Below are 259,008 nucleotides of genomic sequence, written 5' to 3' on the forward strand. Positions count from 1 at the left end.
AGGGATACATTAAAATCTAAAATGAAGGTTTTAAGGTTCTTCTAAAGAGTGCTGAGGATGCCATGTATAGCCAAAAAGACAAATTGGTCCTAAAACAGATCAAGTGTGAAATCTCTTTAGAAATCAAGATGATCAAACTGAGGCTGTCGTGCTTTGGCCACATCATGAGAAGGAATGATTCACTGGAAAAAATAATGCTAGGAAAGTGGAGGGATGTAGAAAAAGAGGAAGGCCACATGTTAGATGGATGGACTCTATTATGGAAGTCATGGGTATGAATTTACAGAATCTAAGTAAAGCAGTGGAGGACAGGGAGTCTTGGAAATGTCTCATCAACAGGGTCTTCATGAGTCTGAAACAACAACTTCTAGATATTAAAATCTTACCTGCTTCTCCCTGCTTCTGTTGCAGTTCTGGTATTGCTTCTTGCTCTCCTCTGCTACCACCTACTGGCTGGTCAAAGGATGCCAGTGCCAGTTTTAAAAAGGAGAAATTCTCCATATTTAAAATATTCAGGTGTAGATGTGTTAGCCGTACAGCAAAATACGACAAAGTCCACTAGCAGCGATACCTTTATTGGGCCAACTCCAAATCATAAAATATATTATGCAGGCTTTCAAAGTTTCACTGGCTCCTTCATTAGACAAAGATTTAAAAAAAATCATACAGAAGAAAAATGGTCAGCATATTAGCCACAGGCCTACATAGATGTTGCCAGTAAATATGGTACTGAGGGATTTCAATGCAGGCAGAAGCCAGTGTGAGGACTTGAGACAAAGAGCAATAAAAGACAGATAAACTTTCAGTTCCATTAGCAACAGAAAAGTAACTTCAATTGAGATCCAGCTGTCCCTGTCCTGTGAGATGCTATGTCCTGTGAGATGCTATCTGTTCCTTTCTTAGGCATTAATTTATCAAGGAGTCTCTGTACTATTACATCTGGGAAAACGTTTAGGTGCTGTATAGGTAAAACTTGCCAAATTGCAGTCCCAAATCGTGGTCCAATTGAAGAGTTTTACCATAAGGGTTGACATGGCCACACATTCTGCCTACTTACCCACACAGGCAGGATTCAACAGAGACTACAGTGTTTGAAATACCTTCCTTCTATATAGGAGCTGGCATGGGTTTTAAGATCTTCAGAGGAGAGCTTTTTGCTGCCAGGATGTGGGACTTCCCTTCACAGGGGGTCCATTCCTGCTCTCTTTCTGTACATCCTATGAAAATGCAGAGCGCATGCAGCAGTGGCAAGTAAAGAGTAGTGGGACTCCTTGTCGAAGGGCCAAGGGGGAGAAAGGGAAAGCAGGAAAAAGCTGCAAGCTCAGATCTAATGGGACACTGGCAAGGATGGCTAGTGTCACACACCCTTGGCTGGACACCTGGATGTAGTGGGGGTGAATGTGGTCCTGTTGCCCACTACAATGGGCCACAGGTGTCAGCTTAAACCAAGCAGGGGGCTCCTGGCACCCCCAGTAGAAGAGGACAGGGAGGCAGCTGGTGACACGAAAATTCAGAAGGTAGATAGGTGATAGCATTCACACTGTGCAAAATTCAAGTGTCAAACACACACTGCAGGGGGAAGGGATTCTCTCTTCTCCCTACTTCCGCTGCTCCTACTTGGCCCTGGGCAGCAGAGGAAGCTCCCCTGGGGGAGCACAAGCAGATCTGAGGCAGTGGCATCGCTAGGTTTGGTGACACCCTCTCTGATAATGTCACCAGATGCAGTTTCCACCTCCCTTGTGACACACTAGTGCTGCTAGTTTTTGTTATGAAAGCACTGTAACTCACCTAGGGTTGCTGTAATTCTCTTCCATAAAAACAGGACAAAAGTATAAGCGGCTGCCCTGGGTGGCTTATCAACAATCCAAAAAACCCAAATACAAACACACATACAACATTTTGACATTCAACTATGTTTTATTGCATATTTCAGTTGTTGTTGTTGTTTATATATTGCCATCAATTTACATTCTGGGATTTGTAGTTTGTTGTGGCACCAGAGCACTTTGACAGAGGCTACACAGCTCTACAAATTCCAAAATTTCATAACATTGAGCCACAGCAGTTAGCGGGGTCAAGCAACATTATTTCTGCATTGCAAATTAAACCTATGGCTGCATCCATACTGCAGAAATAGTCCAGTTTGACACGACCTCAGCTGCCATGGCTTAATGCTATGGAATTCTGGGAATTGTAGTTTGTTGGGGCACCAGAGCTTGCTGCTTTGTATAATACAATAGCTTTGTTCTGTTGGCTCAAACCTACGATTCCTAGAGGTGTCTGGAAGCATGTTTGAAGTCACAGCAAATCATAATATAGATGTCAAGGTATTTCCCCAACACTTTATGTTAGTGGTCTGCATGTTGACCAGGGTATTTGTGATTTCAAAAAGTAATTTTTCAAGCTTTGAGTTCAAAGGATATAGATGACTAAAGAAAACTGAACATTTTATTTCACCCTAAATGTAAAGTCCAACTGATAGCTTCTGGAAAATTACAGGCATTTTGTTTTTGTTTTAATGTTTTTTATCTGTGAGCCAACTTGTGTCCCTTCTGGGGGAAAGTCAGCATACAAATTAAATAAATAAATAGAAATCAGTGATTGCAAAAGGGATTCTAATATGCTAACCTTGTTGTTGTCCTTAGCGTATTGCAACTTTTAGAGGAACTTCTAGTGAAATTTGTCATCTGTGAAGGAGGTATCGGTGGCACTCTTCCTACACCTCCCACCCAAGGAAATACATTATGCAGAAACATAAGGGAACTCATGTCCCTAATATAAAATGGTTCCTCAGCTGAATTTTGAGTTCTAGATCAAGTAGTTGGTCCCAAAGTGTGACTTAATAAAAACATATTTGATATTTAATTTGGCTTCTCGAGATAGATGGCTTCCAAACATAAATATTTTTGTTTCTGTGTTTAGCTAGTGCCTTTGTACAATACAGTGAAATTTTGTAGTATTTCACCAAAATCAATCTTTGGTCCCCACAAACATACCTATAAAACATCCTCTCTGTATTTATTCCTTACTAAAAGGACACAGCACAAACTATGCACTAAGAAATGTAATGTACAAAATGATAGCTACTCATGACTTTTAACAGGGACCAACAACTTAAGAATTTGTAGACTTCTTTGTGTGTCAGATAATGAGCCCATTCTGTATTTTACTGCTTGGTAGCTCTTCTGTTTAGTCACTGTTTACCGTTTCCTTGGAAATTCCTAGATTGTGACACAGCTACAAAGTAATGATGTCATAAACCAACATGCTGGAAAAATGCTAATAACACCAGGAGCTTGCTCAGTAATGCAGACTTCTGGCCAGGGCTTGCAAGAGCAATTTTTTTCCTGACGAGTGCCCTTTTTTCAAAGGCTGTACTCGTATGCTAATATGGTTTAGTGCTTTGCAATGGCAACCCTCTGTCACGCTTTGGAAGCTGTGAGGCGAGATTTAAGGCGAAAGGATAGAGAAATAAAGAGGCGTTTAAGACTGATAGATATGCACTGCTGCCATCGATACTGTGATACACACACCAGCTGCCTCTGCGATATCAATCTTCATCCACATTGTTGCTGTCTTCTCCATCCATACCCACATTGCATGTGTGACATCCTGTGCTGTCGACCTTGTCCACCCATCTGCCTCACATCTTTGGAGCGGAAGACAATTAGAGCTAAGATAGAAGCTGAGCAAGAACTGGCCAGGTAAGCATTGCGTGTGCTCATTTGCCACCTGCATCATTCATTAGGGATATCATTAAACTGGTAAAAGGAAGGTGATAACAAAGGAAGCAATGGGAAATGCCTTTGCTCCTTGTCACAACAAACAGAATTTGTATTTTAATTGCCAAACACATGATGGTAAGAAATGTTATTTTCAAAGTCCTGTACAGCGGGCCCTTGATATCTGTTGGGGTTTGGTTCCAGAACCTCCTTTGGATACCAAAATCCGTGGCTGCTCAAGGCCCATTATATATAATGGCATAGTGAAATGGTGCCTCTTATATGAAATGGCAAAAAAAAGGTTTGATTTTGGAATTTATATTTTTAAAAGATATTTTCAAGCAGTGGATGCTTGAATCTGTGGATTTAAAAAATCCGTGGATACGAAGGGCCAACTGTATTTATTTCTGTATTTCATTTGTATGCCATCTTTCTCCCAGAAGGAACCCAAGGTGACCTGTAGTAGTGAAGAAGTCTTTCTCATACACATCCATCTCCATTTCAAACTGGTTAGTGTGCCATTCCTAAAATGAATGTGGGTGTGGATGAGTTGGTGTGGAGTTTATTTTCCCACTCATGTTTGTATGCCTTTCTTCTTCCTTCGTTTTCAGAGAGCATGCTTCTCCTTCCAAACTAAAACAGTAGTGACAAACATGTGGCACTCTAGCTATTGCTGGGCAACAATTCCCATCATTCCTGGCTATACTGACTATAAATTATGGGAACTAGGCTCCTATCATATGGAGGACCAGAGATTTCCCCACTTTTGCTCTTTGACCCTTCCTTCCTTAGTTCTTGACACAGATGTAGAGAATTGGCCCTCTCTGTTGGGATTTTCCTCCTGTAATTTTTACTACTGGCCATGCTGATTAGGGCTGGCTGGAATAATGGGTAATATGAGAGTAGTACTGCCTAAAGTAGGATTACTCACCAACAGAATATTTAGCCTTTGCAAGATGATGATAAGCAACAACCAATCCCATACCCCTCTTTCACACACCCACAGCATCTGTTAGAGAAATAAAATACCGGTAGGCCCAGACCTTGAAAAACATATGAAGTAGCTTTACTTATGTATAATAAAAGTTTCATAATATCTCATTCTGAAAGTCTCTATAATATATGCTCTTCAAACATGGAGTGGGGAAGAGAGTGAACTATATGCTACAAAATGGAAGAGGAATAAACTCTTACTGATAGAGAAAAAGAGCATGTGGCTAAGAATAATGGGAAACTGCATGAATATATGCTATGTAAACGTGCTACCTCTAACAGTGAGCTGGTTTCCAACATATAGAGAACCACAGATTTCCTAGCTCTGCCAGGTGATGCCATCTGTATTTTCCTAGAAAGACATATACTGTACTCACCAGCTGCTAAAGATCTTCCTTGGACAATCTCTAGTTGCGTCATATCTGTAACCAAGCTACCTTTTTCTTAAGCTTCTTCGTGAAAACCCTCTCGTCCATTTCAGATGAGGCCTCTCAGGCACACACATCCTGACCCAAGATAGCACAGGAATTAATAACTGACAAGGGAGCTTCCAATGGGCTGCTTGCAAGTGGAGAATAAGTTTGATTGGGCCTGCATGCCTGAGATGTTTCCACTGTACTTTTCAGCTCAATGTATATCACAAACAAAGGAACTGGGGCATCAGTTCAGGACCAAAAAAGTAACTTTCCTAAGCTATGGTTGAGAGTAATATTGGCGTACAAGGTGATTCAAAAATAATGGTGCAAAGTAAAGCTGTTTCTTATTCAATTTTGCACTATTCTTTTTGAATGACCTTGTATATTGGAGAAATTCAGAACGCTTTGCTGCACTTCAAGCCAGGCCCAGATCCCTCCAAAAGTAAGCTTCATTTTCTAATGCAATTTGCATCCCCCCTTCCTCAGTTGGCATGGAAGAGTCTAGATTAATCCTCTGTCATCACCATTTTGGAGCTACTTTTTAAGTGTTCAGTTTCTCTCTTCTTCTCCCACTTTCCCCTTTTGTCCTTGGCTTACCTCAGTTGCTGCAAATTGAGTTCAAACTGCAAAAGTAGTTTGATCTCAATCAATTAAGCAGGGGAGAAAACAGGAATGGGCAAACTGTTGCAGCCTCTCCTATCTTATTTATTCTTACTCATTAATAACTTTTCCAGTGTTGACCACATTTTCTATTCCTTAGAAAAACAAATACAATTCTCTTTAAAATTTCCAAGATGAGCATATCTATCTGGAACTAAAAAAACTTTTTTTCTTGAGACAAAAGAAAAAAATCTATCTTGAGACAAAGATATACAGATACTGAAATGCTGGAAACTTGATATATATCCATACATCCTTGACTTTATAAATCTTTTATAAATCAGCTTTGACCTCTCCTCCCAGCTTCTTTCTATCTCTTACCTCTATCAGGTTCTCCATCATCTCCACTGTTTTTCCTATTGTCCATGATTTTTCCACTTGCTAATCCTGGTCTAGTAATGGGAGGATGGCCACTTCTTCTTGTCTCACTGTCCCCATCCACCCACCCACCCACCCAGCTTACGTTAGGTCACTCTTCTTTCTCTGCCCCCTTTTGTCTTTTTCATCATTTTCTCTTTTATTTTTTCCCTCTATCATGTGCTTTCTCCACTCTTCTATGTATTCTCTAGTCTTGTGTGATTCCTTCTCTATCTCCATGTATCTGTGTTCCTTCACTCCTTCTGTCTCCCCAAGCCCAGGGCATCATTAGAGGCATTGGACTGCACCAGGTGACACCTCAGCGGGAGGTGAACACTTGGTGGCAGTGGCATCATTAGGGGAGTGTGAGGGGTATGGACCACACCAGGTGACACCCTAAGATGGGGTGACACCACTGTTCCTCAAACATCTGCCTTTGAGCAGAAATGGGCTGTGGCATTTGCCTGTGTCTGTTTAAAACACTGAAGAGATTGTGTGAGTGGAGTGAGGCTCAATGGGAGGAGAAAGGAAAGGTACCAGGTTTTTTAAAATTAATTTTCTTTAAAAACATCACATTTTACCAAATTTTCACTTTAATCACATGAAGCTGTGTATACGTAAACACATTTATTCTCTGTGTATGATACTGTAATTTAAAGGCATAATTTTAATTTTGCTAGTTGTTAAGTCAGTTGTTAAGTTATAACTTTAATGATATATGGGAATTATGGTTTATGAGTAACTTAGTACAAAAAAAACATTAGTAAAGATTCTGTATGGTCTGATATGGGGGGAGATCAATGGGGGGGTTGCCCCATGAGTTACTGCACTGGGTGACACCAACCCTAGTGACACCACTGCTTGGTGGGGCACTCACTCACTGTCTGCCCCAAGACACCCACCAGTCACCCCCTCCACCAGCTACGATACCTCTGCCCTCTGTGACTGCTTATAATAATGGGATTCTGATGCCACTCAGCAGCCTCTTCTGGATCTGGCAGGGCTGCTGGCCAAGCCAGAAAAGAAAGATGTTGGTGCTGATGGCTAGGGGCATCACTAGGGGGCTGCAGGGGGTCCAGACAACACCAGGTGACACCCTAAGAGGGAGTGACACCACTGCTCTCCAGACATCTGCCTTTGGGCAGAAATGGACTGTGGCATTCACCTGAGTCCATTTAGAACACTGAAAAGATGGTGTAAGCAGGTCAGTCCTCAATGGGAGAAGAAAGGAGAGGTCACACAGTTTTTGTTTTGTTTTAATTATTTTTTTATTTTTTAGAAATTATTTGTAAATTGTCTTTAAAAACATCACCTCTTATTAATTTTTCACTTTAACCACATAAAACAATGTTTGTTAGCTACCTTGAGTCCCTGTACTGGGAAAAAGTTGGGATATAAATAAATTAAATAATACTAATAACGTACATGCAAATACTTTTTAGGCTGTGTGTACAATATTGTAATTTAAAGGCATACTTTTATTTTTGCTAGTTGTTTACGTTGCAACTATTGCCATTACATTCAGTGAGAGTAGTACAAAATTAGTACAAGTAACATTAGTGCAAAAAGCATTACTGAGGATACTGTATGGTGTGGTATGGGAGACAGTCAGTGTGGAGGGGTGACACTGTGAGTTACTGCACCAGGTGAGGCCAATCCTAGTGATGCAGTAGCATCAGCTGCCACAGGTTCCTCCCCTTCCTGCCTACATTGCCTCCCTTTGCCGCTGGCCAACAGCCCTGTCAAACCCAGAAGGGATGCTGGGTGGTAGCAGCACCTTCCCCAAATGCCTCTGCCACCTCTGCCCACATTGCCCTCCCTTCTCTCCCTCTGGCCTGCATCCTCCTGGAGCAGGGAGCACAGGGCAGCAAGATGGAAGGGTGGGCAAGGAAGGCAGCTGTGGCTGCTGGTGGGGTTGGAGTACTGCTGCTGCCCAGCAGTCTTTTCTAGCTCTGGCAGGGATGTTGGCTGGCCTTGGAAAGGGATGCAAATGTGTCAGTGACATCACTAGGGGATGGGGTGGGGGTGCAGACCACACTGGATGACACCCCAGAGGGGGATGTCACCTGGTGGGGTGGTACTGGGCATGGCTACTGGACAGGTGAGAAAGGGCACTTTCTTGCTTGTCCAACAGCTACACTGGATCCTAAACAGGCCTTCTGGAGACCACAGAGCCACCCCTCTCAGTAGAAACAGCTTCTGGAGTGGTGGCTGCCTTTAGGGTCCGGTGCAGCTGAGGAGGGAGGCTGCCTTCATAGTTCAGGGCAGTGATTCCCAACCTGTGCTCTGTAGAGCCCTTAGGGCTCCACAAGTCAAAAAGGTTGAGGACCCCTGGTTCAGGGCAACCAGATATCCCCCTTTTCCAGGACATTTGCCATCACAGTTTTGCATAGCATCACACAATTTTTTAACAGAGGGCCAGTGTGGCGTAGTGGTTTGAGCACTGGACTGTGACTCTGGAGAACAGGGTTTGGATCCCAACTAAGTCATGGAAACACACTGAGTGACCTTGGGCAAGTCACACTCTCTCAGGCTCAGAGGATGGCCATGGCAAAATGCCTCTGAAGAGACTTGCCAAGAAAAACCCCATGATAGGTTGCCATAAGTTAGAAACAACTTGACGGCATACAACATACACATTCATCCTGTAAGTAAGATTCTGACTGTTTGGAAGTGAAATCTTGCACTATCATCCTCTTCTCTTTTTCTGAACATTGCAGGATTCGAAGAAGGGTTACCAAGATGCTAACAACATGTACTCGCCCAAAGCTTTTAGCTTTAATGGATGTTAAGGGGTTTGACCCAGAAGATATTACAGTGAAAGTGCAAGATGGGAAGGTTAAAGTTTCGGCAGAACATGAAGAAGAATTTAAGACTTGTCGAGGGAAGGAATACAACTACTCCACTGTCACCAAAGAGATCTGCTTGCCACCAGGAGTGTCTGAGAAAGAAGTAACTTACACCATTGGGCCCACCAGCCTTGTGAGAATAGAATCACCTGGCTCCGTGCCTCCATGCCTCCTTAGTCTGCTGGAATGATCAGCTCTGGTAGCTGCACAGTCTAAGGGTGCAAAACATCCAGGGATCCTCAGGACTACTACTGCACTTTTTTCCAACATCCCCACCTCCTTTAGCCATTGTTAGCAACTTTGTTAAACTTCTTCCAACAATGACAGTGCCGCACATCTTCTGGTTTTATTGCAATCTATGTATTTATTTTTTAGGTTTATTGGTTTATTTAGCTAGTTGTTTTTTTTAAGAGTTTCTTTTTAATATGTCGTTGCAGCTATTTAAAAGAAGAGTGGGGGAGGTTAGGGGGTTGTAATAGCAGCCTTGGGGTGCACCTACACTGTAGAAATTATGCAGTTTGACACCATCTTCAGTGCTGCAGCTCCTCCTATGGAATCTTGGGATTTGTAGTTTTATGAGGCTTCTACCCTTCTCTGCCAAAGCGTGCTGGTGCCCCACACACAACTACAAATCCCAGGATCCAAGTGCATTTTCTTGGGTCATATGGAGGGGGAAATCCACCCACCCCCCGACCATTTTGTGCTTGCCAGGGTGCTTTCAGTGCCTAAAAAAATATAATTGGGAAAAAAAATGGGAATCGGGGCATAGGAGCAGTTTTGCCATGTTTTCACGGACCTTTTTTTTTTTTAAAGGATATAACCTGGAAATTTAGCATCTGACCACTTGTTGAAAGTTGTCCCCTAGTTGAGGGGTATTTTAAAGCAAAAGTTTGTATGGGAATTTTGTTTTGGGGGCTGGATTTGTGGAGTGGGTGCAGCCACCTCTGTGAGCACATGTGCACTGTAGAAATAATGCAGTTTGACACCACTTTAACTGCCAATGCTCCATCCTACAGGATCCTGGGATTTTCAGTGGTGTGAGACACCAGCACTCCATGGCAGGCAAGGCTAAAAACCCTGAAAAACTACAAATCCCAAGATTCCATAGGAAGGAGACACACCATGTATGGCCTGCATCTCCTCACTTCTGTTACCTTGAAGTCTTTAGGTCTCATGTAGGGTAGTGTGTTGTTGGCATTGTTGAAGTAAGAGTCAATTGCCTGTCCACCCATCTCCTCATGGTCAAATGGACAAAAAATCACCTTGTTATCATCATCAGAGAGAAGGAAAAGATAGATATTTTTGCCTTTATTTGAGTACTGTGGGACCTCCACAGTGGTTAAATGCATGTACTGTAGCCACTGAGTCACAAACCACAAGGTTGTGAGTTCACAAGCTTGTGAGTTCAATAACAGCCAGGGACCCCAAGTCAACTCAACCTGGCATCTTTCCATAGGTCACTAAAATGAGTACCCAGCTTGTTGAGGGCAGTTAGCTTAGACTTTGTAAAGCGCTTAGCAATTGGTAAGTGGTATAGAAATGCACTTGCTATTGCTCCACATTTGCTGGGATCAGGGGTGCAGGACCCCTATTATTATTATTATTATTATTATTAACCTTTATTTATAAAGTGCTGTAAATTTACACAGCGCTGTACATACAATCTTTTTAATTAGACGGTTCCCTGCCCTCAGGCTTACAATCTAAATAGACACAACATAAAAGGAGAAGGGAGTGGTGGTGGGGAAGGGGAAGCCCACAAATAAAAACCCACTTGTTTTTAACCTGAGAAAGCACCTGTCTAGGAATCTCTAGATCCTCCAGCAAAACATCTGCTGGAAGTTGACCATAGAATTGCACAGGGGGACCTACAAATGCCTAGAGATTTGTTCTCTCTAGGAATTTCTTGGTCCTCCAGCTTCGGCAGACCTTGGTCACAGAGGTGTGATGGAAGACCTAGCGATTCCTAGAGAGAACAAATTAACCAAATCTGTGAATAATCAAATCTGCAAAAGTCAAAACCACAAATGGGGAGGGGTGACTGTGCATTCATTTAACATGGTTATAGAAGCACAAGAAAGGTGACTGGCATGCCAGCTGGCCTCTCTGAGCCCATATTTTCTGTTGCAAGATAGTGGCATCCCTTCTGAGCTTAAGATGAATCAGGGAAACTGGCTTTCTTCACCACATTCATACTTACCAGCAACTTTATGAAAACTGGGCTCGCCACTTTACCTCAGCAATGCAGAAGGATCCTTCACAGGTAGGGTTGCCATAACTGTCAACCTCCAAACCGGGACAAATGGGGGGAAATGTAGGACAATGTAGGGCAAAATTTAGCCCCAAATGTAGGACATATTTTTTAAATGGAGGACACTCGAAAAAATTTAATGATTTAAAAAAGTATTAATATGAATGCATGTTTGTTAGGCATGCTCGAAATGGAGGACATTTTGGCATTATTCCTAGACAGATGGCAGAAATGTACTTCCCTTTCTGGCCAACCTCCCCTCCCCCAAATTCCAAAACACACACAACAGCACAAGTCCAGGCATCCTTAACATTTGAGCCGAGATAGACAGGCAGCCCCTTGAGCCGGCAAACTACATGTTCCAAGCCTTCTTAGCAATTCCCCCCCTTCCTCCTTCTCCTTGCCCCCTGCAACCCCCCCCCAACGCTCACCCCCTCTTTTCCCCCAGGTACAGTAGTACAAATCCCCCTTACAGCCAGTTGAGTACTGATTTGTGGGTCAGTCTTTTTCTTTTTCTTTTTGCATGGGGGCAATGCCCTGAGAAGCCCTGGATCCCTGAGAAGAAGAGGAGGGGGGCTTAGAGAGGGGGGTAAATAGATAGAGGATTAGATAGAAGGAGGTTAAATAAGGGGGTTAGAGAAAGAGGGGCTAGAGAAGGGGGGCTAGAGGCAGGGTTGCCATTAGTCAGAAAGGAGTTGGGCACACAACAACAACAACAACAACAATAGCAGCAGCAGCCGAGGAGGAAGGGGGGAAGAGGAGAAAAAGGAAAGGGAAGGAGAAAGAAGAAAAGGAGGAGAAAGAAGAATAGGGAAAAATATAAAAAGAAGAGGAGAAGGAGGAAGAAAAGAAAAAAGGGGAAGAAAAAGAAGAAGAGGAGGGGGAGGAGAAAGAAGAGAAGGAGGGGAAGAAAACAAAGAGGAGGAGGAGGAGGAGGAGGGGAAAGAGGAAGAAAAAGAAGAAGAAGAGAAGAAAAATAGGGGAAGAAAAAGGAAAGGAAGAGAAATAGCTTGCCGGCAAAGCTCTTTCCTGCCCTCGGCCCGCATGAGGGACCAAAGAGGAGACACTCCTCCTCTTGAGGCTGGCTGGCCAATGGGGAGAGTGGAGCTGGAACAGCCCCGCCTCCTGCTAGCAGTCACAGGCTCCTGCAGCAGGGGCGGGCCGTCCAGCCATTGGCCAGCCAGCCTGAAGGGCAGGAGCTCCTGCTCAGCCCTGCGCGCAGCCGCGCAAGAGCGCACAGGGCCAGGGCAAAGCGCAGCAGGCAGCAGAAAGGCTGCAGCAGCAGCAATGGCAGTGGTGGCTGCAGTATGGCCACGGTTGTGGTGGCGGCGGCGGCAACCAGCTCAACCCAGGGCAAAGAGCAAAACCGGGGCGGGACCATGCCAACTGGCCAAAAATCGGGTTTGTCACGCCCCCAGGCGAGTTATGGCAACCCTATTCACAGGCCCAGAAAAATAGATGGGACACAACTCAGCTGAAATGCAGTCTTTCCAACGGTAGCATCTGAATTATCATGATGACAAACATACTTTGTCAAAACTGAGGAAATACAGCATCCAAAAGGAAGACAGAAGGTCACGCTGATTTGTAAATGCTAACTTAATGGTATAGAAGCAAATTAGGAAATAATTACTATAAATGCATCTGAGGATGTAGACTGAAGTCTACGAAAGGTCATGCTGTCAATTTCTTTCTTTCACTTAGTCTCTAAGGTGCTACAAGAGTGATGGTGAACCTGTGGCACACATACCAGAGGTGGCACTCAGAGCCCTCTCTGTGGGCACATGTGCCGTCACCCCAGTGCAAAATTTGCCAGAGTTTGTTACTAGAAAGCCAGAGGGACATGGCACTTTCCAATAAATAAGTGGGTTTTGGGTTGCAGTTTGGGCACTCGGCCTCTAAAAGGTTCACCATCACTGTGCTACATGATCTCTCTACATATAATTTACATAGAAATGCAGTGTATCTCACAATGGTGGATGAGACACATGGGCCAATGACACTGGTTTCCCCCCTGCCCTCACCAGGACCTGTCTACACAGTGCAGGATCAAAATCCCTCAGGGCCCTTGTCTCTCCCTTCTTTAGATATTTCACTTTTAAAACAGACTTAATTTGGACAGCTCTTCCATTGTAACTCTTCAGAGGATTTCAGGCTACAACTTCCCTCAACCCCAGCCGCTGTAGCAAATGAGTTATTATGGGAGCTGAAGTAAAAATAAAACATCCAGAGGCCACAGTTGCCCATCTCTTAATACAGGATGCCTTGAAACTGAACACTGTCCTCTAAAAGGTATTTAAACAGAAGACTAAAATGTAGGCTACATGGCCAACTATGATTGCATTCTAGCATTTTGTAATTAGGAATAAGTTTACCATTACAAGGTTGCACATTCATACTGAATAGAACCACAATAAACAATTGAACCACCTCAAACAAACAATAGGAACAATATATAAAATTATAGAGAAGTATAAAACATGTAAATCCATGGACTACAAACTTTGATATTCGATCATAACACAGAGAAAGAGTACATCAATTATGAATTTCTGGAATTTTATTCAAGTCTGCATTTTTGTAGTCACTCATCTGTGTTCGTTTGATATCTGCACGAGTTACTGGTATATGCCTGGTTTATACCTGTTTGTAATATTATATGTTTCTATCATATGCTTGAAATGGTTCAGTTATTTATGATGGTCCTGTTTGGGATATGTTTTTGTGTTTAATACCCTTCCTGCTTGTATTTCAAAGTATTGTGTGACATCCTCACTGTCTAGCATAGCATTAAAAAGGGGTATGACAGAGGCCCCATTTTACAAGGAAAAACCTCTCCAAGGGACATTCTTCTCCTTAAACAAGCATCTCCCTACTCAGGCTGCATCTACACTGTGGAATTAATGCAGTTTGACACCATTTCAACTGCCATGGCTCAATTATAAGGAAATCTGGGATTTATAGTTTTGTGAACTATTCGGCCTTATCTGTCAGAGAGCTCTGGTGCCACAACAAACTACAGCTCTCAGGATTTCATAGGATGGAACTATGTAGGTTAAAGTGATGTCAAACTATAAAGTGGACCCGTGTTATACGCTGGGGTTTGGTTCCAAGATCCCCCATGGATAACAAAATCTGTGTATGCTCAAGTCCCATTCAATATAATGACATAGCAAAATGGTGTCCCTTATAAAAAATGGAAAATCAAGGTTTGATATTTGAAATTTATACTTTTGTTTAACATTTTCAAACTGTGGATGCTTGAATCTGTGTATAAGAAATCCGTGTATAAGAAGGGCCGACTGTATTAATTCTGCAATGTGGGAGCAGCCTCAGTGTTGGTTGATCCTGACACCACTAGGTGGCATATATTGGTATAATATTACATTAAGACCCACAGTAGCTATTTATATCTACTGGCAGGTGAAATTTCACAGGCTGAAATAAACATGGCCTGAATTAACCTTTGCTGCCTTCCCGTATCAGGCTAACATTGGCACTGGATATTGATTTTGCCCAGGTGACCCTCAGATAACTCCTGAAACACAAACCCAGTAAAGATGACTGTGTTCAGTTACTTACCCTTGCACTAGATTTACAACAGGAATAATACAATTGCTTCCATACAGCCAGCCCTCCATATTGTCAAATTTTTTATCCATGGATTAAAGCTTCCATGGTTTGAAAATATTTAAAATATATATAAATTCAAAAAACCTTGTTTTTATCATTTTATATGAGGGATACCATTTTACTATGCCACTGTATTTAATGGGACTTGAGTATCCATGGATTTTGGTATCCACATGGGGTTCAGGAACCAAACTCCAATGGATATCAAGGGCCCACTGTATTAATTTACACATATACACAGACACAAGAGTAACATTTTCTTTTTTCCTATATATATAAAAATAAGTCTGCCAAGCATAAACTAAATAAGAGTTGCCATATTTCCCTTATTATAAGGCATGTCCTTTATTTCAGGGCCAGAAACTTTCCCCTTATACAACTGGCAGATGAAAGTGCAAAGGCAGGATTAATGCTGAACATAAATCTAAAATAATGACCACAGAGGAAATACAGCGCACCCGCACCATACGCGGGCGTGCCATACGCGACTTGAGCATACGCGCTCAAGCTGCGGGGTGCGCGCGGGGTGGAAGGGGTGGCGCGTACCATTCAATTGAATGGGCACGCATGCCCGTTGCACCCCGCGCGCTGCCGCACCCGCCATGCACAAGCCCCATTGGAAACAATGGGGCTTGAGCATAGGTGGAATTTACCTTACGCGGAGGGATCCGGAACGGATCCCCACGTAAGGCGAGGACGCACTGTACATAAATTCAATCTAGACAATGAGGAAATTGAAATAGTCAAAGAATTCCCATACCTAGGATCAAACATTGACCAGAGTGGTCAGTGCAGTTGAGAAATAAGAAGACTAGGAATGGGTATGGCAGCTATGTAGAAATTAGAAAAGATAGTGAAGAGCAAAGATATACAACTGAATACTAAAGTCAGAATCTTTCAGGCCATTGTATTCTCCATCATCAGGTACAGATGCAAGAGCTGGACAGTAAAGGAAACAGACAGAAAGAAAATCTGTGGTGCTAGAGAAGAGTGCTTAAGATACTGTGGACAGACAAAAAGGCAAATAGATGGGTCCTTGAACAGATCAAACTAGAACTCTCCTTGGCAACCAAAATGATCAAACTGAGGCTGCCATACTTTGGCCACATAATGGGAAGGCATGGATCACTACAGAAAACAATAATGCTAGGAAAGGTAGAGGGAAAAGAAGGAGGGAAGACCACATTCCAGATTGCTGGACTCAATAGGGAGGCAGGGGTCACACACATGGGTTTGCAGGGCCTGAGCAGAGCAGTGGAGGATAGGGGAGTCTTGGAAATGTCTCATCCAGAGGGTTTCCAAGAGTTGGAGTCGGCTCAAGGGCAGCTAATAAAAATAACAACAAACCCTATTAGAGAATTTGAATGCTTTTTCTTTTACATAGACTGGATGAGATGTCAATGATCTTGTATTTTAGGGCATGAGCCCTTCATAAAAACAGAAGTGTGTTGTGACAGATCCCCCTCTCCAGGCTGGTCCTGCAGTTCCAAATCATAGAGCTCCTGTCAGTCACCTTGCTCCTTTTCCCCTCAGTGCAAGTACCCCTCAACTAGGTACCTGGGCTTCAAAGTGCTCCCTATATGGACCAAGGGATGTGTTGTTCAGTGGGTTCACTGTGATAATCGGAGGTGTCTCAAGAAACTAGGATGGATGACTAAGGAACTTTCAACCGAGCTAAGTTTGAAACGGAACATGTATAAGAAATGGAAAAGGGGGGAAATCACAAAAAAGGAATTCAAAGAAATAGCAGGCATTTGTAGGAGTAAAGTCAGAAAAGATAAAGCGCAGAATGAACTCAGGCTTGCTAGAGAGGTTAAGAACAATAAAAAGGGATTTTTTGGATATGTCCGCAGCAAAAGGAAGAAGAAGGAAATGGTAGGGCCACTGCATGGAAAAGATGTCAACATGCTAACAGGGGACAGAGAAAAGGCAGAATTACTCAACACCTTCTTTGACTCAGTCTTCTCAGAAAAGGCAAAGGGTGCTCAACCTGAGGATAATGGAGCAGAGGACAGAATAGGGGAATTTCAGCACAGAATAAGTAAAGAGATAGTAGAGGAATACCTTGTTAATCTAAATGAATTTAAGTCTCCAGGACCAGATGAACTACATCCAAGGGTACTAAAAGAACTGGCAAATGTAATATCGGAGCCATTGGCAATCATATTTGAAAACTACTGGAAAACAGGAGAAATCCCAGCAGACTGGAGGAGGGCAAACGTCCCTATCTTCAAAAAGGGGAAGAAAGAGGATCCAAACAATTATCGTCCAGTTAGTCTGACATCAATACCAGGAAAGATTCTGGAGCAGATCATTAAACAGAGAGTCTGTGAACATCTAGAAGGCAATACCATAATCACAAAAAGTCAACATGGGTTTCAGAGAAACAAGTCATACCAGTCAAATCTGATCTCTTTCTTTGATAAAATTACCAGCTTGGTAGATGAAGGGAATGCTGTGGATATAGTATATCTTGATTTCAGTAAGGCCTTTGACAAGGTTTCCCATGACATTCTTGCAAACAAGTTTGTAAAAGGTGGGTTAGACAAAGTAACTGTTACATGGATCTGTATTTGGTTGACCGGCCGAACCCAAAGGGTGCTCAACAATGGCTCTTTTTCATCCTGGAGAGAAGTGACCAGTGGGGTCCCACAGGGCTCTGTCCTGGGCCCAGTGTTATTCAACGTCTTTATCAATGACCTGGATGACAGAATTGGGAGCATACTTATCAGATTTGCAGATGACACCAAATTAGGAGGAATAGCTAATACTCCAGAGGACAGGATCAACATTCAAAATGATCTCAATAGACTAGATAGCTGGGCCAAAGTTAACAAAATGAATTTCAACACAGAGAAATGTAAGGTACTGCACTTAGGGCAGAAAAATGAAATGCACAGATATAGGATGGGGGACACCTGGCTGAATGAAACTACATGTGAAAGGGATCTGGGAGTCCAAGTAGACCACAAGTTGAACATGAGTCAACAGTGTGATGCGGCAGCTAAAAAGGCCAATGCAATTTTAGGCTGCATCAATAAAAGTATAGTGTCTAGATCAAGAGAAGTAATAGTGCCACTGTATTCTGCTCTGGTCAGGCCCCACCTGGAATACTGTGTCCAGTTCTGGGCACCACAATTTAAAAAGGACATTGAGAAACTGGAGCGTGTCCAAAGGAGGGCGACAAAAATGGTGAAAGGTCTGGAAACCATGCCCTATGATGAACGACTCAGGGAGCTGGGGATGTTTAGCCTGGAGAAGAGAAGGTTAAGAAGTGATATGATAGCCCTGTTTAAATATTTGAAAGGATGTCATATTGAAGAGGGAGCAAGCTTGTTTTCTGCTGCTCCAAAGAACAGGACCCGGAACAATGGATGCAAGCTACAGGAAAAGAGATTCCACCTCAACATTAGGAAGAACTTCCTGACAGTAAGGGCTGTTTGACAGTGGAACACACTCCCTCGGAGTGTAGTGGAGTCTCCTTCCTTGGAGGTCTTTAAGTAGAGGCTAGATGGTCATCTGTTGGGGATGCTTTGATTGGATTTCCTGCACGGCAGGGGGTTGGACTGGATGGCCCTTGTGGTCTCTTCCAACTCTATGATTCTATGATTCTATTATTCTAAGTGTGACCACCTCACTAACAAAACTTAACAGGAACAGCTGGACACAGTTGTAAAAAAGAATAAACAAGTAGAAGTTTGTTAATGCACAATTAGATCAAACCTTAATTGTTCACAGCTCCCCAAAACCCTATTCAGTTCTTCCCTTTGGCTGACCAGCCAATCTCAATTGCAGCTTGTGTCATCTTTTTCCATCTGCCTTCTGCCAGAGACAAGCCTAAGATTTTTATCTTTTCTCCCCCATTGTGTTCCCTGAGCTGTGATTAATAGGCACCAACCAAGTTTACCCAGCTCCTCCTTTCACATGCATGCATCATGTAATCTATGAATGTGGACAATGTGCTAATTTTACACAGAAATGCATGGCTAGGTTAATTGAAAGCAATACTTTCATTTGGTATTTAAGTAGAACATGAATTTATTAATAGCTACTTCCTCATTGTCAACCCTGCATCTCATGAATTTCAACAGTCCCTTGTTGCTATTTGGAAAACGTGGCAACACTAGCATAAACCCAGTTGCAGCCAAAACTAACTCTTAAGGCCACCATGCATCAAATGTTGCTGATACCAGCCTGAAAGGCAGAGGGAATCAATGTAGAAAAGTATTGTCTTTGTATTAATAAGTAAATTACAATATATCCAACAGAAGAGTGCCTGAAGCATACCAGGAGCACTTATAAATATAGCTCAAAGTGCTTGTGACTGAGGTCATCCAAGGATACACACTCAGCAAGTCTCCAGTTTCATTTATGAATCTGTCGGCTAAGGAATTTCCACCGATTGCCATGCCTTTATTGGGATGGCATTGTGAGCAATTTGATGTGTGGGTGTTTCTCTTATAAATGGTTTGCATAGTTTGGAGACCTGAATAATGTTATCAAGCTTTGTGAGGGTGCCACACAGAGTATCTGACAAACACTTTTCTCTGTTTTCATAAAATCAAATGAATTGAGCAAGGAGGATTAGCCAGACACTCAACAAAGAAACAAGGAAAACTCATTCTAATATTGGACAAAGTGAGGTAGTTACCTCAGGCAGCAGAAGGTGGGAGACAACAGCAAGATATTGGAGGATATTGCTACATGACACACAACTTGCCCTACACTGTTCCTTCCACTGTGACCAAAGATGGTCTCCTATGAGTAGTATGGAAGTAAGATTCAACAGTCAGTCAAGTCTACTTTTGTACCTTAAATAGGAAGAGATGCCATCTTGCCCTTCAGTTCATACAACAAAATGTTTGAGGCTGGGTATGAATGCAGCTGTAGCTACATACATCTAATCATTCTTATGTCAAAACAGGCCCATGTTTTGATACACTTATTACGCCAGAGATGTTGATTATACATCTTTGGCTCTAAGTGGGCACCTCATACAAAATCAAATTTCCTACTTGCACTAGTGATGTTCTGCTGTTGGTGTAAACCACAGGTGGGAACAGTACAGTCCTCCAGATGTTGCTGGACTGCAACTACTAGAAGAAAAGTGGGGTATAAATTCTGTAAGTAAGTGAGTAGATAAGTAATTAAGTAAGTAAAAACCCCTTGCATTCTTCACCTTTTGATATGCTGCCTAGGGCTGCTAGGAGTTTTAGCCCAAAAATATCTTACAACAACATGTCTGTTGTAAGGTTGCCATGAGCAATAACTTCAGCTGGTACAATCTTAATGACATACCAATGTGGATTCATGATCAGAGCCTGGAAAGTTACTTTTGGAAATTAGTTACAATCATAATTCTAAAGCTTTAAGAAGTACTTAGCTGCCTTTACTGTAACAATTTGTAAAAAGTAACACTTCATTTTCCAGTTTCTCAAAAGCATCTGAATTAGGTACTCCTGGTTACATTTAATGGTACACAACACTAGCTTGTGACACAAAACACTCCCTTGTCCCTTTTTGCCTCAGCTTCCACAACAAAGTGCATAGAAGCAGACCAAACTTTCATATGAATCATGGTGTGTCTCCATAATTTAGTGAGGTCACGTCCTCATATCTTTAAATGTAACTTAAAAGCTACAATTTTTTAATCAAAAGGTGTGAGATTATTCTCTGATTATCTTTTGGTACGTTACAGGCATAATGTAACGTTATACTTTCATTATTAGAAATGCAATTATTTACAAGTAGCTAGCAGGGGTAGGCAACCTTTTTGAGCCAGGGGCCGGGTTGCTGTCCCTCAGACAACTGGGGGGCCAAAGCCGGGGGGGAGCTTCCACCCTCCGGGGGGGGCCATGTGCCAGGGTGGAGCTTCCACCCTCTGGGGCGAAGCCGCATGCCGGGGGCGGATCTTCCACCAAAGCCCCGCGGGGGGGAGGAGGAGGCGTGTGCCCGCCCTCTCCTCCTCGGTCCCTTCCTTCAGCCGAATGGGCTCCAAGGGGCCCTTTCGGCGGAAGGGGAGGGAGTCCGAAGGGAAGGGCTTGGGTGCCTGTCCCAGGCCCTTCCCTTCGGCCGAAAGGGCTCCAAGGGGCCCTTTCGGCCGAAGGGAAGGGCTTGGGCAGGCCGCCTCCACGGGCTCCCCCACGGCCCTTGCGGCCCCAGGCCTCTCTCTCTGGAGGGAGGCCTGGGGACGCATGGGCCGAGAAGAAGCCCACGGAAGTGGCCTGCCACCTCCGCGAGCTCCCCTCACGGCCCTTGCGGCCCCAGGCCTTCCTCCAGAGAGAGAGGCCTGGGGCCACAATTGCGGTGGCGGCAGTGGCAGGACCGGGCTGGGGCCGGTCCTGCCACCTCGCCGGGCCGGATCCGGCCCGCGGGCCAGGGTTTGCCAACCCCTGAGCTAGTTATTTATACAGTATATACAGTTAGACCTCTGTATCCACAAATTCTTTATCGATGGACTGAACCATCCATGGCTTGAAAATATTCAAAACATAAATTCCAAAAGCAAACCTTGTTTTTGCCATTTTAGATAGTGACACATAAGTGGCTCACTGTAGTTACTCCCAAGCAATGATGTAGTGGTACATTCTGAAGAGCAGGCTTTATCTTGGACAGTTGCTATAGCAAACCTCCATAGAAAGTCTGAAAGTACATATGTCTTGCTGATCTAAAACCATTTCTTGTACTGTTTATCTTTACCAGGAACAAACCTTTTGTAAAGCCTTACACCAGTATGGCCCATAACAATGCATGATTGCTGGGAAAATTCATTTTCCCTCCATCTACTTTGGGGATTGCAGCTAAACTCAGGTGGGAAGGGAAGAAGGTATGCACATGTGTGCATACATCCGCTCATAACTCCATAGTCTTTGTTATTTAAAACTTCCTGGGTCTTCTCCCATGAGCCCTGGCTCCATTAGACTCTGTTTCCAAGCTCTGTTCTTGATGTCTATGTACTTTCAGGATCAATGCACATAAAGGAATTTAGTAGTCATTCTGGGTGTATCTACACTGTAGAAATAATGCAGTTTACACCATTTTAAATGCCACAGCTCCATCCTACAGAATCCTGGGATTTGTAGTTTTGTGAAGCACCACCACTCTTTGACAGAGAAGGCTAAAGACCTTGTAAAACTACAAATCCCAGGATTCCGTAGGATGGAGCTACAGCACTTAATGTGGTGTCAAACTGCACTATTTCTACAGTATAGATCCACCCTCTGTCTCCACAGGAATGCACTATACATCTGAAGTGCAGATTTTACTTAAATTGTTTGTCCTCCTATTATTTGCCAGCTGTTGGAATACAGGAAGATGAACCACTGCAGAAATACAGCTGGAGTTTCCTCTGCTCTATTCTTAGCCCTCACAGCAGCCACCAGACTTCCTGCTCCAACTCCTAGAAAGTTGGATATTCCATACTGAGAAATACTGCATTCCATTTGGAGATGTAAATCAGGTAGCAGACTCCTCAGATTCTTTTCTTGTCCTTCTCCTCTCAATTTCCTTTCAGGAAAGCCTATAAATCATATCTAATATATGAATGGGCAAAGATCCAAAAGAATTATGATATGCTCAGGTTTCATAACTGACATTATCACTTGGAACTCTTGTACATTACTGTTCATTTTAGGCATCTTCCTTCCTGCCCAAAGGGGGAGACAGAATCAACCAATGAGTATGGCCAAAAGCACTATTATCAAACTTTTATGGAGGTTTAAAAGTCACATGTGACTATGGAGCTAATCGCATACACTTTTGCCCCCAATCTAGGCATGGGCAGGGGACACGGGTGGCTGAGTGAAAATGCATTTTATTGCATGTCATACTGTCCTCAAAGCATCCCCATGCTATCATCTGGTGCTAAATCATCCCTGATCAGGGCTCAGGCATGTGAATTTTGAAAGATGGAAGGTTTCTGGCTGAGCAAAATCACACGGCTGAGCCTTGACTGGGGACAGCTTAGGGGCAGGTCATGGCATGGAGATGCCTTGAGGACAGTATGATATGCAATAAAATGCATTTTCACTTGGCCACACATGTCCCCTGCCTGTGCCCAGATCGGGGGCAAATGTGTGCGTGATAAGCTCCAAAGTCCTCACTGGAAAGAAGACATTTCTAGCATAAGCTTTCATGGATAGTTGCATCTGATGAAGTTGATGGTGTTCATAAAACCTTATGCTAGAAAAAGAGAGGAAAAACAACCAACTCCAATCAAAACCCTGGAGTCTGCAGAGAAATCCCCACTTAGTAACACTTGTAGAAAGTCTTCATCTGTGTTAGAGTTTATTTCATCTTTCCAATTAGTCCCAAAAGATTCCTTTATATCTTTTGTCTCAGTTTAATCCTTTTGTCCCAAAGAATCTTGGGAGCTGAAATTTAGTAATGGTGCTGAGGGTTCTTCAGCAATCCTTAGCCCTCCTTATAAAAGGACAGGTCCCAGAGGACTGGGGCTTTGTCCTAAAATTTTCCACAAGGTTCAGAACTTTGGTAGGCACTTCCAAATTGTCTGGCCTCTCTTCCTGAGCCTACACTGCTATCTTTAGACTCAATAAACAGTAGCTTATATTGTAAGTGCAAGCTGCCTTTGAGATCTCACAAATCAACAAGTTGTGTTTGTGCAATGTTTGGAATCAGGCTTTGGCTTTAATGGGCAACTATTCTCTCTGGATATGCAAGGCAAATGTATCTCTCTGAATAAATCTGGCAATATGGTGATTCAATAGGAAGTCAGGGCATTCTGGTCCTTGAGATGTGGGATAGGCATCTGAGTACAGAAGAGAACTGCACTAGGATCATAGAATCATGGAATCATAGAATCGTAGAGTTGGAAGAGACCACAAGGGCCTTCCAGTCCAACCCCCTGCCATGCAGGAAATCTCAGTCAAAGCATCCTCGACAGATGGCCATCCAGCCTCTGCTTAAAGACCTCCAAAGAAGGAGACTCCACCACACTCCGAGGGAGTGTGTTCCATTGTCCAACAGCCCTTACTGTCAGGAAAGAGCATGGAGTGGAAAAGTTACCCTTTTGGACTCCAGACCCTACAATGATACCCTCCCTTCATGGAATTCTAGCAGGCCAACTGTGGGATTCTGGGACTTCCATTCTAAAAAAGAGTTACAGGGAATATTATTATAATGTCAATTGGATGTCAGGTTCTTCTGCAAAATTAAGACCTACCAATAAAAAACTGGGAAGAATGAACAGCTACTCTTTGAATTTCTGTCATTTGCAGGGTTAAAGGGTTCCAAAGAAAGGATGCAAAAGGCCTGATGTCTCAAAGGCTGGATGTAGAACAGGTCAAAACAAAGTTATGGAGACTGAAAATAAAGTTCAAGGAGGCTCCCCCTGGACACTTGATTAGAATTATAGAATCACAGAATTGGAAGAGGCCACAAAGACCAGTCCAGTCCAACGCCTTGCCATGCAGGGATACACAATCAAAACAACCTCAGCAGATGGCCATCCAGCCTCCATTTAAAAACCTCCAAAGGAGACTCCACCACTCTACGAGGCAACATGTTCCACTGCTGAACAGCTTTTTCCTGCATCTTCAGTCCCTTTCTCCATGCCATGGTCTCTGAAGCAGCAGAAAACAAGCTTGCTCCATTATCAGTATGACATTCCTTCAAATGTTTAAACAGGACTTATCATGTCTCCCCTTAACCTTCTTTTCCCCAAGCTGAACATACACATCTCCCTAAGCCATTCCTCTTAGAGTATAGATCCCAGACTTCAGTCAAGTTTGTGACAGACAGTAGGAGTATCATATAATTAGTGTTTCTTTCAAAGCAAGGTGACCAGGTGCTATCTGTACCTGGTGACTTGTTTAAGAGGCATGGTTGCTTCATGACTGGGCCAGTTTTCTTTCCGAGGCTCTGGATGGGCCAATTGGAAGATACTTCCATGGGTTAGTTGGCTGGGTGTGAGATAGCAATCTGGCAAGTTTTGACATGTTCCCATAGAGGAAGCAATTCCATTTAATCTCATTGGTGGAGGAAGATGCGTATCTGTACTATAGCTCCTGTGTCTCTGTTTTGGCCATCTAGAGCTTTATTGATGACTATCCTGGCAAGCTTTCATGTGGCTATTGCCAGACCAAATTCCAGAGTCTAAGGTTGCATCCACACTGCAGAAATAATCTGGCTTGACACCGCTAGGGAATTCTGAGCATTGTAGCTCTGCTCTGGGGCCACAACAAACTACAATTCCCTGTCTCTCTCTCTCTCTCTCTCTCTCTCTCTTTTACACACATCTGGAAATGTAAGTGGGAAAGAGTCTTGTAGTTTAATTTTCCCCCCATTAAGCTTGACTTCTGCTTCTTTTTATTACTTCCAGCATCAAATTTAATTAATTGCTGGCAGATGAAAGCCAGCAGCTACTTTCGTCTGATCTATCCTGAATCAGGAAGCTTCCCCCACCACAGCGGGGGATATGTGTAAGTGTAAAATACATGTAAGTGTATTTTATATGAACTGCTGCACATTTTTGCATATTTACATTGACAGTTAATAGCCTTCCATTTCCTGCAGAAATTTGTATCTATTCATCCTCCCTCTGCCAAAAATGTGCTGCCATCTGAATGCATGTGAAGCAGACAGAGAGCCACATATGCAATGATGTGCATTTCTGCAGATTTTAATGGATATGCTGATCAAACCCACCAAGCTGTTTTCTACAGAATTTAAGGACCCCCCCCCCCCCTCTGCCAGCAAAAATCCAGAATTCCTGTGAATTGCATGTGATGGATCACATTCTATTCAACTGGAATGAGGAGTATTTTAATCATGTAGGATACATCCACACAGCAGAAATAATACAGTTTGACACCACTTTAACGACTATAGCTCAATGCTATGACATTCTGGGAATTACAGCTTTATGAAACATTTAACTTTCTCTGTCAAAAAGCTCTGGTGCCACAACAAACTACAATTCCCAGAATTCCACAACATTGAGCCAGAGCATTTAAAGTGATGCCAAACTGGATTATTTCTGCAGTGCAGATGCAGCCACAGAGAAGCCCAAGTAGGTAAAGGCAAAATGCTAGGAGGTTTATTCTTCTGTACTTGTGATTAAATACATGCCTTTTTATACATAAGACTATTTTCATTCATATTTCTCTGTGTGTGGCATCTCTCTTTCTCTCTGCGGAAGACTGAAACAAGAGTTGCACAGCTATGGCTGCAAAAGGGGATGTGCGAGAATTTCTGTGGCATACATTAAAAATAGAAAAGATTTAGAAAAGATTATAATCAGGAAGCAGGGAAGTGAGGGCAACCTTCAGGGAAATGGCCAAGTGAAGCTGAACTAGGAAAAGGAGTGGGAATAGTGTTTTAGAGAAGGTACTAGATGGGCAATCCCAGATCCTGGGTATGTTAAGCTTTTAGCGCACACCAAAGTTGTAATCCTGGAAAGGTTCCCAAGATGTGAAAGGAAAGAGAGGAATCCTGACTGTATAGTCATCCTGTTTTTAGAAGCAATGCTTTTCTTAGCAAAAGAGTCTCATGCAGTTGCACTTCAATCTGGGGAAAGTACTTGAGAAAACGAGTCTGTAATGTCTGTCATTCTTATTTTTCAACTTCTTCCCTTAACTAAAAAGTTAGGCGGGATACAAACCGCCATATAGTACGTATTCTATACGTACTAGGGTTAGGAAGGGGCGGTGCTTCCGCACCCCCCTAACCCTAGTACGTATAGAATACGTACAACATGGCGGCGCCCCTTCCACATGGGGGCCGCCATGTTTACGTACTGGACGCATAGCGTCCAGACGTGTCACGGCGCCTATGACGTCACAAATGCACCAGCGGCGCCTCGCGACGTCATAAATGGAGCTTCTTTTTTGCTCCGCGCGGGAGCCGCACGGTTTGGCTGCTGCAGCTCCCGCACAGAGCAAATGGCGGCGGCCTGTATCCCGCCTCTGATTTGCCTTGCAAAGTTCTGTCATACTGGTTCCCAAGAGGGCTTCTGGAACACCTCAAATCTCTGATTCCTTTCCATGCTATAAAGATCCCGGCAATAAATATTAATGTATTTCTATAACTGTATGTTTAGAAACTGGCCATTCATTTACCCTCTGTAGGCCAAGCTACAGATTGGGTGGGAGATGCCGCGAACTTACTGATATTTTCAAAATTTTGAATCCCATGGCTCTTCAAGATGTTGATCTTTTACTTAAAACTTGCTACCACTGTTTTGCATTTAACCAGAACAACAACACTGGAAGACATGAGGTTTCAATCCTTTCCTCTAATGCTGTTTTCCTTATGTAAACGCCCCACATGCAAGCTGGTTTGCATTTGCTCTAGAGCCAGTGACACCATCTGGTGTCCAGAGGCATTTTTAATGCTTTGTATTGTTTTAACTTGGACCGTTTAAAAATTTTGTTAGCCGCCTTGAGGAAGGCACATCATCATCATCATCATCATTATTATTATTATTATTATTATTAGGCAGCTGCTACTATCGCCCTAGGACCCCGATAGGGCCAACACCTGGCTGCCCCTTAAAAAATGATGGCCTAGTATATTGAACAAGCCCAAATGGTGGAGTCATCTATCCGTCTATTTAATTCCCACAATGTGCCTGACCCAAGAGTGTTCTGTGGCATTGTGTGAAATTATAAGAGCTGTCCAGCACTGCTTGCAGCATTACCATTTCACCCAGAGAAGCCTGCTAGGGCCTAAGTACAAGCCTAGGGCTCATACTTAGAGCACTCCTGCTAAGTCCTGTGGTAGAAACCCTCATTGCAGTTGGGAAGTGGATGGATGGGAAATATTATCATCAACCACTTAATGTGTACCCTGACCAGCAGACTGTGCAAGATGGCCACCCCTAGCCATTTGTTGTTGTTGTTGTGTGCCTTCAAGTCATGTCCGACTTATGGCAAAGTTCTCATGGGTTTTCTTGGCAAGATTTGTCTGTGGAGATTTTAAGAGTTGATTCCCAGAAATATAAATTTTCTGCAGAACTCATATCTGGGTTACTTTTGATACGTACTAGTTCACTCTGACCTACAAAGATCATAATCACTCTAAAATTTGAAGTCTAAATCCAGGGGCTACAAGATCCCTTTGCATATTAAATCCAGAACAGTCACTGTTAAGATATTTACACTTGTTAATATTGTACATCAATATGTCTGTGCTGGTTAAAATTAGCCCTAAGGACTGACTGACCCATTTGGTCTCTGAACTTGTTTGGCAATGCTCTCATATTTTAGATATTTCAAACATGTAGTACTTGATTTAGAAGCGGGGCAATGGCCTGGTTGTAGAACCTGTGACTTCTGGACTGAATAGTTATCTAATGTTAATTCATGAAGATTAGAAATGCAGAGAGAGCAATGTCTGGCAATGTTACTTTTCTGTATCCTCATTTGACAAGCGCTAATGTTGAAACCATGTCTCCACAGTTCTGTACTGTTATCAGATATTCAACATACCTGACATAACCTTATAATGGAATTTTCTTGGCCAGATTTGTTCAGATGTGATTCACCATTGCCTTCCTCTGAGGCTGAGAGAGTGTGACTTGTCTGAGGTCACCCAGTGGGTTTCCATGGCTGAGTGGGGATTCGAACCCTGGTTTCCTATCATATGTTCAAATCACTACAACATGCTGACCAAGAGGAAAAATTGAAATTCAGCCAGAACAAATTAAATAAAAAAATAGGAGTAGGAAACAAGACAAAAAGGAGACAAGACCAAAGAGAATAACAAAAAGCAAAACAAAACCCTACCAGTTTAATGTGCCCCATATATTGTTAAGAAAGGAAATGGTAAATATTGTTGGTTACAACTAAGATTTTCCATGTTGGGATCCATATTATATACCCAAATACATAGTTCAGGATACAATTTGTCATAGTCAGATTTCATGAATAAAGTGTTAAAAATATTTACTTAAGGAAGCAAACATGAAGAAATGTTGATGTATAGCACTACCAAATTAGGACAATTGAAATTTTATGTTCATTTCCTTCAGACAGCTCTTCACTTATTTTAAAGAGTAGTGTTGCACTGGCTTTTAATGTAATTTTCCTTGCAAACTGTAACAAATAAAGAAAAGAGCATACATTCTTCATATTGAAGAAAATTGATTTTTATTGTAAACAAGGTATAAAGTACTTTATAAGAAACATTGTGCAAATTTTTAAAGTAGTCACAAAATAGATATTACACCACTCTCCAGCAGCTCACCTTTCTCCAATACAGCAGAAGGAAGGGGGAAATGACAGGGAAATCATGGTGTACAGTCATTTAGGGTTGACATCACAACTTTCTTTGTTTCTTACACAACCCCTCTTTTTCATTTTTATTTTAGTACAGTTTAAACTATACCTTCAAAATATAAAGGCCACTTATGCTTCTATTCTAAGCTATCTTTCCAGAGTAATATTTTAGAAAGTAGCATAGCATACAACTCTTGTCTGTCCTTCCCTCCTTCAAAAATAGAAAAGCTGCAAAGTTTTCTTTTACAATTATATTTTAAACAAAGTGCAGTTTCAAGGTTTGAAAATTCAGTGGCATAGAATCTGGAAAGTATAAATGAAACTATAAGCAACTTAAAAGCAGATACATCAAAAGATGGTGAAGTACTACTAATGATACTAATTTGATGTTTTCAAAACAAATAGTGAAAATACTATCGACTTCCATGTTACCATAATCCAACCATATATCTTAAATATATGTTTGATAACTGGTCAGAATGCTGTAGTTAACTATACTTGATATATTAAGGTGTGGAGATAAACAGGTCTAATCTCAAGCTTCTAGGTAACTTAATTTCCACTATCAATCACAATTAGATCTTAAAGAGAATAAAACCAAATCTCTCTGCTTCCAAGGAATTTATAGCACTTTTGTATAAACTGAACATTATCCCCGATTCTGTACCAGAAACTGACATTCCTTCCTGGTCTTTGTTCACAATCTCTTTAAAAAGATTGTTAAACACCTGCATCCATCTCTGGTTTATGCCTAGCTGATCTATAGTGTGTATGAAGTTTCCACAAGTTTCTTGTGCTAGCATTGACACTTTCATTTCTCCTTCCTCCAAGTACAAGAAAAACCTCCTGTCTCTTAGGTCACTGGTACTCAGAAGACACACAACCAGTTCATCTGTTTGAGTCTCTATCACAGGCTGACACGAGAACCAGACTTGCAAGCCGTTTGCCATCACTGTTGCTTCTCCAATCACAGTGACAATACTTAGTTAACAGTGTCTTCAGATGGTTTTACCTCACTGTGCAGGTGCAGAAATAGGTGGTACAACAATATCATTTAGCTTGCTCACTTCCATCTGCCAGTTTGGCAACTTCTTGGCTGACAAGTGGCGCCGTGCGTGTTTGGTTAAGTGGTCGCTTCTCATGAATCTTCGATTACACATTGGGCAAGCAAATTTTTTCTCCCCGGTGTGTGTTCTACGGTGGCGAGACAGTTCATCAGAACGTGCAAATCTCCTCTCACAGCCTTTCCAATTACAACTGAATGGCTTCTCTCCTAAAATACAAAATGTAGCACAAGTGATTTTTTTTAATCAATAGCAGATCAAATAGATTCTTCCTGCAACCATTGACAAATCAAGGAAAAAGAAACCATTATCTGCAATGTTAATGTCATTATGCTGTGTCTATAATTTCACATAGTCCAAGAAGAAATATGGCAATATTTCAGAAGGCAGAATTCAAATTATTCTCAGTCTCAAGATCACACTGACTAACTAAATTGCTAGAGAATAAATTGGATTATCTCAGAACAGTGATTAGATGACTGCTTTTAAAATCAGAAAGATTTAGGTTCACCTCCAATTTTTATGTTATGAAACTAAACAAGTTTATATAAGATAGTAGACTAAAGCAGCTGAGCTTTCCCTATGCAGGAATGGGTTTGACTAAATGTTATATGTCTTCTCGTGGCAAGTAGCCAGCTCTGAATCTTTACAGTTCCAAATGCATTCTTCCTTTAGTTATCCCTACAGACAAGGAAAGCTGTAATGACTTGGTGTGTTGGCATATTAATCATAAGCAGATATGGGCATGCACACATATTTGTGACAAGCCTTTTCAACTTCAAACTGCACATCTTTCCAGTTCCAGTCCTTTCTAGGATGGGTAAGTCAGTTCTACATTAAATCACTCTTCCCTTCTTAGTCTACTACAACTCTTTCTCACACAAGCATACAGGCACAGTCCAAGATGTGACTAAAATATTTTGGTCAAGTTGTATGTCAGAATAGTTGTAAAAACTTCTTTCTCCATGCATCTAAACTGGGGTGGGTTGGGCCAAGTGGGGAGGGTTCAGTAAATCTTTGGGGCCATTCAGGCTATCTTTTACCCTGGATCAGGAACCAAATTATGCATGTGAAGTTCCATTTGTGCGGGTCATTTGGAAGCGGAGTAAAAGCTGTATCTTTTTTTAAAAACGGGTCCGGCGAATATGAACTTGTCCCCAATCATGATCGGGGAAAGTTCAGGGGAGGGATTTAGGTCAGAGGGAGGGCAGAGGGTGGAACTGGAGAAAGGGTGCCATGCCAAGAGAATTGGGGTGATGGAGGAGAAGAAGGAAGGAGCCTTGAAAGGATGCTAAGGGAAATCGGGGTAACAGAGCAGGAGCAGGAGGAGAAGGAAAGAGCCTTGGAGAAAGGGTGCCAAGAGAGTCAGGGTGACGGAGGAGGATGAAGCCGGAGGAAAGAAGGGTGCCATGGAGGGCAGCATCAGAAGGAGGAGGAGGCAGAGAAGGCAGGAGCCATGGGAAAGAAGGGGGCCATGGAGGGCAGCATCGGGTGATGGAGGAGGAAGAGGAGAAGGAAGGAGCCGGAGGATGAGTGCCAAGAGCAATCGGGGTGACAGATGGAGCCAGGGGTGCCAAGGGCAGAATTAGGGTAACGGGGGAGCAGGAGGCGGAGAAGGAAGGAGCCGGAGAAAGGGTCAATTCAGGGTAGGTCAAAGGGAGGGCAGGGAACGGAGCAAGCCTCTGCTCTCGGAGGCAGCTTTCTCTCTCTCTCTTTTTATTTTTTTATTTTTGACAGACTATGCGCATGCTTTTTGCTACAGGTAGATAGATATATAGATAGAATGTGTGTCTGCTTGTGTGCTACTTTCTGTTACATTAGCTTGCTCCCAGCACGGCACTTTGCAAGAGGCTTTTTTTCTAAATTATTTTTTATATGCGAATGTTACAAATGTTTCTCTTTCAATTTGGCAAATTGAGGCAGAATGCTTTTGCTACTGTATGTGTCTCTAAGGAATTCTGGGGTGGCTGAGGGAAAGTAAAAGATATAGAGATGGCATCCCGAGGTGAGGAATTTATTATTATTTTTATTATTGTTGTTGTTGTTGTATGTGTATGAGGCATTCTGGGGTCGCATGGAGGGAGGATGCAGAGATTGCATTAGATTGCATTTTGGGGTTAAAAACGAAGGCAGGGGAAGATCCATAATCTGTAGTGACCCAAATAAACACAACACACACACACACACCTGAAGGTTTTTAAATTTGACAGCATCTGCGCGTACTGGCACCTGTTTTTTTTAAAAAAAAAGAAGGGGGGAAAGCACACATCTGATTGCTCAATGGCTGCAGGAAACATCACCTTGACGACAGAGGAACTGAATTTGATTGACAACAAAGGTGACTTCATTTTAAACTGGTCCCGCAAATGTGAACTCTCTGGAAATAGCTGCACTGGCATTTAGGGGTAAATAACCCCGAATAAGGTATTTCAAAGTGGGCACTTGCTTCCAGAGGGATTTGGGAGGAGGGGGCCCAAATCTGCCCAGTTCCATCCAGCGCAAATAGGTGAGTCTGAATGGGGCCTTTATAACTCATCAAGATTATGGGAGCTTCACCAGGCTTTTTGGGTTTTGGCTGATTGTGAGGGAGCCTTGGGGCAAAACTAGCATGTTTGGCAGAGGCTTTGAACTGTTTTCAGCCAAAAAAAAAATTGTTTGAAAAAACATTGGTGCCTGAGGCTTTATGGAGATCAGAGGTTGCAAAATAGGCCTTCACTGAATATATATGGCCTGAGGGCTAAACTTTTCTTGCCCCAATCTAAATATATAATTGTTAGATTCATTAGCCATTTTGCAAGAGCAAAATAATGATTGAAAAAAAAAATAGATATTAGAATTTCTGCAAGAGAAAAAATGTTAATGTGATTTTTTTTTATCAATAGCAGATCAAATAGATTCTTCCTGCAACCATTGACAAATAAAGGAAAAAGAAACCATTATCTGCAATGTTAATGTCATTATGCTGCGTCTATAATTTCACATAGTCCAAGAAGAAATATGGCCATATTTCAGAAGGCAGAATTCAAATTATTCTCAGTCACTTCTCATAGGTCGCAATCCTATACAGATTTACCTTGGAATAATCCCCTCTGAATTCAATGGGGCTTACTTCTCAGTATATATGTACAGGATTTCACTGTTGGTAAATTTTCCCCACACTGATGATATAAGGGATGCTGAAAGAAACAAACAGATTAGTTCTGGACTTCCTGAAACATTTTCTACAGTTCTAAATGTAGTTAAGTAAAGGGGAAATCTCACCACATGAATCACAATGCAGGCACACAAACATCCACACCCTCCTGAATTTCAAAATTCTCATACTTAATGATTTCAGAATAATTTACCTGTGTGTGTTCTAACATGAGCTTTCAAGTGGGAACTCTTGAAGTATGTCTTTCCACACCCTGGATAGTTACAAACATGACTCCTTATTCTTAAAGAGTCAACAGATGGAGTGACCTTTGTTGCAGCAGGGATTAAACCTGGAGCAGGAGCAATAGGTGAGAGTCTGGTGCCATTGGGACTGTTTACAGGTGCTTTTGGATTCTGAAGAACAGTCTGTGGTACAACAAACATAACAGCTCCTTTGGGAACCTGGGTTCCCATGAACACCATAGGCTGACACAGGTTTGATGTCAATTGACTGCAAGGAGTGTTGGGCACTACTGTTGTCATAACAGAGTTGTTAGCAGAGAGCGGAACCATCTGGCACACCAGTGGCACAGAAGGGACTGTCCCTGAATGCATAGGAGGTGGGGAAACTACCACTGAAGATTGCTGTGCTGACCCAAGGACAGGTACGGAGGTAACAGGTGCAGTCTGTGTGAAAGGCACTGAAGCATTTCCCAACACTGAACATCTTTTCTCTTCCATCCCTGGCACCTTGTGTTCAGAAACTGCAGCACTCAATGATACATTTTCACCAGCTGAATGCAGTTCTGGTTTGGTATTGCCTTGTTGATTGTCTCTGCTCTTGTTATCATCCTGAGAATTCAAAAAACTGGAGCTTCTTGCTGGACAAGTTCTATGATTACAAAGCTGAGCATCAGCAGTGTGGCGAATGACACTTGTTGCTTGAGCTTTCACTATTCTTGGTGCTGGAACATTTTCGGTCTCTTTAAAAGCTGTTGCTGTAAAGGCTTGTGCAGAAGTCTCAGTAGGTGACTTGTTCTGCACAGTAGATGGTGCTGGTGTTGCTGGATGGACTGCCTGAGACATTTCAAGGTCAGAAGGACTGTAGGGTGGAGTCAAACACTAGAAAGAACAAAAGCACAGTGTTTTGAGCAAGCTATTCAGTGGGCCCTTGGTATCTGCTGGGGTTTCATTCCTGGATATCCCATGTATACCAAAATCCATTGATGCTCAAGTCCCATTAAATACAGTGGCACAGTAAAATGGTGCCCCTTATATAAAATGGCAAAATCAACTTTTTGGAATACATAACTATTCAAGCCATGAATGGTTGAATCTATGGATAAAGAATCTGTGACTACAGAGCACTGACTGTACAACATAACTATTTGGACTTCAGACTGCAATCCTGTACGTGCTTATTCAGAGTAAGTGGCAATGAATTTAGTGGAATTTCCTTCTCAACAAACATAGGGCTGAGCTGTAAATCATATACAGAATAAAACTTACAAAGGTTGATATTGTAGGAAAGTCAGCAGGAGGTAGCAGGTTGTCCTCAAGTTCTTCAGATGTATCCGAAGCTGGCGTTATTGGTCTCAGTTCAACATACTTCTTGAAGTCTGACTTCCAGCTACAGCTCATGGACATCAGAGCTTCTACTGCTTCAAAATCACTGTTTTCAGGAGTATTATTCCAAGAACACTTCCTATTACACTGCTTTTTGGTAATCATCTCCATTCCTTCATCCTATAAAAAAGGGGATATTTCTTCAACATAAAGTAACAAATATATTTGAAAAATATTTACACTTATAAAAAAAATTGCACAGTGATTGGAAAAAAGCAGACCATATGGAGAAACTCCAGTGCTTAAGAGGTTCCCTCTTTTCTCTGTTCTCTTATTCGATAGGATTTTTCCTTGTGTAGGTATCATCAAACAGCATTTGTGCTAAAGACCAACAGTAATCTGTCTCACTATGACTATAATCAACAAAACTCGTGGCTAGGTTAATATGCACAGACTGAGGCCTCAAATGTTCATTTTTTATTTCTACTGTGTGATAACTTGGGAGCAGAGCTTCAAAAAGTTATAGTGCCTGTTCTGCTAGGGGATTTGGGGAGTGATAATAATACAAAATAATAATTTTCCCAAGCCCTCCTAGGAACAGGCTTCTGTTTTTAAGCATAAACCTTTTCCCTAACTAATTCAGTTACTGAGCCAACATAAGGTTGTAACATTTCTCCTAGATTTTTAGTCTACATAACATTGGCTGCATCTTCACTGCAGAAACAATGCAGTTTGACATAGTTTTAGCTGCTGAAGCTCAAAGTTAGGGAAATCTGGCATTTGTCCTTTTGTGAGATATTTAGCCTTCTCTGGTGCCACAACAAACTACAAATCCCAGGATTCCATAGCACTGAGCCATGACAGCAAAAGCAATGTCAAACTGCATTATTTCTGCAATACAGATGCAGCCATAAAAATGAAAAATTGGATCCTTATTTTGCATGCTTTCTAGTTTTACTGTCTTGAGTAGCCCCACTAAAAAAAGTATCCAGGGTCAATTAGTGGGTTTTCACAAGTGTACGTTTTCCAAACAGAGGTCCACCCCAACCAAGGTTTCCAACCTACAAACTTTAGGTCCCAACCAGATTGCAAAAATAATCCAGTTTGAGACTGCTTTAACTGCCCTGGCTCAGTGCTAGGGAATTATTGGAAATGTAGTTTATTATGGCACCAGAGCTGTCTGACAGAGAAGGCCAAATGTCTCGTAATACTACAGTTCCCAGAATTCCCTAGCACTGAGCAAAGCAGTTAAAGCAGTCACAAACTGGATTATTTCTGCAGTCTGTTTTAGACCTTGATCTCTCTCTGACAGGGAAGGCTGAATAACTCATAGAATAATAGAGTTGGAAGAGACCGCAAGGGCCATCCAGTCCAACCCCATTCTGCCATGCAGGAACTCTCCATCAAAGCATCCCCAACAGATGGCCATCCAGCCTCTGCTTAAAGACCTCCAAGGAAGGAGACTCCACTACACTCCGAGGGAGTTTGTTCCACTGTCGGACAGCCCTTACTGTCAGGAAGTTCCTCCTAATGTTGAGGTGAAATCTCTTTTCCTGCAGCTTGCATCCATTGCTCCGGGTCCTATTCTCTGGATCAGCAGAAAACAAGCTTGCTCCCTCCTCAATATGACTTCCCTTCAAATATTTAAAGAGGGCTATCATATCACCTCTTAATCTTCTTTTCTCCAGACTATACATCCCCAGCTCCCTAAGGCGTTCCTCATAGGGCAAGGTTTCCACATCCTTCACCATTTTTGTCGCCCTCCTTTGGACACGCTCCAGTTTCTCAATGTCATTTCTGAATTGTGGTGCCCAGAACTGGACACAATATTCCAGGTGGGGCCTGACCAGAGCAGAATACAGTGGCACTATTACTTCTCTTGATCTAGACACTATACTTTTATTGATGCAACCTAAAATTGCATTGGCTTTTTTAGCTACCACATCGCACTGTTGACTCATGTTCAACATGTGATCTACTTGGACTCCCAGATCCCTTTCACACGTAGTTTCATTCACCCAGGTGTCACCCATCCTATATCTGTGCATTTTATTTTTTTGCCCTAAGTGGAATGTGGAACCTTACATTTCTCCATGTTCAAGTTCATTTTTTTATCTTTGGCCCAGCTTTCTAATCTATTCAGGTCATTTTGAATGTTGATCCTGCCCTCTGGAGTATTAGCTATTCCTCATAATTTGGTGTCATCTGCAGATTTAATAAGGATGCCCCCAATTCTGTCATCCAAGTCATTGATAAAGATGTTGAATAGCACTGGGCCCAGGACAGAGCCTTGTGGGACCCCACTGGTCACCTCTCTCCAGGATGAAACTACAAATCCCACAGCATTGAGCCATGGCAGCTAAAGCAGTCTCAATCTGCATTAACTCTGCAGTGATTCCCAAACTTTGGTCCTGTTAGGGTTATGGACTTCAGCTCCCAGAAGCCCCAGCCAGCTTGACCAGTAGTAGTCTGGAATTCTAGGATCTGAAATCCAAAACATCCAGAGAATCAAAGTTTGAGAACCCGTGACTTAGAGCAACCCAATTATTTTATTTTGTTTGTTTTAATAGGGTTTTCTTAGACACAAGGAATACTCAAAGAGGTGGTTTTGCCAGTTCCTTCCTCTGAAATATGTAAACATGAATTTTATATTTAATTATCGTTCTATGTATTGTAATATAAATATTGCGTAGATCTCGTAATATGTGTATTTTATGCACCTTAATATATGCATTGTATGTCGTGATTGTGTTTTAACTATGTTGTAACCTGCCTCAGCTGTGAGGAGAGTCAGGTAAGAAATAATAATAATAATAATAATAATAATAATAATAATAATATCCCATACATAAAATGGGAAAATCAAAGTTTCCTTTTAGGAGTTCATATTTATTTTGAATACTTTGAATCCATGGATAGTTGAATTTGTGGATAAAGAAGGCTGATTGTATATAATAGTCTCCAGCACCTTGTCTTGGTTGTCGGTCTCCCATCCAAGTACTGACCAGGGCTGACCCTGCTTAGCATCCAAGATCGGAGGCGGTTCTAGCGCTCCACTCAGAACGGCGGAAAGGGAGGATTCTGTAGAAGGAACTAGGTTGCGAGGGAGAGGCAGCGCGGAAGGCAACCGGCGCTCAGCCAATGGGAGCTTCGCGAAGGAGTGTCTCAGCGACAGCAGCCGGATCTTGGCTCTGCGCCCGCTTCACCTCAGAAGCCCTCTGCGGTGACTCACTCCGCGCCTCGTCGCAAACAGCACACGCACGGGCTTCCTCTAGCACCGCCCACGCCCCTCGCCCATTGGCCACCAAGGTAAGGCAGGGCGGGAGCTGATTGGCTGAAGCCCGTTGAAAGTAGGTTAGGGAGGGGACGAGGGCATGTGAAGGAAGCGTGATCAGCGGCTGCTTCTTGGCGCTGAGGAAACGTGAAACTGAGGACGGCGGCGGAGGCTCCCGCAACCTTTCACCTAGTTTTCCGAAAAAGGCTCGCGCCCTCTCTTCACCCCGCCCCGCCCTCCTCTCACGCTCCGCCCACCTTTTCACTCCCACGCCCGAAGGCCAAGCTGCGCATGCGCGCAGTCAAGGAGCCAACTATACCGTGCAGGGACACAGGCGGCATCCACACAGGAGAAATAACTCAGCTTGGCATCACTTTAACTCTTTCTGGCTGCAAGGCCATGGAATTCTGGGAGCTGGAGTTTGTTGTGGGGCCCAGAGTGGAGCTTTAACTGCTGTGGTTCAGTAATATGGGATTCTGAGATTTGTAGCTTGTTGTGACAGAGAAAGCTAAAATACCTTACAAACGTATAAATCCTAATATCCCCTGATATGAACTGAGCCACGGCAGAGTGGTGTCAGCCTGCGTTATCTCCGCAGTGCGGATGAGACCAGTCTATGAGGTCTGCTAAAGTGAAGCTAACAATGGCTCTTGGGTGGCATCTTAAAGTTGACCACCACTTTATTTGGCCCAAAGTTTATGCAAAACTAAGAGGAGCCAGTGTAGTGTTGTGGTTTGAGAACTGTATTATGATTCAGGAAACTTGAGTTCGAATCCTGGCTCAGCCCTATGAATCCATTGGGTTGCCTTGAGCAAGTCTCACTCTCTCAGCCTCAGGGGAGGGCCATGGCAAAACCCCGGCTCTGAGGAAACATGCCACATGTCAGGTTGGCCTTAGTCGGAAGCAACGTGAAAGCACAAAACGAGGAAGTGTGGTGTAATGCTTTCGAGTGCTGGGATATGACTTTGGAGAGCAGGGCTGGAATGCCTTCTCTGCCATAAGAACCCACCGAGGGACCTTGGGCGACTCGCACTCTCAGCCTCAGGATGGAATGGAAACCCCCTCCGGAGAAAACTGAGGGAAAGAGGGTCGCCATGAAGGCACACAACAACCACAAACTCCTTCTGGGCCTTTTAAACGGTGTCACAAGAAACCTTTTGCATAGATTCGTGTCTCCCGCCCAGTCTGCCCACCTCCCTTCTCCCGCAAAAGAGGGCCTTATGTGTGGGGTGCGCGCGCGAGGAATTCCCGCAAAGGCTCCCTCGCAGAACCAGGGAAAACTACAAGCGCCCATTCTGAGGCGAGAGCCCGGGACGCGCGACGACCCTTAACCGCCAATGGCCCTTTAGTCCCACCCCCCGCCATTCAAAAAGGTCTCGGCCATTCCCTCTAATACCCTCAGCCTTTCAATGGGAGCGAGGCACCTCAGTTCCCCCAAAACACACAGCAGAAAAATAACCCAGTTTGAGACTGCTTTAACTGCCCTGGCTCCTCGGTGCAAGGGAATCCTGGGAAATGCAGTGCGTTGTGGCACCAGAGCTCTCTGACAGAGAAGGCTAAATGCCTCACAAAACTACACTTCCCAGAGTTCCCTAGCACTGAGCCAAGGCAGTTAAAGCGGTCTCAAAGTGGACTATTTCTGCAGTGTGGTTTGGACCAGCGTCAATGTTTAGACCCAGGCCACTCTCTCGCCCCAACCCCGATGGACCTTCTTCTCCTCAGCAGCCTGGAGCCCTGCCTGCCTGGCTTCCCCCTCCTTCTCTTCCCTCCCTCCCTCCCTCCTCTCTCTGCCTCATCCCTGAGTCGCAGCCGCCAGCGGGCCTCGCCCACGCTTCCCTTCACTGCTCCCTTCCCGCCTTCCTTGCTCTATATTCCCCAAAGGTCATACCAGAAGCCAGGCGGGAAGGTGGGCCCAAAGCCCCCCACATCAGTCCCTCCCTGTTCCGCCACCCCCGCCAGCTGCTTCCCCGCAGGCGTCCCGACCGCAAAGGAGGACCAGGCGCCACACACACAAATGGAGGACATGACTAAAACCAAAAGCTTGTTCCTTCATCACGCCTCTCAGTCAGGCTCCAAAAGTGGAGGACATGATGACGAAACCAAAAAGCTTAACAACGCTCATAGAAATGCCCAATTCACGCCTCTCAGGCTCCAAAAATGGAGGACGTTTTGGAAAATGCCATGCTGAAAAGTAGGGCGCGTCCTGGAAAAGGAGGACCTGTGTGTGAGCCAACACACACACACACATATGGAAGAGGGTCTTTTGTGGGGTATCTTGCGAGTTGTCGATGAGTCCCCAAGGGGGGGATATTGTGTGTGTGTAAGTGTGTATGCACACCCATACATACATGTATGGAAGGGGTCTGGTTGTGAGGTAAACTGTTGCAGATGAGTCCCAAAGAGGGAGGAATATGGTGTGTGCGTATATACATACACATACATATATACATATAGAATATATGCACACACATGCATACATGTGTGTATAGAAAAGGGTCTTTTGTGGAGTAGCTTTCCAAATTGTCCATGACTCCCATAGTGCAGGAGGTGGGGGAACGTGTGTGTGTGTGTGTGTGTACAAATGCACACATACACATTGATCGTTTTATTGCATAAAAGCGAGATAAAACCTAGAGTTTGATTTATTTTATTTCACACGGATCTTGTGTGGGGTAACCTTAAGAACTGTGCACGAGTCCCAAAGGGCTGGGGAGGGGGGGGGAGGAATAATGTGTGTGTGTGTGTGTGTGTGTGTGTGTGTGTATGTATATATGCTCGCACAAGCATACGTACATTCATACACAGAAGAAGGTCTTTTATGGAGCAACCTTCCAAGTTGTTGCTGGGGGATATAATGGGGACACACACACCTCAAACCTCCCCCGGCCCTTTGGGACTCAGAAAGCTAACCCACAAAATATCCTCTTCCATATTTGCACGCACACACACATGCACTCCTCCCAAATTTTGGAAAGTTACCCCATAGAAGACCCTCTTCCATACCTGTGTATATGTGCACCGCTTTAACTCTTTGTCTGGCTCAAGGCTATGGAATTCTGGGGGTCTCTCTGGGCCCCACAACAAACTCCAACTCCCAGAATTCCATAGCCTTGAGCCAGACAAAGAGTTAAAGCGGTGCCAAACCGGGTTATTTATTTCTCCAGTGTGGATGCAACCTCAGTCTCTAGTCCCCTCCCCTACAAAAAATCCATCTTGCAAGGAAGCCAGGAACCCTCTGCACTGACCGTGAACTGGAAAGGAGGGGCTCCAAAGTTCAGCATGGCCCCTGCAAGCAACGCTCTGCCAGCCTCTGCGGTTGTTGACAAGCGCCTGGCCTCGCCTGATCTCCTCCTTCCTTCTCTGCCTCTCTAGTCCCTTCTTTATTTTCCTCTTTCTCTGGCGGGCAGCTCCCCATTCAGCCCAGGGCAAGAGGAGGCGGAGACAGCCCCAGCCAGTCGCCTGCAAAGGTGTGTGAGGCTTCGGCCAATGGGGAGAGGCTTCCACGCGTGATCAGCGCCTGCCCGGAAGCGTGGAGCGGGAGCCATGGCGGCGTGTTCCCAGGGCAGCCCTTGGGTAAGTCCCTCTCTCTCTCTCTCTCTCAGGCTGAGTCAGTGTCACGTCTCTTCCCCTTCCTCCTCCTCCTCCTCCTCCTCCTCTTCCTCAGGGAGAGGCAAAGGAGGAGGAGGGTGGTTGGCAGTAGGGAAAAGGACAGCTAGGCTGCAGAAACAACCCCTTCATTTGGCTCAGTGCTGGGACGTGTTTCCCTCTGGGGCAAGCAATCTCCAGCGATTCCCCTATGGGCAAGTGTTCTCCATGGTTCTCTATGGGCAAGTACTGTCCTTTGTTTTAGTACCTACCCTCAATACTAAGTGTAGTTTTGTGAGACGTTGATTCTTCTCTGTCAAAGAGCTCACACAACAAACTACAGTTCCCAGGATTCCCTAGCACTGAGCCAGGGCAATGAAAGCAGTCCCAGACTGGATTATTTCTGCAGTGTGTTTAGGGACCCTTTCCCCTTCCCTCTTGCAGGGATTCCCAAACTATAAGTCTTGTAAGTGATGTGGGACTTCAACTCCCAGAAGCCCCAGCCGGCTTGGTCAGCAGAGAGGAATTCTGGGAGCTGAAGTGGAATACATATGGAGGAGCAATCTGTAATGGTTCCCAAAGTTTGCCCCACCCCTCACCCTCAGGTTCTTTTGGACTTCCTTTCCCAGAATTCCTGGCTCATGGCCAAGCTGGCTAGGGCTTCTGGGAGCTGAGGTCCAAAACACCTGGAGGACCAAAGTTTGGGGAATTGCTCCTCTAGAGATATCATATATGGATAATCCAATAACATAAAAAACTCCAACATAAACCTTTTTTGGCCAACCCAAAATGTACATATACATGTTAGAAGCTTTCGAAGCTCCACTGGCTTCTTATTAGAAGAGTAAAAACACACCACTGGCTTCTTATTCTTCTTATCCAATAACTTCAACAATCCACCAAACACTGATTCCTTTATTGAACCAAGCAAAATGTACATATACATGTTGCAAGCTTTCAAAGCTCCACTGACTTCTTATAAGAAGAATATGAATACTCCAGTGGCTTATTCTTATTATCCAATAACATCCAAAATCCACCAAACATTGATACCTTTATGGGGCCAACCAAAATTCACAATTTACTTGTTGCAACCTTTCAAAGCTCCACTGGCTTTTTCATCAAGCAAGGCGTTAAAAACCATACACTACCCCCCAAAAAAATGAAGACGTTAGTCATAGGCCTGCATTTTGCTGTTTTTGTTCTTCGTTCTGATGATATGGAGGGGTATTTCTTGCAGGCTGGCATCTCCTCCTCCTGGCCATGCGGCAACTGGGAGATTCTCAAAGTCCAGGAAACTTAACATCCATTTGCAACACAAAAAGATACTTCCTTTGCAGTCCAGTATGTCTTCACCCTTTTTGAGGCCACAAGGCCCTTTGTACAGTTATTGTTGTTGTGGGCCTTCAAGTACTTTCTGTCTTATGGTCACCCTAAGGCAAACCTATCATGGGGTTTTCTTGACAAGATTGCTTCAAAGGAGGTTTGCCATGGCCTTCCCCTGAGGCTGAGAGCATATACCTTGCCCAAGGTCAATCCAGTGGGGTTTGTGCTTAAGCTGGGGAACAGACCCTGGTCTCCAGAGCTGTAGTCCAAGAGTCAAACCACTAAGCCACACTGGCTCTCATATATGTATGGTATACAAGTGCTGTGAAAGAGCTAGACTAAGGCTGCATCCACACTGCAGGAATAAACCAGTTTGACAGCACTGGCACAGGGCTGTGGAATTCTGAGAACTGTAGTTAATTGTGACACCAGAGCTCTCTGATAGACCGCCGAAAAGCAGCAGCCTGCACCCACCCCTTTCCCCGCCGGATCGGGGCCTCAGTGGCCAGAGCAGCAGCCGCTGAGGCCCCGATCCGCCGCTTTCCAGGCCGCAGGGAAGCAGCAAAAGGCTTCAAGCCCCAAGGACACCCCGCAGCGGTGGGGAGGAGGAGAAAGGGGCAGCTTGGCCCCTTTCTTCCTTGCGTCATCTAAAGGCTGCGCCCAGCGAGGCAAGACCAGGAAGGAGCTCCGTTTCGGAGCTCCTTCCTGCTCCGATGAAAGGGCGCACTAAGTGCCCTCGCACGGCGCGATGGCGTCACGTCCGTGCTGCCTCGTTATTAGGCTTGGGGGTGTCAAGAAGTGACACCCCTTTTTAAACCTAGGACGTCCTGAGGACGTCCCTTATGGCGGTTTGTAATGCGCCTAAATGTCTAAAAAAGAAACCCCCTACAATTCTCAGAATTCCATACCACTGAGCCATGGTAGGCTGCTATGTGGTGTCAAATTGGATTATTTCTGCAGTGCGGATGCAGCCAAGATCAAACGGTGTCAAGGCATAACTATCAATACTAAAAGAACATTTAGAAATAGCTGTGTTGACCATATAACAAGTCCAGTAACACCCAGTGATACCTTTATTGGCCAAACCAAAATGCACAATTACATGTTTCAGGCTTCTGAAGTCACATTGTGTGCATTTCACTGTGCATTTTGGTTATCCCAATAAAGGTATCATTGTTTGGATCTTATTGTGAATACTAAAGTGAGAATCGTTCAAGCCATTGCATTTCCCATCATTGTGTACAGATGAGAGAACTGGACAGTGCAGAAAGCAAATAAAAAGAAAATTAATTCATTTGAGATGTGGTGCTGGAAGAAAGTACTTCGAATACCATGGACAACCAAGAAGACAAATGGGTCCTAGAGCAGAGTAAGCCTGGAAACCAAAATGTCTAAATTTAGGCTGTTGTATTTTGGCCACATCATGAGGAAAGATGAATCCTTCGAAAAGACAATGATGCTAGGAAATGTGGAAGGCAATAGAAAGTTAGGAAGACTACATGTCAGGTGCAAACCAAAATCGACCAAACCATGTCAGAGGGTTAGACTCAATCTGGTAGACCATGGGCATGGGCCTACAGGACCTGAGCGGAGCGGCTGAGGACAAGGGGACTTGGAGATGTCTCATCCACAGGGTTGTCATGAGTCGAAGTTGACTCAAGAGCAGTTAACAACAACAACAACAATATACAACTACGCCCATCTTTCTCAGAGAAAATACTATACTTTGTCCCTAGGGAAATAACAACAAAGACTTGTGGCACCTTAACTCATTATAAAGTTAAGACAGCATAAGATTTCATACTCTGCAATTAATGTCATAGGCCTGTTACAGACTGTCAAAATAAAGCTACTTCGGGTTTCTTTGGAGGTATGCTGTTTAAATGATGCATGCATCCTAAGAATCTGGAAGCTGCACCAAAGCTGCACTCCAGTGCTTAGGAATGGAGTGTGGCTTTGGCACGACCTCCGGACTCTTAGGACCCATGTGCATCATTTAAATAGCATACCTCCAAAGAGACCCGAAGCAGCTTTATTTTGGCAGTCTGTAACAGGCCAAAGTCATCCAGATACCACAAGCCACTATTTTCATTTTGTGATAAGCTCACATTACTATGTCTCTGCTGTCTTGTTAGGTGTGGCAATATTCAATGCTCCTTATTTACTTAAGGAATGTGGCACCAGGGTTTTGGAATTTGTAGATATTAGAAGAATGACGGGAACTGAGTTCTAAACCAGCTGCTTCCTGTGGTAGAAGCACTAGCTCTGGTGTAAGAATGCCAACCTTGGGGCGGAGGCTACAGGAAAAGGCCCATTTCAACTGACCTGGGATGGTCACACTGCCAAGGCTGACTGACCTCAAGATGATAGCATCTATAACAAGGAATGCTGTAATGCTTTTAATAGCACATTGGTCTTCTGCTGTGTTTTGTGGATAGAGTTGTGGCTTGTTAAATTTGAGATATTGAAATATGGTGGCTGCCTTTCTGTTTCACATGCGTGCACATGTGCCTTCAAGTCACTTGTTGACTTATGGCAACTCCATGAATTTCATAGGGTATTCTGAGGGAAGGAGTTCTCAGAGGGGTTTTTGCCACTTCCTTCCCCCGAAATATAGCCTACAGCACCTGGTATTTGTTGGTTGTCTCCCATCCAAGTACTAACCAGAGCTGATGCTGCTTAGCTTATGAGATTAGACAGGGTGTGGTGCCTTCTGAGTATTTAGGCAGTATACACTTCCTGTTATATGTGGTACCTAGAATTATGGACCGAATTTCTGGCTTTAATTGTTAGTCTAAGGCGTTATACAGACCGCCCAAAAAGGGCGGTCTGCCCGCGCCTTGTTTTGCGGACAAACCGTGTGGCTCCCTCGTGCAGCAAAAAGAACCTGCAAAAAGCGGGTTCTTTCTGCGGTGCCATAAGGACATCGCAGTGCACCAATGGCACACTCGTGGCGTCCTTATGGGGGAGTGACATGCGGACACTAAGCGTCTGTTGCGTCAAAATGGCAGCGCCTTTGTGTATAGGGCACCGTCATTTTGACACCCTCGTCATGTGCTAGGGGTGAGGCCAGTATGGGTGCTGTGCCCTCCGCCAACCCCTAGCACATGATGGGGGCGCCGCAAAGGCCATCTGGATTGGGCCTAAATTACTTTTCTTGATTCTTAAGGCTTTGTTTCTCTCTGATTTTAACTCTATCTCCTGTTCTCTGCAAAGTCACAGATAATGAATCTGTCTGAGTTAGAGAGTCCTAGCCCAATACTCAAAGCACAAAAAACCACTACATGCTGACTCTTAAATCTGTCATATCCTCCTCTATTTTCATGCTTCTACCACTCTCAACTAGATGCCTTGTTGTAAGGCGTAGCCTAAGCCCATTGACGTCTGAATAATTAGGTGCACTAACTCTGTAGATGTTATGGTCAGCATGGCTACCCCTGTATTTGTATACACTGATGTTCCTCAAATACAGATGCAATGTAAGATGTGATAATTTTGCACAAGCATTATTCCTCCAGACACAAATTGTACTCCCTGTGTTGCTCTTGTGTTTACCCCCTCTTTGAATGCAATGTAAATGGATGTGCAAGAAGAACTTACACTGAATGTATATGTGGCGGCTCAGGGATGGTATATATGGGTTAACTACATGTTTAAGTAACATGCTTTTAGCCAATAAATGGGCCCATGTGTAACAACTTGAAGGCACATATACACACAAGCAGTGTTACTTTTGAATGTGGGTGAATTTTGTTAGCATCATAGCACAGCGTAAAACGTATTAAGTGGCCTTGTACCAATCAGTCCCTCAGCTGGGAGTGTGACTTATCCAAGGCCATCTAGATAAAGTTAGTCCGAATAAGAATCTTAACCTTTATTTCCCACATTTGATTAGCACCTTTCTTTGCAAGGGCTCTTTATTGAAACTGCCATCTGTATAAAAAGCGACCTCTTATAAATTCATGCCTAGTTTTAATGGGAACTTTTTTTTGTAGTATTCAAGTGCTTGCAAAATTGATGAGATATTATCACACCATATGATGATACCTAATCATCTAATGATAATAGATTGGAAATGTATAATTATTAAGTGTGAACAGGGATCATTTCTTTGGCTTTTTATATGTTCTTTTTATATGAAGTTTATATGTTGAGAAGACAGGGAATGTGTTCAGCCTTTTAGATGAACATATGTGAATTTTAATGGTCTTTCTGAATCACATGGATTTTCTGCATAGGGCTTTATTTTGGACAGTTGCTGCTTTCAAGATTCCATTCATGAGAATTGTCTCTGTCTCCTGAAGATTCTACTAGAAAGTAGGAAATTAGAAGTGGCATTTATGAATTTAACATGCATGTTTTTTAAACATGTGGATAGTGTTTCCTTGTGGTGTGAGGAGGGATAGTTAAGATGACTATAGAAGGTGGGGAACAGTAGTTGAATCCATTCATCCCCTGTTGTCATTGGGAGATTCCTTATGTATACAAATGGCAGCTACAAAGAATTATTTCTCTCTCAGACTACGGCAGAATAATTATCATCCCCCCCTTTCCCAATCATCGCTGTTTTCATTTTAAAAATGTGCACATTAAATCTAGAAGCACATTACATCACAGATAATTTGGCCCTCAACTGTATTGTTGCTACAGGATGAACTAGAAGGCTTCTTTTCCCTTGCCTATGCGCTCTGCAGTATCAGAATTAGCAGCACACTAGAGGGGAGGAAGCAGTATGTGTCTGCATGCAGAACATCTTTCTCTGCCATGTGGATTTTCTAGTTGGCATGGATACTGGAAGAGAAAGGTTCAGTAAAAATTAAATAGGATCCAGAAACAGAAATTTCATTTTAAATCCTTTTCTGTACAGATGTTTGAAACCAGAACAAAAACATCACATGTGCAATGCCAGTTGAGACCACAGTTACCAAACAGAACAAAACAACAACCCCCTCCCAACCAAACCCAACCTTCACCTGCTAGTCTTCTCTTCTAAATAGGTTAGGCTTGTTGAAAGTGGGGTTTTTCTGTGCATTCTCTCTTCCCCTCCTTAGATAGATTTTCATGCATGCAAATTCTGCTGTCTCCCCTCTTGCAAACATCCCATTTTGCTCCGACTGAATCACGAAGCAATAACTTTGCAAACTGGAAAACAAACCATGTGATTCAGATTTCTCCAGGTTTTGGGAAGTACTCACTAACACACTCAAAGATTTTTCTCCTGAACTGTTGTTTCTGCATCTTCCTCTTTCCTCAACTTTCTTTGGAAAGATGGTGAGATAAAGAATTCTTCTTTACCTTTTGCTAGGTTAGGATATAGCTTCTACATATATGTAGATAAAGCCATTAGTAAGCTTTTGTTTAAACTGGAAGCTACTTGTGTTTGTTATTTTTGAGTCAGTCTCAGCTTTTAGAGAAGCTGGGGCCGGTTACAAACCGGCACTTGGGACGTCCGCAGGACATCCCATTTTAAAAAAGGGGCGTCTCTTCTAGACGCCCCTGGGTCTAATACGGACTCTGTCCGTACAATATGGCGCCGGCCGTTCCACACGGCCGGCGCCATCTTTACGTATCGGACGCTGTGCGTCCGAACATGTCACGGCGCCTGTGACGTTGCAAATGCGCCCCTGGCGCCTCGCGATGTCACAGAGGCGCCGCAGAAAGAAGCTCCATTTTGGAGCTTCTTTTTTGCTCCGTAAGGGAGCTGCGCGGTGTGGCTGCGACGGCTCCCTTACGGAGCAAGCGGCGGCGGCGGCAGACCGCCTCAAAGCGGCGGTCTATAACCCGCCATAGTTAGACAAGGACACATTTTCTGCTATTCCGCTACTACTCCACTAATTTAAAGCTAGAGCCTAACAGGCTTGGCTTTGATATTTTTGATATTTAAATATTTTTGTTTCCTTAACAAGGGCTAAAGCCTTAGGAAACTTGAATTGCCCTACAAGACATACCATCCAACTTTGTGGCCAATTCATGCACTTATTTCAAATGGTGTCCACTCTTACTGGGTCCATCTTGCCCATTTCCCCTCCACCATGACTAAGGTATCTACTTAGTCTCCAAGAAAGAGAAAGTGCTTGCATGATTAAAAAAAGAGAATATAAAATGTGCATATGTTAATTTAAATGCATGCCTGCAAATTTAAGAAGCATTACAACAGTCTTATTATAGTGGGGAAGACTGTGACTAGATGACTTCTGGCTATGCCAAGTGGTGATAGACAACTTTAAACCCTTGCTCTTCCTTCTTGTAGTTATCTTTAAACAAGACTTGGATGAAATAACATTTTAGACAGGGAACTGTATTCAGTAAAGTAGGACACATGGGCACCATGACTGCCAAATCTCAGCATTCTTCTAATGTACTTTTTTCTGCCCTTACAATATTATTCCTAGCCTGTCTCTTCTTTCCCCCCATATCTTGACCCTTCCTCTCTTCAGTCTCTGTTTTTCCATTTTGCAGTTTAAAAACCTTGAATTGTACCCCTCTCATGGCATGTGTGTATGTATGTATGTATATTTTAGTGACTGATATATCTGTTCACACCCGATGCAGGATAGTTGTGAAGTTTTTGTGCAGTGCCAATGGGCTGCCTGGTGAGAGATATTATTTGTATCTATTACCTATTTTGCATGTTGTTGAGGTTTAATGGAGGTTGTTGGAGGTCTTTAAAGAGAGGCTTGATGGCCATCTGTCAGGGATGCTTTGATTGTGAGTTCCTGCATGGTCTCTTCCAGCTCTATGATTCTATAATAATTTGAGGAAGAATCTGTCTGTTTTTTTAGCCAGCAGCTTATAGCAAAGTGTCACTTGCTTTTTATCAAATCAGCTGCATTTTCTTATAGCATTTCTACCTATGTCAGTGCTGCCGTGAGTCAGACAAGTGCAGCTGACCACAGCTATTCTACCACTGACTTTTGTCTGCAATTTCTCTAGATTCTTCTCTGAGCAGCATTTGAAAACTAGGCTGACCACAGCAGTCCTATTAAAATAATGAAGATGTGATAAACATGTGGTTGTTGCTTGTTGTGCCACACAAGAAAATCATTCTCAAAATTGTGTGTGTGAGAAAGATTTAATAATTTGAATCCTAACACAGATTAATAGTTGAAATCTGATGCCGTCTGTTTCCCTTGTTAGGCAAATACATTTAGTTCATGGACAAATGTGAACTCAGCATGCTTTGCCAAAATCATCACATGCCCAGAAATAGGGACTGTTGTGAAAAAGAGAAAATAAATGGAAATATTTACACAGCGTTATGTAGGTGAAAGGCCAAGAGTTCTGTTTACATCCTCTTTGATTCCTATCCAGTGTAACAATATTATATTTCCTCAGCAGTTCCCTACCTCGTTTTCTAAATGAAAGTGACAGTAGTGGTGTCTTTGTTATGAGGAATTAAGGCTGATTTTCTAAAATGGCAGGAAGTTAATCTATGGCGGGTTACAGACAGGCAAAAAGGGGTGTGCTCATGACGTCATGAAGGTATAGCCTTTAGACGGCCCTTACCTGAATGCCGCCATGAACGCGCCTCCTGCACGCCCCAAGCGGGAAGAAGCGGCATTAAAAAGGTGCCGCTTTTTTCCGCTTCTTTTTGATTAGCGGCGTACGTGCGCATCTCCGTATATAAGCTGCTGCACCGGTACACCAGAATTGTTACGCCGCTAATTTAAGTTGCCCATTTAAAAGCTCCATGTCTGCTGCGTCACATAATGAGTCGGGGTCCTGGAACATGCGCAGTTTGCACCGAGGCTCTAATTAGAGCGTCAGATGCCATGCAGATGTGGAAGCTGCAGCACAGCTGCACTCTATTTTAATGCTCGTAACCCTAACCCTAACCCTAACCCTAGAGCAACATGTACGCATGCGCTGCTAGAATTGTGGAAAGTTTGGAATTTAAAGTGAACACACATTCCTGCACCATTTTCACCTAACAATAAAAAAACGCTAAAACTTTAAATATTTACATATGTACAAGGGAAGTGATGGGGGATGGCAGGGGGACAGCGGTGGCAGCAGCGACAGCTGTGGCTGTGCATTGCAGATTCAGCAAGAGCACGGGGACCAAAGGAGAGGAGGCATCCATGATGCCGGTGAGACTGGCAACGTGCAAGCGGACAAGGATGCCAACACCAGCTGATCACCAGCTGGCAGGAGGCCACCTTTGTTCTTGGGTAGGGCGGAGGGAAAAGTTTAAAGGGGCCTGGGCGCTTTAAATGTGCACATATGCTTTCTGCCGCCGGTGCTGACTGCCGCAGCTGCGCATCCACCAGCTGGCAAAAGAAAAAAAAGCCGCGTTTTTGGCCGCCCGTGCGGAAGCTGCCTCTCTCTTTGCAGCGTCCTGTGAGGCGGCGGTATGGAAGCTGCGGGTAAGAAATGGCCCTAGGTAAGGCGTCTTCACTACCCCCAGTGTGGAAGCCCCATCCACCTTAGCCACGCCCCCGGGGCAGGCGGTCTGGAACCGCTGTATTCAGGGGAAGACACCTTCAAGATGTCTTCCCCTGCCCGTCTGTAACCCGCCTATGATTGATCCGTACCTGAACCAAGGGACGTGACACCTGAGCAGGATTCTTTTCACTGGAATGTATGGATGTTATTTTAAAGCAGTGTCAGTTCCTAATATTTGTTGCCAGCTACTTTGTCTGTCCCTGTTCAGCAGAGGATAATCAGTGGCAATTCTTGAATTAGGCTAGTAAATCGGTGTTTAAAGTTAAGGGATTTCTTGGTAGTTTGGGGGCACAGTGCTCTGAAAGAAATGTAAAAGGTAGTTTATGTGTAACATTAAGATTCTTTGTATCCACATCCAAATTATGGATGACAAACTCTCCTTTTAGGAATGAGGGCGATCAATTGCTAGCATAATCTTCACAGATTAGCAAAGGTTTTGATACCTTGCTAACATCATTTTCAGTGATACCAAGTAAGATTAAATTGTATGTGGTTGTCATAGGAAGTCTACTGTTTTTGGTAGGAGCTGAAACATTTAAGGGAGCATTATCTTTCCTTTCCCCATGCACCATAAACTCTTGCTCTGCCAGTTTTCTCTGGTACATTACTTGGTGGTCATCAAAGCAGTTCACAAAAAAATAAAAATAAGATAAGAAGGAATCTACATATCTAGTCCAATTCTTAGCACTAAGCATGGACCCCCAAGTCATTTCCCATGTTCAAGAAAAAATGCTCCATGTCAGAAGTACTTGCAGATGGTTTGGTCAACTGGGCCAAAACATACTTCATGGAAAAGCATACTAGCTTGGTAAAAGATACTCAAAGAATTTACATTTTGAAGGGTAGGTAAGTAACTACTTAACCTTTATAAAGTTATCACAATAGATGGTGATAAAATTTTAAGCCTTAGAGTTCCCTACCTGATAATCCCAGCAAGCAGTGTCACCATCTAAATCAGCAAGGTAGAACAATATACATAAACTGAAACATACACTACACATACACACACAGTCCAACAAAATGTTCCTTTCCAGGAGATGATTGGTGTATAAATGAAATAAATACATTAAATTAAATAGCATGAAAAAACTCCAGCGCGTTGTTTAGATGGCATGGGCCTTGTATACTCAGTCTTCAGAAGCCTGTTGAAAGGCCTTCATCTCTGCAGAACAAGAATAGGGAGAGTGCCAGTCTAACGTCTCTAAGAGAAGAGTTCCAGAGCCTTGGGGCAGCCACTGAGAAGGCCTTTTCCTGCATTCCCCCCAGATGTACCTGTGAAGGTAGTGGGACAGAGAGAAGGCCTTCCCAACAGATCTCAAAATGTGAGTAGCTTTGTAAAGGAGAATATGGTCCTTCAGATAACCTGGACCTCTATAGATCAAAATCAGCACTTTGAATTGCACCTGGAAATAATTGGCAACCAGTGAAGGTGTTGCAACATGGGAATGGTGTCTTTTCTGTAGCCACCCCTAGTTAGCAGGCTGGCTGCATTTGTTTCGGCCAGGTGAAGTTTCCAAATACTCTTCAAAGGTAGAATACAGTAGTCCAACTAAAATGTAACTACATTATGTGTCATCAGATCTCACTTTTCCAGGAATGGGCACAGCTGGCACACAGGCTTTCACTATCCAAATGCACTCCTGGCCACTAAAAGGTGATATGATAGCCCTGTTTAAGTATTTGAAGGGGTGTCATATTGAGGATGGTGAAAGCTTGTTTTCTGCTGCTCCAGAGAATAGGACCCGGAACAATGGATACAAGCTACAGGAAAAGAGATTCTACCTAAACATTAGGAGGAACTTCCTAACAGTGAGAAACTCTCCAGGAGCCATCAAGAATCCACCCAGATCCATAAGTCTCTTGGAGTGGACTATCTTAATGGGTCCTCCACCTCTGCAGGGGAACTGAGTTCTAAAGCCCACCAAGTAGTAAGGAGACTTGATGGCACAGTGATTAAATGCTGGTACTACAGCCAAAATGTTATAGGTTCGATCCTAGAGGAGGGTTCCAAGGTCCACTCAACCTTCCATCCTTTTGTAGGTCGGTAAAATGAGTACCCAGCTTGTTGGGGGCAATTGGCTTACACAGTGTAAACCACTTAAGGAGTGTTCATTCACTGATAAGTGGTATAGAAATGCACTTGCTATCGCTATTGCTAACTGTTCAAGACAATAAACAGTTCCTCCACCTCCAAATTACCATCACCCTATCCAGTACAGAAAATAAGGTCCAGAGTGTGTCCAGCAGCATGAGTTGTCCAGATACCACTTGGGACAGGCCCTTGGTTGTCATGGCAGACTTGAAGTCCTGAGCCACTTCCAGCAGGGCAGTCTCAGCATGGATGTTGAAATCTCCAAGCACTATAAGCTGAGGAAACACCAACACCAACCCTAAGACCACCCTGGCTAGCTCAAGAAGGGAGACTGTTAAGCAGCAGGGTGGGTGGTAAACCAACAGGATCCAGCCACCCAGCTTCAGATGTGCACACTGGAACCCAAAACCTGACCAGGTGGGTGGAATCCTGCCAGACCGCTGTAACTCCACTTTTCTGCCTCCTGGGTCTTGCCTGCTGCTGCACAGATGACCCAGGTGGACAAAGTTGAGAAAGATTACCCATCCCCACTCCAGCCTCATCCAACTAGGTCTCTGTGATACATGCCAGGTCACCATACTCTTCCAGGACCAGGTGCTGAATGACAGCAGTTTTACTGTTCATTGACCTAGCATTCACCAGCAACATTTTCAACCCAGGTGGACAGTTTCCAAGGATATCCAGGTTGTTTTGGAAGAGGGTCATAAAATATTCTATTACTGTATTATTAAATATCTTGGAGGTGGAAGTGACCATGTTCTCCTGGAGTTTGTTATACAATGGAAAGGAGACGCCAGGCACAGTCAGACACACATTCTAGACTTTAGGAGAGCTGATTTCAGTAAACTTAGAGAAATACTGGGGGCGATCCCATCGTCAGGAATAATAAAAGAGAAGGGAGTTCAAGATGGATGGGAGTTTCTCAAAAGAGAGATACTGACGGCACAATTTTAAACCGTTCCAGTGAGGAAGAAAAATGCGAGGTGTCTCAAGAAACCAGGATGGATGACTAAGGAACTTTCAACTGAGCTAAGTTTTAAATGGAACATGTATAAGTAATGGAAAAATGGGGAAATCACCAAAGGGAAATTCAAATAGCTAGCCTGTGTAGAGGTAAAGTCAGAAAAGCTAAAGTGCAGAATGAACTCAGGCTTGCTAGAGAGGTTGAGAACAATAAAAAAGGACTTTTATGGATATGTCCGCAGCAAAAGGAAGAAGAAGGAAATGGTAGGGCCACTGCATAGAGAAGATGGCAAAATGCTAACAGGGGACAGAGAAAATCAGAATTACTGAACACCTTCTTTGTCTCAGTCTTCTCAGAAAAGGCAAAGGGTGCTCAACCTGAGGATAATGGAGCAGAGGACAGAATAGGGGGGATTTCAGCACAGACTAAGCAAAGAGATAGTACAGGAATATCTTGTTAATCTAAATAAATATAAGTCTCCAGGACTAGATGAACTACATCCAAGAGTATTAAACGAACTGGCAAATGTAATTTGGCAATAATCTTTGAGAACTGCTGCCGAACAGAAGTCCCAGCAGACTGGAGGAGAGCAAATGTTGTCCCCAATATTCAAAAAGGGAAAAAAAGAGGATCCCAACCATTATCGTCCAGTTAGTCTGACATCAATACCAGGAAAGATTCTAGAGCAGATCATTAAACAGAGAGTCTGTGAACATCTAGAAGGCAATGCCATAATCACAAAAAGACAACATGGGTTTCAGAGAAACAAAGTCATGCCAGACAAATCTTACTGCTTTCTTTGATAAAATTACCAGCTTGATAGATGAAGGGAATGCTGTGGATTTAATATATCTTGATTTCAGTAAGGCCTTTGACAAGGTTTCCCATGACATTCTTGCAAACAAGCTTGTAAAATGTGGGCTAGACAAAGTAACTGTTACTTGGGCACTTTACAGAGCGCCCAAAAAGGGCGCTCTGCCAGCACCCGTGATTGCTGTGCAAAGGAGCCGCAGCAGACAAACCACACGGCTCCTTTGTGCAGCAAAAAGAAGCTGCAAAAAGCGGCTTCTTTTTGCGGCGCGAAATGGCATTGCAAAGCGTCAATGGCGCACTCACAGCATCATTTCTGCCGTGTGACGTGCGGATGCTAGGCGTCCACGACGTCAAAATGGTGGTGCCCATGTGTATAGGCTGCCACCATTTTGTACGTACTAGGGTTAGGGCGTCCGGAAAGGATGCCCTTTCGTAACCCTAGTACGTAATTTGCGCGCGTGCAGAATGTGCCCTGGATTTGTAATTGGTTGACTGGCTGAACCCAAAAGGTGCTCAACAATGGCTCCATTTTGTACTGGAGAGAAGTGACCAGTGGGGTCCCACAGGGCGCTGTCATGGGCCCAGTGCTGTTCAACATCTTTATCCAATGACTTGGATGACAGAATTGAGGGCATCCTTATTAAATTTGCAGATGACACCAAGTTAGAAGGAGTAGCTAATACTCCAGAGGACAGGATCAACATTCAGAATGACCTGAATAGACTAGAAAGCTGGGCCAAAGCTAACAAAATGAAATTCAACATGGAGATATGTAAGGTACTGCACTTAGGGCGGAAAAATGAAATGCACAGATATAGGATGGGTGACACCTGGCTAAACGAGACTACATGTGAAAGAGAGTCCAAATAGACTACAAATTGAACATGAGTCAGCAGTGAGATGCGGCAGCTAACAAGGCCAATGCAATTTTAGGCTGCAACAATAAAAGTATAGTGTTTAGATCAAGAGAAGTAATAGTGCCACTCTATTCTGCTTTGATCAGGCCCCACCTAGAATACTGTGTCCAGTTCTGGGTACCACAATTAAAAAAGAACATTGAGAAAATGGAGCGTATCCAAAGGAGGGTGACTAAAATAGTGAATGGTGTGGAAACCATGCCCTGTGAGTAGGGTTGCCATAATTCTGGACCTCCAAACTGGGACAAATGTAGGACAAAAGTAGGACAAAATTTTCAAATGTAAGACACATTTTTTTAAATGGAGAACACGCAAAAAATTGATGATTTTTTAAAAAATGTTAATATAAATGCATGTTTCTTAGGCATGATCAAAATGGAGGACATTTTGGCATTGTTCCTAGACAGATGGCAGAAATGTACTTCCCTTTCTGGCTAACCTCCCCCCCCCCATTCCAAACAGCATATTTGGGCATTGAAGAGGCGGAAGAGTGGAAAAGGCAGAGGAGGAGGAAGAGGAGAAGAAGAAGAGGAGGAGGAAGAAGGGGAGGAAGAGGAGGAGGAGAAGAAGAGATGGAGAAGAAGAGGAGGAGAAAGAAGATGAAGAAGAGGAGGAAAAGGAGGAAGAAGGAAGAGGAAGAAGGGCAGGAAGAAGGGGAGGAAGAGGAGGAGGAGAAGAAGAGATGGAGAAGAAGAGGAGGAGGAGGAAGAAGAAGAAGAGGAGGAAAAGGAGGAAAAAGGAAGAGGAAGAAGGGGAGGAGGAGGAGGAGGAGAGGAGGAAGAAGAAGAGGAGGAAAAAGATGAAGAAGAAGGGGAGGAAGAGGAGGAGAAAGAAGAAGAAGAGGAGGAGGAAGAAGGGGAGGAAGAAAAGGAGGCAGAAGAAGAGGAGGAGGAGAAAGAGGAAAGGCTCTTTCCTCTGCCTGGCTGCCTCTGTCGCCAACGGAGGAAGAAAGGCAAGGGAATGGGGCCTCGCTGAAGCCAAGCCCCAAACCCCTGCCTGGCTGCCTCCGTTGCCGTTTTGCCCCCACCCCCGGGATTTCCCCCCCCCCCAGAGACGGAGGCAGCCAGGCAGAGGTTTGGGGCTTGGCTTCAGCCATCCTCCAAGCCCCAGCCAAGCCTGGAGGACTCCGCGATCGCGGAGGAGCCCCCGGGGCATGGCTGGGGCTTGGAAGACAGCCGTCCTCCAAGCCCCAGCCAAGCCTGGAGGACTCCACGATCGCAGAGGAGCCCCCAGGGCATGGCTGGGGCTTGGAAGACAGCCGTCCTCCAAGCCCCAGCCAAGCCTGCAGGACTTGCTGGGGGGGGAGTCCCGGGGGCGGGGCCAAACCGGGGCGGGACCATGCGGACCCGCCCCAAATCAGGAAAGTCCTGCCCCCAGGCGGGATATGGGAAGCCTACCTGTGAGGAATGACTTAGGGAGCTGAGTATGTTTAGCCTGGAGAAGAGAAGGTTAAGAGGTGATATGATAGCCCTATTTAAATATTTGAAGGGATGTCATGTTGAGGAGGAAGTTAGCTTGTTTTCTGCTGCTCCAGAGAATAGGACCCGGAACAATGGATGCAAGCTGCAGGAAAAGAGATTCCACCTCAACATTAGGAAGAACTTCCTGACGGTAAGGACTGTTCGACAGTGGAACAAACTCCCTCGGAGAGTGGTGGAGTCTCCTTCCTTGGAGGTCTTTAAACAGAGTCTAGATGCCCATCTGTCGGGGATGCTTTGATGGAGGGTTCCTGTATGGCAGGGGGTTGAACTGGATGACCCTTGTGGTGTCTTCCAACTCTATGATTCTATGATATGGGTGTGACTAACTATGTGATGTGGGGGGGGGGGACTGATTGAATTACTGTTGTCTGAGGTTAAGAAATAATAGTGTAGCAACCCATTTAAAAAGATGGACATTATGGAAGTTTGTGTTATGTACACACTATATTGATATATATTGATGTAATGCTGTAATATGGTTGATGTTATAATCAGGTTAAATATTAAATATAATTTTTAAAAAATGATATAATGTTACAGTTCTTCAGCAAAAATTGGTAGAAACAGCATGAGGGGAAAAAAAGACTTTCCAAAGGGAAATAGTTTTTAAAAACAAGAAAGAATTCCTAAAGTGGCAGAGCAGGAATGAGAAAGAGTATATTTTTATGTGGTATTATAATCAAAACAATCCAATAGGCCACCTAAAAGTTATAACAAATGTACACGTTATAGGCAAAAAATAAAAATTAAGTATCAGATTAAACTCCTTCTCTTCCCCAAATTTTCCTGTTCTGGGGGGAAAGAGAAAGGTGAGGAGAATGTTCAACTTCTGTCTGAAGGAGGAGGGAGAGAGTAGAGACGCTTACTGGATTGTGGCCTGGGGGGCATCCAGAGCCGCCACTGCTTCTTCTTTCCCCATCTGCCCTGCCACTGCCCCAGTTATCAGGAAGAGATGTTGCTGCCGCCTCAACACATTCTTTCACACGTCCTTGGTACCTCTCTTGGTGTGTGAGTGACTTTCTGTCACACACTAATTCTCACACACACCTAGTAATGCTCTTTTTCCGATTCTCTTCCTCAGACCTCACATCGTAAATTGACCACTCTACTGGATGCTCCTTTGGACTGATGTCTTGGCTTACTTGCTGTACCCTTCTGGCTTGGACTACTTGACCCTGAGAACTGTAACTGGCTGGAAAGGATCTGTACATGTCTAGGTCTGTTACTGTCTCGTCTCTAATGGACTTTGCTTAGTACTTTGCCTCTGGCTGGCCTCCAAGACAGGACAGTATTCCTGCATAGTAGGGGGTTGTACTAGATGGCCTACTACTATTACTACTACTGCTGCTACTATTACTACTATATTAGTACTAAAAAATGCTGGCTTAGTGTGCTGTGCTAAAGTGTCCTAGCTTTGATGGTCAGATAACTCTTTTAGATTACTTATAAACCAAGTTGCATTTTCCTCTCTCTCTACATCCCAAGTGATGTGATGTATGTATGAATGCTTTGTTTTCGTAAGCAAAAGCCATTAAGAACTGACCTTTATTGTCAACATAAAACCTTGGAATCAGTTGAGGAACAATTTGCACTACCCTGACATGGTATGATTGCTTGTTAGCCTTCTAGTGTGTTCTACTAGCATGTTTTCTTAACAAGTTCAAGGCAAATCAGAACTGAATTATGTTAGCTTTTAATCTTTTTGGCCTACCTCCCCCCATTGCTTCCTCTGATCATCATGTCCATACATCATTCCCCACTTCCTTGCTTGTTGTACCCTCCCCATTGTATGATGTCTTTTAATCAGGGTAAAAGTCAGGGTCCATTCCATTAACATTTTATGAGATTAATTTAGATAGTTTGAAAATGAAAAGAGGGCAACACAACAATACTTTGTCTTGCTACTTAAAGCTGCTACTATCTAACTTGGGAGGTGTTTCTGTCTGTGTATTTATTTTTGTTTGGAGTAATAGAGATTGGGTGGTTTGGAAGAAGTATTGCAAGGAATTTAAATATTACATCAAAAACAGTACCAGCTTCATGGCAAAGTAATCACCCAAAAAGCAAAAAATAACTGTTGGCCATCGGAGAAAATCCAAAATGAATGTAATATCTTCATTACAGCAACTTGAAGGTCACAAAAAATACAAGTTTTCAGGATCTCCAGATGTCCTTATCAGGAAAGAAGAAAGGACTGGGGAGCGCATAGGAGTGTATCTGTGTGTCTGTGCAGGCAGGGAAAACTGTCATGACATCTGCATAGTCAGAGTCTACCACATGATGTGGTAGCTTCAGGATGCAGTTGGGACTGCCAGGAACAAGAAAGAAATGATTGATTTCCTCATTTTTTTTAAAAAAATATATAAAACACAATGGTTATTTAGAACTGTCTCTATCATTGAGTGAAACACACAGGATCCTTGATCAGAGGGAAATATAAGTCTTTATATAAATAAAACTGGATATAATAATAATAACAATAATAATTTGTTTTATTTATATACCACTATTCCAAAGATCATAGCGGTGAACAGCAAGTAAGCTAATTAGCAAGTAAGCTAATTTGCCCCCAACAGTCTGGGTACTCATTTTAGTGACCTCGGAAGGATGCAAGCCTGAGTCGAGTTTGCATCCTTCCGAGGTCTTGCATTAATTTTAGATATTGTACTAGATTACAAAAAAGAAGCCAGTAAAAAGCTGACTTGGGTAGCCTTGTCTAACTAACAGTGCAAGAAGAACCATAGCAATGTTTTAGATTACTTACCTACTCCTAGCAACTTATGTAAGTACCTCAATGAATACCTACCAGCCTATCAGGACTCACTTTCTGAACTTGTTTGGTATGTGTAATATACATTTTCTCACTGTGTTAGTTTACTGTTGTTGTGTGCCTTCAAGTTATTATGTGTCTTTCAAGTCAAACCTATGGTGACCCTAAGGCAAAACTATTAACAAGTTTTTCTTGGTAAGAATTGTTAAGAGTAGGTTTGCCTTTGCCTTCCTCAGAGGTTGAGAGAATGTAATTTGCCCAAGGTCACCCAGTGAGTTTCCATGGCTGAATGGGGACTCTGGTTTCCAGAGTTGTAGGTTAACACTCAAACCACTATACTGGCTCTCCTGTGTACTGTATACTCCTACATATTGACACAACATTTGATAGCTAGAAAACTGGCAAAGTGCCATTACTTAGCCTGTGTCCCTGAATGCTCTCGCTCAAATTGCCATCATTATGGATCATGTGAGGCATAAATGGGGCACAGGTGTTTCTGCCTTTAGAACTTAGCACAGCACCCTTCAATTTGTTGAAATTTTGTTCAATTTAGATATTTTTACTGGAGAAGTGATGCTTGTAAATGTATTAGACGACAAACTTTAACATTAATATTTTATTTTTTTTAATGAAACAGGATACAGTGAGTTCCTGTGTTCATGCATTTTGCTAAGGGCCTGAACAGACAGGCCAAAATAAAGCTGCTTTGGGTCACTTTGGAGGTATGTTGTTTAAATGCTGCATGCGACCTAAGAGGCCGGAAGCTGCACCAAAGCCATGCTTTGGCATAACCTCTGGCATCTTAAGATGCATGTGTCATTGAAACAGCATACCTCCAAAGTGACCTGAAGCAGCTTTTTTTTTGGCATGTTTGTTTGGGCCCTTAGTAATAATAATAATAAATAATAATTTTTTTATTCTATCTTGCTTTTTGTTACCACAATCAAAGCAGCATACAACCTTTAAAAATACAATATATACAATCCCCCCTTAAAAAAGGATTAAACAATTCTATCCATTAAAATTACAAACGATAAAATCTAAAAACAATAATAAAATAATAAAATAACGGTGGGCAGAATCTTTGCTTATATAGGTGGGTTACAGACCGCCAAAAAGTGGCGGCCTGCACCCACCCCTTTCCCCGCCGGATCGGGGCCTCAATGGCCAGAGCGGCAGCCGCTGAGGCCCCGATCCGCCGCTTTCCAGGCTGCGAGGAAGCAGCAAAAGGCCCCTTCCCTGCAGCCTGGAAAGGGGTGTCCTTGGGGCTTCAAGCCCCAAGTACACCCCGCGGTGGCGGGGAGGAGGAGAAAGGGGCCGCTCCCCTTTCTCCTCTGCGTCGCTGGGCACAGCCGTCTGAAGGCTGCGCCCAGCGACGCAAACGGCAAAAGGAGCTCCATTTCGGAGCTCCTTTTGCGGCCAGGGAAGGGGTGCACTATGCGCCCTGGCATGGCGTGACGACGTCACATCCGCCCCGTATAGAGGCGGTGCGGTCGTGACGTCGTAATGGCGGCGGCCGTGTGGAACGGCCACCACCATTTTGTGTGTGCTCCACGCATGCTAGGGTTGGGGGCCTCCAGAAAGGATGCCCCTTTCTAACCCTAGCACACGTGGAGCGTGCACTTTTAGGCCCGTTTGTAACGGGCCATAGTTAACTAATATGTTCTAGGAGTGCTGTAATTCAAATGGGATCTCTACAAGACAGGGCTCTCTCCTTGTCCTTTTTTTTTTTTTTACAGAGTGTGTTTGTTCACTTTGTTCATTGCAAGAAGCAACAAAACGTCCTTTTCTAAAGCAAGCAGAGGCAGAAGCAGTTTATTTTTGCCTGAGCCTGTTGGGAAGGGCAAGACCTTGCCCCCTTCTTTCCCTCCTGCTGAGATTATTGCGCACAGACTACTCTTGCGTGTTTAGTTCAGTTTGCAGCAGATGAAATAAGCTGTGGTTGAGGGAAATGGAGTAATTTTAAAAGCAGTTGAGTAAGTGAAATGACACAGGATTCACTGGTGGCATCTCTGCCAAACTGGGACAGTTGGATCATATGCCGATTGTTGTCTACCACTTTTATATAGTGTTAGGCCACTATTACAATGATTTATAAATAGGAAATTCAAGATGAAAGATCACTTAATACCCACCTAGCATGATCCACACAGAAGTCACATATACTACAGAAAAACACTAAGAATATTCCAAACAAAATGCAAAGCAAGAAGTCATCTGAAGTACAGTGGGACCTTGTTATTCATTAGGGTTTGGTCCCAGGACCACTGTGGATAACAAAATTCATGGATACTCAAGTCCCATTCAATCAAATGGCATACACAAAATGGTGTCTCTTATATAAAATGGAAAATCAAGGTTTGCTATTTGGAATTCATGCTTTTTCTGAATATTTTGAAGCTTGAAGCCGTGGATAAGGAGGGCTGACTGTAGTATATTCACAAGCTACTATGGCGGGGTACATACCGCCGATTTGCGGCGGTCTGCCGCCGCCGCCAGTAGGTCCGCGGGGGAGCCGGAGCCTTCAGACGGCCCGACTCCCGCGCGGACCGAAAAAGAAGCTCCAAAATGGAGCTTCTTTTACCGTCGCGTTTGCGACGTAGCGAGGCGCCAGGGGCGCGCTCGCTACGTCACAAGCGGCGCGACGCGTACGGACGCTCAGCGTCCGATACGCAAAGATGGCGGCGCCCATGTGAAAGGGGCGCCGCCATCTTGTCCGTATAGAATACGTACTAGGGTTAGGGGGGTGCGGAAGCACCGCCCCTTCCTAACCCTAGTACGTATTCTATATGTACTAAATGGCGGTGTGTATCCCGCCTACTTTATTTTATATAGGGTCACAATAAAGATTGTAAATTACTTGGAAAATTTAAGGTGTTGCACAGTTAGTAAAAGTGATAATGTGTGACCTTGCTTCATTTTGGCAATAGTACATGAGCCTTGCCTTGTCCTTCTTTTCCGAGTTTGCCTATTGGGCATTTAGCTTCCTATATCTGCAGATAATTTTTGTCTGAGTAATGGGATTGTCCCTTGTAATGTAGCAGAGAAGCTCTTGACTCCATATCCATAGACAATATTTTGCAAAATTCTATATTGGTTGTACCAGTATGTATGTGTGTAATACCAAGCAGCACATTTTATTGTGCAGGATAGATTTTTTTAAGCCATGGGGGATATAAGGATAATATCACATGTCTTCTCGTGTGATAAGCATAAGAGAGGGTTCTCAGAGTGAAGGCAAAACTTGGGTACAGAGCTGCATGTATTTGACCCCATCCCCACTAGAAATTGAAGCAATGTGACAGTATGCCTTCGCTCTGGCAAAGTAAATTCAATTTCCTAAAAGTTACACTGTGTCTTGAACCCAGATTCCATGTATGAGTTACACAGAGACCAGTAGGATATTCACTAAATTCTCCTTAATTTAAATCAAGTGCCCTTTGGTTGCATCCACACTGCAGAAATAATTAGGTTTGACACCACTTAACTGCTGTGGCTCAATGCTATGGAATTCTGGAATTTGTAGTTTGTTGTGGCATCAGGGCTCTCGTGAAAGTAACTGGAGCTAGGCTTTTGCTCAAAGGAAGGAGCAAATTATTGAGGTAGGCAATATTTAATGTCTAAGGAATGTACAGTCAGCCCTCTGTATCCATGGATTCTGCATCCACGGGTTCAACTAACCATGACTTGAAAGTTTTTGGGGAGCAAAATTCCAAAAAGCAAACCTTATTATTCACCATTTTATATAAGGAATGCCATTTTACTAGTCCATTGTATATAATGGGACATGAACATTGATGGATTTTGGTATCCACAGGGAGGCCTGGAACCAAACGCCAGCAGATACCATGGGGCCAGTGTATATCTTACTTCACACAGTTTTGTAGCACATAACAATTTCAAAGGCCCCATTCCCACTGGGCATATAAAGTGATGCATTTCGCTGTGAGTCTGGATCGGATCAAGTTTCTGAATCATATTCAAATCAGGTCCAAAGTTCCCATTAGAAAAGGGAGCAAATGGACTCGGATTTTCTTGACCCATGTTCTTGTTCCCATTGACATTTTGCCGTTGTATTTTGATGCGGGTTTTTTTGTTCCCCGTTCCTATTGCCTTTCTGGAACTGTTTTTTTTAAAGCTGTCAATCAAGCGCTTAGGCGATTAGATGTCAAAGTGACATCTAATCCCTCCTTCTTCTTATCCTCTCTTCTTCTTCAAACCACCCCAATATGCAGCAGCCAGCCACCCCTTTTCTGTCACAAAAAAGGAAACAAGGCTGGATGCAGGAGCCACATTCGGGGTTTTGGGTTTTTTCTCTCTCTCTCTCTCTTTCCTTTCTGCTCGCAAAAAGTTTTCACCAGCCTCCCTTTCTCCATATCCCTTCTCCTCTTTCCTTTCTTTTCCCCTCCCTCTCCAAAAAAACAAGTTTAACTTTCTTCTTCTTTTTAAAAAAAAGTTTTACACAGTCAAATATTTTTATTTTTATTATTATTATTATTTGCAAAGAGAGTTGTCTTGTACCTTTGAGACTAAGAGAAAGAAGTTGGTAGCATCAGCTTTCTTGGGGGGTGAAACAGGCAGGCCAATTGGAGTAGCTTCTGGCTGCTTTGAAGGCATAACGATTAGATGCATGCCGCCAAAGCAGCTGGAAGCAGCTCCGAAGCTGTGCTCCAGTGTTTAGGACCAGAGCAAAAAAGAGCCAGGATAAACTGACTCCTGGCAGCGCTGGTCAGCCCCTACATGTACAGCCAGCCTTGGGAGTGGGCCATGCAGACAGCAGGGTTCCAACCCACTTATGGCCAGAGCAGCTGGGCCATTCTTTCATGCCTGTCTGCCCTTAGATTTAAGTCTGGTTCATCGGATGTATGGAGTGAAATGCCTGGGAAGAGACCTTTATAAGCAAGTTGTGTGTGTGAATAGCAATAGCAAAGCTTCTGGGTATGGTGATGAAGTGAAAGGGTTAGTTTTAACCATGGTTGCTGGGGGACAATGGCAGGAAGAAAGATGTTGCCTAAAGCCAAGATAATTATGTGAATAGTTGAGGGAGTTATAGGAATGTAGTGTAATGCTTTGTGGGAACCAGAAGAGAGATGTGATAAACTGGCCATTCGAGCCCTTATGAGGCTGTGGTGCTGACTAGTGTTGTTATATGTGTTGTGTGCCAGGAAACCATTGTCTTTGTTCAGCCTGTTGATGGACTGACGTTTGTGAGTACAGTATATTCCAATTGTGCTGTTTCTAATCCTTCTTAGTTTTTGTATTCTAGAATTGCTGTTCTGAGGTCCAAGATGCAAAGGCCAGGAATACTGACATGTTCTGCAACTGGTTTTTGTATATTCCCATTGCTAAAGCCTGTTTATGTCCATTTATCCTCTGGCACAGAGACTGGCTGGTTTGCCCAATGCAAAGTGCTGAAAGGCATTGTTGACAGAGGATGAGCAAGTGGGAGTACCTCTAAAATTGTGAGTAACGTGATTAGGTCTGTTATTAAATTTCCCAAGGTAGATGTATGGGGAGAGTTAGCAAGATCTTGTGCCCATCTTACCATCTCTTTTTGAGGGTCCTCCTGTAGGTAAGTAATCATTTGAGATTGGGAGGCTGTCTGTAGTAAAGATCTGCCATGAAAAATCCTTGCAAGAGCAAGATTATTTTCCAGAATAGCTTGTAGTTCATTGATGAGACATCTAAATGGTCTCAACTTGGAGCTGTATGTGGCCACTCATGGGGTTATGCAATTTACTTTCTTTAGTCCTGGGTACAAATCTTTGCCATTTTTTAAAAACTGTACCCATAGCCTGAAGAATGCTTGTTACAATTCCATGGGTTTGGCATCTTATGTATCTGAGCAGATGCAATTGTACCAAAGGGCTTGGCTGTAAACTATGGATTTGATGGTGTATTTAGGATGAAACTGGAAGCATGTAAGTAAGTGTAGTGGTCAGTGAGTCTGTGATATAATGTGGTGATTAGATGTCTTTTGTGTAATTATACAGTGCTGTCCAGAAAGTGAACCTGTTCGGTTGCTAATTCCAGGCTGAGATTGATGGTAGGGTGGAGGTGGTTGAACTTCTCTGGAATGTCATCAGTGAGTCCTCGGCATCCGAGTCTGTTTATTACAAAAGTGGAATACAAGCATGGCAAGAGACTGGAAAAAGCTTGGAATGGGAAGATGAATGGGAGAGCTCAGCAATATTAACATTGGTTATGTAAGCCCTCTGTTGTTTATATTACAACAGATTATCCTTTCCCCCCCAAGATGCCATCAAATAAATGAGAAGTCTGCAATCGTATAACTATTCCTAATACTTTTTCCTCTTGAACTCAGCTGGATTTACTTCTGAGTAGACAGTTATAGACTTGCACAGTTAATACTGAGGCTTGAAAAATTACATAATATTTTAATTGAAATTAAAACTGATTTTTAAAACATGCAGGTCATATCCAGCTGCCCCATCCCACCAAGATTTAATCTGTGAGAACAAAGATAGCACTCTTGAAGTTAAAGCTGTTGCTTAGGTCAAATGGGGTCTCTTCAAATATCCAAAATCTACTTCTCTGTCGCACAGAACTCCACTGTCCACTAGCTACAACCAAATAGAAAGCAGTGGCACAGAAAGCAGAGTGGACAGACACTTTGAACAAAGGAACATAGTATCTTTGCTTGCCTCCCAGTCCAAGAATTGTTGTCAGGACCAAAACTGAACTCATGGCCGTTTTATACGCCTAACTACTCGCCTACCACTTGCTTTCTTCCTTTCAGCAGCTTATTGGGTTTTTTTAAGGGTATTAGAAATTTTTGGTAATTTACTGCATGTCACCTAGCGAAAGATCTTGATCTATCTGCTGTCAAACTCTAGTTTAGAAGTCTTCTATACCACTATCACGCTTTGGTTTTAAAATTCTTGTACCTTGTGTGTTGTCCTGCCTGCTGCATACAATTTGTTGTTTCATTCGTATTTTTCTTTCTTTTCACAGCATACAGTGGAATTATATGTGAATTTGATTGAGAAGGGATTAAGCACCTTTTCTATCCCACTGTTTTAAACAAATCAGCAATGTGTGATCCACATAAGTAAAAATGACCTTATATCAGTTCTAGATCTCCTAGCATAAGCTAGTATAGTATGGTATAAAGTTTAATGCAGTATTTCTCAGGCTATGACGCTGGAGAAGAGTCATGATTTTCTGATGTGCCAGGGAATGGTAACACATTTCTGCCTGTTGGCGAGAACTGTTTCTTTCTCTGCTGGAAGCTGTGTGGACAGGCAGTGGATGCCTCCCAGAATTACATGTCTTAAGGACCACCACTTTGAGTAGCACTGGTTTAATGGACTGCACTTTTTGAGTTGAATTAGACTGGTAAAATGTGCCCCCTAGTGGATATTTCTTGGCAGTAATTTTAATAATATGTCAAGTCATGAAATAGGAATGAATAGGAAATTGAAATAAAGATTTCCCCTATCTTGAATCAAACATTGATCAGAATGGTGATTGCAGTCAGGGCAACTATGCAAGAACTAGATAAAATCCTAATGTGTAAAGATATACAGCTGAACACTAAAGTTAGAATTGTCCAAGCCATTGTATCCCGTTACTACGGATGGCGATGAGAGCTGGCCAGTGAAGAAAGCAAGATAGGAAGAAAATTAATCCATTTGAGATGTGGTGCTGGAGAAAAGTGCTTAGGATACCATGGACAGCTAAAAAGACAGACAAATGGGTCCTAGAACAGATCAAGCCTGAAACCTCCCTGGAAGCCAAGATAACTAAATACTGTCATACTTTGGCCACATAATGAAAATGTATGGCTCATTAGAAAAGACAGTGATGCTAGGGAAGGTAGAGGGCAGTAGAAAGAGAGGAAGACCACATGCCAGATGGATAGACTCAATCAGGGAGACCAGGGCCTCATTCACACTGGTGGCATTGCTCTGGAACGAACTGGTCAAATTCGGGGGGCTCCCTCCCGAATCTCTCTGGAAGCAAGTGCTGACTACCAATCAGGGGCATTTTAACACAAATGCCCTCTTGAAGAATTCGGGTTTAAGGTGAAGGTACCTGGCTGTCAATCAAAGTTAGTTCCGCGATGGCAGAACTGATAGGGGCATCAGAAGTGTTCTTTCCATCCCTCCCTTTTTTTTAAAGGACCAGGCACCACTTGTCAAATTTAAAAACCTCTGGGGTGTGTGTGTGTTGTGGGCATTTGGGTCAGTGTTGTAGATTAGGATCTGCCCTTGGCCCCATTTTCAACCCCAAAATGAAAGCTAGTGCCATCTCTGTAGCCTGTATCCTACTCCCTTGGCACCCCAGAATGCCTCATACACAGGTAATAATAATAATAATAACAACAACAACAACATTAATTCCTCACCTCGGAATGCCAAAAAAGATGCAGGTTTTTTTGGCTTTCCCTAGGCTACCCCTGAATTCCTTAGAGACAGTAGCAAAAGCTGTATCAGTTTGCCAAGTTGCAAGAATACATTCGAATTGTAATATTCAGCATTGCAGCAGTCATTCCAAAGGAAAAAATAGGCTACCCCTGAAGACAGTAGCAACAGCTGTATCAATTTGCCAAGTTGCAAGAATACATTCGAATTCTAAGGGGCCATTCATTCTCATTGCAGCTGTCATTCCAAAGGAAAAAATATGCGCATTTTTTGCCAAAAATAATTTAAAAAAAAATAAAATCCAAACGAAAAAGGTCTCTGCCAGATAGCAGAGGCATCCCTTGCTGTAGCGCCCTGACCTGCCCTGCACTGACCCTTGCTCCTGCTCACGATCTAGCTATATATCAATATATATCAATATATATCAATATATATATATATATATAGCTATATTTCTATAGCTATATTTTTTTTGTCAAAAATAATTTTTAAAAAATACACATCAAAGGGAAATTATCAGAAATAGAAGAGGCTGCTTCTGCTGTTGCTGGATTTCCCTACATGCCCCAGCGTAGCCCCGCAACCCAATTCCCCCTGGAAATCCTCTTTTTTTCAGCTCTTTCCTCCTCCTCCTCCTCCTCCTCCTCCTCCCTCCTCCCTTCTGATGATGGGAGGGAATGCCCTGCCCTTTGCCCACCCTCTGACCTAAATCCCTCCCTCAATTTGCCCCGGTCATGATCGGGCGCAAGTTCATATTCCACAGAACCGGGGTTTCTCAAAAGAAACGCTATTTGCGCCGATTTCTTTTAACCCGCTCTAAGGGGCATTTGCCACGGAACGGGTGTGCAAGCCTCTGATTCGCTTGTGGGGGATTCGGGGTGAATATGAACTTCACGTGGAAGAATTGGTTTGAAAACCGGTTTTTTTCGTAGTCTGAATGGCCCCCAGGTAGAGAATAAGAGGATTAGAGATGTCTCATTCACAGGTTCACCGTGAGTCGAGATCGACTTGAAAGCAGCTGACAACAACAGCGAAGTCATGAAAAGTTGTGCAGGCTTTACACACAATATTTAATGTGAGTTTTGTTATACCCAATCAGGGCATCAGCCCACTCATCTACACTGAGTGGCAGCAGCTCTCCAGAATTTCAGAAAGTGTCTTTCCCATATATATTGGAGATGGCAATTGAATCTGGAACCTTTGGGCTCAAAGCATGTCTTCTGCCACTGTGCAAGAGCCTCTTCTCTCATCATTTGGTATTTGATGATACCAAAGTATCGAGTTGGTAAGACAAAAAGGAATAGCAAAGCATGTTAAATGGATTTCTCAACTGGAGGAATGGCAAATAGGGTTCAGTATAATGAAAATGAAAAGTCATGCACATTAAAACAAGAAATCCCAATGTTATAAATGTGAAGTGATGGGCTCTGAAGTGGCAACAACTGTTGTGTTACAATCTGGAACTAAAATGGTTTAACAGGCATTGTTTGAACTTCATGTGCACAAGATATTCAGCACTATAAACATTAAAATACGAAGTTTAAAAAAATTCCCAAAACAGCCACTTATTTGTTATAAACATTTACCCCCTTTTCCTATGATATCCCTAATTAAGTTGCAAACCACTGCCTACAAGTCACACAGGTAAGTTAAGAGTGTATGTAGAGAGATCTTGTAGCACCTTTGAGACTAACTGAAAGAAAGAAGTTGGCAGCATGAGCTTTTGTAGACTCAACATTAGGAGGAACTTTCTGACAGTAAGGGCTGTTTGACAGTGGAACACTCTTCCTCGGAGTGTAGTGGTGTCTCCTTCCCTGGAGGTCTTTAAACAGAGGCTAGATGGCCATCTGTCAGGTATGCTTTGATTCTGATTTCCTGCATGGCACCTGAGAACACACAACCTTTTCAGTGGCTGTCCTCAGGCTCTGGAACTCCCTTAGACTGGCACCCTCCCTACTTTCTTTTTGCAGACAAGTGAAGACTTTTCTACTGAGAAGGCATTTGATGAGTAATGATAGAAGGCCTATCTTACACAATACACTGGGTATAGCTGATTGCTGTGCTGGTGTGCATGTTTTAATTTATATTTTAATCTGGTTTTAATATTTTCAGATTCTTTACTTTTTTAATGTTTGTATTTTGTGGATTTTTAGCTATGTTTTTTAATTGTTGTAAGCCACATTGAGTCCCAATCTAGGGAAAAGGTGGGGCAAAAACAAATATAAAAAGTAGTAATTGTGCAAAGCAACAATCAAGGCTTAAATAACTCAAGCCATTAACTTTTCTCAGAATGCCATTAAATCCTTTAATATAAAATGGAAAACAGTATGCCTCTTCTGCAATTCTGCCTAGAGAAGGCTGTTCATTTAAACTCAGAGGCTAAGTAAAGCAAAACAACTTTAGTCAGAGAAGCAAAAGGCCAGTGGTAAGGCACAAGAAGCTGGAGTGAACCATATGCTTGGACAGGAGAAACTATGGAACAACTATTACCCAGATGAAATAAATGTAAGACTGGTGGGGGGGAAAGCCTGTTTGTCAAAAAGGCATGGGAGAAGCAGAAAATGTGGAAAATCCTTTCGACCTTGCTGCAAAATACTATACATGCCATAAAGTCAACAGTGCTCCTTGCCCTGAGAACACTTCCCACAGTGAAGCACTGTGATAGCAACATTGCGTTATGGGGATGTTTTTCCACAGCAAGGAGTTGGGATTGAACTGGAGCATCAGTTTCTAGGACAATAACCCTAAACATGCAGCCGAAGTAACGGGACTGGTTAAATAGCAATAGCAAGTACATTTCTATATATACTGCTTATCAGTGCACTTAAGCACTCCCTAAGTGGTTTACAAAGTGTAAGCTAATTGCCCCCAATAATCTGGGTACTCATTTTAGTGATCTCAGAAGGATGCAAGCCTGTGTCGAGCTTGAGCCCTTTTGCTGGTATTGAACTCCCCTCATGATTTGTGAGTGAGTGGCTGCAGTACAGGCATTTAACCACTGCACCACCAGCTGAGGCAAAGGTTCTTACCCTTTCGTTGTCCAGCAGCTTTGGACTTCAGTTCCCAGAAATACCAACCAGCATGACTGTTCATGAGAAGGATTTTGGAAGTTGGTCAAAAACATCTGAAGAACTAAAGGATGAGAACCCTTCAACAGAGACTTGCTCCAAAAGACCTGCAGCTGTAATTGCTACGAAAGGTGTTTTTACTCAGGATGTGTTAATACTTATGCAAGAAACAATTGCCAATTTGGTATTGTTTGCTTAACTTTTTTGCCACAATAAAAATATTTTGTACCCTCATTGTAGAATATTCTGTATACATCAAGGGGCAACAATATTACATCCATTTCAATTCCAAGTTGCAAGAAGATGTGGAAAAAATAGCAGGGTGAAATGCGATGGAATTTGCTAACATGAGATGCAGTGATGACCAGCAGGTTGGATAGCTTTAAAAGGGAAGTGATAAATTCTGGACACTAAGGTCATCAGTTAGTCATTATTGGTTGTATTTTACCTCCAGTCTGTGTTAGCCTTGCTGGGAGCATGAGTGGGTGGGTGGTGTAACACTCCTGTCCTGCTGGAGGATTTCCCATAGGCAACTGGTTAACCACTGTGGGAATAGAAGGCTGAACCAGACTGTATTGGATGGGCCTTGCTCTGGTCTAGCAGGGCTCTTCCTTTCTTTTGTACTGTTGTACACTGACAAACAGTACCTCTGTAGTATTTCAGATGGGACTCTTTCCCATCTAGGAGATGCCAGGGAGCACAAAGCTATGCCATCTTACTAAGGTGTTCCCCGACAATCTACTTCCATTTTGAACTTTATGTGCAGCTTTAACAGACTGGAGAAGCCACCAGAGACAATGTACAAACATTAGGCAGTTGCTAGCAGGTAAGTTATGTCAGGACAGTCATTTTCCAGCTATATCCCAGGAACTGCTAAGCATAATTCCGTCTTGCACACTCAGTCACTGAATTTTGGGTAACAGCTGAAACAGGGATACTGTACTAACAATAAAGAGGAAGATATCTGAAGTACCAAAAGGGGGAGAGAATAAAGATCCCAAGAGAATAAAAAAAACCCAAACAAAGCCCTCCAAACCCCATCCACTGCAGTGTGCGCTTAAAAGCCTCAAAATGTTGTCTGCTATTTTTAAAAAAATGGAAATTGGAGAAAAATATCCTGCTTGAACACCATACAGTGGAGTATCTTGGAGGCGGCCTTGCTTGTGACTAGTACCCAGAAGAGAGGAACTCCTGCAACATTTTGTTGTGGGTCTACAACTTGGAATCCTATATTAAATGAGTTGCAGACAATTGACATATGATAGAATCTGCCCCCTCTACATATCAACATTTGAAACATCACAATCCAGGAAAGAGAATGTATGCCTGTACAATGAGAACCGTGCTATTTGCTTGAAATTTCCCTTGAACTGTAAAGTTGTCTTCTGAGGCTCAGCATCAATTTCTACTAGTTGACTGAAATGAAGCTTACGTCTGGCTATATCAGGGAAGGAGATTTATAACCCATTACAAATGTATCTGGGGCCCGTTACAGACAGGCATATAGTATATATGTATATAGTATAGCAGAGCGCGCCCTAACCCTAATGCGCGCTCTGCGCGTACAAAATGGCAGCGCCCTATATAGACGGTGGCCGCCTTGACGTATCAGACGCATAGCGTCCGCACATCGTGCACCTTGCGGCGCCTCTTCCGCAACCCAGGAAGAAGCGCCATTTTGGCGCTTCGTTGCTGCGCTCAGGAACTGCGCGGTTTGGCTGCTGCGGTTCCCGGCTGCAGCAACCGGCGCAAGACCGCCCTTTTTGGGCAGTCTGTAACGCGCCTAAGATTCAATCCCACAATAAATAACACTTAAATGTGGGTACTATGTGGTTTCAGCATTAATTTCAGAACTGCCTACAGGATTTCCAGATGAAGGGGGCAATCCAGTTTTCAATGGTAGACCATATATTTTGGATATAGAGTATCTTAAGTTCAGTCTTGACAACTTGTTAAAAGAACTAGGTAGTGGAACCAAGTGATGGAATTGCCTTGTCTGACACTCTATTTTCTAGTTTTCTAGAGTAGGCCCCGCGGATCTGGAACAGCCTTCCAGAGGAGCTCCGTCTCATGACCTCTTTGGAAACATTTAAAAAGAGATTGAAAACCGTACTCTTTTGCCAAGCGTTTCCCCCCGAGGAGTGATGTCTACATGACCAATATGCCTGCCGATAATGATATTCTGTCTTACCCCTGGATGTTGGATGCTGTTGGATTGCTGTATTTTACTGATGTTTGTATAGATGTACCATTTTGGGTTTTTATAGTGTATTGTATTGCATTGCATGTATTGATTTTAGTAGTCTGTAACCCCGCTTCGATCCTTTGGGAGAGGCGGGGAAACACAAATATATTATTATTATTATTATTATTATTATTATTATTTTGTTGTCAACGTGGACAATCAAGAAGCAAGCATCATACTGCTAACACTGAAACATATCAATTAAATCCATTGTTAAATGGTGATTCATTAATGTAAATCCCATTCAGTGGGTGTGCTCAGATATAAATCAAATAAATGCTTAAGTTGAGACTACAACAGGAGTAAGACCAGAAAGTCTGATCTGTTTTGTAAGAATACTTCCTAGATTCCTATAAACAACTTGTAGTGCACTTTTCCCAACATGATATGCTATGGCAAGGCCATTGTGTGGTTCTCTGGACTAGAAGCAAATTCTATCCCCAGTCTCTCAGTGGCTATACCCTTGTTGTTTTCTTCAAGATGCTGTGGGAGGTAAATATTGTGGCATTATCTACACATGAGTACTGCCATGCTGAAGTCATTTTGGAACTGATTGTTTAAATCTATGGAATTACCTCATTAGTACAAGAGACTCTCCCAAAGAAATACTTGCAACAGCTCCCTTTCCTTAGACCTGCTAACTGGTTCTTCGTTAATCGGTCTGACAGCAGTGATTATGTGCATCTTATTATTTTTCACAATACTTCCTCCATTAAGCATAACCATAGAATTTCTATGATCCATAAGCTCTAGAATCAACAGTCTCCAAAAGCATCTAGTTATATATACATAAGACAAAAGTTCCACTAGTTAATCTGCTATATAGAAATCATTCAGTTTTATATTTTGAATTATTCCAAAACTGATATTACAATATTGTAAACAGAAGATAGGTTTTAGCATATAAATTCAAATACATACCAAGTTCATATCAGTTTTTTATGGCAAACTGTCAAATACAATACAGACTGTACCATTTACAACAGAGTTGGTAAAACTCACAACAGTTCTAAAAACCTTATAGCAGACTCCTGGGCTTGAGGCTTGATATGATAGTCACTCCTCATTTTCTTGCCTGATAGAACCCTGGCAGATACTGGATCAAGATGCTAGAAATTGATTTTTCTTCTTTAACTGGAAAACTGAAATAGTTTGATTTTTCATCTGTGCTTTAATGCTCACAGCTGTATTTTATGTTCAGGGTTACTGGATTCAGCAATAGACACCTTTCACACAAGTGAAAAGCATTTCAAATATAGTACCTGTTATTTTATGGTGATCAGGGTGAAGGGAATGTTCCCAAAGCCATTCTTCTAGCAACAATGCATTTTTGCTCCACTGAACTGAAGAAAAGTAACTTCTTGTGGATCAGCACTAGTATAAAATGCATTTATGCTTGGCAGCCCATTTCACAACATGAAATTAGTAAGGAATATTAACCTCCATTTTCAAATTAATTCTGCATTTAAAAATATCTTCCAAAGCTACAAGGTTAGCAAAATAAATTAAAATGAGTTATCAGGAGTGAAAGGGTCTAACAGAGTAACGTCAGTGTTCTCCTTGTTAAATCTAGCTGATGCACTCTGAATGTAGTTCAAGTGAACTTTCCCACTGTATATTCCAAACAGCAAGGCTCAGATACAGCCACAAAGTTAAAGGCTGAATGCCATCACAAGTACCTCTCTGGAAAGTTAGGGACGTGCAGCACAATGCTATACATCTTTATGGGGAAGCCATGTCCCTTTCAATTCAACAGGTCTTACTCTTAAGCATATGTAAAATTAGCCTTACTGTCAATAGCCAAAAGAGCAGACCAGTAGTTTAGCTTTCTGCTTAAGTACTATATGGTTACTTCATATGGACTGTCTAATGATTCACAAATTGAATATTTGAATATTAGAATAATTAAATCAGATGCTTAAAGAAATCCACACAATGCACTTCAGTTTTGAATACAGTGCTCATGATCTAATGCTTTGCCAACATAATTGTCAAAATCTATGAATAAATTACATCACACCTTTCTGCACTTAAATTCTCATTGCTGCTTAGACATCTTCCCTATGTTAGCAGGAATTGGGGGCAGGACAGCAAATTCTACACAATTTTTATTGCAATCATACAAGGGTAGGTACGCCAAGGGTGAAATACAACAAATACTATGATGCAATTTTACATTTATTAAACTACAGTTCAAAGCACAAATTTACACATTCTAAATACACTAAACATAGCTAATGAAGTCACACTTGTTTCCCACTGACATTTCATATATCTGGGGGAAAGACAACTTTACAAGACTTTCTAACAGAAATCCTTAGTATAAAAACTGTACTTGTATGTAAACTGTTTAACAGAGAACCCAAGTGATGGGTTTCCATCTCAACTAAGTCATCCATTTTGTTGCATATTTTATTTAAATGCTGAGGGATTGAAATATTTGACATGTTTAAATCTGTATATTATTTAACCCTTACTCCCCCAGAGAAATGTAGTTGTAAGCTGGTTTTGCCTGGTCCCAAATGATTTCAAGTTTTAATAATTCATTCAAGATTGTTCCATTTTTCTTCCAAACTGGAATGTTGTGACCAGACAAGACTACAGACGTGCAACTGCAAGGCTAAATGAATCACTAATGCCTGTTTAAGCTGCAATAGAAAATCTGTCTTCAGGGCTCAGCTGAATGCATGAAGGCACAAAGAAGAAATTCTTCATCAGTGTCTCAGAGGTGAATCCAGCATCTTGCATCTCACACCTGGAAAACACACAGATAGATGCTCAGGTAAAATAGTGGAAGAAATCAGAAGAAATGTAATTATCCCAAGTAATTTTGGCTTGTCAAACGACTGCAGTTATTTATACTTCCTGTTTCTACTTTCTAGACTATTCTGATTTCTACAAACCAATATTTCCAATTAGGAAAATTATGCTGCCTGATTTTAATTCTGTTCTAATCTTTGTGCTTTCAATATTAAGAGGAAAAACTAGAGTAAAAGATTTATGTATTCAAGAATTTGAGGGAAAACGGAATTTTGATTATTGAACTTTATTTAAAAATTCATCACTCTACAAAGACTGTGATAAAAATGAACCCACTGATACAAGTCAATCCATTTCTTTCACACTTGCCCTTTTTCACTTACTATCAGACCACTGCCTCACAAACAGCAACTCTGTTAAAGCCAACATCAAACAACTATGCTACTGCTTTCAGTAGGTAGTCATGGGGTATGAATTGGTGTGTGATTTAAAAAGACGTTGTAAAAGCTACTCAAAGTCTGTTGAGACGTCAGCCAATTTACGCAAAATAATATCTAAACATACAGCTTCTACAAGACATGTGTTTAAACATGTGCATCCTGTGAAATAAGTCAAGATGGGAAATATTTACATGTTCAGGATGAACTAGTGAGATTCAGATTAATGGCAAATGTACAGTAGTTTACCCATATCAAAATCTAGCATTCTAACCACTGAAACAACTTATGTATAGATATATACATACACACATACAAACATTTTATCTTTTGTCTATATCCATGGTGGCGAACCTGTGGCACGTGTGCCCTCTGTAGCATGTGAAGCCATTTTGGAGAGCACCCAGACATATGGGAGGTGTGGGGAAGAGGAGGGACAGGTGCGTGTCTGCTCCTCTTCTTCCCCCTGCCCTCCCAGGCCTTCAGCTGTCTCTCCAGAGACAGCTAAAGGCGGGGGGGGGGGGGGGAGGAACAAGACCCACCTCCTGAAGGCAAAAGTCCCCCCCCCCAAGAAGTCCTGTCCCCCTTGGAAGTTCAGCCCTGGCACCAGATAACACCTTTGAGTTTGGGCACTTGGTCCCTAAAAGGTTTGCCATCACTGGTCTATATCCTTACTTAGATGTAAGTTACATTATTATTCAAAGCAATAAATGTAAGATCTCATCCACAATCTAGGCTAATTGTGGAAATATAATAAAATACAAACTTACCAGTTGCCAATTGACATTATGTAGTAAACAGGTGGCCTTTGGAAGTCATTAAAAGCAGATCGTTCACCCAAAGTACCAGAACCCATATTGTCAAAGAGTAGCCAGTCTCCAACATTCAGCTCAGGGAGAAGACAGCTTTCCACAATTTGATCAAGCTCATCACAGGATGGACCCAAAAGGCTGCTTGCAAATAAAGGCTCATCTTCCTTGTATTTCTACACAAAAGCAATTGTTACACTTAAATTTCAGTGTGTATATTTTTCATTCATCACAGACAAGCATTATTAACTTAAGTGGCAACTCTTGGACCACTTGAAAGAGCCCAAACACTATCAAAAAGTAATACAAGTAAATTGTTTGAGGATTTTGTCCTACAGCATATAAGGGCGGTCTCACCTTGTGAACCTCTGGAACAGTAGTCAAATTGTCAGACAATTTGCTTGCAAAAGAACCATAAACACCATCATTCACATAGTACATGAAGACTTGGTCATCACTTTCGGCTTGCTCTGCTATTTTAAAAAAAAATACATTTTAATAGCAGTTTCACAGTAAATTTCAATGTATAGTTTTCTCTTTGAAAGTTTAGAAAGTTTATTAGGAAATCATGGACTTAAAGAGAAAACATTGTAAAGAACTATAGGAGACACAACTTGAACCAAATATATGAAGGATCATTTAAGCCTGATCACTTGGCAATACTTTAAATAAAAAGTAAAATATCCTGTCAGTCTGACATGCATGTCAGCATTGCTATTTTTAGCAAATCAGCTCAGACTACATTTTAAAATTATAATCGTACAACAAGAGAGGGAACATGTGGCTTTCCAGATGTTGGTATTGCAACTCCTAAAAAACCACTAGTGCTGAATGACAGGGACTATATATCTGGACAATCATACTCTGCTCATTCCTGTCCTACAGGCAAGATACTGTAATCTAAATCAGCCTGTTTCTATGGGAATAGAGGTACAACCTAGTACAGAGAAATATTCCAAAAGAGGGCAGACTAAATATATACGTACAACTGATCGGTGGCATCCCTAGGTTTGGTATCATCTGGTGCGGTCACTCACAGGGAGACAATTTATGGGGTGGGACGTCCAGTGTGCACAGGAGTGTGAGCTCATGGCCAGAGATGCTGCGTGCGCCCCCAGGGAGGGCTGGAGAAGCCCCATGTGTCCCTAGGGAGCAGGCCCCCAGCCATGGGGAGCCTCATAAACCAGACCTGCAGCTGCGGGGGACCAGCCAGAAGTCACCCCCTTTTCTGGGGTGTCACCTAACACAGTCCGCACCTCCCGAGTGACGCTACTGCAACTGATCTTGGTAGTAGCTGCCAAATAACAAGCTCCCAGCTTCCTAACCAAAACAAACTCTCTTCCTACCCGCCACAGTGAATTAGCTTTTCAAAAATTATCTCTATAGTTTGCCTTTACCCTTAAAATCTTACTTGTTTTAGTATTTTAATGTAAACTGCTTTGTGAGGGTCACCTGGACAGGGCTAGTTATTTAAATGCTAAACTTAAACATTTTTGAGCCACCTAAACTAGGAAACAAACTATTTAATGAGGGACTTAATTTCAGGCAAGGATCTTCAGCAAAAATTGGATCTGAAACCTGTGCTGACATAACATGCAGATGGTTTTGCTTACTTTTGAAAAGAGGCTCAGCAGATTGAACAGCTTTCTTTGCAATGATGTTAACTGCAAGAGTAAATGCAGATGAAACATAATAGCATCCAGCCTCTGCGATTACATTTACACCAGATTCTTCAGGAAAGTATGTATCAAGCAAAGGGCTGACAACATGATTAACCTAGAAGATAAAAAGGAGACATTTAAATATTTCCTGAAGAGTATGGCACCTATAATTTATAAATTCTCTTCAAATTTTAAGTTTGTTCTTAGATTAATTCTTGGCGGCTAAAAAATAAGAAAAGACACCACTACCTTTATGGAAAATAAGAATATCAGAGATGATTAGACAAAATGGCTGTATATTGTCTTCAGTTTGAAATGCAGTATACCTTTAAATATCAGCTGATAGGGAGCATAAGCAAGAGAGTGTGATTTGTGTCTTTTCCGCTGGCAGCCTTCCAGTAAATCGCTGGTTGGCCACTGTGGGACGAGAATGTTATGCTAGATAGGCATTTAGTGTGATGCAGCATGTTCTTAGCAATAATATAGGCTTCCCTACCTAGTTCATCTCCCTGTTTACTGTGGCTTACGTTACTCTGTCCACCAATTCTTTTCTTAAATTTAATGAGAAGAATTAAATTAAAAATAATTAAAATTAAATTCTTCTTTCAAGAAGAAGAGCCCTCCCTCTATGCCAACTGTCATCATCAGGCCTGGGAGCGAGTGAAAAAGACAGGCCTAGCTGTGAATTACTGTGACTTATGTCACTCTGTTTTATCTTATTTTATTGTATTCTCTGTGTGTGTGTGTGTGTGTGTGTGTGTGTGTGTGTGTGTGTGTGTGTATATATATATATATATATATATATATATATATTTGCTGTAACCCTCCCAGATTCCTTGTGATTGGGCAGGCCATAAATATATTATTATTATTATTATTATTATTATTATTATTATTATTATTATTATTATTAATAATAATATAGGCATCAGCTTTCATATTTAAGCTGTTCCCCAAACCTCCAAACCAGGTAACTCAATCCTATTAAAAATAGTCTTATTTTTAATATCCTCCTAGGCTGCATCCACACCAGAAATAATCCAGTTTCACACCATTTTTACTGCCATGGCTCAATGCTATGGAATGGTGGGAAGTGTAGTTTTGTGAAACAGTCTTCTCTGTGAGAGAGCTCTGCTGTCACAACAAACTACAATTCCCAGAATTCAATAGCATAGAGCCATGGCAGTTAAAGTGCTTTGAGATGGAGTTGGGAGGTCTGAATCTTCTGCTGATGAGGGTAACAAGTGGCAAAAATGGAGGAGCAGAGGTGGCATTGATAAGTCTGCTTGTAGGGGCATCAAAAATTGAGACAACAAATTAAGGCAATTAGATCAGTGGTACTTCTGGTCAGGAAGGACAGGTGGCAAATAGGAAGGACAAAATGATAATGCTTTGGTAACAGTAGCACTTGCAGTGGCCATTTCAGGACTAGGGAATTCGGGGGAGGGGAGACAAATTGCCCATCTGTTGTGCACCCTTAATTTAAAACGGGTTTCTACAAAGCATACTTAACAGATTTTTTATTTCTCATTTGGAGTGAACTAGAGGAATCACAGAATTATAGAGTTGACTGGGACTCCACTGGCCATTCCTAAGGAAGACAATGGGTGCTGAAAGATAAGCACATCAGCCAAGGCATGTTCATGCAACATTAAGGCACAGCTTAGCATTATCTCTGAGCTTGTCCAATGCATAAGTACTCTTCATACTTTTAGTTATATCAGGTGCTTTTCTAGTTTTCAAACTGGGAACATAGAGAACCTAAATTAAGTCTTTCCTTTTATTAATTTATTAAGATATTTATATCTTGTCCTTTACCTAAAGATCTTAGGGCAGCATACAATGAAATTAACTTGACTATCTTAAAAAACTGTAAACAATAAAATGATTTTAAACTGCTAAAAAGACATTAAACAATTTAACAAGCTGGGATAAGGCACACTGAAACTACTTAAATAGTTTAAGATGATTTGAAAGATTTGTATAAAACCATCAGCTCAAAAGGGTCTAGTAAACAACCATGTCTTTACTTGGCACTGGAATGACAGCAATGTTCTCCAACTGGGCCTCTAAATGGAGGGTGTCACAGTAGAGGTCCCTCATCTACATCCTCCCACAATGTATGCCTGATGGGGCATAGAGGAAGGTTACTTCTGCAGATTTCAGATCTCAGGCAGGTGTATATAGGAAGAGGCACACCTTCAGGTATCAAGGTCTCAACTGCTTAAGACTTTAAGCCTTGAATTCAGACCAGAAGTGCATTCTTATAAAACCAGTGTTACATGGTTTCTGTATGATGTTCCAACACAAGTCAGAGGAAATAAAAGTCCTAAGTATCGTAGCAAGTGTTAGCATTGTTTTATGTTAAAAATATTATATATTAAAATACAATACACTGGATTCCAACATACTGCAGTAATAGTTCATACACCAAAGACATAAGGTCAGTTCTAGACATAATTTACTTAAAAGTAGGGGAAATAAAATCAGTGAGATTTACATTAGTCACTTACTGGAATGCACTGATAGTTTTTTGTGGGTTTTTCGGGCTAGGTGGCCAATACATCTATGTGGCCTGTATATTTCAGTACATCTATCTGCTCTAAGCATGATAAGGCCTAAGTCCAGCGTTGTGATTTATCCTGGCCCTGCACTCTTTACCATTATATTCCACATAGGTCTCCTGGCTCTGCAACCATATTCTTTATATCAAAATACAATATCATGACCATAAGACATACCTGAACTGAATTAACACAATCCAATTCTCAACTTATATCAGTACCTAGCATCTACACAGTACAATTTGCTTGCTGTAAAAAGTAATCTCATAGTATATATTCACTCTAAATGCAAGTCTCAGCTAACTGAAAGTGACTCACTGAAAAAATGAGGTTGGTTCTAAGTTAGCTATCAGAATTCTGTAAGAAAATAAAAGAAAACACAAGCTTCCATACCTTTTCCAGATCAAATTCATAATCTGTAAAGCCACTACCAATATTCAACATGTTCATGGTAAATCCAAATTCTTCCTAAAATAAAATGCAAAGAGTTTGCTATTTATAACTGATGCTCTTTTCATTTAGTAATGTAGGTTTCCAAAATACTGAATTCTTCTACAAGATGGATATTTCATTTCAATGTTGTTACATTTCAAGCAGTTATATACAGTAGGACCTCCACATTTGCAGAGGTTAGGGGCACAAGACCCCTGCGAATAAGTGGAAAAACCATGAATAACTCCCCCCTGGAAGTCAGTTAAAGGGACAGGTGGGCAGTCCTCTTCTTCACCTGCACTCCTGTCCCTTTAAATGGCTCCCTGCCCCTTTCCCAGGTGAACAGCTGCCTTTCCCCAGGCAGCTATCCATCCTGGAAAGGGGAGGAGGATCAATCCTCCCACAGATCTTTCCAGGATAGACAGCTGCCTAGGGAAAGGCAGTTATCCGTCTGGGAAAAGGGCAGGGTTGGTGCATGCACCCTTCCCACCTGTTCCCTCCCTCCTGGGCTTTTTTCCCCAAGGGGAAAAGCCCGGGAGGGAGGAGGACAAGTGCACATGCAGGCGGCCTTGACCTTGCGAATAATCAAAACCTCGAGTATCAAAGCTGCTAATGTCAAGGGGCGTCTGTAGTAAGACACAAGGACTTTACATTCGGTCAGACATAAATGATTAAGTACCTTCAACTGTATGATAAAATGAAGTTAAGCAAATATTACAGCTCAGGTCAAACAAACCACAAATGGAGCTGCACTCACAGAAAGGGTCTTTCTTATCCCTTCTGCTACAACTCTTTGAATCTCCTAAAAGCAAAAAAGCTTCTTCTAAGGATCAGTGAACATTCCACAATGGCACAGGATGTGACTAAGGGGCTACAGCAGCAAGTAGAATTTGTATAAATTGTCCCTCTTGTACAAACAGCTTCTAATCATGCTATCCATTAGATCAAGGGTGGGGAACCTATGGTTCCCCAGGTTCTGATGAACTACCATTCCCATCATTCCTCACTACCAGCCAAGCTGAAGAAAGTTTTAGCCAGGCTCATGAGGGCTTGATTGTAGCTCCTCTCCTGATAGTGATACTAAATGTAAGGGGAAGAACTACAACCAAGCCAATGGTAGTTTATTAGAACCCTGAAAGCCATTGGTTCTCTGCCCCTGACCTAATGGATAGAAGCCACTGTAATAAAAAAAAAACACCCGTATTAGAACACAAATGTTATTTATTTAGTTCTTATGCACAATGCCCCTTCTTTATGCAGGGATGTTGATTAAATAATGCCGTGATATAGTAAAGAACCATGAATTTAACATTATGAATTAAAAGGATTTTGTTATATTTGGAAATCAGGTTTCTGGTATAATTTGAGCATATGTAATGTGTGCGTATATAGATGCAACACTTCACTTACAGCCATATCAAATACACAGCGAGCATCAGAAATAGCATTTTTGTACACTTGAGTTTCCTTGCAAGAGTTTGAAACATGAAATCTAAAAAAGAAAAAGACAAAAGAAATGGATTCATATTACTACCCGGATCATTATTATAGTTAAATAAGAAACATGGAGGCAATTTTAAGAGGTTCTTTTTTAAAACTGTACAAGGCAGGAAATACTGTATCATTATTTCCTAACATAAATGTTGCCATTTACATTATGCATGTCAGTTTACAGCAATGCCACAAGAAGACATTTCTTTTTATACTCTCAATTCTGTATTTATGACCAAAAGCTATAATGCTAATTACAAGCTTTAGTAAAGGAGGAAGAGTGTTTGGTAAATAGCTGAAAATCAAACCAGATATCACCTCTTGAGGCAATATGATCCTGAAATTCTATCCTAGAGACAGGAATCAAATGTCCCACAATCAAAGATGATTCTCCTCCACAATTTCTTTAAGCTGTCACAGAATCAGAGGCACCATCAACTGGGCATGTTTCCATTGACTCCCTAGGGACTAAGTACTTCCTGAACAGGCATAACATTTTAGCTATATTCTATTATCACAGTATTCATGATCATTTTTGTTTCTTAACAACAGCTGTTACACTTAAACATCAGCTGAAAAATAGTATGTAACAATAACTCAGTTTCCCAGTTCTCTCATGATGACCAAGTCTAAACCAAATGGATGAATTCAGGCAGACGACTATTGCCCACCAAACCAAAAAAGCTGATTGTGAAAATAAACGAAGTTATTCAGAAATAACTCCCATTCAAATATTGGGTTTTCTTGTAAATATATAAATTTAGGATTGAGTAGGTGCTTATACACAAGACAAGTAACAAGCTGTGAGAAGGGGAGCAAAAAAGATGCAATGTTAGTAAAGAAGGATTTGGCTTAAATATTCTGTTTACCATCTTCGCTGCTCATAGTTCCCCCCCCCCCAACCATATGCCAGATTATGCTTGAGGCACAGAAACACAGTTATTTGAATGCAATTACATTTCAGAATCAAAACTTTCTGGAACCTAGATGATGTAATCATCAAATATTAAAGTTATTGTAGGAAAAGGCTCCAACATAAAAGGGCCATTTTATCACTTTATCAATTAAAAAAACAGAGGGAGGCGTCCCACATTATACAATGGATATCTAAGACAAATATTTACAAAGAATGTAAATCAATATCCCTCAAAAATTCAGTCTCCTATTTCGGCTACCAATACTGCTTTTGGACTTACAAGGTAATATATTAAATAGTTTTTACTAATATGTACTGTATGAGGAACAAGTGAAAGTGTGGCTATAGAAATAATAAAATGCCAACTCTGCTCTTTCTTTATCTCAAATTAAAACAAGCAGTGCAACAAAGAGAAGGTGAAAGCTAAATGACCAGTCTACTCACTTGACGCCAACTATTTGGACATTCAGCTCCTTTGCACATTCCATTAGATGACGACAGTTCTTCAGGGTGGTGCCAAACTTCATGTTCATCTCTTCATCTCCATTAATGTCTTCTGTGGCAATATGAAGCAAGAGCCTAAGAGAAGGGGAAGATGATTGGGGCACAGTTGGTTTACACCAGCATCAGCACATGTGAAGCCTGAAGACTGTCAGAAGTATGTTGATTATGTTGCCATTACTCCAGTGCCATCGATGGACGAGCCAAGTGAACCTAATAAAAACAATCCTGTACAGAGAGAAAACTAGCAATTAGGGCCTAAAACATGGAGTCAAAAAGAAAAGGGGGTTGGAAATGCAGCAGCTAAAGACTCTGTTGTAGCAGAAAGTCTGTTGAATGCTGTAACAAAAATACATTACCTTACATGTAGTCATGGACATCCTAAGTTCCTCTGACACTCAACTTTCTGAATATGGCTAGTTTAGAGATATTGGTTTTTTTAAAAACATGGCTGATTTGAAGTAGAAAGTATTCCCATATTTTTCTTTTCACTTGATATTACTTCCTAAAGTGTTCTTTTTTAACTTTATTTTTAATTAGCTTCAGTTCTTACTTGCCTTGTGATAATTTGTTGAAGGGTAGCATTTCCTCTGAAGTATCAGTTAAACATTTCCCCAAAAATGGAGTGTTGAATAAGTCTCTGGTTCCCAGAAAAATGAATAAATTAGTTACCAATATTGATCTCAGAGGTTTGAATAACTGACTCCATATATCTCAAAATGCTTGCATAACATTCTTTGGTACTAGATGCAGCCTATGCTAGTTGTCTTCTCTTGATGGCTATAACCTGTATATTGTTGTCATGAATAAACTGTATTATTGTGCGAGTTGTCCTCTCATTCATACAGCTGACAGGAACAACTGTAATATCTGTTTTTGATTGTCAGTGCTGAAATCAAAGGATATGGAAATTCGCACTGTTACTTACAGTCAACTGCCTACATTTCCAGCTGTGCATTGCAGCACCTCAAAAAGAAGTCATGCAGATATGTAATTTCTATTACTCTTTTTAAGTATGCAGATAAGTGATCCTAAACCACTGGATGATTGTATACATCCATAGTGTGAGAGAAGACAGGAAACAAGTGAAGACTGGCAACCATAATGTTTTTACAAGTTTGCCTAATTAAAGCCATTCTTTCACACAGATACTTAAAGTAGGAATGGAGGTACCCAAACAAAGCATCTTTTCAATAAATTCTTCTCTATAGATCAAGAGTGTCTGCCACCATTGTACAATACTGAAATACTTATTTATTATCCTGCCTTTCTCTCAGTACAAGATTAAAGAAGGCTTAAATGAGACCCAGTGTGATGTAATGGTCTGAGCACTGGACTAGAACTCTGGAGACCAGGGTTCAATTCCCCGCTCAGCCATGGAAACCCAATGGAAGACCTTCAGTAAGTTACACACTGTCAGCCCCAGGAAACCACCGCCTTAGGGTTGCCATAACTCAAATGACTTGAAGGTACAAAACAACACACTGTACTAGAAAGTCAATATGGTATAATTTGAGAGTGTTGGACTATGATTCTGGAAACCAGTGTTCGGATCCCAGTTTGTCCACGGAAACCGGTGACCTTGGGCAAGCCACATTCTCCCAGCTTCAGAGGAAGGCAAAGGCAAGACCCCTCTGAATAAATCTTACCAAGAAAACCCTATGATAGCCTTCATATTCTGCTATTTTCTAAGGGGCACATACTTACCACTGACTGGCTTAAATGGTTTAATCCACCACCATACCTTTGTTCCTTCTTTCAATCTGAAGCTACCCACATGAATAAAACATGATGTACACTGTTGGTGCAACACCACACTTCTAGTATGCAACATACAGCAGCAGGTTCCAGATCTGTACTTGATTCCCACCCACCCCCATCAAACATTATGGACTAGTTTAAGAGATGATGAAGTAATTCTCACAAATTATTGTCTGAACAAGCATACAGTATACCTATTATGATACCACAGTTCCAACTAAAGAACAAATTAAATGTTATATATATATATATATTCACATTAATATTATCTGTCCATATAACTTAATAAAACAATTCCACTGAAGTTAGTAGAATTTTCAAAAGCAACAAATTAAAACTAACAGTTGGTATACATACACAACTATTATTGGAGTATAAAAAATGCACTCTCAAATTTTAAAATTTAAAGAGAAGCATATCATAACACCCAAGAGATACTACTCTGCAAAAGGTATATCAGAAACTTACCCTTCCAAACTTACATTCCCATAGTGATAAATAAAATGAACACATTTATGCTTACTTTGCATTTGGATGATTCCTAGCAATTTTCTTTAATTCTAGTTCATTGTCGCATGTCAAAATGTTCACTCCGGTTTTAGCTGCATATTTTATCTGAGAAGCTTGCTTACACGGATTTGTGAATATAATGTTTTCAGGAGAAATGCCCAATTCTTGAATTAATGCCATTTCAGTCTAAAACAGGAAAAGATTGAAAAATAATTTGTCACAAACACATATAAATTAAGTAAGGGTGTGTGTTTTTATTACATGCTCATTTTGAAAGTTCCACATAGCTTGTATTTTAACAATCTACCCCCAGATACGTCAAAAGGTATTTAAGTTTATCGCCTCACTTATGCCATTAGACAACAGCTTCAAGAGTCAATTGCAAATACCCTAAAAGATATGCAGAAGCTGTCCAACACAAGGACTATAAATAAGTTTGAAATTAGATGATCTGCATTTAGAAGGTTCTTTCTGTGATCCCTCTAGTTCAAGGATCAGTCAATAAGTGATGTGAAAAATGGTTGGCCTGATGCCCCTATGAGCTGCTGGCAGTCTGTGGATAATACAGGGCTAAATAGACAGGTCTGATCTGGCATAAGATGACTTGCTGGGTGTCAGCCACTGCAGACAGGAAAGTTTAAAAAAAAACTGTCTATCTTGCACTAAAAACACAAGATTGGGGCACAGACTTGGTCCCACAGCTTAGGACAAGAACAAATGCAGGAAAGTTCCCTCTCCACTAGTTTTCATAAAGAATGCTCTGCTCAAACTGCTAATTACTCCATGACTGCAGATGTGAGAGGAAAGAACACTGCTTTTTACTTTCAGCATGAGTTGATTTATGACTGATTTAAGCTGGAGCAAGCTACTTCAGGGAACACTTGATTTGAATACCAGTATAAACTCTTCAAAAACAAGTATCCCTCTGCCAGGCAGGCACCAGGCAGGCACTCAAAGAGGAGGGTACTCCATAAACAGAATTACCAGAGAACTTTTAAAATTTCAGTTGCCAGTCACCAAAGCTCAACAAGCAGAGCTACTTCAGCAGGATCTCTGAAACTGTTTTTGAGAACTGAACCCTCAGATAGAAAAGTGCACTAACAGAAACAATACTTACTTTACTCGAACATGCAAACCCAGTTCCTAGAGCTGCCAGTAACTCAAGAACACCTGGAGTGGAGTTGCATTTTACATTGTAAAAGGGCTTTATTGGTGCCATCACATTCTGCCAGTGGATGTGCTGTTTGATCAACTTTCCCAGATCACCAATAAAAAATCCATTTTTTCCAGTCTAGAGAAAAAGAAAAATACAATCTATACATAAGAGTTTTAAGAGTACAACCATTTGATGACTGGCTAACAGTGCCATAAGGGACATTTCCTATTTTGTTAATTACTGTCCCAGACAGTTGGCTGCAGTATTTCCCAATTACACAATGAAACTCATGATCCAGTTATGAGAACATACTAGCAACTGAAATATCAAGAAAGTGAATCCTGAAAATTGAGTACTGGGGGGAAACTTACAAGTGTATGTTCATAAATGCAGTTGTCGATGACGTCTGCAACATTCACTCCTTCATCCAGTAAGCCAATGGAGTAGTTTGCATCCTCAAGGAATCCTTTCATCTCAGCCGTATTCCGCAAAGCCGACAGTCATAAACCAAGAAACACAAGGAACAGGCCACAAAGCCAAAGCCTTAGAGCTGGGTCCTTAAATTATGCAACAAACTGTTTGACAGAAAATAAAACAAAAAATATCACTTGCAATGGACAGTACAGCAGACTATTTTCCTAAAAGATTCTCTCTCTCTCCATCCCTTCTTTTTCTCCATCAGAATGAGAATACCATTAGTATTGTTGCAAACAAATCATAAAGCCTAGCTACATGGTTCAGTTTAAAATGTGTGCCACAGTATCTCTGAAATTATACCATTATGGACTATGGATGGACAACCCCTGCACTTAGCAAACTAGCAATGGGAGTGGGTTGGTGTGATTCTACCCATTTACATCAATAATGCACCAGCTTTCCCCATGCAGGAGAGTTGGGTTTAGTTTTTTAAGATACAGAAATATATATATATATATAAGATTTAACTATAGTCTTAAGTGTTACAGTTGCTATTTTGCTCAACATATAGTTCAGTCCTTAAATCCAAATGGAAAAGTTTTACTATTACGATGTCGCAAGCATAAAACACTTCAACAATCCTGTAATAAGTTTAAACATTATTCAGTTCACAGTGCAGTTTATACACACTTTTCCTTTAAAAACTCAAATAACTAACTTTAGGTAGCTCTCTTCCCTTTCTATACTAAGCACATATGCACAACATTCAAAAGACATGCCTGGGAATAAAAATGTAAAGCTAAGAGCAGACATGAGTTAAATGCTCATCTGGGAATTATTACAGCACTGTTCACTTCCTGAAAGTTGTGCTTTATAAGTGGTTTGATACATAGTGAAAGAGTTATATTTGGAATATAATCTTATGCTGCTAAAATATTTGTAGTAGTGACCACAGTGGATGGCAGACTACAAATAAAGAGAGACAGACTGACTGATATTTAAACAGAGGAGGGTACACCTTGAAGGACTGTACTTTGACATGCATGCACATTTTTTATTGTGAAACACCTCTTATGCTTTCTAGAGCATGGATAGGCAATTGTGTGGGAAATGGGGGGATTATCACCTGTGCAGGCTACACAAGCACATCACAGCAACCCAGATGTCATATTGCATATGGTCAACACTTTAACTTTGTTTTCAGCAAAAAAAAAAAAACCTCAAAAACAAAGAAGACTAGGTGGGTTGTGGGCTCTGGAAATGGAAGTGAAACCAAACCTGTCTGAAGTGGTTTTTTGTTTTGGGGGTATGTTTTGTGCAAAAGGGGACTATGGAGAGCTTTGCGAGTCTGCCATGGGACTTCAAGGGCTGCAGACATAGGCAATTTCCTCAGCTGATGCAACCTCCAGAGGACTGACAAACCTCAGCGCCGGATGTAATCACTTTGCATCTTGCTACAGGGACTTAGCCAAGTGCTTCTGCACCCCCCTTGCCCTTCTCCAGGCTGTGGATGGGCAGCTTCAGTGGCTCTACAGAGGGCCCAGGGTGGTGTAAATAGATTAGTGTGGCACAGTTCTGCATGCAGAATACCCGCACTACACTGGTCCATGCAGGATTGCAGCCACTCTCTGCCTCTGGCTCTCAGATGTAGGGAAGGGGCAATTTTGCTCTGTTTTTGAACAAGGGTTTGTTTTTTTTTCAAAACCAGAAATGATAGCAGTGGGGGGCCTTCAAAGCAATATTCATCCCACAGCTAGCACTTTGCCTGATCTGATTTAAAATATTTTATTTAAAACCGAGTTCAATGTTTTTAAACTGGATTCATTTAATATTTTAAAAGCATGCCTGCACTCATTTCTAACTTGAAACCCATGACTTCTTCAGATATTAATATTCTCTCTTTTACAAACCATAATGTATTAAGCAGGGAATGTTTGTCAGGCCCCCCACTCCACGCCACACCTTAATACCATTGGCACGGTGGTCCTGTTGTTTTAAAGTCAAGGTTTCTTGTTATTTCTGAAACAGAGACCTCTGCTTTAGCATTGGCTTACTAACCCTCACATAAGGAGGCCCACCTGACTTTTTACAAGAAAAAGAAAAAGACTTTCCTCAGTCTGCAGAAGAAACTTTTCAGAGGCATCAATGAGAGCCTCCCCCCTTCATATTTCTCTGGATTCAACCTAATATAAATAAAGTTATTGGTGCCACTATCCAGGATAGTTCTTTTATATTAAGTCTGAAATAAAACTTACACATAGAAAAAAATGAAGGTTTGTTGCAATCCAATAAATAAAAGGAGGAAAGGGGAAAACCCAACTCTTAGCCATCAATTCCCCAATATTTATCTTCAGATAAACATCAGGCCATATATTAACTAATGCAAGATCTATTCCTTAAAAAACGATGTTCCATTTTCTCTGCCACATACTTCCTCGACTAGAGAGGTGTGCTCGGAAGAACAAGATGAGGCTCAGGAAACTGCAGCCCTGGAGGACAGCAACAGTTTCTCTTCTACAGATCCCAATTGAAGATGCAGACAGGGATGGTTTTAATGGAAATTTAAACATATACTCAGAGAAGCCAACTTTAATTAATACTCTGTTCCAAGTAAGCTCATTATGTTTAATTACCATTTTCCTCAATAAATCATTTTATAGTACAACTTTAGGGCACCTATTAATCAGCTAATACACATACACACACATCTGGGCGTGTTGAGCCTTTTCAAGCTCAGGCACACCCAAGATGCAAGTATACTTGCTACTGAGCATACTGCTTGATCAAAGTTTAATTTACTAGTGATGACTAATCTAAAATATCTGTATGTGATGCATGGAGAACAAACCTTATTGCAAAATAAAAGCAAGAGCACCTTAGCACTACACAACAAATGTTTAGATAAATTTGTGTGATGCCAAAGTGAGTAAGCATTTAGATTCTTCTGAGATGGACAGCAATTCATAAGGCAAATGGTTACCAATAATAACAATTTGTCAAGACAAATTTGAAAATGTACTCAATTTTAAAGGATTCTCAATGTAGTCAGATTGTTTGGACAAGAAACACCAGTCACATCTGGCAATACAGTACTGAATAACCTGATCACATGGAGCAACTGTGCAAGTCCAAACTCATATGCTCAGGTAGCATGGCCCTAGCTTGGCAGAGTGGCCAACAACAAGAAAAAATTAAATCAGAACAAGGATGTACTAATGAACTGAGAGGGAAAAGTCACGCAGAAGGAAAGATAGTAATTTCATATTTTATCACTCTTTTGTCTAGTTCAAGATTTGTAATTCCATAGTTGAGATCCACAATATCTAAATAAAGTCCTACTCATAGTGGTGGTCCATGCACCTGTGCCAATCCTCAATCACTGGCTGCCAGTCCCTGGCAATTTTCCAGGAGACAAAGAAACAAGTGTAACCAACAGGCACAAATATGGTACTGATCCTTGGTACACTGAGGAAAATCTGTCATATCCCTATATCAGATGACATATATAGGTCAACACATACATTAAAAGTCAAATCATTCTGGGGCCTGAAGTCCTATTGTTAGTCCCACCTAGAGAAGATCCACAGATTCAATGTTAATTTATCAACTATTATGTAAGTTCCATTGGATGAATGGCTCAATTCTACTTGGAACTAACAAAAGGATTCAAATCACACACTCAGCCCACCCGTTCTCTTTAATGGCAGCAAGTGCAGGCAACATAGCCATGTGCAAGTCATGCTACCATTGAGGAGAACAGAACTTGAGGTCACACAGAATCTGCCATCCAGAGTGTGTGTATGTGTGCCCAGAACAGAACCTGCACGGATATGAAGGGCCGACTGTATTCCTGCACTGGGATTCCCCACAGTTTGTGGGATGTGTTATAGTGAAATAACAACTTCCAGTCAGTTCATCAGACCATAGTTTTCTGATCAGGAAACCAGAGCAAGCTATTATTTGCTCAAAGAAGGAAGGGATAGTAAGAACATCTTAGGTGGAAGAGGAAGGCTGGGGAGCGATTGTGCACACTCAAACTGTTCAGATTAGCTAAATCATGCCTTGGTCATTATGTCACAGCCTTCCAAGTACACTATTCAAAGGGCTTACTTTGCAACTGAACAAGAATTCAGCATGTTTATATACAATCTTTAATCAAGGTATCACTGACAAAAATCATTAATTTCCTGTTTAAACTGAATCCTTTAACTTCTGGAAATCAAATTAGGGCACTTTATTTTCCTTATCTGTAATACATCAAAAGTATTGCTTAAGGCAGTTTTTGTTATTATACATGAAAGCAAATAAGGATTCACACACACACACACACACACACACACACACACACACATTTCCTTTTCATTACAGCATGTACTACTGAAAAGAACAAGCACGTGCCAGCTAGTCAGCTTTACTTCCTAAGTTTTGAATCCAAGTTATTCAACAACAAAAAGAATGCCCCAAATATATTATTAGCAGTCATCTAGCCAAGTCTGCTAAACCTGATTTCCTGCTGTGAAGATTTAAATTAAATGCAGCAGCTAGGCTCTTTACTCCCACTATAATTTTAAGCTAGTTTAACCGACATATAACTTTAAGCAACACAGAATCCCATAATATACAATAGTTTAATAAACAGCATGTATTTGTAAAAGCAAGTAGTAAATGCATAGGAATGCCTTGGAGGCTATGCTCTACAAGTCAGGCACTTGGTGATTTAGCAATGGTTATTTAGCAATGGTTATTTATGCATAACATATGAATAAGATTTAAATCACTTCTGAACAGTCATTATCTTCCAATTAGCACACTAATGTAAGTTACAAGTGAACATGGATGATTTATGAAAATTATGTCTTTCCATTAAGGGAAAATATGCTCCAGAAAAAGAGATGGTAGATGAGTGCAAACCACCACAGATGTTGAGATAAATGCTAACCTGTTTTCTTGAATTACAGTCAGATTTTAATCAATCAAAAGAAAAGCAAATTATAGAAGGTAGAATTGAGTTAAGTGACAAATAAAGGGTGCTACATATGCCATTTGTTTGTTTGTTCACTTTAGGTAATTTGGTCTACCCTGTATGAAATATAACAAAAACTAAAAGACTTACATGGACAAGTTAGGAGATGGAACCCTACTATCATCAGCTAGGTTCCCAAGGTGGCTCCGCGTTGAAGTCGAACTGTTCTCGATAAAGCACTTCTCCTAAACCCTCTGGATAGTTGTAAACCTGGTCAGAGAGTTTGCCCTGTGAAGAAAAAAAAATCATTATATATCCATCAGTAATAAAAGCAAATCTAGGTCCACAAAATAAGTATCTTGTACACTGACTGTGATAAACAAAATAAAAATCTGCATGTTGAGGTTGTAGCATCCCCAACAGTCACCTAAAACTCCATCTTCCCCTGCAATGTGCAGACACAGGGGAACATTCATGTATTCTGTTCACTGTACTGTACTGTATTGTAAATCGCGAAATCTAGTTAGGTTCTGAGGCAAAAGAGAAAGGCAAAGTCAACAAATTAAGGTAAGTGATGAACTTATTTGCATATTTTTGTAGTACAACAAGATCAAACAAGTTTAGTTTAAAAATGAAGAGATGATTACAGTGCGCCCCTGTTTTACACGGTGGATCCATTCGACCTCCCCACATAAAACAAAAAGTGCGTATGCTTGAGTCCTATTACAAGTAATGGGGCTCATGTTTGCGGCAGTGCGCGCACACCACGGGCACACACGCTATTGTTTCTTCCGGTGCATGGTGCCAGAAAAAGCACCAATGCTTTCAGCATATGCTGAAAGCAGCATACAATGCGCCCATGTATAATGCGGGAGCACTGTATTTAAAATGGAGCTATGCTACAACAGTAATACTCCCCAAAGGACACAGTGTTAAATTCCAAATGAAATGGCATTCAGTAACGCTTGTAAAAACATTATATTATCATGGCTACAAAACTTACAGAATGCAGGAAATTTAGTAGATGCACTATTTTTGTAACTAGTGAATGATGGAAACATATTAATATCAAGTTAAATTAGTTTTTTGAGGCACAAACTGGATTACAAAAACTATAGTAGACTAAATATCATTTACAATTTTTTTTAAAAATACTGTATGTTAACACTTGCTGACAGTGGAAAAACTGAGTTCTAGCCATAATACTGCTTGGTGTGAACAGAGATCACTTTTATCAACAAGCATATGCCATGTAGAGAACTGTATCTATCACAGATTGTAGCATAAATAGTGACATTGATACAGAATGTATAATCCAGGTCTTTCAATGGGAATCATTAAAATCTTACTGATATAAAACTTCACAAAGATTAAAATAATCCAAGATGTAGGCATTAATTCCCTATCCTTTTTTAATTAGCAGGTCTAAAAAGGCAAATATATTCTAGTTAGAGCCAGAGAGAGAACTGGTTAAAATTGATCAATAAGAGCTGGTCTACCCTATACATTTATATTCATATATCCCCCCCCTTTCAATTATTTTCCCATTACTTTCTTTTCTAGAGAGCTGCTCTGTTTCTCAGAAAGTCAAGGACTAGAAAGGCAGGAGCCCTTTCTCACTTCTTGTTATCACTTATGTAGATGGGAAATAAACCAACAATCTGTTCTAACCCCAAAGAGCATGAAGAAAATAGGTCCTATTTTCCATTTTCCCTACCCAAGTCAACACACACACACACACACACACACAAAGGCATTTATGAGGACTGGATTACTTTCATGCCTTGATGCCAAGCCCAACAAAAGACTTCACTGAACTATGCAGAAAATTTTATATAGTCATCCAAATACACTTCTAAAAAGGGTTTCAGCTGGTGTCTCTGAGGAATGCAACAAGAATTAAAAGAAGCAAAGGATAAAGTTCATTCATTTGTATACCCTATGACCTCTGGCAAAAGTGATTGTGGGACATACCTACTGTTCTTTTATATTCTCTTTTCTCCAAACTGTGGAACTACCCACCAACCTCCACCTTCACCACTGTAAACAATTTCCAGATCAAAAGCCATCTTATAAATTTACAGCGCTATATAAATAACTTTCTTAAAAATAGAGTAGCATACCTTCTTAAAAGACTAAGAACTATAAATAATAAATACAAAGTACAGTGTCCAGATCATAAGAACTAAAGACCCAGTCACATGAGGAAAGGTAAAAAATGCTGGGCATGTTTAGCCTCGGAAAGAGGTGGTATGATAGCTGTCTCTAAATATCTGAAGTCATGTCAGAGAGAATAAATTTGTTTTATGCACATCTTGAGAGCAGGATATTAATTAATAGGGTTAGGCTAAAACATAAGGAAGAATTTCCTGAAGATGTAAGCTATTAGGCAGTGGAATGCCTTGGAAGAAAATGGACTCCCAATGGGCTATCTTTTAGGAATGTTACACCAACTGGTCTCTGTGATGGAGTCATTGGGCAGACTTGGGTTAATGACAGTCAATCCCAGTTCGGGCTGACTGTGAGTGAGGGACTACCGAGGAAGGAGTAGCTATAAAAGGGAGGAATGAGTGACTGGGAAGTCAGTTAAGGAGTTAAGTTCAGCTCAAGAGAGTTCAGTGCAGAGGTTGAGGGAGTTGAAGAGAGAGCTGAAAGGAATTGAGTTGAGAGAAGTATACTTAATGGGAGAGAAAGTGTATTGGAGATTGAAAAGAGGAAACTGAAATGCCTGCAACTTTAATATTTATGTAACTATACCACCTTGGAACTATTCTACCTACCTAGGCTACATTCTTAAATGTTATTCAATGAAGTCAATGCTTATTTATTACAACATAAGCCTCTGCCTGTGTGAATTCTAAATCATATAGGGACATATAAACACACTACTGAAGATATTATACTTATAAGAGGAAGACACTTGGGACCTTAGCCCTTATACATTAAGGGAAAGTGTATAAAGGATGGATGTTGGGCAGGTGTCATTGACAAGGGAGCTTGGATAAGGAAGAAGTAAAAGGTAACCTCAAGGCATAGAAAGGAGGTCAAGAGCGGCAGTCTCCTGTACTGGTATTGGGCTGGACTAGTTGATCTTTGACATCCCTCTCAGCTGTTATTACTCTATGAAAAATACTATAGCATTGATGAACTGGACTGTAATGCATAGCTGTAGACACATTTAAATCAAGGGTGGGGAACCTCAGGCCATGGATCCAAACCTGGTCCTCCCTAAATGGCAACATCCCTTCCTGTACACTGAAATTTGATAGTTTACCAGCTTCTGGACAGACTGCTTTTTTTATTCTAAAAAGCTGAAATACCTTTCTCAAGGTTTAATTACTGGCAGTAGGAAGTTTACACAAAAATGCTAGTAATTTGGTCTTGTCCATTTGCCTTTGGTCACACACCCATGACTGGCATGCAGTCTCTATGTTGAATTCACCTCTTCTGTGAATTCCCAGCTTGATTCATATGCAAGTATTTTAGTTATGTGGATTGAAGCAGCAGAAAGAACTGTCTGTATTTAAAATTGGAGATAAGGTGACAAACATTATATTACGGGGAAGTAGTATCCGGAGTCAAAACTAAATATTACTTACCCTTAACATAAAGTTTGCCATCTTATCTCCAATTTTAAATAAAGGCAGTACTTTCTGCTGCTTTAATCCACATAACCAAAATACTTACCTATAAATCAAGCTGGGAAACCTCTTTCATTTTTTACTAGCTTAGGCTGATAATATCAAAACCAGTTTGAGCATTGGGCGATCTCTGGGCACAACAGTTTGAATCCCCACTCAGCCATGGAAACCTACTGGGTGACCTTGAGCGCATCACTCTGTCTCAGCCTCAGAGGAAAGCAAAGACAACCTGCCTCTGAACAAAGTTGGCCAAGAAAACTCCATGACAGGTATCCCTTATGGTTGCCGCAAGTCAGAAATGAACTACATGAACACAACAAAGTATTAGATCAGTTGTAGAGATGACTAATACAAAGCTGCTTTGTTAAAATCAGACTGTTGCTCCATCTAGGCCAGTAGTCCACCTTTCTGGCTGACAGTTGTTCTTCCACTGTCTTAAGCAAAAGGACCTAAAACCAGGGGCCCTATTAACTGGCAATCCAGGGACCTTCTCTATGGAAACATGCACTTTGCTATTGAACTAATGGCTTTCCAATTTCTTAGATTGTCTTCATACCCCAATATTAAGGACACTTGAAAATACTCCCATGCATTTTGTCACTTCACTTGTATATATTGTATATACAATAAGCTTCAGATCTACCGTAACCATTCATGTAAGTGTATTTTAATACTTTTTGAGGACCCAACAATAGATAATGCTATGGGGTAAGACTGTATAGGTAAAATTTTACTGTTTATGGGTTTTTGCAACATACAATAATAGATAGATGAGCAAAGATAAATGAGCAACAAAATGAAACAGCGCAAAGAGCTAAAAACTTTCAACAAATTCTTAAATGAAAGAAAGACTAAAGAGGTTTCACCTGATTTTGAACTGTAGGCAGTATTATCAGCATAAGCTGAAAGATGCTCTCATATTCACCTATGACAATGATGGATTCAAGAATATTACCAAACAACAGTCCTCCTTTTTGAGGAAGTGCAACCCCCTTCAGAATAGGGCACAGCACTCAGCCAGACAGAAAGGCAATCCACAAACAGCACTTCTACCTTGCCTGGATTGACTCTCATTGGGTCCATTCTCCTATGCAGCCACTGATTCAAAACAACAAACGCTTAACTGCTATCAGATAAAAGAATATCATACAGCGGTTTCACCCACATACTGTAGCCAACAACTTTGGGTGACTTGTCACAGTTTATTGTAAGATCTAGGAAGCAAAATGGAGCCCGAAGAACCCCGTAGAATAACCACTATAGGGCAGAGTAATAAGCTTCCAGCACTACTTTCAATGGAGGAAAAGACTATCAATAGCTATTACTCATGCTGGCTATATATTACTAACAGTAATAGAATGGTAATATGCTTCTATAGAGCAATTGCTAAAGAACACAAGTGTGAGGGTAATTTTACATTCACGTCGTTTCTGCATTTCTAACATATATACAATGATCATGTATATATGTAGTGGTATGTAGTATCTATGTATGTGGTATGTAGTAACCATACTGCAGTAATACTGTAAAACACAGGATACATAATTCAAAGTGCTATAGTAAAATATATATCCCAAGGTTGTGAAGGTCTGAGAGAGCACATTCCACATTCATCTGCTCCCTGTCTATCATTTGTGGAACAATTTTCCATCTACTACCTGCTTATTTCACTGCAACAGAGGTTGTCAAGACCAGAGAATGGCCTGAAGGTGTCTCTTACATAAGGTCAGGTGGTTAAGCTCGCCGGAAGAGATCTGTCTTAAGTGCCCTCTTAAACATCTCCAAGGAGGTACGGTAATAAGATGGATCTCTTCTGGAAGATCGTTCCACAATTTCGGAGCAGCTGCTGTGAAGACTCTCTGGGAAGTCGATATAAGCCTAGTTGATTGATGTTCTAACACATTCTTCCCAGTTATTCTGAGAGCGTGGGGCAGATTGTGTTGGGAGGTGTTCCCACAAGTAACTATGGCCCAAGCCATGTAGGGCTTTAAAGGTAATAACCAACACCTTGTATTACACCCAGAAGCTAATCAGCAGGTAGTGAAGAGTGAAGAGAAGGTATTATATGGTCAAACCTGGACAAACCAGCGACCAATCTGGCTGCTGCATTTTGAACCAGTTGAAACTTCCGAACTTGGTACAAGGGTAGCCCCATGTAGAGCACGTTACAGAAATCAAGATGAGAGATTACCAATGTGTGTACCACTGCTTCCAGTCCAGGTAGGGGTGCAGTTGGCATATCAACCAAAGTTGGTACCAAGCACTCCTGGCCGTCGCATCCACTTGAGATGACAATTGTAGCGACAAGTCCAGGAGTACATCCAAACTGCAAACTTCATCCTTTAGGGGAAGTGTGACCCCATCCAAGACTGGTTAACAAATCTCCATCCCCAGATTTAAGGAACTTATCCCAAGTACCTCTATTTTCTCTGGATTCAGCTTGAGTTTGCTTTCCCTCATCCAGCCCATTACCGCCTCAAGACAGGCATTTAGAGAGATGTCATCCTTAGTCACTGCAGCAGTCGGAGACATAGAGAAATAAATTTGGGTGTCATCAGCGTACCCCATGTCTACAAATGATCTCGCCCAACGGCTTCATGTAAATGTATGATGGGGGAGTCTTCTCAGTAGCTGCTCCCAAGCTGTGAAGACTAGGTCAACTCCTTTCCTGCTCTCCTTTATTTGAAATGCTTTATTTGAAAAAAGCATTTGGTGACTGAGTGGCTGTGTGGAAAAGGTTTTAATGGTGTGTGTTGCATTTTATTGTTCCTGTCATGGCTCTAAATTATATTGATTTAAAGAACTGATGTTTTTATATGGCAGCTTAACTGTTTTTAACTTTTCTACTACTGTACCTCATTTAAATTTGTTGTGAACTGCATTGTGTTCCATTTAGTATTCACAGCTATTGGGAAGTCTAAGGTCCAAAACCACTGCAGTAATAATCCAGTTTGACCGCTTTAACTGCCCTGGTTCAATGCTAGTTTTGGGAACTGTAGTTTTGTGAGACATTTAGCCTTCCCTGTCAAAAAGCTCTGGTGCAAAAATAAACTACACTTCCCATGATCCCCTAGCACTGAGCCAGGACAGTTAAAGCTGTCTCAAGCTAGATTATTTTTGTGGTGTGCTTTAGACCTAAGAGAAGCAAAACAAACAAACAAACAAACCCTATTCTCTTGTCCTATTGCCAGCACAGGTCATCCCACTGAGAGTTCACCCACTAGTATAATTTCTGTTTCAAAAACAGGTCTTAAGCCAATTTAAAAATAACCTAGAAAATCAATTGAATTCAAGAACTGCCTAGAGGTGATTAGCAACCACCTTCTTGGGCATGTCACCCAATAATAATTTAAGGTAATGTTTTCATATAGGATTCACAAACAACAGACCTATAGAGGAAATATTAAACAGTTGTCAAGCAAGCATGGTATTTTCTAAAACAAATGCTTCCAGTAGATAACGTACATAATCTTTAACAGTATTAAAAATTATTCTGTGTACAAGTACACAATGTAGCAATACTGGAAGCCAACCTGTTTCTAAGATCACAGAGAACGAGTTTCCATGGAACCAGAGCACCTGAGACTTTCAGTTCTTCCTACTGTTCCCCCCCCCCCCCCCAATTTCACTGGTCTTCTATACTGCACAATTCAACATATAAAACTTAAGAGCCACTAAACTCAAATAAAAGGCAGACTTCTTTGCACTCTGTTCCATAGTTATTCTGAGTTAATGAATAACCTACTATATGTTTTATTGTTGTATTTATATTTTCAAGAGCTTGAACACCATCCAAAACACTTTGGTTAGTGGGTGGTTTAAGAAGTTTGATAGAAGTTTGTGTCCGTGTGCATGTGGGTAGGTGCCTTCAAGTCTCTTGTCTTAACATTTATTTATGAAGCAGCATTTTCATGCCAAAAGAAAAAAATGTAATGGTAATCATGCAGTCCTCTAGAAAATGCATTGTACTTAACGTTTAAAGTACTCTTAGGTTGCATCTACACTGCAGTAATAATGCAGTTTGACACCACTTTAACTGCCATGAATCTGCACTAATTCTGGGATTTGTAGTTCAGTAAGATATTTATCCTTCCGTGTCAAAGAGTTCTGGTGCCTCCACCAAACTACACATCTCAGAATTCCATAGCATTGTGCCATGGAAGTTAAAGTACAGTAATGTCAAACTGTTGGGAGATTTTTCAGTCAACCTTTATTAGGCATTTTGCATTCTCTTTCCCTCTCCTTAGATGGATAGGGATTTCCTGCATGCAAAAGCTCCTTGCCTCCCCTTTCAAATTAAACATATGACTTAGGTCACTCCCTCTTTGGGACTATCAGGCATTCTCTCAATGATTTTCAACTGAGCTGCTGTGTTTCCATCTTCCTGCTCTGTCAACTTGCTTTGAAAAGATGGTGAGATAAATATTTCTTTTACCTGAACTGTTGACTATCTAGATTAGGATATAGCTTCTATGTAAATATAGATTAAAGCCATCAGTAAACTTTTGTTCTTAAACTACAAACTACCTGTTTCTTGTTTTTTGGAGTCCGTCTCAATTCTTAGGAAAACATAGTTGGACAAGAGAACATTTTTCCTACTCTGCTAGTTTTAAAGCTAAATTCTAACAAGCTTGGCTTTGATATTTTGGTATTTAAAAGTTTTTGTTTCCTAGCAAAGGCTGAACCTTTAGGAAACTTAAATTACCCCACACAAACTGCTTTACTTTTACAGTGTAGCAGCAGCCTAAGACTCTTTGTAGCCTTCCAAAATAGTATACAAGTTAAACAGATACAAGTTCAGTGCTATTCAATAAGCTACAGATACTATTGCCATTAAACCCCTGTATATCTAAGCAGCCCAGTTTAACATTTAAAATCCTCGTGTACATTCTTCCTTCCAATTCCAAAACTTATTTCTGTTAAAAGGAAGGTTATTTCATTTGCAATTTTCAATACAATTAAACAGCGTTTATTGTATACTATTGTGGTTTTGCTTTTCTTCCTTCATTTCAAATGGTGTGAGGTTCAGCACAGTAGCATCTTATCCGAATACATGGCCTTCACATTTCATCCCATATACCTGAACACTGCCCTTGGAGAGGAGCCCCAAAACGAGGCAGGCAGATTAGTTACGCACCCACCTTCCCACATAGCTAAACTTGCTGGGTGCTCTCAGAATCCCAATGAAAAGAAACCTCCATTGTGTGCCAGTTTATTTAGCGCACAATTGTTGCCTTCTTCCCTCCCCACCCACGGCTGCTGGAAGCTGTGAGGCTTGATGTAGTAGTAGCTATCGGCATCCCCTTTGGAGGGAGAGGCCAATGTTCCCGCTGTGGGCGACAGATGCCCTCTTACTGTGCTGTAACTGGGCAGACAAGGGAGAGAAGAGGATGCCAGCAATGCTGTATTGGGGGGGGGGGGGGGGATGCTGTGTCGCAAGCCACAGCAGCATTGTTCACACCATGACGGGAAGCAAAGAACTAGACAGGACCAGTCCAGACTGGAACAGACCCTCCTCCTCTTCCAGCACCATTATTCACTCCCGAACTCTGTTAAGATGCCACCGCCCACAGCGCAAGGCTAGTGAAGAGCGCTTGCAGCTGGTAACTCATTCATGTGCAGAGGGGGACACATCATCCTTGCCAAACAGGACTGTGACGCTGGATCAGAAGCTAACTAAACTGGAGCCTGAAATGACAGGGTTCCTCTGGAAGGAGTCCTGGCAAGCAACACTGACAAGAAATGTGCTTCATTGATTAGTCTGCTTCAGGGGACAAAGCGCTGAAGTCCTTTTTTAAACAGACTCCACACCTTCAATAGCACTTCTGTGGAATGTGAACTATGCAGCTTGGCACACTCTGCAAATGTAATAGTAAAGGATGTAAAGGAGGAGGTCCACTCTCAGCTCTCTAAGTGAACATTTCATAGACATTTAAACCTCCGATTGCCCCCTGCTTTCCTGACAAATCTATCAAAAGCAATAACCGCATATTTATTTGGTAACGATTGACCACTGCCTTGTACTCAGAAGGGCTCAACTATGACTAAAATTGCCATACCACCACTAGTTCAAAGAATGCTACCACAAAATTTTATAGCAGGCATCCTACATTGAGTTTTAGACTAAGCATACCAAACTGTGTATGAGTGCATAAATACCAAGTGGCAGGAATGCCACATTAAATGTGGTGGTCAAGGTCCTGTTTTTATGCATGCAACACTGAACAACTCAATTTAATCCTTTCCCATTGTTTTCCCAACTAACAGAAGGTAGGTATATGTCAGTTGTTTGTAATCCCAGGGGCTCAGACTGGCATTCCCATGGCTCACATTTTATTTCTAGCACATAAAATATGCTATAGAAAAAGCAACTTGTCCAGTGATGAGTAGATGCCTCTATGATAAGAAATCCAACTGACTTCCAGTATCTCAAGACAGACGCACTCAAACTGATATAAAACAGCTTATTTTCTAGGCACCACAGTCATAGCAGATAGGCACACACTACCTAGGTTCCCCCACCCCAAAACATAAAGAAATAATAATAATTATTATTATTTATTTGTAGCCCACCTTTTCACGAGGAATCAAGGTGGGTTACAACATCAGAAAAACAATAAAACAGTACACATCAATGTCAATTACAGTTTATAACTAATCCCCTTCCCATCCTAATCATAAAAACAAAACAATATGAAATATATTACAATGTAGGCTTTAAAATTATAACGGAAGATATCAAGTAGTGTGGCTTGGACTAGTGCTGAGAACAGAGAGAAGGTGATTTATTGTCATGATGTGAAACTGTTGATGCTTCATATGCTTTAGGCTCCAATGCTACAGTCTTATTTGGAAATAAGTAATGTTAAACTCACTGGAGCTTACCCCTGAATAGACATCATAAAACTGCATTGTTAACCAATCTGTCACTCGCTCCAAGTGGATTTTCTGAACTTTCTCCATGCATACTTAGGAACAAATGCCCATAGATGACTGACGGCATAAAACAAAGGGCTTACATCTGCTCTGGATTAATTAAAGCACAATACAAACTGAGCTCTTGTTTAGCTTAGAGGAGAGGCTATTAGGAGATGGGACTGCTGTCTTTCTGTATTTGGAAGGCTATGGCAAAAAATAGAACCCAGAACAATATTTTCAAATCATGAGGGCAAGGATTTAGACTGGACATCAGAGAGAACTTCTCTTTGGTGCAAGATCTGTGGGTTGACAAGAGAACAAACTCTACATCTTTGAACAGATACTTTATGGCCACCTGTCAAGAATATAGTAGAACATTTCCTCCAGTGGCAGGGAGTTTGACTAAATGGCCACTGAGGCCCTGACTATCTCCCAAATGATCATCAAAAGATGGGTCTCTCCTAGAGTGCAACTATTAAGCAACTAGGGACAGGGAGGCCTGTTTTACTGACTCCATTCCTTGACATGACACACTATTCAGTCTTAGGAACAGACAGTAGCTGCATGAACTCCTTTCTAATCAGGAACAAAAACTGCCTGACCTTTGATCAAAAGGAGAGAGGCAGCAGGGCTGGTGTCACATCATGCACCCAACTACCATAACATCGCCAACCATTCAGAAAATCAAGAAAACTTTACACACAATCAATCGATGCAAGATCCTCATAGCTAAACCATGCGAGATATTCAAAGACATAGCCATGTTTAGTCTGGAAAATCAGTGTGCAAAGGGATCTTGCAGCACCTTTGAGACTAACAAAATGCATCTGATGAAGTAGGCTCTAGTTTAGGAAAGCTCATGCTACCAACTTCTGTCTTTCAGCTAGTGCTGCAAGATCCCTTTGCATGTCAGATAGGCATCTCCCAGGTGTGAAAATACCTGGGCTTTTCCTCTACACTCCCATATACACAGAGACAGCTGTTGCAAAATCATATCCATCTGCTCCTTGCAGATAGCGTCCAGAAATATGAAGAGAGAAAAACACCCAGGTGCACGGTGGCCTTTCTGTGCTCACAAGACCCAGGAAGAGGGAAAGCTCTGTGTTAGTGCTGTACAACAACACAATCCACGCTAGGCAGTCACACAACTCAACACACACAGAGAGCGTCTGAAAAAGAAGGGAAGCTGAGGAGTCTGCCATGTCACCAGCCCTCCTCCCTTTACAGCCACCAAACCAGGCTTTGACTGTCCATAGTCAGGTTTCAAGGAGGATTTCCTTATTGGGGAAGACCTGCCTGACAGAAACAGGGGCTGACTGGGGATGATCAGGAGGAGGAAGGCTAGCCGCTGCCAAGGGAGTTCAAAATGGGGGGAGGAGGCAGGATGGTCAGTGCCTTCCTTTCTCAGGAGAACAGGTCCTACATCTCCACCTTTTCTGTCCAGGAGCAACTCCAAAACACCTCCATTTTGAGCATGACTAAGCAGCCTGAATTCAGCTTTCTGTGTTTAAGCTTTTCTTTTGCAATGTCCTCCATTTCGCAGCCCCTCGTCCTCCTTTATTATTCTTCCATTATTGATTTATACATAGGCAGCCTTCCCCCCAAAACTGGGACTCCAGCAGCTGAACAGCCGAGTGCAGTCAAACTCCTTTGCAGTCAGGAGATCTGGGGCCCTTGGCCTGTCCTCCATTTCCGTCCAGGAGGGGCTTCCAAGCGTCCTCCATTTCGGGCACGGCTAAGAAAGGCAGGCCTCGGCGGCGTCGGTTGCCGACATCCCCTTCTCCTGACCGAGGCAGCAGCCGCAGGAACAGCCTCCCGCTGCCCTCCGTCCCCAGGGAGCCGCCATGTTAGGACAGGCCCCGAGCCCCCTCCGTGGCCTGGGGCACCCTCCTCCGCCTCCTCCTCCGGCGGAAGGGGAAAGGAAGGGGCGCCAGGCCCGGAGGAGGAGGAAGCAGGCCCCTTCCTCGCCCTCGGAGGCGGCCGCCATGTTGGGCCACAAGCGAGACACACAGGCGCCACATTGCCTTGTGTTTTGGGGGGAAGCCTGAGAATAAGGGGATGGGAGACTCAACGACAAGGCCTTATCCGCATTGGGGGAATGATCCGATATGAAACCGCTTTCGCCGGCTCCATGCTCTGGAATTCTGGGAAGGGTAGTTGGCTGGGGTCCTTCCCAGAAGCCCAGCGCCTGGAGCCGGTGGAAGCGGCGTCTAAGACTGACCGAGTCCCGCCATCGGGCCTCCTGCTCCCTCCCGCCTTCCCTCCTTCGTCATGCGGCCTCTGATGGATCCTCTTGGCCGCAGAGCCAAGTGCAACCATGTCCCAGACCCACCGAACAGGGAGGCCTTCAAACACCCAGAGGAGGCGGGGATGCCACAGCAAGTAGGGGGCCATCCAAGCCCCCCAGAGCCACAGACACACAAAGGGAAAGACATCCAGGGCTGTTGGCCGTAGAGCATAACACCCCAAAGCCACAACACAGTGGCACCTCTATTGGGCTACACAAAGGACTATATATCCCAGAGTTGTAGAGTTGGCCATACAGCAAAGTACAAGAACACCCCAAATCCCCCAAACAGCCATCCCTTTATTGGGCCAGCCATACAAGGGGGACATATCCAGGGGGTAACCACGCTGGCCAAAGCACAACAACACCCAACATCCACACAACAGTCATATTGTATTGCGCCAACTCACTGCCACTACACACAGCAAACCTACCCCGGGATAGCAGCCATGTTGGCCATACAGCAAAGTAGAACAACCTCCAAAACCCACCCAACAGTGGCAGCTTTCCTGGGCCAAGCGCACTCACTCACAGGGGAGACCTATCCGGCCATAGCTGCTCTGGCCACACTGACCGAAGAGCACACCTTCACCTTGATATCAGCGCCTTAGCTGTTCTTTTTGTCATGCCCTCAGTTTTTCTTGAATGCCTCACATCGTGTGCGATGACTTCTGCAATAAACATTGTGTGGCGCCACACAGGAAAGTACAAGAGCCTTCAAAATCCCCCCAACAGGAACCAACACCCCCCCCCCCACACACACACACACAGACAGACAGGGGAGAGATACCCAGGGGCAGCACTTACCTGTAGGGAAACCATTCTTGCCCAAACCTTCCCCTATGGCCATGTATACCCCAATGCTTCCCTGTAGAGATATTCCCCAATGTACCCCATGTAGATAGTATCTCCCTATGGGCAAATAATAATAATAATATTCCTCACTCTTTCTCTAAGGACAAGCCTTCCCCGATGCTTCTTTATGAGCAAGCGTTTCCCCATGTATTCCTATGAGCAAATATCTCCTATGCTTCCCAATGGGCAAACATTCCCCATCTATCCTTACAGGCAGGTATTCCTCCATGTATGAGCAAGCATTCTCCAATGATTCTCTATGGCCCCCAGAACAAACTCCAGCTCCCAGAATTCCACAGCCTTGAACCAGAAAAGAGTGAAAGCGGTGCCAAACCGGGTTCTCTCTCCTTCGTGGGGGCTGCCTGCCTGCCTGCCTGGGTCCCCCGCCGCCGCCGCCTCCCCTTGGCCTTTTCGGAAGGGCCCTTCTCCTTCTCCCCCTCCCTGCCTGCCTCCCTCCCTGGATTCCCGAACGCAGCCCCTAGTAGAAGCAGAGCCAGGGACTCACGTGGGACAACGGCCCGAAAGATTTGGTAAATCGTCTTCTCTTTTTAGGCGGAATTTTTAAAGAGTGATGTGGGAACCTACAGCAGAAATACAGGCGGCGGCAGAGGCGCCTTCCTGGGCCATAGGCTGCGGGAGCGGCCGGCGAAAGGGCGCCAAGTCGCGCCGAGGAGGGAGAGCACAAGCCGGGGAAAGAAGCGAGGAAAAGGAAGCGAGGAAAAGGGCGGCGGCGGCGGAGGAGGAGGAGGAGGCGGCGGTGGGTGGCCAGAGAGGCGAGAGACGCCGCAAAGGAAACAGCGAGAGAGGGGCGAGAGAGAAAAATGGCCAAGAGAGAGGAAGAGGGGCTGCAGGCCGGGCTTTTATAGCAGGGGGCGGGAGGGAGGCGGGGCCACGCGCTATACGTCACCGGCGCGCCCCGCCCACCGGCCCACCGCCTCTAACGTCAGGAGGGCAAATGGCCTCCGGGTCTGAAGGGCGCAGTGCGCATGCGCAGAGGAAGGCGGCGCGGGCGGGCGCAAAGGCCAGGGATGGAGGGCAAATGTCTTCTTTGCCTCAGAACATAAGACTCTGGGGAAGAAGGGAGGGCATGACCAAAGTCAAAGCTAAAAACGCTCATCTTAATGTGTACCTTTATGTTTCTTGAGTCTGAGGGGGAATCATGTCCTCACCTCAAAGGAGGACAAGGCGCCTCACAATGTGGGACATTTCGAGAAAAAATGGAGGACGTGGCGAAATACAAAGCCAAAAATGGAGGACGTGAGAAAAGACGAGCACTCATATAAATCCAATGCATGGGTCTGACTCTCAAGATGAGCAGATGTCCTCACCTCAAAGGAGGACAAGGCGCCTGCAAAAGTGGTACATTCAAGAAAAATGGAGGACATGACAAAAGACAAGCCAAAAACGTTCCTCACAGGAAAGGAGGACAAGGCACCTCACAATGAGTGGCATCAAGAAAAATGGGGAACAGGACAAAATCTAAATGTTTATGGTTCTTAGTGAAGGGTGAGCAGATGTCCTCACAGGAAAGGAGGACAAGGCACCTCACAATGTGGGACATTCTGCGGAAATGGAGGCTGTGACGAAAGACAAGCTAAAAACACCCCTGTGAGTGTAATTTTAGGATTCATAGCCTCTGGGTGATCAGATGTCCTCACAGCAAAGGAGGACAAGGCGCCTCACGATGAGCGACATTCAAGACAAGACAAAAGACTAAAAGAGGAGGACATGGCAAAAGGCAAGCTAAAGACCATGAGTGAGAGAGGGGCAAGTCACCTTCTCTTCAGTAGCCCTGCTCAGGTCTTGCAAACTCAGAGCCATGCCTTCATTGAGTAAATCTATCCACCTGGAATGTGGCCTCCCTCTTTTCCTGCGTTGTTGTTGTTGTTGTGTGCCTTCAAGTAGTTTCCAATTTATGGAGACCCTGAGGTGAACATCTAACATGGTTATCTGGTGCTGAGAGAGAGTGACTTGCTCAGGATCACCCAGCAGGTTTCCATGGCTGAGCAGAAACGCCTCATCTATAGATAACTCAACCTCCAGAGTCCTAGTCTGATGCAGAAACCGCTAGCCCTTACTGTCTCTCCTTTTCCTATTACCTTCTACCTTACAAAACATGATTGTATTTTTAGTGAATCATGTCTTCTCATTATATGGCCAAAATACAACCCTCTGTTTGGTCATAGTTCAGCTTGTTTTACTCTAGGACACGTTTATTTGTCTTTTTAGCAGTCTATGGTATCCCTGGAACTCTTTTCTACCTCATTTTAAATTAGATTGTTTTCTTCCTAACAGCTTTCTTCACTGTCCAGCTTCCACAACCGTATGTGAAAACTGGAAATACGATAGCTTGGTCAGTCCTGGCTTTGGTATACGCTTATCTGTCTTACACTTGAAGGTCTTGTCCATTTCCTTCATATCTCCTCTTCTAATTCCTAGTTTTCTTCTGATCACTACAATCCACATTTGGACTAATGCCTGAGCCAAAGTGTAGCAAAACTGTCATTATCTCAGTGGCCAAATCTGCATTGCAGAAACAATGCAGTTTTGACACTGCTTGAACTGCCATGGTGCCATCCTATGGAATTCTGGGATTTGTAATTCTGGCAGCTGAGTTCTGACAGAAGGTGAAGTATCTCCCAAAACTACAAATCCCAGAATTCCTTAGCATTGAGCCATGACAGCTAAGGTGGTGTCAAACTGCATTTATTTCTGCAGTACAGGTTAGACCAATGTCTTCATTTTAAAGTTGTGTAAATCACTCGTGGTCTTATTTTTGTTTTCTTAAATGTTCAGCTGAGAGCCAGCATGGTGTAGTAGTGATTTGAGCATTGGACCACAACTTCGGAGAATAGTGTTTGAATTTCTGCTTGGCCATGGAAAGCCACTGGGTGGCCATGAGCAAGTCACACTCTCTTGGCCTCAGAGAAAGGCAAAGGCAAACCTTGCCCTGAACAAATCTTGGCAAGAAACCCCCATGATATATTTGCCTTAGGGTTCCCATAAGTCGGAAATGACTTGAAAGCACCTAACAATAGTGCTCAACTGTAAACCTGTCTTTGCACTTTCTTCAGTAGTCGTTCCAAGTCTTTGCTGTTTTCTGCTAGTAATATGGTGTCATTTGCATATCTTAAATTGTTGATGCTCCTTCCTCCGGTTTTCACACCACCTTCCTCTGAGTTTAATCCATATACATGTGAAAACTATGTGCTCTTTCACAGAACGTATCTTTCCCTCTGGGCTGTTTCTCACACCTCCCATTTCTATCTACTTAGTGGCTGCACAGTAGGTTGTAAAACTGAACAAATGCCATTTTCCATATCACTGGGATCTCTATGGCAGGAAATGCTACACCTGTTGAAAAGCTGCGTGTCATGCACCAATCCAGATGAAGTGTGGGTTTTTTGTTGCTTGTTTATCTTTCCGAATGAGCACTAGTTTCCTTGTGTATGCAGAGCGCACGCCAGCACCTTCTTGAAACTTTACAACGGATCCTGAGATGCACTTTAGTCAAATAATTGCCTGTATTGTTGGCTGCTACCATTTTAGTTTTGGTGCTTGTAGAAACTGCATGATCTACCTGCATGAAAAAGGCTGTCTGGCTCAGTCAGTTTTCAAGATAAAAGAGTCAGTGTGGAGGAGTAACTTTCTTGCATATGGCTGGGTGAGCATATAACTTCCCGGCATATTTGAAGTCCTGGAAAATCAATTTTTAGGCATATATTTGTGAAGGAAGAAAATGGTCCACCCATTCTCCAAACTAAGAACAGCAAATACCAGACTGAATTCCTGAGGTAACAGAATATATACAATTGTCCTACATGTAGTGGTAAATTTTTGAAATTCAGCTTCATTCAGACTACACAGTTATTATCTTTATTTTATTCTTCGTTTATATCCCAGCCTTCTCCCAATAATGAGATTCAAAGTGACTAACATTATATTTAAAAATGATTGATTAAAAACTATGCAAAAAAAAAACCCTTGGATAAAAGTATAAAGATAAATGTTATTTTAAAAACAAACAGTTTATAAAGATCAAAGATTAACATTTGTTAAAAGACAATTAAAACCCTAATGCAGCACAGCACACCATTAAAAGCCCATCCCATTTAGTTTTTAAAAGCCTGGTGGCATTAGAATATTTTCACTTGCCAGCAAGGAGAGAGCCATCCCAGCCTCCCTGGGAACAGCCACCAAGAAGGCCCTATCTGCCCACCAAACAAGCCTGAGAAGGTGTTGGGCCAGAGAGAAGGGCCCTTCCACTTTTACTGCCATGGCTGCATCCTGTGGAATCCTGGGATTTGTAGTTTGGTGAACCACTACATCTCCTTGACAGAATTCTAAATAACCCTCCCCCAAAAATGCAAATCATAGGATGCCATAGGAAATCACCATGGCTGTTAACTTGGTATCATAGTACTATTACTGTGTAGTGTGAAAAGGCCCCAGGTAGTTATCTCTTGAGAGCCAGTGTAGTGTTTGAAACTACAACTCTTGAGAGACCAGGGTTTGAATTGCCACACATCTATGGAAGCCACTGTCTCTCGCTCTGGGAGGAAGGCAAAGGCAAACACCCCCCTGAACAAATCTTGCCCATTACTGGTTTGCCTTAGGAACACCATAATTCAGAAGTGACTTGAAAGCAAATAATAATTTATCTCTACAGTACTCACAGCCACAGCCCCAAAAAGAATATGAAAATACAAACAGCATTGTTGGACCATATCAACAAACTAGTTCTAGTAGCTTTCATCTCCAAGTATTTAAAGTTAATGGGCCTAACATCCATTCAAGACCAGACCAACCCCAAACATTTTGCATTAACAAGGATTGGTCATAGCTATGCTAATAGGAGACAGGGCTCTTTGAATGAGACAGCGGTTGCCATCATCATCTTGTCTCTGCTAGTCAAAAAGTTTCCAGATTTTGCCTTGTGGGGCCTGGCTCTGTTACACTACTTCTCAAGCATCTGAACTCCAGATCTGTATGTGTCCTTTGGTTACCCTTCAGACAACTAATATTAGGCTAGCCAGAAAGAATAGGGAATGGTTTACTACATGACAATATATTGTACAAAACAGAATTTTGAAAAAGAGAGGTTAACAGTTTAGCTTATCAATATTCACTCATATGCTTGTGCACATGTGCGAAGATTGGCAACAAAACCAACACTAGGTCATTCTAACATGGTTATTTAGAGAGAAGGGGTTTTTGGTAGCTCTAATTGACTTCTATTTTTTACATATGTAGAGAGATCTTGGAGCACCTTTGAGACTAACTGAAAGAAAAGTTGGGAGCATGAGCTTTCGTAGACTTAAGTCTACTCCATCAACTGCATCTGAGGAAGTAGGCTTATGTCTATAAAAGCTCATGCTGCCAACTTCATTCTTTCATTTAGTCTCAAAGGTGCTACAAGATCTCTCTACATACCAGTACTAAGACTAACATGGCTATATCTTTAAATTCTAGTTTTTAAGGCTATGTTTATTTAATATTTCCTCCTCCCTGTATCCCTATAGAAGAAAAACATCCTTGTATCTATGCTGAACACCAAAGCATTTTTACAAGTGAGTAGGCACCACTAAACACAGTGGAACCCGCCTCTTTGTAAACATTAGGATTGCCCTGTTAGTTAGTCATGCTGGTGTACATATTGGTTTCATTGGTTCTGCTACGAATGTATCTTGCTACCACTTAGCCTGTGGCAAGAATTGCATAACTGCACCTGCTTCTTTGTATTTTATGTTTTCTCTCAGAGACTGCTGGAGGTGAACTTAGGCATACGGTAATTGCTCTTTCTACACAACTAAGTCAAAGCAGAGTCCTGGGAGATGCACATGACCTCTCTGTACCTTATCAATGTGTGACAAGAGAAGTAATAATATGTCTGTAAGGACAGTTGTTTTTGTTTTGTTAAAAGATGTTCCTGCCTTAGTACTTTAAACTGGACTTACTGCAGGAAAGGATAGGTATGTCTTGTCCTAGAAACCTATCAGGAGCAGATAAGAATGCCAACATTTAACAAATAGGAGTTGTTTTCAAGGCTGTTACTTTCAAATATTGAAACTCATCTGTCTTTTAATTCTACTTCTGTCAAAGGATCCTCACAATTAGGAGACAGTCTAGCTTTTTGACTACCCATCTTTCTGGTGTTCATGAGAAGCTGAAGAACCAAAACAGATATTGCAGAAAAGGCATGTGAACAGTGTGACCAGATGTCCTAACTGCAGAGGAGGACGAGACACCATAAAATGTAGGATATTCGAGGAAAATGTAAGACATTATCAAATAAAAGCTAAAAACAGTTATATAAATAAAAATCCATGCCTCTTAATCATGCTCAGAATTGAGGACATTTTGGAATACCTCCTGGTTTAAATGTAGTATGTATCCTGGAAAAGGAGGATGTCTGGTCTCCCTGCATGTGAAGAAGTCTCCCAATAGTTTTGTTTCAGTGAAAAGCTGTCTCAGAAATTGTACTTGGGCCCAGAAGGGTCTGCTTAACATTTTCTCTTCCTGCATGCCATGCTGCTTTTACACACATTTAAGGAAATACATGGGGTCCTTGATATGGCATGTCAGTAAGGTCAAAAGCAGCTGGGGAGGTGGAATTTGGACTGTCAAGCAACTTTTATATGTCTATGTCTCCCGTTTCCTCCACTCTACTTGCAACCTTTCTTATTTTTCATTTGTAAAAATAGTGTGATTAATCTTACATCTACTCACAAGACATTCTGCTATTCAGCATATGTAATTTAGTCTTCTTGAAAGATCACATGCTATTCCTTTTTACAGAATGGGGCAGATGACGGAGGGAGGTAGAGACATGGTGTTATAATCTCCCAGTGGTAGCTGTGGGTCATCTTAGTGTGACAGATAGTACTAAACATCCCACATGGAGCTTGAAACACTTACATAACAAAAAGAAATATCAAGAGTAGTGTTTTAACTGGCTTAATTTGTACAACAGAGGGTGCAGATTTATGTAACACAGAGGAAAATAACAGGATTGCCAAACACTGGGTATGAAATTAACATTGCTTCATCCACTGAAAAACTAAATAAAGTGGATAAAGTGGAAATATCATCATGATATATCATCATATACTGCATAACAGGAGTACACAACCTTTTAAATTTCCTGGTATGCTGGCTTGGCAGGAGTGTGTGTGTGTGTGTGTGTGTGTGTGTGTGTGTTGTCACACACATGCACATCCATACATACCTTCGCTGGGACAGAGTGAAAAGGATCCCCCAGAAATGGAGAGGCCGGATTGAGTGATATCTGGGCAAACCCATCTCTATTAAGTGCTTGTCATTATTTCATATATTTTTCATTAAGTACAGTCGGCCCTTCTTATACACAGATTTTTTATACATGGATTTAAGCATACACGGTTTGAAAATGTTACAAAAAAGTATAAATTTACCTTGATTTTCCATTTTTTATAAGGGACACCATTTTGCTATGTCATTATATGTAATGGGACTTGAGCATACACGAATTTTCTTATACACGGGAGATCTTGGAACCAAACCCCAGCGTATAACAAGGGTCCACTATATATTTATATCCTTCCCTATTTCAAGAGATGAGACAATTTTAATGTAGTTAGCATTAGTTTATTATTTCTGAGAACTTTTATTTATTGCCCCTTAGTCTGCCAGGACTCTTAAGACAATGCACAACAGTTCACAAGACAAATTGCAATGGGTGTTGTTGTTCAGCTTTCTGGATGTTGGACTGCAACTCCCAGCAACCCTAGCCAGCCTAGCTAGTAGTTAAGAATACTGGGAGTTGCAATTCAACCACATCTGGAGGGTCACACTTATTCCCACTTTGGATTAAAACAAATTTTTAACTTTTAAAAAGCACATCATCAATATAATCCAAAAGCCAATCCTATTCCAAGGACCAAAGGACATACAGAACAGCACAATCTTGGCTGCCTACTGGACACTCAGGAGGGATGGAGTCTTTTTTTGGAAGGGAATTCCACATCTGAAATGTTGCTACAGAGAAAGTCTTGTCTCATCTACTTACCCACCTAGGTGGAACATGTATCAGGACCCCCAACAGACTACATATTTCAAGGTGCACAGTTTTATGTGAACACAAAAGTTTTTGAAGATACAGCATGTGACAGAGCATATTCAACTTAGCATTGTGATTTAAGAAACATTTTTGTTGCAATTTGTTTTTCAGAATTTCCCCCCCTGAACTGAATTGGAGTAAACAGGAGCTTCACTTCTGTGCTCTGTAACTGTATGCAAGAAGGTTATTAAAACATGATCTAGAAAGGGAAGTATGAAACCTACACATGCATGGGACCATCTCTAGAGAAGATACTTTCCCCAACTTGAAAACAACCAAAACAACAACAACAAAACCCAAGGGTAGCTTCTGCCAACATCTTTAAAGTTAACATGTAGTTTGCCTCATTCACACCTTCATCTGAACAGTTTCATCTCTTGTGCATGTGTATAAGAATGCAGTTTTTAAAAATACATATTTACTCTAACCTTTTCCTAAGTGATGAAAACACTGAACACACATTATGTAAGGTGTTTCCCCCTCTGACATGAGCTTGCCTGTAGACTTGGATCAAAATGAGCAGGGGATAAACTGTTCTTAGGCTTGCCAAATTCAGTTTGATTCAGTATATGAAAGGGCCATGGAATTTACCTTTTGTGGATTGCCAATTCCCCTGGGGATGGAAATCTTGTTTCCGAAACACATTGGGAATGAATGCATTTTGGGACTCCTTGGAAGAGTTTTCTTGCTGTGTGTTTATTTGATGCCTTTCCTTTTTCCTTTCGTGCTGAATCCCTGGTCTTGCTCTCAATCCCCCCCCCCCCATTGCTAAAGGGGCAATTGATAGACGCTTAAGACTGGGTCTTTGTGAAGCCAAAGTTGGGGACATACTTCTGCAGGATTTTTGTCTGATTTTTAACTGCACATTTTTCTGTCAGGCAGTAAAGTTCAGTCTTTTAAAGTGCTTTGTGACTGATTTGGCCACACTGTTTGAAATGCTGGAGCTTGTGTCTGGATCAGTTGTTCTATTTTAACTACTTGAGGGCAAAGGGGCTGTTCTTCTTTCTGATATTGTTAATTGCAGGGAATTACTTTCTACAAAACAACATAGAAATATTTAATAAATAAATATAACTAACTGGACTAACATTAAATATGGAGGTTAAATACTTTCTTAGGGATACCCAGTGAATTCATAGCTGAGATGAAATTTGATCCAAAGCCTTTTTTGGCTAATTTCCTCATCTCTCATTTTGCATTAGCTTTGCCATCATAAGAATGATATAAAATTATTCAGAACCAATACACACCAACTAGTTGCCTTTCTCATAAATTTACCATGTGGTAATCAGTATCAACCATGCAATCTGGACTACATCCAATATATGTCTAACAGTAAAAGTTCTGTTACAGACTGAAAGTGAATCTTATATGAATCTGAGACCATATCCCAGGGCAGAAGGACAGACTGAAGACTGCATTTGTATTTATAAGTAACATGTACCAGCACATAGGTATCAAATGAAATAATTCAGCATAAATATTATGGTCCTGTTAAGATTACCTATTGTAGGTCACACAATTACACAGAATTTTGCCCCTGGTTCATAAATATGGACCTGGCAAGGACATACGTAAGAGATGTAGCTGAATTATAATTTGTTATGTTCTGTAATAAGGAGAAATATCACTTTTGTCATCAGTGCTCAGGAAGGCTTATTACCCATCTTTTCAAAACTGTATCTTGTCTGCAAAAATCTTTCTTCTCTCAATAATGAGAGAACCCAGAGCCTTCCATAATTGACTTAAACATCTCAGATGCTACTGCTTTGGATGAAAGACTTTTCTTAGCTGGACAAACTTAGCTTGGAGTTACCCACACTGAATGTATTATGGCATTGTACTGTACAGACATACATCCTTTAACAAACCCTCTGATGAAGAAGTCATTTTCACAAAGTCTTTTTATGCTCATGCAGCTCGTCCTTTTTGTCTTTGTTTTCTGTCTAATTGCATTTTTTTTAGCAACATCAGAATTTGGAGTATGATGAAAGAGGGCTGGAGAAACAGGCTTTTGATGTCAGTTTGCAACAGTGTATTTGCAGCAAACATTGCAATAAACCAGCAGATTCTACTGTAGCTGTGTGTGCTTTTCTAGAACAGTCAAGGTAAATGGTATCTCCATTCAGGAAATCTTACTGAGGATGTTTAAACAACAAAACAGAAAAGGGAGCAGCAGATAGTATGTTAATGAAACATAGATGTGTAAGTCTGGCCACCAAAATGAAAATCATAACAAACGTGGAGGCTGGTCAAAGAAAAAATAATCATCCCTGGATGCATATTGAAAGATGTTTTCAAGTGAACTCCAGAAGATTCCACATGTTTTCATTTACTTATGTGAAGCTTGCCTCAACTGATTGCTTCACTTCACACATACATGTTAATTTTAAAAATTGCTGGAACATATTGTGCTGTTATTTTTTGTGGTGCAGGAACCTATCTCTACTTTTTCCATGTCATTTCTGCCTCTGGTTCCACATTTTCTGTTAAAGAAGTCATTTCCAGGAACACATCTACTTTGATAGTTCCTAAGTGCAAATTCACATCTTGGTGGGTCCCTGTTCAATTTAGAACACAGTTCAGATCCTATGTTTTGCTCAGGAGTTGATCCTGTTCCCTGATAATGGAGGTATAGATGAAAACAACTTCAGTGGAATAACGGGAGAGCCCCTGAGAGATACCTTCCTCTATTCTACCCTGACAGCCATGCCAGAGATGTTTCCAACTAACACAAGGCATAGCACCAGGAGCATTAAAATTTCAGCAAAGGAATTCAGCCCATTGTAGGTACCACTGGAAAGGCAAAGAGTGGATTGATTTACATCAACTTTCATTACAATCCCATCTCTGCTAGGCAGCAAGGAGTATTTCTAACCTTTCATCCCACTAAAGCCAAACACTGTGCCACCACATAGTTATACTGTTATAATTGTCTGGGAACCTACTGTTTGTTGAATAATTAATTATACAGCCAAGTAAAACATAAAATTGATTAAGCTATTGCCCCTTAGTCTGATGTGGAGCAAAAGACTTTAATACATTACTGCTTCTACAACATAAGTCCTGCAGGTAAAAAGTTTTATTTCATATGTGTGCTTGGAAGTAACACTATCTATAACCACTGTAGATGTTGTTTGTTTTTGAAAGGGCTTCCTCAGATTAACATCAGTTTAGGAATAGCTAAGAAAAACTGGAACAGCATTAGTTCTACTATTTATTTGCTTCACATGCTCATTTATTTACTACAAAGGCCTCATTCATTCAAGGAAGTTAACTCATTTTACTGCCTTTACCAAATCTAATATGCTGCAAACCAAGACAAATTGATAATTGTGTTGAAACAATTTTTACCCAGTGTAACTCTAAACATAAAATGAGAGGAAGTTTGATCCTTTACACAATGAACTATTAAAATATTTACACTTAATGGAGGATAAGCTCCATTAAACATAGTGAGATTTAATTCTAAATTATATTGATTGTTCCAAATAATATAAAGCCTGATAAGGACTATCCCTTGTGGAAAGCAATGTTGTGTGTGTGTGTGTCTTTTCAAGTTGCCTGTCGAATTATGGTGGCCTCATTCATTTACAGGGTTTTCTTAGGCAAGACATACTCAGAGGTGGTTTTGCCAGTTCCTTCCTTGGAAATATAGCCTACAACACTGGGTATTAATTGGCAATCTCCCATCCAGGTACTAAGCAGAGTTAACCCTGCTTAGTGCCCAAGATCAGACAGGAACTGGTTCCTTTGGGTATTAGGCTTAGATGTCAACACTAGCCCTCCTACCCCTCTGTACATGTTTTCACAAGGCTAAGATCTGCTGTGCTAAGAAATCCCACACTGCTGTCCCTATGGGCTCAGCATGGAAACCCCTTTCTTTACAAAACAGTTAGTTGTTGTTTCCAGTTACTTACTAATGGCTCACTGTGAGGTTATACAAATATAGGATGATTACATAATTTGCTCTACAGAAAGCCAAAATTCAACATGCATTTACTATCCAGCTGGCAGTTTTACAAACATCTCTTTAAACTGCATATTTTCATGTGGTACAATTTATTAACTAACAAAATGCAAGACTCTCTGGTTGCAGTAAATTTTATTGTAATTTTCCATGTGTTGACTTGCTAAACATAGGCACACACCCTGCTAATTATCTTTGGGCTATACTCAGGTAGCTTTTTCCTCCAGACATGGAATGTTCTCAAATTAGCAATTCCTTTTGGAATGGAAGCCATTTGTTCATTTATTTCCTTATGATATTTATATAGCTGCCCGCTAACACAACTTCTATGGATGCATCTTAAAACAAATACCATATTAACATTCTTTGTAAAACAATGAAAAATAAAATACAATTAAAACATTTTTACAATTAAAACAAGGTTAAAAAAAATTTTAAGCAGAGGTTGAGTCAGAGACAGAGGTAACTTAAAAGACCTGGGTGAATGACTGGTTCTCTTCATTACCATGAAAGACATGTATCCTGAAAGATGGCTTGCTCACTTCCATTAATTTTACCCCTTCCGCATTCAGAGGGAAATGATTATTGATTCTTTATTACTTATTTATAAAATATATATCCTGCTGTACACCTGCAAGAATCTCAGAGTGATTTACATATCAGTAGAAAAAGAATGTCCTGCCCCCAGTTTACAATGTTGAAAAGAGAGAAAAACAGAGAAATACAAAAGGAAAAGGGCATGTGGTAATGGAGTGGGAAATAAAAGGTATAAGAAAATCTGGCTATGTTGGTTGGAAGAGTTCCTTAAGCTGTAGTCCACAAAAGTAACTTTACTAAGTTCTGGATGTGGAAACCCAAAGCACTCAGTTCACCTCCAGATTCAACTGCATCAAGCTGGTTGCCTGGAGCTGTGTGAGTGCTGGATATGAATGGACTGACATAGAATGATTGTAACAGTTTTCAGCAGTAGTTTCTGATTCCCAGAATTTTGTATTTGAAACTGTAATCCAGATCTATTAAAGAAGGATGGTGTTTAGAAAATGCTTGTAGTAGAAAACCTTCCAGGAAAAATGACTAATACATGGTAAACAAATATCTTCTATGTTTCAGCTACAAATGCAAATCTGTTTCACCAGGACCCACAGATAAGTTCCAGAGAAAAGTTATGCGGTTCAGACAGTAAGACATAGCCTGGAGTTACTTGTTGTGGACTATAACTTTGTTGTTATTGTTGTTGTGTGCCTTCAAGTAGTTTCCAAGGCATGGTGACCCTAAGGCAAATCTATCATGGGGTTTTCTTGGCAAGATTTGTTCAGAGGAGGTTTGCCATTGCCTTCCTCTGAGGCTGAGAGTGTGTGACTTGCCCAAGGTTTTCATGGCTGAGTGGGAAATTGAAACTTGGTCTCCAGAGTCTCTGGCTTGGAACAGACGGGCTTTTGCGGTGCCCTCGTCACATGCGAGAGTTGCCTGGTGGGTGGAGCACCCACACGCCCAGCAACCCTCGCATGTCATGGATGTGCTGCCGCTGTGGCGTGCCCAACAGATGGGGCGCTGTTTCCAAATGGGATGGCAGAGCTGCGATGTCACCACGCTGGCTCTGGCACTTTGCAGCACTGCAGTGGTGCTGCAAAAAGGAGCTGCATCTGGGTGCTCCTTTTTTGCTCTGCAGCAGCACTGCGCAATTTGGTTGTTGCGGCACTCCTGCAGAGCAAAGAGAGGAGCCAGGGAGGCACCTCTTTTTGGCGCTCTATACCACACCACAGTTCAACATTCAAACCACTGCACCATACTGGCTCATAACTCTAAAATCTGTAAATTTTCCAAATCCTTTATATGCTTATTAAAAGTAAAGCTACTAAATGTGAGGAAACCTGCTTACCCACAAAGGTATTAAGGACAATGTTACTTGCAGTACAATTCTACTTAACAAAAGTTAACACATTGCTAACTTAGGACTCCATCAAACTTGTCATTCATTGAAGATAATATCTGAGGCATTAGCTATGTAGAATAGAATGTCCTTTCAAGGCATGTGCTGCTTTGAAATGTTAGTCAGTTTATGACATCTGAAACCCTGTTTGTCCCCACTTGAAAAGGGAGCTTGATCCTACAGCTGCTGTGCATGCCTTAGCAAGCTATAAGAATGGACTTCTCCAGGATTCAACATGGAATTTCAGAAGCTATATCCCTTTGCACTGATTCATTCATCACAACTTTTTATTAAAAGTTGTAAATAATGCAGAAGGATTAGTTGCTTATCAAAACTAGGATTATGGGCTAGCAAGCTCAGGTGTTTCCAGTATCTAAACTTAGGGTCGGCTGTGGAAACAAATCCAAAATATTTGGCTTTGGTGTAATTTAAACTAGGCACATACTTCCCATTATTGTCTTGAGCATAGATGGAAAGCAACAGCAGCAGTACTTAGACAATATTGCCCAGTGTTGGACTACCAAGATCCAGTTCTTTATCTGAAGTATCTAATTTTTTGTAGGACTGTCAAGAATCATTCTAGACTTTAGGAGAGCTGATTTCGGTAAACTTAGAGAAATACTGGGGGTGATCCCATGGTCAGGAATACTAAAAGAGAAGGGAGTTCAGGATGGATGGGAGTTTCTCAAAAGACAGATACTGAAGGCACAATTTCAAACAGTTCCAGTGAGAAAGAAAAATGGGAGGTGTCTCAAGAAACCAGGATGGATGACTAAGGAACTTTCAATGGAGCCAAGTTTTAAATGGAACATGTATAAGAAATGGAAAAATGGGGAAATCACCAAAGGGGAATTCAAATAGCTAGCCTGTGTAAGGGTAAAGTCAGAAAAGCTAAAGCGCAGAATGAACTCGGACTTCCTAGACAGGTTAAGAACAATAATAAAGGGCTTTTTGTATATGTCCGCAGCAAAAGGAAGAAGAAGGAAATTGTAGGGCCACTGCATGGAGAAGATGGCAAGATGCTAACAGGGGACAGAGAAAATCAGAATTACTCAACACCTTCTTTGCCTCAGTCTTCTCAGAAAAGGCAAAGGGTGCTCAACCTGAGGATAATGGAACAGAGGACAGAATAGGGGAATTTCAGCACAAAATAAGTAAAGAGATAGTACAGGAATATCTTGTTAATCTTAATAAATATAAGTCTCCAGGACCACATGAACTACATCCAAGAGTATTAAAAGAACTGGCAAATGTAATATCAGAGCCATTGGCAATAATCTTTGAAAACTCCTGGAGAACAGGAGAAGCCCCAGCAGACTGGAGGAGGGCAAACGTTGTCCCCATCTTTCATAATTCCATAATCAGTTTCAGTCTGTAACATAATTCCATAATCACAAAAAGACAACATAGGTTTCAGAGAAACATGTCATGCCAGACAAACCTAATCTCTTTCTTTGGCCCCATTCATACTGGTCTAAAAGACCTGGAAGGAACTGGGCTGATCCGGATGCCCCTCCCCCGAATCGCTCCGTTAGCAAGTGCCCACTACAAATTTGAAATCGAATGCATTTTGACCTGCAAATTAGAAATCGAATGCATTCTGTATCTGCTGGCGAGGTGGCCGCTGCCAATCAAGCTATCGTCATGGTGACGTTTGCAGGGCATCGGGGAAAGTGTCCTCCCTTTTTAAAGAGCCAGGCACAGGGGTTTCAGTGGCTGAAGCAGGGAGAGAGATGCCTCTCTCTCTCTCTCTCTTTTTATAAACCTGTGGGCTTTTGGGTCAGATCTGCCCCTGTCCCAGGCAAAGGATGGGATTGCCATGCATTTTTTTATGCTTTTGAAAGCAACATTAGCTTTCCCTTTGCTTCCCTTGCTGTATCTGCTCAAGAAGACAAACCATGCGCATATTTGCTCCAAAAAAATTGTTTAAAATGTAACATTGATTGTTTGCAACATTTGTAGCTTCCCCCTCTGCAGAAGGCAAGGAGATCCAAGGATATAAAGTGCAAGCCCAGCTCCATCTGCCTCTGGAATACAAACATAATGTATTCAATGCGCATATTTGCTCCAAAAAAATTGTTAAAAATGTAACATTGATTGTTTGCAACATTTGTAGCTTCCCCCTCTGCAGAAGGCAAGGAGATCCAAGGATATAAAGTGCAAGCCCAGCTCCATCTGCCTCTGGAATACAAACATAATGTATTCAATGCACATATTTGCTCAAAAAAAATTGTTTGAATTTGAAAAGGGGGGGGCTTGCCTGACATGAGCTCCGTTCGTGACCTGAATTTTTTCCTCCTGCAAGGGAAGGAATGCCCAGCGACAGAGGGCTTTGGGCAGGGGATGCAGGGAAAAGAGGCTCCTAAAGAATGCCTTCTCTTGCTCCCTTCTTACCAGGGCTCTTTCCTCCTCCCCCTCCCCTCCAATGAGAGGAGGAAATGCCTTGCCCTTTGCCCACCCTCTGACCTAAATCCCTCCTTCAATTTGCCTCGATCGTGATCGAGGCCAAGTTCTCATTCCCAGGACCCGGGGTTTTCCAAAAGAAACGGTATTTGTGCCGATTTAAAAAACACCGCGCTAGGGGCCATTTAACACAGAACGGGTGTGCAAGCCCCGGATTCGCTTGTGTGAGATTCGGGGTGAGTAGGAACTTCACGTGATTGAATCGGTTTGAAAACCGAATTTTTTTGTAGTGTGAATGGGCCCTTTGATAAAATTACCAGCTTGGTAGATGAAGGGAATGCTGTGGATATAGTATATCTTGATTTCAGTAAGGCCTTTGACAAGGTTCCCCATGACATTCTTGCAAACAAGCTTGTAAAATGTGGGCTAGACAAGGCAACTGTTACATGGATTTGTAATTGGTTGACCGGCCGAACCCAAAGGGAGCTCAACAATGGCTTCTTTTCATCTTGGAAAGAAGTGACCAGTGGGGTCCCACAGGGCTCTGTCCTGGGCCCAGTGCTGTTCAACATCTTTCTCAATGACTTGGATGACAGAATTGGGGGCATACTTATCAAATTTGCAGATGACACCAAATTAGGAGGAATAGCTAATACTCCAGAGGACAGGTTCAAAATTCAAAACCACCTGAATAGACTCGAATGCTGGGCCAAAGCTAACAAAATGAAATTCAACACAGAGAAATGTAAGGTACTGCACTTAGGGCGGAAAAATGAAATGCACAGATATAGGATGGGTGACACCTGCCTGATTAAGACTACATGTGAAAGGGATCTGGGAGTCCAAGTAGACCACAAGCTGAACATGAGTCAACAGTGTAATGTGGCAGCTAACAAGACCAATGCAGATTTAGGCTGTATCAATAAAAGTATAGTGTCTAGTTCAAGAGAAATAATAGTGCCACTCTATTCTGCTTTGGTCAGGCTCCACCTGGAATACCGTATCCAGTTCTGGGCACCACAATTTAAAAAGGACATTGAGAAACTGGAGCGTATCTAAAGGAGGGTGACTAAAATGGTGGAGGATCTGGAAACCATGCCCAATGAGGAGCGACTGAGGGAGCTGGGGATGTTTAGCCTGGAGAAGAGAAGGTTAAGAGGTGATATGATAGCCCTGTTTAAATATTTGAAGGGATGTCATATTGAGGAGGGAGCAAGCTTGTTTTCTGATGCTCCAGAGAACAGGACCCAGAACAATGGATGCAAGCTACAGGAAAAGAGATTCCACCTCAACATTAGGAGGAACTTCCTGACAGTAAGGGCTGTTTGACAGTGGAACAAACTCACTCAGAGTGTAGTGGAGTCTCCTTCCCTGGAACAGAGGCTGGATGGCTATCTGTCGGGGATGCTTTGATTGAGATTTCCTGCATGGCAGAATGGGGTTGGACTGGATGGCCCTTGTGGTCTCTTCCAACTCTACGATTCTATGATTTTATGACTGTAAGGTGGATTCCTGACATCCAGTCTGTCTGGAACCCTCATTCTGACCTTCCGATATGGAAGTCCTTTCCCATAACTTGTGGGAATTTTTTATTAGTAATGAAGGATATGTACTTCTCACCTTTTCAGAAGCACCTTGCCTATCCTTTCTTGCTAAATGTACAGTGGGCCCTCCACATTCCCTGGGATTATGGGCACAGGACTCCCAAGAAAGTGGGGAATATGCAAATAAAAAGCTACTCTTTTTTACCTGAGAGAACACCTCTCTAGAAATCTCTAGGCCCTCCATTGCAACTCTGTGGTCAAGATTTGGCAGAAATTGATCATATAATAGCACTGAAGGACCTACAAATGCCTAGAGAAGTGTTTTCTCTAGGAATCTGTAGGTGCTGCAATGTGACTCTACAGTCAACCTCTGGCAGAGTGCACAGGAGGACCTAGAGATTCCTAGAGAGAACATATGAATCAAATCCCTGAATACTCAAATCCTCAAAAGTCAAAGCTGCAAATGTGGAGGGCCAATTGTAGTGTGACTGATGACTATCCAAGTGTGTGTCCATGCATCTCTTTTGGAGAGAAGAATATCAATGGCTATGGTATTCAAAAGTCTGCAATGTTAAGAGAGCACAGATCAAATAGTGCCTCCACTGGAGCAGTAACTGCTGAATATATATGTTTTAGTTAATAATGAAGAGAGCTAGCATAGCGTAGTGGTTTGAATGTTGGACTAGGACTCTGGAGACCAGGGTTCAATTCCCAGCTCGGCCATGAAACTCACTAGGTGACCTTGGGCAAGTCACATTCTCTCGACCTCAGGGGAAGGCAATGGCAAACCTCCTTTGAACAACACTTGCCAAGAAAACCTCATGATAGGGTTGCCTTAGGGTCACCATAAGTCAGAGGTGACTTGAAGGCACATAACAATAGTTAATAACGAGACCCTTCAAACTCTAATATAATAAGTAAAACAAATATATAAATTATACTAGTGTTGTATACTAGTACTTCTTCAATGACACAATTCCCCCCCCCCCCCCAATTAACATATGTTAATTTTTACCTTACTGGTTCAGGCACTTATAAAAAATAATTATTTATACCAGAAGTGAGTAAAAAGCTCCCATCATACAGAGCTTTAGTGAAATACTACCCTAGGAAACTAGAATTCAGAATCTATCTATTGCCTTTCCCCTTCCTTAAAGAATGTTTCAAGAGCAAACATTTTATAAGCTCTGGGTTTGTTGCTTTTGCTCTTAAAGTTCTTGGCAATCTTTTAATTCTTGGTGCTTTACTCTAAAAAAAAATGGCACCTATTAAAGTAAGAAAGGACAAGCACATTTATGTTTAATGCTATTTTGAAATGATATCTAATCGCAAACTGATTGTTTGGATTAATAAGATTCTAATTAAATTAGAACATTATTTAATTTTTCACAGAATGGATAGATTTCCAGTACGAAGCATGTTTCCATGCTCAGTTACCAATGAACAATATCACTAGTATTCAGATGTAGTTTCAACAACGTACCCTGTGAACTATGTACCGGTAGTTATATTTGGAATAATCCAACATTCCTTATTTATGACTTTATACATTTCCAGGTGCTCTCTAACATTCATGCATTTAGGGTTTATTGGCAAATAATGAAGATATTGTGTATCTAGGATGTATTTATGCTTGTAAAATATTTTGATTGCATGTGTGTGATGCTGTTATTTACCATATAATGAACAATTATTGGAAATAGTCTTACGAAGCAGACAGTGCTTTTTTAAGTAAAACATTTTACTATTAAATTGCCTGCCCCCCTCCACATCAAATCCTGTGATAACACCAGAATTTTAAAAAGCAGAGTAAGCAACTTTCTAACTAAAGTTCTAGATCAGGGGTAGGCAACCTGCGGCCCGCGGGCCGGATGTGGCCCAGCAAGGCCTTGGGACCGGCCCCAGCCTGGTCCTGCCGCCGGAGCCTTTGGCCTCTCGCGTGAGGGCGTGGGGCCTTTGGCCTATCAGGAGGAGGCGGGCAAGGGGGGGCAAGCGGCAGGCAAGGGGGGCAATTGTCTATAGAAGCCTCCGAAACATGCATTTATATTAACATTTTTTTAAATCAGCAAATTTTTAGCGTGTCCTCCATTTTTTATAAAAAAAGGTGTCCTCCACTTGAAATTTTTGTCCTACATTTGTCCCGGTTTATTTATTGTTTAATTTTTTTTAATTTTTTAATTATTTATTTTTTGGCTTCGGCCCCCCAGTTGTCTGAGGGACAGCAACCTGGCCCCCGGCTCAAAAAGGTTGCCTACCCCTGTTAGATAGTAACTGACCCACGGCATTGTACCAGTACAGCTATTTGCAGAGGGATGAACCTTTTAAAAATAATTGGGCTATTGCTGGTTCCACACACTCTTGTCCACCCTTATCCTCAATGTTGCCAACAAACCTCAAAGATATTCCCCAGAATGTTTTACCAAAATCCCCAGAATTCCCCAATATTTACCGGAATATTTAGTCAAAATCCCTGGAAAGAAATTAATTCAATTCCCTGGAAAGTGGCAACACTGCTCATCCTTTACTTCTATCTCCCTGATCTATACCCTACACACGTGTGTGTATGTGGTTTTTTAGCAGTTGTGCTAATGCAGATATATATATATATATATATAAAAACAAAAAGCCTCAATTGTTCTGGAATAGTGAAGAGGCAGAGCAGAGTAGGATTATCTTGGAACTGCCACAAGATAATTTAACACACTTGTAGACCAGTAGTGTCCCTACCCTGGGTGGTGGGCAAAAGGACTTGCTCGCCCTTCTTCTTTGCCTTGGTGGCAGCCTCCTCCTTGGGAGGAAGACACTGCCGCTGCAATGCCTGGTAGGGCATATTCATTCCCTGTCAACCCCTTCAGAGGGTCTGACCAGGTGTCACCCAGTGTGAGCTACACCTCATAGTGATGCTACTACTGTAGACTGCTGCTATGCCAGTCTGACTGGGTGTTTATTGATGAGTTTTCCCCCCTTAGTGGCAAAGTGTAGGCTAACCACAATGGGAAAACAAGGCAGCAATGAGAAGGAAATAGTGTCATGCGATAGGTATTGCTAAAGATGATATTATTGAACTTTTATGTGGTTTAAAAGCTGTGTGTGATAAAGTCCTTAGTGTCCTTTCTAATTCAGTGGTGCACAGCTTGAGTATGTCTAAGATTATACAGTGGACCCTTGTTATACGCTGGGGTTTGGTTCCAAGATCCCCCGTGGAAAACAAAGTCTGTGGATGCCCAAGTACCATTAAATATAATGACATAGCAAAATGGTGTCCTTTATAAAAAATGGAAAATCAAAGTTTGATATTTGAAATTGATACTTTTTTGAACATTATCAAACCATGGTTGTTTGAATCCGTGTATAAGAAAGGCCGACTGTACTATATACCCTTAAAGAGTTCAAGATTCAGAATCTGGTAACAATAATATAACTAAGAAAAGGGGACTTACAAATAGAATAGCATCACTCATGCATTGCATAATTTTTATTTTGTAGTAAAATATCCCATTACACATAGAGAAATGTTTTGTCTGTGTATAACCTATTGATAGTTTCACATGGATTTCCCCCCATGTCCTAGCTGCCTTTAAGAAAGAGAATCCACTCCTCCTCTTCATGCCCAGAAAAACATCATCTGCCAATGTTCTGTTCATTAGGCTGAAATTAATGGTACAGGAGCAGAGTCAGAAAAAAGTGGCAACTGCATTAACAGGGGGGAAACATACACAATACAAACAAGCTGTACAAGGCAATAGCTATAATAATTACTTATTTGCAATTGCTTCTGAAGTCACTTGCAGTGGACCCAATGCTCCTTTGACTCCAGAAGCATGAGCACAGTTACAGATGTTCAGAACTGTTAGAGGAAGGAGATGGTAAAGAAGATGGTGATGACAATTAGGGTTTGTTTTTTTATCATTGGCTCTGGCTTACTACAATCTGGAAATGATTCCTGCCTTTTAAAATAAGATTTCTGTTTATCCAACTTTCTTAAAAACTGCTGCAACTAATGAGTGAAACTTCTAATACAAATTAGTTTGGTTAACAGCTTTCACTTAAACTGAAGTATGTGACTGATTGCTGTATTTGGCAGCCTAGGAGGGAATTTTCCATCCAGTCAGCTTTGCCAGTACTTTGATCAGCAGCTACAAGCACGGAATGCCAGTAGGAGTTATCTCAAAGCACTTGCTTTGTTAAGAAACCTATCTGCAGATACCTTATTATTTATTTGAGACTCAGTGCGATCAGAGGATTACATAGATTAATTTGTGAAGTCTTGTAGACTCACACTACATTGTTATAGTGCTATATAGCACTATAACTGCCATGGCAACATCCTATGGTATTGTGGGATTTGAAGTTCTGAGAGGGGCATTTTGAATTCTTTGCCAGAGAATTCTTTGGGCCTCACTAAACTACAGGATGCCCGTTGGCATGGCAGTTGAAGTGGAATATAGCACTATAACAGTGTAGTGTGGTAACGGGTAAACTAACACCATAGTTAAAATCCCAGCACAGCTGTGACCTACAGGCAGTTATACTTACTGAAAACAATATACCTCCCCCAATTGTTCTGAACCAGAAAAGGGATGGAAAACAACCATGTGCTTTTAGAGGTAGAATGAAATAAAAATATAAATTAAATATATGGTTTTGGGTAGTTTCCAGATTCATATTCTAAAACAGGATAGAGAATATTTGACTCTGCAGATGTTTTGGACTATAGCTTCCCCAGTTCTTTGTCAATTGACCATTGTGGCTGAGCTTTCTGAGAATCCAACACCAGGAAGGACAAAGCTTCCACACTCTAGTTCTATGTTTAAGAATCTTCATTATTATTCTGAATGTTTGTTGTTGTTACTGACTTTGTCCTGAAAATTACAGATTTAGTTATGGATTATTATTGCTTTAAACGTTTGCAAACTATTTGGACACAGTCTAAGTGCAGGATATGTCTCAAACCTGTATGGTTCTACATAACAGGAAAGAAAGCTTGAGGGGTGAAGAATCTATCTTGACCTTTGATACTAACAGATTTTTTAAAACATGGGTTTCCATAGATCCAACCAGTCTACACAAACTAGCATGGCTATCTCTTTGAAATCTGTTAGGTATGCTTCTGTGTGTGTCCCATAATCACATAATTCCTACCACAGGAAATATAGCTGTTACTATAAGGTTAGTATGCAGACTTTTACTGACCTGCAATATTTCTTTTCCAACTCTTATTAGCACAAGTCTAAAAATAAACCAAACAGTAATATGCATTAATATGTATCATTACCTGAACTAATGGACAGCTCCAACAAATATGCATGCTAAAACTATTTAGAGTTCTTTTGGATTTTAGCAATCTTCTGTTTTCCTTTGGTTCGTTTCTTACGCTATAGAGTTTCCCTCTTTGCTGCTCTTTTGACTTGGTTTTCTTATGTGCTGTATCTAGATATTGTCCCATTGTTTGTATTTTATAATTTTAAAGTATTCTACAATGCACATAAACAAAGATTAATTACGGCATGCCATTAAGACCCTGTAGTATCAAACAGCGTTCAGTGAAGTCATGCTGGCCACATAATCACAGAGTAGTCTCTGACAATGCTGGCTCTTCGGTTTACTAACAAAGATAAGCACCACCCCTGATAGTCGGACACAACTTGACAATGTTGTCAATGGGGAATACCTTTACCTAGTATCAACCAACAATGGTCCTAGATCTGAATGTAACTCCTACCTACATATTTTGGTTTCCACATAGTACAACATAGTATTCTAGTAGCTCTTAGATATGATGATGATGATGATGATGATGATGATGATGATGATGATGATTTATTTATAGCCCGCCCAATCACAAGGAATGTGGGGGCTGAGAATGTTGCAGATAGTCATGTGAATCTTATAAATGTGGCAGGCACCACAGAAACTGCAGTGGTACAGTAAGTGCACACATGAGGATTTATATTCCTGCTAAACTTCTCAGAATTATAATCAACTATTAAGCTTAATTGTTCTCTAATCTGATCACTCTTAAGACAATCAAAGGTGGGGCACTGCATTTATTTCAGCTGTTGAATGTTGTTATACATGTTGCAAAGGTATCACAAACAGGTCCCAAACACACTGTAGAAATAATCCAGTTTGAGACTGCTTTTACTGCCCTGGCTCAGTGTTAGGGAATTCTGAGAACTGTAGTTTTGTGAGGCATTTAGCCTTCTCTGTCAGAGCGCTCTGGTGCCACAATAAACTCCAGTTCCCAGAATTCCCTAGCACTGAGCCAGGGCAGTTAAAGTGTCTCAAACTGGATTATTTCTTCAGCGTGTTTTGGACCATAGTTAACTTTACCACTGTGTTCTGAACTGAATCTCTATGGAGATTACATCTCCGACTGATGCAGTGACTAGGGATGGCATCTCTCCTCTAAATGCCTACTTGGAGTTGGTAATGGGCTGGATGAGGGAAAACAGACTCAGCTTGAATCCAGAGAAAACGGAAGTACTGGTGATAGGCTCCCCTGGCCCGGGTAAGGAAATTTTCCCACCTGTCCTGAATGGGGTCACGCTCCCCGTGAAGGACTCTGCTCGCAATCTGGGGGTGCTTCTGGACTCGTCACTCCACCTAACATCTCAGGTGGATGCGGCGGTCAGGAGCACTTGTTATCAGCTTCGGCTGATACGCCAGCTGCGTCCCTTCCTGGGCCGGGGGGACCTTGAAACCGTGGTACATGCTCTGGTAACCTCTTGGTTGGATTTCTGTAATGCGTTTTACATGGGGCAACCCTTGTACCAAACTCGGAAGCTTCAATTAGTGCAGAATATGGCTGCTAGGCTGGTTACTGGATGTTCCAGGGCCAGCCATATAACACCAGTATTGAAAGATCTCCATTGGCTGCCTATTCGCTTCCGGGCCGAATACAAGGTGTTGGTTATTACCTATAAAGCCCTAAATGGCTTGGGCCCAGGGTACTTGGAGGACCGCCTCTCCCCATACAGTCCGCCCCACACTCTCAGGTCGGGTGGGAAACATCTTTTGAGAGTTCCAGATGCTCGATTTAGTTCATCTCGGAGGGCATTTTCAGTTTCGGCCCCTCAGCTCTGGAACCCTCTCCCCCATGAGCTCCGTACAGTCACCACCCTTGATGGTTTTAAGAAGAACCTGAAGACCTTTTTATTTCGCCAGGCTTTTCCCCCATGAGCCTGTTGTCATCTTTTCTCCCCTGGCAATGTAATTGGCAGATTCCATCTATCCAGCCATTTGTATGGGGTTGTTTTGTAGGGTTTTAATTGTTTTTAATTGTTAATTGTTGTATTTTTATGATATGATGTATGTTTTACTTGCTGTTGTACACTGCTGTGATCCCTGGAATAGCGGTATAGAAATAAATTAAATTATTATTATTATTATTATTACCCATTCTGATTAAACCTAGTACTCTTTTCTGATTTGTTACTGAATAAGATTTATGTTATTTTACACTACATTTATAAAGTTAATTTGAGTAACTACCACAATATATTGGGGGGGGGCTGTTTTTTTCTCTCAAGCTGAAATAATTGCATCCATTCTTCCACCCCCAATATGAGCTGAGATCATCAACCTCAAGGTAAATTAGGCAAATGTGGTCAACTTTATTGAAGATAGTTCTCTATTTGAAAAAAAAATCCTCTGTTTGAAGATCAAGTTTATTTTAAGGAGAGAAAACCAGAAGAAGGCCGAAGGAAAAGGAGCCTTGAAGTTGCCCATCAACAGAGAGCACCTGGAGGGTATCTGCACTACACAGTTATACCAGTTTCTTACCACTTTAATTGCCCTGGCTTTATTCTATATGATCCTGGGAGTTTGGGGAGTTTATAAGAATTCTTTATAGACAGGCATTAGAACTCTCTAGCAGAGAAATCTAAATTGATCACTGAATTACAAATTACAAAATTCCATGGAATGGACTTGACAAGTAAAGTTGGTATGAAACTGGCATGACTGTGTAGTGCAAATGAAGAACAGCAGACTGAGCAGGTACACAGTTATCCTTGTCACAATCTTCCCCATTATGGTGAGAATTAACACATTATAGAATATATATGCTATTAATTTTTTCTAAAATTTCTCTATATACAAAGTAGTATAGGTAAATTATTAATCCATTTTTTGTCAATGCATAAGTGGCCACCCTAACCCAAAGCAACTCACTTTATTTCAGCATCAGAGTTTGGGGACCATCAGTGCCTCTTCTTATTCTTGGGAATTAAATAACAAATACTGAACTTGCCAATCCTCCATGATTTTCATTCAGCTGCATCCACTCGATTATTATTGTTGTGCACCTTCAAGTCATTCCCATTTACTACATTTGGCTTCACAGATGAGAGCTGGATAATGTGTTCTTTGTGCTCTTTGATCCTGTTTATGAGTGCTTACAGTTAATTACTACAATTTATAAATGGACTTTGGACCTTTATCGGCAAGTTTCTTATTGTGGCTATTTGGTTATTTTTCTTTCTGTGTGTAAATAATTTGTTATTTGTTCCCCCTCTGGAAGTTGCCACAGCAACTTAATACTCAAATAATTGTTTGAACCTTAAAAGCTACTTACCTGGAAGTAAATCTTACTTCATGTAATGATCAGTGCATAACTACAGACAAATGGAGGGTGCCAACGTCTAGTGATGGCATCATATTTCCATAAAATATCTTTTTTAACAAAGGGGAGATAATGTGCATTAAAGAGAATATAGCTGTTACCTTGTAAGTCAACACAGAAACTAAAGGGAAGTAGGGAGGAACCTTATGGCACCTTTCAGACTAACTGATTTATTTTAGCATGAGCTTTTGTGAATTTCAATCCCTTCTTCCAATGTTTGTTAAGTGACATTAAGACAACTTTGAGTTATGGTGACCTTATGAAAGACTTTCAAGGCACCCTGTTATTAACAACCCTGAGGGCCATGGCTTCCTTGATTGAATATCTGTAATGTGGTTTCCCTGTTTTCCTATTTCCTTTCACTTTATCAAGCATTCTTGTTTTCTAATGAGTTGTGTTGTCTCATGGTATGATAGCCTGAGTTTAATCATTTTGGTTTCTGGGGAGAGTTCAGACTAGTTTTGCTCCTGGTCCCATTTCTGTGAGGCCAAGCAGATGGGCAGGAAAGAGCAGTCCAAAGCTGCTTCTTCCAAAAGTGGGCTGAGACCCCACTGACCGCTCCCAAGGCAGCCTGCATGTGCATGCCACGACTGCATAGCGCAGCACCAAGCCACACTGCTGTTATTGTTTTTAAAAAATTCCTCCACCATCCATGTGCACTGTCGCACAAATCCCATTAGATGGCTACCGCCTTTGATCATGCACCCAGTTGCACCTGTGACCCTCAACCGAGACAGGGCATCAAAGCAGAAGTGTGCTCAGTAAAACACTGGCAATGCATGACCATGCCCCCCCACATACCCCCTTCATACACCCCTTCATCCCATATCCTGTCTTCGACCATCTGGCTTGTGTAAGTTGTACTTACAGCCATTGGAGGTGTCATACTTTCCCTTGTTTGCACTGCTGCCCCAACCGCTGGCTCTGTCCTTTTTAAATGAGCACCTGTATTTGCATTTATGCACAGCTTTAGGGCTAGGGTGGAGCACTCCTTTGGGACTGGTCTCATGTTGGGGCGTTTAAATGCACAGTTGATGGTGCACATTTCCCAAGCTAGAGTGGTTTATTTCCACTTTTCAGTCCATCTTTTCCCCCTTTAGAACAACTGCAGCGTGGCTTCTGGCTGCTTCAGGAGTGTGTGCCATCTAAACACCACATCCCCAAAGCTGCCTGATACTGCTTCTTTTGGCCCATCTGTTGGAGACATGCAGTCTGTGGTATCTGCAGAACTCTCATTCAACACCATGCATTGATCAAGATCAAAATCAAGAAAAAACAGATTAAATACTAATCAGAGTTTGTCATTTCTAAAGATAATCATGATTTATGTGCTGTTTTAGCTAAAAGTTAATCACTCTGAGCTAAATCTACTCATGCAACTGACACTTATTTGTCTTGACACACTGCATTCCCCGAAATAAATCTTCTCCTTGAAAGCATTGTTCCAGTGCCGATCCAGATTATTTTAAAATTATGAATCAATTGTTTTAATATATGTGCTCTTTTCACTCATGTTATCCTCTTTTATCTGGTTATGTATTTTAATTGGTGTTCTGTGTTTTTAGCTGATATCTATCTGTTCTGGTAATTTAATCTGTTGTTCCCTGCATCGATCTTCAGGAAAAGGTGGGTTAAAAATTATTGCTGTTATTGTTTTTTGACAAGTACTGCATACAGAGACCTGTGGAGGGAAGAGAACTTAGTCCACCAGCAATGTGAACTCTACTAGCAGAAGGACACCAAGATACTTTCATCATTATAAGAAACTGGATATAATAATTTATTCTACAAGATTCTGTAATTCCATAAAAAAAATTCACTTGAGTTAACATGCTTGTGCTACTCCAACATTTTACTGTACTAAATTATGTCAGAAAAGCATGTTATTTACTGAATTATTGATGTAAGCAGTTGGAGAAGTATTGTGCAATGTGCTAGTTGTGAAACAAAGTAGCTTTTTTAAAAGATCAAAAGGAAAGTGTGTCCTTTGAAGCTTTCCAGTTGCTCCACTCATACCACAAATAGTAACTAAAAATATTCCACAGCAACATATGCTCATTTCTTGTACAGATAGTATGTTGAGTTGCCATGTTTTCTAATCCATTAGTCATACAAACAGCAACAAGGTTGCATAATTCTATTTATTAAAACTAGTTTAGGCTCAGAATTTAATGTGCTTGTTGCTGTTGTTGTGTGCCTTCAAGTCATTTCTGATTTATGGCGACCGTAAGATGAACCTATAATTTGGTTTTCTTGGCAAGATTTGTACCCTTAACTAAAAGAGCATGAGAGTTTTATGGCAAACTACAATGTTTTGTTAATAGAGGTGGAACTTTTAGAGTAGCAATAGTTATCTAGCTGATGTACATAGATGACATGGAGACTGCATTAGAGTTTGTGGGTGATTAATGGTGATACAAAGTTGTTGTGTAGGAAGATGAAAAAAAAATTAAGGCCACAGGTGCCTTTTGAAGTCTTGCAGTGTTTTTTGTAATGTATTTTGAAGACTGTGTTTGAAGACTGACTGTTCTAGGTGACTTGGTCTTGCATAAGTGTGCTTAGGAAGAAAATTATATTTACTTATATCAGATAATAGCCAATAATTACTTGTTTATATTAGGTTTAAACAGTACACTTTTTGTCTTATTTTGTATTCAATAAAATATTTTTAATAGTTATTTTTCACTAGTTTTAATATTATGGATAATTTAGTTATATGTTTAACATGTTATATATATTTTAGCTATGTCTGTTTTAACTGCTGTAAACCACCTTGGGTCCCAGACTGCAGAAAGATAGGATGATATTGTTCTTATTATTATTATTATTATCTGTGACATCTGTTGATGTCCATATATGGACCATCAGCTCTAACTTGCTCAACTATTTTTGCTGTTTTGGAAGCATGAACTGTATTTGAGAGAAACTGAAACCAGAAAGGATAGCTTACAAATGTTTCTCAGAAAGTGCTACAATTTATGTCAATTAAGTTATAATTGCATAGAATAAAAGTTAGGTTGTCCTTTGCAAATCCTAGCTTTACAATCTAAAATCTCCTTAGATTTAAACCAATGTTTAATTCACCAAAAAACCCCCAAAAAACTATGTTTAATGTATATTGGATGCAACTGTGTCTTTTTAGAAAAAAGTTGACCACATTAGTGCTGGCTGCATAATACAGATAACGCTTCCTTGTGGCATAAGATGCGGGCATGCTTTTTACTGCATTTGTTGCAATTGATTAACTTTGTACTATAAAAGTAATTATATCCACTTTTAAATTATATCCCTGTAGTTGGAACTTAAGCAATGTCTACCATGGTTAGTCTGTATGCTCTTACTATAGCCAAGAGACTCATGTTCCTAGGCTGAAAAGGCAAAACAGTCACCAGACATCGTTCATGAGACATCATGGTCATAAGATCTAATTAATATGTAGGTCAACTGCATGTACATAGTTTTTGGACATATGATCAGCTACTATTAATGTTTACACTAGCTCACATTAGCTTCCTATACATTTCTGTTCAAACTCCCCCACCCTTTTCCTCCCTCCATGTTTTTTATATTTATATGCAAACAGTGCAAATCAGTAAATTACTTTACTGGTTATTGCGAGTGTGTTTTAGTGGAGAAGCTGGACAGAAATGTCCCCTTCCCTCAGGGTCCTTGTTTGCTATGCAAGGAGTAGGAAGGGGGACAAAATATTAAATGTGGGGTAAAGGAATAATCATGGGACCTTGCACTAGCATTCCTAGTAGTCTGGGAACGTTCAGCAACACTCCTCCCACTCATCTCTTCAAAAGTCCAGGTAAAATCAGGCCAGCTGAGTAATATGGGAAATAAATGTTTTCTCTCTTATTCATTTAAAGAGCTATAAAAAGTTTTTAATATGCACACTACCACATAAAAAGGGCAACTAGTCATGATCTTGCTAAGAAAATGGGTTCTTCTCCATTTCATAGAAAAAAGGCATTATGTTGGGTGTTGCCCCACAGTTAGCCTTACCCAGGACAGAGGTTGCCTGGATCTCAATAGAAGTTACTTTGCTGCTGCTAATAAATCTGAAATTTTATTGCCTGTCTTTTACTGACTTTTGCCCCTGGTCCCCACATGGCCAAGAAGGGGAGTGGTCTCTGCTTGTTTTGATATCTCTGTGGTTACCAACCTTTGGTCCTCCATTTGTTTTGGGCTTAAGTTCCCATAATTCCTGACCGCTGGCCACGTCGGCTTGGGCTTCTCGGATCTGAAGTCCAAAAAATGGAGGACCAAAGGTTGGGAACCACTGTTGATCATCTTAACTGACAACAGAAGTAACCTCTGAAGCAGAATGTAGTCTTGTGACTCTAACACTGTAACCTTTCTTCTCCTGTATGATTTTTAACATCTCTGCCTGAAGAAGAAGCCAGTGAAGCTTCGACAGCTTGCACAATGCATTTTGTGCTTTTTACTGTCTTGGCCCAATAAATATATCACTTTTTTGTATTTTTCTTATCTAAAGCTCTCATAAGACGTGATCTGCCTTTCCACTAAATTTCCTACTTCTCTTCTATTTTAATACAGTAGCTTTTAAATTGAGTGTCCTGAAAGCTTAACAAGGATTCATTAATAAAAAAAAACAATAATAGGAAACATATTTTCCTCAATTTAGAAAGTCTGCATGCCATTATTAACCATCACAGTTTGCTGGCAGAGGGAAATGTTGGCTGTGTTCCAGGTTATGCCGCCGGCTTTTTAAATTAAAGCCAAAACCAGTGCTGATGTCCCCAAGTCATAGCTGAGAATATATATATTGTAGGCCAAAAAAGAAAGTTTTCCAAGCTGTGCCTAGACTCATCTTGAAAGGCTTCAGTGATATGCATGCTGGCTTGCTCAACAGACAAATTAGGGCAGAAAGTTATTTAAAGGTCATTTAAAGGTGAAAGTTATAAACTACTATTGCTAGGGGTGCCATGAGAAATTTGGCAGAGGGGGAATGCCTTATGAACATCACATTAGCTATAAAGCTCAGCTGATACTTATGTAAATTCTTTTTTCATGTGATTGTTTGTTTTGAGATATTTCTAGCTGTTGAGAGATTTGTCTGTGACATTTCTAACTTTTAAAAATGAACTGACTACTATAGCTCAAAATGGAGCTTTTAGCAACAGATCGTTCAGGCGGGTTACACACCGCCAAAAAATACATATTCCATACGTATTAGGGTTAGGAAGGGGCGGTGCTTCCGCACCCCCCTAACCCTAGTACGTATGGAATACGTACAATATGGCAGCGCCCCTTCCACATGGGGGCCGCCATATTGACGTAATGGACGCTCTGCGTCCGCACGTGGTGCACCGGAAGTGACGCCGCGAGTGCGCCCTTTGGCACTTGCGGTGCCTCTTCCGGGGCCCGAGAAGGAGCGCGATTTCCGCACTCCTTCTCTGCAGAGTCCAGGAGTCGCGCCGTTTAAAGGCTGCATCTCCCAGACGTTGCAAGTGGCGGCGAAGCCAGACCGCCGCTTTTCGGTGGTGTATAACCCGCCACAGTGTGTTTGTGTTACCAAGAAAGGCAGGGGATCTAGGGTCCCCACTGACAGTGACAGGATATTTGGGGGAATATGTTAGGGCAGCAGGAAGCCTACCAGAGGTTGGGTAATCTTAAGGATCTTTTTCACCACCTGTGTATAGCAGTACTAACTGCCAGAAGACTCCAAGCTTAATGAAAAGAGAGTTTTATTTAGAGATTTACAAGAGAGCACACAAACACACAGTAGCAATTCTATCTGAAATACCATACATGGCTAATGGAAATCAATGTATAGAATATTGGATAGCAGAGTCTTAGGCTTGTAAAGAGAGTTATATTTACCAGTCCTGAAGAGGAATCCATGGCAAGTGGGATGTGGCTCAGACAGCATCTGATGGCAATATAGACAATAATTCAACTGCAATTGCAATCTGAAATCTGCTGGTTTGTTATTTATATTAGGTACCCTTGAGGGGTGCTTAATGTTCTCCCATAAAGTATAAAGAATTTTGAGTTCTTTCCCATGGAATTGACAAAAAGGGTAATTTCGGTAGATGGTCTTAATTCTGAATTAACTGAAAGTGATTAGATGTAGGACAACCCCAAGATAGATGAATAGGGATGTTGGCTGGGAACATGGCAGGGGGCAGGTAGGAGATATGGTCTTACTGGCCTGAGTGCAATGGGACCGCCTTAGTGTCCAGTGCAAGAAGATATATGGAAAGCCTTGGGGGAGGACAGAGGATGGCAGGCCTATCCAGGCAATTTTTAATCATATATTTAATTATTGTTCTATGTATTGTAATATAAATATTGTCTAGATCTCTTAATATGTGTATTTTATGTAATAATTGTCTTTTAACTATGTTGTAACCTGTCTGGAGCTGTGAGGAGAGGTGGCTAAGAAATTAAAAAGTATTATTATTATTATTATTATTATTATTATTTAGTAGCAGCAGCAGCAGCAAACCTACTTAATCTTCTTTTGGTATTAGCTAGACCGGTGGGTCCCAAACTATAGCCTTCCAGGTGTTTTTGGACCTCAGCTCCCAGATGCCTCAGCTACATTGGCCAATGGTCTAGGATTCTGGGAGCTGACGTCCAAGACCTTTGGAAAGCCAGGCGTTTTGGAAATCACTGATCTAGACCGGTGGTCCCAAAGCTGTGCTCTTTAAGGGATTTTGGACTTCAGCTCCCAGAATCCCAGAGTATTGGCCAACATGGCAGAGGCTTCTGGGAGCTGGAGTCCAAAATCTCTTAAAGGGCACAGCCTGGGGACCACTGCTATGTAGTATAATACTCCATAGTATAGAATGTTCTTACCGAAATAATTGTGTTTTGTAAGTCTTGTGCATTTACTTTACTCTTTGTTTCTCACTGCTCACAGGATGCTGAGTTGAGAGATGTCTTTTTACACTCCAGTCCTAAGGATATTTAATTGGATGGAGGCATTTAGCTATTTGTTTATTTATCTCCTGCCTTTCTCTCCAGAGGAACCCAAGGCGGCTCAGAGATAAAACCTTTAAAATTAGTACAAATGTACAAATTATGCAGTAGGGAAGGAAATTGTATCACCAAAATTTATCTTTTTGAGGTCAAAGTTCTTCCTCTTAATTTTCTATTTTCATTTATTAGTATCTATTTCTAAAGTCAGGAGAAAATCTTGCATTACATAAATACCAGAGTTGGTTGATCTGAGCAGGAGGTACGAATTGCCTAGTCTTTGTATGCAACCATTTCATTATACCTTCGTCTATGAATGGTCTTTAATGTGTTTGTTTTCTCCAGACATGGCTTTCTTATCAATAAAAATATTTTTTAAAAAATCAACAAAATAAAATTGTTATAAAATTCAAACAATTAAAATATATATAAAATCACATAAAATATATACAATAAAACATAACATAAAATCACATAAAATGTAGTTAAATCATTTAAGTTAAAAACAGACTATTGAGCTTTGTGAGATTGGCTCCTTGACTGAATTGATCCCCTCCTTCCTCTCAGCTGAATCTATGACACAGAGCAAAACCAATATTGCTAATTGACGTTGTTTTTGTTTATATCCTGCTGTTTGCCATCCTGGGACTAGGAAAAGCTTACGAAAGTGAAAACAGATGCAGCTAAAATCACCATTTATTACTGTATTTGCTGATATCCTCCTTCCTCCCAACGGAGGGACTCAAGGCGGAGCAATTAAAGGCAGTTGGAAGCAGACTGTTCAAAAGAACAGCAGCCAGAAGCGCATGAAAAGGCCCCTGCCTTCCGCAGACAGTCTTAGCAACGTAGAAAGGCCTTCTTCACTTGCGGCCACAAAAAGGGGAGCAAGGAGGGGCAGGGCCTCCACTGACAGAGACAGACACAGAGACAGACACAGAGACAGAGGGATGGCTCGGTTTCAGCGCTGCAGCTGCTCCTGAAGCACTGCGGGGGGGGGGGCGGGGGGGGCTGTGGCAGGCCTAAAGACTGCAGCTCTAGAGGCCAGGCGCTGAGTCCCAGCTGCTGGGCCACAGAAACACGCTCTGGGCAAGGCACACTCTCTCAGCCGCAGGGGAGGCCATGGCAAGGAAGTCCCAGGAGGAGAGGATGCCATGAGGCCAAACGGACTCGAAGGGAGGCACACGACGACGACGACAGCAGCACAGGAGGCTCATCCCACCCTCAGCAGGAACAGAGGACCGCCCCTCACTTTCTCCGCCCACAAAACACTGAATGACAACCCAGCACCACCCATTTCCCCGCCCACAAACCAGTGACTGACAGACCAGCTCCTCCCTTTCTCCGCCCACAAATAGCTGACTGACAGCCCAGCCCCTCCTCTCCCTTTCCCCGCCCACCAACCACTGACTGACATGCCAGCCCAGGACCGCCCTTCCTTTTCCCATGACTGACAGCCCAACCTAGTGCTCCCTCTCCTTTCCCCGCCCACAAATCAGTGGCTCACAGCCCAGCCCAGCCCTTTCCCCGCCCACAAGCCGGTGACTGACAGCTCCGCCCCTTCCCTCCCCTCCGTCCCTCAGGCCTCCTTCCCACTCGCGCTTCCGGCCCATTGCTGCGCCTGCGCGGCTCCGCCCCCTGCGGCCCCGTGACTCGCGTCACGTGTGTTTTTGGGTTCCGCAGCAGAGCCCGGCGGTGCCCCCCGTCTTCGTCCCGGTCCCTCTCTTCGCCTTCCGGCCGGGCCTGCCTCCTTCGCCTCCGCAGGTAAGGCAGCCTCAGCCATGTTCTGGGAGCTGGAGTCCAGAATGCCCTTAAAGCCGGGCAGAGTTTGGGGGCCTCTGCTTTGGAAGGAGAGAAGGAGCACTTCTGGTCCTCTGGGAGGAAAGGAGAGGAAAGGCGATGGGGGCTGGTTGAGGGCATCCAGACCCAAAACCCAGGCCGAGGTGGAGGGTGGCTTCGGGGATAGGTGTCCTTGGCACTAACCCTCCATCCCAGAGCTGTTCTTCTTCCCTTCGATGTTATTTGCAGCGATGAGGCTGAGAGAGTGTGACTTCTGGCCCAAGGCCTCCAGGGTCTCTGTGGCCAGGATGGGAATCCATCGTCCAATGGACCAGATGCCTTTTCCTCATTCGCCAGTCAGCCTCTTCCAGACAGAGGAAATAGGCCTTCAGCGTCTCCCCTGGCTTCCCTCTTGCCCTGGACGATACGCCTGAGGGCAGCGATCCTATTCATTGGCGCTTTAATCTTGGGTTGTTGTTGTGTGCCTTCAAGTCACTTCCAGCTTACAGCAACCCTAAGGCAAGCCTGTCTTGGGCTTTTCTTGGCAAGATGTGTGTTCTCTGAGGCTGAGAGAGTGTGACTTCTTCTGGCCCAAGGGCACCCAAAAGGTTTCATGGCCAGTCTGGGATTCGAATCCTGGTCCCCAGCGTTGTAGTCCAGCACTCAAAGCCCTCTGCTAGACTGGCTCTTGCGCTCGCCTGTAAGACAAACAAAGAACAGCAAGCTTACACTAAAGTAGTCCTACCGGAAAGGGAACAGCAATTATTGTGTGTAGATAATTCAATAATTGCAACAGAGACGTGTCTCATATATTAAACAATATACATATGACAATTTAGTATTGTGAATACAGATGTAAGAGACAGATCCAGGTGTCTGCAGCACCCTGCTAAAAACATGACGATGATGATTATGTTTGTTGTGTTTATTTATGTCCTGCTGTTTCCTGGGCCTCCAGGCAGCTTACAAAAGCTAAAATAGATACGGCTTTAACATTTTAATTAATGAATTAATTAATTTTATATTTACGCCCCCTTTCTCCTAGAAAGGGCCCAAAGGGGCTCACAAGGTAATTTAAAAACAAAACCTATTTATAAACAATTAAAATCATCTAGTTCATGACTTTCTGTTCATATGACTGATTACTTGTATTATCTATATTGTTTTTACCTATTGTTTAAATGTATTTTAAAGATGCTTTGTTCATTTTATAATCACAGGCCGTAGGCAGGCTTTTATTTGTTTTGGGGTTCTTTTGCTTGTGAAGAGCTGTGTAAAGCCGATGGTGCTCGATAAATAAACATAATCATAGTAATAGTAATCTAATTAAAACAGTGGCAGCCAGCATAGCAGAGTGGTTTTGGTGTTGGACTGTGACTCTGGAGACCAGGGTTTGATCGATTCCCAGCTCAACCATGGAAGCTCATTGGGTGACCTTGGGCAAGTCACACTCTCTCAGCCCCAGGAGAAGGCGATGGCAAACCTCCTCAGAAGAAATGTGCCAAGATAACCCCATGATAAGTTCTCCTTGAGGTCACTATAAGTCAGAAATGACTTGAAGGCGCGCGACAACAAAGTTAAAATGGTATAAAATTAACATAAAAACATACAAAAGTTAAAAACATAGCTATAACACACAGCTGATATAAAAACTACCATGTTGTGATTATACACAGTGGGCCCTTCGTGCCCACTGAAATTTGCCCCCCTCCCCGATACCAAAATCCATGGATGCTCAAATCCCATTAAAAACAATGGTAAAATGGTGTCCCTTACATAAAATAACAAAATCAAGCTTTCCTTTTTCGAATTTATTTTTGTTGGAATATTTTCAACCCAAGAATGGTTGAATTCTTGGTTAAAGGATCTGTGGATATGGAGGGCCGACTGTGGTTAAAGGATCTGTGGATATGGAGGGCCAACTGTGGTTAAAGGATCTGTGGATATGGAGGGCCAACTGTGGTTAAAGGATCTGTGGATATGGAGGGCCAACTGTGGTTAAAGGATCTGTGGATATGGAGGGCCGACTGTAGCAGAAAGCCTGCCTAAATAAAAAGATTTGTTGCCTGCCAGCAAAAGGAGAGCAGGGAAGGCTCCAGCCTAGGCTTTCTCAGGAGGGAGTTTTAAAGGTTGGGGGCAACCACCAAGAAGGTTCTCTCTGATGTCCTCACCAAGCGAACCTGTGATAGTAGCGGTCCGAGAGAAAGCCTCCCCCTGAGGAGCCTAGGGCTCCTGCAGGTTCATATGGAGCATCAGACAAAAGTTAAATGTAAAATATATATTTAAAAAGTTAAACTATCAACAAAATTAAAGGCAGTTAAAAGCAAACCATTAAAAAGAACAAAAAATGTAAACAATATAGCACATGAAAGCCCACTTCTCCCTGAGCAGTCAGTCCCCCAAGGCTTGCCAAATAAAACTTGCGTATAAAAGGATAGCAAGGAGGGCAACAGTCTGATCTTTCGAGGAAGGCAGCAACTGTTGAGAAGCCCCTCTCCCATGTTATTTATTCCATATTTACACAATGAGTTGAACTGCTTTTGGACTTCAGCTCCTGTGTACTTGTTTGAGCGCTGGACTCTGCAGGTCAGGATTCTAATCCCAGCTCAGTTATTTAAACCAACTGGGTGACCTTGGACAAGTCTCTCACTGTCAGCTTCAGAAGAGCGCAATGGCCAACCCTCTCTAAAGAAACTTGCCAAGAAAACCCCATAAGTCTGTCCTAGTGTCACCATAAGTCAGAAATGATTTGACAGCACACAACATCAACAGCAGCAACTCCCCAGACAGTTTGGGTGTGGCTTCTGGGAATTGTAGAACAGAGCAGTTGGAGGGCCAAAGCTTCCTCACCCTCCACCCTTTTGAGTGATGCTTCACATTTTTCATTGTAAATTTCAGGAAGGATTCAGATTAGCAAGAAATCTGTGTGTTAATATTTGTTGCACTCAGGATATTTGGACTGTGACTTTGCTTCACATGTCCCTTGCCACGAATTGCCTTTTATTTTCTATATACCATGATTGCTGTCTGGGAATTCTCAAGCAGGTTGTTTTAGGTTACCTAAAGTTAGGCAGTGAGCTGTCAAACCAATGCCATGATCGCTCAGTTACACCAGAATGGCCTTCAGTAATAGGAGAACATAGTGCAAAGGCTTTTCTGTCATGCTACGCATTCATATACTCCAGCTTTTCCCCTCCTTTCCACCACATGTCCACTGATTTCCTTCTCTGTATCTTAGGGCCCGAACAGCTGCTTCAGGTCACTTTGAAGGTATGCTGTTTAAATGACACACACATCTTAAGAGGCCAGAAGCTCCACCAAGGCTGCGCTCCAGACCGTAGGCCTGGAGAGTGGCTTCCGGCCTCTTAGGATGCATGCATCATTAAACAGCATACTTCCAAAGTGACCCGAAGCAGCTTTATTTTGGTCTTTCTGTTTGGGCCCTTAGTTTCTTTTAAGCCTGCTTTTTCATTGACATGACCTGACTTGAACAAGCTATGACTAGCGCTAACTAGACTTGGAAAAAATGTTGAGTAGATTGGAACAGGACATCTGCAGTACACAGGAATTTGTTCGCCCAAAATGGAAAAAGCTAACAGCAACATGCTGTGAATCCAAAGTCTATATGTAGATGTATGCAAAGCTCCAGATCCCCTGTAAATTCATACAGATTGCTTTATAGTTCTTGAATTTAATAGTAATTAGTACACCAAAAGAGGCCCAATTCAAGGTGTGTCCACACAATTTTTTGGATTTGGATTAATGCATTCCAAAGAGGAAGTTATGGTTTCCGCTTTCCAATAGATACTCTTTTTTTAAGGAAAGAGAAATTATTACCAGTTTAATTATATAGTGTAAATATGTCCTCAGTGTTGTATACTATGTTGATTGATGTGAAGGCAAGGGAATGTTTCCTTTTGCACTAAATAGTAAAACCATGTTAGGTGGGGCGACTGATGGATCTGGAGAAGTTGGTACTTGAATTTCAGCTACTTTCTGCATGCCATCTGTACAAATCTCACAATGAATGTAAGTGACTGAACTATGTTTTTTCTTCAGAATCACTGTAATAGAAAACCATATTAAGTACTTTTATTTATGCTTTTTCTCTTGCAAAATCTTTTCTTTTCATCGCCAGTGTTTTACCTATATCTTCTAAAGTCATCAGCATCGCAGTAAAGTGACCAAAATGACAGAGTTCTGGCTGATTTCTGCTCCTGGGGAGAAGACTTGTCAGCAGACTTGGGAAAAGCTGTGTGCTGCAACTATCAAAACCAACAATCTTTCCACCAATTCCAAATTTAATATTCCAGATCTAAAGGTATATCAGAGCTTTTTTTTCCCCATTGAAAAACACTTGACTTTGTTATTCAAACTTTGCTTTACACTTTAAATTTAAGGGACTGTAGTGATGGCACAAACATGGCACATTCATTTTGCTAAAAAAAAGGAAAACTAGAGCAGTATTATGAGTCTATACACTAAACAAAATAATTGCAAATAATTTCTGTTAAATTACAGGTTTATGAAGTGCAAATTTCCGTCTTTTAGAGAAAGAACTATAATTATCCCTTAAAGGGTTGCTTTAAAAAACATATATCCATATTAAGATATATCTAATTATCGTTCCATACACAGTATCAATGTGTACACTGTAGCGCAATCTTTCCCAAGCTTTTCTATGCCCCACACCCCTAGGAAGTATTCAATGTTTGCACCCCCTATTAACATCTCATTTGAAAATGAAGAAGTCTGATTTTTAATTTTTGAACCAAAAATTGAACCACATTCAATACTGTAGGTGAACAAAGGTCCAAAACACACTGCAGAAATAATCCAGATTGAGACTGCTTTAACTGTCCTGGCTCAATGCTAGTGAATTCTGGGGACTGTAGTTTTGTGAGACATTTAGCCTTCTCTGTCAGAGAGCTCTGGTGCCACAATAAGACTTCTCAGGATTCCCTGAGCCAGGGCAGTTACAGCGGTCTCAAACTGGATTATCGCTGCAGTGTGTTTTGGACCAAATTTAACTTTTAAAAAAATCATTTAACTCAGTACATAAAATGCAAATCTAAATTGAGTAATTAGATTCTAATTTATTCAGAAAAAATGAGTGATGACTCATCACTTAAGGACACAAGTCATTCTTTGTTGCACCCCTTGAAATTCCCTCTCACGTTACTAGGTTGGGAACCCCTGCAGTCAAGCTAGTGTGATGCAATGGTTTGAGAGTTGGATTAGGACTCTGGAGACCAGGGTTCGAATTTCTACTCATCCGTGAAAGCCCACTGGGTGACCTTGGGCAAGTCCCATTCATGGGAAACTGCTTTGTATTGGGTCAGATAATTTGGTCATGCAGCTCAGCATTCTCTACAGTTACTTTCCAGTGATTTGTAAATGAGTACAGTGCTATATAAATAAATCTTAATAATAATAATAATAATAATAATAATAATTCTCAGCTTCACCTGAAGATGCCTAGGGGTCAACCTCTGTTTATTATTTTAAATATTTCCATGTGGACATCTATCATGTCATATTAGGACAGTGAAAAAATAAAACAATACAAACAATTTAAAACAACTCCAGATTAAAACAATAAACTAGTTTAAGACGGATAAACACAAATCTAGTTAGCAGTACATAATCTCTATAAACTGCATGTAGCTTAAGCCCTTCTCACGTATCTTAAAGTGGACTGTCTGGTTCTTAATGTGTGAATTAGCTGTTAGTAAGTTTCCTTATCTGTCAGCAATTCTGTCTCCACATTACATTAGAATAATCAGCAGGAACCTTTTTGTAATCAAAAGCATAATTGCTACCTTTCTGTACACAGTTGCATGGAATAAACTCTTGTACTAGATGTGATGCTCACTTGTGATCAGAAATTGGTAGGATTACATTGTTAAATCTAGCATTTCCTTTTTAAAGTGTTTTTTTTAAATGTTTTATCTAAAATAATTCTTATCCTCCTTAGGTTGGCACTCTTGATGTTTTAGTTGGCTTGTCAGATGAGCTGGCTAAACTGGATGCATTTGTGGAAGGGTAATCATTGTTTCTTTTTATATCCATTGATTCAGTATCTGAACCAGTCTGTGTTTGGTATGGTCACATTATGCAAGTCCAAGTATTAATCTTATAATTATATATAGTTTGCAACTTAAAGAACTCACTAACATTGAGTCCCATCAAGTGTAGAAGATAAGCAATAAATATTGTAGTTATCTCCTCAGAATTAGGTGCTTTCTGGTTTAGACAAATACTATTTGCTGCTGCACTGAGCCAGCATGGCATAGTGGTTTGAGTGTTGGACTACGACTCTAGAGACCAGGGTTCAAATCCCTGCTTGGCCATGGAAATCCACTGAGTGACCTTTGGCAAATTACACACTTTCAGCTTCAGAAAACCCTGTGATAGAGTCATGTTAGGGTTCCAATAATTTGAAAATGAGCTGAAGGCAAACAACAACAACAACTGCACTGAGAGTGGCGAATGATATTTTGCATTTGGCCACAAACACATTTGAAACCAGTTTCATGCCATAGTTTTCCATAATTGGAGAGAAAGGGAACAGCAGCATGTGAGCACATGGTTCATTTGAAAGATCAGAGAGGCTATCTGTGAAGTGACCCAGTATGTTAGTTTTATATGCATGTTGTTTTGCTACTGGGAGTGCACAGTCTATATTTCTGAATGCATGTGCTTTGACTCTGCATCACTAAAACATGATTGATCCAATATAATGCTTTATGCCAGAGAGGTATTTAGAATTTCTTCTAACATGAAAGCAGTGACAAGGTTGCCGGAATTGATTAAATGTGCAATAAACTCAGAACAATCGTAAGAAGGGACATGCACATTTCTTAGGATAAAGTGTAGGTCTTAGGAATAAAAAAAACATCAAATTTCATGGATAACCTTTTGGACACTATACAGGTATTCCTAAGTTAATGAAGTAGATCTGTTCCTAGACATTATTTCTTTTTTTAAAAAAATGTTATGAGATGCAGAAATAACATGGAAAGAATAAGGATAGGTTCCTACACAACAAAAAAAGAACAATTCAGCATGTTTTACGAAACTTTTTATTCAAACCTAACAATATGCACGTGCGAAATAGACCAGGTCAGTTAAGTCTTTCATAAGTAAACAAATTTTCTAGGGGTCACTTGAACTTTTCCCCCCAAAATACAGGGATGTTTGTCTTGTCTTTTTTCTTTATCCCATAGCATTTCATAGTAGTAATGTAAATGAGCACAGTTCTCTGAGGCTATGATTGACAAACTCAGCTGAGTCACTGAAATCCTGAATTCAGAGAGCTGGGAGAAGTTTTAGCACTCCCTTACAGCCCTTTTTTATCTCATGTGTTTTTCCTTCCATAGGCAGGGTTAATCTGCTTTGTGCTGCAAATAGATATGTTTTAGTTCCAGTAAACCTTCCTTAGCAACCTAGAGTTAGTTCCCTGTCTGATTCCTCACTACAGATGGGGATCTGATTCAGAGCATCATGCCACTGGTAATGCAGTGAGATTTTTCTCTTCTGCCAAATGGGTGGAGTGAGAAAGAGCCCACCTCTAACCATGTATACTCAAAAGCCTTCTTAAAAAGAAGCTTCCTTCTTGGAGGCTTTGTTAGCTGAGCTATGACTGTATAAGGAAGCAGATTGTTTCTGTGTTGTAAAATGTGATAAAGTGTGAATCTTGTTCACTACAGCAGTCTGAGCTACTGATAGTTCAGTCTGGAGAAATAAGCGGGATCTTCTTTAGCTTAACCTTCCTCTTTTCTGGTTTTCAGTGTTGTCAAGAAGGTGGCACAGTATATGGCTGATGTGCTGGAAGACAGCAGAGATAAAGTTCAAGAAAACCTTCTGGCCAATGGAGGTAAACAGTAAATTTTTGCAGAGTTCTTGTGGATGACACAAATTCAAAACAATATAGTTTTTGAATCAGAGATAGAAAGCATCTAGATGTTTTTGTGCCTCAGCTTTCATCATCCCTTACCAGTGACTGCTGTTTTGGGCTGATAGCAGTTACGGTCCAATATCTAGATGGCCACAGTGTCACTTTCCTGGTCCAAATAAAACTGTGTGCCTCTTCAGCATCTTGTTCATAATTCTAGGTTCTTACAAATGATCAGTGTGCTGTATTCTTCCTAATTAGGGTAAGATCAGGTTTTCCATGTATGCTAAACTGGTATTAGATAATTCTATTAATTTACATTGAAAAGCACTCAGCTTTATTTTTACTGGCTTTGTCTCTTATAAGCAATACCATAAAAAGGAAACAGAAAATACTTGAAGTCTGCAGGATTATTATGAGCAAAAGTAATAGAAGACTCCTGTTGAAATACCACTTCATGGATTCATAATATGCATGATGCATCTGTATAAAAATAAGATAGCAAATATATATGGTTGCATAACCAAGCTCAATATTTATTAATGTTTGATTCACAGTTGATTTAGTCACCTACATAACAAGGTTCCAATGGGATATGGCGAAGTATCCGATCAAGCAGTCTCTGAAGAATATTTCAGAAATAATTGCCAAGGTAAGAATATTTTTTAAAACAGGCATGAAGCTTGTATACCGATACTTATGGTTTGATTTTGTATTGTCCAAGCTATGTATTGTGAGTTGGTAAAAGCAGGTCTTCATATAATCAGGCCCATTAGTGGCATTAAGGCTGCAATAATGTACACACTGACCTGGGATTATGTGCCACTGAATTTGATGAGATTTATTTTTGAGTCAACCCACACAAGATTCTACTGTAACTTTTTCTGAAGTAGGTACACATTTCAATCAATTTTCTCAAGTATGATGACAGATGAATTTTATCTGATTAAATATATAAACGCTTGTATCTATTCCTTCTGGAGGCAAACTAGGTTATGTTCTCAATTTTTAGAGGGCACTGTTGGTTTTTTTACCTGATTTATATACAAGTGGGAAACTACTTGAAGGCAGACAGCAAGAACAAGACTTCATTAAGGTCTACTTGTGGTAGGAATTATGCCATTAAGTTTTCTCTCACATTTTCTACTGAAATTATTCACAAGCTTAAGTCTGCTTCTGTCAAACTTGTTTGCCATTAAACATTTTGAAGTGTTTAAGAGAGAAATACCATGAATCTACAGTATAGGTAAATGTTATGTTCTGGTAATTTACAGATATTACAATGCAAAGAACTAGGTACTGTCTCCTGACCTCAGTTTTTTGTCTCCTCCTGCTGATCTTTCTGTGCTTTGCATAGGAAATTCCCCTTAGGGAATTTGGCAGCACCCTTCATGTCAGAATCTTTATATCTCAATGAAACACTGATTCTATAAGAACTGTTTTTAAAATTATATGCTTCCCTTCTTTACAGCAGGGATGGACACAGTGGAGCCCACAGGCCACATAGGACTCCAGGGACACCTAAGTACAGCCCCAGAAAAAGAGGAATAAGATAAAATCCAGAGATTAAACATTGTCAGAGAGCTTTTGTAGCACAAAAGTCTTGTGAATTCATACAGTTGACTTACTAGGCAGTAGCTGACATTTTTGGGAAGTGAAACATTGTTGACTGTCAACACTGAGAATGAAACACAAATCATGAACAGGTCTGGGAACAAAATAACCTCTTTTTAGCCTTTCATGCTATTGAAGTATTTGCATTTGAAGTTGTGTAGTTAAGTATCAATCACAACGATTCAGAGAAATGAATTCAGACTGACATCAAGATGGCAGAGAAATCTTAATATGCTCTCTTATCTACTTTAGAAACCACAGGGTGACAGTAAAAACATGTTTTGTAAGCTGGGTACTATATGTAGTTGATTGACTATCATTTTGCCATTGAGCCATTCCCTGCTGTAGAACAGCCTCCTCCAGCCTGCCATTCGCCAGATGTGCCAGATCCCAACTCCCATGATCTTCAGGCAACATTGCTTTGGCTGGAAATGATGGGAGTACTCATCTTGACAAAGTTACTGTAGTGTCTATGTTTACATATACAGTAGATGTATCTAAGTTCAGTGATGAAGTCTTTGATTTCCATTATTGGGAGAAAGACAGGATAACAATGAATAAATCAAATCAATAAATTTAAATTAAATTTGCTGTGGAAAGATATTCTCTCAGGAGCAATATATGTATAGTTTTTCCAAGGTCAGGATGGGCAAGCGGGAAACAGTTTTTCTTTTTTTGGTGAAGCCAAATTGCATAGTGCTCAGATAACTTTAATAGGTCTGTGGGCCACATTTGTCAAAGTGCAGGGGGTCCTGTAGCCTATTTAAATCATGAACTACTCTTGATGGCCTTCAAAAGAGGCAGTTCACTTTTTTCCCCAGAAAAGTGATGTAAGATGGCAATAAAAACAGAGGCTTATTCTGGTGTCAGTCAGTTTCAGAATGTATTTCCTCGCTATCAAGGTTATTCCAATGGGTGAAAGACAGAAGATATGTAAACACTGAAGTGTCATAACAGTTTTAATTGGATAACTACTGTATGTGAGACCCTTGAAAGAAAGGGGGTGAAACAAACCTTGGAACAGCCCAGCTGAAGTAGTGGGAGAGGGAAAATTGTTGCTTTTTGCCTCCAGTGTTAGCTGAGTTTTAGTAAAAGAATAACATCCTGATCAGATCTCATCCCACAGTAAATCTCCTCTACTGCTGAATTCTCAGTGTGTCTGTCTTCATACACAGGAAAAATTAAACTGGAGACTATCCAAGTTACATTGTATTTGGCAGCTGTATCCTTTTTTCCCCTGGCCCTGAGCCTAAACATTTTAGTTCTCTCATCACCTTGCAAAGGAATTATGCCCATTTTAATAAATTTTGGCCAAACAATCTTGGCCCACCTGCAGTCCCCGTGAGGCACAGCAAGCCACGTGCTGCATACAGCTGTGAGGATGCAGTTGCCAAGTAGGCTCAGAGGAAAGGCACTTCAGGCTCCCAGGTGTGGAAGCTGGCTACAGACATTTTATATCTTTTTTATTTATTTATTTATTTATTTATGAATGAATGAATGAATGAATGAATGAATGACATTTCTCTGCTGGTTTCCATTCCAGGATTCCAAAATGATTTACAATACTGCATTGTTTAAAACCTACAAAATACAATAAAATCAAGTAATAACACTCTAAAACAGCAATTAAATGTTTAAAGAAGGTCACTAAAATCACTAGGAGTGACTGAGAGCCTGAACACATTGGCACAATATGCTGGCGTGGGGGCATGACATTTAGATGACGCACACTCCAATGCCACTCCCAAGCGGCATCATGCTGCCTGCCCAACCAGCCGACAGGCAGTGTTGTGGCACTCCAGTAGCACAATGTTCATACACTGCAGGAACGCTGAAATGCCAGCCTTTTCCTTCCCCAAGCCACTTCTTTTTGGGCTGGAAGAACGCTGGGTCAGGGCCATGGCATGCAGTTGCCGTGCCCCTGATCTGACACTCAAAGGGGCTGTGTCAAGCCATCCCTTTAGGGCCGTCTGTACTGGCCCTGGCTGGGTTGGAGGTGAGGAAAATGCCTTGGCAAACATGCCTTCACCAGGTGGTAGAAATAGCTCTGCATTGGGAGCCTATCTGAACTCAGAGGAGTGGGACCATTCCAAGTGTTGGGTGCCATAGTGAAGAAGGCCTTCCTCTTGGTCAGAGAAACTTCATTGCTTCATAGTACAGTCGGCCCTTCTTATACACGGATTTTTTATACACGGATTTAAGCATACATGGTTTGAAAATGTTCCAAAAAAGTATAAATTTACCTTGATGTTCCATTTTTTATTAGGGACACCATTTTGCTATGTCATTATACTTAATGGGACTTGAGCATACACGGATTTTGTTATACACGGGGGATCTTGGAACCAAACCCCAGCGTATAACAAGGATCCACTGTACAGTAAGTCTTCCCCTAGCATAGAGAATGGGTGGTCCATATGGAAGAAGCATGTCTCTCAGATAACTTGGACATGACCTTGTAGCTATGGCTGTAGAAATAATCCATTGTGACACCACTAAATGCCAAGGCACCATCCTACGGAATCCTGGGATTTGCAGTTCATTATAGCACCAGGGTTTTCTGACCGAAAAGGCTAAATATCTCCCAAATTACAAATCCCAGAATTCCACAGCATTGAGTCATGAAAGTTAATGTAGTATCAAACTGCATGAATTCAGTACAGAGGGCTTTCATACACAGTATTTATGCACAGCTAGTGCCTGGTGTATACTAAATGCAGCGAATCAAAATCATGAGAAATTAGATGATTTGACTTGGGGAATAAGAAATTGGATGTATTTTCCTAGATTTTATTCTGACTTCATGCTTCCAGAGTATACATAGTATGTATCAAAGTGTTTTTCTGTAATCTTGAGACTATGGACTTTCCCCTACGCCTACAGGTAAAGCTGGTTATAGAAAAAAGTGGGATGTAAGTGGTAGCGGTAGGGGTTTGCTGTTCTCTTAATCTGTGATTCAGTTATGGCGTTTATTCGGAAAAATTAGACAAAGAGGATTTTTTCATAAATCTAGTAGATTTAGGCAGAATGCCAGTGATAACTGAAAAATCCCCAATAGACCATTGTTAATTATATGACAGAAGCTGCCTTGGTCTGCAACTGTTAAAAAATGAGAAGTGGTGTGGGGGTGGGTTAAGAATCAAGTTTACCATCTTTGAGACAGTAATGGCCTACTTTACAGAACCATTGAACTGTTGAGAGGATTGCTAAAATAAAATATATGATTTTTAACATAGGATTTTTGACACAACGTAAGAATACTAATGCTAATACATAATAAGAGGAGTGTTCACTCAAACATTTTCACATGGTAACATAACCAAATTATTTTCAGTTCTTATGGCTGTTTCTAGTGTTCCATGTTTTTCAGCCTAAGACATCTTTAACAGCAATTTAGTAAACTCAAAGGTTTATAAATATAATATGTAGTCCAGAATTCTTGAGATGGTTGAGGTTTTGAAGAGTTTGTGAACCTGTGGTTGTTGATCAGCTTCACTCTGGGGATCTGCAGAAAGGTTGTGGTACAATCAATAATATCTGTAGATGGGCCTAAATTTTTGTGATGAGAGCCAAAAGACAGTCTAACAAGGCCTTGACCTAGAACCAGTGATTATTGTTGCTGGTATAGTCTCCTAAAATTCTGTAAAAACATCCTAACAACTCTGCAGACTGGCCACATGTAGCATCTTGTTCCCATTGAATTTCCCTTTTCTCTCCAGGCAGCCTGCTTGTGTCATTTATTGTTTAAAGCACCCCTCCTTATAGTGTTTGTTGTGCCCAGTAAGTTAAGCAAGGTAACAAAGCAGATTCCCCCACTCCTGTTCTGCAAAGCAGAGTGAGAAAAATGTTTGTAGCTCTATAACTCTCCAGATTCCCTGGATGAATTGTTCCTTCTGGAAGTTACAGGAGTGGCACTTCCTTATATATTGGCTATATTAGCCCTACCCCACCAGCTGTACACCATCAAGACAGCAATTTTTTTAAAATCAGAAATTGACTTCTTGTCACTGCAAGAAGTCTCCAAGAAATTGACTTCTTGACACTTGGCACTTTTGGTTTTGAGTTACTTTGGTCAGATTGTTTGGCCCCTGGAGGAGATTAAAGGCAGAAAATTGACTACCCCTGTTGCAGATTTGCGGAGAAGAGTGGGGCTACTTGTTAATCGTCAAATGACTGTAAGACTGTCCCTTCAACTACAGAATGGCTGGCAGTGGCATTCTCTAGGAGGAGAGTGACCTTCCTCAGGTGTGGAATTAACGGCCTAAATAAATTATCACCATTAATCAATGGTATCATTGTGCTGTGCAGGGTCACAAAGTAAAACAGCTTTGTAGGGAACACAACACCAAAATACAATGCCATCTAAAGATAGTACAATTACAGCCTTATCTGCCTGGTCACAATGGCCTGCTGCTTGCCTTTCTACCAGAGCTTAGGAAAGTTACTCTTTTGCATAATCCACCAGCCAGCATGGTCACTGAGCCATGGGGAGTTTAGGGAGTGTAGTCCAAAAAGGTAACTTTTCCAAGTTCATACTTTTCTCTAGGTATGTACATCTCAGCTCTCTGCGTTAATTCCCCAAATAATTTTACCGACTCAGAACAATAAATATGTGAACAAGAACCATTCTGTCTCATGAGAGGAGCTAAATAAATGGTCAAGTTGTTTCCAGTTCTTCCATTTCAGAAAACTCTTGCAGTTGATTTTCATTTTAAAAAAAATTGCTATGTACTTCTATAGAACTCCACCATATGAAGTGCAGTAGATGCCTTCAAGTACCACCTTGATATGTGGTGGGGAAAGTACAGCATAGAACTACATGTGGCCTCCAAACCCCACTTTTTTTAGTCCAGGAAGCCCGGTGCAATCTTTCAAAGCCTCCCAACCACTGCCCCCTTTAAAAAAAAATCTCAGTGCACTTTTCATGGTAATATTGCCCAAATGTAACACAGGAAAACCCCCATACACATGAAAATGCATGAAAGTAACCCCTGAAAATGCCACACACCCCAAGTGCATCCATTTTCATTGTAGTCCCTCCTAAAATAATGACCAGAAATGATGTAACTTCAGTGAAAGACAAAGATATTTTGATGTGTTGTAGGTAGGGATGCACCCTGTGTGGAGTTTGGAGGATGCATTGATGATCCTGAGCCCCTATGTAGTTGCCCACCCTTACTCTTGAAACTACAGTAGGCCTTCCATATTCACTGAGGTTAGGGGTGGAGGATCCCCATGAAAGTGGAAAATCCACAAATAAAAAGACTAGGTTTTTTCCCCAAAACTTGAAGGAATACCTCTCTTGGAACTCTAGGCCCTCTAGAGCATCTCTGTGGTCAACATCTTGCAAAAGTTGACCATAGAATCATGCTGGAGGACATACAAATGCCTAGCGAAGTGTTTTCTCTAGGAATTTCTAGGTCCTTCAGTGTAACTCTATGATCACCTTCTGTCAAAGGCACACTGGAGGACATAGAGATTCCTAGGCAGAACATGTTAATCAACTCTGTGAATAATCAATGTGGCAAAAGTAAAAACTCAGTGTGGAGGGTCGATTGTGGAATCTAAATCACAGATTCTTGTGTGTTACTGGATTTCAGTGCTTCAGACATTCCAGCCAGCAAAGCCGATAATCAAAGGTTTTGGGAGTTGTCTAATAATATGTGGGAACCAAAGGTTAGGAGCCACTGTGCTAAATGTTTTAGTTAGACATCCAGCCATCCATCCACTTTATTTATATCCGGATTCTCTCCCAAAATGGGACTTGAGGCCTGAGACATCTTTAAGTAAGCTGTTTCAGTTCTTTTTTGTTTAAAGTTTTGAGAATTTTGTCGGTTTTTCAAAGCAGCGGGTTCTGACTCATTTTACATGCTGAGCTTATATGCTGTTTTAAATGTCTTTATGCAGTTTCTGTTGATGTATTTTTATTTGTAAGTTGTCTTGCCAGCACTTTTATCTGGAAAGACTGCATATAAATTATTGTAACAAATAATCATCCTTATTAATAAATTTAATTTAGTCACAAAAAACTACAGATAGAACTAGTTTGTTAGTTCTGAGAATATTTTTCTGTAGAGATTAAATAATGCTCCAGGGCATAGTACTTCCTGCTCTAATTACCGACTCCTCAAATACAATTTAATAAGGTAGACTCTTTGGCTTGGTTGAGTGAGAAAGATGTAATCTACAAGTCTGCATGTTTTATCTCATTTTCTGATGTCTGTTTTTTAAAATAAGTATAGCTTTTATAGGTGTAATCGGTACTTCTAAACTTCTTGACACTGTTTTTGTTCCTGAATTTTGTTTTTAAAGGGAGTGACTCAGATTGACAATGATCTAAAGGCGAGGGCATCAGCATACAATAGTCTGAAAGGCAACCTCCAGAACTTGGAAAGGAAGAATGCGTGAGTTGTTTTGATGTTCTGTATGGCAGTCTAGAAACAAACTCATCAATTTGATTTTAATATGACTTTGAAATAATACTTCTGCCTTACAAGAACCTGAATTTGAATTTAAGTTTACAGACTCATTTAGATGGGGAGTAGGGTATTAATTCAATATTTTTTGTAAGGCCAGGATCCAAAGAGCTGTTTTATTTCAACCCATGTTTGAACTAGCTTTCTGCTTCTTTCTGTATATATGTAGATAACAGTCTTCTCCCAGATAAGATGTTAATCAGAGTATCTTTAACTGTTGCATTTCCTTAAAAAATGGGAAGTATTTTAAAATGAGGATCCCTAAATTACTACTTCTTGGAATCATGGGATTGGAAGCAACCTCAAAGATCAGTCAGTCCATCCTATGTCAGTGCAGGATGTCTTAAAACTACAGTATCTTTATTAGGTAGTCATACAACCACTGCTTTAAAACTTCTTATATTCTCTTTAGGAACACTACAGACGTACTAGGTATACACCATTAAAATATTGGTTGGATGGATACAGTTTATTTCTGTAAATAAAATGTCATTTTCATGTGAAAGATAGTAAATTTATTTAAATTTATTTATTATGACAGATTAATTGTAAACTATGTAATTGTATAGTTCAAAGGAGGGGTTAAGGTACAAACTTGTATTTGTGTCTCTCTGCTCTTCCATGCTGTAAAAATACATCAGTTTGACACTGCTTTAACTGTCATGGCTCCATCTTGTGGAATCCTGAGACTTGTAGTTTGGTGAGTTATTCAGCCTTGTCTGTCAGAAAGGTTTAGTGCCTCACTAAACAACAAATCCTAGGATTCTGTAGGATAGAGTCATGGTATTTATACCATGTGAAACTAATTTATTTCTGTAGTGTGGCTATACCCTTTATTACTTTCCCAAAACAAATCTGTCTCTTTTGTGTATAAATTCCTTCAGGAAAACTACAGACATGCTAGGTATACACCATTGAAAGTAATATTATTCAGTCCAATCTGAAGAGCTGAATTGTAGACTCACTTTCTCATCTTCTTGTACTTTGATAGTGGGAGTTTGCTAACAAGAAGTCTGGCGGAAATTGTGAAGAAAGACGACTTTGTACTTGATTCGGAATATTTGATTACATTGTTAGTGGTTGTACCAAAGTAAGTCAGTCTCCTTCTGCTAATATAATAGAAATATAAATAGTGGCAAAGACATTCTGATAAGAGGGAGAAAGATCATATTGTGCTGTTTATTGAAATTAATATAAACCATCATGGAATAAGTTTTTTGTGGGGGTTTTGGGCTATGTGGCCATGTTCTAGAAGAGTTTATTCCTGACGTTCCGTCAGCATCTGTGGCTGGCATCATCAGAGAAAGAATCATGTAACTGTCGTGTTCATTAATGAAAAGTATATGGAAAATGTGTCATCATGCTAAGATTTGTGGATTTGTCTTTATAGTGTTTCAGTTTCATCAAGGGCACTTTGGAATTAATCATCTAATGTTTCCTATGGAAGTGGATGCACTCTTCCTGGGTTAGCAAAATCCAACTGCTTAAAATGAAGTCAGTTAAGAAAATCTACTCAAGATGTGATCTCCTCCTCCCTCCCACCACTGCTTTAAGGATCACGTTGGTTTACTCTGCTTTCAGTGTTTGTAAATTCACAAAGTCAACACTCAGTTCTGAGGACTCAAATTTCCTTGCTTTTGTTCTCCACATTTGTCCTGGCTGTCTTTGTAGAGCTAGCAGCCTTAGTAATCCACAGAATGTTTTTTAGAAATATTTTAATTAATGTACATTCTGTTGAAGATTGAGTTGATTCACTAGAAGAATGCCAATGGGCCTTTGCTAGCTTTTTAAAAAGCTGGAAAATTTTTACTAACAAACATTATCTTATAAAATGAAGACCCTTTTAAAACCAGCAAGAAAAAAAAGTATGAAAGAAGATGGCTTTGAGTTTAGGTACTTAGGTACTTAGATATAACATTGTGTAGCTTGGAGATGGAGAATATGTGGTCTCCAGATGTAGCTGAAATGTAGATCCTATCTTTCCTTACCATTGCCTGTGATAGCTAAGACTGATAGTAGTTAAAATCAAAATAACCTATAGAGGGCCAATTGGGCCTCAACCCAGCTATAAATCTAAGGTTCTATATCACTGTTTCTTAACCTGTGGTCCACAAACCCAGAGGTGTGTGTGCAATGTCTCATGCGGATTCATGAAGGCTTGAAGAAAAGTTTACAGTTAAAACAGAATCAACAAATTGAATGAATGAAAGACACATGACTAATTAGACATTGCTCTCAAAGAGCAGGAATCTTTTCTTGATTATAGACATCTTGTGTACAAAGTTTTATTACAATAACTCAATACTGGAATATACATGTTTCTCACAATTCAAAAGTTATTCGAATAACACTTACGAAGACAAAAGATTGATGGACAGGCAGATGGACAGTTGTATACCGTCCATAATAAGTAGTCTTCCTCTAGAGATGATTGGCATACTCTATATCAAATTTTGTTAAGATATTTCCAGAGGTTCAAGAGTTACATGATGGATAGACGGACGGATGGACAGGCAGACATGGACAAAACCTCCAGTGGCTTTTCCTTTTTGGAGCCACTGAAAGAATGAATGAAAGAATGAAATCTGTCTTGTTTGTTGTGTAAGGCTTGGCTTTTCTAACGTACCACCTACATTAAAAAGAAACAAAAGTAAAAATAGGATATGAAAATAACTGTTTGATAGCAAACCTTGAACTCAGCAGTTCAAGAAACAGTGCCTCCAAAATTTCTGGGCTCACTTACGAGCAGATTTTCTGGAACTATCAAAGCGGGCTATGAAAGGATTAATGTCTTTCCTAACAACATCCTTGTGTGAAAAAAAATTCTCTGCTTTCCTTTATCTTAAAGTATAGAAACTGAAAAATGTGGAGTCAGAACTTAGAAAACAATTTTCAACTATTAATCCTGATAAAACAAGGCTTGCGAGTGAAATGAAGCACCAACCTTCTAATTAATTTAAATATTAAAATTAACAAGTAATATTAGGCCATGGTTTGGTGTTCAGGTACTATTTACCTATTTATTTTAAATGTGTATGGAATAATTCCAATAATTATTGAAGACCCTTGATGATCAATTTCAAATAAATATTTGATGGACTTTATGGCTTTAAATCTTGTGTTAAATCTTGCTGGTTCACGGCAAAAAAAGATATTTAAAGGGGGTCCATGGTAAAGAAAAGGTTAAGAACCATTGTTCTATGCCATGCTGCCCAAATGCTTAGGTTATAACAACTGGAATAGAATATGATGGCTTTTGTTGTGTGCCATGAAGTCAGTGTCATCTTATAGTGACCTATGAATCAGAGACTTCCAAGATACCTTGTTATCAACCGCCTTGTTCTTGCAACTCAGGGATGTGGTTACCTTGGTTGAGTAAATCTACTGGTAATGTGATCTCTCCCTGCTGCCTTTTACTTCACTGAGCATTATTATCTTTATCATTAGATCATATCATATCATGATATGTCCAGTTTAGTCACTCTGACTAGTTAGAGTTTAAGCTTGATTTGCTCTTGTACCCATTTATTTGTCTTTTTGTCAGTCCATGTTGTTTTTGTTTTGAGATCATACAGATACATAAACTTTAACACACAGTGCGTATAAGCAATTTCTGAAAAATGTCATCTGTATGTCTAATGAAAAGCGTTTACCTGTGTATGTGTTCTTTTCCTAGTCTTCCAGTTAGAGTGAGTCATTCATAAAGATGCTGAAGTATGACTGACTTCAAAAATGGTAGAAAAAAATGAAATTACCATGTTTTAAAATGAGTCAGTTAGTTGCCTGAATGTGTAGCAAGCTTTTCACATTGTGCAAGCTGAAAATTATAAACTCTTCTATTTTTTAGGTTAAATTTTAATGACTGGATGAAGCAGTATGAAACTTTGACTGATATGATAGTCCCACGATCCAGCAAGTAAGTTTTGTTTCATTTTTTCTATCCCTTGGTCTTTTCCCCAGTAGTAGGCAGCAGATAATGCAAGTGCTATTTTGCCATTTATGGCTTTTTTTGCTATTTATGGCTTAATGCAGCAAGAAAAGGCTTAATGTCTTTTAATATTTTTTAAATCCTCCTTGTAGCCTGTGTGAATATTTATTTGAAACATTCCCTTTGAACATGGAGGATTTTTCTTGATGCAAGAATTTCCACTCTCTGTCATTACTTTTGTTATAATAACTGAGATTCTGATAACATTTTCCCAGAGTCTGATAAGCTGTACGTTCAATGCCCATTCTGAAAGCTCTTAGGATCTGAATAAGAAGTTCATCTCTTTTTTCCCAAGGTCTCTGAATAACTCAGACGACCCAACAGAGAGAAGGCAGCCTTACAGTTCAAAAGTGAGAGGCGATCAAGCCAGGTTTTCTACTTCGATAGTAAATTTAATCTGAGACTATCTGGCAGCCAGAATTCCCATGTTTTTTCTGTTGACCATTCTCTTATCCCTTCCTCTGATTTTCTTTTTTAAAGGGAAAAATAGTAAAATATTTCAGATGCAATGTTCCTGGCTGTCCCCAGATAGCAGCAGAGAGAAACCTTGTATCTGCTAGACACACACAGGAAGAGATTGTGTGGGAAACAAAGGCAGTTTCTCAAATATCAGTTCAATTTTCACTTCCAATAAAGTTAGAAAAGACTGTGACTTTAATACTAGCAAAATGTCTGAGCCTAATCTAGGCAGACAATTTCTGTGATTTATTTATTTAGTTGTGGCTCTCGGTTCTGATGTTACTGCGTAGCAACAGCACACAAAAGAAACATTCATGTAAACATAAGTGTAGGCAATGCTTGGGCAGCAAACTGGTAATTTGGCAGATTGAGAAGGCTATGTTGCTGAAGTATAACTGCAAATTATGTCAATGACAGCCATTAAAAGCCATTTAAACTGAACACTACCTGTTTGCTTTAAAAGGCCTTTTGTGGATTATCATCAAATGTTAGTGGCAGGAGGAGGATTTTCTCCCCCCCCCCCCCCATTCCTCCCTCCTATGTCATTAAACTGTGAAATAAGAGGGGGGGAAATCTCCACTCCAAACCAAAATTCAAAACCAACTTTAAAAGGTCAAAACGTCTCTGTGCCCACTGCATTCTTCAGGCAACTTGGATGAGAGAGTTTATGAGACATTATCCACATGTAAGAGTCCACTGTATATATCTTAAAGACTTGGGAGAGGTTCACCCATTATTGCCTCTTTGATTTTTGTGACATCCAATACTGTATCCCATTGTGAACAGTGAAAAAATGCCTGAAGGAGGGCAGTGGTCTTCTCCAGGGCCACGAGATACTTTTTTTCCCCAGAATCCAAGATTCCTCAATGGACAATTCCTTTCCCGCTTTCTTTTGCTAAGCAGCTAAGTCAAAATTAAAAATGTGTAAGCAAATAATAATAATAATAATAATAATAATAATAATAATAATAAATCCTTAACATAACTGATATTACTTCTTTGTGGGCAGTCATGGCAGACCTTAAGCCATCTGGCACCCTCCAATAGATACTAAAGTACTATAGTTTTTTGTGGGGTTTTCGGGCTATGTGGCTATGTTCTAGAAGAGTTTCTAGCTTTTCAAAGTTGCCTCTGTGAGATTGATGATAGTCCATGATGTCTCCAGTGAGGGTTTCAGCTGGTACTTATGGCATTTGTTGAATTTTTGTTTTTGTCTTTCGGTGTGGTCTGCCATATCTTCTTCCATTTTCCTGTAGGTGAGGTGGTCAATTTTGTCCCAGTCCTGGGTGTTCATCTTTTGACTGATACTGAGGTGGAGTGATAGCAGTTCTTTGTCTGTTTTGGCCTGTTCTTTACGGGTTGTGTGTATTCTTTCCCGTAACAGAGCATGTTCCATCTTGTTGTAGATGTGGTTGACCTGTGGTGATTTGAAGGTCCTTTTTGCTGGGAGAAATTGTGGTATGGTATATGTGTCTCTGCAGTGTAGTAGGAAAATTAGTAAGCAGAGTAGATGTGCTTTCCTGGTTTGCTTTTAGACGTCATAAAAAATGATAATGGACAAGAGTGAGAGTTCAGTGAAAAGGCTGAAGACTTCAAACCATGTAAGGCAGATGAGGAATTTTTATTGGCTACTTAGGCTACCTCAACTGTGTCCTTCCTAGCTAGAGCCTTGTACTCTATTGATTGGATTGGGAAAACTGTAGTCCTCCAGATTTTCTCCAGTGATGATGGGAACAGTAGCCATTCCCTGTTCTAAGCATTACTGAAGACACTGCAAAATTACACAAGGCTGTACTGGGGCTTCCAATGTCATCAAAGATACTCTAGCCTTTGGGGGTGTAGATGATATTGCCAAACACTGGGATTTTTATGCACTCTCTAGATCTGATTTACCTTCAACCCCTTTTAAGGAGTACTCTTTTTTGTGGTGTGTGTGTGTGTGTGGGGGGGGATAATATATTAAAATGTGTTGTTGCAGAGATTTAAGAGTAGGCATCATGCAATACCAGTCTTCCAAGAAGGAAATTGTCATAGGCAGTAAAAAAGGCCCTTGACATTCCTTTCATTCTTAGATGGCTTCTTTCAGTGCCAACGATTTTATAGTTACACAGCCTTTCCTGCAGTAAGACCAGATTCCCTCCTAATAGCACAGTGCCCTCCTTTGCTAGACTTACTCCTTCCCAGCTGGCCAAAGGAAGGCAGCAACATTTTTGGCACTACCAATCACCCTGTGGGAGAGAGATGACTCTAGCATTGCTTTTCTGCTTTGAGACCTGCAGTCTCAGACCAGTGAGTCACTTGCATCATAAGGAAGAGCCTAGATGTGCCGACAGTTCTGAATGACAAGTTCCTGTCTTGTGATCTTGGAGCAGTGGTGGTTTGCTCAGTTAAAATGTTGGCATAATATGTGGCTGCTGTGGGGAGGGGGGAGGAAGGCAAATTGTGTGTTGAGCATAATTAGAGGGAATCAAAACAAAGCTTCTAGTATCATACTGCCCTTTTATCACTCTGTAGTGTGACCACACTTAAAATATTTAATAGAGTTCCGGTCACCATACCTCCAGGGATAGTGGATATTGCTGAGTTGGAAAATGTGCAGAAATTGACAGTAATCCTAATCAAAAGTCTAAAGCAATTTCAATATGAAGACAGCTTTCTTTCTTTCTCTGAGCTGTTGGGGTGGGGGGGGGAGAGCCAAGTCAAGAAAGGCATGATAGAGGTATATAAAATCACATGTGGATAAAATGAAAAGGGAGATGTCTTCTCCCATCATTCTAGAACTGAGAGTCATCCACTGAAGCTGAATGGTGGTTGATGACAAAGAAAATAAGTGTTTCTTTACACAGAACAGTGGCCTGTTACAGACAGCCAAAATAAAGCTGCTTCGAGTCACAGTGGAGGTATGGTGTTTCAATGATGCATGCTTCCTAAGAGTCCAGAAGTCGCACCAAAGCCACGCTCCAGCCCTAAGGACTGGAGCGTGGCTTTGGTGTGGCTTCTGGACTCTTAGGACGCATGCATCATTGAAACACCATACCTCCACTGTGACTCGAAGCAGCTTTATTTTGGCTGTCTGTAACAGGCCATAGTGAGTCAGATATGGTTCCCGCATCCTGGCTAACAGTATTATCTTGTATGGGGAATATTGATCAACAGCAGTATTCCCCATAAGAATAGCTTAAATTTTGGACTTTCAAGAAATTTATGTGTCAGGGTAACATGCAGCTTTATAGTTGTTTATATATTTGTTTATATGTAAAATTAGCTTATGCAGTTACATACTCCTTATGGAGGTACATCACTGACTCAGCACAGTGGTGCCAGCATAGCTACTTACTGGTACTCCAACTGCAAGTGGGCTGGGATCGTGGCAACTGCATGGCCTGCTCCCAAAGCAGGCCACCACTGCCAGACCCAAACAGCGCTGCCAGGAGCTGGATTGTCCCAGTTCCTTTTTGCACTGGTCCAGAGGACTGGAGCATAGCATCGGAGCAGCTTTGGGACATTTTGGGGGTGTGCGTCGTCTAATCACTACACCCCAAAAGCATTCAATTTTTGAGCTAGATTTTGCTGTGATGGACAAAGCTTTGAATGTGAAATGTAAATGAACTACCTCTCCTACTAAGAATGCTAAAAGTGAGCTGCAGTTATGCTTCTCCGATAGAGGTATGCTTCTGTAAGCCTTGCACTGTAATCTGTTAGCAGTGCAACTGTGCACAAGTCACTAAATGATTTTGTTAGTCTTGAATTACAGATTACTGGTGGGATTTTTTAAACATCAGTTCTCTTTTTGGCATCCTTTTCTTTGCAGTGTTCTTTCTGAGGATCAGGATAGTTACCTCTGTAATGTTACTTTGTTCAGGAAGGCAGTGGATGAATTCAGACACAAAGCCAGGGAGAACAAGTAAGTGGTGCTCCAGTTTGTTTTGCTGCTGATTGGTAATTACATGGCAACCTGCAGTTTCTATTCCTTTCCTGCTACAGGTTTATGGTCCGTGACTTTCAATATAATGAAGAAGAGATGAAGGCAGACAAAGAAGAAATGAACAGGCTCTCTACTGATAAGAAGAAACAGTTTGTAAGTTAAATGGCAACATGTATGGTTCTTCAAAGAATTCTTCAAACCACAGAATAATTATTTGCCTATCCTACCACTGCTCTTCAGACATGTATATAAAGAAGAGTATCATTGAGTATAATTTCTTGACATATAAGATCCATTGTACTAACTGCAAAATGAGCAAAGCAGCCTTCAGGAGTGTGAAAGGTTTTCTAGTAATTACAGTAGCAAAAATCAGAGAATGACAATGCCTTTTGTAAGGATTGCTAAATAAAAGTATTAACAAAGTAATGCATAAGTAACACCATGTTCATCAGAGCTTTGTCAGGCATTTGGGAAACGGGGAAAAGCTCAAAGTATAAACAACAGTAAGCCAATACTTTTAATACCTCGTATCTTTTGCTGATCCTGTGGTAACCATTTGCAGCACAATGGCCAATCAAGCCAAAATTTTAGAGTCTTTTTGTTTAGTCTCTTTTCCCCTAATTTTTGCATGATCATGTTTGAGGAAGAGTTCTGGAGAACTTGAAAACTTGTACTGCTTCCATAATATTCCAATAGTCCTAGAAAAAGGTATCTTTGCCGATACTTGTTTACACCCATGGATCACTATTTTGGGGTTTCTTGGTTTGTTTGTTTCAGTAATTATAGGCTATACTCCTTAAATGAAGCTTCTCCACCTATGTGCATCATATGCAGTTTTTTCTGCATTGGGAGTTGTGTTTGACCTGCAAAAATTAGAACAAGTGAAGATAGGGAGTAACATGTAGCTCAGGTTAGGTATGGAAATAACTGGAGAACACCTAGCTCCTTTAAATTAGTTTATGTGTTCAGAACCAGATTAATTATATCCCTGGGTTTTGAATAGATCTGCAGACATTATTATCTGTAAGATAGAATGGCCATTTCCATACTGTACAGGAAATATAGTTACATTGCCATACACAAAACACATTTTAATACAGCAGAAAGTCTTTTGGTGCCTGAAATGACTTCTTGAAATTTCTTTCCAATCACAGGGACCTCTAGTTCGATGGCTGAAAGTTAATTTCAGTGAAGCTTTCATTGCATGGATTCATGTGAAAGCACTAAGAGTCTTTGTCGAATCTGTTTTAAGGTAATTTCCCCCTCTTTTTTGCATAGATAAGATAGCCTTTATTGCTTCTTCCCCTCAAGAACTTCTTCCAGTTAAGAACCACTCCATTCAGTGATCTTAGTAGGTCATGCAGCCATCATGGATCAAGGGTTCTCCAAATTAAATGAATAATTTAATGAAGAATTTAATAATCTTCAGGCATGCATATATGAATAAGGTCACAGTTTGAGTCATTTAACCAAAGAAATTGATTTAGGATTAAAATTTTATTTTCGGAGGTGTATGAAACCACCAGAAGCTTACACTTAAAGTGAAATAAATAGCACATATAATTAATGAGTTATTTTACTCTGTATTTGAATGGAGTCTTGATTTAGCATTACAAAAACGACCCATGACTTTGCACACTCTCTACTCCTCTGGTATGGCTGTAAGAGGAGTATGGAAGCTTCCACTTCTCTGTTAAGTACATTGCAGTTTAGGATGTCTAATGCTTAAACTGTAGTTAACCTTTACTGTGATTCATTCGAAACAAATCAACTCTGTAACCATGGTTTAGTGTTCCATCTGAACCAGCCTTTAAAGTACCTAGGTAACTAATGACCTAAGTAGACGAACTCTTACCCTTTTTCTGAAAAGTCTGTATGCATTAAAAGCAAAAAATATAATATGTGACTAGCTCTGTGTGGAATAATATCTTTAACTCAGTTAAAACAGATCACGGAGAACCATATCCTTAGCTGCTTGAGAAATGACTACAAGATTGTGAGCAGGACATGTAAAAGTTACTTTTTAGAGTACAGCTCCCAAAATCCCGAACCAGCGTGGCTGCTGTGATAAACATGCAGAAGGGTGTTTTATCCCCCCTAGTGCTTCCAGTCAGGACATAAGCCTACTATTTCTGTACGATTCATTCCAACAGACATTGGAGCGAGAGTTCCTAGTGATTGCAGGGAAACTACAGTATTAGAGTTGCATATGATATGTATGGAGAGCCAGTGTGGTGTTGTGGTTTGAGTGTTGGACTACAACTCTGGAGATCAGGGCTTGATTCCCTGTTCAAGCATTAAAAAAAACTCCACTGGGTGACCTTGGGTAAATCACACTGTCTCAGCCTCAGAGGATGGCAATGGCAAACCCCCTCTGAAGAAACTTGCCAAGAAAACCCTATGATAAAGTCACCTCCTGGGTCACCATAAGTAAAAAAATGACTTGGAGGCACACAACAATGATATGTATGGCTGTCTTGTAGTTTCTAGGTGACTCTCTTTACAAGAAATGCTAGAGTAAAATGAAGTTCTGGTTTTGTTTTTATAAGTCTATGTAAAAGGCTTCTGCTCCCAGGGCCTAACAGTCAGCAATGAAGTGACATGCCTTATCATCAGACTGCAGGCCTCTTGATGTCGTTTGATTGTAGCTCCCATCAGCACTAACCAGCATAGCTACTGGTGATGTTTGCTGGGAGTTACAGTCCAGTAACACCTGGGTGGTGCACTTTGCCCACCTCTGTCTTATCAAATAGGAAGTGCTTATTTCAGCACCAAGAAGCATATAGCATGGTAAAGGGCTTGAATAAAAATGCTATTACACTTTTTGGTAGTTATTTATTGTGTTGAAAGAGTAAACATCAGAAATTTTATACAAAAAATGTTTAATCCAAAATCATATTTTCAGATAAAATACTGCCACCACCTGAATTTGAAAGAGAAAAGTTATCAAATACTTGTGTAAGACTTTTTAAAAATTCTTTGTCTGGTCTTCAGGTATGGTTTGCCAGTTAACTTCCAGGCTATGCTCCTTCAACCCAACAAGAGAACAATGAAGAAACTGAGAGAAGTTCTCTATGATTTGTACAAGCATCTTGACAGCAGTGCAGCAGCAATCATTGATGTAAGTAACTCCATATCCACTGACAACACAAGTTTTTAAATATGACATTATTTCTACCTGGCCCAAAAGAAAATCAAATCAGTCTGCCTCCAGTTCGGAAGGAAGAGAAGAGTCCAAAGCACACTGCAGAAACAATCCAGTTTGAGACTGCTTTTAACTGCCCTGGCTCAGTACTAGGGAATTCTGGGAGCTGTAGTTTTGTGAGACATTTAGCCTTCTCTGTCAGAGTTCTGGTGCCACACTAAACTAAAATTCCCAGGATTCTGTAGCACTGAACCAGGGCAGTTAAAGTGGTTGCAAACTGGATTCTTTTTTCAGTGCGTTTTGGACTTTGGACTACAACTCTGGAGACCAGAGTCTCTCTTTGTCAGAGTGCCGATGTGGGGTAGTGGTTTGAATGTTGGACTACAGCAACATAGACCAGGATCCAAAACATACTGCGGAAATAATCCAGTTTGAGACTACGTTCTGCACATTACGCCTGACAGAGAAGCCCTACAGTTAATATCTTGGGAGAAAAATAGTTTACACAGAGTTGCAACTAGAGACTGGATTTTAACCAAATTGTTATCATTTCTCAAATTTCACTTGGATTAAAAATAATGTGTTTCTGTTTTAGCATGCCATAATATACTGCCCTACTATTTACTTTCACTTTGTTTTTCTTTTCTTTTCTCCCTGTTTCTTGTCTTCTTTTTGTTTGGGTCTTTTGTTTATTTGTATTTTGTTGATTAAATTCATTAACAAGAAATGTGTCAATTTATATACAGCCGTCCCTCCATTTTCATGGATTTCGAGTCTGCCGTTTCGATCCTTTGCAGACCAGCAAGCAGGGAGGGTTAAAATGGCATGTGCGCCTGCAGCATGAGTGCAGGAGCGTGTGGTCATTAAAACCGATAGGGCTTGAATATGAATATCTGTGAATTTCCATGGGGGGAGGGGTTTCCAGAATGGATCCCCTGCGAAAATGGAGGGACAACTATATATATATATATATATATATATATATATATATATATGTTTTTGTTGTTGCTGTGTATTTTTAGGTCATTTCTGACTTATAGTGACCCTAAGGCAAACCTTCCTTGACAAAATTTGTTCAGAGGGGGTTTGCCTTTGTCTTCCTCTGAAGCTGAAACAGTGTGACTTGCTGAAGGTCACCCAGTGGGTTTCCATGGCTGAGTCAGGATACAAACCCTGGTTTCCAGAATTGCAGTCCGGTGCTGGAACCATTAAACCACATTGGCATATGTATACACATACAATAAATATTTCAGGAGGAAAACATTTTACACAGAGTTAGAACAAGACAAAAAGAGAACTACAACAATTTAAAATTCTATGTGAAATAAAGCTATGCAGTGTGGTGTGGGGCATGGGATGGTGGTTATCACTGATTTGTTTTTGAAAGCTTCATATAATTTTTTAAAATCTCTTTACAGGCAACTATGGATATTCCAGGTTTAAACCTTAGTCAGCAAGAATACTATCCCTATGTGTACTACAAGATAGACTGCAACTTGCTTGAATTCAAGTAGATTGTTTATGATCCTGACCCATCTTCCCATAGTGTTGGTGTACAAGCAACAAAGGTTGAAGAATGGTGATGCTCCCAACTCTCTTGTAAACCTGTGCTTGCTTCTTTCTCCCTTTGCATAGGAGAATTCCTAGTTGTCCATCTCTTGACATTTTCTTTTTAAAGAGAAGTGTAAGTATTGCTTTTAATTGATCAGGTCTGTAAATGTATATTGAGAGAATCAAAGTGTATTTATAAATAGTTCCTTATTTAAAAGGTAAAAAAAAGTCATTCCGCTTTAATACTATAGTCTATATCAATTCCATTGACTTTCCTCTTTGAAGACCTTGTTTACAAAGGGAGATAGTGGGAAAAATGTATGCCATTTTGTTCACTGTTTCATAGATATATTGTAAACATTGTTATTGAATTGTGTTGTAAAATATGTGAAGACTGATATTCAGTCGGTGCTTTCTGAATGTTTTAACTTTACAAGATGTGTTGCACTGGAAACATTCATAGGGTAAAATAAAGCACCTGTACAACTGTATTCTGTTTACCTCACTCTGATATATCTATATATTGCCAGAAGCTGCATGAAGAACTTTTAGGGCATAAGATTCATATAACAGGTATTAAGCAACTGGTTTTGTATTGGTTATAAATGAAGTTGTGGGTGAACTGCAAACCATTTGTGAGAAACCAGTGGCTTGGAAGAAATGGAGGCATGTAGAACCAATAGCCAATACAAATTTCCTTCTATTGTTATGTCCAAGTAAATCATTATATATGTTCTGTCCTTGTAAAGGCCTGTTTAATTCCACCATGTAATTATGTGATTTGTGTATTACATAGCATGAAAAATCATTTTGTACCATATGTCAGATAATTAATGAATTTATTTGCATCCCACTTTTCTTCAAGCACAGGATTTAAGGCAGCTTACAACAAGTTAAAACAAAGTACAGCTAACAAGTGTTTATACAAATGTTTTAAAAAAGTAAAGTTCAATTCTTTTTTTTTTAATTTAAAATAGTACAAATACAATCTGGAACAGTAAAAAGATGCAGACACAACACACCCCATTAAAAACTCTGTCCACTGCAACAATTTAAAAATAAAAGGTCTGCCTAAATAAAAATACTAAATTCTTCAAAATATTGATGATGATGATGATGATGATGATGATGATGATGATGATGATTGTATTCTTCAGTACAGGACAGGGGTTGAAATCATGCAACCCTTCAAATGTTGTTGGGCTGAAGATCCCAGCAGCCCCAGGCCATCATAGCCGGTAGTGGAGAATGCTAAGAATTGCAATGGACTGTTTTCATAATTTTGTTTCTGGGGCACCAGAGGGCACTCTTGTGCCATTTTCCAGATCATGTTCTCATGGTAAATACTGCGTTGAGCATAGATGAAATCTTCATAATAAAGCTTCTGTGATTGTAAGTGGTTTTCAAAGGAAAGTCTGTTAGAAGAACAGCATGATGTTCTAGGAATGCTAGAGGTAAGCCTACAAAATGAGGAGGAAAGAATGAGGGTGGGGAAAGATTATAGCAGCACCTTTAAGACTAACTGGTTTTTATTTACTTGCTGTTCACCGCTATGATCTTTGGAATAGCGGTATATAAATAAAACATATTATTATTATTATTATTATTATTATTATTATTATTTTGCATGAGCTTTTGTGAATATAAATCCACTTCTTCATATGCAGTACAGAGTAAAGCCTGAGGACAGTTAGTTTGCAGTTACTGTAGTTGGCTAAACCTTATATCATACTTTGCAGCCCTGTACTAGAAGTAGTAGGTCAAATGATTATGTTAACATTTAGCTCTAAAAGTAGTACTTGAAACAACAATGCAACTTTGGGTGCCTGTCAGCACATGTTGTAAAACATCTAGACCCAGCTCCATTATTAAAAGGTAAACCTTAACTTGAGCATATTTTACTGAAATAAAAAACACTTCTACTTGATATCAAACATTACACAGGATGTAAGATGCTCACTTCAAAGAAGCTTTTGAAAGATGTCAATGTTGCAGTTAACTGCCATCAAGTTGACTTTAACTTATGATAACCTTATTATGAATGAGAGACCTCAACATGTCTTGCAGATTCAGGGCTCAGGCTTCCTTGATTGAGCGTATCCATCTGACATGCCATCTTCAGCTTTTTCTACTGCCTTCTACTTTACCAAGCATTATGGTCTTTTCTAGTGTGCCATGCCTTTTCATGATACATTCAAAATATGACAGTCTCAGTTTTGTAATCTTGGCTTCTAGAGAGTTAGGTTTCATTTGTTCTAGTATATATTTATTTGTCTCTTTAGCAGTCCACGATAGCCTTAGAACTTTTCTCCAGCTCTAAATTTCAAATGAGTTGATTCTTTTCCTATCATCTTTCTTCACTGCCCAGCTTTCAGAACCATACATGGAAATTGGAAATATGATGGCATGGACAATCCTAACTGTTCACTGATATATCTTGTCATTTGAGGATCTTGTCAAGTTTCTTCTTAGCTGCCCTTCCTCTGATCACATCAACATCTGGAAGTCTTTTTGGCTTGAGTCCATTTGCAGCGTTAGCCCCAGCGGTATTCAAAACTGTCTTCTGCCCTACTGTAGTAACCATTGAGTTATCCTGACACTGTCTCCTTTTTAAGGTTGGATTGTCTCATCATAGAATTTCAATGGAAAAAGATCTTCAAAGGGGTATAGCACCCCTCCCTCTGCACAGTACTAACAAGTGTTAGCTGTAATGCCACTGCTGTTGTCTCAGAGATCCTCTGTCAGTGTCATCCTCCACTACTGCTGCTGCCCAGTAGCTGTTCAGCACATTTACTCTGGCTCCTCACCTGTCTGACATGGGAGTCTCTACTAGCAGCACTGCTATCATCAGTAATATCCTCTTGCTTCACAGAAGCATGCAATCCCACCACTAGAAAAGATCAAGTATAATATTCTTACTGTTCCCACAGAGTAAGAGAGTTTGAATCAGCTGATACTTGGCAATGCTAAATAATACCTGAAGCTATCAGAGTATACAGAAGTATAACTTCAGAGTGTACAGAGTATACCTTAAGAGTATACCTTCAGGAATGAATTAAAAGAGGAAAAAATCTAAAATGTTGGTTTTGCTAGTTGGTAACCCATAAGAAGATCAGAAGGGTGGATTATTGTCGATATTGAACCAGAGCTTGGAAAAAATACCTCTGTATAATTTCTCTCCCTAGCAGTCTGGCTGTGCTATCTTTGTGGTTACCAAAATGTCTGTAATGTAAAGATATCAATCAATTAATTTCTTTGATTTTTGTGCTACAATGGGAACATGCTGACCACAGACCACATTCAGCCCCCAAGGCTGTTTCCCATCAAGTTTAATTCACTAATGTTCAGCTTCAAATGTTGTTGCTGTTAAATGCCCGCGAGTCGACATCTCCAAGATCCCCTGTCTTCCGCTGCTTTGCTTAATTCCTGCAAATTCAAGCTTGTGATCTCTCTGATTGAGTCTATCCATCTGGCTTGTGATTTTCCTCTCTTTCTACTACTTTTCCTAGCATTATTGTCTTTTCTAGTGATCCACGCCTTCTTATTATGTAGCTGAAGTACAACAGCCTCAGTTTGATCATCTTGGCTTCCAAGGAGATTTCTGGCTTGATCTGTTCCAGAATCCCTTTGCTTATCGTTTTGGCTGTCCATGGTATCCTAAGCACTCATCTCCAGCACCACATCTCAAAGGGGTTGGTTTTCTTTCTGTCTGTGTTCTTTACTGTCCAACTCTCGCATCCATACATGATGATGTGGAATACAGTGGCTTGGATGATTCTGACTTTAGTATTCAGTTGTATATATTTACTCTTCACGACTTCTTTCTAGTACTTTCACAGCTACCCTTCCCATTCCTAGTTTTCTTCTTATTTCTTGACTGCAGTCACTATTCGGATCAATGTTTGATCCAAGATACAGAAACCCTTTAACTTTTTCAATTTTCTCACTGTCTAGGTTGAATTTATGTCCAAAGGAGGGCGACTAAAATGGTGAAGGGTCTGGAAACCATGCCTTATGAGGAACGACTTAGGGAGCTGGGGATGTTTAGCCTGAAGAAGAGAAGGTTAAGAGGTGATATGATAGCCCTGTTTAAATAGTTGAAGGGATGTCATATTGAGGAGGGAGCTAAATTGTTTTCTGCTTCTCCAAAGATTAGGACCCGGAACAATGGATGCAAGCTACAGGAAAAGCGATTCCACCTCAACATTAGGAGGAACTTCCTGACAGTAAGGGCTGTTTGACAGTGGAACACACTCCCTCGGAGTGTAGTGGAGTCTCCTTCCTTGGAGGTCTTTAAGCAGAGGTTGGATGGCCATCTGTCGGGGATGCTTTGATTGAGTTCCTGCATGGCAGGGGGTTGGACTGGATGGCCCTTGCAGTCTCTTCCAACTATGATTCTATTACTTTTGTGTTCATTATTTTTGTCTTAATGTTCCACATTAAGCCTGCCTTTGCACTTCCATCCTTGTCCTTTGTTAGTAATTGTACCAAGTCTGTGATGTTTTCTGCTAGTATTATAGTGTCACCCGCATATCTTAGGTTGTTGTTACTCTTCATTCCTCTTTCTTCTGATTCTGCCCCAGATTTTCTTACTGTGTTTTCTGCATACAAATTTGAACAAATAGGGTGATAAAATGAAGCCTTGTTTGACTCCTTTGCCAATTGGGAACCAACCTGTTTCTCCAAATTCTGTTTTAACCATAGCCTCTTGTCCTAAGTACAGATGCCTCATCAGGACTATCAGACTCCCATGTCTTTAAGGGCATTCCATTGCTTTTCATGGTCTATATAGTGAAATGCTTGCTATAGTCTATAAAGCACATGGTTATTTTTTTTCCCTGTAATTGTTTCGTGCTCTCCATTAGCCATGTTATCTTTGCAATATGGTCCCTGTTGCCGCTTCCTTTTCTGAACCCCACTTGTACCTCTGGAATTTCTCTCCATGTATGATTACAGTCAGTGTTGCAGAATTTTTAACATAAATTTGCTTCCATGGGAGATTACTGCTATGGTTCTATAGTTCTTGCAGTTTTTTGTGTCTCCTTTTTTGTGAATTGGTGTGTGTGTGCATATTCCAATCTGTTGGCCACCATTTGTTTTCCATATTTGTTGGCATATGTTGGTTAGTACTAGAGTTGCTTCTCTCCATGTGCATTGTAGCAGTTCAATTGAAATAACCACCCATTTTTAAAAAAATGTTTTTCAAAAACATTTTTGCAGCAAGATTGCCAAATTGGCCCCTCCCTGATGCTTCAAATGAAAGTGACCAAGGATCTCCAAGCTCAGTTTTGTCCCCAGTAACGATGTAACCAACCACTCCACATCTGGCAGGATCAGGCAGTATCCAGTAGCTCAAATCCTCATTATAAAATAACCCATGATCTACCACCTGCAGGTATATCTGATGCATGCTCCTTGCCTAACCTATCCCTCATATCTGAAACTCTCAGGTTGCTGTTGGTCCCTCTGCTAGTCAAAATCATGTTTGTTCTGGCAGTAGCTAGAAATGTCTTGTATTTCTAACAGTTGCAAACATTTTCATCACTTTTGTTCATGTGACGTCATTGTTCATGTGACGTCCAGTGTTGGCTATCCAGGTAAGGGATAGAAAACATGCCCCTCAACAGTTTAGGATGGGAATTGCCATCAGCCCTTGCTAGCATAGCTTAATACTGAGGGATGCTGGGAGTTGGAGTCCAACAGCTTCTGAAGGGCCACACATTCCCATCCCTGGTATAGGTAAGTGTGTGTGTTTGAACTGGGTGACTGCAGTTGTGACTGCTATCACAAAATAGTGAAAACCTGTTTCTGTGATTAAACTGCCATCAAGATTAATTCACCAATGTTCAGCTTTAAATGCAGCACCAAAAAAGTTTATACAAAATGAAGCCCGAAATGCCATTGTCATTCTCCTTACTTCAGTTTGTGGAAAGTCACCTCAAAAAGAAATATTTTGTATTTCTTTGACTTGTAATGGTTTGAGTGTTGGACTAGGACACTGTGGGAGACCAGGTTTTGAATCCAGGCTCAATCATGGAAACTCACTGGGTGACCTGGGGCAAATCACATTCTCTCAGCCTCAAAGGACGGCAATGGCACAAATTGTGCCATGAAAATCCAGTGATAGGTTCACCCATAAATTGTAAATTAGTTAAAGGCACACAGCAACAAGATACTGAGACTTGGTTGCAGTCATGGGAACACTGAAGTTAAAAATTGTAGGAACAATTGGGAAATTCCCAATTAAAACTTTCCTCTTTGAAGGAAATTATATCTTCCTGGTAGACCTCTCACCATCTGTTCCTCCATATTAATAAATGGCCGAAGAGATACATTGGATAACATATATGGCATCAGAGAGCTTTTGTACCTCTTTCCTTCAGGGAATTTGATTTTTGAGGATTCTTATTTGGAAGCAAATGAGTTTTCCTTGTCCCTCTAGAACTCCCAGCTCTTCACTTGCCTTTGTTTCTCCTCCCCACCACTCTCAAAAAATTGAAAAAATACTGCTGTAAAAGAGGTTGCTTTTTGGAATAATTCCCAGTTGCTAAGCAACAGTATCTTCCACACAGCCTGGTTTCCCTGTGCTGATGGGAGAATGGCTTCTCATCAAGTAATAAAAGTCTCCTCTGCCTCTGCAGTGCCTAATCTGGCTTCATTGTTCAGAATCAAGATGGGTGGTTATTTCCCCTCAACGCAGTCGATACTGGTTATTAATATTTATTCTCAGAATGTATATCCTATCTTCTTGCTGGTGCCTCAAGGTATCTAATAACAGCAGTGAAATACAGGATAGTGATCAATAAAAACAAAACAAACCCCAGCAAATTGAATGGTGTTTAAACAGTGAAGCACATTTCCAGTCGAACGGGGTATACTAGATAACATAAAAGCAGTGAAATGCTGTTTATAAAGGTTTTTTTGAATGTTATCAGTTAAAATTATATGACTATAGTAGACCTTGAACTAGAATGAGTCATTCTTCTTCCCCCCCCCCCAAAAAAAACGGTGTAAAATGGAAAGGTACATGTATATACGGTATAGCCTGTGTCGGTATCACATATATAATTGGCCCTACTTATACACTGATTTTGTATACACGGATTCAAGCATCCAAGGTTTGAAAATGTTCAAAAAAAGTATACATTTCACATATCAAACCTTGATTTTCCATTTTTTATAAAGAACACCATTTGCTATGTCATTATATTTAATGGGACTTGAGCATACACAGATTTTGTTATCCACAGGGGATCTTGGAGCCAAACCCCAGCGTATAACAAGGGTCCACTGTATATATTTACATGTACTCACTGGGGTTAAGGCTCCAGGACCCCTGTGAAAGTGGGAAAACTGTAAATAAAAAAGCCCTCCATATTTGCAGCTTTGATTTTTGTGGATTTGATTATTTGCGGTATTGGTTAATTTGTTCTCTCTAGGGATCCCTAGTTCCTCCAGTGCAGTTCTGCTGGAACTTGATCATAGAGTTATGCAAGAAATCCTAGAAGTTCTTAGAGAAAACTCTAGGCATTTCCTCCAACATGATTCTGTGATCAACTTCTGGCAAATATTGACCATAGAGTTGCACTGGAGGACCTGGAGATTCCTAGAGAGGTGTTATTTTTAGTAAAAATAATTGTGTTTTTTAATTGGTGGTGTTCCCACATTCATGGGGATCCTTCACCCCTAACCTCAGTGAATGTGAAAGGATATCTATATTTTTTAACCTGCGAGAACACCTCTCCAGGAATCCCTAGGTCCTCCAGTGAAACTCTGTGGTCAACATTTAGTGAAAGTTAATTTTATTTATTTATTTATTTATTCTGTAATTTGACTTACAGAAGCATAGTGGGGGGCCTACAGATGCCTACAGAAGTGTTTTCTCTAATATTCTCTAGGTTTTAGATTGCAACTCTATGGTCGCCATCCATCAGAGTTGTCTTGGAGGACCTAGAGAGAACATTATTACTAAAATCATTGAATGATCAAATCTGCAAAAGCCAAAGCCACAAATGTAGAGGGCTGACTAAAATTAAAATAATTGTAACCATTTTCTCTACCTTTCCCCTCTGTAAGCTGGTGTTCTTACTATGAAAATAGTTCTGACTGAAGAGAATGGCTAATAAATTGAAATATAGCTGGCAATAGCACCCAAATCTGGGTGTTCCTTGATGTCAAATTGCAGAGGTGTTATTTTTGGAGCAGGTAACTCCTACGAAATTCAGAACAAATGAAAGCCACTCACTGGACTGCATTGGGCCCAAGGGAAAAAACACAGCATTAAGCACTACTGCAATACAGTTATGTCAATTCACACTTGACATCAACCCATGAAGGTATTCAAGAGATTGACAGATTTGTACAGATATGATGGCTATGTACTACCTCCTGAATCTGAAGAAATATGCCTCTGAATAACTGTTGCTGATGAAAAATAGCAGGAGACTGCTTTTATCTTCATGTCCTGCTTGTGGGCATCCCAAAAACAGCTTTTGGCTACTGTAACAACATAACTGCAACCAAGTCTCAATATCTTGTTGAGACAGGGCTTGGGACTGATCCAGTAGAGCAGTTATTATGTAGATTTGGGGTTATTTTTATTTATTTTGTATCCCATCTTTCTCTCAGTATGGGACCCAAAGGAGTTCACAATGTTAAATTAAAATACAATTAAAACAATAGATGATAATGAAGTTTAAAAATCATATTTTAAACACTTTAAAATTAAGGCAGTTAAAATACGCCAACAATGATGAAAATACAGCACACCATAATTAAAAGGGCAGTAAAAAGTCAAAGGTCTGTGGTTTTTGCTGGAGGAAAGAGAGCAGAGAGGGGGACCAACAAATTGGTAGCCCTCAAAGATATTTCAACAAAGGAGTTATGTGTTCCATGTAACCAACCCTGGTCAGCAATCTGGCTGCAACTGTTACAGACGGCCAAAATAAAGCTGCTTCGGGTCTCTTTGGAGGTATGCTGTTTAAATGATGCATGCGTCCTAAGAATCCGGAAGCTGCACCAAAGCTGCACTCCAGTGCTTAGGAATGGAGTGTGGCTTTGGCACAACCTCCGGACTCTTAGGACCCATGCATCATTTAAATAGCATACCTCCAAAGAGACCCGAAGCAGCTTTATTTTGGCAGTCTGTAACAGGCCTGAGTTTTCAAACAGTCTCAAAGTCATCCCCATGTACAGGGCATCACATGGGGCTGACTCAGACTGTCAGGAAAGATAGATCCAAAACACACTGCAGAAATAATCCAGTTTGAGATCGCTTTAACTGCCCTGGCTCAGTGCTAGGGAATCTTGGGAATTGTAGGTTATTGTAGCACCAGAGCTGTCTGTGACAGTGAAGGCTAAATGACTCACATAATTACAGTTCCTAGAATTCTCTAGCATTAAGCCAGGGCAGTTAAAGTGCATTCAAACTGGATTATTTCTGCAGTGTGTTTTGGACCAAAATGCTGCGGCCAGACTGGTAACCAAGGCTAGTTACAAGGAACACGTAACTCCTTTGTTGAAATATCCACATGGGGTATAATCAAGGCATCTGACATCTCAAGGAATGGTCACAGCTGGAAGGGTTAACTGCCCTCATCAACCTCAAATCATGACAGCCCTGTGAATAAGACATCTCCAAAACCACTGTCCTCCACTACTCTGCTTAGGTCCTGCAAATTCAGACCTTAGATCTCCCTAACTGATCTCCCCGACTATTCATCTGACATGTGGTATTCCTCTCTTTGTGTTGCCTTCTACCTTCCCTAGCATTATCACACTCACTTTAACTATCAAAATGCACTCCACTTCCAAGATGTCAGCCCCAGGCTCAGGAGTGAATCAAAGAGTATATCCAAGCTATCAAACTCATTTAAGAAGGATATTGGCAGTTTCAGAATAGGTCAACAAGGATACTAACAGGTATGGAGAACAAAACATGGGGAAAGATTGAAGGAGCTGGGCATGTTCAGCTGGGTGAAGAGAAGACTGAAGGGTGACATGATTGCACTCTTTAAAATATCACATGAGGAGAGGGCAAGCCTATTTGCTGCCCCAGAGAGTAGAATCAAGTGTAATAGTTTAAGTTGCAAGACAGTGCCCTTTGATTGAACCTTTAACAGTAAGAGCAGTTGGGCAGTGGAACCAATTGCCTAGAGAAATGGTGGGGGTCTCCTTCTCTGGATGTCTTCAGAAAAGAGGTTGGACAGCTACCTGCCGGGGATGCTTTAGCTGGAGATTCTGCATGGCCCATGAGGCTTCCAATTCTGATTCTGTTCCTGGTGGATGGGAATTATGATTTCCCTGTGGCCTCAGTGTTTTTCTTAATGTTACATTTGTATTCCTGCCTTGGTTTCTTCCTCCTCCTGTCATGTTGGCAGTACGTCCTTATAGAAAACTACATTAAAATCATTATTTCCCAAATGAAGAAAAGAACAATCATATATCATGTTCTGGGAAAGGGGAATGAGGATTATAGTGTCATGTTTTGATACTGATGCTGCAAAAACGCATTCATTGACGCTCTGATGAGTCAACTCAGTGGGTGGGATATTATTTTATGTAATGGCCATATAACTAATTTCCCTGTTTCACACTGTCGCCCAGCAGCACACAGCCACTGCTCAGCAACCAGTGAGTCAGGGATGTGTACACAGCTGAAATGGCTCAAAACACTGGCAGATGTAATCCATATTTTTTGCAGTGTAATCTTTGTTTCGACTTTCTTCCTTCTTTCCTAACAGAGCTGAACATATGAGACATTTTCAAACATCACTTGCAGGAAAACATTGTAGTCCACTGTTCTCTCTTGGTAAGGATCCTAGACACCCCATCCCACTCCTCTCTCCTCAGTCTTTCATCCCCAACCAATCTCAGGGGTCTATCAATATCCCAACACCAGTGCACATACTCATTCCTCACTCAACTGGGGAATTGGGGGAAGACTGTATTTCTGTAAAAGATGTGGCTCCCATAAACCTGCTGATATATTCCCCAGGAAGATGCTTTTTTAATTACAATAAGAAAGAGAACTCGGAGAACTAAAACTGCTATTAGTATAGATAAAGATTATGCCTTAGTAAAAAGATGCATTTTCATTAGCAATTGAATGACTGAAGCTGGAAAAAAATATATGCAGGGATAGCCATACTGGCCATGCAGAAATATACAGCAATATCCAAAAAAAAAAAAAAACACATTGCAGTAATACCTTTATTTTGTTGTTAACTTCCATCAAGTCAGCTTCAACTTATGGTGACACTATGAACAGAAGACCTCCAAGTATCCTATTATCAACAGTCCTGCTCAGGTCTTGCAGATTCAGGACTGTGGTATCCTTGACTGAGTCTGTCCATCTATAATGTAGCCTTCCTCTTTTCCTAATGCCTTCCATCTTACCAGGTATTATTGACTTTTCTAGTGAGTCATATCTTCTTGGCTGCATTTGAGATGTGGTGCTGGAGAAGAATGCAAAAAAAAAAGGCAAGCAAATGGTTTTTTGAACAGATCAAGCCTGAAATCTCCTTGGAAGTCAAGATGATCCAACTGAGGCTGTCATACTTTGGCCACATCATGAGAAGCCATGACTCACTAGAAAAATAATTATGAAAAAGTTTGAAATGGGAGAAAAGATAAGGGGGTTAATATATCAATTATATTGTAATAATTCAATAAAATAGTTAATGATGGAATTACAAAGGAAATAAAAGTAACGAGAGGTACAATACAAGGATGTCCGCTTTCACCAGTATTATTTGCAATGGTTATAGAAATGCTAGCAAATGTTATAAGGAAAGATAGTTGTTTGGAAGAATAGGATTGGAAAATAAACATAAAATCAGTATTTGCTGACAACACGTTATTAACTATTAAAGATTTAAAGGACAAAATAGGAAAAATTAAAAAACATTTGAATCTATTTGGAGAGATAACAGGACTTCAAATTAGATAGAATAAATCAGAAATGATGTTATTTAATTATACAAAAAAGGAAGAATTGGAATTTATGAAACAAAAAGAGTTAGGGATAAGAATACAAAGTAATATAAAATACTTAGGAATTAATATAACGAAAGACTTAAAAGACATGGAAGGGAAAAATTTAATAGTACTATGGAAAGAAATTGAAAAAAAATTAGTAGAATATAAGAAAATTCAGTTATCATGGTTTGGAAGAATAGCGTTAGTCAAAATGAAAAATTTACCAAAATTAAATTTTTTATTCAGAATGATACCAGTAAAAATATCAGAGGTAGAATGAAGTAAATGGTTACTAAATGTATATTGTAATGGAGGAAAAAGAAGTAGATTAAGTAAACAATTTTGGTACGAATCTCAGAAAAAGGGAGGGTTAGGCCTCCCTAATATAAAGGGATATTATGAAGCCAACCACTTAAGATATGTAATAGAAGGTATGTTGGATGTACCAGATTTGGATTGGTTAGAAATGGGGGGAAAAGAAACAGATATGAAAATAGAGAATGTTTAAAAGAATTTAGTAGGAAAGAAAGAAATTGAAAACCCATTTATGAAAAATATATTAGAAATATGGAATAAATATAAAAAAGATTAATGAATGAAAATTCAATGATAACACCAATAATAATGGAAAAATTTAAAAGATTTATTGGATAAAGAATTAAAGGAAAGGAAAATAGATAAAATAGAAAATTGGATGGAGTTTGGAATAGGAAAAGAAAATATAAAAGAAAAACTTAGGGGAATAAATATGTCCTGGTTACATTTTATACAAATAGAAGAATGGTTTAAAAATTGGAAGAAAAAAATATAGAAAGGGGAAAATGTACACAATTTGAACAAATAGTTCAGAAAGAAAAAGAAATGGAGGAAAATGAAAATATGAAAGGTATAACTAGAAAAATTTACAAAATATTAATCGAGAATAAGAGGAAAAAATTAAACCAAATTATTTTAAAAGAAATATCGGAAGATGAATTAGGATGTAAAATTTGTGATAATGAATGGAATAAAATTTGGGAACAAAGACATTTGAAAAATTTATTGGTACCAATTAAGAAAAATTATTATAAATTGATTTGGAAATGGTATTTGACACCAGTGAGATTACATAATATAAACAAAGAGAATTCAAAATATTGTTGGAGGCTGTCAGGAAGTAGGATCATATCTACATATGTGGTGGCAATATAAATATGTACAAAAATTTTGGGAAATAGTAATATTAGAGAGAGAAAATATTATGAATGTGAAGATAGAAAACCAAATATAGTATTGTTATCAATATACAATGAAGTAGAATGGAAAGAAGAAGAAAAAAACCTTGTAACAAATTTGTTTACTGCTGCGAGATTAATCATAGCAAGAAATTGGAAAACAAAAATAAATGTGAAGTTGGAGGATTGGTATAAAGAAGTTCAGAAGTTAGCAATTAATGACAAATTAACATGTAAATTGAAAGTAAAAAAAAGATTATGGAAAAGAAATGATTTTGACGAAATGTGGGAAAAAATGATTGAAAATGTATTAAGAAAAGAAGATGGGAAATTATCTCCACAGGAGGAGTTAAAATTTGAATGGAGTATAAAGAAGGGAATGGCTCCGGGGGGAAAGGGGTGCACTGAGGGGATATTTAGGTTTTTTCCTAAAAAAAATGAGTAAGATTCAAAAGTACATGTATGTATGGAAAGAACATTAAAATGTGTTTTGTAAAATTTCAAAAATATTAATTAAAAAAAGACAATAATGCTAGGAAAGGTGGAGGGAAGTAGAAAGAGAAGAAGACCATAAGCTAAATGGATAGACTCAATTAAAGAGGTCACAAGTACGAATTTGAAGGACCTAAGCAGAGCAGGTGAGGACAGAGGACTTTGTGAGATCCACAGGGTCACCATGAGTGAGGGTCAACTGGAGGGAAGTTAACAACAACATACATACCCCAATAAGCAGAGAATCTCAAAATTTCAAATATGTGAATACAGTTGCCCCTCAGCATCCACGGATGGCAAGCCTGCGTTGTCCCCAATGGCGGTGAGTGCATGCGGCTGTGCCATCATTAGGGACAGCCTCCATTGTCCTGTGCCACCATTAAATTACGTTGTCCCCAATGGTGGCATGGCCACATGCATGCACTGCCTTTGGGGACAATGTGGGCTTGGGCACCTGCAGTTTTTGGTATCTGCCAGGGGGTCCAGAACAGAGCCCCATGATACCGAGGGCCGACTGTATTCAGTTATCCATACACACACTAAATGTAAATGAGTTTAGAAACACAATCTGATCCAAGACATTTTTATTAGAACCTGGGATTAAATTTCTATTGGGTTTAATGTAACAAGTCCCCCCCCCCTCCAACTATGAACAAAATCTCAGACTTTTGGATATTAAAATATATTAATATCTGCACGCGTACACTGAACAACAAGAAAAACAACAAAAATGGTGACACCATGCTTGCTTGGTGAGGATGCCACAGTAACTACCTACCAATCTGTCCTGTTCTCCATCTGACTCCTGATTCCAGCCTAACCCAGGTTCGGAGGCAGGGCACAGTTTTTCCAAGGAACTGTGGAGAGATTTTTTTAAAAAGCCTTTAGATGTTGAAAAGAAGCACTTTCATTCTGAATCTTGAGGAATATTGTGAGTTCAAACAAGATCAGAGTCAAGGTAAGTACAAATTATTTTACAGGTGTACACTCAGTTTTACTAACGTAAATATTTTGCACCTAAGGATTGAGACTTAATGTAAACATTTTGACCTAATAATGGTATCACTACACTGCAGGGGGGGGGGGTGTTTGCTATATGAAGCTGGAAATTTGTTTGCAGGATTTCTGCACTTTGGAAAGATTAAGCCAGAGACTCTGTTTTTCTGAATAATTTGCTAAAGCTGCTTTAATAATAATAATTTGTTTTATTTATATACCGCTATTCCAAAGATCATAGCGGTGAACAGCAAGAAAGCTAATTTGCCCCCAACAGTCTGGGTACTCATTTTAGCGACCTCGGAAGGATGCAAGCCTGAGTCGAGCTTGGGCCCTTTTGCTGGTCTTGAACTCGCAACCTTGTGGTTTCAAGTGAATGGCTGCAGTACAGGCGTTTAACCACTGCGCCACCAGGGCTCCTTCTTTAATGTAACTTTTGTTACATTTGTTTTAAAATCCTTAACATTCTTCCAAGTCCTAGTCTTGATGACTGAGCCAGAGCATAAGAAATCTTTAAATTATTGTATAGTCTTCATTGCACGTTTTAAAGTTTTGTAAGTCTTCTGCAGTCATTATCTTTATTTTCTTAATGTCCAGCTGTACTTTTTTCTTTGGCTTTCCTGAGTTTATTTTAATGATTTTATAGTATTGTATTTTAACTGTGGGTTAAAATGTTATTTTTAATTGTATTTTAATTGTGTTTTAACATGCTATACCGCCCCCGCCCCCCCCCCCGGGCCTTGAGGAGAGGTGGGGGGGGGAAATAAAATTTACTATTGTATTATTATTATTATTATTACATTAACTGTATGTTAGGATGTTTTAGGATAAAAATATTGTCCCATTCCAGTCCCTATGTATATTTACTCAGGAGTAATCTTAGTAGTGAAACTAGAGTCCAAAACATACGGCAGAAATTATCCAGTTTGAGATTGCTTTAGCTGCCCTGGCTCAATGCCAGGGAATTCTGGAAACTAGTTTTGTGAGGCATTTAGCTTCTCTGTCACAGAGCTCTGGTGCTACAACAAACTACAGTTCTCATGATTCCCTAGCACTGAGCCAGGGCAGTGAAAGTGGTTTCAGACTGGACAATTTCTGCTGGGTGTTTTGGACCAGTGATTTAATCGAAGTCTCTGCTAGAGCAGAAATATTTTTTACCTGGATTGTGAAGCCCATATATAACATCTCTTCATCCCTCCAGCATGTTTTACAATTACTACTAAAGTTGCTTTCACTTGATTCCAGACTACACAGAAGATTCTACATTACCGATACTTGTGTGGAGAGGGAACACCTATTGGACAGATTTGAATTTTAAAAAACAAGAAAAATTATCCTTAGCACACGTAATTTTATATTCTACTTTCACTTAAATCATCACAAAAAGTCAACATGGGTCATGCCACACACTCCGACAGATGTTCATCTAGCCTCTGTTTAAAGACCTCCAAAGAAGGAGACTCCACCACTTTCTGAGGGAGTTTGTTCCACTACTGAACAGCCCTTACTGTCAGGAAATTCCTTCTAATGTTGAGGTGGAATCTCTTTTCCTGTGGTTTGCATCCATTGCTCCGTGTCCTATTCTCTAGAGCAGCAGAAAACAAATTTGTTCCATCTTCAGTATGATATCCCTTCAAAAATTTAAACAGGGTTATCATATCACCTCTTAACCTTCTCTTCTCCAGGCTAAACGTACTCTGCTCTCTAAGTCTCTCCTCATAAGGCATGGTTTCCAGACCCTTCACCATTTTGGTGGCCCTCCTCTGGACATGCTCCAGCTTCTCAATATCCTTTTTGAATTGTGTTACCCAGATCTGGTCACAGTATTCCAGGTGAGGCCTCACCAAAGCAGAGTGGCACTATTATGTCCTTTTATCTAGACCAGTGATTGCCAAACTTTGGTCTTCCAGATGTTTTGGACTTCAGCTCCCAGAAGCTCCAGCCCCCTTGGCCAATAGTCAGGAATTCTTGGGGCCGAGGTCCTGAACACCTGGAGGACCAGAGTTTGGCAACCACTGATCTAGACACTATACTTCTATTGATACAGCCTAGGATTGCACTGACCTTTTTAGCTGCTCCACCACACTGTTGACTCATGTTCAACTTGTGGCCTACTAGGACTCCTAGATCCCTTTTACATACATAAAAGGTTTTGCTTTGGATGTATTTTGTGCTTCCAGAAGAGGCTTTCACCATTCAATACCACTGCAACAAAAAGAGATTTTATTGGTAGTCCAGATCACACCTTCTAGTTTAGCATCATCCTTGCTTGTTCCAACTGCTCCTTTTGTCTGTTTTCTTACCAGGAAAAAAAAGTATTAAGGAAAGCAGAATACAGTGGCACTATTACTTCCCCCGATCTAGACACTATACTTCTATTGATGCAGCCTAAAATCGCATTGGCTTTTTAGCTGCCACATCACACTGTTGGCTCATGTTCCTGGCCAATGTGTTGTTATATCCACCACGTGCCACACTCTCTAGGTGGTCACTTGGGGGCAATGGGCTACCAACCCCTGGTCTAAGGTCCACCCCAACTCTAGTTGTTGCTGTTGAAAAACACACAACACATTTGGTGAATTAGTGAAAAAGGAGTGGAAACTGGATTGCAAAACAAGTTAAATGGGAGCGTTGAAAGAAAGTGGCAGCCAGTGCTTTGAATGAGCCGCTAGGAAGTCTGGCAGCTAGCCACTGTTCTGTGTTCTTCCGGAACTCTCCTCTTACATTGCTTAAATACTAACTCATTAATTTTAATTAACTAATCCCGCAGTAATGAGACAATGAAACTCCCAGGGGGTTGGGAACAATTTGTGTTTCACCAAATCATTGATTACCTCTGCTTGTTTCCTTCCCGCCTCGTTTCCTTGCTGAGAAAAGAAGAAGAAGAAGAAGTACAACAACAAGAAGAAATCAAATTATATTTCAACATTAATATTAATTCAGGTTTTTCCCAAAGCCTTCACTTCATCCTTCTGCCCAGGCAAGCTTCTCAAATCCCAGGGGAAAATGATCAGAAAAGAGAGGAAGGAAGACAAAGGAAAGGAAAGAAAGGAAAGGCAACGGAAAGAAAGGGAAAGGAAAAAGGGAGACTAAAATCAAAATTGTAACTAACGTCATTTTTATTCTATTCCCCCCCCCCCCAATTGTATTTTTAACAGCGTCAATGTCATGTAGTAGTTTGAGTGTCGGATTCTGGAGACCAGGGTTCAAATCCTGGCTCGGCCATGTAAACCCACTGGGTGATCTTGGGGAAGTCACAGTCTCTCAGCCTCAGATGATGGCTAGGGCAACCCCCCCCCCTGAACAAACTTGCCAAGAAAACCCCATGATAGGATCGGCATAAGTCAGGAATGACTTGAAAGCACCCAGCAACAACATAATTTGAAACACCTTCACCTGATGAAAAAGCCAATGGGGCTTTGAAAGCTTGCAAACATATATTCTATGCATTTTGGTTGGTCCCATAATGATATCAATGCTTGGTGGGTTTTGGATATTATTGTGCTTTGTTCTATGGCCAGGGTGGCCAAATGTCCTCCTTTTCCAGGACTGTCCTACATTTCCACCTTCTGTCCGGGAGGAATTCCAAAATGTCCTCATGCTAAGAAGCATGATTTTATCTTTCTGTGAGTGTTTTTAGCTTTTCTTTGGTAATGTACTACATTTTTCTTGAATGTCCTGCATTTTATGGTGTCTTGTCCTCACTTTGCAATTAGGACATCAGGCCTGGTGTAGTGGTTTGAGCGTTGGAAGGCACACAAGAACAACAACAAAACTCGGTCTATGGCCCTGTAGATGTTCACAGGACAAGGTGATCAGATGGCCTCACCAGAAAGGACAAGGTACCACAAAATGTAGGCCCTTCAAGAAAAATGCAGGGCATGACCAAATAAAAGCTAAAAAACCCATTACCATAAATGTCAATTAATGCTTCTTAGTCCTGCTCAAAATGGAGGACGTTGTGGAATTCCTTCTGGACAGAAGACTGACACGCAGGGCATGGCAAAATAAAAGCCAAAAACATGATATAATTGTAATTTCATGCTCCTTAGTCCTGCTCAAAATGGAAGACATTGCAGAATTGCTTCTGGACAGAAGACTGAAATGCAGGGCCTGACAAAATTAAAGCCAAATACTGTATACTGATATAATTGTAAATTTGTGCTTCTTAGTGATGGTCAGAATGAAGGACATTTTGACATTTCTCCTGGACAGAAGACCGAAATGCAGGACTTAAATGAGTCTCACTGTGGGATAAAGGCAGGATAGAAACCCCACAATGGGATCTGGCCTTCTCTGTCAGAGAGCGCTTTGGTGCCGCCATAAACTGCACAAATTCCCAGGATCCAGGGCAGTTAACGCAGTCTCAGAAACAGATTATTTCTGCAGTGTGCTTGTTTGTTGATTTACTTATTCATTTCAAGGATTTACAACTTGAGTCCCATTGTGGGACAAAGGTGGGACAGAAATCCCACAAAGTCAGGATCCAGTGCACTTAAAAGCAGTCTGCAACTGGATTGTTTCTGCAGCGTGTTTGTGTATTCACTTATCCCGCCTTTCTCCCACAAAGGGATTCAGTTGAAGCACTCTGCAACTGGACTGTTTCTGCATTGTGTTTGTTTATCCATTTATCTATGCCAAGGACTTACATCCCACCTTTCTCCCACAGAGGTTCAGTTGAAGCACTCTGGAAGTGGATTGTTTCTGCATTGTGTATGTTTTAATATTAATTTATTTCAAGGCTTTGCATCCCGCCTTGAGTCCCAATGTGGGATAAAGGTGCGGCAGAAACCCCACAATAAATGTCAGAAAGCTCTGGGGCTCCCTGTTATCTAATGTTATTTTAATCTGTTGTCTGCTATATTTTATCATTTGAATGTTAACATGCGCTAATACGTATTATGCTTATTTTCGCAGAACGTGCGCCATAGGCAGCCTTATCTATTTTAATTGACTGTACGTATGGCGCTGTGTAAATTTACAGCGCCATATAAATACAGCTTAATCATAACAGTAAATTTTGATAATGGGGCCACGATAAAACAACAATTCCCAGCATCCAGGGCAGTTAAAGCAGTTTGGAAGTGGATTGTTTCTGCAGTGTGTTTGTTTACTTCTTTTAATTTGGGTTTTTTATTTTTACATTTATGCATTTTAATGTTTTGTATTTGTATTGTTTTTAGACTGTATTGTGTTACAGTTTTACCTGTTTGCTTGCCTCGAGAGCCCCTATATTGGGAGGAGAGCCTATTTTATAAACAACAACAACAATACTAATACTAGTTTACTTATTTATGCCAGTCCCTCCTTGAGAGCCATCGGGGGCTGAATGAGGGGCAGCAGGGATCCCAGAGTGTCGGGGGCTCTGGGGGGGGCACAATCCGACCACCGTCATTCCCAGCATCATCCAGGGCACCGAAACCCCTCGGGAAGCGGGGTGTTTTAATGGCAGCGTTGTGTGTTTACTCATTTCAATTCTCCCCCGAAGCAGGGCTCCAAGGAAGGAAGGCAGGCGGAGTGTCTGGGCCTGGGATTGGGAGGGCTGAGGGCGCCTGAGGCGGGATGATGGAAGAAGAGGGCCCCGTCTTCGTCAGGAGGAGGAGAAAGATGGCGCCGGCGGCGGCGGAGAAGAGGCGGGAAGGGCGGGCGCGTGAGGCGGGGCAGGCTGAGGCGAGGGAGGCAGGGCCAGGAGTAGGGCAGGCAGGGAGGGAGGGAGGGAGGACGGAGGATGCTCTCTCCTCGTTGCCGCCGCCGAGGAGGGAAGGCAGCAGGACAGGAGGCGAGATGGGCTGCGGAGGGAGCCGCGCCGACGCCATTGAGCCCCGCTACTACGAGAGCTGGACGCGGGAGACCGAGTCCACTTGGCTCACGAACACCGACGCCGCCAACGCCTCAGACCCCCAGCAGCAGCAGCAGCAGCCTCCGCCTCCGCCTCCGCAGGCAGACCCCGAGGCCCCTGCCCTCAGCCGGCCCCTGGGTGAGTCCCGGCCGCCTCGGCCCCGGAGCCTCCGCACTCGACGCAGGGATAGCCCGGCTCCACACCGCTTTCACATGGAAGCATGCCACAAGGTGTGTCTATACACACACACACACATATATATACATACACACTCAGACATATATGTACATACAGATACACACACATATACACATATATATATACACACACATATATATACGCACACTTACACATACATATACACATACACACACACGCATATATATATATATATATATATATACACATACATATACATATACATACATACACCCTGACATATATGTACACACACACACACACACACATATAAACCAGACAGGTAACCTGTGGCATGTTTCTAAGGAAAAAATGCAATAAACATTTAAAACATAAATTAAATGGTATTAAATTTTACATTCATATAGATTATAACCCACACACACATAAAACAAATTAAAAAGCAATACATATATCCTCAATTTGTATATAAGAAGTAATACTTAGAGAGAGGGGATATACGTATTGCTTTTTAACTTGTGTGTGTGTGTGTCTTAATGTAAATTTTTATACAGTTTAGATGATTTTTAATTGCGGGGGGAGGTACTGAAACAAATGACCGTTCTTGCCCATAGGGAAAATCATTGGGGAATTCTTGCCTATAGGGAAAAATTGGGCAAGTATTCAGTAAACTATGGGCAAGTAATCCCCAATGTTTCCCTATGAGAAAGTATTCTCCTATGTATCTCTATGGGCAAGTATTTCCCCAATGTTTCCCTATAGCCAAGTATTCTCCCATGTTTCATTATAAGTAAGTATACCCCCATGTTTCCCTATGGGCAGATATTCCCCAATGTTTCCTTATAAGCAAGTATTTCCCTATGGTTCTCTATGAGCAAGTATTCCCCAATGTTTCCTTATGGGCAAGGATTCTCCCATGTTTCCCTATGGGCAAGTGTTCCCCAATGGGTCTCTGTGAGCAAGTAATTTCTTTTAGTACCACCCCATTTTTTAAAATCTGTGAGCTGCCTTGGTTCCTTTCGGGGAGAAAGGCAGCATATCAATGAAATAAATACAACAAATAAAGTGTAACTGCCCTGGCTCCCGTGATGGGATTCTGGGGAGGTCCCAGCTCCCATCACCAGAGCCACAACGACACTCTCAGTCTCACTCTCTCAGCTTCAGGGATGGCAATGGCAAACCCCTTCTCTCAAGAATCTTGCCAAGAAAAACCCCCATCACCTTAGGGTCACCATAAGTCAGAAGTGACTTGAAGGAACACAACAAGAACATCATCATCATCATCCAGGGGCAAGTCACGCTCTCTCGGCCTCAGAGGATGGCAATAGCAAGCCCTCACCCCTGAAGAAACATGCCATATTTGGTAAAAACGATTTGTTCCCCCACACTCCAGAAAGAAAGAAAGGAAGATGTGGGCTGCATCCACACTACAGGAATAATCTGGTTTGACACTGCTTAAACTGCCCTGGCTCCATTTGATTATAGGATTCTGGGAACGGGAGATTGTAGTGGCACCAACATCTTCAGAGGTTGCTGTATTGGTTGGCCATACATTAAGGGTGGTTGTTGGTGTGGTTGTGTGTGCCTCCAAGTGGTGTCTGCTTTATGGTGATCCTATAGTGGGGTTTTCTTCTTGGCAAGTTTCTTCAGAGGAGGGTTTGCCTTGGCCCTTGCCTGAAGCTGAGAGTGTGGCTCACCCCTGTGTCATCCCATTGTTGTTGTTGTTGTTGTGCATCTTCAAGTTCTTTCTAATTCATGGTGACTAAGGCAAACCAATTATGGGTTTTTCTGGCATGCTTCTTCAGGGGTAGAGTTGCCATTGCTGTCCTCACAGGCTGAGAGAGTGTGACTTGCCCCTGTGTTATGTTGCTGGTGTTGTCCTTGTGTTGCTCTGCTCTGGGGCTCAACATATGTCCATCCCCAAATCCCATCACATGGAACCAGGGCAGTGAAAGCGGTGTAAAACTGGATTAATTCTGTAGTGTGGATGCAGCCCACATTGCTCTCTTTCTCTCCCCCTCCCCCTTTTTTTGGAGGGTGAGGGAAGCAAATAGTTTTCTCCAAACAGGGAGGAAACCACCTCTGGAGTTAGAAGGAAGAGGTTGCCAACCCTTCTGTGTTGCTGGAGCTGGTGCATGGAAATAGGTTTAAACTAATTTAGATTTAGATTAAATTTTATTTTAGATTTAAAATAGATTTTGCAGACGGAGGTGCTGGAACACACACATTCATTTCCATTTCAGAGAAGAGCTTTCTTTCATTTTCTGTGTGATGGTTGTGATTGTCGTTGCCCTTGTGTGCCTCCAAGTCATATCTGACATATGGCGACCCTAAAGAGAACCTGTGGTGGGGTTTTCCTGGCAGGTTTCTTCAGAGGGGGTTTGCTATTGCCATCCTCTGAGGCTGAGAGGGTGTCATTTGCCCCTGTCTGATGATGTTGTTGGGTTATTGTGTGCCTCCAAGTCAGCTGATTTATGGTGTTTTCTTGGCAGGTTTTCAAAAGGGGTTTGTCATTGCCATCCTCTGAGGCTGAGAGAGTGTGACTTGGCCCTGTGTGATGTTGTTGTTGTTGTGTGCCTTAAAGTTATTTCCAACTTACTGCAACCCTAAGGTGACCCTATCACATGGTTTTCTTGGCAAGTTTCTTCAGGGGGGGGGGTTGCCATTGCCATCTCTGAAGCTGAGAGCGTGTGACTTGCCCCATGTGATGTTGTTATTGTTGTTGTTGCTGTTGTTGTGTCCCTTCACATCATTTCTGACTTACAGCACCCTAAGACAACCCTATTGTGGGGTTTCCTTGGCAAGTTTCTACAGAAGAGGTTTGCCGTTGGCATCTGTTGAAGCTGAGAGAGAGTGTGCTGTGTGTTTTTGTTGTGTGCTTTCACATCATTTCTGACTTCTGGCAACCCTAAGGCAACCCTATGATGGTGTTTTCTTGGCAAAAAACTGGCATCAGGATGGGAAAAGCATGTATTGTGTGGCTACAGTTTGTTTTGCCAGTCTGTATCACATAATATACATCACAAAGTAAGTGGCAAAGGATTTACAATTTCACACTTGAGTGTTAAAATTTCACACTTGAGTGGATTACAGAAGAAGGAAGGCTTCACCCATTTGGATCGCCACCCTGCCCATCAACCTGGTCTGCTCTCTGATTCCATGCTTTAAGGATGGTGTGTTTGTACTTGAATCAAACTAGCAACTTACTGTGTCAGGGGTAGAAACCATGACGGATTGTTATCATTACATGCCAATTACAAATGTATTAACAACTCACTTGTATAGTTTCTTTTCAGCTAAGGTGGATTCTGCATCTGTAGCCCTATGCTTTTTCAGTAACACCCCACCAACGCCACATAAAGAACATTTAATATTGGAATTAGAAAATATCTCACTACAGCACACATAAGAGCTTTATGTTCTGTATCACCTGTGACATTACATCAGGTCAATTTTCCTAGCCACCTTTTAGTAAAAGCATCACTTGGGAAGAACCAGCATCTCTCCAAAGCTGGTAGAGCCCCAGTTGTTCCTAATTGCTCCAAACTATGGCTGGTGACAGACTAGGAACAGAATATTTCCCTTTCCCCCCCTCCCCCCATCCTGTAACAACCAGGCAGTGGTTTGGAGTACTAGAGTTCCCATGTTTCTTGTAGAATTCAAAGACATAGTCATATTAATTTGGAAAAACAATATGGAAAGGGATCTTCTAGCTAGCACCTTTGAGACGCAAGGGTTATTCAGACGGTGAAAATAATCCTGGTAGAATGTGGATTGACTCTTTGTTGTTCACATGCATTTCAGATGCATCCACTTAAGTTTTTTTTTGGGGGGGGAGCCAAAAATTCCCCATTTCCCCCCTGAGTTTTCCTAAAAGATTCACATCTTTGTTCGTTATCTTTCCTTTTTTCCTCCATATATTTTTCCTCGTCTGCATCTTTTCTTTCTACCACAATAGAGCTTTTTATTGTATCAGTTTAGCTTGATGAAAAAGAAATGTCCCAAGTAAGGAGTTGGGGTGAAGGTATAGCGGACTGGTTTGAGGTGGATTTTAGTAATCTAGTATTCCAAGATGGAATAAAAATGCTTTAAAGATAAAAATAAAACCCAAGCAAGGTTCCTAGAAGGTGTGGTGTAATACAAAATACTACCTTGGCAAGCTTTAAAAAGCCACAACATTTTAAATTATCATTTTAAAAGCAATGTTTTTCCTCCATTAGTTCCATTGGTCTCATCTGAAGAAGCAAAGGAGAGCAAAACCATTCAGTTAAAGGAGGTTTTGAAGGCTCAGAAGTTTGTTGCTAGTTAAATATTTTTTTCATAGGCTTGGGTTTGTTGTAAACTTTTCCAGTTGCTTAGTTGTTCTATATCAATGCCTACCGAGAGACCCAGATACTTCACCTGAAAGTGTTACCCTTTATAAGGATATTACATTTTCTCAGTGATCAGTATTTTATTATGAATATTCTTTCTTTCTCTCACATTTCTAATACGCTCGCAGCATCATATGTGCCACGCGACATGTGAATACAGCGCGTCTGCTACGTAAAGATGGCAGCCCCCGTGTGGAACGGGCACCACCATTTTGTACGGACTCGGTCCGTATTAGGGTTAGGGGCGCCCCTTTCTAACCCTAATACAGACCCAGTCCATACTTTATGCCCGTCTGTAATGGGCCACTATTTTCTTTTTTTTCATCTACTTTTTTCACTGTCCAGTTCTCACATCCATACATAGTGATGGTGAATACCATGGTTTGGATTAGTCTAACTTTAAAGCTCAATTGTACATCTTTACTCTTTAAGATCTTGTCTAGTTCTGTCATCGCTGCCCTTCCCATTCCTAGTCTTCTTATCTCTTGACTGCAGTCTCCATTCTGATCAATGTTTGATCCCAGGTACGGGAAATCTTTAACTATTTCGATTTCTTCATTGTCTACATTGAATGTACGTAGGTCCTCCTTGGTCATTATTTTTGTTTTCTTTATGTTCAGCTGCAAGCCTGCCATCAGCTGTACTGATTCACTATTTTAGAATAGGAGCAAACAGACTCCAGGCTTGAGGAATTTATCAACCTTTTATCAAGAACACTGAGGTCTATCAACCAGATGTAACTAAATATAAAGTGATGTCTGAAGAGGGGAACATGAATTATTTTACTGAGCCCCATGAACCATATGTTGAAATGTATGCAAATCTACATCCTTTAATCTTTTTTATTTTATTTTAAATCACAAATGGGACTGCTAGAAATTTTTCCTTTTTTCTGCATTGCAGATAAATAGGGAACAAGTGTGGACTCAGCGTAGTACTCTGGATTGACGGCAGAGTGTTTTTAGGCACATTATCTTTTTTGAGTCTCTAAATCTTTGCTCACCAGCTACCCAAAAAGTGTCTTTTATCTGATCTATTATTTTGATTAAGTTATAGTGCAAATAGTTAATAAGCATACTGCTCAAGTCTTTAGTATTCTGTCCTCCATAGACAGCTATCCTGCAAGAGCTCTCCTGAACTGGCATCTTATTCCAAAGAGAAAGAACACAAATAAATACCTGATTTTTTTTTTCATGAAGAATTTTTCTTGGAGCTTTTGAACTCTGCAGCAAACTGTGTTATCTTTTTTAAAAAAAGGATAAAGCTTCCCTGAATGATTAAATTCTTTCTTATTGGCTACAACTGTAAGATAGCAAAGAACAAAGCACTCTGTTTTTAATAAGACAGCTGTATATGTATACTATTAAAACTTTTAACATAATTAATATATGAAAAGAAGTGTGATAAAGTGATGAAAACTGATTAATTTATGGGTTGAGGTGATGCAAAAAGTGTCATTAGTAAATAAAAAGTCTCTTCTATGATGAAATATTATTTCTGCTCAAGTACAGTGGGCTCTTGGTATCTGCTGGGGTTTGGTTTGAGGACCTCCATGGATACCAAAATCTATGGATGCTCAAGTCCCATTAAATACAGTGGCATAGTAAAATGGTGCTCCTTACATAAAATGGCAAAATCAAAGTTTAGTTTTTGGAATATGTATGTATTAAGGTTTTTCAAACTGTGGATGGTGGAATTCATGGATAAGGAATCCACGGATATGGAGGGCTGACTTTAATTGGTAGCATCATACAATCATAGTAACCTGGAGTTGGAAGAGACCACAAGGGCCATCCAGTCTAACCCCTGACCATGCAGGAACTCTCACTCAAAGCATCTTTGACAGATTACCATCCAGCCTCTGTTTAAAGACCTCCAAAGTAAGAGACTCCACCACATTCTGAGGGAGTGTGTTCCACTGGCAAACAGCTCTTACTTTCAGGACGTTCCTCCTAATGTTTAAGTGGAATCTCTTTTCCTATAGCTTGCATCCATTGTTCTGAGTCCTGTTCTCTGAAGCAGCAGAAAAACAAGCTTGCTCCATCCTCAATATGACATCCCTTCAAATATTTCAACAAGGCTATCATACCTTTGGAGGGCGACAAAGGTGAAGGGTCTGGAAACCATGCCCAGTGAGGGAGCTGGGTATGTTTAGCCTAGGGAAAAGATGGTCAAGAGGTGATATGATATGATCCAGCTTATCAACATTATTTTTGAATATAAGCATCATGACCAGTGTTGTCAGTAGGGGGTGCAGTGGTGCAGACCACACTGGATGACACCCCAGAAGAGGGGTGCCACCCAATTTGACGATGCTCCGGTAGGGAGGAGGGGTGACTATGCCCAGCTTTGCTCCCCCACAGCGGCAGCAGTCTCCTTGTGAGCAGCAGCAGCAGCCCCTGGAGCCTCCCCAGGACTGCCTGGCCACCAATCCTCACCCCCAGCTGGCTCCAGCTCCAGGAAGCAGCAATGGTTGGAGGAGAAGGTGGACATGATGTCAATCCCAGGGTCCGCCCACCTGGAGTCCCTGGTCCCCACCTCCTTCAGCATTGCGACAGTGCAGGGGGGATGCCTGGGGCAATGGTGCCTATTGGCCATTCTGGACGCTGTTCAGTGCCCCATTCTTCCTGAGCAACCAGGGTTTCTGTCCTCCAGACCCTGGGGGATGTGGAAACTCAACTGCAGGGAGGCAGACTACCTGGGGTTCCCAGCCTGGGCCCGGGTCTGTCCCTCAGGGCTGGAGGGAGGAGGGCTGGGTCCTCCAGCTTTCCCTTGGCCAGTGAGGATCCTGGTCTGCTCACAGGTACAAAGGTAGGACTCCCTCCCAGACCCACCCACCAGGCTTGTCCCCTCCCCTCCTGGGCTGCTTTGGGCTGCTGCGAAGGAGAAGAGTTTTGGCCATCGCCCCTAGCAGCACCCTCCACGCACCAGGTGACACCAGGGGTGGTGACACCATTGATAATGACAAAAGAAGAATTATTGATTAAATATTATTAGATTCTAGTGGCGTCACTAGGGTTGGTGTAACCCAGTGCTGTAACTCAGGGTGTTACCCTCCCCCCATTTACCTCCTCCCATTTTACACCATATAGAATCCTTAATTATGTTTTTTTGTACTGATGCTACTTAAAATTGCAATTCCCATATATCACTCAAAGTAATGGTGATACAGTGGGCCCTTGTTATCTGCTGGGGTTTGATTCTAGGTACCCCAGTGAATAACAAAATCCATGGATGCTCAAGTCCCATTAAATACAATGATATAGCAAAATGGTGTCCCTTATATAAAATGGGAAAATCAAGGGAAAATTTAAAAAACTTGGGGCCTCTCCTTTCTCTTCCCACTGAACCTTGTCTCTCATGCCCCATCTCTTCGGTATTTTACAGGGACACAGGTGAACACCACAGCCCATTTCTGCCAAAAGGTATACATTTGGAGACCAGTGTTATCACTCCCCCCCCCCCCCCCGGTTAGGGTGGCACCTGGTGTGGCCTGCACCCACCCACCCCCGGTGATGCCCCAGATAGATTCTTCAGAGGAATGAGTGTAAAGTAACAGTGTTCAGAATGGCTTTTCAGCAGTCAAGTTCCTAAAATCATTTCTCAAAGTAGTTTGGCTGTATTTCTTTCCGTTTAGGGAATGGTTTTTAGGTGGCTGCTTTCGGAAGTGGAAATTAGAGCTCAAAGGTGCCATGGATGATCATGAGGTATTGATTTTTCTGTCATGATCCCCCCCCCCCCCAAAAAAAAAAAAATTCCACCATGGTTCATTGGTAGGAATTATGTAGCAAAGACACTGCTGCATAAGAATGGATGTCCTGTGCATTAGTCTCTGAATGGATGCAGTTGTAAGCAGGTTCCATGGACCTTGTTTGGCAAAAGAGTAAGTACAGGTACAACAAGATTGGCACTTACTGGGCAGATTAAAAATAAAAAAATAAGTCTGCACACTCCTTCCTCACTGTGTTTTTACAGACGATGATATTTCTCTTGATGACAGTAACTTGCCATGTGTTGACCATTGCTTTTGGACTTCCATCAAGTTTGACATATTATCTAAAAGGTTTTTTGTATATTTTCCTGTTTGAAGAATACTTAATTAATTTGGCCTAGCACTTGGACACAAGAATTGCGAGAATTCTTCTCCTCCCTGCAATGCAGATCTGCAGAGGATAAGCATAACTATAGTCTGATAAAAAGCGCTCTTCAAGGAAAGTGTTTTACATTGGCTGTGTCCACACTGCAGAAATAATCTAGTTTGACAGCACTTTAGCTGCCATGGCTCAATAAGATGGAATTCTGACAAGTATGGTTTCTTTTGGCACCAGAACCTTGCAAAGCTCTGGCGCCACAAGAAATTACAGTTCCCAGAATTCCATACCATTGAGCCATGGCAGCTAAAGTGCTGTCAAACCAAATTCTTTCTGCAGTGTGGATGCAGCCTTTGTGAATTATTTAAAATATATCTTTGACATTTCTTCCTGCTCTAGGCCATACAAAAAAGTAACATTTAAAGCAGTTTATAAGAGTATATTGCTTCACATTCTGCTCTATGAAGGACCAAGTTGTGTTTCTGCTATTTTGTCCCACCTCTCAGTTTGTGCATTGACAACTGTTGACAGATATGATAACCTCTGATAGTTTTTTTTTTATTGGCTGATTTTAAAATGGATATGTGTGAAATGTTTAGGCTACCATCTGAAAACCTTAATTAAATTTCAGCCTGGAAGCAATGTGTATACAAAAATAAAAGATGAAAATATTAGATACAATATCCCTTCTCATATAAATTGTTTATGACATGCTGTATTGACTTCATATACTCAGTGATATTTTTTACTGTTCTCTGTTTGACAGTTTACATTGAAGAAGTGCTCAGTTGGCCATGGGTTTGGGGCAGGAAGGAAATCAGTTTTCTTGTTTCACAGGAAGCAACATAAAAAGCCTGGCTGAAAATAGTGAGCAGTGACTCTCCTCTCCTGTCTGCTTCTGCAGCTGCTCTCAGTCACCTGGCACAAAGTAATAAACTGACTTTTCTGGAAGCATATATGCGCAACCAAAAAACAAACAAACCACAAATAAACCAAAACATTTCCAGTTATAAGCTTTGTCAAGAGCTTTATTTGGTTCTCTGTATAGAATCTGTAGTTATGTTTAATTTAGACTGATAAAAGCATGTGAGGAGTGGACACATTGGTACATGGGCACTTATCACTGTAATGGCTGGCTCCAAAATTGTAACCAATGGTTTTGTCAATAATCATCAGTAATCATAGTGTTTTGTGTTGGGCCATTAAAACACAACATACAGAAAACGACCCATTGGTTATTTTAAGGAGGTAGTATGAAGACTTAGTTTATTGGTCCATCCATACTGTTTCAATAACACAGCTTCAGAATTAATGTAACCGGTCTGTACTGTTGATATTCCTAGTTATTTTGAACATCATTGCATTCATATACAGGGCTGTAGTTTCAAGGGGACAATAAACATTGCATTTTGCTTTTATTGTTCCTAGATCTGTAAAAGTTTTTTGTTTCCAAACAAGTAAATTGACAAAGTAAATGTACTGGGGTATTACCGTATATGCTCAACTATGAGTCGAACTCATGTATGAGTCGATGGCAGGTTTTGGGGCCAAAATTAAGGTTTTTGATATGATCCATGGATAAATCCAGAATAAAACGTAAGGACACGTAACCAAGGATCTAAAGGATGAAACAAAGGAAAACAATGCCAAAGAACTTACCAAATTCCAGCAGGCATAACTGTTTGTGCTCACATAGAAGGCTGGATGGATGGGAGAGTAGAGCAGAGTCAGTGCTTCCAGGACAGATGACGCTCTTGCCTTTCACCAGGGGATAATTCTTTTTTAAATAAACATTAAAGTACATTGACCTGTTGACTCAGGTTTTTTGGGGTCAATTTTTTGACTAAAATTTCTAGAGTTATACACGAGAATATCTTTCATACAGATTCAGGGACAAAACCGTAATTCTTTTTGAAATTCCATTTTTCCAAATCATAGTGGATGACAGGGAAATAAAGATGCTTCCTCCTGTATGGCATTAGAAGGAGTGAGGCAAGAGACTGCTTTATTCCTTTTTTTCTGCCAGAATGTTCACAAAGAGATGTCTGCATGTTTATCAGTGAAATTGTTGGTACTGGAAGTGTATTTTTAAAAGGACCTTGAATTCAAAAAGAATGAGAAACAATGCCTTACAAATTCATTAGCAATTTAAGAAAGGAAGCTCCATGGAGGATGTGGAACTTATCCTTCACCTAAAAGTACTTAGAAAGCACAAGTCTGCGTACTTACCAAGTGAATATATGTACCAGATTGAGCAGTACCCTCACATCCAAAAGTTGTGTACATGCACCTTCATAGAATAAGATTTTCTTGGTAGGGACTACTGATGTTTGAGTTGACTACCAGTCTGAGACATATCTATCTATCTACCTACCTACTTACCTACCGTATCTATCTCTAACTAAGCAACTAAGCAGGGTCAGCCCTGATTAGTACTTGGACAAGAGACTGCCAACAAATACAAGGCCCTGAAGGCTGTATTTCAGAAGAAGGAACTGGCAAAATCGTTTCTGAGTATTTCTTATGTAAGAAAACCCTTGCACCCACCCTGTACCCTTATGATACAGCCATATTTCTTGGAAATAAGTAGTTCAGAATGCCGCATACAGCTTCTACTCTGGTTCTCATATGTTTTACCATAACATTAAGGCATTATGTTGAGTTCTGTAATTTTTCCTTCCAACTCTTTTTATTATGGGATGACACTCATGATTGTACCTGGGTCAGGTGAATTATAGCTGGCAATATCAGTACAAGGGGGAGTAACATATATGTTTTTTTCTTTAAAAGCTCTGTACATTGGTTTGGAACTTGGTTAAAATTGCCTTCTTGCGCTCCTTGTTGTTTGTCATTGTGACTCTTCCAGTCATTTCCAACTTTTGGCAACCCTAAGATGACCTTATGGGATTTTCTTGGCAAGATTTTTTTGAAATGAGTTTGCCATTGCCCTCCTTTGAGGCTGTAGGAATGCATCTTGCCCAAGGTCACCCTGTGGGTTTCCATGACTGAGCAAGGATTCAAATCCTGGCCTATCTGGTAACTGCTGATCAGGCCTGATTCCTTGCGTCATGTTCATTAGATTTTCCCTTGAGATCTCCTGTCTATGAACCTGTCCTCTCTCCTTAGCCTTGTCTTTCTGCAGTCTGAAGGGTCTTGTCGTCTCATCCTTTGTGCCTCATCCTGCCACTCAGCTTACCACTCATCTCACTATTCCTTTAGCTCCCTTTTTAGCTGATGCTATTGGGTTCTACAATATAGGGGAGATTTTATTTACCTGAGAATGGTTGAATGTGAGTTAACTATCTGGCTAGACATACAGTAAAAGGCAACCTAGTTTGAGGCTAGAGTATAATGTATTTTATATTATGACCTGCCCTGGTATCCTGCAATGAAAAATATGGAGTATAAATTACAGTGAAGGATATGCAGGTTATACATAAATAAATTCTATAGAAATGTTTACACGTAGAGAAGTTAAATTCATCCAGTGGGATTGGATAGTTTTGTCAACCTTCTTTTAAACTGAAAAATATGTAAAATAGCAATAAATATACCAGGTTTCAGTATGCAATTTTATGTGTTTTTAGGAATTTTGGAAGATAGCAAATCAACTCAGACCTGCATTTTAAAGTCCTCAGCTGCAGGTGGAATCACTGGTACTGAAAAGAGAACTCACTGTGGTACTCAATGTACAAAACTGGCAGTTCACACCACTGGAACTTCAGTAGAGAAGCAACAGAATGGCTTCAGAAGCACTGAGGTAGGTGCAGAGATATATTTGTGTGATTGACTGCGCACAGGTATTTTGCTGGAGTTGGACCAAAATCAGTTTAATGTCTTTGAAATAAAAAGACAGTACTTTTCATTTTCAAAAGGGTCATTGTTTTATCAGGTCTATACACTTCTGGGTAAGCATTTTTGGCTACAAAACCAGTATTTCTTTTTTGCAATCACTATCAATACATTTCTCATAACAAAAAATTCATAACAGAAGATCACTGATAAATGTTAAATATCATTGGTGAAACACAGAATACTTTGGGGACCACACTGCTTATATTACCCCACCCCCATTGGAAATGTTCAGCTCCTGTTCTGCTTTATGTTTTAATTCTGAGTAAAAATGCCATTGGTATCAATGGCACTCAACAAACCGCCCCAAAAGGGTGGGCTGGAGCCTCCTGTTTTTGCCCCTGAGGGAGTCTGCAGCAGCCAAACCGCGCAGGCTCCCTATGCAACAAAAACAACCTGCTAAAAGCAGGTTCTTCTTGGTGTGTGTGGCCGCCACAGTGAGTGCACCATTGGTGCACTGTCATGCATCGATGATGCAAGCGCGGGGCTGTGACGTGCAGATGCTACGCCATGCTTGTGTGATCATGGCGGCCCCCCATGTGGACAGGATACTGCCATGATGGCACCTCCGACGCATGCTAGGGTTTGGAAGCGTGCAGTTGCTCCGTTCTCCCAAACCCTAATTTTGGTTCCAGACCGTCTGTTCCAGGCCAGTAATTTATTATTTTACTGCATTGTATTTGTAATTTAATTGAATATATATTTCTTGAAAAGTCTGGAATATAATATGTAATGATTGTAAAAACTGGCTGCTGTTATGTTAAAATATTATTTTAGTCCATACTTTGTAGAGAGCTTGTTTTTTCTTGTTTGTTTAGAAAATTCACTTTTACAAACTATAGTCTAAATATTAATCTAATTTCTTGTACATTTTTTTAAAAACAGGATAAATGGGACAACAAGAAAAAAGCCACCAAGGAAGTGACTATTAATGCCTCCAAAACAATTAGACAAATTAACAGCAACAGAAGAATTACAAAGAACTGTGTCAACTAAAAAGAAAAAGAAATGATGAAAGAACTCTGCAATATTTTGCTGCACTTTAAAGAACTACTTAATGTGAAGATCTTGGTGTTTAAGTTTTATTCTGAATGTGATGGCTGCCTGCTGTTGAGTGCCTTTGGAAAAACCCTTGATCCTCTTAGGTCTAAACGTCTGTTGACACTGGATGCTTGGACATTTTTTGTTATGTGTTGCCATTTGGGTGAGGCTGGACAAGCAATTAGTGCATATTTTATATTGTCACTTAAATAATTTCATATAAAAATAAAATCAAAGTATTTTTTCAAAAAAAACTCAAGACAATCCCTCAGAAACTGCTTCTCTGACTTATGCTATTAGGTACACAGAGGTTGAGAAGTCACCCTGTGGTTGTCACTTCTATTCAATTTGGATATCAAATATTCAGCATCCTAACCCTCAGGATGTTCTCAGCAATTACTGTATACAGAGTGGTATATTTCTGTTATTTATTTCAGTGGCATGTTGAATGTACCATATAATAGTGATGCCATTTGTTATACCATGAGAGTTACATCATTATCATGTATAACTTGCTACTACAGAATATGTTGGGTGGTCAGGCTGGTGCTGGCAGGGATAATTCTGTGGTAGGAGAAAGGCAAATAATGATGTCACACCCCAACAGTGCCTACGTCTGCACCACATGGGAGCTTTGCACTGTGTTGAACTGTTACAGCTGACAATGGTATCTGTTCTTTGAATGGTGGAAACAGTCCTGTGGGCATTCCTCAGATCTGCCTATTCCCTCATAATAGTTTTAATTCATATTCTTTATATGTGTAGTATCTATAATTATAATGGTGTATAATGCTTCAGCACAGCATGGTTGGCTGTTCAAGACTGTTGTCTTATCCATAATCACTAAAGTATAAGCCAATGAATGTACTTCTCAGTAAACATGTACAATATTGGGCACTATATGGATTGGACCATATCTGCTATGCAGTGCTACACACAACTAAACTGCTTAAATTCCTTTGATTTACATGGCATACTTAGTAGTCTGATTTGTTCCAGAACCAGCCCTGTGTAGACATTCACACCTCAGTGATCCCTGAATGTAAAGGAGGCAACAGCCTTGGCATGCTTGTTCCAGCCTTGGCATGCTTGCTGACAACATCCCTGCTCCCTATTCATTTACTCAAATAAGTGGTGTGCACAAATGTAAGGTATGAAAAGGGCTTCAATAAATGTAGTTTATGTGTGCAAACTCTACACACACATTCAAAAACTCTAATTAATTGGAGTTCCTGATCACACAGAGAACCTGCACACAAATCTGTGCACAAACTACACCTCATATTGCATATCTGGAGGCTGGGATAAGGTTGGAAGGCACTGTCATATTCCCCCATCCCTCACCAGCATTATGCTGGTATTATGCACAAGGATTGGGCGCTATGTACATAGATCTCACAGAGAAAGCATGTGACTTAATTTTCTGCACAACCGACATTTTTTCCAGAAGGAATTACATACGCACCATTTTCAGGCTTGTTTCTGTGCAGCCAGCTGACAGGACCATGAAAGTTACCTGTTGAAGAAGCAGGTGACAGCAACTGAACAAATTTCAGAATAATTTCCTTGGGCTGTAGTTAGATGGAGAAGTCCTGGTATTTTGGTCCAGGTGGCCACTGAAGGGGTTGCCTCTGATTTAGTAAAAGAGTGCACAAGTTTGGGTCTGCACAGTGCTTTTGGAGTTGCATTCCAAAAAGAACAAATGATTAAAAATGCAATTTTTTTTAAAAAAAAAATCTCTGGTGGGGAGATACCTTATCCCAATACTTGGACAAAGTAGACAGGGAAGCTCACAAAGAATTAGAATGGTTCAAAATGTATGTCCGCTTTTCAGAATTAATACTTCTCAGTACTGGCCTTTGAGGCTTACATCTAGGCAAATCAGACCACCAAGACTTCTATGTAGTTGAGCCCCATCAGGAATTAGCATTCCTAAATGTACTAAATGTTCAAGTACACACACACACACACACACACACACACACACAAATATTAAGACAATTATTTTAGTTGAGTCTTTCCAGGAATAAAAAAAAAGCTGTATGCCATCTGTTCTATGCACACTTACTTGGGAGTAAGCTATACTGAACACATGGAACACATTGTACTTGTAAGTAGATAGAATGATATTGGGTGGGAGAAGTAAGTAATTTGCCCTCCCCCTGATTGTCTACACTGAGCCTGGTAGATACACATGGTTTTTCATTTTCTTGTGAAAGTAATAAGTATGCAATCCTGTATCTTCTAACATGTTCATAGATTTTGTTATTAATGAGTGCAGTGGAGGGAGAAATGTCATAGGAGACCTTATAGGCACCTTTGGTATTCATTTAATAGGAACTTTCACATTTTTCCCTTTCCTTGATAGAATTTTTTTTTATTTACTCAGTTTTATAACATTTATTTTGCTATTGCTATCATGGTAGTCAGATTGTTCCCTGTTTCAGTTGGTTATTGTTGTGTTAACAAAATACTTTCTTTGATTATTTTGTTAAAAAAATGCGTACCTGCAAATCAACACAGTTAATAATAATAACCTGCCTTCCAACATTGAGCCACTTTTCACCTCAGAAACAGTTAGGGGCTCCTGCATATTTATTTAAATAACAAAAGAACACAAGTTCTATCAAAAACTAAAATAACTTCCTGTGGATTGCAACAGAGGAAAAAAATGTGGCCAGCTTGAACAATAATAATAATAATAATAATATGTTTTATTTATAGACCGCTATTCCGCGATGATCATAGCGGTGTACAGTAAAATCGTTAATACAATAAAAATACAGTTAAAGGAGGGAGAAGTCTCATCCTTCAGGCAGTCCAAGATGTTGCTGGTCTGCCTGATGGCTCCCTCTGAGGCCGAGATGACAGTTGAGGAGGGAGGGGCCTCTTCCTTCAGGCAGTCCCTGATGTTGCTGGGTCTGCCTGATGGCTCCCTCTGAGGCCGAGATGACAGTTGAGGAGGGAGGGGCCTCTTCCTTCAGGCAGTCCCTGATGTTGCTGGGTCTGCCTGATGGCTCCCTCTGAGGCCGAGATGACAGTTGAGGAGGGAGGGGCCTCTTCCTTCAGGCAGTCCAAGATGTTGCTGGTCTGCCTGCTGGCTCCCTCTGAGGCCGAGATGACAGTTGAGGAGGGAGGGGCCTCTTCCTTCAGGCAGTCCCTGATGTTGCTGGGTCTGCCTGATGGCTCCCTCTGAGGCCGAGATGACAGTTGAGGAGGGAGGGGCCTCTTCCTTCAGGCAGTCCCTGATGTTGCTGGGTCTGCCTGATGGCTCCCTCTGAGGCCGAGATGACAGTTGAGGAGGGAGGGGCCTCTTCCTTCAGGCAGTCCAAGATGTTGCTGGGTCTGCCTGATGGCTCCCTCTGAGGCCGAGATGACAGTTGAGGAGGGAGGGGCCTCTTCCTTCAGGCAGTCCCTGATGTTGCTGGGTCTGCCTGATGGCTCCCTCTGAGGCCGAGGTGACAGTTGAGGAGGGAGGGGCCTCTTCCTTCAGGCAGTCCAAGATGTTGCTGGGTCTGCCTGATGGCTCCCTCTGAGGCCGAGATGACAGTTGAGGAGGGAGGGGCCTCTTCCTTCAGGCAGTCCCTGATGTTGCTGGGTCTGCCTGATGGCTCCCTCTGAGGCCGAGGTGACAGTTGAGGAGGGAGGGGCCTCTTCCTTCAGGCAGTCCAAGATGTTGCTGGGTCTGCCTGATGGCTCCCTCTGAGGCCGAGATGACAGTTGAGGAGGGAGGGGCCTCTTCCTTCAGGCAGTCCCTGATGTTGCTGGGTCTGCCTGATGGCTCCCTCTGAGGCCGAGATGACAGTTGAGGAGGGAGGGGCCTCTTCCTTCAGGCAGTCCCTGATGTTGCTGGTCTGCCTGATGGCTCCCTCTGAGGCCGAGATGACAGTTGAGGAGGGAGGGGCCTCTTCCTTCAGGCAGTCCAAGATGTTGCTGGTCTGCCTGATGGCTCCCTCTGAGGCCGAGGTGACAGTTGAGGAGGGAGGGGCCTCTTCCTTCAGGCAGTCCAAGATGTTGCTGGGTCTGCCTGATGGCTCCCTCTGAGGCCGAGATGACAGTTGAGGAGGGAGGGGCCTCTTCCTTCAGGCAGTCCAAGATGTTGCTGGGTCTGCCTGATGGCTCCCTCTGAGGCCGAGATGACAGTTGAGGAGGGAGGGGCCTCTTCCTTCAGGCAGTCCCTGATGTTGCTGGGTCTGCCTGATGGCTCCCTCTGAGGCCGAGATGACAGTTGAGGAGGGAGGGGCCTCTTCCTTCAGGCAGTCCCTGATGTTGCTGGTCTGCCTGATGGCTCCCTCTGAGGCCGAGATGACAGTTGAGGAGGGAGGGGCCTCTTCCTTCAGGCAGTCCAAGATGTTGCTGGTCTGCCTGATGGCTCCCTCTGAGGCCGAGATGACAGTTGAGGAGGGAGGGGCCTCTTCCTTCAGGCAGTCCCTGATGTTGCTGGTCTGCCTGATGGCTCCCTCTGAGGCCGAGATGACAGTTGAGGAGGGAGGGGCCTCTTCCTTCAGGCAGTCCAAGATGTTGCTGGTCTGCCTGATGGCTCCCTCTGAGGCCGAGATGACAGTTGAGGAGGGAGGGGCCTCTTCCTTCAGGCAGTCCAAGATGTTGCTGGGTCTGCCTGATGGCTCCCTCTGAGGCCGAGGTGACAGTTGAGGAGGGATGGGCCTCTTCCTTCAGGCAGTCCAAGATGTTGCTGGGTCTGCCTGATGGCTCCCTCTGAGGCCGAGATGACAGTTGAGGAGGGAGGGGCCTCTTCCTTCAGGCAGTCCAAGATGTTGCTGGGTCTGCCTGATGGCTCCCTCTGAGGCCGAGATGACAGTTGAGGAGGGAGGGGCCTCTTCCTTCAGGCAGTCCCTGATGTTGCTGGGTCTGCCTGATGGCTCCCTCTGAGGCCGAGATGACAGTTGAGGAGGGAGGGGCCTCTTCCTTCAGGCAGTCCCTGATGTTGCTGGTCTGCCTGATGGCTCCCTCTGAGGCCGAGATGACAGTTGAGGAGGGAGGGGCCTCTTCCTTCAGGCAGTCCAAGATGTTGCTGGTCTGCCTGATGGCTCCCTCTGAGGCCGAGGTGACAGTTGAGGAGGGAGGGGCCTCTTCCTTCAGGCAGTCCAAGATGTTGCTGGGTCTGCCTGATGGCTCCCTCTGAGGCCGAGATGACAGTTGAGGAGGGAGGGGCCTCTTCCTTCAGGCAGTCCCTGATGTTGCTGGTCTGCCTGATGGCTCCCTCTGAGGCCGAGATGACAGTTGAGGAGGGAGGGGCCTCTTCCTTCAGGCAGTCCCTGATGTTGCTGGGTCTGCCTGATGGCTCCCTCTGAGGCCGAGATGACAGTTGAGGAGGGAGGGGCCTCTTCCTTCAGGCAGTCCCTGATGTTGCTGGTCTGCCTGATGGCTCCCTCTGAGGCCGAGATGACAGTTGAGGAGGGAGGGGCCTCTTCCTTCAGGCAGTCCAAGATGTTGCTGGTCTGCCTGATGGCTCCCTCTGAGGCCGAGATCAATAAAAATGATTTTAATAGCTCTTATACTAAATTCTGTAATATATCTTGTGATATGGTGACACATTACAAAACACTTGCTCAGTTTACAAGCAGGAATACATTCACTTAACCAGCATAACTTCCTGTGAAAAAAACTTGTTGTTTGTCTCAGTAGTTTAATCTGCTGACCCAGGTTTTTTTAACTGGTGATAGTTTTAATAAATAGCAGAATGGAGTCCCATTTTGCATCATTAAGATTTTGTATCAACACAAAAGATAATCCAAGACCATCATACATATTCTCTTCTAGAAACATCAAGCTTATCTGTAAGAAACTGATTCTTGATAGTCTCTTTGCATTACACAAATGGGTTCTCATGTCTGCATAGAAAGTGTCTTAGAACCTCCAGGAGTTGAGATGCTTTGGTGACAGCCCCACTCTGTCTTCTGTACCACACATGCTCCAGCCAAAGCCAGTCTCTTTCATTTCCTTGCTGCCCACCATGAGAAAAACCTTCAGAGCTTTTCTCCTTGTATTCTCTTCCCGGCAGAGTAGCTTTTTATAGACCCTTTTCACTGTTTCTTCTGTCTCTCTGTTTAACCTTCTCTTCTGTACTAAAAAAACAAGCCATTGACTCAGTTTTTCAAAGTGTTGACATGCAGGGCACATCTGCTTTTGTGCCTCTGCTACCTTCTTTGGTGGAATTCATCTGGCAGCCATGGAGTAAGCCTATCTATTTGCCTCCTACTTCTCTCAAAGTATATACAAGGTCCAGCAGGAAGAAGCAGCTTTGCTTTTCACCCACCCATCTCCACAGTGGTTGAGGCTTCTCAGGCCAAGGATTGTAGAAAGTTTCATTCAACACCTTCAGACAAAGGCAGACGCGGTCTAGATATCTTTGGGAGTTTGTGTAGGATAAAATGCTATCTTTCATCCCTTATCTATGTGATGATCAAAAAAAGGTGGCTCTATATTTTCAACAGAAAGCCCATTAATTAGACCATGATACTGACTGTGCCTCTAAGGTGGTGGCAAGTGCTGTTGTGCTATAATGGTATGCCTGGCTGCGTTTGGCAGGAAGATACGCAGAGTCACATTGAAGATCTTCCATTGGTAGTGATGGCATCTTTCATGTAAAGACTGATATTATCATGGACCATCTTTTTAAAGGCAGGTTATCAGCAAAAAAAGATGGTTTTTTGGTGTTCGTGTCTAACAACCATGTTTTCACCATTCGTCTTGGATGAGGCAGTATTCTTTCTCCTATTCCCTAAGGCCAAAGTCTCCTACATGGAGTTCCCAACACCAACAGTGGTATCCGTATAAGCAGCCCAGATACCACTCTACTCCCTCTACAAAGGGTCTTCTGGAGGTTCTTTTAAAAATATTTTATTCAAAATTTTAACACATAAATAATTGAACACACATGAACACTGGCACTGACCCACAATTAAATATGTAAACAACAATCCCCTTCCCCCTCCCTCTTCCTTTCTTTTAAAAAAATTACTCCTTATTCTCTAAGCAGTGTTTTGAATTCCTGTTTCTGTGTTCAGTTTTTTCCTTCCAGTGAACAGGATATCCTTCAATTCTGATTCTCAGATTCCATAACCATTTCAACACCTGGTGCAACATTACTAATACAGGTTCTCATCAAAATTTTGTTTGGACTAGTCCTCAAAATTCAATAGCCTTCCACCACTTTCTAAATTCTATGAAGAAGAGATGGCTGACTTTTTAGAGAAAGGTATACAGTATGCCTCAGATTGTTGCTGTTACACAGGATATTTTTCCTGTATACACCAGTAGTAGATGTATTTGAATGAGAACAAACACTGCCCATTCAGGAAAGCATTTCTTTGCCCATAGTCTCACTGACTTCTGTGTATTTTCCCTTCATTTCTTCTTCCATTCAAACATTTGTAAAGCTACTAAATAGTTGGTCATTTACTTTTATTAGACACTGGAGACTGGGCACCAGCTCTGCTAATGATTCTTCTTTTGGAAGGCCTATGTTGTCTTCTATTTTACACTGATCTGACCCTGCACCAAATAGTTTGTCACTCATTTGTGTAAAGCACCAAGGCCATTAAAAAAGAACAGATTGCTTAGCTGTAACTGACTCTGCAACTGGTCACTTGCACAGTTACACAGCTCTCCCTTTGAGGCCTGTGACTTTGTTTTCTCAGCGGACTACAAAATTAAGTGGGTACAGCTTTGACAGGCAGGAGCATGCATGGTATGAAGGACAGGGCAGGCCTACTGACAAAGTGTCTGAGCTGTAGAAGATTTCAGGGGACTTTTTGCGCAGGTGCAAGAACCAATTTGTGTGACTCCAGAGATGACCACTTGAAGAGCCACAGTTACAGGTAAGCAACCTGGTTTTTTAACAAACTAGGCTGGTCACAGTTTAATTTTAACTTGGTACTTTTGTCTTCAAAGTCTCTGATGAGAGCACTAATTCTTGCTAAAGATGCCAGAATGCATAATCTGGAGTTCAAGGAGAGGCACTTAAAATTATCAGCCAAAGAGTTCTATTGCCTCACCAAATTACAAAACTCCAGGCTGTAGGATGCAGTTAGGGCAGTTAAACTGGAATCATAGCACTATAGTTGTGTACAGTAGTGTGAAAGAGTCCTTACAAGATAAGAGAAAAAGGAAGAAGTCAAGAATCCATTCCACAAAGGGAGCATCCTGACAATCCATACTCTCTTGGAGACTCACTGCAATTTAGTTGCAACACACATCTAATAACCCATCTGTGTAAATACAGCCCTTGGGGTGAAATTCTTTATGCGTTGCAAAAGTTTATGTGGGTAACCCATAATTTCTATTAATCATTGATGCGTAGCTCATACTTAACAGACTGCCTTTTCCTATTGTAATTGAAGGCCTGGAGACTGATGAAGCAATTGGCTTGTTTCTTATTGAAAAAGACTTAACAGTAGAGAGAGATGGTTTTCATGTACTCGGTCCTGCACCAGTAATGGAGAAAAGGAAAAATATGAAGCCTCAGTCTCTAGTGCAGGTAGGATGTTTTCCTTCCCATCCACCAAAGTTTTATTATTTTAAACTCCAACTCATAAGTTCCTACAGATTTCCCCCCTTTTATGACAGCAGATTGAGCAAGTAATAAACATAGCAAACATTAATCCTTGTTTGCATTAGCCTCCCAGCCTGAGGCTGGCCATCAGCACAGAACAATACACATGCAAATCACTCCTGCATTCCCAGGCTCACACAGTATATATACACCCAATTTTTTCCAGGCAAAGCATTTTCTGAAGATGCCAGCCACAGATGCTGGTGAAACGTCAGGAAGAAACTCTGCTAGAACATGGCCACATAGCCCAAAAAACTATGGATGCCGGCCATGAAAGCCTTCGACTTTACATAACATTGTACCTTAAAGTACTTTCTGACTTGGTTATATAGGGTAGCAGAAATACTTGCTTACAGCACTGCAGCAAATGCCAAATGGAGTCATCCAGCAGATCCGGGATGAATCATTACAGTAATTTAGGAACATCACAGAAGGGCACTGGAACAGGCATGCAGAGGCTGTGATTTTTTAAAGATTTAGTTGGAAAATGTGAATGCTCAACTATTAACCAGTGGGAACGAATGGGATTTTAAGATACAACAAGAGTATTTTCAACCAACATAATATAGTAATTTAGTGGTCTAGGTAATTCTGTACACCAAAAAATCTTCACAGACAGGTTGAGACACAGGTATTAATTGCTAGAACACTGAGGTTCATCATCCCTACTGTGCTACAGCTGGAATACAGGCAAACATAATTAGAACAGATCTTCTGCTTCTTAATTCATCATTTTATCAATACAGTCTGGGTGGGAAGGGTGGTATCTCCAAAATGTCGGGAAAATAATCTCAAATTAATAGTCTTCCCCACTGTGTTTAATAGATATATAGGTACATATGCATGTGCTAGCCCTAGGGGATACCCAGAAGTTGTTGCTTGTGGTATCTTGAGTTTTTAAGCAAGCTGTTTCCAGCAGTATGTCAAAGCTTATTTATTATTCATTGAATTAGTTAAGCAAACAGCTTCTGCAGTGATTTTTCAATTTCTTGATATGCCACACAAATAACAGTTAATTTTTTTCTTTTTCTTTTCTTTTTTCTTTTTTTGCGAAGACATATTTCTTAGTGTGCTTGTTCTGTCTGCCTCAAAAATTGATGTTCCAGCTGGATGCAAGATATGATCTTGGTAAAAGCAAGACTACAGGGAAGTGAGATTATGAGATGACACCTGGGAGGATGGGCAAGTAGGAGGCAGGAGAGTTTCATATAACAACCTTAAATGATTAAAAGATCTCCATAAATTGTGCTTGAACCACAGCTTGAAAATAACACTACAAAATATTTACAAAAACATTTGTTAGAGCACTGATTGTAAACTTTGAGTAGCACAGGATTGTATAGGGTGCGCTTGCTTTCAAGCAATTTGCCAAATGATTATTTTATCAACATACGATTTAATGAATGCCTGCACTGTGTTTCTACTAAGCCATTAAAGGTGATATGTATGTATGTGTGTTACAAAGGAGAAAATAATAAAGCATCAGACTTCTGGCGCCTCTTCATGATCTCTTTGGAAGCTAATGGCATATGTTCCCTCAACTGGGAGCCTTCCCTTTGGGGCACACAGGTTTTTAATTGGATCTGAGAAGCTGGGTGAGAACTGTATTACAGCTTCTTTAAGAAGATGGTTTTGGGAGCTCATTGGCCTGCACTAATTGCACACATTTTTACAATCATTTAATATTGCCACTGAATTGATCAATGCTGCTTATGTTTTCTTCAGACATAATATTCCACATGAAAATTCAGTTTTAGAATCATAGTGTTGGAAGATACCACAAGGGCCATCCAATCCAACCCCCTGCCATGCAGGAAATCCCAATCAAAGCATCCCGGCAGATGACCATCCAGTCTCTGTTTAAAGACCTCTAAGGAAGGAGACTCCACTACACTCCAAGGGAGTGTGTTCCACTGTTGAACAGCCCTTACTGTTAGAAAGTTCCTCCTAATGTTGAGGTGGAATCTCTTTTCCTGGAGCTTGCATCCATTGCTCCGGGTCCTAATCTCTGGAGCAGCAGAAAACAAGTTAGCTCCCATCTCAATATGACATCCCTTCAAGTATTTAAACAGGGCTATCATGTCACCTCTTAACCTTCAAGAAGGTGAACACCTAGTCACCACTACAGATTTCCATTTAGTTTCAGCTACAGGAATTTGGACTCAGTGCCAAGTTGCTCAGAGTTTGTAAATAGTTGGCGGTTTCCAAAATTAGGAAATGGCATAATTGCAAAGGTTTGGAACAATAATCCTAGCTGGTGTTGAACAGACATATGTTTGCACTTGTTTTGAATAAACGAAAAGATATGAAGGTGTTGATGATAATATAGGATGAGTATCCCTTCTCTGAAATGCTTGGGACCAGAAGCGTTTTGGATTTCAGACTTTATATTTTTTTTTAATTTTGGAATACCTCTTTTTGCATATTATGTACATAATGAGATATCTTGGAGATGAAATCCAGATCTAAATACAACAATCATGTATGTTTCACAGTGTGGTGTAGTGGTTTAAGTGTTGGACTATGACACTGGAGAGCAGGGTTCGAATCCCAGCTTGGCCATGAAAACCCACTGGGTGACCTTGTACAAGTCGCACTCTCAGCCTCAGACGATGGCTATAGCAAACCCGCTCTAAAGAAACTTGCCTAGAAAACCCTGTGATTGGTTCATCTTAGGGTCCCTATAAGTTGGAAACGACTTAAAGGCATATGACACACACACACCTTATATACATAGCTTGAAGGTAATTTTATACAATATTTTAATAATTTTGTACAAGAAACAAAGTTTGTGTGACCTTGTACAAGTCGCACATTGAACCATCAGAAGGCATCACTATCTCAGCCATCATAAAAAAAGTTTTGGTTTTTGGAATATTTCAGTTTTCAGAATTTCGTTTAAGGGGGACTCAACCTATACACCAGCTCAGTGATACTACAGCTTTCCATAAACTACTCCAGATATAGCAAGCAGTTAGATCTTAGGTGAGCACAACTCAGGATTCACTTCATATCACTTATTTAAGGATTTTACGAACAATAGATTTTTTCTACTTCACACAATTTAACTACTTTTTTGAGCAGATATTAATTCAGCAATTATTTCCTTTCCAGAATAAAAAATAATTACAGGTCTGATGTCCTAACAGAACAGTCAATAGCCCATTGCAAACTTTGTTCTAATCCTATTAAATCAGTGTGTGACATTGGGTCATCCTTCAATAAGGCAAGTCCTATTTCCTCCTGGTTTCTCATTGTTTGTGAGATTCAGCAGAACTCTACAGAAAGAGATTATGAATAGAAAGCCAGCGAGGGCCAAGAACTCTTTTACAAAATTTCACAGTTCTATTTAAGTTGTTTGCAAGAAGCAGAAGCATTGGTGAGTCATTCTCTGAAGTATTAATTCTGAAGTAGATGTGAAAGCAACGCAAACCTATTACATTGTCAAGATGATGTAGAAGAACACAGATACGCATGGACATAGTAACACTTGTCATTTTCAGTCTTTTGCACAGCAGATTTGCAATGGAATTACTTCAAATTTTGAATTACTTCAAAATAATTTGAATTAGTTCAAATTATGTTAATGGAGAATATTCTGTAATTTGTTCAGATCTCTGGGAGCTTAAGAAATAGCTGGAACAGAGGGCTTTATTATATGTGTTGAAAAGACCAAATATCAACCATTTCTTTCTGTCTCTATCCAGGGACGTAGCCAAGGGAGGGGGTTCTTGGGGTCCGGACCCCCCTCCTCTTCCATTAGATAAAATGAATGGTGTGTGCTGCCGTGCCGCCGCACCCAAGCCCCATTATAATGGTGGCACTTAGTCTGGACCCCCCCTTCCCAAAATCCTGGCTACGTTCCTGCTCTATTTGTGCTAGCAATCCCCCAAATCTATACTGTATTGATTGTTCTTTTTCCGTAGTTTTTATTTCATTGTTTTAAAAAACATTTACTAAACTATGAAGCAGAACTGCAAAGCTTTGTCAATACCTGAGCCTACACTATGCCACAATAAAAGCATTACCATTCTTTATCTTTGGGCTACTAGGTTTTATTTGTTTGCTTTGTAAGTCACCGACATAGATTTTACAGAAAAAACGAAAGCAGTAACTGAAATCTAGATTGTGAATAGAATGATGGAAATGAAACAAGAAAAATTAGCCCCAAAGGGGGCCAAAACCATTGAGAAGCTGCTTCCAACAATCCCTAGACAGTATTGGGGGGCATAAATGCATTCAAAACATATTTTTAGGGAAGTGTGGCCTCTGAAAATATTGTTAATCATGTATATTGGAGGCAGATGTTTTAACTGAGTCATGCTATGCCTTGCCAGATGTCCAAGTGGGGTTCAGGAAAGGAACAGGCAACTAGGAACCAAATTACAAACATACACAAAGGATAATGGAATAAGCCAAAGAATTCCAGCAAAAATCAGCATGTGCTTTATTGGCTATAGCAAGGCTTTTGGTTGCATAGATCATGAAAAGCTATGGAATGCTCTTAAAGACATGGGAGTGCCACTATATCTGATAGTCCTGATGAGGAATCTGTACTTAGGACAAGAGGCTACTGTTAGAACAGAATATGGAGAAACAGAATGGTTCCCAATTGGCAAACGGGTCAGGCAAGGGTGCATTTTATCACCCTATCTGTTCAGTTTGTATGCAGAAAATGTAATACGTAGAGCAGGTTTAGACATGGAAGAAGAAGGAGTGAAGATAGGAGGAACGAAGGGGATATGCAGACGACACCATACTACTAGTGAAAAGCATCACAAAGTTGGAACAATCACTAAAGAAAGTCAAAGGTGGAAGTGGAAAGGCGGGCTTAATGCTGAACATAAAGACAACAAAAATAATGACCATGGAGGATTTATATAAACTAAACCTAGATAATGAAGAAATCAGAATAATTTAAAGATTTCCCCTGCCTTGTATCCAGTATTGATCAGAATGGAGACTGCAGTCAAGAAATCAGAAGCAGGTCAGGAATGAGAAGGGCAGCTATGAAAGAACTAGGCAAAATTCTAAGTGTAAAGATATACACCTGAACACTAAAGTTAGAATCGTCCAGGCCGTTGTATTCCCTGTTATCCTGTATGGATGTGAGAGCTGGACAGTGAAGAAAGCAGATAGGAAGAAAATTCCAGATGTGGTGCTGGAGAGTAGTGCTGAGGATACCATGGGCAGGCAAAAGACAAACAATTAGGTCCTAGAACAAATCAAGCCTGAACTCTCCCTGGAAGCCAAGATGACTAAACTGAGGCTGTCCTACCTTGGCCACATCATGAGAAAGTATGACTCATTAGAAAAGACAATGATGCTGGGGAAGGCAGAGGGCAGTAGAAAGAGAGGAAAAGTGGCTCAGGGAGACCACAAGCATGAGCCTACAAGACCTAAGCAGACAGGCAGAGGATAGAGGGGCTTGGAGACACCTCATTCACAGGGTTGCCATGAGTAGAGGTCGACTCAAAGACAGTTGACAATAACAGTGCAAAAATATTACATAAATGTTAATTTACTGAATTAAGACCTATAAAACTGAGTCTTAATTCTGCAACTTAATTCTGTATGGGTGTGAGCCCACATCTACTTCGTTCTACACAGCATCTTATTCATAATCCCATAGCACTGGAAGTGCATAACTGCACAGCCATGCTGTTGGTCTGGTTGATTTTATGAACAATTTGTGGCTGTTAACTTACATACTTACATTCATCTGAATATGATTAGATATTCATCATTTTAAAATCTCATTTTATGAATTATTAAGATTTCACCAAGAAAACAGTGCCTTCACCTACATATCCATTAAGCTGCTCCATGTTATCTCTTGGCAGCAGTGCCTTTTGACAGCTTACATAAGAAGCTAAAAGGACAGATATTATGGGTTGGTATGCAAAGGTATATATTAATGGTGTATACACTATTGAAAGTTGCTATCAAAAATAAATATTAGCACTGTGATGTACAAGAAAGAGTCTCACTTTACATTCTTATATTTTTATTATCTACTTAACAATCTTAAATAATTGTTCACTTCAGACCCTAAAAAATGGGTCTGTTCCTGGCAAGTAGAGCAGCTGAAAGACAATACTGTACTGTTCTTGGGCATCTACGGCTCTGCAAATTACGTTGCCAGTAAGCGATAGATTTTTTTTCATATGGGAGTGTATAAGCCATACCTGAACAGGTTAACTACAAGACTTAGGACTTGTTGGATATCTTGAAGCGGACCTTAGGGAAGGGCTATGGCACGAATTCTGCTACCTCAATGCTAACATCTTCTGGTTTGTAATTATAAGCTGGAGTGCCTCTTTCCATCAAAGCTCAAAGCACTTTACTGAAACTAATAAAGGTTTGCAGAGGTATTAAATACAAGCAGCATTACCCATAGTTCATAAAGGCACCAAGTGGCAATTGTGGGACTTGCCTAAGGCTATGCAGTGAATCTGTGACAAAAACAGGCAGAGCAGCAGAGGGGTCTTAAGTTTCAGCTTTACAGTACAAATGACAGCAGCAACAAGAGACTGGTTTTAGCAGATCTTTTTACTATGTGTTTCTTTAGCTTATTTTCAGGTTGCCTAAAGCAGCAGCTCTTGAACTGGCTTACAATATATAAGAAAAATTTGAAGTCTGAATTAGAACAGAAAGAAACTAATAAAAGACAACAATTGATCAAAATGTATCGCTTAAAAACAGGGGGAAATGCACAGCACTAAAATGTTGGATGTGTATTGCAGAATAAAAAAGGGAGATATGGCTTGTGGTTTCCTAATACAACGGCAACTTATCAGATGCTCTAGGGCAGTTCCTCTTAAGCTATCTTATGATCTTTCCCAATGTGTCAGGGTCTGGAACCATAATTGTGCCATTGGCACATATAGCTTTTTTCTTTTCATGGAATACCTGCTCATTTAAGTACTGACACTGGTCCAGGGACCACCACTTTGAGGAGCGCTGCTCTAGAGGGCCCTGATGAGCTACATCAGAAGAAGGTTATTGCCCTACTGTGTTCAGTTCTGGGCACCACAATTCAGACTGGATGTTGAGAAGCTGGAGCATGTCCAGAGGAGGGCAACCAAAATGGTGAAAGGTCTGGAATCCATGCCCTATGAGGAGAGACTTAGGGAGCTGGGTATGTTTAGCCTGGAGAAGAGAAGGTTAGGAGGTGATAGGACAGCCCTGTTTAAGTATCTCAATAGCAATAGCAGCTTCATCAGCTTCATTTATATACCGCTTCATACCACACTAAGCAGTCGTTTACTGCTGTAAGCTAATTGTCCCCAACAAGCTGGGTACTCATTTAAATGACCTATGGAAGAATGCAAGGCTGAGTTGACCCTGTGCCCTTGGCTGGGATTAAACTCACACCCTTGTGGTTTGTGAGTGAGTGGCTGCAGAAAGGATGTCATACTGAAGATGGCACAAGCTTGTTTTCTGCAGCTCCAGAGAATATAAGCCAGAGTTATGGATTCAAACTACAGGAAAAGATCCCACCTCAGCATTAGGAAGAACCACCTGACAGAGCCATTTGACAGTGGAACACGCTCCCTTAGAGCGTGGTGGAGTCTCCGTCGTTGGAGGCTTTTAAACAGAGGCTTGATGGCCATCTGTCAGGAGTGCTTTGTGAGTTCTTGCATGGCAGAATGGGGTTGGACTGGATGGCCCTTGGGGTCTCTTCCAACTCTTGGATTCTATGGTTCATGCCCTGGACTGAGAGGGGCATTCTTGAGTTCTGCAGGGACAATGGTCCTCATTTACATGGAAAATGATAAACTTACACCAACTGAAAAATTTGAGAGAGAATGGTTAAAAATAAAAACTTATCTGAATTCAATTTGAAAATAATATAAATGCTTTGGTATATAAATTTAAAAAGATTAAAAGAAAACTGTCATTGTGGAAAGGATAAGTTTATCAATAAGAAGCTTAAGCCAGATAGTATGTGAAATGGTTATATATGCATGATCACGTAGAGGGACACAATGACTGAATGTGTGTGTGTGTGTGTGTGTATAATATACACAAGGAAATATAAAAGTCAGTATATTCAGAAATAAAAATGTATTTGCCTTCCTTTCGGGAGATAAGAGTGCTTTGACTGTGAGTTCCTGCATGGCAGAATGGGGTTGGAATGGCTATGGCCCTTGAAGGGGTGTGTGTGTGTGTTCCAACTCCAAATGCATCTGAGGAAGTAGACGGAAGTCTAGGAAAGCTCATGGTGCCAATTTATTTCTTCCAGTGAGGAGTCTCAAAGGTGGCTAACTAGACTAGGGACTCTATGAAGAAGGGGCCGCCATGTTTAGACACAAGAAGAGAGAGGCAGGCGGTGGCAGAACTTGGTGCCTCTGCGCTGCTCCCTTTCCACAGGTTTTTGAAATATCGCGCGACTCTCTGGCTTTTCAGGCGGAGGAGGAGGAGGCCATATCCCGCCAGGAAAGGGAGGGAGCGAGGGAGGAAGGGGAGCAGAGGCTGCCTTGTGTGAGAGAGAGAGAGAGAGCGAGAGAGCGCGGGGCGGCCATTATCGCCTGAGGCGAGGCCGAGCGAGGCCCTTCCTCCTCCTCAGGTGAGGCGGAGGGGCGTGGCCTCCTGCTGAGCCCCGGGAGGGGCACAAAATGGCGGCCGGGCAGGGGCGCCTTGCTCTGGCGCTCTGCTCTCCCTCTTGGGATGGCTTACCTTCAAGTCCTTTCCCAGCTTATCATGGGGTTTTCTGGGCAAGTTCCTTATCGCAGGGGGTTTGACCTCGCCCTCTTTCAGGCTGAGAGAATGTTACAGCCTTGTGGGTTCTTGTTGTTTGATTTCAAGTCTTTTCCTAACTTAGGGCGACGCTATCACGGGGTTTTCTGGGCCGGTTGCTTCAAGGGGCGTTTGCCTTTGCCATCCTTTGAGAATGAAGGAGTGTGACTTGCTCTTGTGTGTTGTTGTTGTGTGCTTTCAAGCCCTTTCCTGACTTAGGGCGACTCTATCATAGGGTTTTCTGGGCAAGTATCTTCAGAGGCAGTTTGTCCTCACCGTCCTTTGAGGCTGAGAAAGTGTGACTTGCTCTAGTGTGTTGTTTTGTTGTGTGATTTCAGGTCCTTTCCCGACTTACGGCCACTCCAAGGTGGTCCTATCATGGGGTTTTCTGGGCATGTTTCTTCAGAGGGGGGTTATTGCCATTCTCTGAATCTGAGAAAGTGTGACTGGCCCCTATGTGTTGTTGTTGTTGTTGTTGTTGTTGTTGTGTGCCTTCAAGTTGTTTTCTGACTTATGACAACTCTCATGGGGTTTATCTTGGCAAGTTTCTTCAGAAGGGTTTTTGCCATTGCCTTCCCCTGAGGCTGAGAAAGTGTGACTTGATCAAAGTCACCCAGTGGGTTTCCGTGGCTGAGCAGGGATTCGAACCCAGTGCCCTAGAGCTGCAGTCCAGCACTCAGACCACTATGGCACTGCTCCTTTATTTGGGATCTAGTGTGAAACGCAGTAACTTTGGGGACTTTGTGGTCGTCTGTCTTCCAGGGGGACCCTGTCATGGGGTTTTCTGAGGCTGAGAGTGTGTGGCTTGGGGTTTGTCCATGGCCAAGCTGGAATTCAAAAGAGTGGCAGCCCAGCATTCAAACCATTATATCCAGCACTGGGACTGCAGCTCCCTTAATCCCCACCTAGCAGCATGGCTCCACTGCTAGATGCAAAACCACACACTCCTTCAAGAACCTCAATAAAAGTTACTGTTTGGGGCTATTTTTCCTCCCAGTTTCTGAATTAATGTGTCTGCTTGGAAGTTGGCAGTGGACTGGACATGCTGGTTAGGGGATACTGGGCATTTTATTATAAAAGTAGTGCCCTCAGATCCTGAATTTTTGTATGTATGTGATTCAGGGTTTTCTGGAGAGAGGAACTTATATGAAAACTAGCCTTTCTGTGTGTTTTCATCTTCCTTTGTTGCTCCACGGTTGCCTTCTCTGTTGTTGTTGTTCTGTGCCTACAAATTGTTTCAGACTTATGGGTTAATCTTGGGCAAGTCACGCTCTCTCAGCCTCTGGAAGGCAGTGGCAAACCCCCTCTGAAGAAACTTGCCGAGAAAAGTTGTCCTTGTGTCTTCAGATGTACCTATCATGGGCTGTTCTTGGCAGGTTTCCTCAGAGGGGCTTGCCATTGCCTTCCTCTGAGGCTGAGAGAGTGCGACTTGCCCAATGTCACCCAGTGGGTTTCCATGGCCGAGCCAAGATTTGATTCCTGGTTTCCAGAGCAGCAATCCAACACTTAAAGCACTACACCAGGCTGGCCCTCGTTGCCTCCCCTGGCATTTAGGAAACTGAAAAGCTGTGCTGAAGAATTTATTGCTCGGTCACATTCCTAAGGCACTACAGTTGCCCCTCTGTATCTACGGATCTTTAAAATCAGTGTATCAATTCTTTATTCTTTATCAGTTTAGCAATTCAAACATCCACGGCTTGAAAATAGTCAAGAAATACATACATTCCAAAAAGCAAAACATGATTTTGCTATTTTATGTACGGGGCCCCATTTTACTTTGCCATTGTTTTTAATGGAACTTGATTATCTACAGATTTGGAGGGGAGGGGAACCGAACCCTAGTGGATACCAAGGGACCACTGTATTTGTAAAAAAATGGGGGTGTGATTTGGAGTCTAGCCCCAGTACTGGGTGGAAAGTGTCCAAGAAGTTGCAAAGCTTGTTGTTGTTGTGTGCTTTCAGGTCATCTCCAACTTATGGCAACCCTAAGGCAAACCTGTAATGGGGTTTTCTTGGCAGGATTTGTTCAGAGGAGGTTTGCCATTGCCTTCCCTTGAGGCTGAGAGCATGTGACTTGTCCAAGCTCATCCAGTGGGTTTCATGGCCATGCTGGGAATCGAACCCTGGTTTCCAGAGTCATAGTCCAACTCAAACCACTGTGCCACACCTCACTGAAAAACATACAAAGCACAGGAGGGACAAAAAGCAAGCGCCCTCCCCTTAGTTAATTTTGTAATGTAAGACTGGTCTCAAATGTTTGCTGACACCTCATTTGTTGGAAATATCCTCCCCCACCACTGGCTTTCTGTGTAGTGAAGAAAGAATGGTGGTGATCTTCAATCAGGGTAGTAATTCAAACAGTTTTTTGCAAACTATATTGCACGCTTTAAAGACTTTGTATTAAGGGTGTGGTATAAATCTATATTCTGATAATAATTAGATTTGTGCTTTGTGTAGTTATTAGCTGAGCTGCCTTAACTGTCACTGTTATCAAATTTATCCAGATGTTTTTTGCTTGAAGGAAAACAAATACTTTATTTTTGAGCACCTCTTCTATTTAATGTCATTAAGAAATTCTGAAGAAGTGACTGTTGTAATGAACTAACCTCTCTTTTTTTTGTTCATTTAGAGTTTGAAAATATCTTTCAACTTTCAAGTTGACAAGACAATGATGAGAATATGAAGAGAAACGAGTAATTTAGTCTTGACATTGTACTGCTGTGTCTGACAGATTAAAAGAAGAAAGATGCATTTCCCAGTGAATTAAACATCCTTTTGGAGTAGCTGATCATAACTATGTGCTGAAATTTCTAATATCAGCAAAGATGGGTGTCTTTCTACTTCTTCTGACTTGGAGTTTATTCTTCAGTTTAGCATGTGGGCACAGCCTATTCACATGTGAACCCATTCATATCCCAAGATGTTCAGGAATGTCCTACAATATGACATTTTTCCCCAATATAATGGGACATTACGATCAGTATACTGCAGCTGTCCATATGGAGGTGAGTTTTCTTTCTTCACCATGTTTATCAGTAATTTTTATAAATGCTTATTACTGGGTGACCTTGACAGTGCAAAGTTCTGAATAAGAAGTGAAACGCACGATGAGGAAAACACCAATATTCTGAACCATTGGTTGGTATAATTATCAAACACCAACCAAGCTGCCATAAAGCATGCCTGCTAACAGGCATATGATCAGATTTTAGATATATTTTTGTATTGCTTTGTTCAGAAATAGTAGCCAGTGTAAGATGAAACAGTATGGAAAACCTTCTTTTTGTATCCTGTATAAGGAGTTAGTTGTATGGCAGGGTTTTTTTGCATGAACTGCTGTAATAGTCTGTCTTGATATTTTAAACAGCTATCTATCTGAGATTTTTGACTGTTTATGGCTGGTGGCATTAGGATGCTTTTTCTTGGCTCTGACATCTTCCTGTTGTTGGTATAAAAACTTCAGTGCCAACAAACTTACAAACAAACAAACTATATTTAGTGGAAGAAGCCCCACTGGAAAGTGAGTTGCATTCCAGGAGTGGCAGTTCACACCCTCTTTGCTCTTTCTGTGGTTACATTTTTTTTGCAAGTCTCGAGCCATCAAGAGCAGTCAAAAGAGGCTGGGGGGGGGGCTGTATTTTGCCCCAGGGACATACTTTGCACACCCTTGAGGGGGAAAAACCTTCTCTTTTATTCCTATTAAATGAGATTCATGATATAATTTTGTTATAATTCTATTACTGTCTCATTCTTAATAATTCAGAGCACCTACACATTCTTTCTTGTGAAAGAAAATAGAGAAGCTACTTGAGCAGTAAGAAAGTTGTGTTTTACCACGCCATTTCACTCTTGCGATATAATTGTGGCAAGTAGAGACTAGTTTGGAGGATATGCATTCTGAGGCTGCAGTTCTATGTACACTGCATGAGAACAAATCCTTCTGAAGTTAGCAGGAATTGTTTCTTTGTGAACAGGCATAGAACTGGACTATAGATACTTGTTTCTTGAGATTTAAGTGTAAAAAGGCGCTCCACTTGTTTTGGCTTACAGTGAGAGAAAAGTGTATCTTTTCCTGTTAACCTTTCAGATCTTCCTAAAAGGGCTTGGTTAATAAGATAAAATAATCACATGAAAATTGCTACTACTGCAGCTGTCTTGTCTGTATGTAAACGTTGCTGTGAATGCATTTACTGTACAATATAAAAGGTATTTGTCTCCATTACTGTACTGAGAAACAGATGAATTACAAGCTTTTTCTTAAATGATGCATATTGGAACCTGCAACAAATGTTGTGATACAGAGGTGAGAATTCTGCAGCTTTCCAGATGCTTTTTAAAAAAGAAATGCAGCTCCTAGCATATCTCACCATTAACTATGCTGCCCTATGACAGGGTTGCCTGGATTTGCAGTTCAACAATATTTGGAAGGCCACACAATTCCTACACCTGTTGTAGTGCATCTCTTATCTCATGCTTGAGTTTTCCTCCAGGATGCTGGAACCCTGTAGCACACTTTAGGAGAGTTTTACCATCCTAAAACACTCCCTTGCTCTGCTGCTAAAAGGATTAGATCTTGAACAGGTTGATAGACGTAAACTTAGGTATTTGATTGCTGTATGTCTCTCCTCATATGGAGAGAGAAATCCCAAAGGTACAAACAGGGTTCAGGAAAGGAAGAGGCACTAGGGACCATATTGCAAACATACAATGGCTAATGGAGCAAACCAAGGAATTCCAAAAGAAAATCAACATGTGCTTTATAGACTATAGCAAAGCTTTTGAATACATTGATCATGAAAAGCTATGTCAGAGACATGGGAGTGCCAATACACTTGGTAGTTCTGTTGAGAAATTATACCCAAGACAGGAAGCCACTGTCAGAACAAAATATGGAGAAACAGAATAGCCAATAGGCAAAGGAGTCAGGCAAGACTGCATATTATCACCATACTTGTTTAACTTGTATGCAGAAAATATCATACAAAGAGCAGGGCTAGACTCAGAAGAAAGAGGAGTGAAGATAGGAGAAAAGAACATCAACAATCTAAGATAACAATCTAAGAACTCCCTCCCCAATGAGCTCCGTACTTCCACCTCCCTCAGTGCTTTCAAGAAGAACTTAATAATAATTAATAATAATTTGTTTTATTTATATACCGCTATTCCAAAGATCATAGCGGTGAACAGCAAGTAAGCTAATTAGCAAGTAAGCTAATTTGCCCCCAACAGTCTGGGTACTCATTTTAGCGACCTCGGAAGGATGCAAGCCTGAGTCGAGCTTGGGCCCTTTTGCTGGTCTTGAACTCGCAACCTTGTGGTTTTGAGTGAATGGCTGCAGTACAGGCATTTAATCACTGCGCCACCAGGGCTCCTTTGACTTGAAGACTTTTTTGTTCCGCCAGGCTCCCCCCCCCCCCCCCCGAGCCTTGTGGTCATTCTCTTCCCCTTGGCAATGTTTTTGTGTATTCCATTCTACACAGCCACTTGTATAGGGTGTTGTTGGTTTTTACTGTTCTTAATTGTTAACTTTGTATTATTGTCATGCTGATGTTTTAATTGTCTTACTCTTTGATGTACACCGCTGTGATCACTGGAATAGCGGTATAAAAATAAAATTTTATTATTATTATTATTATTATTATTATTATACAATATTTATAGTGGAAAACATAATGGAAATATTACTAAGGAAGATCAAGGAAGAAAGTGCAAAGGCAAAACTACTGCTGTAAATAAAGACAACAAAAATAATGACCAAGGGGTCTTACATAAATTTGAATTAGACAATGAGAATATTGAAGTAGTCAAAATATTTCTTGTACCTGGAATCAAACATCACCCAGAATGGAGACTGCAGCCAAGAGATAAGAAGAAGACTAGGAATGGGAAGGGTAGCCATGAAAGAGCTAGAGAAGATCCTAGAGCGCCAAAGTTAGAATCATCCAACTCATAGTATTCACAGTCATTACATATGGATGTGAGAGCTGGACTCGGGGAAAAAGCAGATAAAAAGAAAATCAACTCATTTGAGATGTGGTATTGGAGAAGAGTGCCGGGGATACCATGGATAGCCAGAAAGACAAACAAATGGTTCCTCGAGTAAATCAGGTCAGAAATACCCGTGTAGGCCAAAATGATTAAAGTGAGGCTGTTTACTTTGGTGGCATCATGAGAAGGCATGATTCATTGGAAAAGCTGGTAATGCTGGGAAAGGTTGAGGATAGAAGAAAGAGGTAGATCGCACACTAGATGGCTGGACTCAATTAGGGAGGACACAGGCAGGCAGAGGACTCGGGGAAAATGAGAAACAGGAAGACTTTCTGAACCCTTACTGTCTAGCATGTGTATGTAGCTGTAGAAACTATGTAGCAACTTTGAGACTAACTGAAAGAAAAGTTGGCAGCATGAGCTTTCGTTAGACTTCAATATCGACCAGTTGCATCTGAGGAAGTAGACTGAAGTCTACAAAAGCTCATGCTGCCAATATCTTTCTTTCAGTCAGTCACAAAGGTGCTACAAGATCTCTCTACATACTGATTCTGCAGATTAACACAGCTATATCTTTGAATTCAAACATGAGGAGAAGAGTAATACCTGCTGTCATGTCAGCAGGTGTGCTTCTGCTTCTCTGGAATATCATGCATACTTTTCAGGGATCCTCAGAGCAGTATGCCCTTTAGTTTCCCCTTTCCCCCCAACTGACACTTCCGACATCATGTGCCATGGCTGATTCCAAAATTTTGTAGATTGGAAGGTAATGGACATAGATTCTTTTCAAGTTGTTGAGGGAACGAACATACATTAGAAAAAAGTAGTTTTAATTTTTCCAAATTGATATTCTTTGTTTATCTGGATTGTTTTCACTTATGCAGGAACCATTCCATAATTTTTGTTGGCCACGTTATGCTTCCAGGCTGATTAGCAATTACTCATGATAGGAGAGTTATGGTTATTCTTTTGATCTCATCTGCCATGCTTTCTTCTCTAATAGCCTTGTCTGGGTGTTTAGTTATCTGTAGGTACTGCATGTGCAAAGGAATTATCAAAAAATACTGTCCAGCCCTTCCTGTAGACTGCATTAGCCACAGTCCATGTCTGATGTACAGTTCTCTGGACCTTCTGTAGGCAGAATTGAAACTATCTGTAAGCCACATTAGAGTGCGAACTGATTAGCTTGCTTCTTTTTGGTAATTCCTTCAAAGTGTTCATTATTAACACTTTTAGAAGGCTGTTGTGTTGTATAAACTGTGTCTTAGGAGATGGTGGGTTTAGATAAGTACACAGGCACTGCCTTTTCTGTCTGGGAGAGGTTTGGAGGAGGAAATGTGCATTGTTCCTATTCAGGAGATGGTGAAGAAATGTGAGGTATGAGGAAACATAGTCTGACTTGGCATTACACTTAGAATTTATTTTATCTGGTACACATTTGATCCAAGTGCCTCACCATGGACTCCAAAGGCAACACATTAGACAAGAAAGTAGATTTCCTTACAGATCAAAAATTTCTTGAAAGACAGGAGCCAAGAGTCTAAGAATAGAGCGTGAAAGGGTAAAAAGTAGGATCCATTAGTGCAGTGATTCTCAAACTATTTACCCTTGTAACTCCATTTACATCTCCATGCGGATGTCACTCCTCCCCCCAATGCATTATATGAATAAAGTTATTTTGTTCAGTGTTTGTATTTTTGTTCAGACATAAATATTTTCATACATTTTAATATTTTAACAAGAAAATAGCTCTCCTCCTTTGGGCAAAGACTCCAAGTGCCCTCCTTGCCTTTCTTTTCCCCTCCAGGACAGAAAAGGGTTGGGAAGAGAAGGAGGGAGGAATCAGGGCCTCCAAGTCTTGTGCGCCCCTTGAGTAACTCCCCTCCCCCCCGGGTCTCACCCTACTGTTTGAGAACCACTGCATTAGTGGAATGAAACCTTATTCAAAATTATATAAATTCAGGGAGGAAAAGTTAAGGTAGATGGTAGAAATTAAAAGGAGGACAAGTCAAAAGGCTATCTCAGCTGGATGGCCAAATGACTACCAAGTCTCCATAGAAGTGAATAATGCATATTGAGACACCCCCCCCCCCCAAAAAAAAACCCAAAAAGTTTAAATAGCCTGGAAAAGGAAGAGACTTGGGTTCATTATTGAGAATGTGATGAATATTTATTAGTCAAAGGCTTTCATGGCTGGCATCCATAGTTTTTTGTGGGTTTTTCGGGCTATGTGACCATGTTCCATAAGAGTTTATTCCTGACATTTCGCCAGCATCTGTGGCTGGCATCTTCAGAGAATGCTAACTTGGAAGACAGCGGGTATATATATACTGTATGACTCTGGGTGAGGAGGAGTGTTTCCCATGTTAATCTGTGTATTGTTCTGTTGTTGATGGCCTCCTCAGGGTAGGAGGATATGCAAAAGAGGATTAGTGTCTGCTAATTGGTGATTATTGTTTGCTGGGAAATGTGTTCTGCTACTGCTGATTTTTCTGGCTGACCCAGTGTCCAAACGCGAATCAAGGAACATGAGAGACACTGCAGACTGGGTCAGCCAGAAAAATCAGCAGTAGCAGAACACATTACAAACCATCCTGGGCACAAAATGCTGTTTGAAAACACTGGAATTCTGGACCATGCCAACAACTATCAGGTCAGAATGCACAGGGAAGCCATTGAAATCCACAAACACTTGGACAACTTCAACAGGAAAGAAGAAATCCTCAAAGTAAATAAAGTTTGGCTACCAGTCCTGAAGGACACCAAAATCAGGACTCAGCAAATGCAAATGAGAAACCACTCAGGGTCAGAGGCTTTCCCAGCAATGTTATTTTTTGTAGAGGAGGCTCACAACATTAGCATTTCCATGAATACTGTTGTTCTCTGTTACATTTCTGAGGAAACAACCATGATTCTTGCAAATCTGCTTTTCATGTGCTTCAGTCTCATCCACAACTGGAAGCTGCTTCTTTGTCGTCTACTTCCATACACAATTGTTTTGACTGCCCCGCTCACCTGGTGCCGTCATTATACCTTTGCCCATCATTTTTGCCTGCCTGGTCCATCTTGTGTCCTTTTGAGACACATTTTCTGAATATGATTGACTACTATCAAGTTTCAAGAGGGCAACCTATACTGATAGCCTTGCTTACAGAACTCTTAGAGTAAAAGATCACTGAGGTGAAGGAGATTGTGAGAGTTTATATTGCCCAAGCACCATTCTGTAATTCTTCCTCTCTCTAGTTAGAGCTTAGGAAAGCTTCTATTTGCAGTATGGCTCCCAGAATCTCCCAGCATGATGTTGGAGGTGGGGCTCCAGAGGAAGTTGTTGTTAAATGCCTTCAAATGATTTCTGACTTATGGTGACCTCCCAGACTCCTAATCCAACACTCAAACCACTACACCACGTTGGCTCCTGAGAAAAAGAGAGAATAATTACTCAGGCAGAAGATTTGAGAGCACACTACAGGTTTGAGCTGATCTGATCCATTAAGATTGTTTTTCTCTTCTGTGCATTTGCAATATTCAGGGATACTACCATATTATCTTAATGCAACCTGGCGTTTCTGTAGTACTTCTTTGAATGTTCAGGGTACCCCCAGAGGAACTAATTATGTTATTCTTAAAACAATCCCACGTAGTAGATCAACGTTAGCCACAGATTGAAGATATGGGACTTAGTCTCAAAAACAGTATGTTGCTCATGCAATTTGGTTGTGATTAATCTTAACCAGCAACATTGTTAAGAGGATGAAGATCTTGCTAGCGTATTCTACCAGTCTTCAAAAGGTCAATTGCTCTTTTTGAAAAGTGAATAAATAAGAGGTATTTGTGAGAATTCATTGCGCCAAAAGAGAGTTACTAGAATTTTCTCACCTTGTAAGCGAGAATATGGAAGTAATTGTTCAGGAAAGGAGTAACTGTTGTCAGATACTGCTCGCTATGCTTGAACTCCTGTGGTGGTGGAACAATTCTGGCTGCCTTTGTTTAGTCATGCTGAATTGTTGTACATTTCTGCCCCTTTGAACCTGGCAGAGTTCATATAGGGTACAATGTTGATTTTCTGTTTTGAGTTGTATAGTTAGGTTTTCTGGGTAGATACATAATGTTAGTAAGATGTTAATGTACAATAAACTGCTAGTTCAAGTACTAGTTGTTGCATGTCTTCAAGTCGCTCCTGATTTATGGGGACCAGGGTTCGAATCCCCATTCAGCTGTGGAAGCCTGGTAGATGACTTTGAACAAGACTTAATTAGGTTTCTATTGACATTTATATCAAGAGAAAGTTATCTTGCTTCTAAAATGGATGCTCAGGGTAACCACTCTCATGTCTGAACATGATTTTGGACCTCTCATAGTCCAAGCCCATTATGGGATCCATTCTGGTTCTTGGAACCTCTCTTAATTTTTTTTTTTAAATTAGAGGTCAGTTTTCTAACAGGGTGTACTGATGATACTATAAGAGTTTTCAGAGACTGAGAAGAGGATTAGAGGCACCGTACTAAGAGATTCATGGGATTGCCACAAGTTGATAGGAGACTTGAAGATACATGTGCAACACACCAAGACATTGGGGGGGGGGAGATATGTAAGCCCAAGAAGGCGAAAGTTACCAAGCCTATGGAATTGCTTCCAATTATTAAAAAAACATAATTTATGTAATTAAACAGTGTGACATCTGAACTATACAATTGTCTAGCCAGAGGCAAGTAATAATTCTCCCCGACAGCCTTTATGATCTCATTGAAACTTTGAATGCAGCCTTTCTTTTTTCAGCTGCTTTGGCTTGACATTAAACAAAAGAAAACAACAATTTATGAGATCATAAAGCAGTTGCTTCAGTGAATGCAGTGGATACACTGTTGAGAACTTGATAACTGGTATTGTGTAGTGCAAGGATGGACAGTGGGTAAATCTGGCTCTACTGTTAGATCTGTGGGTGGTATATGTTAAGGAAGCAAGGACCTCTGACCCTCAAGTAATAACATCTTTTCATCTCCCCTCCTCACACCTTTGCTTATTTTATTTAGCAACCAGTGATGATGACGATTTCTAAACAGGACTTTCCCTCCACTCTCTTTTACTAAGGGCCTATACAGACTGCATGGCACTTTGTGCCGGCCTGTGGGCAGAGTCAGGATGCAGTGTCCTCTTGCTGGACGTCCTAACTCTGCCGTCATGGCCAGTCCACACGGCATAATAATAATAATAATAATAATAATAATAATGTTTATTTATATACCGCTTTTCCAAATTAGATCAAAGCGGTGTACAACAAGTCCACACAGCGCATGCCATAATGACATGATTCCGGTGCTGCATCCACATGCAAAAAGGAGTGGCATTTTGCTGCTTCTTTTTGAGCTGAGAAAAGTTGGATTGGGGACATGGCAAGCAGTTGTCGCGGCCTCGATCCAGTGCTCAAAGGGGCGGTGTCAAGCGGCCCCTATACAGCCGTCTGTTTCGGCCCTTAGCTAATGTAGGTATACCTTATGTGAACTGCTGTGTGTCAGCTTCACCTGTCCTCAAGATGTTGAGCTCCTTGTTGGATGGTGCAATAAAAATATTTAAGATTTCTCTGTCACAATATATGGAGAGCCTCTATGCATTTAGTTCTGCAGCAGTTTAATGGTGGCTTTGGTTTCTGTGACTAAGGATGTGCCTAGAACTCTCAAAACTACAGTAATTTATTGTCTTTATCAGATGACTAAGGACTTTATCACACGGGGAAAGTTGGAAGGTTAAACTAGTCACAATGCAGAGTCATCAAGGGCATTAGGGACAATTTCACAATTGCTTTGCAGATGACACTGTGCACAAACCGGTTAGAATCCAAGTGAGGTGAATTAGGGAATAGGCATTTCCACAAAAATACCATGTTTTTATTTCCAGTTCATTCACAAATTTGTAATTGCAGCAGCGTAATTGCAGTAGTCTGTAAACCATCTGCCAGATTCTCCCTGTTCCCAGATTTCCAATGGTTCCTTTGCTGTGCTGAAGAAAGAGAGGCAGCATTGTTCTTAAAGGAGACACACACACACCCCTCTTTCCTTCGCCTGTGGCTGGTCTCCTCCTGCAGCCTCTAAATCTAAGGGTACAGCTGGTGGGAGAGCAAGAGAGAGAATGTTTTGGAATTCCTCCTGTACAGGAGGAAGAAATGGAGGATATGTCCTGGAAAAGGAGGGCATCTGGGAGTTACAGCCCTCGCTGAAATCAGGCAGGTTTATGGACCATCCACCTCCTCTTTCTCTCTATTGTGTATGTGTGTGGTTTTATGGGACTTTGCAAAGGGAAGCCTCAGCCTTCTTTCTTCTAAAACAGCTTCTGAGGCAAAGTGGATTTTCTTCCTTGGTTTTCCTTCCCTCTCTGGAGCATGTGTATGTACGCACTTGTGGAAATGACAGTTTTGAGCATGTGAAAAAAGTTATTTCCACGTTATCAACAGGATTTGTCCCCATTTTTCTGAAACCAAAATTCACTTTCTATCCACTTTCTTCCCTAAATAATGTGCTTTTCACCCGTTGTTGTGCTTTGTTGTGCTCTGTGCGTGCTATTCATTAGCTAATTTGCTTGCTTTTCTGGGATGCCAACACTTTAACGGTTTTCAGGATGGAAACACATAGGTTCCTGTGTGATAAAGTCCTAAGAAGTCTCAAACTAATGAGCAAGCTTTTTAATTCTTCAGGCTGGGTATTAAAGCAAAATAAAGCAGCAAAAGTTTCCTCTCACTAAGTAAACAATTCAAAGATACAGCCATGTTAGTCTGTAGAATCAGTATGTAGAGAGATCCTGTAACACCTTTGAGACTAACTGAAAGAAAGAAGTTGGCAGCATGAGCTTTGGTAAACTGAAGTTTACTTCCTCAGATGGAATTGGCCCAAATGCTTCTGAGGAAGTACAGTGCATCTGCGTCATATGTGGGTGTCTCTTATGCGGCTTCCAGTATATGATACAAAAAATAGATTTAGACCCTGAATGATTAAATCCTCTTTAAAGTCTTCAGCAATGGACTCTAATATGGTCTTTGCTTTTCTCCCCTTTGCTTAGAATTCAACTGGGGAATGTATTCCTCTGTTTTTTGTTGGGGAGACTATCAGGAAATGTGGGCTTTTCACTTTGTATAATGGAAAATTTCCATTTAGCACACACAGTGGGTATGAAAAATTAAAGAGAAATTTGCCTCTTTACTGTTCCTTCCTGATAGCCTCGAAATATGACAAGCAAAATAACATTTTTGTTGTATGCATAACCTGGTGCTGTAGAAATCTCTTGTCTTGTCATTTTATCATCTAGCAGAAGGAAGATGTTTAGTGCAAACTGAGTAGTCAGGGTGTAGATATTTAATTAAAATGGTTAAAAATATGATACTTATATTTTGAGGTTTGCAGTACAAATCTGTAATATAATTACTCATTGGCAGCAGTTACTTGGCCTCGTTCAGTAGCTTCTGACATGTGTGGAGATGTAGGTAAAATACACATACTTATTTTCTTGCTCTACTGCCCAAGGGATTTATTTAATGAATGAAACCAGTCTGTGTGCACATTCCTTTAAAAAAAAAGAAGAGGAAAGAGCAGTACTCAATACACTTACAGACAGAGTCTGGAAAGCCTTTTTCTGCTACTGTATTTTTTGCTCTTTGTTTAATTTTCATTCACTGTGAAGCTCACAGTGATAATCTCAGGGAAATGGCATTTTAGAATGCCCCCCTTCCTTTCAGCAAAATGAGCTGAAGTTCTAGTATAAAGTAGCTTTAAGCTAGGAATCTATTCAGAATGTTGAACTACATGTAGTTTAATATATCAATTTGGTATATTGAATTGGCACTTATTGTTAAGGAAAAAGCAACATGGGATATACAGTGAAAGAAATAAAACATGTATGTGAGAGTCAGGGTGACTCAGCAGAAGCAAATAGAAGCCACACAGGTGTAAAAGGTAATGGAATTAACAAGTCCTAAATGCCAAGGACAGAAATGCAAAGTGGATAATTGAACACACCTGAGAATTGTTAAGTGGTCAAGGCTGAGATGATGAAATCATTAATTGTGGGTTGAACCAAGAGAGCCAATGAGAGTGGATGTACACGCCCACTGGGTGGTATTATCCAAGGACTATAATAATGGCTATGAATCCCAATGTATTGTGTGGGTAGTAGTGGTGAGGAGTTTTGGAGCTGTATATAGTAGAATAAAGTAGATCTTTTATATAAGACTACTGAGTTGTCTGGTGTCTTGGGTGAAGATACAAGAGCCAGCTGGATCCTGAAGAAGTGGGAAGACTTCTGTGGAAGCAAGAGTGAGAAGGCTTGGAGAGTTTGTCAGGGTCTTTGGCCTATTCTCTGTAACTCTGCTGCTTTAGAGCAAAGCTTTAACCACTGGCCAAAACTGGTCAGCGCCAGTGCGTAACAAGGTGGTGAGTTCGAGCCAGAGGTGAAGAGCTACAACTCCCATCATCCCTGACACTTATATGCTATTTCTGTGTGAATGTTTCCATTTTGCAATCCAAACGGGAAGTTCCCTGGGACCAATGGTTGTCTGATGGCTTATATGCTGTGTTGACAGCAATTATAAAAGATGGGGGTTGCATGAAGCTAAAACTGGAAAGATATACTTAAAATTTTCCACCCTGTCCAAATGCAGTTGCATATTTCATTAATGTGGAATGCTTCCCATATTTTATATGCTTTCAAAGGTTGATCTGTCTCCAAGAAATCAAGCCCAGATGCACTAGGAATCTTAAAATTTCCATGAGGGTTACTTCTCCTAGGCAAGTACAATGATAGCAGCGAGTCAGGAGGGATACACTCCTGGAAGAAGCTGCTGGAACACCCCACCAATTTAAACATACGTCCCATCTATGAAAATTCACAGGGTGCTAGTTATTCTTTAGTAAAAAGTTTTGTAATAAGCCAATTTCAGTTCTGTCAAGCATAAGATAGTTAAAGTTGAGCCACAGTTTGCTTGGCTTTGTTGTGTTTCTCTGTCACATTTTTAATCAAAGCATTTTTGTCACCTCTCCCAAAGCCATTTCTTCCTCTTCTGAATATTGAGTGTTCACCTGATGTCCGTGCATTTTTGTGCAAAGCATTTGTGCCTATCTGTGTGGAAGCAGCACGTGTGATTCACCCATGCCGAAGTCTTTGTGAAAGAGTTTACTCTGACTGTAAACAACTCATGGACACTTTTGGAATCATGTGGCCCGAGGAGCTTGAATGCAACAGGTACAGTGCTTTTTATTCAGTCTCTAAATTCTACTGGATTTTACTTGGGCTTCAGACTGAGTCTCTCTGTTCATGCATTTCTCATCAGCAGAATGACTCTCTGTATGGCAGAGCAGTGAGACCACACACACTGCTTCCTTTTCCACATGGTTGATCTGCACTTATTATACCCTCTTTGGTTATACTCTGATACATACAGTTCTCCCACTCCCCTCTATTTTCTTCTATTTGAGGATGGTAGCAATCCAGCAGATTTGGCATAGACATGGAATGCATTATAATGTCTTAAGATGATATATGTGATAAGTATGGTGAGCCTGCTCCTTCTTCAAAGTAAAGAAGTGCTGTGGGAGCAGATGATAGTAAATTTTCAAAAAACTCTATAGGGAAAACTCTTCATTGAATAATATATCGTTGATAATGAAATCCTCTTCTGCCTTTCCCTTCACCATTGTTAGAGAACACACAATTTAACTTGCAGACTTTTGGCGAATTAGGAAACAGAAGAGGCAGGTTGAGTTAACATTAGAAAGGTAGTAAGGGCCTTGTTTCCTGAAGACATCTCTTCTGAACATAAGTTATATGTTCAGGAAGCTGATTTTGTTACATACACACTTAGTCTGTTCAGAGAAGCCCCTGCATAGCAGAACTAGTTTCCTGCACATGATGCTGGCTGAACGTATACTCCAGCCAGCATCCCAGCAGAGGCAGCTTCATCTGTCTTTGCAATCTCCCATCTAGGAGGATGCATGGCAGGGGAAGGACTTTGGGTTCTCCTTGCCTTTCTATCTGAGAGTGAGTGATACACTGGGGAATCTCAGCTGTTATCTCTTATGTCAAGAGCAGGTGTTCTTCTCCCCACCAGCTTCCTACAGGTAGGGTTTGGGAATGCCTCTGGGTTGGATGAGGAACCTCTTTTCAAAGCTCTTTCTAATTCTTTATAGTATAATTCTACATGAAACTATCAGAATAATCTGTTTTTCAGGCTGCAGAAGACTTAACAGTGAATGAATCCCATAGATTGGGGAGGGAAACCTTGCTCTGGACCTAATTTGTCTTTGCAAGTTCCCCTTTCTACCCGTGGTGGTTTTTCTGTCCTTATGTCCAATCATTGTAGAAAATGGGGCTATTTAAAATCTGGCAACTTTTTCATGATGCAAGGATCCCTGCATGCAGTCAGGCAAGATTCTGTATGCTTGAAAGTGGTGCACTGTGCAACACTGTTAAAATTTTCATCCTGACCTACCCATTCCTGGCAAGCAGTTCCTGAGACTCTTCCTAAATTGGAATTTAGTCCCTAGGCTGCAGTCCCAGTCACTGCCCTAGATTGTGGGCCAGTTCTACAATCCCTTAACATATTTTCTCTCCTACCTCTATAGGTTGGAGGATTGTGATGAAAGTGCTGCTGTCACTGCTTCTGCAACCACAAGAGCCCATGGCACTCGGAAGACCCCAGGACAACCTAGAAGGGATTATGGATTTTGGTGCCCACGCCATCTGCAGACCTCCAGTGGACAAGGCTACAAGTTTTTGGGAATTGATCAGTGTGCACCCCCCTGTCCCAACATGTACTTCAGTAACCATGAGCTAGATGTTGCCAAAAGCTTCATTGGAATTGTTTCCATTTTTTGCCTTTGTGCCACTCTTTTCACGTTCCTTACATTTTTGATTGATGTTAAACGATTCAGGTATCCAGAGAGGCCAATCATATATTATTCTGTTTGTTACAGCATAGTGTCTCTTGTTTACTTCCTTGGCTTTCTCCTGGGAAATAGAACAGCTTGCAATCAAGTAGATGAAAAACTACAGCTTGGTACAACCGTTGTTCTTGGTTCTCAGAACAAAGGCTGCACAATTATTTTTATGGCCTTGTATTTTTTCACAATGGCAGGAACTGTATGGTGGGTGATTCTCACAGTCACTTGGTTCCTAGCTGCTGGACGTAAATGGAGTTGTGAAGCTATTGAACAAAAAGCATTGTGGTTCCATGCAGTTGCCTGGGGCATGCCCGGCTTTCTCACTGTTATGCTTCTGGCCATGAACAAAGTAGAAGGTGACAACATCAGTGGTGTTTGTTTTGTTGGCCTCTATGACTTAGATGTGTCCCGATTCTTTGTCCTTTTGCCTTTGTGCCTTTGTGTTTTTGTTGGTTTGTCTCTTCTTCTAGCAGGAATAATTTCTCTAAACCATGTGCGGCAAGTCATACAGCATGATGGCAGAAATCAAGAAAAGTTGAAGAAATTCATGATTCGAATTGGTGTCTTCAGTGGCTTATACCTGGTACCTCTAGTAATGCTCTTGGGATGCTACATCTATGAACAAGTGTACAGGAAGACCTGGGAAATCACATGGGTGTATGACCATTGTGATGAATTTCATATACCCTGCCCTTATCAGGTAAGCAGTAAATACTTGCACAGCACATATCTGAAGAACAAAGAGTTTTGGGATGCTTGATTGTTTTGGTAATTTGCTGCAAAAATACATGTGGTATGATTTTTTTCCAGTGATGTGTGCTATTTTATGGATAATCTGTAGACAGCGAAAGAGCCTTCAATGGTAAGGTTTTAGTGCACTATCCATAACTTTTTAATTGGGCTCTCCTATTGTGAGTAAACCTTTTGTGTAAATACCAAGCACAGATGTGGATTTCTTTTTGATTTTATAAAACTCTCCAGAATTGTTAGTATTTTCTATGTCAACCATAATATAAATAAAAAAAGTTAGGAAGAAAATTCTGCTGCTCAGTGTAAAAATATTAGAATAATAGAACACAATAATAGGTTTTGAAATCGATCTGTTCCTTTTAGGAGATGTTGAATAAGTAAAATTTAGAACTGGGAGGTAAAAAATGGTTTTTTTCCCCCTTTCCAGTGAAATAAATGGCAAAATCTTCTGTCTATGCTATGTATATTATGGCAGCTTCTATTGTTGCTAGGTTTTCAAAATAGCAATAAGGGACAGTTGAAATTCTTGACATGCAGGGTTGACAGTCAGGAAGTAGCCATTGACAAATTCATGTTCTACCTAAATACTAAATGAAAGTACAGGCATACTTCAGTTAACAAAGGCCTGTTCCAGACGGGCGTATAGTATATCCCCAGGACGTACTAGGGTTAGGAAGGGGCGTCACTTTCTGATGCCCCTAACCCTAGTACGTACTGGGTCCGTACAAAATGGCGGCGCCCTTCCACACAGGCGCCGCCATCTTGACGTCGCAGACGTGTAGCATCCGGACGTCGTGCAGAGGGCTGACGCCGCGAGTGCGCGACTAGCGCCTCGGCGCCACTTCCGGGATGCAAAAAGAAGAATAATTTTGGCACTTCTTTTTTGCTGCGCCTGGGAACCACGCGGTTTGGTCGCTGTGGTTCCCGGACACAGCAACTGGCAGCGACGACAGACTGTCGCTTTCAGGCGGTCTGTAACGCGCCAAAGTCTCTGACATAGAAGCTCCTCTTTACAAAGTCTTTTTACACCTGCCAGCCTCCCCTCTGCAAATATTCTGTCTAGCTGGAAATACTTTATCAGAATCAGCACTGCGAGGATGGTGAAGGAGGGTTGGGGAAGAAGATTTTAAGTATCCTTCCAATATCGGGCTGCAGAAAAATGTCTGCAGTAAACAATCTAGTAAAGTTTGAGATAAAGCAGGTAGGTAAACAACTGCCTCCGAATCCATTACTGAGCAAGCACAAATAGAAAAGCAGAGGGAAAGGGGGAAGTGCCATTGTTTTTACTTGATGTGTTTGTTTCCATCTATTGAAGATGAACACTTCAACACAATTCATTACATTTACTTCAGTCCAAATGTCTTGAAATAACTAATCCGCTCAAAGAAAAGTCTGTGATTTCAGCTAATTTTGATTCTCAAACTAATAAAAATAAATATAGATGGGAAGGTCTGGAAGAATTTGAGGGAAAATAACTTTTTTTTCTGAAGCTTTTATTTTTTTTTTAAAAAAAATAGTAATTAAGGACAATGGGACATTTTATTTCAGAATTATGCATAAAATATTTAAGATAAAATGTTCATATATTGCTACCTGTACTTTGAAAGCTATAGAACAGGTAGTTTCTATGTAGTATCTCACATTATTGAAATTGCTGGTCTTGGTTTCCTTTTCTCAGTTCTTTTTATGGTAATGAGTGCTTTATGTCAGCTTGACACTGTGGAGGACTGGAGCGACAAAATAATTTTCTACATTTTGCTAATGTTTGCCATTTCTTCCCTTTTTATTGGTTTGTTCCCCCTGTTTTTCATAAAGTCACAATGCCACAAGGATTTCTTGTATTTTAGATGTACCTCTTGGCTCCATTTGTAACAAAAGACAATTTAAAAAAAAGTAATTTCAAATTATATTCATTTTCTGAATAATATGGCAGACATGATACCTTCACGCCAAATCACCTTATCCATAATGCATTTTATATGCTAAAGTAACAATGTGATGTTCCAGAAACCCCCAAGACAGGGAAAACATCCAATGGTTTCAAAAGTTTTGGAAATTTTACATCTCTGAACCAGAATGATAACAGAGAGAGCTGAATTTGCCAAGACACATTAAAATAAAATTAGAGGCTTAGGTGAGACAGGCAAGTATGTGCTTGAGTTGAAGTTGTCCTTTGAAAAGCTTGCTCTTCACAGGAATGGATTAATTTTGCAGTGAGCAGCAGGAAAAAAATCATTGTACATTTTCCTCAGGCATTCTGAAGATTCTGCCTGATCTAATTAACTTCAGCTCATCAGTTTTGTCATCTTTCCACCGTACTCAGATGACACAACCATGTTGGCTAGTGCTGCTCTCCACTCACAATAATCAGTCAAACCTTTCCTGTCTTTTTAGCTCCCTCTTTTCATATAGTGTGGCCATGTTTTGCAATTTTAAGAGCTGTTGTGTATCTATACATGTCTTTTGATATTAAAAATGTAGAGAAAGAACATCATGCCCTCAAATAAGAATTAAGGAGACACATGCACACTCCTTTAGGAGTTTCTTCAGGTTTCTACAGGATTTCTGTGTTTGTACTTTTGTGCACTTATTTGGACTGATAGAATAGCAAATTTTTCTGGATTTTCGTTTTGTGTGTGCGCGTGTGTCTCCCTAATTCTTATTTGAGGGTGTGATGTTCTTACGGTCATACAATAAGGCTGATAGAAATGTTGTGACAAGATTTGTATCCTCTCTGCTGCTACTTGCAGCACTGCCATTACCAGAGATTCTTAGGCAAGCCAGGTTAATAGGAGCAATTTAAGTGTGCCTGGGTGAAGCACAGCTGAAATAAAACTGGAACAGACTTATTGTGTTGCTGTTTTCTTTGTCTTCTGAGGTATAATGCAGAAAAACAATTTTTCTATTGAATTGTTAATGAATAGTGATTGTTTTCCAGGTCAAGATATTAGCAAGGCCTGAAGTATTTTTGTTTCTGATGAAATATCTGATGACCTTAATTGTTGGCATCTCTCCAGTCTTCTGGGTGGGAAGCAAAAAGACCTGTTCTGAATGGGCTAATTTCTTCACCAGAAATCGCAAAAGAGAGTAAGGCCCTTTTTATTTATTTTTATTTTTGTGGATGGTGGTCTTTATAAATGAAGAGCTTAAAACTATAAACACTGTTAACGGGCAGGCTTTCAAGAATATGTGTTAAATAGTCATGTCTTGACTTTGTGTATATGTTGCAAAGTCTAGAAATGCCTTCTATTCTTTATTATGTCTGGGTGATTATTGTTAGTTGCTATTAATGGAGTAGGGGGGAGATAAAATTTTCCCCACAAAGCATTCTTCTTTGGTTAGTTTCTTTTTACCAGGAGGGCCTAAATGCCCTAAAGTCACCATATTGTGTCTGATCTTGGAGGCTAAATAGAGTCAACCCTGGCTAGTATTGGATGAGAGACCACCAATGAACACCAGATACTGTAGGCTATTTTCAGAGGAAGGAACTGACAAAACCAGCTCTCATTCCTTGCCTAAGAAAACCCTTTGAAATTCGTATGTGTGCGCACACGTGTGTGTGTGTGCACCTTCAAGTTGCCTATCGACTTAGGGTGACTCCATGAATTTCAATCTCCAGTGCTTAGAACATTGGATGTTGAACTAGCTCCACATTCCAGTTTGACAATAAGTTGCCTGTGGCAAATAACATACAGTACTCTCATTCTATTCTGTAGCCAAGAACTTGGAAAGAATGTGTTTCTGAACATTAAGTTTAAATTTTTTTCTGGCAGGATATTGATAGCTGGAGATATTATTCTATCCCTGACTTTGTATAGAAGGGGAGAATAATAGTTACTCAGTTTATGAGTCCTTAGAAGGATGACAAATGCGCACAGTACTTTGCATCTTAGTGTTATTTTGTGCCTATTTCTGTAACTTTGCTCCATATAAACACATTAACATTTTTAAAACTGCAGTCTGGCACAATTTTAATCAATAGGGATTTTAACAGTAATATGAATAAGAGGGAAGTTTTAGTTTTGAATGCTGCAATAGGCACATTTACTAAATAATTATAGAAGACAGTTTTAATCAGCACACATTGTCTCTGTTCTTCCTGTTTAGCCCAATCAGTGAAAGCCGGAGAGTGTTGCAAGAGTCATGCGAATTTTTCTTAAAGCACAACTCTAAAGTGAAACACAAAAAGAAGCACTACAAATCCAGCTCTCACAAACTGAAGGTAATTTCAAAATCAATGGGGACCAGCACAGGTGTCACAACCAATCATGGCACTTCTGCAATAGCAATTGCAAACCATGATTACTTGAGCCAAGAGACATTCACTGAGATCAAAAGCTGTCCAGAATTATCTGAGAGAAATTTGGACGCAGATGGAACACCCAGCCAGAAAGTGGAAGAAGAGGAGTTTGCCCACAGTGAGCAGAGTGGATTGCCAACAGTAACCAGTCCTAAAGTGCCTTTGGAACAACTAGAAAAGAGTGGCAAGGCAGACAATAAGCAAAATATCAACTTTTCAGAAAGCATGAAGAGAATGGCTGAAGGAAGGTAAAGCACTCTTTCCCCCTTATTTACTTTACATTTTAGCTAACATATTTTTTGTGCAACAGTCAAGGGAAAAATTACACTTTACTAATAAACAAGTTTTTCCCACAAAGCTGTAGTAGCTGTACTGGGTAGACAGTTGAAATGATCAATGACAAGAAATGGATTTTCTTACACAGCTACGTAATTTGTACCCTGAAAATGAAGTGTTGTGATGCACTGTTTTATATGGATGGTGTCGTGTCCAGTGTGTGTTGATCTTGGAGCTGCAATATAAACTTCAAGATTAGACGAACCAAAATAACAGGCATTAACAGAGGGACAGCTTGATTCAGCAGACACTCAAAGGTTCAATTACATAGATGCTTTGAGCAGTCTCTGAAACCAAAGTAACAGTTTCTGCAGTCATGTTGGGCTTAGATACAGGAAGCTTGTTTGGTCTTGCTCATAGGATGCTGCAGTATTTATGTTTTATCACCTATACGTTTATGAAATGAAATTCATTTCATGGTTTTCTAGTGAAGGCAAAGTAGCAGACATATTTTTAGAATGGATTGCATGTTGAAATGCTGTACACATATTGAAAATACACCAAAATATCTTTGGCAGTCGCCTAGAAATTTTACTCTAATCTGTGGGTCCCATTGCTAGCAGGCACAAAGGTCTGCTGATCTTGGTCCTGATCCAGCTTCTGTAAATTATTGTATTGTAGATTAGCAAGCCTGATATTTCATTGCTCATTAGGTAGCATTGCCTTATTCAGAGATGGATCATGGGTCTGGGTAGCCCAAAATCGTAGTTCTGAGTAGAAGTAGTTGCTCTTTCTGAGGTGTAGAGGTCTTTCCCACCACTGAACATCTTCAACTAGAGATGCTAGCCTTTGGACATACATGCAGAGCATGTGATTCCCTATACAATGAGTAGTCCCTTTAGGCCTCATTTTTTAATGCTGTGTATTTCTTTAATGCTTGTTCTGTTGTATGTCTGTTTTAGTGCTTAATATTCTGTAGTTTTCTTGAAGTTTGGTGTTTAATAGTTCTCTTTTCGTACATAACAGGACAACTCCTAAAAGTGACGTTATTGAAACTGTACCACTCCAAATAAGCCATCCACACCTTGATGTTTCCCAGCCAGGCAGTATCAAAGGGTCAATCTTGCTATCTGCCCAATCTTCGTCAGATTCAAGAAAAGCTCAAGAGTCTGGTCATAGTTCAAATGGTTGAAAGTGAAAACACATAACTGTGAATAACTTCAGGTCATGAAATACATGGATTCCTTGTTACACTGGAAATGACTGTTGCATTGTATCTTTCAAGTAAGCACTATGCACATCCTTTTAGATTGCACTTCAGGCAAAACTGAAATTTTATTATAATGATGCCTTGTGATTATTAGTTGTTTGCATTCCAAAAGTGTACCAGCTACTTGTAGATCTAAGGGGGGAAGAGCAGAATGAACCTTACCACTTTGTAAATCATTGAATATGTCAGCAATACACAGTTGTAGCAGTTTGATATCATTTCTGTCATGGCTGCATCCTATTGAATCCTGGTATTTGCTCTCTTTTGATATACTTAGAATTCTCTGCTAAATCATTTTGATGCTGTAGTTTAGGAGAGTGCACTAGTGCTCTCAAAGAGAATTCTAAGTACCTGACCAGACTTCAAATCCCAGAATTCTGTAGGGTGGAGTCATGATAATTAAATTAGTACCAAATCTATAACCATTTGGTGTAGATAAACCCTGTATGCCAAGCTGCATTAAAGTAATAGGGAGAAAGATCTGATATTGTGAAATATTTTGGGAAAACCTAATAGTTTCATCTTTTTGGGAGAAGTGCTATTTACTGTTTTAAAACCTGGGATTCAGATCATCATAACTAGCTGTGTCACAACTACAGGACAGACTATTCTTCAAGGATTTGCTTAAGGTGCAGCACTTATAACCAGTGACTTCAGCTGAAACATAATCCTGTCTCCAATCTAAAGGTGGAAAAATGCATCCCTGAGATTGCATGCAGCTCTCTGAGGCTGATTTTGAGGCCAACACTCTCCAAATTCCCTGGTATGTCTTTTTTTCTAAGAAGAAAGGATGACTTGCCTTTCCCAGATGCCTCACCTTTTAAAAAGGTTGCAGCGCTTCCTTTTGGCAATCCCTATGCCCCCCCCCCCCCCAGCGTTCCCAGTAGAAGATCAGCTCCTGGATTTGCTATAGTTACCCAACCCTGCTCTGACCCCAATTATGAGACGTTTTTGGCTTTTTTACTGGGAAATCCTTAGTCCTTCCTTAAGACATGTGGGTATTTACAGCAATCTCTGCGATTCTTCTGGTGTAGCAGTAGATAAGATGCTGGCCAGAAATCTATTGAAGGCCTTGGTCCAGCCAGAGTTGTGGCGTTGTCTTTGTGTAGTAGAACTGTATGTAGTCTTATGAAGAAAGATGGTAGTCTTGAAAAGCAGCTAAGAAATGCATGAAAGAATAATAATTGTGGCAAGGACACATCGGTGCAGATTCTTTGTCATCGGTGCAGATTCTTTGGTTGCAGATTCTGTGTTGTTGCTGGATTTTGGTGCTTTCTCAAGGAAAGAAGTTGTTACTTTGAACCCATGGTTGATGTATATGTCTGGGTCATTAGCGCTATTTTGCAGTGCTGTATGTTGAAATGGAAAGGGATTCTTGAATTTTAAAAAGTTTGACCTAGCTGTTTTGTGTGTAGTTCTATGTAGAGTTCAATGGTGGCTTGTGGCTTCCGTGTCAGTGGGACAGTGAATCTGTTCCACGTTTTACCCCAGACTGTAAAAGGATCTGTTTGAGGTGCGAAATTATATGTCCAAAGTAGAGCCAATTTATTGGGTAGCTCCTTTGAAACTGAAACCCACAATGGATCCAGTGTCCCACTGATTTGGAGGCCACCAGATGCCAATGATAGAGCTTTAGTATGCTTAATATAAATTTCTCTCAAAGCCTGCATGGTTTTTTCTAGGATCATGTGAGTAGGTGGAAATAACCAACTGCTGTTAAGATATCATGGGCAATAACTAAGTTATTTAGGCAAGCCGCTACCTTCCCAATTTGAAATTTAAATACCTTCTTGCAATATATTTCTTTTATAAGGAGGATTCTGCATAAATGGGCACCGAACCCTATTTTTTTCTTCATCCTGCATTTGTAGAGAACTTACAGTACACAATAACTGTGAAACTCATTTTTCAGTATTTTGTAGCTTTGATGAGTTAAGCTTTAATTTATATAATGTTTTTTAAAAAAACTTCTTATAGATGAAAGAGGTTTAATTTGGAAAATTGAACCAAGACTGCTTTATTTGCCAGAAGCCATACAGTCGTGATCTTTGCATTTTGTAAAATTTGAGACTTCATGATTTCTAAGCCTCTTCTTTAATTTCACATATTGGAGGCTGGGAATAGTAAATCTGGTGAGGAAAAGATCAAGATACGAGCTTTTTCTATGTTAGACCTCACGTAGTTTAGTGCACGCTCAGATTTTTCCACCTTGTGGCACTTGTTCCAGATCATTAAAATGGTTGTTGTGTTGCTCAAAAATTATTCTAGGTCAAGAGAGTAGCAAGATAATTCAGAAGACCCTTGTTGCTCACAATTGAGAGGTTCTGGATCATATACACTAGTGTAGGCCCAGGGATTCCCTGGTGGTCTTGCCTGGTTTGATAGGAAGAAATTGTTAGGGCCTTCTGTAGGGTGGTAGAAGTTGCAGGTTTTTTTCCCTTAAATTCAGATGAGTTTTTGCTTGTCAGGCTTTGCAGCTTATTCAAACCTTGGATTGCCTGATCTGTAGCCATGAAGCATGACCAGTAAAAAGAAAAATGTGAACATAATCAGCAGGGCAGGCAGATGGAAGAGAGGATAACTCTCTTGGGCATTTCTCATTACACTGAATCACCTTTTCCTAATTTTCCTGTATTACACTGGATTTGGCTGTGACTGCATCCCAGATACTTCCACAAATAGGCTGTGTTCATGTCTGAGACAACCCCATTTCCTCTTGTCCTAGAGGTCTAAACAGATTACTTTTTAGCAAGAAGACAAACTGTAGGATTTAGTAGCAATACTCTTGCCTTTTGCAGCTTTCTGCAAAAGAACAAAGGGAATCATGGGGCTAGAGTCCATCTTTCTTTAGGAGAGGGCTGGGAGACCTTTGACCCTACTCCCACAGCCTTTATCACTGGCCTTGCTAGATGGGGCTTTTGAGAGTTCAAATCCAAAATGGAGATGGTGATGGGTAAAAGGTTCCCCATCCCTGCTATTAAATTTACATATTTTATGGATAGTAGATGGCAACTGTGCCTTCTCCCTACAGTGCAGAACACCAACCATAATGTGGAGATGTGAAAAAGCAACCAACCTTAATGTGGTTCCAGGACACCCTGTGGATGCCAAAATCCGTGGATGCTCAAGGCCCATTAGATACAGAGGTTTAGTACAATGGTGGCCTTTATATAAAATGGCAAAATCGAGGTTTGCTTTTTGAAATTTATATATATATTTTAAACACTTTCAAGCTGTGGACTCTTGAATCAGTGGATTAAAAAACCCCTCAGATATGACCATATAGTAACTGCTTCCAGATCAATTTCGGTGATAAAACATGACCCAAAATAATGTTCAGCAATATGCATTCTGTGGTTTACAATACTGCATAATTGATTAAAACTATACATTTGTTTTTAAAAGGTTTCTTCCTAATATGTGTACACTAAACCAGCAAAAGTAATGTAAAAGCTTATACTTTATGGTGCTCTATTTCTTTCTGAAAAATAGATTAAATAGTTTGTATGTGTGATGACTAGGTCCCCCATGTCAGGATTCAACCGTACTCATCATGGTATCCCTGTGAATTTAATTCTCCTGAGTAACTTCCAGCAAGAAGCACTTTTTGCTACTTTGAAAACAGACAAAGCTGGCAGTATTTCTCATAAGTAACCAGTCAATGAGGCTGTAGGATAGTCTCTGCTGCTGAGTCACTAATCCTGCAGATTCTCCCAAGGTCTGAATGGGACCTAGCATGCTCTTTAAAAATTCCTTTCCTATGTCCTGTTATGTGGGATATCTCTGGTTCCTTACCTCCACCTTCCCAAACTTCTCTTCATGTTGTCAGGCGTGCAAGTAGCAAATTTCTCAGCTTCCAATGAAGATCTGTCTCCCTTAGGTGTTTTGTTCAATGCCACCACCCCTGCTGAGGTCAGGAAAAAAGAGAATCTTTCAGCCCCACCCCCTAGCTGCATCCTCATTGCAGAAATAACCAGGCTTGACACCACTTTACCTGCCATTGCTCCATGCTGTGGAATTCTGGGAATTGTAGTTTGTCAGGGGACCAGAGCTCTGTGACAGAGAAGGCTAAATGTGCCACAAAACTACAGTCCCCAGAATTCCATAGCATGAAGCCATGGCAGTTAAAGTGGTATCAAACTGAATTCTTTCTGCAGTGTTGATGCAGCCCAAGTCATTACTTGCCACTTATGCTCAAATTATGCTTAGATGCCTAGAGAAGATTTTAAAAATCAATGAAAAAAAGAGAGGAACGGATTTCCTTGTAAAAGGAAAACACATTTGCAGGTCTTCTGCTGCGGTTTTGAGAACGGTTTTCTCCTGAACTTTATCATTGCACAAATTGACTCCTATGAATAAAATTCTTGGTATTGCCATAAGTTGACAGGCAGCTTGAACGCGCGTGCGTGCGTGCATGCGCACACACACACACACACACACACACTGGCTATAGACTGTGTGTCAGAGGAAGGAACTGGGAAAAACCACCTCTGAGTATTCCTTGCCTAAGAAAACCCTATGAAATTCACCATAAGTCAAAAGGCTTGAAGACACATACATACATGGAGGTGAGTGCAAAGGAAACATTCTACATAAAGCATGGGAGCAGCTTTAAAGTAGTGACCAAGGATCTGCACTTTCAATCCTGCAAGGTAGTACAGGCTGTAAGATACTTTATCTGCATGCCAGACATACAGTGGGCCCTTGCTGTCTACAGGGGTATGGTTCCAGGATCCCCCATGGATACCAAAATCCATGGATGCTCCAATCCCATTAAATACAATGGCATAGTAGCATTGTATCCCTTATAAAATAACAAAATCAGGGTATGCTTTTTGGAATTTATATATTTTAAAGTATTTTCAAGCCATGAATGATTGAATCCATGGGTGACTGTAGTAATGCACATTGATGTTTGGCCATTTCTAGAGACATGCTAGAAAGTGGGAAGTGGGATTGTAAAAGAGGTATGGGGGTCTTGTGTTTTTTTTTTTAAGTTCTGGATAGGAGCTATAAAAATCTTGTTTTCTTATGTATAATATCCTTGCAGGGAGTTTTGGGCATTGTTTTCATATTTCTGAAAAGGGGAACACAGAATTAGAGGCAGGGGAAGTCTTGGCATCTGTTCTGTAAGCCCCTCTTTTATTCTGTTCAGGAGATGTAATGCTGCACTTGCTCTGTTGAAAGGGAACAGTTCTCTTCTTACATTTAGAAGCACTTTTAGTATATCATGCAAGCTAGTAGTAGTTTATCCTTGGGCTAACCTAGTCACAATGGGTAGACTTCTGGCTATTCTGTGTACTTCTCATAAGTGAGTAATAGTCTCACAGTGAGTAACAGTAATAGAGATGAGTGATATATCCAGTTCTATGACACTAACATTGCTCTACTTTTAGAACTTTTCTGCATCCTTGCCTGTTTGCTCTGTTAATTACATTTTTTAAGCAGCCCTAGTTTTTGCATTCCACTTTATGAGTTATGTTTAGGATGCAACGTAAAACTACTGCATTAAAATGTAATGTAAATGCCAGGTGAATAAGGAGGGTAGTTCTGATGGACCAATTCTTGTTTTAAATATGGTATACTGAATTTTGAATGTATTCTGTTTCTCTGCATTATATAACTTTGTAATTTATTGCCTTAAACAAAAGTATTGGTGGTTTTACTGGATTCTTCCTTATTTTCAGCGCACAATATTTTTGCAGTAATGCTGTAAATATTTCCTGAGAAAAAATAGAAACTTTAAAGTGCTCTTTTATTGCCACTTCTGTAATTTTTTTTAAAAAAATTGTAGACATTTTGGCACATGTATTTTTACTATCAAGGTCAATAAAGTTTTCTATACTATGTAAAAGAGGCTTGAGTATTCTTGTTTGTTCAGAAGTTATCCATCTCAGGTCAGCCCTACTACTAGGTGGTTTAGATGCTGAATTGGAGATAAGGAACAGCACTGACATTTTGGAGAGCAGTTGTGTGTGCCACATGGGTTGCCTTGCACTCCCCAAGCTATCGTGCTGCCCTTCATTGTGAGAGATGACAGGGTCCTGTGACTGGAGTTGAAATAAGAGTCAGCTCTCAACACAGGACATGTATGCTTCTATACATGAAATTGATGTACATATTGTACTACCCCACAAGCAGCAAAATGTCTTGAATTGGACCTGTGTAAGAAATGAAGTTTACATCTTAACCAAGGCAGACATTTGGTTAATTGTGCATCACATTTCTGGGTGAAGATAAACATCCATCTTGTCCAGCACTCTCTTTTCAACAATGGACAGCTGGTTGTCCCTCAAAAGTTCACAAGCAGATTGTGGAAGGTCGCTGCCCCTACTGCCAGTAGGTGGATACAGCCCTCCAAAGCTCCACAGAGAGTCAGTGTGGTCCTCCAACCCCTGAATATGTAAGCTCAGTTTTTTGTTGTCGAGACTATTAGCCATTGGTAGACCTATAGTCCATGAAATTTTCATTAAAAATAACATATAGTGGACCCTTGGCATCTGGTGGAGTTTGGTCCGCCCCCCTACCATGGATACTAAAATCCATTGATGACAAAGTCCCATTAAATAAATGCCATAGTAAAATAGTGTTCCTTATATAAATTAGCAAAATCAAAGTTTGCTTCTTTGAGTTTATATTTTCTGTATATTTTCAAGCTGTGGATAGTTGAATCTGAACATAAAGAATCCTTGAATATAGAGAGCTGGCTGTATATCGTTGCTTAGTTATACGTTATGGGTTGATTTCAGATTCAGCTATATTTAAATTGCATCCATTGAATATCATTCAGGTTAACTGACCGACAAAGATTATTTATTTATTACACAGAATTGGTTCCAGATTTAATCATCCCTGTAGTAGACCAGTTAAAATTAGTGGGACTTAAGTCGTTCTTAACTTCAGGCTGATACTTGTGATCTGAAATCAGTTGCTGGATCTACTAAAGCAAACTCATTCAATCAACCGGATTTCTACCAGTGTTCACATACAATTCTGAAATTGGATAAGTAGCAGTTAGGTTTAGACCAATCGGTCTGTTCCAGATATGACTCAATCTGGAACTAATTCTGTGAAAAGAAATTTTCATTGTTGCTCAGTTTTATTAAATAACTTCTATCTTTGCTTTCCACGTCTCCGACTTTATGGACTTCTGTTATATTTGCTGCCCCATCTTTTTCTTCTTCTTTTAACTTTACTTTCATAATGCTTCTGTTTATTAATAATCTGTTCCATCTCCTGGTAATTTTAATTTCCTCTTTTTTCCAGTTATATCGTACAGGTATGTCTTCAAAGAGCTAAATATATCCCCTAAATTGCTATACCTGCAGTATGTACTTGACATGCTATGTTCTCAGTCTCTTTCCAAACAATTCTTAACAACAACCACCACCACCACCACCACCACTACTACTACTACTACTAATTATTATTGCTGTTGCTTTTGATGTAGTAGGAAAATAAACATTTCCAGTTAGCTTTCTATATATGCTAAAATGATTTACAAAATGTGAATCATCAAAATATTTATTCATGTACTTCAAGCTTGGATTAAATCCTTTCAAATTGGAGAAATGATTGTATGTAACGTTTCTTTGTTGCAGTACATCTTAAATACTGAAATAAATTGACCATCTGCAAAGAGCAGGAGGCTGCAGAGAAGCTGGTTTATAATTTTTTTCTTCAAAACGTGGTGAGCTGCTTCAATGTGATATACAGCATTCCCCTTTCCCCAACTTTGTCTTTTTATCAAGACTGTTTTGAAATTTTCCAGTTCAGCTGTTTCAGCAAAATGAGAAGCTTAGCTTTCTGCAAAAATGCCAAGAAAGTGCATAACAGCTGAACAGGATGAAGAGTTGGGTTTCTCTTTGAAGCCTGACCACCCACTCTCACTTGTCTCTCATTAAAACTCCACATCACAGAGGAACTCTGCATCCATCAGCTGCCATTGGGTGCTGTGTTCAGTGTGCTTTGAAGAAGAGGCTGCTTTTCTGTTTAGTTCTTAAAGCAAAAACCCTTGTCAATATTCATATCCAGTGTTTGCATGCAAACAGAGGAGAGCTTCCATCAAAGCAACGTGGCTTACAATACAGCTTTGTTATGCATTCCTTTTGCATCTTTGCTTCTCTTTACCATTTTATTCTGTTCCTGTTTGTTTTTTAATTCTTCAAAAGTGAGAAAGCTATGTGCTTGTGCAAATCTTAGTTTATTAATCTGAATCTTATTTACAGTTAGATCTCTCCCTTCTAACCTGTACATAAGGCTGAAGTAGCTACTTTACCAATTGATTGGGAGGCAGAGAGAAGGCCACTTCATACTTTTTCCTGCCTACATTTCCTTTTTCATTTAAACAAGACCAGTATTCTGAACTTACACAAACAGTTACACACAGGTTATTTTATGCTAGACATCTTGGCACTAATAACTTGCTAGAGGTCAGAGCTGGGAAATTGCTACAACTCTTGGCATGCTTGGGAAATAAGTATTAAGAAACAGTGGACCTTTTGTTTATGCAGTTAAATCATGCAATTTATTAAATACAAGTTGCCATACTACAGCATAGTATGTCACATAGATACATGAGACAGAAGATCCTTTCAAGCATGTATTCTAGGCATATCCGTATGTTTAAAAAATTACAGAAACTGCAGGCTTACAGTAGCTAAACAGAAAACAAAAAAGAGGGAATCTGATGGTGCCAAGTCTCATGTAATGATAAACCACATTCAGAGCTGGAAAAGTTACTCATTGGTGTACAATTCCCAGAATCTCTAAGCCAGCATTATTTATTGATTTCATTTATATCCTATTTTCTCCAGTGAGCTCAAAGTGATATATATGGTTCCGCTTCTCATTTTATCCTCATGTCAATCCAATGATATTGAGTCACACTGAGAAAAAGTCCATAGTTGTGAAGTGAGTTTTATGGCTGAGTAGGGAGTTGGACCTGATCAGACCATGCTGGCTTTCACAGTAGCCATGTTGGCCATCTAGGGAATTGGGAGATTTGGGGAATTATGAACAAGTATTCTCCATAGCTGATAGTATGAGAATGAATGTCCATTAGCCCCTCAGGATTGGACAGTCCCAACTTTCCCTTTCAAATGCACTGGAAGTGTTTGAAAAATGCTTTTAGGATTGGAACAGACTGCCCGAAAGGGCTGGCTTTAAAATGACCCTTCTGAAGGTGGATTGGGGCCATGTCTGCGGCCCCAATCTGCCTTCAAGCCGCCTAAAAAAAGAGCCGTTCCTTTTTGGGGTGGCTAAAAGCTGGCTTTCCGCCTGCACTGTGGTCAGGAGCCAGCTTTAAAGCGCTCTGGTGGTGTGCAGGAACGCTCCATCGCTGGAGCGTCTTGAAGCCATCCCCTTTGTGGACAGCTTGCCAGCTTCAAGACATCTTGGGGATGTGCTGCATATATACGCCATGCTTCCAAGTTGCCAGTGCTTTTAGAGGAGGTCTGTTCCAGCTCTTATTTGAGAACTTACTTGAGAACTAACCTCCATTCCCTCTAAAATGTAACTTTGCAAAGCAAGATCAAACTATAGTTTTGATAGCTCATAGTTAGAACAAAACAACAGAATTAACTGAGCTCATGCACCACCATCAACTAACCTTGATTCTAGCTAAGTAGCATTTGATTTCTTATCTTAACTACCTGAGCTTAAAGCTCATGCAAGGCTATTCTGTAATGCTAACTCATGATTTATTATTACAGTTTGAACAGGGTATTATCATATACAATAGTCAACAAGCTGTTCCTTCAATAAATAGACATAAAAGAAAAATCGTGCTAGGTTAGTGATGATCAAATTTGACCTCTGTAAATGCTAATGAAATTTTGTACAAAGTTAAAAGTTCCACGTTCTGTAAAACTACGAGTCACTGGTACCTTTCTTTTCAGCTGTGTACTACTGGAGACCTTGTTGCTCTTGCTTATTGAAATAAGCACCATCCTCAAGTGAGGTTTTATCATATAATTCCATAACAGTCCTCTGCAAAGGTTAAATTGAATTATAGCTATAAGTACTGTTGGCTAATGATGCAGCTGGGCTCAATGCAAAAGGACATTCAGTTTCTGTCATGCTCAGAGGTGAAAGGAAAGTTTGAAGCTGCACAGTGCATATTACAGGGACATAGAATGTGAGAAGCATGAATCGGGGAAGCTAGACATAGTAAAGCAAGAAATGAAATTTATTAACATTGTAGTTCTTGGGGTAAGTGAGCAAAAATGGATAGGAATGGCACATTTTGAGCCAGATAATTACATAGTGTTTTATTCAGGAAATGAAAATCCAAGAAGAAATCGAGTGGCATTAATAACGAGGAGATATGTTGCAAAAGCAGTCAAAGGATAGCATATCATTGAAAACTGAAGTCAGGATTGTCCTTGCCATTGTATTTCCAATTTCTGTGTATGGTTGTGAAAGCTGGCCAATGAAGAAAACTGATAGGAAGAAAATCAACTTATTTGTGATGTGGTGCTGGAGAAGAGTTCTACTGATACTGTGGACTGCCAAAAAGACAAATGTATTGATCCCAGAACAAATTAAGCCTACACTCTGCTTAAAAGCCAGTATTACTAAACTGAAGCTGTCATAGTTTAGCTATATATAAGAATATATGAGTCATGAGAAAAGAGAATAATGTTTGACAAAATAGAAGACAGTAGCAAATGAAGGAAGTCATGGCCCTGAGTCTGCAAGACCTAAGTAGGGCTGTAGATGACAGAGTGACTTGAAGGCCTCTCATTCATAGGATCACCATAAGCTGAAGTTGACTTGATGACAGTTCACAACTACATGTAGGATGTGAACAATGCTCTCCTGCTGCATTAATGCTTGCTGTGTACCCATGTAACTAAAAGAGTCCTGTGAAGGAAGGTGCTTGCTGGATTACATACACAAAATTAACTTTTTTTTAAAAAAAGTTAACTTTTGAGCATAGAATTGTTATTTAGCACTAGATTAAGGTGAAACCTTCACAGTAAAAATGAATTTACTGTGTTATTACAGTTTATGCCAACTTAGGCCATTAGGCCGGATAAACACTTCTGGCCATGGTCAAACCCTATTTAGTTACAACCTCAGATTTTGCAGGGTGGTTTTCAGAAGGATTCAGAAATGCCACCTGGTGTAAAATGTTGTCATGTTGGTTCCTGGTCTGCTTCCAAACCCAGTTCAAAATGTAGGTTATTACTGTGGAGTCTGTATATATAAAGTGCTATTGCCTCTTTTTTAAAAAAATGCTTGGGCAACTCAAAGATGACAGTGTGCAGAGTGGTAGTAGTCTACAAGCTTTTCGCTGCTGGTCATTGGTGACAGGTTTCTAGAGAACTATAAGGATACAAGGAAAATATGGCACAAATAATGTATTGGTTCTTTTGAGGGTGGTAGGAATGGTTGGTCTGCCGCATCAGTACACTTGAGAAGTTGTGCTCTGAAGGACCATTTCCTCTACAAGCCTGTGACAACA

General features: G+C 41.1%; 6 protein-coding genes and 4 long non-coding RNA genes across 16 annotated transcripts; 6 read left to right on the plus strand and 4 right to left on the minus strand.

Annotated features, from left to right (window-relative positions):
• The first annotated feature begins 3,408 nt into the window (after positions 1-3,408).
• On the plus strand, positions 3,409-9,208 carry ODF1 (outer dense fiber of sperm tails 1). The gene is made up of 2 exons (XM_089518930.1): positions 3,409-3,704; positions 8,869-9,208. The coding sequence occupies exons 1-2, from the start codon at positions 3,409-3,411 to the stop codon at positions 9,185-9,187; spliced, it is 615 nt and encodes a 204-aa protein (XP_089375056.1). The 3' UTR covers positions 9,188-9,208.
• A 19,764-nt stretch (positions 9,209-28,972) lies between these two features.
• Positions 28,973-41,592, minus strand: KLF10 (KLF transcription factor 10). 2 transcript variants are annotated; one of them, XM_089517749.1, is made up of 4 exons: positions 41,403-41,592; positions 34,827-35,063; positions 33,530-34,439; positions 28,973-30,391 (listed from the first exon to the last, which is right to left on the minus strand). In XM_089517749.1, the coding sequence occupies exons 1-4, from the start codon at positions 41,436-41,438 to the stop codon at positions 30,132-30,134; spliced, it is 1,443 nt and encodes a 480-aa protein (XP_089373875.1). In that variant the 5' UTR covers positions 41,439-41,592; the 3' UTR covers positions 28,973-30,131. The 2 variants fall into 2 exon arrangements, with proteins under 2 accessions (XP_089373875.1, XP_089373876.1); XM_089517750.1 differs by lacking the exon at positions 41,403-41,592 and adding an exon at positions 37,852-38,081.
• A 58-nt stretch (positions 41,593-41,650) lies between these two features.
• Positions 41,651-67,079, plus strand: LOC149317551 (uncharacterized). Of its 2 annotated transcripts, none has more exons than XR_016280646.1 (4): positions 41,651-41,730; positions 58,862-58,997; positions 65,817-66,012; positions 66,544-67,079. It is a non-coding gene; the product is annotated as an uncharacterized LOC149317551 (long non-coding RNA). The 2 variants fall into 2 exon arrangements; XR_016280647.1 differs by lacking the exon at positions 41,651-41,730 and adding an exon at positions 57,616-57,910.
• A 7,992-nt stretch (positions 67,080-75,071) lies between these two features.
• On the minus strand, positions 75,072-109,148 carry AZIN1 (antizyme inhibitor 1). Of its 4 annotated transcripts, none has more exons than XM_089517752.1 (12): positions 108,915-109,148; positions 94,779-94,916; positions 89,620-89,823; positions 89,210-89,383; positions 88,106-88,278; positions 85,765-85,899; positions 84,324-84,405; positions 82,875-82,949; positions 79,870-80,032; positions 78,614-78,729; positions 78,218-78,432; positions 75,072-77,005 (listed from the first exon to the last, which is right to left on the minus strand). In XM_089517752.1, exons 3-12 carry the CDS (start codon positions 89,719-89,721, stop codon positions 76,894-76,896), a joined length of 1,347 nt encoding a protein of 448 aa, XP_089373878.1. In that variant the 5' UTR covers positions 89,722-89,823; positions 94,779-94,916; positions 108,915-109,148; the 3' UTR covers positions 75,072-76,893. The 4 variants fall into 4 exon arrangements, with proteins under 4 accessions (XP_089373878.1, XP_089373880.1, XP_089373877.1 ...); XM_089517754.1 differs by having other exon boundaries at positions 78,614-78,726; positions 108,835-109,148; XM_089517751.1 differs by having other exon boundaries at positions 108,835-109,148.
• Positions 109,149-110,034: 886 nt separating this feature from the next.
• On the plus strand, positions 110,035-118,511 carry LOC149317553 (uncharacterized). Its single transcript, XR_016280747.1, has 3 exons — positions 110,035-112,123; positions 114,432-114,605; positions 116,539-118,511. It is a non-coding gene; the product is annotated as an uncharacterized LOC149317553 (long non-coding RNA).
• Positions 118,512-129,775: 11,264 nt separating this feature from the next.
• Positions 129,776-142,759, minus strand: LOC149317554 (uncharacterized). The gene is made up of 4 exons (XR_016280748.1): positions 142,545-142,759; positions 140,751-140,799; positions 131,468-131,504; positions 129,776-129,922 (listed from the first exon to the last, which is right to left on the minus strand). It is a non-coding gene; the product is annotated as an uncharacterized LOC149317554 (long non-coding RNA).
• Positions 142,760-143,503: 744 nt separating this feature from the next.
• On the plus strand, positions 143,504-173,418 carry LOC149317555 (V-type proton ATPase subunit C 1-like). The gene is made up of 13 exons (XM_089517756.1): positions 143,504-143,612; positions 147,766-147,948; positions 149,605-149,672; positions 151,421-151,506; positions 152,082-152,176; positions 159,451-159,542; positions 160,606-160,704; positions 163,462-163,530; positions 167,873-167,965; positions 168,046-168,139; positions 169,141-169,238; positions 170,981-171,107; positions 172,550-173,418. Exons 2-13 carry the CDS (start codon positions 147,817-147,819, stop codon positions 172,643-172,645), a joined length of 1,149 nt encoding a protein of 382 aa, XP_089373882.1. The 5' UTR covers positions 143,504-143,612; positions 147,766-147,816; the 3' UTR covers positions 172,646-173,418.
• A 141-nt stretch (positions 173,419-173,559) lies between these two features.
• LOC149317556 (uncharacterized) lies at positions 173,560-190,623 on the minus strand. Of its 2 annotated transcripts, XR_016280649.1 has the most exons (5): positions 190,198-190,623; positions 188,522-188,657; positions 187,146-187,224; positions 182,895-183,067; positions 173,560-174,142 (listed from the first exon to the last, which is right to left on the minus strand). It is a non-coding gene; the product is annotated as an uncharacterized LOC149317556 (long non-coding RNA). The 2 variants fall into 2 exon arrangements; XR_016280648.1 differs by having other exon boundaries at positions 188,522-190,623.
• Positions 190,624-193,081: 2,458 nt separating this feature from the next.
• BAALC (BAALC binder of MAP3K1 and KLF4) lies at positions 193,082-208,696 on the plus strand. Its single transcript, XM_089518932.1, has 3 exons — positions 193,082-193,340; positions 205,413-205,585; positions 206,563-208,696. The coding sequence occupies exons 1-3, from the start codon at positions 193,148-193,150 to the stop codon at positions 206,671-206,673; spliced, it is 477 nt and encodes a 158-aa protein (XP_089375058.1). The 5' UTR covers positions 193,082-193,147; the 3' UTR covers positions 206,674-208,696.
• A 15,273-nt stretch (positions 208,697-223,969) lies between these two features.
• Positions 223,970-253,357, plus strand: FZD6 (frizzled class receptor 6). The gene is made up of 7 exons (XM_089517757.1): positions 223,970-224,078; positions 226,665-227,040; positions 239,049-239,245; positions 240,625-241,642; positions 244,631-244,779; positions 245,800-246,240; positions 247,295-253,357. Exons 2-7 carry the CDS (start codon positions 226,861-226,863, stop codon positions 247,458-247,460), a joined length of 2,151 nt encoding a protein of 716 aa, XP_089373883.1. The 5' UTR covers positions 223,970-224,078; positions 226,665-226,860; the 3' UTR covers positions 247,461-253,357.
• Positions 253,358-259,008: the final 5,651 nt, after the last annotated feature.

Source organism: Sceloporus occidentalis, unplaced genomic scaffold, assembly GCF_023333645.1.
Source record: "Sceloporus occidentalis isolate IW3139 unplaced genomic scaffold, rSceOcc1.0.p SCAF_3, whole genome shotgun sequence".
Classification (NCBI taxonomy): Eukaryota; Metazoa; Chordata; class Lepidosauria; order Squamata; family Phrynosomatidae; genus Sceloporus; species Sceloporus occidentalis.

Bases quoted from the DNA above. Each gene is read 5' to 3' on its own strand.
- BAALC (XM_089518932.1), top strand. From the start codon at position 193,148: ATGGGCTGCGGAGGGAGCCGCGCCGACGCCATTGAGCCCCGCTACTAC. The intron at 193,341-205,412 runs GTGAGTCCCGGC...ATGTGTTTTTAG, and splicing joins TGCCCTCAGCCGGCCCCTGG to GAATTTTGGAAGATAGCAAA. The intron at 205,586-206,562 runs GTAGGTGCAGAG...TTTTAAAAACAG, and splicing joins ATGGCTTCAGAAGCACTGAG to GATAAATGGGACAACAAGAA.
- KLF10 (XM_089517749.1), bottom strand. From the start codon at position 41,438: ATGCTGAACTTTGGAGCCCCTCCTTTCCAGTTCACG. The intron at 35,064-41,402 runs GTCAGTGCAGAG...CCTTTTTTATAG, and splicing joins CCCCTCCTTTCCAGTTCACG to GATGAAGGAATGGAGATGAT. The intron at 30,392-33,529 runs GTAAATTATTCT...TTTGTATTTTAG, and splicing joins TCATGTTAGAACACACACAG to GAGAGAAGCCATTCAGTTGT.
- FZD6 (XM_089517757.1), top strand. From the start codon at position 226,861: ATGGGTGTCTTTCTACTTCTTCTGACTTGGAGTTTATTCTTCAGTTTA. The intron at 239,246-240,624 runs GTACAGTGCTTT...CTACCTCTATAG, and splicing joins GAGGAGCTTGAATGCAACAG to GTTGGAGGATTGTGATGAAA. The intron at 241,643-244,630 runs GTAAGCAGTAAA...ATTGTTTTCCAG, and splicing joins ATATACCCTGCCCTTATCAG to GTCAAGATATTAGCAAGGCC.
- AZIN1 (XM_089517752.1), bottom strand. From the start codon at position 89,721: ATGAAAGGATTCCTTGAGGATGCAAACTACTCCATTGGCTTACTGGAT. The intron at 84,406-85,764 runs GTGAGTAGACTG...TTTCTTTTTTAG, and splicing joins GTCCAAATAGTTGGCGTCAA to ATTTCATGTTTCAAACTCTT. The intron at 77,006-78,217 runs GTAAGTTTGTAT...TGTGTTTTCCAG, and splicing joins ATAATGTCAATTGGCAACTG to GTGTGAGATGCAAGATGCTG.
- ODF1 (XM_089518930.1), top strand. From the start codon at position 3,409: ATGGCAACCCTCTGTCACGCTTTGGAAGCTGTGAGGCGAGATTTAAGG. The intron at 3,705-8,868 runs GTAAGCATTGCG...TGAACATTGCAG, and splicing joins GCTGAGCAAGAACTGGCCAG to GATTCGAAGAAGGGTTACCA.
- LOC149317555 (XM_089517756.1), top strand. From the start codon at position 147,817: ATGACAGAGTTCTGGCTGATTTCTGCTCCTGGGGAGAAGACTTGTCAG. The intron at 152,177-159,450 runs GTAAGAATATTT...TTGTTTTTAAAG, and splicing joins TTTCAGAAATAATTGCCAAG to GGAGTGACTCAGATTGACAA. The intron at 171,108-172,549 runs GTAAGTAACTCC...ATCTCTTTACAG, and splicing joins GTGCAGCAGCAATCATTGAT to GCAACTATGGATATTCCAGG.